Below are 252365 nucleotides of genomic sequence, written 5' to 3' on the forward strand. Positions count from 1 at the left end.
TTGCAGACAGAATGATGATGGTATTAAGAGGAATTTGACATGTAAAAAAAAAAAAAATAGGGAATTTGATAAACGTTTGGAACAGGTTTATGGAAATTATGGCTCATGGAGAGAGACAGAGCAATTTTAGGTTAGTTCCTGAGGGTGCTAATAGATTTCCTGCAGCTTTGTAGAGATTTGTCATTCAGATCTGGTGCTGGTTGTAACTTCAGCTGCAGCAAATTACCTGAACCCGTTCCTGACCCCCAATAACACACAATATCCTGACCATCCCTCCTAAAATACATACAGGCACACTTAAGTATCGCCTCCCCCCACATACTTAGAGCTTGAACAGGTATGTGGAACATAAAGATTACACAATAATACGTAGCCACTTACAAACAACAGCATACAGCTGCATTTGAGCATCCTGCGGTGAAGCTTCCAGGCACAGTAAACAGAGAAGTCCATTCCAAATAAACACACACTTCCTGTGTGTGACTCTCACTCTGGATTAGAGATAACCCAGAGTAGTCACTCTTTCCTTGTGATGCTCTTCCCTGTGAAAAAATACATAAATCGAAAGTCAATAAATTAGTAAAAATCTGTAAACTGGTGTTTCATGATCTTCTAAATAAAATGAAACCATATTTAAGCATATAGCTCTTTTAAAAAAGGTGTTTATTTCACATTAAAATCACATGTTGCACAGTAAGTCACCCAAAAACATCCAGAATATTTTTGAAATGGATCTAGGAATCAGTCTAGAAGAGGAAATTTAATAAAAAATCAACATTTATAAACATTCTGAACAATGAGTTTGTTTCATCTATGAATTTGGTCATTTTGAAATAGTTTCACCAAACCAAAGTTTATAGGATGTTTTCTCTCTCTCATTCTCTCTCTCTAAACAGTATTGTGCTTTCCTTTGGACAAGAAGGCTCCAGAACTTTCTCAAAGTCACGTACATTTACTTCACATGGCAAAAATGTGATGTCATGTCAAATATTTATGGGTGTAGACATAAATATATTGTATGTACAGTAGAGTCGACAGTGCAGACTCATGACAAAGCTATTGTGTTTGTGTCAAGTACTGTTTGGATTTGACATCCTTGCATAGACCTTTCACGTCTTATTGATGAATACACAACTCAACACAATATAAACACAAAAGATCAAAAGGTATCAAAGAAGCATTACAATTTATTTGATTTTTCTTGAATAAGTAGAAAGCTTCATTAAAAACAAAAGGGGGAATATCTTTTCACACAAACATGTCTAACCATAAATATCACAATTATTCAAATAGAAAATAGTATTAAAAATAGTAGATTAAAAACAAAAAAAGTAGATTTAAGTAGTTAAAATCAATAAAAATTAGGAAAACATAAAATATTACATATTAACAAAATAAAATAATAAAAAAAGTAACTTTTGTGGTTATACGGTACATTTTTTTATTCGGGAAGAACCTGTTCTCGGGTGTAAGGATTCTGCTGACTTGATCTAAAACAGAACAGAACAACTGTTTGAAAGAGAAAAGTGTGAGAACAAGGGACTAAGGTTATTTGTTTCTCAGATCAAAAAAAACACTTAAGCATTTTAGTTTGAATGATTTATTGGACAGCCGCACTGAATAACGTACTTGTGAATGTACAAAATAATATTGACATTGGCTTACAATGAGAAACTGTGTGAGAGGGACAAAGTGAGCTTGTTCATGTATGCACAGTATACAAACATGTTGTTCTTTCTTTACTGTGTCTATAATAGACCTATTAGAGCAAAGTGTTTCAATCACTTAAGGCGATCCAGAGGAGCCTGGGTAAATGTAAAACACTAATAAGGAGGTCGTAAAGCTTCTATCTTTCACATGGCGACTGGAAATGTTTGAATGCATCCCATTTGGGGATAGTCTGGGGTACATTTCAAATGACAAAAAAATGCTACTTTTTTTTTTTAATCTTCAAAGAAACAAAACGCAGACCACCTCAACTTGCACCCAAACACACAATAAACACACACACCAGTCTCTTTCTACATCCTAAGCACCTGTCAATATGCATCCCCTTAATTAGTCCTTTGATAGTAGCCAGATTTGGAGGGTCCATTACAGGCAGCTGCGCAGAAGTCAGAAGGTCCTGGTTGACTCAATAAAGGAGCCAGCCTGGGGGAAACACCGGTGAACTTCTGCACAGAGACCTGAGCTCACAGCTGGGCTCAGACAGGCCAAAGAAATGGAGAATGCCAACTCACACCACTCATGCTAAAATCTGATCATCCATGCTTAAACGTCCAGCATTGCTGGTAACCAGCATAAGGTACTTTTTGCATGCTGGAACCAGCATGGGATGCTGGTTGTTGGTTTGCCGGTCCCCAGCATGGGAAGTGCAGTGTACACCATTACTTTCAATGAGAATGAGAATATGACCTTTGGCGTTATACACAGACGCGTTGGGCATGGGAATGTTATCGTCATGATGAAATTATATATTGGGTTGTAATGTTGACATTATGACATGTTCAAATGTGATTCTCGATTTAATCAGCCAACATTTTTTTTAATTTACGCTTGAACATGTAACACAACCCCAACTCCTAAACCTAGGCTATCAATTTGCATATTATATGATATAAAACACAGTATATAATATACACAGATTTGTGCATCACAGGAACAGGCACAATATATTTAAAAAGTACAAATATCAGTGTTCAGAGGCCAAACGATTGATTTGTGTGATTGAAAGACCCAAAAGTGATCACTGTCTCCATCCGCCATACATCATTAGCACACGTTAAAAAATTGCCACACAAAGAGACGTAACATCAGCTTTGATAATGAAATTGCATTGGCCCTCATATGTCTCGTGATTGATTGTGTCATTATGTCAGCTTTGATTGTGAAATGGCACAAGGCTTGTTTGACTTCAAACAGCCAGAGATATCAAATAACTTGTTTGAAAAAACTGTAAGCAGTACATAATGTATTAATTGCAAAGAATTATGCGTCTTGATCTGATGCATAAGGCAAACAACTGAAAGCAATGGGGTACCCTGCACATCAAAAAAAATATGCTAAAGGTGTACACTGTGCATTAAAAGGGGGGTCCTGACCCAGCGCCGAGGTGTCCTGACCAAGCGTCAATATGTTAGAGAGTTGGGTGTGCGTGTTGCAACAGCATGACTATGCTGGTCCACCAACTAGACCTGACCTATTAGAGGTCTAACCAGCATAAACCAGCCTGGACCAACATGGAATTCATGATGGTTTATTCTGGATTTTGCAGAAGGGCAAACAGAATGTGCAGATTTTTTTTTTTTTTTTTTTTTACTGCACCTATCTGTGGAATAGATTTAAAAATAATCAAATGTATTAACCTGAACCACCATGAGCACTATATTTGTATTAATAGGTGAAGGCAATCAGATGAATGAAACAATTACCATTACAAGATCTTTTTGTTTCATTTTATTATAATTAATTAAAATACCAGTACATTCAAAATCTTTAAGATTTTTTAAAATACTTTTCTCAGTATTTTTTATTTTATTTTATGTAAGTATGTCACTTTGTAGCAATTTTTTAATAAGGAGTTATATTCAAAACTGGCATGTACAATTTGACAGTAAAATTTCAGGCTTCCGTTATGCACCCTTCCGTCCTTCAGATGAGACGTTAAACCAAGAGTGACTCTCTGTGGTCATTAAAAATCCCAGGATGTCCTTTGGAAAAAGAGTAGGGGTTTAACCCCGGCATCCTGGCCAACTTTGCCCATTGGCCTCTGTCCATCATGGTCTCCTAATCATCCCTATATACTGATTGGCTCTATCACTCTGTCTCCTCTCCACCAATAAACTGGTATGTGGTGGGCGTTCTGGTGCAATATGGCTGCCGTCACATCTGCACATTGGTGGTGGTTGAGGAGATTCCCCCTTCCATTTGTAAAAGCACTTTGAGTACCTAGAAAAGTGTTATATAAATGTAACACATTTTATTATTATTTTTTCTAATCATGTTCATAAAGAAAGAAGATCCAGCTACTGTGGCATAGGGTCTGGAGAAGTGGATAAGCAATTTATAAAAAAATAAAATAAAACAAATAAATAAATAAAAAATTGGGTAACACTTTATTTTACAGTGTCATTACAAATATTACATGTAGTTACTATAATAACTATAAACTATGTATAATTACATGCAGCTAACCCTAAAGCAAACCCTAATCCTAATCACCCTAAGTACATGAAGTTAAAAAATATTACTTAGTACTTAATATATAATTACACTGTAACAAGGACACCTTAAAATAAAGTGTAACCAAACAGGAATAAATACATTTACAACTGTATGTGATAGATAAATATGATAGATAAATAGATAACAAAAACACTCACATCTCGATAGAGAGCCCAGAACTCTTAAGTTTATCTTTTAATAAAAAATAAATTAAAAAAGGAAATGGAGATGCTGAGAACTTGATTGTCAATGTCTGGCATTCCAAATCTGCGTAGGGTTTTGTGGAGTTCTCCTGGCTTCTCCATGGTTTAGCCTTTGACACCCACACACACACAGTCACACACACAGTGAGGCACATGCAGTGTACAGTCACAAATCTGTGGGCATAAATACGCACGCCACTCTTGGGCTTTTGGGAAGTGTATCTACTGTGGCCCCATGTTTGCGTGATTAGCTCTTGATGAGGCAGTACTAACGCCATCTGTAAATGTTTTAGCGTCCACACACACATGCACCCTCCTTTCAGCCCGATTTGGTCTGAAATAAGCACGATAGAGGTACTTAAAACAAACGTCAGGGTGGGTTGTGCGCTTATGGTCCTGCTAGCCTGCTATAATAATTACCGTTGATGCTAAATGACCAACAGATGAGCCATTAGCACATATGTGTGTTATTCTGTCTTACATGTTTTCTTATGTGTATGACTTTGAATTTGTGTGAGGGTGTGTGTATCTGGGTGGGAGATTTCAGTTAATGTTCTGTCATATAGTCATGGTCCTGGTACCAGGAAACCAGTGGAACTAGTAGTTGCTGACAGAACATCATCTATCAAGTAGTCATGTTGAAGGCAGTGCTGGAGGTCTGGTAGTGTTTATGAAGGGCATAATAAATTAGCAAGCTGTATTGTTTTGCTCTTTGTGGTTAAGGCTGTTTTAACATTGACAGAATTGAATATGGCTTTGTTTACATTGACATCCCACAAGTCATTTTTAGGCATATCTAACTGATACCAATTATAAAAAAAGAAAAAATCCTGTCTCAATTTTTGTCCGATCAACTGTCAGACCAGAATTCAGGTAGTTTTGGACTGTAATAGCTGATAAGAAAATTAAAGTTCCTTTATTATTTATTTACTTACCTTCAAGTCGTGAACACCAAATCAGCATATTATGACTGGAGTAATGATGCTGAAAATTCAGCTTTGCCAAATATATTAAAATAGAAAAGTTATTATAAAGGTCCTATGACATGTTGCTTTTATATAGGCCTTAGTGGTCCCTTGATACTGTATCTGAAGTCTCTTTCCCGAAATTCAGCCTTGGTGCAGAATTATAGCCACTACGAGCCAGTCCCACAATGAGCTTTCCTTAGGACGTGCCATTTCTGTGTCTGTAGCTTTAAATGCTAATGAGGAGGAGAGAGGCGGGGCAAGGTGGAGCGTGGGGGTGTGGCCTTGACCAGCTTGCGGACACCATGCACTAATGTTTACAGTGGATGTACAGTATTGCTTGCAATGGCTCGTAGACACGCAGTCGTTCAAGCTTTCCAGTTTGACCCAGAATCTAATCCGGATGGAGAAGCACCTGAAGAAGTTGTAACTCAGCGGCTACAGCAGGACGTCTCCGAATGGTTAGTTTAAAATATTGTGTCTGGATACGTTACTTTGGTTGGTTTGTTTATGTATGCTGTTACAGTTATTATCATGCAGCTAACGCTAGCCTGCATTGTTGGCTTTTCATGTTGCTCTGATGTACTGACATTCTAAAGCTGTATAAGAAGTTGGGAGGTTGTGTCGGCACATTTCCAGGGAAAATAAAAATTAACCGGATGAAGGAACTAAAAAAAATAATTTTGTGTTCATTTATACATCCAAACACTGAGCAACTGCCATGCCTCGCTCGTTTGCAAGCCATGATGTCCAGTAGCACCTCAATGCAGTACACGAGATCCAGGGGGCGGAGTTCGATCCAGATATAAGGGGTGGAGATTGGTAGGTTTAGGGATTAAGGGGTGGAGATGGGTAGGTTTAGGGGTGGGTTTAGGGATCAGGGGGTGGCGTACACCTATCGCCATTTCTAGCCACTGCGGGACCATTATAGGCAGGTTAGGGGGACTCATATTATTGTTAAAAAACCTCATAAAGTGAAATTTTCATGCCATGGGACCTTTTAAATCGTAATAATATTTCTAAATATTACTGTTATGCTTTTGAACAGTAGTGTATATACACATAAGACAACTACACAAAGCATATTTGCAGCCACATACACACAATGCTCTTAAAACCACTCAGAACACCTTAGCAACACCCTGGCAACGACCAAAAACATGCTAGAATCTTAGTGGTGTATTTTTTTCCCTTTTACGCTCTCTAAACTTTATCATTTCAAAGCAAATTGCTATCTTTTTTACATCATTCTGTCAATTATTCCCCAGGTTGGCATGGAGGCCCTCGTTTCCCTTTCCTGATTGCCAGAAATTCCCAAGGTGGAATGTCATTACTCTTGACAGCAACAAGAAGACTAATAAAGGAGAACTTTGGGATTTGTAATGTAGATGTAATGGCTACAAATCCATCCTATGGCTTATATGGGGCTTGGCAATTTAATGAGTCAAAGAGAAAAAAAAACGCAACAGTCAGTGAGGTAAAAGTATGATTAGACGATCATGTTTCAGGTTCCGCAGCCTCTGTTATCTGATCGATTTTACACATGGGCGCATGCCTTGCACGAATGCCAATTGAAGTTATGCTTATTGCACATCTACAGGTCTGAAAGAGGGGCTGCTGGTACTTCAAATGTGCATGTTTATTTGACCGGTTCTGTTTGCTGTCTTACTCATTCTACCATTATAAAAGCTCCAGAGGATTGTTACAGGCCCTTTACATATTAATGACTAATTACCATACAGCTCAGTAATGAGAATAACATGTTGCTCGTAATGATCTGAAAGGTCTGGCAGTCATGAACACTGGCTCTCACTTTAACACAGCACATAGAACACAATATATACTCATCAATATTTCATTACACCTAAATTAAAACTAATTCTCTTCTCTCTGTGCAAGAGGGCTGTTCAATTTGAGTGGTTTAACAGATCTTTACAATTAGCCACTGAGGCATGGAAATTACCTAAGGACAAAGAATGGGCCCTGTTGTATTCTTTAATAAAGCACCACATCAATATTTTAAAGCTGCACTATTAAGATACTAAAGACTTTCAGCTAGTTTCATGCACTCTTTCGCTTATTGCTTGCAGGTGAGTCTGGCAGTGGTCACGTGTTTTACTGCTGTCAAGGTTGGGTTGATATTGTGGATTTATGGTCAGACACTTGCATGTGCAATTATATTATTAACATTCTACCAAAATCAAGGTCAAATTGAGTTACGAAGTTTTAGACCAGTGAATGTCGGACAATGCGTGTTTTGTCTGTCATTAGAACGACTGCATCGTTTCGCTTTCAGCAACTTTCAGGTTATAACCTTTAGGGCGCTCAGTTTTTTTTTTTTTTCTTCTGTGCTACGCACAGGCTATTTAAGACAGTATTAGCTGTGACTCGACGACAAATGCTAGACTAAAGGGCTGTGCACACCAAGAACGATAACTATAAATATAAATATAAGGATAACTATATTAGCGTCCACACCATCTGTTTATTTTAAGCGCGTGCTTGTCTGCCGCTTTAAATGCTCGAGCTCGTTAAACCAGGATGGATTCTAAATGGCTGTCAATGTTTTTATCGTTCATCAGCTGGATAAAATTGTTCTGAAAGTGATTCCAACCAATCGATTATTATGTGGAGTGAACTCTGCTATTCTTTAATATTGAGAACGATTTTTAGAACTAGGCTATATCTTTATCATTATCTTTATAGTTATCGTCCTTGGTGTGAACAGGCCTTAAAGGAATAGTTCACTTTAAAATGAAAATTCTGTCATCATATACTCACCCTCATGTTGTTTCAAACGTGTATGAATTTCTTTCTTCTGCTGAACAGAAAGGAAGATATTTAGAAGAATATCAGTAACCAGACAGTTTCTGGGTCCCATTGACTTCCATAGTATATTTTTTTCCTACTATGGAAGTCAATGGGACCCAGAAACTGCCTGGATTGGTCTTCTCCACGCCTCAAATACATAAAACATTAGCCTTTATATATGAGTAAATATCATACTTATTCAAATAAACAGTTCTTTATTTACCCTTGCATAAATTGCAAACAAGCAGAGACGGGCCAAACTGCGTGCTTTCTTTCACGATATGCGGGGTGGAGTTGGAGTAATGAGGTTTACCGACAGTCCAATATAATTAGGAGGTATAGTCATTGATTTCATATTTCTTTGATTTCATTGATTAAATATTTCTAAAACCCACAGACAGACGTAAATGAAAAAAAAAATTGAAGATATGAGTTTTATGAACGATATTTTACATTTTGTTAATTTATATAGTGATAGTATATAGTTATAAGTGTTTCACCATTAGAGTGAATTAATAATAATAATAGTAATATTTACCCACTTAATTTAAACATTCCCTTCATTCATCCAGTCCCATGCAAAGCATTCTGGGGACTGGAAATCCTTTGCTCGGTTTCAGCTATTGCTCTGTTAACACCAACAAAAATTATTTCATGCAGGTTTAACATGGTAATGCATTAAGTAAACTTCTATTTAATAATGCATGCATTTTTTTTTTTTATAATTGTGTTGAATTGCCTACCTAGAGGTGAACAGACCATTCCTCATGTCCTTGGTCGAACTTGTTACTCTCTCCTAAGCACAATCTGTGCTCTATTAAGGGACAGGAACTAATCCGTGACCCTCACACTCCTTAAAGAAACAAACAGCACCCTTACAAATCTCAAACCAGCACTGACCAATTATGTTTCAGTGCACAGAGGTCAGGGTGCATTCAGAGAGTAAGTCTGAAACTGTGTGCACTTTAGTTGTATAAGTGGTAGTGGTAGCAACTAGATCTCCTGCATCAAACATTAATAAAAATCATAGGACAGCATGTTAAATGCAAAAAGAAATCTGGGCGCTTTAGCTGCACTGAGATTAAATTAAAAGAACAAAGATAATTTACTTGCAAACTAAACTGTGAACAAGTGTACACTACTAAGTGTAATATTGCAAAATTTAAAATAACTGTTTTCAGCGTCATTACTCCAGTCTTCAGTGTCACATGATCCTTCAGAAATTCTTCTAATATGCTGATCTTATCAATATCATTTTTGTGAAAAATATGATTTTTTTTGTTTGTTTGTTTTTTTTGGTCAGGATTATTTGATGATTGGAAAGATTTAGGAAAAAACTGTATCTGCAAAAAAGCTGTTTTAAAAGCAAAGGATGGTCACACCAAATATTGATTTTTAGAAAATTGATTTTTTTTTTCCACTATTTCTGAAATTTTACCCTCAATTTACATCATGTTTTCAACAAATAATAGTTAAAAAAATATAGTATAGGTAAAATTCTTTTAAAATATGTTGGAAAACCTACCACCAGGATGGTCTCTGTACACGAGTAGGCCACAAGCCCTATAATTGGGTGCTGAGACTATAGTTGGGAACCCCAGAGGCCTTTGTGGCCCCACACAAGACCTCAGTACACTGGCTCACATTAAAGGATCCAATGTTAATCTGATCCCTCTGATGCCTTGGCAATCTAAATCTAAGGGATTATTTGTCAGCCAGGCCAAGTTCGAATGCTTAGAAAAGTAAAAGCACACGTCTACTCGAAACCACCACACGAGTGATGATTCTATTACAAACAAAATCACGCCTGTCCTGCCATTGCTTAATGACTGAAACACTGTTTTTTTTTTCTTCAATACAAATATATATGTATGTTTTATATATCCCAACAGATAACCCAAACATTGCATAGATCTGTGGTCACCCCTCCATTTTTACAACCTTTCCAGTATCCTTGAAGTGTAATGAATACTATTATTATTTAGACTTTGATTATCTCTACTCAGGTTTTGCAGAGGCTAGAGTCGTGAGGTCATTTCTACCAGGGAGCAAAGCGATGGAGTGTCTCTCGTATCACACTATGTTTGTTATTGGTCCATGACTTGCTTGTTTTGAGATGGTAACTCCGCCTCGGGTCGACGACAAGTGATATCAGATTACTGTGACCCCACACCCCAGATAACCATCTAAAACCCATCCGCCGGGCCCTAAAAGCATCTTGCACATCCAGACACAGTAAACCGCTCTCCAAACACCACTGAAGAAATTAAACGATACTCTCTTAAAAGCTGGAGCGTGGCGCGCACACACAGACGCACATGCATCTGGACCTCCTCTGCTCAATGAGTTGGAAATAACAGTGCAGGCCTGTCGTCATAGATAGCCTGTTAAAAGCCATCAAGAAGACAGCAAAGAGCTCTAGAAGATTTGCTCTCCCAAAATCTGGACTAAGGTCCACGCTCCGTCACCCTCAATTAAACATTGTTTCATCTGCCAGCCGGGATGTCCTCTTAGTGGCCGGGTGAGGTGCATTTTCTGGCTCTGTCTGTTCATAAGATGGGCAGAGTCAACAGGAAATGGCTGTTTCATGCTTGTGCTAACTCTTAAGAGGTCACATTCCTGGGTGGGTGGGCATTCCTTAAGTGATTGACACAAAAATAGAATAAATAAATAGTAATCTATTACTGAATATAAATTACATGATGAAACTTGTAGTGATCTATGCAACAAATTTTAGGTAGGCTAATATAATCTAAATACGTTTTTATTACTTTTGAACTCATTTATCATACCATTGATTTGAATAGAATAATCTTGTAGCATATTGATGCAAATACAAAGAGAAAGAAAATGTAATCCACTCTTTGGTATCAGCAACATGAAGTGCATTAAACATGTCAGGCTTTCTCAAACTGGGGTTTGTGTAGGAACTGCAGAGGGTTCAGAAATTGATGAAAAGCTAATAAATTACATCTTAAAAATGTTAAATTAAAAGAAAATATTTCAAAATAAAACAATCAAAATAAAACACTTAACCGCCTAACTAGTGGCTGAACATAATTTTTTTTTAGAAAGGAAACTTTTAAATATAAAATTAGGAATAATTTTTAAGAATTCTGGAGAATCAGTGAATAATGAATAATAACCATTTTGTTTAAATTAAGTAATGTAATCAATAACAAAGTAACTAGTCTGATTATGAGTATTTTAAAATGTAATATAATCTAATTACAAGCATTTTGTTTTAGGAATCTGATTATGTAATCCAGATATACACATATAAACAGTTACTACCAGCACTGTTCACACAGTAAAAAAAAAAAACGTAACTTAGTCTGATTTATGGGGGCACACACATATTCAAATGTTTCAGAAACTTTCATTTTAATGTATTTGAAAGATGTCTCTGCATTTATTTGATCAAAAATACTGTAAGAACAGTATTGTGAAACATTTTTACAATTTAATTTTTTTTTTTTTATAGATTTTAAAATGTAATTTATTCGTGTGAAAGCAAAGCTGAATTTTCAGCAGCGATTACTCCAGTGTTACATGAAATCCAGTGTCAGAAATCAATGTGATATGCTGATTTGGTGCTCAAGAAACATTTTGTATTGTTATTATGAGGCGTAAACAGTGATTACTTTTTCTAAGTATAGAACTCTCAACGCATTCTCATCCTTGGGCGTCGTATACTGACGCTTTTGACATTTTGTCTACATCAAACGCACATGGCACCCTTTAGCGTCAATATGAGACGCACAGAGCTTTGTTCGGTTATGGGTAGGTTTAGGTCTGGTGTAGGGTTAGACCGCTAGGAGGCGCCTTCTGGCCCATTTCTATCTGCGTCTCATATTGGCTCATATAAAAGGTGCCATGTGCGTTCGATGTAGACAAAATGTCAAAAGCGTCAATATATGACGCCCTAGGAAGAGAACGGGCTGGAACTCTACACTGCGTCATGCGTTGATGCTATGGGAATGCCTCCAGTGTGAGCCGGTGTCTTAAGTATGTGTGCTACACGCTAATCCCGATTGGCCACTAAGAGATGACGTCACAGGCAGACTATAAAAGAGCGCCGAAGGAACACGTCGTCAACTTCCTTTTTTCCTAAAGAAAATTGTTTGTTTGTGTGCGTGTAGCGTCTCCAATCAGTTTTCTGTCTGTTTAAATGTATGGAAGGTGAAAAAAGGTTTCGGGGATGTGTTCCCCCATATCCTCGATTCATTACGGCAGAGGACACGCATGAGTTTTGTGTTTTATTTATTATTATTTTTGTTTTTGTTTACAGTGCACATTAACTCTTTCCCCGCCATTGACGACATTTTCGGCTTTCCATGTTTTCACTTTTATATGGTAGGGGGCAGTATTAAGCATCTTCTAAAAGAGTACAGAATCTCTGGGTCAAAACACAGGTGAAGAAGAAGCTGAACCAATCGATAAAAGCATTGCTTATGCATGCTGTAGTCTTTGATAAAACATTACAAATTTAGCTTTTTTATGAAACATTGATAGAAAAAGAATGCATGATGCATGGAGCAAAAAAATAGTTTTTTTTAATTAAAAGCAGAGGCTCTGTTCTTTCTTGTGATATATTGCATGTTCAGATATTCATACAAAAAAATATTCTGGGGGCCATTACATTTTTGTGAAAATTATTAAAAAGGCTGTTGGAGAAAGAGTTAATGAACATGACAGTTAATGTGTCAGAATAAAAAAATAAAAAAATCAGATACTAATTAAAAGATACAAGGACATGATTGATTCCATGCCTAATAAATCATATTAAATACATTATATTAATAGGATAAGTTCACAATGAAGAAGCTCCGCTCCCGCCTAGCTCTCTTTAGGGGGATGAAAGCCAGGCATCTGGGGATCGCAGATGGCATTGGCTGAGTAGCTTGAGAAGGGCTTGGCCCTATTCCAAGCTTCGCTCGCCAGCTCCGAGGCTCTCATGTCAGACCCGGAAACCTGGTCCCCGGCTTCTTCCACGTGGGCAGAGAGCATTTCCTTGCCCCCATTTGGCTCTGAGGAGCTGGATGCGATGAAAGTTGAGACAGAATATGTCAGCAAGCCCGCCTCCTCCCTCTGCCCCACATACAAGGAATTACTATAGGTTTTAACTCACACCTTGTCAGTGGAGAAAAAGGAAGTTTGGTAGGTTGGATGAGAGGTGCCTCACGTGTCATTAACCTCCTCCTGTGAGCCTTCCGTTTATTCCTGATCTTCACGATGAGATTGTGAGATAGTGGAATAAACCATTTTTGGACCGCTTGTTTACCTCCCTGTTATCAAAGTATGCCAGCATCAAAGGGATGAGTGAAATTGAGTATGCGAGGTTGCTCCAGGTTGAGAGGACCCTTGCGGGCTCTCTCTCCCTTGGCACGGCAACCTCACTAAAGGCTCTCGTCCTGCAGTCAAAGCCATGTCAAGAAAAATCACAGCTGATAGGCAAGGTGTACGCAGCAGTGGGCCAGGCTGGAGGAGCTGTGCACACCATTGAGATGTTGCAAGCTTACCAAGTTGAGTTATTAAAGTTCCTTGGTGTGGGGATCAAGGTGTGGGGATGCCACTGGAACCTATCTGATACCTCCGCCGCACCACAGATCTCACCCTCTGTGCCATCAAGCAGGCAGCTCATTCCATTGCCTTCCATTGCCAAGCTTTAGTGGCTATGGAGAACCCTGTGGCTGAACTTTTTTGCTATCAAGGAGCAGGGGAAAATCTACCTCCTTGATGCCCTGGTTTATCCTTCTGGGCTTTTCGGGACCGCTCTCAAGTCAGTGGATCGAAAGTTCAGAGAGGCGAAAGTTCAGACAGCGGTGTTTGAGGTCATGCCGAAGTCGTATTCCTCCAAATCCCCCCTTTGACCCTGTGGCTGGTCCAAGCTGGAGGCAGAGTCAGAAAGAGAGTGTGTCTGCTCGCGATGCGATCTTGGCAAAAGCCGAGGAGAAATCTCAGGGATATAATGTTCGAGAATTCTTATGTATGGGTTCAGATAGAGCGGCAACTAGATTTTTCAATTCTTTATCTGTTGCGTCCCACTGCCCTGGTCGGGCTGTGTCTTTGTTGGAGAGAGTGGGGGTAGTATTTAGGCTCTCTTCCTGCAACCACATGTGATGTGAAGTTTAAGAAGGGAAATTTGTGCCTCACGTTCTTTCTGTGGCTCCATCTAGCGGAAGAATATCTTCCCCATGTGTTTAAACTATTCCCTGTTCCTATGCCCTATTCCTCTTCTGTCACCCCTCCAGCATGATTGGAGGTGGTGTACTGTGTTGGGTAACCCCCAGGGGATGTTATAAGAATGCCCGTAGTGAGGGGTAAACTTGGATTATTAAGGGCCACTTGAGATATATGCACTTTGTTTTTAGTGCTGTCTCGCTGGGTTAAATGGGAGCAATGATGGTCATCCTCAGGTGGGGCAAGCATTGGAAACACAATGCTTGCCAATTTGGAAACACAATTTCTAATAAGGCCTATCCTGACTCCCACTGAGGGCAGAGTATCGGCTAGCACCCTTTTTTGGTTAGGTTACCCCTCAGAGCAGGTGCGAGACGTCAAGTGGTGGGACCACAGTAATGGGTTGACCCCCCCGTCGGGTACAACAAATACAGTCCACAGGTGGTTCTAATTTTGGGAGGGGTTACGATGCTAGGCTCCCAGTCATGAGGTGGATGGTGCAACCTGGCTTAATGGTTGTACTTACACAGCTCATTTGGGCAGGCATTGGTTTAGAATGGCGCAGTATGTATTTCTTTCCCATAGCGTCAACGCATGACGCAGTGTAGACTTTCACTTTGAAAGGGAATGTATCAGGTTACAAATGTAACTTTGTTTCCCTAAGAAGGGGAACAAGACACTGCGTGTTGATGACGTGTTCCTTGGGCGCCCATTTATAGTCTGCCGATGCGCCTGTGACGTCATCTCTTGTAGTTGCCAATCGGGTTTGCCATGTAGCACACATGCTTCAGACACCAGCTCAAGCCGGAGGCGTTCCCATAGCATGAACGCATAGAGTTCCCCTTCTCAGAGAACCAAGGTAACAACATCGTAACCTGAGATTTTTTTAAGGATTGTTTGATAAATAGAAACTTCAAAAGAACATTTTAAATATTTTTTGTAACAATGTGAGTATTACTGTCAATTTTGATCAATTTAATGCATCCTAGAATGTTAATTTCTTAAAAAATATTGTACAGATATTGAACAACAAATATGTATGCATTTCTAGCCATTTTCCTTGATTCTCTTCACGCATCTCTGTGAAATGCAGACCATTTGTTTAATAAAAAAAAACAAAAAAAAAACAATACTAAACCCAGGGTAGTAATGATAAACTTTTATTGTGAATATATTGTATTTGCACAAGAATTACACATTTGTTAACTTTACAAACATTTTTGTTTTATTTTGTTGAACAACATTATTGTACAAATGTATACAAAATTGTTTCAGGCGTGTCAGTTTCCACAAAAGAATATATATATATATAGTTGTAAGCACAACCAAGTGAGGTGGGCGGAGCTTTGGAGCCACATACCACGCCCTTCCCCACCATTGAACACACAAATAAAAGAGTGACTTCGATACACACTCAGGAAAAGAAGCGCAACCTCAGAGAAAACTTTCCGGCACACTGAGCACCAACACCAGTAAATACGTTCAGTAGCACAGACACAAGGTAGCCCTATGTGACAGCACAGCAGCTGAGAGCAGCATTCAGAAAACATTATAATAGGTACACACAACCGATTCCTCTTTACATGAGGGGGGCATGTCTATACACGTCTAACATTTCATGCGAGGGTCGAAATGTCAAAGAGCATTGCGGGAGCACCGTGCAAACCTGAACACACTTCAATTGTCTATCCCCTCTTATGTAAAGTGGAATGTTTTTTTATTAAAAAAGATTTTCAAAAATTTTTGGATTCATGATTTGGACTTTGGAGTGTCTGGTTTTCACTACTTTTTTTTTTTTTTTAATGGATCCTCAATACAGACTTAAAAATAAAGGTTATTGGCATCAATGGTTCCATTCATGGAGCCTTTTCCATTTCATTTAAGCTTCTTTTTAGTGGAAAAAGGTTCTTTAGATTTTTTAAAGGTTCTTCACACTAAGAAAAAAAAGAACTGTTCACTGAAAGGTTCTTTGGGGAACCAAAAATGGTTCTTCTACCTTTTGGAACCTTTGTTTTTAAGAGTGAACCAAATCGTCCTTTTTTTGTAATATTAAAAGTTAAAAAATTCAGCTTCTTGAACTCTACCATGATGGAGAACATATGAAAACACTTTTTTTTGCAGCAAGCCAATAAAATTCCCATATGAATGCTACTTTTAAGTAATTCGCTCTTCTTGACTAACCATGTAGGCACTGCCAGATTTTGAGTTTTTAGTTTTAACATAATCATGTCATTAACCTGTTTCATGTTTTGCGGACGTTCTTCATCGGACAAGGCATGGGATCAATTTGCGTTCAAACGGCCGATGCAGGGTTTGTGTATATTTCACTGGCGTTTTAAACACGGTGTAGTCTGTAAAGAGGGGAGTTAGTTTAGCTCTCTTGGATCAAATCACATCTCGCAACGTCGTTTGGTGAGGTATTTAAATGTTACATACTATGGCCTCCACCTCAAGCCCGAGATGAGAAATCCAGACCCCGAAAAGCCTCCGAGGGGTCCAAAACGTCTGTAATGATTCATAAATGCACTGCATATTTTGGTCTGTAACTCAATGCTACATCAGTGAAGACAGAAAGAAAAATTAATCTCATTCCGAAGGAAAAAGTCTGACGTGGACTCAGGTGCGAGCGATATTTCGTGGACATCCAGTAAACTAAACACACACTTTATTTCAGATCTATCTCGTGCGTTTTATAATATTTCATTCTCATTTGGCAGTCACCACAACATTAAATCTTCGCCTTTAAATTCAGTTGCACTTAATATTATCACTGTAGAATTACGTCACTTTAACAGCCTCCTCATCATAAAGGCTACAACAAAGAAATAAAAAAATCCATTTAAGCTCCATACAGTCTAATAAAGCCATCATAATTTTTTTTTTTTTTTGCATAAATAAAAAGCCAAAGAACTCATGCAAACACTGATTGTATGTTTATATTTTAAAATAGACGTCAAATGTTAGAACACCTCTGAAACGAAGAGAGAAGTATGTTATTTTATTCCTGGATACTTGGCCTTTGGATTAGAATGGATCCGTATTTCATTTTCATAGCTCTAGGCATTGCCGTTGATGTGTCGTCTTCTTCCAGAACATTCAAAAGGAACACATGGAAATGTTCCCCATTGGCAATAGTTTTGATTGATATCACCTAATCTCATACATGGACTTTCTGTCATAAAGCTAAATAAATAAATAAAATAAACATACATTCAACCATCTTAAACGCACATTTCTCTAGGGTTTAACATTTTTATAACCTGTCATGTGCTGTGTTTTCGCATAGTGGTTCAACATGTGGATGTAATATCTGACACGCTTGTGATATCATGTCTGTCATGCTGGAACAAAATCTGACAGATGAAGTATCTGGATGACATACAGTAAAACACGCAATCGTTTGATAGCAGGGGCCCAGAAGACAGGATGGGGAGGGTAACAAAGCACATTTAACATGCTCTGGACCCTTGGACGCGAGCGTGTGACTTCTGACACAACAAAAAAAGGATTCGGTACACTGTTCAGTCTTTTAGAGCAGTCTGCATTTCGCATCAGATGATGCACTGCTCAAGTGTGGTTTGATCGCACAAATCTTGAATCTTTCCGTAGCGAATCATGACATTCAACATGGCACTTTTTCTCCAATGATTATATCAGATGCTTACAGTTTTGTCAATCTTTAAAGATAAAATTATCTGGTGATCTTAGAGAAGTTTAAAATTAGAATAACTATAAGCCAAAAGACCTAGCAAAAAGAACAATAAAATTTGCAAAAAAAAAAAAAAAATCACACTGGGTTAATCTCACAAAAACGGCAAAGAAATTTCCAGGTCATATACCATCCCATAATAATAATAAAAAAATAAAAAAATTAACATAAGATTTTTTTGTGACTATCATAAATAGATTCTCGATTTCATACTAAACTCTTGCTACTTATTCTCATTACTGTAATGCAAAATACAAAACACCATAATATTTCAAATGATATAAATAATATTAAAATGATATATTAAACTAAAATGTGTGTGTATTTATATACTCATTTTATAGATTTATATTTGGGGGGAGGGAGGGGGGTGAAATGTGACCTAAAAATTTCTCCATGAGATTTCCCCTACTGCACATAGCAAAGAAATCAAAGAACATAAAACAAGAAAAACAGCCCTCTATGGGCCTAAAGGGCTTGAGTGTGACATCACTGACCTACTACTGGTGCAAAGCTCACTTCAGCTGAATTCATAATGAGCTCCAGAGCTGAACAGTCTTTCCTGTACCGTTAAACCCTGTTTCAGATCCAGGCTGGTGCCGGGAGCCGTCTCTGAGCACATTGTTTACACATTATTTAAGCCTGTTTGTGGCACTAAACATTTTTGCATGAATCATTTTTGTGATCATAATGTGGCTCTGTTGCGAGGTAAAAAAAAATAAAATAAAAAAATAAGAGCATATAACTGTCTCTTGTGTTTGACTGTGTTGTTGTTTCTGGTTGGTCTGAGAGGACAGAATTTGGCAGTGAGTTGATGAGCCGTGTCAGTTTAACAGTAGAGTTCTGTATCTGCATTAGTCAAATTGTTTTGCGTTGACTAACGGACAATCTAAGATTGTACAGTCGAAATGTGTGGTTATTTTGTGGTCATGTGGTCTGTATAGTAAGCAGTTCAGTCAGTTTTTTTTTTTTTTTTTCTAGTCTGTAGTTTTGCTCTGGTCAGGACGAATATGTTCTGGTTCCAGTAAGCAGCCAGAGTAGAAGGAGCTGAAGAGTCAACATCATCCAGAGAGACGGACTCAAACTGCAGCCTCCACCACAGTCAGTCGCGTCCTCCTGCGGTTAATACAGAGATGTTAGGGACTTCTACCTCACGCAAACATAAGAACACACTATAGTCGGGTAATTTCAGTTCAGATGGTTAAGGGTTTCTAACTGAGTTTTGAAACATGGCATCTGATTTGTTGCTGGTTCAAGGTGGTCTACCAACTAACCAGTGTTGTTATTGGTAACTAAAACTAAAATGATTAAAAACCATTTTAGTTCATTGAAATAACACTGAAATAAAATTTAATATGAATACTACATGAAAAACTTAAACTATATATATATATATATATATACAGTGAGGAAAATAAGTATTTGAACACCCTGCTATTTTGCAAGTTCTCCCACTTGGAAATCATGGAGGGGTCTGAAATTGTCATCGTAGGTGCATGTCCACTGTGAGAGACATAATCTAAAAAAAAAAAATCCAGAAATCACAATATATGATTTTTTTAACTATTTATTTGTATGATACAGCTGCAAATAAGTATTTGAACACCTGTCTATCAGCTAGAATTCTGACCCTCAAAGATCAGCTAGAATTCTGACCCTCAAAGACCTGTTAGTCTGCCTTTAAAATGTCCACCTCCACTCCATTTATTATCCTAAATTAGATGCACTTGTTTGAGGTCGTTAGCTGCATAAAGACACCTGTCCACCCCATACAATCAGTAAGAATCCAACTACTAACATGGCCAAGACCAAAGAGCTGTCCAAAGACACTAGAGACAAAATTGTACACCTCCACAAGGCTGGAAAGGGCTACAGGGAAATTGCCAAGCAGCTTGGTGAAAAAAGGTCCACTGTTGGAGCAATCATTAGAAAATGGAAGAAGCTAAACATGACTGTCAATCTCCCTTGGACTGGGGCTCCCTGCAAGATCTCACCTCGTGGGGTCTCAATGATCCTAAGAAAGGTGAGAAATCAGCCCAGAACTACACGGGAGGAGCTGGTCAATGACCTGAAAAGAGCTGGGACCACCGTTTCCAAGGTTACTGTTGGTAATACACTAAGACGTCATGGTTTGAAATCATGCATGGCACGGAAGGTTCCCCTGCTTAAACCAGCACATGTCAAGGCCCGTCTTAAGTTTGCCAATGACCATTTGGATGATCCAGAGGAGTCATGGGAGAAAGTCATGTGGTCAGATGAGACCAAAATAGAACTTGTTGGTCATAATTCCACTAAACGTGTTTGGAGGAAGAAGAATGATGAGTACCATCCCAAGAACACCATCCCTACTGTGAAGTATGGGGGTGGTAGCATCATGCTTTGGGGGTGTTTTTCTGCACATGGGACCGGGCGACTGCACTGTATTAAGGAGAGGATGACCGGGGCCATGTATTGCGAGATTTTGGGGAACAACCTCCTTCCCTCAGTTAGAGCATTGAAGATGGGTCGAGGCTGGGTCTTCCAACATGACAATGACCCGAAGCACACAGCCAGGATAACCAAGGAGTGGCTCTGTAAGAAGCATATCAAGGTTCTGGCGTGGCCTAGCCAGTCTCCAGACCTAAACCCAATAGAGAATCTTTGGAGGGAGCTCAAACTCTGTGTTTCTCAGCGACAGCCCAGAAACCTGACTGATCTAGAGAAGATCTGTGTGGAGGAGTGGGCCAAAATCCCTCCTGCAGTGTGTGCAAACCTGGTGAAAAACTACAGGAAACGTTTGACCTCTGTAATTGCAAACAAAGGCTACTGTACCAAATATTAACATTGATTTTCTCAGGTGTTCAAATACTTATTTGCAGCTGTATCATACAAATAAATAGTTAAAAAAAAATCATACATTGTGATTTCTGGATTTTTTTTTTTAGATTATGTCTCTCACAGTGGACATGCACCTACGATGACAATTTCAGACCCCTCCATGATTTCTAAGTGGGAGAACTTGCAAAATAGCAGGGTGTTCAAATACTTATTTTCCTCACTGTATATATATATATATATATATATATATATATATATATATATAATTTTTATTAGAAATGTTAGAGATGTTGCCTTGGCACCCAACTGAAATATGTTAAGTTTAATTTTTTTTTAACTAAAACTAAAATAAAAATAAAGGAAAGCTAAATAGAAATACTATTAATAATAAAAATAATAATAATACTAATAATAAATGAAAAAAAAAAATCTAAAAAATGTTAACAAAACCCATAGTAAAGTGAAAATATGAAACTAAAAGCTGAATAAAAATAATGATAAATACGGTAACAGTACATAAATAATATTAAAACAACACTATCTTTTACAAGAATATCATTAGTTGAGAGCCCAGGTAATCAACCACTAAGAACATTTTTAACCAGTTAATAACCAAAAATGACCAGCTCGGTCCAGTCTTATTTGAGTATCATAAGTTATGTTTCCATCCACTTATTTTATGCGCAGTTTGGGATATTGGGATATAAAAAAAACAAAGACGCTGGATGGAAAAGACAATATGCGTGTAAATTCTAAAATTGATCATAAAAAGCTTTATCTGATAAGGCGGCATGCACATAAATTATGATGGAAACACGTTTACTGAATAAATCCCTTGATGCGCAAACAAAAAACTTGCCTCAACAGTGGATGTGATTGGATAACTGGACGGACTAGCTAACCAATTTAATTGCACTGTATCTCAAATGTTGGTTTAATCAATCTGAGATGCCTGAGCAAAAGTCTGTCATCAAAATGATTTGGTAAAATGACCTCCCAGAGGTGTCTCACATGATTGCTTTCCCAAACACAAGGCATCTGAACGCAAGTCATTTATGATAAAAAGATCCACAGCTTCCCAGATTGCAGCAACTTTAATTTTTATTACAGATATTTTGCTCCAATTTCCCAGGAAGTGACAATTTTGTTATCTAGGACACATGGGATGGAAATGCTGCTTTTATTCACAAATGTTTTATGCAATATTCCAATTTTACGCATTAGTTCAATGTGCAACTTTGGATGGAAACACAGCCACTGAGATACTTTTATAGTTATATAATATATGTATATATATATATATATATATATATATATATATATATATATATATATATATATATATATATATATATATATATATATAGTTATTATTCATTTGTAGTTCAGTTTTAGTTATTTTAGTACATCAAGTTAAAAATGAGAAATGTTGCTTTAACAACTTTCTGAAATAAAAGAAGTTTACATTTTGATACCTTAATTAATTTCAGTTACCATTTATTTTATTCCAAGTAACAATTATTTTATGGTTTTAGTGGACTATAATAACCCTAGTTTGGAAGAGCTTGAAACCAAGTAAAACCTAGAACCGTAAAGCATTCAACTCAATCAAAACACACAGTCTGTGTGTAATGAAAAGTGAATATCAAAACATGTTTTGGAACTGAGGAAGGAATGAATCAAATCAATGGCACGCATGCAAAAAGTCCTGCTGTAGAAATAATGCACAACTCTGACTGATGGTCTTCTGAAACAAGGCTTGCATGCTATACTGTGCATGGAGGGCGTGCCAATGAAAGTCCTGGGATACCCCAGGTTTGAGAGACATAGGGGCGTATTATCAATGCTACTGTCAAAAGGACGGAAACACATCTGGAGCTTCCTATGTTTATTCCACAGAAAATCTCTCAGGGAACTAGCTGAAAATGCACTTCCTACTTTCACAGCAGGAGGAAAGCAGTGGTATCCTGCCTAAAAGTCCATACTGAGGCACTGAGTAAACAATATAGGGCATTCCAACCCGTATTTGATAAGCCAGGGTTTCTCAAACTCGGTCCTGGAGGGCCACGGTCCTGCACAGTTTAGCTCCAACCCTGATCAAACACACCTGAGCAAGCTAATCAATGTCTTCAGGATCACTAGAAACTCACAGCTAGGTGTGTTTGATCAGGGTTGGAGCTAAACTGTGCAGGACAGTGGCCCTCCAGGACCGAGTTTGAGAAACCCCGTGATAAGCAGATATTAGCGAAAGTCTAGAAATGCTACAATTAAATTGGGGTGGAGAACATAGACATTTTTGCCACACTGTTTTAATGAGGAAACAGCAAAACGAGATGAAACTGACCATCAAACACAAAGCAGAAGCAGCAGCAAAATGATGGATGGGTAATAGGTCAAAGAAGAGGAGCCACTGATTGGACACAAAGGCTCCTCCTAGCAGTGACAGGCATGATGAGCAGCCAATGATCATTCAACGTGCAAACAAAAAGGAAATTAACGTTAGCTTAAAAAAAGGAGAGAAACAAAAAACAAGTAGTGAATGATGAAGATGAATTTTTGGTTTAAACATACATCTACGTTGTTGTCGAAGCAGACGTCCGGTCCTTTCCTGTACCGAGGGTTCTGGGCCAGCACACATGGGTCAGGACCAGTAGCTGAAACAAATCTATAAGGACAATAGCTGGAACTTCAAAACAAATGTAATTATCTCAATCTTAAGGCTCTGATATAATCACGGCAAAGTTCTTTTTAAGTCTTCACTTAGAGATAAATAGAAGTTCTAAATAAATGAGCAGTGGTATACTGTGAAGGAAGACGTTGGGAAACAATGCATAAATGTAAGGATACAGGGCTGTTCGGCTTGTCTCAGTGGTTTGGGATCGCAGGAGAGACAGGAACTCTTTGCATCAGAGATTAAAAACACCAAATTCGTGTTAGGGAGCTTCTCAGCCCGGTACATTCTTAAAAAGAAAAAAGAAAAAAAGATAATAGAAAAGTGATTAAGACACAAACACAGTTCCCACAGGAACAGCTTATATTGTAAGAGAGGTATCATGGTTTATACATCTCTAAACTAAGCAGACATTTGCCTAAGCGAGACCACCCATGTATGACATTTAACGGAAGGAACAGTAAACATAAGCAAGCAGGTATAAAAGGCGGTATGCGCACTCAAAACATTACGCACAAGTCAGCATAAGCTCTTTGTCAGGAATCAATTATACGCGTCTTACATATCCAAAACCGTCCCCACATGTGTGGAAGTCTTTAGTAAGTGTAACAGGAGATGAGTGTATTATATTGGAAATCTGCGTCGGTTGGCAGCTTGTTACGTACTGTCATCACCGAACGAGTTTCAGCCATGACTTTTCTTTATAGCATTCTCTTGTTCTCTTTTACGGCTCCCCCCCTCCCCTTAAAACAGAGTGACACAGGTTTTTGCACCGGCCTGTGCACATGTAAACGTATATATAGGGATGTGTGCATTAAAGCTCTGTGTTACACATCACCTGCTCTCTCAGTAATCACAGGCTGTTTACTGCTACCCAGCATGCTCAGCGGTGCATAACGAGCCTCAGATCATAGCGGCCATCGGGGTCACACTCACACAAACACACATGCCTACACACACACGGAGAGCTTGATGATCACAGAGAAGCACGGAGTCCTAAAGTTCAGTGGCTCACATCTGTCTGCCCTCTGAGGAATGCTTTATTCATGAGAGCATGAGAGGTTATAAGAGCACAGAGGAGTGTTTCAGGTGGCTTTATGTGGTCTCCATGAAAAACATCCTGTGAGAAACTGTAGCGATGTTTCAAAACCTAGTGAGCTGCATACCTGGACAGGATTTTAAAGGGATAGTTCACCCAAAAATGAACATTCTGTCATAATCTTCTCACTTTCAGGTTGCATCAAATGCGTATGACTTTCTTCTGGCAAGACACAAAATATGACATTTTGAAGAATTGGTTTTTGAACTGTTTTTGTCCACATAATGAATGTCAATGAGGTACAATTCTGTTTTGGATCACATTGACTTTCATTATATGGACAAAAAGAGTTGAAATATATATTCTTGATAAATAGTTTTTTGTGCATCAAAGAAAGTCACACACACACACACACACACACTCTGAAAAGTTTTTTTGTGTTTTGCTTTGATGCATTAAAAATAAATGTATAATGTTACAAAAGATTTCTATTAGAAATAAATACAGTTCTTTTGAATTTTCTATCCATGAAAGAATACTGAAAATTGTAACAAGGTTAAAAAAATATTAAGCACCACAACTGTTTTCAACACTGATAATAATAAGACATATTTCCTGAGCATCAAATCAGCATATTAGAATGATTTCTGAAGGATCATGTGACACTGAAGACTCGAGTAATAATGCTGAAAATTCAGCTTTGCAATCATAGGGATAAATTACATTTTAATATATAGTAAAATATTTAAGCAGTTATTTTAAATAATAATAATATTTTAATAGAAATAGTAATAATATTTTCACAATATTACTGTTTTTACTCTATTTTTGGTATATATTTTTTTATTGTACTGATCCCACTTTTGAATGGTAGTTTTACAAAAGTAGAATATTGTATTTTAGTACAAACATTATTGTGCATCAGGCAAATAACATTGAAAACGTTATATGGATATATTTTCAGTTTACAATTTCAGTGTTTGAATTTTGGGTTTTGATGTAAAAACAGTATTCTGTAGGAAAAACTGAAATACACATACAGTATTATTCTAAATCTAATTGTCATTTTTGTGAATTAATGAACCCAACACTTATTTTATTTATTTAAAAGGGAATCATTAATTATTGACATTAAATGATCAGATCTACTGAACTTCTTGCAGTTCGCCAGTCGGTTGAAGCTGTATTTGTTGCCTAAGGTGTTAATTCAGGATCGATAAAACAGAACCAGAAAATGGTACTGTACTGAAAGCCAAAATTTCAATATTGATCCAACCCTAGAGTCTATGTAGGCAGTAGACAGTACGGCAGCACACTAGGTTTCAAAACAGAGGCATTATATAACCTCTGAGGAGAGTTGGTTGTCCAAAAAGATCTGTAGGGCTGAGAGAGGACAAGCAGACCTCAGATAACTAATGCAAAAATCTGAAGAAATATGACTTTAATAATGGAAAAAAGTATCATTTGCTGTAGTCTCCTTGATGTTCTGTTTAAGCCATCCTTATGCTGGCAATTCCAGCAATTCTCTCATCAGTACATGCGTTCCTTTAGACTGATCTGGTGTTGATGTCTCTCTGAGCGAGATTGAATTACATATGCCGAAGCTCAGGTCTTGAGCTCCTGAGCTCTCACAAATGGATTTCTCTTTATGGCTCTTGTTAAACTTTACATGTCTAAAGTAGTTAACATGGAAGAAAAACTATCGTACGCAGAGTCACACGTGGGGCTCGTAAAAAAGGCGTAGAGTTTCTGTCAGGCCGAGCGCCCCCACCCACCCCAACACGTTCTGCTTTAGCGGTGTTACATTAAACAGCACGGCCGGCGGGATTTACAGCCGGCTGGACGTCGGATGGATCTGGAGAACGAGGGGACGGAGAGGAAAAGAGAAGGAAAGCTGAGCTGCTCGATCCTTGGAGGGATGACTTACCGGGATGAGCAATTATCCAGGAAGAGACAGGAGGAGAGCGCTGACATCATCTGCACATGCTCACACGCACTCCCACACGCACACGGATGGAGGGAATGCGGATGGATTTATGCATGCACAAAAATAAAAACAGTCCTCACCTGGAGCAGTTTCCACAGTCCATAGCTCCAGAGAAAGATTTGTTCTCGTTCTCAAAGAAATACTGAGTCTGTTCGGTGATACAGCTCTCTTTGGAGAACGCATCCGCAAGGTCATCCTCCGAGTATGCTGAAAACACACAAACGCACCATGCGCATACTGTAAATATCAAAACGCATGAGGATCAACAGCCTACTTATCAAGAACACTCATAAAGTCAATTTTGGATGCTTGTTCGATTTAATTGCATCAATTCATTTTGACTCAATTGAATTGCATGTAATCAATTTACATTTGTACAATCGAAGTTCACTTAATCCATCCGTTTTAACTAGTGATGGAAATATTTTATGTAATGGCTTTAGAAGGGGTCAAAAGGGTATTTCAACATGGAATGTTAAGAAAAGTGCAGACTAAAGGCCCTTTCACACTGGACGCAATTTTTACGCACGAATAATTCGCGCGATGGTTTTATTGTTTGCTGTTTCAGCTGTTTGTGTAATGAGTGCTTTCACACCGAACGCGAATGTGCTGCGGCGAAAAAACGACTTTTTTTTTTCCGTTTCGATGTCGATTTTTTTTTCCTTTTGCGGCGACAGAAAAGACTTCAGCCAAATCATATACTACAAGGACAATGATTGTGTGGCGTAGCATTGCCAACCAACTCGGTTATCACGACTGTGAGTATGTTGTGTGATAGTTTTAGTTGTTGTATAGTCCTGTGCTGTGTAGGCTAGCAGGCTAAACTACATTTGGGATAGAAAGCTAATCGTCAAAGATAGAGATAGAGACCGTGTTTACGCGGCTCATGTGATGGGTTTTGACGCGAACTATTCGCACACGAACTATTCGCTTTTTCGTTACGCATCCGGTGTGAAAGGGCCTTAAGGGGCCATTCAGACAGAAAGCGTTTTTCCATCCCAAAGCGCTATTTTTCTGTTGTTTTTCTATGTAAACACGCTAGACGTGAACATTTTTTATATATGTATAAATACACTACATGGATGGATGATTTGTGTGTGTATATACTGTATATTGTCATTTTTTTAAACATTGAGTAGTGTTATATTGTGCTGAACCAAAGTTACTTTTTCAACGCATTCTACTAGACAAAACTAAATAAATGTAATTTTGTAAAACAAGACTAGAATAATTAAAAAAATGCTCTTAAAATAGAGAAATGTAGAAAGATGAGCCAGAATTCCATCACTTAAACACTTAACATACCTGTGCCCATGACATTCGGGAGAGTCAGACTGAGGAGAAGCTGCTGCAAAATTGACCTAAGAGGGAGACAGTGACAAACAAATGTGAATATCCACCTCTCACTTCTATCCTTCATCTGTCTATTTTTCAGCATGCAGTGTCTATTTCTTCTTACCAGACCGCAGTGGAGGCCCACCAGCCTACAGTTAGCATATCTGCTATCGTTGGCTGCCAAAAACAAACACACAAATATAGATGCGACAGTTAATACAGAGACAATCAAAACATTTGACTTTCAGAAGTCCCTACAGTACATGATGGTTTTCGAAAGAAATTGACAATATAAAGTTCTTTACCACGTATATAGAACGGGGTCCTGCAGCAGCTTTAGTTTCTCTCTCTGGGTCACAGACGGACTGGTAGTCGTAGGTTTTATTAAAGGAGAACAGCGACGAGTTGACCAGAGTGATCATCAAAACCGGGTCCACTTCACCAAAGAACTGACCGATCTGTAAATCAGAGTGAACATACGAAAAAGACTCCTTTAGGTGACTGTTAACATATAGTATTGCTGGAGCTGGCATTAAAATAGCAAAAAGACTCAATTAGCCTTGTAAATATATTCTACCTGCGTGATATAATCATCCTGATTGGACATGAGCAGAAAGCCGCCATCATCCAGAATCACACAGTCCACTTGCTGAGGAGTAAAAACAGCCATTCATCAGAAAGCGAGAGTGAAAGCAGCTTTAGATAAGTGACTACAGAGGTCAGAGCAGCATGAAGCAGTCAGCGCCCTACCTTATCATTCCTGAGGCACCCGCAGATCTCATCCTTGCACTGCGGAGAGGAAATTATGTGAGGAGAGAACTGAGAATTCATGAAACAAGCCTTTAACAAGACTACTGGAGCGAGTCAATTCATCTCCGCTCTCAGACGGCAATATCGGCCCATCTAGAGAGGCTGCGTTTGTGACTAAACAGCTTCCACATGTGCAGATAAAGAAAAGGGGTCATTTCTGCTTACATTTTTCTTGGTGGTAGCGTTTATGAAGCTGTTCATCCAGGCCGACACGTTGAGTTTGACTCCCACCACTGTAGGATAACATAAAACACATCTGTGATGAAATCTTATTCATGTCAGGACGAAAAAAAAAAAGAATAAGATAAAATGTATATGATGAGAAGGAGCTATGTCAGGGTCAGACCTTGATGAGCACAAAGCTCTGAAATGAATTAATTAGTCACAACATTTGCTAGTCATCAGTGACAAATCATAAAAATCATTTTTGCAAGAACTACCAAATTTTGTTTGAAACACAATACTGGGGACTTTACTGTTTTTATGACAAACCTTTGTGGGAATCCTTGATAATTCAGTATAAACAGATCTATTAAAACAAAATGTTGTAAGATTTTACACTTACACTTACTTTTTATTTAAAAGAAAACAATCACACTAGCGTTCAAAGGTTTAGGGCCTGAAATATTTCTTTTTTAAGTGCTTTATGCTTACCAAGGCTGCATTTATTTGGTCAAAAATACAGTAAAAACAATGATGAAAACTGTTGTGCTGCTTAATATTTTGGTGAAAACCAAAAAAAAAAAAAAAAAAAAATTCTTTGATGAATAGAAAGGTCAAAACAACAGCATTTATTTTTAAATAGAAATAATTTGTTACACTGTCACATTTGACCATTCTAACACATCCTTGTTGAATAAAAGTATTCATTCATCATTCATTCATTCATTCATTCATTCATTCATTCATTCATTCATTCATTCATCAATCAATCATACTGACTGCAAACTTCTGAACGGTAGTGTAATTGAATTTTAAGAGCTCACCAGCAGGTTTGAGTTTTGTTCCATTAATGTCCAAGTCCACTGCTTTACTGACAAGGATACCGGACTCATAACCAGACTCTCTGCTCTCTGTTTCAAGGGAAAAGATGACACAAATGCAGAACAATAAATTGCATTTACCAAAAAGGTTGGATTGACTCTCTGCTTCATGTAACTAATCCGAACAAGCATGGTTTTAGTATCTAAATGCTGTTGATGCAATTCATCTGGTAACACCTGCCAAGGTAGACATGCTACATCTGATACCCAAATGTTTGAGAGAGATCTGTAAGGGTTTCAGTCTGCTTTCACCATTAGCTTAAATGGTAAAAACTCCCATAAACACAAGGACCAGGCGTTCCCCTGGGGTTGTGTCTTGGCGCATGGGTGCTTCTCGACCGTGTGTGTATTAGTCCTGCAGACCACACGTGCGTGAATGTGAGGTAGTCTCATTGAATGGTAATCCCCAAGTAATATAGACTTACTCGACCTTGGCAAGCGATCTGTAGGTGCGCATTTCGATTAGATCAACAGCTGTCTTAGTAAAGCAGAGTGCCAAAGAGAGCATGCATCTATCCAAAAGTTATAGAGTGGACATGTATTGTAAGTGTGCGTGTTTCTTACTGTTGATGTATGGGGCAGTGAAGATGTATATGTCATTGTCCAGATTCCTTTTGTAAAAACTTGAGTCATAGGTCTCAGAGTTTTCACCCCATTCTTCCCCAGCACTGAGAAAGAGACAAATGCATGAGGAAGAACCAAATTAAGAAGCATTTCAAACAAAATGCAGAATCAATAATGAACAATAGCAATATGTAATGATTGAACTCAAGAATGCATAACCCAAAAATCCTACATGAATGCAGGATTTTTGCATAACTTGTAGTGGATTCAATGGTTTTTATTAAAAGGCATTCTGTCATTATCCTTATAGTCAATGTAATAAAATCATAAAAAATAAAAGATTACAAATATTTTAAAAAGTTGACTTGAATTTGTTTGTTTCAATTCCCATGTAAAATAAATAAATTCAATATAACTAATAATAACTGTAACTAATGTGCAAATTACATTGCTGAGGCTCACATAAACGATCTATATGAGGAACTCATGGAATATCAAGGAATTCATTTTCTTTAATTAAACAATTAAACTTTTTTTTTTAATAAAAAATAATAGGTAAATTCTAAATAGAATAAATCACACCATATCAAGTCAATGAAACTAGGGATTCTAGGGTAAAGCAATAAAGGAAGCAATGTGTGGACATTAATCTCTACTATAAGAATTAAATACAGCATATCAAGGAATTACGCAATTACTTATTTTTAAAATAAATTAAAATAAAGCGACAGTTAATTGAAAACTGAAAAATCTCAGACATGTCAGCCAAAACATCATTTATTTTCCCCCCATGAAACACAAAATAATATGATTAGCAGTATGTACATGCCGCTGTTTGCCATAAAACACAAGTGGACAGTAATTGGTGCTGTGAAGCTAAAAAAAAAAAAGACTTTTGTCTTTTGTGCTTTAAGTTGAGTAAATATGAACTGTGAATAAGTGCACTGCTGTAGCTTCTTTAACACTGCCCTGCTGTTTTACACCTCCAGACTAAGTTTATGAACTCAAGCACTCAATGTTATAGATTTAAGCTAATAAAGACAGGAGAGAGATTGGCAGCTGCACATGGCTCCCATAAGAAATCTCAAAAGAGTCCCTCTGTACCAGAAACATCCTCTGAAACATGCCTTTTCACTTTTTCTTTCGGTCTCAACCGCAGAACCCCTGTGGGGATTGCCGACAGAGGAAAGATCGTAAAGAATTTAGCATCTCTCACACACACACATGCACACATGGGGATGGAGAGATGCACATATTTAACACAATGGTGAATGGAATACCTTTTAGGATACACACGTGTAATGCCTCCATCTGTAGTCACAAACCGGGCCAAAACTCCATCTCTAATAGACAAAAAAAAAAAAGACATCAGCTTTGTTTTAGTTTAGAATTTTCTGAAAGACCACAAACAGACTAGCTTTACACCTGTGAGTGTTTTATTCAGGCATTCATTGCGTTAAATTCAATTACTTCAAGGACATTCCAATCAAACAACATATTCAGCCTCCTATTCGAACAAAAAGAAAACAATGTTATATTTAGGTCATTCTTTAGTGTAAAAAATTTAATTGAAACACCATTTGTTTAATTGAAAACACTATTTTGACATATGCAATGTCTATTGTGTTTTTGGACTCCCAGATGGTCGGGTTCTTTAATCCTGGTTATAATTGCTAGACTCTCGAGTTTGCTTTTGACATTAAGACAGCATTCTTATTCATGACAGGACTTTAAATAGAGCTTTGTGTTCAGCAGTTATATGAAGGCGTCTCTCTGTCTTCTCTGGAGATCTTTGTACTTGAAACCTCGAGACATTTCACACAGACATGGATTATGTTTTATGTTGTTGCATGTGTGTGTTTTGTCCTAAACTTACACACTCTGCTCCTTCCAGACTTTGACGAGGTCCGCAGTGAGACCGGCATCCAGCAGCAACCGGTTTACAAGACTGACGTTACCTGACAAATACAGACAGAGAGAAAGGAAAGTCTTTATAGTTGATATAATTTTGGATTATGTCATGGAAAACATGATTTCTCCTTGTTCAAACTTCATTGTCCCAGAATATGGTCTACTAGTTGACTGGTTTGAGCTTGTCAGTGGCTGGTACAGATTTAAACAAATTGTTGAAATTAAATTATACTCTACCCAATATTTATTCAAAATTCACTAAAACAGTTTGTGAATATTAGAACAACTGCTCACCGATCTACAAGGGGTGGGGAAAGAGGGGACTGTATTATCCCTCTCAAAAGAAGTAACTTTAGCCAGTCTGTATTTTCGGTCAAAGCTGCAAGGGAATGGAACTCCGTCCCATCAACAATTAGACGATTACATGTTTTTGGCTCTTTTCAGTCTCATCTTAAAAAATGGTTACTGACAATTCAGCACTGTCAACATTAGTATTGTATTCTTGACAATAGACTTCTTTGTACTAATTGTTCTTGGCTATGTTGCTCTCTTCTGTTGCCATCTTTCTCTTTCTCTCTCTCTTTCCTTTCTCTCATGTTTACTTTGTTTTAGATATTTCACGTTTATTTTGTATTTTAATAGTGATTTCTCTGGTTGTGTGTGATTTTTATTTTATTTTTTGTAATTACTATTATTATTATTATTATTATTATTTATTTATTTCCATATGATGTGTATATGTGTGATGCTCTGTCTCTGTTTTTTTTTTTTTAGGGTGACCTTTTAACATTCTGTCAAGGGTCTACAGATGAAAAATAGCGTTTTGGGCTAATTCTGGCACGGTTACATTTATGTTTATTAATGTGCATTGCCCCTGTAAATAAATAAACTAAACTAGAAAACTGCCAAAAACTGCCGCCCGCGCCCGCCGACACACACACACACACACACACACACACACACACACACACACACACACACACACACACACACACCATATTCCATTGCAATCTTGACATCGCAGCCTGTTCATTACAGCCATAATAAAATATAATAATAAAATAGCATAGTCAACCTAACATATAAAAATTCCACTGCTCTGTTTATATAGTCAGTAGTAGGCTACAATTCGTACCATTTTGCGCATGTGAAGGTGATAATTTTTTCCGTCGATTTTGGAACACGAGTGAAGTACAAAGCCTATAATAAAGAATAGTTTACCATCCAAATACATCGCAAATGTTGAAACATTTTTATTCTAATTAGAGAGTTACGTGAGCCGTTATGTGAGCCCAACGCCGCTTTACTTTCACTTTCGCTTGAAAGTAGCAGATTTCATTTTGGCTTGTTTATTGTTTATTTATTTGTTATTGTTTTGTTCTAAATATCATTACATTTAAATGATTTGTTGTGGAATATGTTTTGTGTATTTTTTTACCACATTTTATTGTTGTGTATATTGGTAGGCCTATGTATAATAATACCGCGAAATTCAGTGCGGTCAATATGACCGTCTATGGCCGAAATAGGTAAATATGTTCATTTGTTTTTTTGCATTACGTGTAATTTATATGAAAAGCATTTTAAATGAAAATACAGACATTTTTAGGAAAAGTCAGGTACCAGCAGGATTTTATTTATTTTTTCAACAAAGTTATTGCAGATATAAAATTCAAAACGGTCAAAATGACCGACATGGCAGTTCTAGTGTTAATGTCTGCCTATTTAAAGGGTAACTCTTACCAAAATGCAACCTAGAGTCTTTTTGTTAATCTACCCGAGGCAAACTTTCGTTTAAAAGCATAATTAGAATGGAAACGCCACTTTTAAGTTTGACCGTATTTTCGTTTTCGGTCAAATTGCCTTTTGAATGGGAGTGCCTGGGGCACTTCTATGATAGCATCAAAAATCGCTATTTTTAAAACACTAAGAAGGCTCAACACAACATGAAACTTTGCTCGAAGTATCACCAGGGACTCTACACATGAACTCGAGCATTGAGAACATTGTTTGTGTACAGAGAGTTTACTAAAAAGAAAGATTTTGAACAACTCACTGTAGCTGTATCCGCCAGCATTTTGACAGTCAAAGATAGTCGATCTCCGAATGTGAATGAACTGACTCTGAATTTTAGTATTGCTTCTTATATGAGCATCCTTTTTAAAATGCAAGGTCAATATTGATTTTCACTAATGACAAAACAACAAATTATCTGTGAATGTATATGGAACTAAGCTTTAGGAGCTTTCCATCTTAACTCTCCTCCCTGTTACGTTGCATTCGGCGATCAACTATTTTTGACTGTCAAAATGCCAGCGGATACAGCTACAGTGAGTTGTTCAAATTCTTTCTTTTTAGTAAACTCTGTGTACACAAACAATGTTCTCAATGCTCGAGTTCATGTGTAGAGCCCCTGGTGATACTTCGAGCAAAGTTTCATGTTGTGTCGAGCCTTCTTAGTGTTTTAAAAATAGCGATTTTTGATGCTATCAAAGAAGTGCCCCAAGCACTCCCAATCAAAGGGCAATTTGACCGAAAATGAAAATACGGTCAAACTTAAAAGTGGCATTTCCCTTCTAATTATGCTTTTAAACGAAAGTTTGCCTCGGGTTGATTAACAAAAAGACCCTAGGTTGCATTTTGGCAAGAGTTACCTTTTAAGTCCTGTGTCTTCACTCATTCTTTGCAAAGTCTTGTAAATGTCACATTTCTGAGCACTCTCCCTCTGGCTACCCACGTTTTGGTTTTGACTTTTTTTGCCTGTGTTTTTCTGCCCTGTTTTCTTTTTGGATTATCTGTCCCGTGTTTTGACCTATAGCTTGTTTTATGGGTTATGATTCTGGATTGCCCTAATAAAGCAGCATTTGGATCCACAACTGTGTCTGAGCAGTCCGTGACAATATCGGTCTATATCACAACCATGAACATTAATATATAGCTACCTATTTATTTTTCTTAAAAAATAAAAAAATAAATAAAAAAAACCTTAGAGGGAGGGTGGAAACAGTGGTATGTAAAATTAAACAGCAGTAAAATATATTGTATTTATCACACCTATATTTACAAATGAGAGAGAGGGAAAATATGGAAATAGTCATGTAATTAAACAGCAGTAAAATATATTGTATTTATCACACCTATATTTGCAAATGAGAGAGAGAGGGAAAAGATGGAAATAGTCATAAAGCTACATTTATTTTATGAGGGAAAAAAGCATTACGTGGACTTTTATATAAAAAAATATATATGATATGGACTTTTAAATGTAAAAGCAACAGTTTGGTGACATGAACATTGCTGAATACTTTTCAGGACAAAAGTAATGCCTATCTGAGGAATTAAAAAGCTAGCAAACATCTTTGGGTGCGTTTGCGTGTGAGCGCTGCAGTGATAGCATCTCTTTACAGAAAACACAGTGAGTCATCACGAGCATGAACATTAGGATGACAGCGGTGGAGTCATTACCGAGCAGACTAATCAATTACAGGCTGATTAAACAAAGTGCTGACGGGGTCACCTTCACAGACAGCGGGACCGCCCGCCACACACGCTGACATCACTTGAGCGGGAATCAACCTGACTCAGCGCCTACAAGAGAGTAATCTGAGTCCTCTCACCTCTGATATCATTACATTAATAATGACAGCAGTGGTTTATACATGCAAAAGGTAGTGTGATACAGCGGTCCCAAAAAGTATTTGAAATTTAGATGTCTTTGCATTAGATAAAATATCCAGTTGGTTCGATTACAGTTGGTTTAAAGTCACTGCAAAAATGACTCCGAAAACACTTACACACTTAACTTTGAACCAATGAGAGTTCACTGAGGGTGTTTTCTTTGTTCATTTGAATTGAACATTTATATCATACTGCACTACACAATGTATACTAATTACTATGTATACTAATTTTGCGATAGATAGATAGATAGACAGACAGACAGACAGACAGACAGACAGGTAGGTAGATAGATAGACTCACACATAGGATCATTTGGTGTTTTTCTGTCAATGTACTCATTGAAGTCCATCAGAAACTGGGTGTTGTTGGATGTGACTTTGAGGTCCTTGCAGTATTCCCTGAAAAAAAGTATGATAATTATTCACAGAAAAAACACACGTTTGATGACCACAATGAGGCCTGTGCATTTAAGTAGTGTGAAGTTGAGACCAAACATTTTTGCTGCCGCCGTGTCTGTGGGATCCATTGTTAAGGGGAGTAATGTGTGGGTCTGAAGGTGTGAATTTACAGGCCTTCAAAGACCAATGGAGTCTAGATACAGCCCTTATAAACCTGTCACAACTAAACCCTGTGGGAGGTCTGCTGTTTTTGCTTGGTGTGTGTATATATATATGTGTGTGTTACCTGGGTGCAATAAAGGTGTACCCATATTCCTCAAATTTCTCCTGCTGCATGGTCTCAGAGACTACACAGAGAAACAGAGAAAGACATGTTTAGACAGATCATATTAAAAATATTCAAAACTATAAAATGACAGTAGTGATAGACCAATATATCAGCCAATATGTGGCCATTCTGAGATTAGACTGGCATGGACTAGAAAAGTGAAATTCAAGTTAATATGGCATAACAAAATGTTAATTTCATTGTAACACACACATACAGCCAGCCTTAACTGGTTCAGATGGTCTTGCAGCATGGGCAAGCTGGTCTGCAGCTGGCATCCACAGCTGAAAAAAGAACAAAAAACCAGCCAACAGACCAGCCTGAGAGACCACCAAAGACCATCAAAACATTTTTAGGCTGGTTTAATTTTTTTTGGAGGGAAATCAAATATATATTTCAGAATTATATCCACCATGCCAATCTCTAGTTATCTGTATTAGCACTGGCCATTGCAAAAACCCAAATCGGTTGACTGGACAGAACAAATTTTAAAGGAGAAACTGGGAAAGAATTATAAACAATTAACAACATGCAAAATCAATGTAATGTTTATAGATTAAAGAAAAAAACGGATTTGAAATGCACTCATGAGAAGTAACAGATTATTTTAATTGCACGCATACAGATGTGACATGACTGCTCTGGAAAAAAGCAGGAAAAGATGCATGCAAATGACATTGAAAATAAAATGGTACAATAACTGACGAATGTAATAAAATGTGAAGATCTTAGAAGAGGAGGGTGCAGTACTTGCCCTTGTTCCCTGTGGTGAAAATCCAACCAATCAGAAGACAAAGAGAAAGACAAAGTTACCACAGTCCATCATAGTCCCAAAAGATGTCCAACATTGTAAACCGGATACTCTGAAAACAGCATTTCATATAAAACATGCACTTGGAGACGTTGGCGGTTTCAGATTAAGCCAAAGCCTGGACACACAACAAAGACGCGAGTTTGAGATTATAGGCGTGAAGAAATGGATGCAGACAGTCCTTTCCATTCAACACAGAGAGTTACGAGAGGAGTGAGCGGAAATTTGGCAGGCATGGTAAAATAATTCTGACGCTTGATGAAAACATCAAATGACATGATGGTTGAACAAATTGGCATGCAGTATTCACGATCAGAAAAAAAGGTCAGCCAGTGTTTGGTGAAGTCACATCAAACTCTCTTTGTTCATCAAAGGTGCACAAGCAATCAGTCATTGATGTGAGCCAGTAGATCATCTCACAAACCAAAACAGAACCAGACCATCTAGATGATGTCTAGAAACTTCCGGACTGCACATTTACCAAGCCAAACAAAGGATTAACCATCATTTTTGTTAGAACAAGTAAAATTGACTGTGCATGTAATGAAATCCTATAAACAAAAAAAGCTAGGCAAAACAACTCAAGACAGTAGCTCAAAATATTCAGATGCATCTAATTATGTCTTAATATATTATTGAGAATTGATGGCCTTTTGGGTGTACACAACATTGTGTTCTTGGCTAATGTTTGAGGCAATTACTTCAGAAAGTTGTAAAATCGAATGTGATTATGAATCACTAGAGCCAAAAGAACAAGTATAATTTACAGTAGTGCTAGTTCCAATTTACATACTTTCACTAAAGCAATGAGATGCCATGCATTACTGAATTTACTACATATTTTCTGGCTAATTTAAAACAGATTCAAATGTGGTTCATTGAATAGGATTTTAGAGCAAGGACTATTTTTTTTATTTTTTTTTTTTCAGGGTTCATCAAATCTGGCCCTGGAGGTCCACCATCCTACAGTTTAAATCCAACCCAAATTAAAAACACCCAAACAAGCAAATCAAGGTATTCAGGATAGTTAGAAAGTGATCATAGGCAGGTGAGTTTGATTTGGGTTGGAGCTAAACTCTGTGGGACAGTGGATCTCCAGGGCCAGATTTGAAGAACCTTGTTTTGTTTTATTTTATTTTCCTAGATACCAGAATATCACAGACCCTTGACGGTAGGCTCTTTTGACTGATAAAAAAGGCATCCACACACAAGATAACCAGGCCAATTTTGGACCCAATTCTCCTCTTCCAACAATCATAATGTCCAACTAATTTGATGGCTCTACAGATTATCTTATCAGATTTTCCTATGGAGTGATGTGTGTTAAGTGTGATTGAATCTGCTCGGAAGAACATCGGGGCAGCACTGATCTCAGATCGTAAATATCCAACATGTTGCACACACAAACGCACACACACTCTGTATATTGTCATGTGGAACGAAAGAAAATTCAGGAAGACGGAAGCACAACACAAGTTCATCCAAACCTTTTTCTTTTTTTTTCCTGTGAATGTTCTTTAAAAAGCATACCAAACACTATTATCGCCATTTCTTCTTGCTCATCGTCTGCCATGTTTGTTTACTCTAACGTTGCGTTTGGCCAGGGGGTGTTTTTGCAAGATTTCCTGTGTTCACAGTCAGGACTCTGGTTGTTTGTGAATGTAATTTGTTAGTGGGCGGTGTGCTGTCTTGGTCGCACTCCACACACTATAGGAACAAAATTAAACTGTTAAATATATGTTTTTTTTTTTTTGTCATGTTTGTGGTCTCTCACATTTTGATAATCAGGTAAGATTTAAAAAATCTTTTAGTTGGGCCAGCCTTAAGCAACCACCTGGACTCTAGAAACCACCCATTAATGCCCTAACAATCACCTAGAACACCCTTGCAACTGCATAGATACACTTTTTAAACCACTTAGAACCTAGTAATGCCCTGGCAATCACCTTCTGAGGGGTCTTTCAAAAAATGTTTTTTCTATATAGGGAGCAGTGTTCAATTAAATCTAGAAACCCTAAACTTGGAGGGAGGCCTTGTCGTCTGCATCTATACATAGGCCATCATTAGCTCTACTCTCGTTATTGCTATTAGGAGAGCTTTTGATCATAAAAAAACAATGACAGGTTTCATCTGCTGATGACAGTAAGGCCCACATAATACGGTCTGTGTGTCTGTGTCAAAACAGGGTGGTGTTAGACCCTTGTTTGTGTTCCAATGGGTGTTTGAAGCTTCTGTCAATGTGTCAATAAGTTAAAGACTTCACATCTGCACTGAATTTGCCGTCAATATAATTCGCACCATTTCAGATTCTTCTCTTCTCAAACTAACGCATCTCTGATCTCCAACAAACACTTTCTGGGTACTTGGTGACAAACACATATGAGGCTAATCAAGCCTAAACAACCAGAACTTGTAAGATCCAGTCTAGTCCAGGGTCTGCGGTCCAAGCAGCCAAGTGCATCATCACAGTTTTTGGTTACAACCAGCCGTAAGGACACGTCCCTCGAGAGAACTCAGTGTTCACCTGTTCTTCTCATTATTTGCTCTACACGGCTCCCAAAAGCCACACTTCTCTCGTTCTGCCTGTCTGAAGTTTACATTCGGCTTTCGGCTTTGGTCAAACAAGCCCCGTGGAGCTCCCAAAGCGTGGAATTGGGCTTCTAAGGTATCCAGGAGCACTCTGAAGACCACCGCAAAGACCTAACCTCTGCACCGCTGCCTCTTTCCCCTTTCTCAATAACCATATGGACCTGGCTCTTTACGAGCCTATAAACCTGTGCCAGGATCCTTTACAACAAGAAATAGAGAGAAAGGGAATATGTGGAAGAAGAGAGAGAAAGAGATACCCATATCTGCACTGTAAAAAAAAACTGTAAATTTACAGGAAACGGTCTGTATTTTTTAACAGAATTTTGTCGTTTTGTCATTATACAGTGAATACCTGTTATTTTACAGATATTTGTTGTAATTTAAAGGTCCACTATTAAATTTACAGGTAATTGCTTTTATTTTGGTTTTACATTAATTTTACGTTTTTAAAAGGAAATTCTCTGTAATTTTATAGGGTTATGTGTAATTTTACATAAAAAATTAAGTAATATTTTACAGATTATTTCTGTGGAATTAGAAAACAAAGAAAATAAGGTATAACTGCAGAAATCAGCAGTCACTAAACATGTTTTCCTTAAAGATTATTAAGCATGTGGGGGTTAAAGTGAGTTTTAAGATTTGTACACACATTAGGCAAGCCTATTTAATTATTTATAGTCTTTTAATTTTGTCTTGCAAATAGATGTTCATTTTGATCATCATTTGTAGGCTATTTGCCCGAAAATTTCATTTAGGCCTATATTTTATGTCTTTTATGAATCGTTTTTCCAAATCTGCGTGGCTTTGTGTGCGTTTGTATGTATGTGTGTGTGTGTGTGTGTGTGTGCCCGCGCGCAGATTCAAATTATCCGCCATTACGTTTCGTTGCTGCTAGTCCCGCCCACAACAGTTAGCTACAGATCTGTCTCTGTCGTCGATCTGTGTCAAGGGCAAGCGGGAGATTTGAAGTTTCAGTCTACGCTCGTGAAGTAGTCGTGGATTGTGATCACAGTGGTTCAAAGCTATAATCGTATTCGACAGAAGCAACCAGCCGTGAGCAGGAGCGCTGAACACATATTAGTTGTTTGTAGTCTGTCAGTCAGTCCAGAAATAATGCGCCCTTTTTCAGTGAGCCTGGTTCGTCGTCACAGCGGACCTCATCCCGACCGATCAACGGCTGAGGTAAGAGTCTCATACTACATGTGTGTACGATATTTTATATTACATTTGTGTTAAGTGGTTAGACAGTTTCCATGCTAACGTTAGCATTCTTAAATGATGTTCAGTTATAACTGGGTCAGGGCAAAACACTGAAAATGCAGCATGCGTTTTTAATTATCGATCTGTGTTAAGAAAGATCAGTTGAACCCAACCCACATCTCTACTTATTAACTTAAAGACCTAAAACAATCTTTAGTAGACTTGTTATTCATATTAAAGTCCATAATTGTGTATAAAATCTTCGTTATGATAGTCAGTAACATTAAATCAATAAATGGCGGGATATTTTGAAACACTGTCTGGAAGCTGAAAACTTTTCTCTTAAAAAAATACTTTATTTTATTATAATAAAATTGTAGTAAACACGTTTTTAGCTGATTTTTTACCATTGTAATAGCCACAGTTTTACTAAAAATAGGCCTACCGTGTTTCTTTTGTTTATTTCGTAATAGTTAACATGACTAACTTTATTAAGACCGTTAAGAAATCAAAATACTGTAACTTAAGGTACTTGTTGATGATACAGGAAAGCCTAGAACAGGAATACTAGAATATGAATACAACATGATGAACCCCTAGGACCTAGGTGTGCAGCTAGGTCACAGTAAATCATATTCATTTAACTTTACTTTCTATAAATGTAACTTAGCTAAAATCACATGGCAGCTCAAAATATTACTGTTAGCCTTTCCAGCTCAGCTTCAAGATCATAGTCATTTGAGTTTTTGCATTGTCCCAATGGAACATATTCTGACATGTGTAAATCTAATACTGAGTTTTAAAATAACTTGTGTGTGTGTGTGTGTGTGTGTGTGTGTGTGTGTGTGTGTGTGTGTGTGTGTGTGTGTGTGTGTGTGTGTGATTTCAGGTCACGTGGAAAGCAGATGATCATGGCAAACAAGGTATGGGAAGAATTCATTAAAACATAAAAATCATAACGGTTCTGATTCCATATGTTCATAACAGTCTTCTGATTCCATATGATTGCACTAAAAGTATGCACAAGGTTTGGATTTGCTACAGCAAGATTACGATTGTGTTAGATTCCACCCATCTTTCTTTATTTTTTTATTATTTTTTTAACTACCCACTAAGCAAAATTATGTCCGAAAGACTTCTTTTCAATGTCTTTGTTACAAAAATCAGACGTTGAAATGCCGTCCACTGAGGAGCCAGAATGAAAGTTATGACGTCTTTTTTTGACGTGTTCTGCACGTCCGATATAGACGTTCATCGAACCTTCGTACAAGGTTAAAACTAGTTCAGATGTGGCCATTGTGGACATATTTCAACATCATTTATGGTCTCATTTAGACATAATTACTTTGACTATTGCTGTCAGATGATCTTAGTGAGAATTAACAGAGGTTTAGATGTTGATATTAGTTTAATTTGAAGTGTCACCATTGTGGCGATCCGTGTTTGCTTTAGTTGGGCTCTTGGTCCCCGTTCCTTTTATTTGAGCTTTTCTTTGGCTGCTGTAACAGTGTGTTTGTGTAACACAATTGTTGTGGCAGGGAAAGCCTAGAAAAAGTATGAGGTGTTATCAGTTCAATGTTGATGATGACATAATTATCACAAAATGAGCCTTTAATATTGTGTTTAAAGTTTTGTGTTTATATTTGCCGTTAATAACCACCAACCTTTTGGAACTGCATTATTGGTGAAGGTGTATTTATTTGAAGGTGTGTAAAAAGCATGTGCACATTATGTTTTGAGCAAGAGTATCATACAGTCACACACAGACATCAAGATTTTGGATATGAATCACAACAACGGTGACAACCAAAAAAAGCTTGGGAATTAAGGATGAGTTTTGTACTATGAAAGCTACCCATCATGCATTGCAGCATGAAGCTTTTTTTTTAATTGTCACCATTGTTGGAAATCATATGCACAATCTTGATGTCTGTGTGTGACTGTATGATACTCTTGCTCAAAACATCATGTGCACATGCTTTTTACACACCTTCAAATAAATACACCTTCACCAATAATGCAGTTCCACAAGGTTGTTGGTTATTAATGGCAAATATAAACACAAAACTTTAAACACAATATTAAAGGCCCATTTTTGTGATAATTATGTCATCAACATTGAACTGATAACACCTCAAACTTTTTCTAGGCTTTCTCTGCCACAACAATTGTGTTACACAAACACACTGTTACAGCAGCCAAAGAAAAGTTAAAGTAAAAGGAACGGGGACCAAGAGCCCAACTAAAGCAAACACGGATCGCCACAATGGTGACACTTCAAATTAAACGAATATCAACATCTAAACCTCTGTTCATTCTCACTAAGATCATCTGACAGCAATAGTCAAAGTAATTATGTCTAAATGAGACCATAAATGATGTTGAAATATGTCCACAATGGCCACATTTTAACTAGTTTTAACCTTGTACGAAGGTTCGATGAACGTCTATATCGGACGTGCAGAACACGTCAAAAAAAGACTTCATAACTTTCATTCTGGCTCCTCAGTGGACGGCATTTCAACCTTTGATTTTTGTAACAAAGACATTGAAAAGACGTCTTTCGGACATCATTTTGCTTAGTGGGGCTCTGTCATTTAGAAACATGACTTTTCCTATCACTACTATCTTAATGACACATATCTTTTAATCCAGCTAGATGATCTGACGGTTGCTCCTCGCATCTCAGCCTACCTGATGGAAAATTCTTGCTGGATGAATGACCTTCACCTTTAAATCAGCCTTGCCAAGACAGAACTGCTTATGGTTCAGCTTTCAGCCAAAACATACTTGCTGTGATCCTGCTGATTTGCCTTATCATTAGGAGGATCAGGCCCTTCCTATCGGAGCTACACAACTCTCTTGTTCTATCCAGACTGGGCTATTGTAATGCCCTCCTGGCAGCTCTTCCAGTGTCAGTCAAACCTCTGCAACTGATCCAGATGCTGCAGCAAGAGTTGTCTTTAAAGGTAGCCCTATGCCTAAACTCACTACTTCAGATCTGTGTGTCTCCAGAAGCATGTGCTCTGCAAGTGAACGGCGCCTTGTGGTGCCATCATCCCAAAGAGACACAAAACCACTTTCACTGACATTTACCTGGACTGTTTCCTGGTGGTGGAATGACCGGCGCAACGCAACACATTTTCAAGAAACTGCTAAAGATCCATCTTTTTCATAAACACTTCACCCAATAATACTTAATCTTTGTTACAAAAAAAAAAAAAAAAAACACCTTTCTATGTGTACTGTACTAGACTAACTGGGACTTGTCACTGCACTTGTTGCTTTTTATTATCTTTAATTATTATCTTAATTGGTTAGTCACTTTGGATAAAATGTAATTGTAAATGTTAAAATAAGTTATACTGTAAAGGTATACGGTAATTGCTTTTTATTGTGGATATTTTTACATGTTCTAAATTATATACTAAGCTTCTATTTCCTATCAATCACTTATCTTGATGTTTAGTGTTTGTTCAATTACTAATACTTTAAATATGCAGGTAATTTGTACTCATACATTTAGTTAATTTAAAAGAAATTGACTGTACATTTGCTATTATTAAGAACGTAATTAGAGATGTTGTGAAATTGGATCTGTACAAATAAAAAATAAAACTGTAAATTTACAAACATTTGTATTTGAATTTATGTACTTGTGTGCATTTTTTATACATAATTTCATTGTTATTTTACACATAAAAACTATATTAAAAGAAAATTACTGTAGATAGACAGCATTATTATATAAAATAATTTTATAAAACCTTAAATTTACAGTATTTAATTGTTTTAAAGGTGTATATGACTTTTTAAAACATTAAAAATCCCAGTAATTACATAAGATTTAATGTAATATTAAAGATATAATCTGTTATTTAATTATGGAAAATTACTGTATTTTAACGTGATTGTTTTTTGCCGTTATTTTACGGTAATTTTCTGGCGCCCCAGCTGCCGGAATAATACCGTTTTTTTACAGGTTTTTTTTTTACAGTGTGCGGTAGCACACTCCAGAATACAGAAATATCAGTTTTAGCACATTAACACACACCCAAACACGCTCGCACGTAATAAATTAGATGAATAATTATAACTTGCGAACAAAACATCAAATTCCTGTGACCGCTGGTGCCTCAAGTAGCTGAACGCTACTGCTTACAAGCCACAATATGACCTTCTGTGGCCTCTTCCAGTCCTCCAAACCTGCTTTACTCATTGTTTCACAAGCTTACATTTCCTTTGCTGGCTTTCTTACTTGTAATGACTAAAGTTAAAGCTATGTGATCTTACAAAGCACCGTTATGCTAAAGCAATGACGCTGATGAACAGTGAGAAGGAGAAAAATGCTTCTGGCTCAGAGCTCTGCATTCTAGTATGATCCTTCTACACGGCCCCTGTGCAGTGTTGCAAGAATAAAACTCATAATTCATCTCGCAATCCTTCGCACCACAGACTGGAATTATACATCAAATCTTACGGCTTGTTGAGGAGAGGTGTGCTATTACTTTTCAAAGAAATAGGGCTTGTGATTATCTCATAGATATAAATTAAAGGAGGGACCTGGACCATATCCAGGGACCAGAATATCATAGAGACGTACTGGTGGGGTCTTTTTACTTGGGTCAGTAACCACCCAAGTTCACCTTAGCAACAATTTAGCGATGACCTAGTAACTACTCTGCACACCCTTGTAACGTATATAAATATCCTGGAAACCACCCAGCAACCGCATATCAACAAGCTAAGAACCACTCAGAACTAGCGTTGTTATTGGCCACATTCACAAGTACAGAATACAGACACCAGAATACGGTTGTCAGTCCTGTAGTTTAGTCCTTAATATGATTACGTTCACACACAGTTCGGTTATTCACAGGAGTGACAACCGATGCACAAACGCATGTCTACTGTGTATTGCGGGATGAAAGGCTTGGACTCTTGTCATTTTAAAAGTGATAAGACTTATGGACGTCACAATCTTTGATATTAATTTGGTCACTGTCGCTTTGGTTACTGGTTAGAGAATACAGGCTTGACAGTATTCAAGACACTACTGCAAGTTGCTGTGTGAACGGGACATTTCAGGACTCATACCTGTAAGTAAATGCGGTTGTCAATCCCAAAAACTGACAGTGTGAAATTTCACAAAAATGTCATGGCTCCCAGAATATTTTGTTGTATGAACATACAATATATCAAAAGAAAGAACAGAGCCTCTACTTTATTAAGAAAAATAAATAAATTGAAGAGCAATGATTAAAACATAGATGGAGTAGATCGAGTCCATCAACACCCCCAAAGCTTGAACAGTCCTATATCTCTTCCTGTGTCGACATTTCATTCGGTAACATTAAGCAGTTTTGATTTATATGCTGTTTAATGTTTGATGAATGCATTATTTTACATTGCATAAGCAATGCTTCTATTGCATGTTTCTGCTTCTTCTTCGCCTGTGTTTTGATCCGGATATTTTGTACTCTTTCAGATGATGCATAATAGCGCACCCTACCATATAAAAGTGAAAATATGCATTGGTTTATATTTGCATGGATAATAAAAATGTATTTGGACATTTTTTTTAACATATCTAACTGTGCATGCATGTTTAGACAAGCACCAAACACTGTCAGCAATTAATCGACTGATTTAGCACAGACCATGCATACAAAATTAGGCTACTCAAAAAAAATGAGTTAAGCATAGAACTCAAACTTAAAATCATGCGTAAACAAATGTAAATAATTTCAATAACACCAGGTAAAATCCGGAGAACATACAGTGAAAGAACTTTAAAAGACAGACAGACAGATAGTACTTGCCCCAATGTGCTGTCATTTAAAGATTGAAAGACAGAAAGGAGAGATCACAGAAAAACTTAGTTTTACACGTCCATTTACGATGAATAAATGTGTGTGTGCAGGATTGTTTATCTTTATTGTTTTGAATAAATAGTTCACCAAAAGATGGGGCAAAAAAAATCATTATTTAATCAACATTCTGACATTTTTCATCTGAATCGAAACAAATCTTTCTTTTGATCCGTTTTTTTCATGAACCAGTTTAAGAATCAGACTGATCTTAAATTCACATTACTGATTAGCATGACTATAATGACTCTGGTCTGTTCATAAGGCTTCAAAAGACAGGCGGGAACCATATAGACTGCATATACTAGTATAATTATTTTTTTCTTTTTAAACTATGAACTTTTATTATATAAAAAGAAGCAACATAAATCTTACCCTTTTATGTTTTCCAAAAAAATTACAGTATACAGGTTTGGAACCACACAGGAGTCAGTAAATAATGGCAATTTTCATTTTTGGGAGAACTATTCCTATAAGGATATGTTCTGGCTTAAGTACAAGTTAAGCTTTATCGACAGCATCTGTCAATTACCACTGAAAATAAGTTTGACGTGTACCTGGGTTTATAAAAGCAAACAAAAGAACTATACAGAAATAAAAGTCTATGGCGCAACGAGGTACAAGCTGAAGTAATTTTCTCTGCGAAATTGACAGCAAGCCACATGCTATCAATAGAGCTCAACCTGGAATATTCCTCTAAATGAGCTGAGCGTCTGTGTATGTGTGCAGATCTGGACCTCAACAGCACATGTCCAGAGGGGAGGGAGCGTTAGCAGTCTCTCTTCCCAGCCGGGGCCCCTGTGTTCTGGGGAGAGTCAGATCAAACGCCTGGCTACACTGCTCAGGATGGGTGGAGACCAGCTGGACCTCAGTTTAATACAGAGAGCAGCCCTGACAATCGAGGTCACACTCACACACACACACACACACACACACACAAACAGGCAGACCTCTCTTGCGAGCCGATGAAAAATATTTGCAAGCAGTCTCAGCTATTTCATAAAACAATAGCTTTGCATACCGAAGGCTCTATCTGATCTTTTTAGTAAATGATAGTGTGTTTGCTCAACGTGGGGAGCAGGTTTGTATGTTCTGGGCGAACAGGCGGTACTCACACATGGCTTGTTTTATAGTGTTCCCCAGGTTTGCCTCGATGTAATGCAGACTGTATTCAGGCAAGACCAAGGCCAGGCTGCAGAACACCCACACAGAGAAGAAAAAGACAACGTGTTTTATACATACAAATACTTATGGGAGTTATGAAACACTTTGCATAGGTAATGCCAAAACTCAGACTTCAAACCTGTAGTCAGTCCCGTTAACTGGTGCCCAGGTGTATGTCCTGATTCCTCGATCAATGTATCTCTGTTATTGGAATGAATGGTATAACTGAACCAAATATGGACAAAATATGGTACAGAAGAATAATTATAGAAGATCTACACACCTCATCTTGAGATTTCACAAGCGTTTCGATCGTTTTCTCCCCAGGGTCTCTGTCAATCATCAAAGTCCGTATCTGAGAGAAATCAGAAGATCAGTGTTAATATGTCAACACAATATTCATATACTCCGGGATTTACATGGTACATTTAAAGATATGTTGAAAATACCATGGTATATGAGTCACAGAGGTGTCTACCATTGCCAATTTACTACCATAACAGTATCCAAAAACTATGATAACATCAAAAATGTGGGAGCGTTTTAGTAAAGAAATCACAGTAACATATTTCCTTGAGCTCATTGAATACTAATGTACATTTTCATCTGCAATTACATTTCATTTGTATGCAGACAAGAACATAAAAAAATTGTTGTGTGACTTGTGTGGTCAGGGTTTATGTCAACTACTCACATAAATCCCTACTATCTATGCTAAATATGCATCCCATGAGCAAAAGGGTTTTTTCAGCACATGTTTTGTAACTGAAATGGTTTAAACAGTTCTTCAAGAAACTCAGACATTCTATTCTATTCTATTCTATTCTATTCTATTCTATTCTATTCTATTCTATTCTATTCTATTCTATTCTATTCTATTCTATTCTATTCTATTCTATTCTATTCTATCAAATCACACCTTACAAATCAGCACATTTATAAAACTGAAACACCATAATGCAAGCGTTTGCACATTGAATCAAAACCTCTCAGGTGTTTCATCAATATAGCAATAAAATAATAATGTTGAGATCATGCTATTGTGTGTTTGAATGTGTGTGTTGTGCCATACCTGGACTTTAATGTCATTTTCCAGCTCCGCATCCAGAAAATCCAGTGTAACAGGTTCCTGGAATTTGGGGTTCTAAAGAGGAGAACCGAATGCTGTTAACATTTCTCTCTCTCTCTCTCTCTCTCTCTCTCTGTAGTTTACTTTCAGCTTTGGATTGAGTGTTAATGTATTCCAGGTCTACAATACATCACAGTGAAAGTTTCTGTTGAGCTATAGAAATATACAGTGTTTAAAAAGTTAATTTACGGAGGCATAAATCTGATTAATATGTTATTCTACACAGAGAAGGAAGAAAATTAATTAAACGCAATACTTTCATGGGAAAGACAAATCTGTATTTTATTTACATTTAATCTCCTTTGTGTCCCCCTTTCATAAACATTCACATTTTTGAACGATATAGAAATGTAGAGAATGTGAGTAAGATTGTTTATCCACACTAACAAGTGAATATTTCTTTACCTCTGAAAAAACATGAAATAACAGAAAATATTTTTCTCTCTTCTTTTTAGACTTAACCAGATTACATCTACATGCATTGTATTATAAAATATAAAAAGTGCTGACAATTTGTAAACATGTTTGTTCTCATGAATACCTATTTCATTACATTGTGGTTGTTAAATTATGATTCATGTTTTTGAGCAAGAACCATGTAGATATTAAAATATGGGTTGCTTAACAAAACTGAGGCTCGTTCCAGTTTACGAGGTAATTTATTCTGTTTCTGTAAAGTCCAAGAAACAGTGTTTGCTTTTGGAAACGAATGATTTCATTCATCTGTATTGCTCGTCACATTGATCTTGCACACATTAACAACACTGGCACATGCATCAAATCTATGATGTAAGAAGCATTATAACATGAAATGAGGCAGTCAGAATCTTACATGTAAAATGCAGAGAGCAGAGCAAGCATGAACACAAACAGAGATGAGGATGAGAAGAACAAATATGTGAGAATCAAAAACAGAGACAAGACAAAACAATCAGATTAAAGAAAGAAAGAAAGAAAGAAAGAAAGAAAGAAAGAAAGAAAGAAAGAAAGAAAGAAAGAAAGAAAGAAAGAAAGAAAGAAAGAAAGAAAGAAAGAAAGAAAGAAAGAAAGAAACAGTATAAATGAGAAATAAATGAAAAGGAAATCAAAGGAAAAGGACTGAATATGAAAGTAGGAGCATAATGAGAGACAGACAAATCTGAGGAAGGATTTCAAAGTGTCAGGGTCGCCCTCTGCTGCACTACCGCCCCCCGGGGGAACTCACATATCGTCCAGATATGACTGACATGTGTCGGCATCATGCCTCAATCTAGCAGAGCGTGAGAGAGACATATGAAAACATATGATGTCTGGCACTTCTTATGTAGACTGAGAAAAAAATGTAAACAATTTTTCTACCATGTGCTAAGATATCCTGCGCTTGAATTGCACCGTAAACGTCAGCCATAAATATGTCATGTCACTACTGATGTGGGTGTTTCTGTTTATGTTGAACGTGATGATAATAGCATACCACTGAGAGTCACGTGACTAACCCTATTATCACACTAATTACAGTGTTTAAGAGAGAGATACAGAACTCATGGCAGAAAAAGGCCTCATGCACATAACTATTGATCTGATGCACTGAGCATACAGTAAGTGGCACCAATTAAAAAAGCATCCATTCTGTTAATCGTGCACTTTTCTTATTGAGATATATTACTAAAAAACTGTATCATTACATTAAACCTAAAAAAAAACCCATCCGAAATGTTTTGTTTGTGTATTTTTGCTTAAAATAAATAACACTTGGTTTAATATACTACTATAATCTAATGCATTTAATATGATTTTAAAAAGCTGCCAAAGAATCTTATGAGTTACCATATTTAGCTAGTGCAAACATCTTTAATGCCGAATATGTTGACCAGGCAGCAGTATTTTTATAAACAGGAAAGAAAGATTTATTCAAGTTCCAGTGTGTCCCACCCAAATCCCCCCTTATCCAGAAATACACAGGCAATGCCAGTTCCCTTTCAATCGCTCACGTTCGACGTAGTCAACGTGTCGACTGTTTGGGATCACGCTTAGGGAGCCTGTCATCTTCGAGCATTGTTAAAACGAGCCAATGCACACATTGGCATGTGAGCTTTGCATCCATGCTCCGCCCCGCAGTGCGGGTATAAATACGTAAGTGGATGCACACACCACTTGTCTTTCGCTTCGGAGCCGATCGGTCTTCATGTCGATGTCTCTGAAGAGTGTTGTTTTATTACAACGAGTGAGTGTGTCGGTGCTTCTTCAGGAAGTCTCTTCCGGTGCAGGTGGTTCTACAGCGTGAGTGCAGCGGTGGTCGCAAGCTTTCTGAGCTCTCAACTGCTGTTTTAACAGCATCACATTTGTGTTTGTTTGTCTGACGGCCGGTTGAGGGCAAAGAGAGTGAGTGCTTCACTGGTGCAGGCTGCACCATCCCTGTCAGTGTTGCCACGATCATTCCCCTGTGTGCTCTGGCACTGTTGAGAGTTTTTTTTTTTTCATTTCCTGAAAGAGCAACACGGGTGCGTTTGCAACTTTTTCAAGATGTCATTCAAACTCCTCATGGAGTTTCTGGATGTGGTCGTTCTCTGTCCCCCTCTCACGGTCACAATTGTTGCATCACATGTTTGGGTTTACAGCATGCTGAAGCAGCTTCTGTGGATGGTTCATGTTCCCATTGCGGGAATATGACTGTCTTGGTGTTGAGGTCAAGACTCGCCTTCGTCCGCGAAGGTGGAGTCCCCATTACCACGCCCCACCCTAGGGTGCCGTGTGGGATGGGTGATCAGAGGATGGTGATGGAATTTCCGCCCAGTAACCATTCCTTGTGGGCTCCTCACTCCTCCATCACACCGCAGCCGGTGGAGTCCCTCGTTGAGCGCGCTGGTCCCTATGTAATGGATCGACCAGACGTTTCATTCAGGGTCTCTCCAGAGGACAGGATGACGATTGCAGCCTCTTTGCATGCCTTGGTGTTGCTCCAGGTCTATCAGGCCAAAGCCTAGACTGTGCGCTCATAAGTGAGCGCCGCACCGCAACCGACTTGGCTCTCCAGAGCACGAGCGTTGCGGCCTGCGCGATCGGTCTAGTGATGTCCATCCTGGTGGTCCAGGAGCACCATTGTTGGCTCAGCCTGGTTGATATGGTGGCTGCACCCAACAGTACTTTGCCACCCAAGCGCAGACGGAGGCCATCCGGCACATCCTGCCCTGGCAGCCCGCTACTGCCATCACCCCGCCGCCGGTGCCAGTTCCGCCGCCGCTTCCACTCCGGAAATTCCTCCGTTCCTGGGTTCCAAGAGGGTCAGACTGGCGGTGTGCAACCCTTTAAAGCCTTGCCCCCCTCAGTCCCCTCTTGTGTCGCCAGCCGGCAGCCGGGTGAGGTTTGGGGACCCGACTATGCCTTCTCCCGTACCCCCTGCCGACCCGTGGAGACAGGTAAGTATTGCATCGCACACTCAGACCTCGACCCTGGGCCTTCCGAGCCAGGTCCCTGTTCTCCACCTCGCTGCCCCACCCCGGGTACGTCTGTGGTGCCTTTGGTCCCCCGACTCGGTTTGTGGAAGCCTGGAGAGTGCTTCCCAACTGGTCCAGCTGGCGCCTCCGTACCATCAGACACGGCTACGAGGCATGCTTACGCTCTGAAGTGGAACCTGTTCTTTGAGTGGTGTTCTCACCGAGAAGACCCCCGAAGGTGTTTGATCGGCGCCATGCTTTCTTTCCTGCAAGATGGGTTGGAGCGAGGGCTGTCTCCCTCCACTCTCAAAGTGTATGTTGCCTCTATTGCCACACATCATGATGCAGTGGATGGGAGATCCATGGGAAAGCACGACCTGATCGTCAGGTTCCTGAGGGGAGCGAGGAGACTGAATCCGCCTCGCGCCCCCTCTATACCCTCTTGGGACTTGTCTCTGGTGTTGACTGCACTGCAAAGACCTCCCTTTGAGCCACTGCAGGCAGATGAAGTCCTGTCTTTAAAAACAGTTCTCCTGCTTGCTTTGGCCTCCATCAAGAGGGTAGGGAACCTTCACGCATTTTCGGTCGACAAATAGTGCCTGGAATTCGGGCCGGCTAACTCTCACATTAATTCTGAGACCCCGGCCTGGATATGTGCCCAAGATTCCTACCACTCCCTTTCGGGACCAGGTGGTCAACCTGCAAGTGCTGCCCCCGGAGGAGGCAGACCCAGCCCTGGCTTTTCTCTGTCCCGTCCGCTCATTGCGGTTTTATGTGGAAAGAACGCAAAGCCTCAGGACCTCAGATCAGCTCTTTATCTGTTACGGAGGCCAGCAGAAGGGAAAGGCTGTCTCCAAGCAGAGGTTGGCCCACTGGATAGTGGATGCCATGATCTTGGCATATGAGTCCCAAGATGCACCTTGCGAGCTCACTTTACTCGCTTCCTGGGCATTGACGCAGGGTGCCTCGTTAACAGATGTTTGTAGAGCTGCGGGCTGGGCGACACCTAACACGCTCGCTAGATTCTACAGCTCTTCATCTGTTACGGAGGCCAGCAGAAGGGAAAGGCTGTCTCCAAGCAGAGGTTGGCCCACTGGATAGTGGGCGACGCCTAACACGTTTGCTAGATTCTATAGCCTACGTGTCGAGCCGGTTGCATCCCGTGTGCTCTCTTCGCATGGAAGCCAGTTAGCTCGATGTGTCGGCTGGCTGCACCATTCCCCTCCTATGGACTGGATATGTACGCCATTCTTGCACCAGTTGAGTTCCCCTTTAGTAGAACCCTGTTGAGCTCCTCCACACCCTTCGGCATTGGACGTGGCGGAGCGTCCGATGCTAGGCCTACCACTTGAATGCACTGGTGGAACTTGTGCTAGGCTGGGTCCATATGTTGTGATCCCTACGGCGATCCCATATGTGTATTCTCCACTCTATGGCTCCCTGAGGTGAGCCTGTGTCTTTCTCTTGGCAGAGTTTCCTCTGCCGTCGCTGATGGTTGAGTCTCCCCCCTGTTATAGGCTGGAGCCACCTCAGTGACATTCCATATGTTGTACTGCCCGATAATTCGCCCAGTCCATATGTGTATCCTCCACATGTTACCTCCCTGCAGGCTGGATATGGCTTCCGTAGCGTCCCTCCTTCCATCGAAAGGGGACGCTTGTTATCCAAGTCTAACTGAGTGGGTCTTGCGGAACAGCAGTAACTTTCCTGGCCTAAGCCCTGTCCTATCTCCGCCTCAATAATGCGGGTGGTCAGGAGGCTTTTGTCTAGGCACTGGAAGGTGGCAGCACTAGTGGCATTTTAATAGGGATCCCAATCAGTCGACACTTCGACTACGCCCCTCCCTGAAGGAGGGAACGGAGCCGTAGTCCCGTCGCCACTATTGCTGGACCACCGCTGACTCCGGGCTCCGCTTGGCTCCTCAGCGAAAAACAAGTGGTGCGTGCATCCACTTCCGTATTTGTACCCGCGCTGTGGGGTGGAGCGTGGATGCAAAGCTTGCACGCCAATGTGTGTATTGGTGGAGCGTGGATGCAAAGCTTGCACGCCAATGTGTGTATTGGCTCGTTTTAACAATACTCGAAGATGACAGGCTCCCTAAGCGTGATCCCAATCAGTCGACACGTCGACTATGTCTCCGTTCCCTCCTTCAGTGAACGAGGGTTACATACGTAACCGAGACGTTTTACAAAACATATGACACAAAACATATGTATGATAGATTTTTTTTTTAAATCAGAGATCCTAACAAATTATCATTTAAATAAATCTATGTGATACAAAAAATTTGAAATAAAAAAAAATATATATTGGAAAGGAAAAGTTGAAAGAAGAAAAAGGCAACTTTTGGCCAATTAGAAGCCAAAAAAGCAGCAGAATTTGACGAAACATGTCAGGCATGTCCATTTCCCCATAACGCCACTGTGGGACAGGCAATGTTACCGTTTCAGCAAATGTTTTCCTTTCCCTTTTTTTCCTTCTCATTTTTCACTCGTGTGCTTTCACTTGGACAGTAAATCATCTTTTTGTTGTTCGCATTACAAATGGAGGTCAAGTGAGAACACAGACCTGCCATATGAAGAAATCATTACTGAATCCTTTAAGATTACAAGCACATGACATGAATACCAACTGCTTGAGATATGCATTGGATGCAAGTGCTGAACGTGCTACATTAGGCTGCACTCTCCAGTACAGGGCTCCAGACTAACTTTTTTTATTAGGAGCGCTGTAGCCCCTGACTTAAAATTTTAGGAGCGCAAGCAGAAAATTTAGGGGCACACCTTCACATTTTCCCCCTAAATAACTATTACAGACAAATGCTTTGATAATAAATAGATTAAGCGTACAGAAATTATGGTGCAGTTTTATTTTAAGTTCACAGGGCTCCAGACTAACATCTGAGGGCCGCGGCTCTAAGTTCTACAGAAAGTATTTGGTAGCACTGTGGGGTGACAAAGCACTGAGCTAAATTTGTGGTGTATAGATAAAGTTAAATTTAATTATTATCCTTCATAATGTCTTAATATTATTTCAAAAGCAAAATGAGTGACAAAATAGATATTAGGGAGTGAAAATAGCCAATAAGCACCCTCAGCAGCTGTTTACAATGGTAATTTAGTCTTCTTTTAAAAAAAAATAAGTGTGAGTTTTCCTACTTCTTGAAACTTTCAGTTTTATAAATAGAGACAATCTTTAAAGGATGAACAAAATGTTTTGGTCGACACATTAAAAACAACAACATTTTAATAGGATATAGTTTTGAAGTGCTGTAAAAAGATGTGTAGGCTACTTTCATAACCACAGTATACCATAGTTATAGTTATGCCTGGTTCAGAATACGCAATTTTTTTGTCTGTTACTATAGTCAATGTATCAGATTACACTCGACTCCTAAAAATCTTGTCATGTCCTGGACAAGAAACATTGTCAGACTACACATTGCTTTACGACCAGTCATCTCGAGCCGTCTCACACACATATTCACTCGCACATGTACACACGCACTCACTCACATACACGCACATAGACTAACGCACGCACACACTCACTCGCGCACACACTCTCTCACTCTCTCTCGCTCGCTCGCTCGCTCGCTCGCTCACTCACTCACTCACGGTGCGTGTCCACTACAGCGGCAAAAGTCCGCTCAGTGCCGCTGGTAACGCTGTAACGTCTCCGCTTTGGGGTGTGTCTGTTGCGAGTGTGTTTAATCTATGTTTTTTACAACACACGTACAATATAATCATCAGAGATGCACGCCATTACATTTAGAAATAGGCAAGCTTTGTTTCCAAATGCACCAAGCAAAGATATCCTTTCAATTTTATAAACTTTTATTAACCCAGCCAATATAATCACAATGAACACATCCAAAATAAAATCTTTAACATATATAACAACTGCAAAGCGTCTAATTTGTAAACAAAATGATTTACGCACTAAATCCAGCATTAACTCCGGCACAATTTGCATATTTTTAAACTCTCAGAACAGACGTCACATCCCGAACCTCACAGCAATTGGCTGCCGACCGCGTTTTTCGCTTGATATTTGCATAAAGTCAAAAACTGCCCAACCTTTTTGACGCTCTCGGTCGCTCTCAACGCTTTCTCCGGTCCGCTGGCAATCCCAAAATGCACTGCGCGAGCGTGAAGCTCAACTTCCATAGGAATGAATTGAAAACGCTCGCTCCGCTCCGCTCGCAACGCGCCAGTGGACACGCACCGTCACTTGCGCGCGGGCGCACACACACACACACACACACACACTCATTCACTCACTCACTCGCGCGCACACACACACTCATTCACTCGGAACCCTTCATGGAGGACCGTTAAAAAATTAAACATGCTAGTCTTCTTGTCGTGATGTCGTAAACAAAGCATCGCAGACGCGACGTCGGTTGTCGCCCACTTTGAACGAGATGAAATTTACTGGTCGCACATGTGCGACTGGATGTAAAATTTAGTCGCACACTCTCAAATTTTGGTCGCAAAATGCGACCATTTGGTCGCAGTCTGGAGCCCTGCAGTATATCTGGTAACGGTTGGAACAAATAAAAACCATTATCTTTCTGATCCGCCAGAAAGGAAATATCTCAGTGAACTCTCACTCTGTAGACACAAACAAACATCAGATGGCATGCTAGCACTCCTGATAACCATTACACACACTTACTGAAGTCATATCCCGGCTCAATACACCAGCATGACTGATCATAAGCATATGCTGTGTTTTGAATGCTGGTTCCCACTATGTGTGTGTGTGTGTGTGTGTGTGTGTGTATAAATACATAAATATGTACAGATTTATATATATATATATATATATAGTATTATGCAACTACAGTAAAAAGGTTTGGGTTCTGTATTGTTTTTTTATTATTAATACTTTAATTCAGAAAGGATGCATTTAATCATCAAAAAGGACAGTACAGACATTTAAATTGCTATAAAAATTGCATTTCAAATAAATTACATCTTTTTTTTGGAAAATGCATCACAGTTCCTATAAAAAATATTAAGCAGCACAACTATTTTCAACTGAAAATAATACTAAATGAGCATCAAATCAGCATTTTAAAATGAGTTCTGAAGAATTATGTGTCACTGACGACTGGAGTAATTGCTGCTGAAAATCTAAAATAGAAATATATATATAAAAATATATAAATATATTATTTTAATATTGTAATAATATTTCACAATATTTTTTACTTAATTGATCAAATAATGCAGCCGTAGCACAGAAACATGAAAAATCATATGAAAAATCATACCCCAAACTTTTCAACTGATCAAATTAAATTTATGCAATCATTATAAAAAATGATTGCATTTAATCATATGTGTCGTGAACAATGTAGCTATATGTAGCGTTATGTAACTCTCTGAGAGATTTTGGGTTCTGGAACTACAAATGAGCTCAGCAATGATTTTGAGTAATACATACACTACAAAACCTCTAAGATTATGGTTAGGTAGGCATACTAGATATCATACTACAGATATAAAGAGTTAAACAAGCTATTTAGCACTATTTCTCTCTATTTCTATGACAAGACTAACTGGATCTACCACAGTTTGCATGGTCTCACCTCAGGGAACGTAAGAGCCAGCTTTTTACTTAGCCTGCGGTGACGGCTCTGAATCCTGTTCTAGTGAGATATATAGAGAGGATTTCAGTGCATGGAAACAGAAAGAGAGTTATTTATGTGTGCCAAAAACTAACTTTGAAAGAGAAGCATTGAAAGAGACCACACTTGTTAACAATGCTGTTATTGTAAAACACGACAATCCATCATAGATGAGAAGGTTTGAAAGAAATAAAAGTGCACACTATAAAACCATTATAATCGAATATAAATCGATTCCCATCGTGTAGGCCTTCCTACTGTTTGAACACAATTATTTGGCTCTCTGGCGAGCAGACAACATATGGCTGACATACTATGAGGGTTTGTTCAATTTCTACACTGTCAAAATCAAATTAGCTCTTCCTGCAGTGTTCAAAGTCTCCCAGCCGACAAATTCAGTCATGTGTCTTGCACCGTTGGATACTGGTGGAGCACTTTGAACTGTTTCCAGTAGATCTGGCACCCCATGGTTTAGGGGCTTGTGTTTGCATATCAGCGCTGCTCAGGGTTAAGTACGGCATCCACGGTTCAGAGATTCAATCCATGCCTATGTGTCTCTCTCAATCAGCCTGCTTGATCTGTGGCCGTACCTGATAGCATCTCAACATCTGTCCTTGAGAGATCAAGCCTTCAGATGTGATCAGAGTCGGCTCGCCAAACTAAAGTAAAACCAACCGTTCCGCACATGGAGTCCGCTGGGAGCAATAACACTGCCGTTTATGTTTGTAATGGCACTTGCATTTTTTATTGCCATTACCAATATAGATGAGCTCATTAAAAAGAGCATTGTTTGCAAAGTATGTTACGAGTTTGTTTCGGTAAAGGGTTTTCAAAGGCTTTCCCCATACGAAGCGACAGAGAGGGGAAGGAACCTCAGAGTCTATGTTGTTTCTTTTAAACCAAAAGCTGGAGGACGGATCTTTGAGGCAAGATGGAAATATGTCATAACACTCGTTCTTACTGACGCCAAGGATGGAAATGTGTTCTGTATGCTTGATTTGACAGGCTTGTGGACTGAAGTTAATACTCTCCATATATAAGACCTGGAGCTTTGTTATTTTTGTGTATATTTAACAGCAAACATTGTATGTCTCTGACCTAAAATTTCAGCAATAACACTGACATGTTTCAGCACTTCCCCCGATTCACAAAACAGGCGTTCTCAAGCATATACAGCTGAAAGAGCGAAGAAATCTCTCAAATAAAATTTCTCAAAAATATTATATAATTTTGTACTATTGAATATTTTATATGCATCAGAAAATATATATACACTACTGTTTTAAGGTTTGGGGTTTAAAGATTGTGTATAATATTTTGAAATATTATTATAATGTTACAATTATAATTATTTAAAATTCTAATCATATTTATAAAATCTAATTTATCCCTGTGATGGCAAACCTGAATTTTCAGCATCATTACTGCACCGCCTGGTAGAGCGATGGATCATATTAATATATCGTCCTCCTAAGTCTCTGTTAGATTTTTGTCTCTGAACTCAATGAACTACTTACTCTGGCCTATGCTGCATCCTCTTATGTCATCCTGCTTGGTGATTTCAATATCCCTTTTGACTCTGTCTGTTCTAATGCCAATGACCTTACATTAACTTTGGATAATTTTAGTCTTGTACAACATGCCGAATTTCCTACTCACTGCCGTGGTCACACACTTGATCTTGTTTGCACTTCAGGAATTAATAATGTCTTTGTATCTGGCTCACAAACTGGTATTTCTGATAATAAGCTGACAACAGTTAGATTTGATTTCCCTCTTCCTGAACCTCTTCACAAAACTACTATTAATTATCACAATGTTAAATCTCACCAGCTAAAATACAAGTCTGCTCTTAATGTCACATGCACAGCATACTACTCCTCCATAATTACCACTGCTAAAAGTAGACCTAAGACATTTTTTTTAACTGTTAACAAACTTGTTAACCCTGTAACGCACCTTATTATCGGCTAAATTGACCTCTGCAACTCCTTCCTCCACTTTTTATGAAACATTTTCATCAAACTCAGAAGTTTCCTCTAACTGATCCTCACCTCAGCCCATAAAGCACATCCCCTTTAGCTTTTCTCTTACCAGCCCATCTTCTGTTAGTGACCTAATTATTCAAACTAGCTTATCTACTTGTCAGTTACTGTAGATCCAGCACCTATAACTTCTTAAAGGTCCCGTTTTCCGTGTGTTTTTGAAGCTTTGATTGTGTTTACATTGTGCAATATAACATGCTTTCATGTTTTACGTGTAAAAAAACAGTATTTTTCATACAATTTACTTATCTGTATACCGCTGTTTTCACTGTCCTAAGAACGGGCTGATGACTTCCTTGTTCTATGAAGTCCCTCCTTCAGAAATACGTAACGAGTTCTGATTGTGCCAGCAGTTCCTGTGTTGTGATTCGACAGCAGCTTAGCGCACGTTGCCCGGAAAGGTCACGCCTCTTACCATAACGTGGAGATGCATGCGCAATTTTTGCGCATAAATTGTAACCATTGATCTCTAAGTACAGCGTCCCTGGGAAGGCCAAACAAAGGTGATTGGACTCCGGGATGAAAATAACAGCGCCTTGACGACATGGTGACAAACACACTCTATAAACGCAACTCTTCCTCTTCTCTGTGGGAGCGCAACAAGACCACGCCCCCCTTTTTTGTGTATTCCTGTGGGCGGAGGTTAGTCAAAAAACTGTTCTAGTGACGTCATTAAAGAAGGAAGTAGAGGGATGTAGTCCAAACCGGCCGTTCACTGTAGGCGACTTCTGTTAAATAAAATATCTCGCTTGGCATTGAACTTTGAGCTTTATAATTTTACAGATATTATTTATACTCTAACAACATTACACACTAACTAAAGTTTGAAACATGGGATCACGAAGAACGGGACCTTTAAAAGCTGACTATCTGAAATCTCATCTCCTATTGCTCATTTGATCAACTGTTCCATTTCTTCTAGGTCTGTCCCGCTATCATTAAAAAAAAAAGGCTGTGGTCACTCCTATTTTAAAGAAACCAGGGCTAAATTCTTCTGTTATGAAAAATTTCAGACCTATCTCTAAACTTCCTTTCGTTTTTAAGCTGCTTGAAAAAGTAGTTGCCTCGCAGCTACAAGCTCATCTCTCTGCTAACATTCTTCTTGATCCCTATCAATCTGGCTTTCGGTCGGGCCACAGCACTGAAACAGCATTGGTAAAATTACTAATGACCTCATAATATCTGCTGATTTTGGTTGTCTTATTGTTCTCATCATGCTTAACTTAACAGCAGCCTTTGACACTGTACCTCATCACTTACCTCTCGGCTATCAGCTACAGTGCTATGCATAAGTTTAGACACCCATGCTAAAGTTGACTAAAAAGAGGAATAACAAATCATCTTTTGGAAACTGAACTTAATGCCTTAATAAAAAAAAAATAGGAAAAATCCAACCTTTAAGGACACCAATTTTCTTTGTAAATGAATAATGTATCGTAAATAAATAAATGTTCTTCCTTAAAATACAGGGTGCATAAGTCTGGACACCCCTATGTTAAATTCCCATAGAGGCAGGCAGATTTTTATTTTTAAAGGCCAGTTACTTCATGGATCCAGGATACTATGCATCCTGATAAAGTTCCCTTGGCCTTTGGAATTAAAATAGTCCCACATCATCACATAGCCTTCACCATACCTAGAGACTGAGCCCAAACTTTTGAATGTTAGTGTATACAATTTGAGTTGATTTAATCTTCTTAAAAAGAGACAAATAATTGTTATGTACTTAATAAAATTGATAAAATAATAGAGCTAATTCAAAAGGTTTTTGATTAACAATAATAATAAAAACAAAACACTTTTGTTTAAGAAAGGAATGGTATACAGTACGGTGCAAAACATTACTGATTTGTTTGACACTTCCATTACTAACACAGTCAAATTCGCAACAAATTCCAACAAAGTACTACATTAGCAGGCTAGATAACGTTACCTTGGATACATCCTTCAATTAGCATAATTACATAACATAAATACATCAAACTAAACCAAATGTTTACGATGAACGTAAGATCTTACACAGGCCCCCGAGTCATCCTTATTGTTGAGCCCTGCACATGTATAATTCTTTGCGATTGCATATTGAGCTTAAATCAGAAAATGTCTAAACGATTTGCAATCTATGTCCGACCAGACGTAATATATTTAATGCATTTTCCTCCTTAACTTGCGAGGGTGTCATGGTGGGCTGGGGTTGTCTAAGACTAGGTGATGGACGGTGCTTTTACCATCCAGACTGAGGATAAACTATGACCCTGATCGCACACACATGATCTCTTTTCTTCTTCACATTCTTTATTTAAAAGATGAAATGCAGACCGGCCCATGTGTGTGGTGGGATACCAGAATCAAAGGGACCTGCAAATAGACTGATATGTAAAAATTGTAGTCGAGTTGCATTGAGAAACATATATGCAGGTTCGCTGCCAGAAGCACGTGCATTACTTTGGGCGATTTGCAAAGGTTATGTGCAAAGCTCACCCAGAAGAGGGGCTGCATGCTCCGATCCAAAGGAAAAGCTATATGAGCGCCTGTTTACACACCGCAAATGCATGTTCATACATTCTAAATCTACAGCTTTACATATGAGGTCATACACACTTGTCAATAATGATATAAGCTGAATCACTCGCAGCTGCTTAATCTTCCTGTTTGTTTCATAAGATAGACAAATGTAATATGGTTTTAACTATAAAAACGTATGAATGGAAGAAAAACAGAAGGGATATTATTAGGGCTGGGTATTGCAATGTGCAACGCATAATTTAATGCATGCATCAGGATAATCACGATGCATCACCTATATGGAAACCTACTGTATATCCGTTAAATAACACAAATAAATATGACAAATATTACAACATATCGGTAAAATTGGCAAAAGTGTCAAATTTAATCACAACTTTTTGTCATAATTATTATTTTTAATATTATAATTAAGACATTTGATCTATTAATATGGTTTTGTATGACATAATTATTACCTTAATATATCATAATTCTGATTTACCAAATTATTTTTTTCTTATGTGGTGAAACTGTGGGAGATAAATAATATAAAAATACTGATACAATGACTTCAAGCATCAATACAATATTGAGAAAAAATGCTTTATATTAATATATGATAAGATTTGCATAGCTCTAGATTACACTATAGTTCAAAAGTTTAGAGTCGGTAAGACATTTAAGTCTCTTATACTCATCAAGGCTGCATTTATTTGATCAAAAATGCAGTAAAACAGTTCTGTCATGATAACTCTCGAAGGGTTTGGCATGGTATGTTAATATGTCTAGTCTTGGAGAAATAGATATGCTATACTACACTGCTGCTGCTGTTATTGCTGCTGCTGCAGAGCAAGTACAGGACATGCTGCTGTGAGCAAGTAAGACATGCTGCTGCTGTACAATATAGCGTACATGAATTACCTGTAGCAGATCTATACAGGTGGAGCTGGGGAAGGTGGAGGGTTTCTGAACGCGCACTGCAAACTGCTACGCAGACGCTGATCAAGTATTTGAAAGTTGGGCAGCAAGCTCATTGGCTGCTGATACAGCAGGATCCAATCAGCTGTGCCCTATACAGAAAGATGTGATTGCAAGCAGATTGAGTTAAGGACCTATCAGCCTGCGCCAAACCATTTAGAGTTTTTTGACAGAACTTTTAATTGATTATTTAGTGAAATCATTACAATTTACAATAACTGTTTTAAAATGTATTTTATTCCTGTAACGGCAAAGCTGAATTTTCAGCATCATTAATCAATGAAAAAATTGAAAACATTTGTGCTGCTCATTACTTTTGTGGAAACAGTGATTTTTTTCTTTCTTTACAGGAATCTTTGAGAAATAGAAAGTTCAAAGAAACAGCATTTATTTGAAGAATTTTTTTGAAACTAAGTAAAAGTATATGGTTACTCAATCAATTTAATTCATTGTTGCTGAATAAAAATATTCATTTCTTTAAAAAAAAAAAAAAAAAAAAAACTCACTGACCCCAAACCTTTGAAAGATAGACTTTAAAATAGACTTTAGGTCGCCAGTAGACACTATATTTAATTTAACATCCATGTCATATCTAATATAGCATCTATATTGGGAAGGAGAATATTCAGAATAGTAATACTCAGTTTGGGATTTCAATTTGGTGTTACAGTATCATCAAAATTTAGTTACATTCTTGATATAAATGTGCACATGAACACATGGTTTAAGAGGTGAGAATGAACATAAATATGCAGCACATATACACAAACAAGGAAGGGGAGATAGAGATAAAGATATATATACTGTATAGAGAGAGAGAGAGAGAGAGAGAGAGAGAGAGAGAGAGAGAGAGAGAGAGAGAGAGAGAGAGAGAGAGAGAGATACAAGAACTACAGAAGTTGTCAAATAGATGTCAAAGAAGCAAGAAACGTTTTAACATGAGACAAGCATGTCATGGTTCTCCACCACAAGCAGCCTTAAAACCTTTTCCTCTGTCTTAAATGTGCTGTGATGTCATATTTGAGGTATTTGGGTGGAGAAAATGCTTCAGTACCTTTGGTTGCAGGTTTGGATGGAGCAGCACGTAACCGTTAGGGTCAATTGCGAAATAATATCCATTAGGACCAATCTGAAATAAACAAAACGGAAAAAGGAGAATAGTGAGGACACATCGAATAAGAAGACCACCATCAAACCCAAATCCCTGCTTAGACCAAATGGACCCGGTTCCTCAGAGATGCGGTGGTTAATCCCTCACTAGCGGGGTACTGTCTAATATCCCCTGAGAACGCCGACCCGAGCTGTCAATCACCCCTGAGCACTTAGCGTTAATCAAATGTGTCGGTTCATCTGGAAACATTCCTCTCAGCTTAACAGAAAATCACAACCATTTACAAATCAAATGTAAAGTACAAACAGATGTACAAGGGCTTACGTCCTCTTAAGAGCAATCTTACTGTAAGAAGGCGAAACCGCAAGATGGCAGACCGCAGAACAATAGCGCATATATCGTATGCATGTGTGTTATTCTTATTACAGCGACTCAAAGAGTCTGCAAAGAAAACATCTAACACATGAGTTTCACTTTGTTCCCTTATAAATCGAATTATTTAGCGTTCAAGGAACAGTTCACCCTAAATTAAAACTCGTCGCCGTTCGTTGCCCTCACGCCGCCCCAAAACCAGATTTTCTTTTTTCTAAAGTTTTTTTGCTCATGCAATGAAAGTGAAAAGGGCTGTCAAGCACCAAATCTGAGAAGAAATATTTTATTTGAATATATTTTAAAATGTAATTTATTCCTGTGATGGCAAAGCTGAAATTTCAGCATTATTACTCCAGTCTTCGGTGTCACATAATCCTACAGAAATCATTTTAATATGCTGATGTGCTGCTGAAGTAACATTTCTTGTTATTAACAATATCGGAAACAGTTACACACCTTTGAACAATTTAATGTGTCCTTCCTGAAAAAAAAATTGCTATAAAATTTTGAACAGTAGTGGACATGAAAGTAGGTAGTTGTTTGGTCCTGTTGTTGTCTTGTGTAGTATTTTATTATATTTTAATTTAATTTAATTTAATTTAATTTAATTATTAATTAATAAATTTTTATGTATTGTAAATGGTCTTTTTTGTATGCTGGTCTTGCTAAAAAAACAATTGCTCTTTGGGGACATAAACAAATAAAGAAAGTATCAAAATGTATCACTTTTTTGATACTTTTGTGGTGCTTTTTAGTCATTTTTTGGAGCTTGTCATCAGCCAAATCCTCATTTGCATTTGTTTTATGTAAAAAGAGCAGTGTGAACATTCATTGAAACATCTTATTCTGTGTTCCACAGTAAAAAGGCGGATTTGGGTTTGGAATGACTAGAGGGTTAGTAAATCAGGGCTGCCCCCTAATAGTAGACTAAACGTTAGTCGACTAGAAGAGGCTTAGCCGACCAAAATTGTATTAATCGTGTAGTTGCAGAAAAAAAAAAAAACTTATGGCAAATTCACACAATCCGTGAGGGACAGGTTGTTAACGGCGGGTCCTTGTGGCAATTACAGTGTGTCGGACAGGAAATCCAAATGGTCGCATAATCATCCATCGACTTCAAACCTTTACTTGGCCACTCACTTTTACGTTAACCTAGATAAATATGCACACTTATTAGGCGCATATTTAGTGTGGAAGCTAAAGTATTAGCACACTTCATGGCATGGAGGCGCCGGCACGATCACTTGCATTTTTTTCCTGACAACAGCGGAAATAAGCATGTGCCGGTATTCGGTAATGCGATAAATCGCGGTAATGAATATGCACGATATTGTTATCGTGGGCACTTCAAAATACCGTGAAAAATAATAGATCAGAATTTATATTTATAGAACGCGTATTAGCTTATTTTCCATCAACCGCTTAAACAAACACTGTGTATGCTGCGCGAAACACGTGCGCACTCTGATGTAAACAATCCTCACATGTATTAGCACTGTGTGCATGCGGCGCAGTGCGCACCCTCAGGTCTAATGTAAACAATCCTCACATGGAGAAGAAGCATGGCGGAAGGAGGCACGCTGCCGACGATTTATCCCCCTTCTAAAAGCAGAGCTGTCAATACGCATTCAGCATGAGACTCACGCAATTTACACTTTTCAAACGCTCTCGCGCCACATGCAGTTTCTCACGCAGAGAAAAATCGCGGAGCAAAGAGGACACGGAGACCGACAGACTAGACAGAGCAGGTTATTATGGTATGAAAACAATTCTCAGCTCTCATGTTCTTTCCATTTTATTACGAAATTCAGACAATAAATATTGTTTTGGTGCTTGTAAATGTGACTTGACAGATCACTGTAGCGCCTCAGTTCAAGTAAACCGATCATCTGTTACTTTTTATTTAAAGATACAGTAGGCTACAACTTACCGAAAGGTATATATGCCTCATACATAATATCGACCATTCAGTGTTTTTCAACCACGGAAAGAGGTCAATAAAACTGCAGGTGAACAATTATGTCACAGAACGTTACATTTACCTCAGGAAAGCCATTTAATGACCAACACGTTAGTTGACTAGAAAAAAATAGCTATAGAGAGGAGTATTTTGCTAAATATGTGCACTATATTACATTTGTATTATATTTTTACTTGTGTCATAATTGTTATTATAATGAAAACCAAATTATATTTAATTTAATTAGTTAATTTTTAACCTTTAATAATACCAGCTGACAGGGCTCTCTGTAGCCTATGTTTACAGCATTATGTGAGATATATTTTTTCTTGAGAAAAATTAACGTCTATCTATTGTAGCCTACCTAATATTTATCCAAAAAGTCAATACTGAATCAAGATTGAAATCAAATCCCAAGAATTGAAAGCGTGAAAATTGTGTAAAATTCTATTTAGTTACCAAATGTTTTGACAATCACTATTGTAATGCAAGTAGTTTTTTTTCTACATCCCCCCCACCAATCCATCCATTTCTCTTGAGCAATTAAAATATTGTGATAATACCGTATACCGTGGTAAAAGCTCAATCAATTAATCGCAGCATGAAAAGTTGATACCGACACATGCCTAAGCGGAAACAACTTAAAATACCCAGTCATTTTTGGTCATACAGATAAGAGTAATACATCATTCGAAACAGTACTTTTATTTGGGTAAACTCACATTAACATCAAATTGTGCTTTTGTAAAATAAAGAAAACAAACAGGATGCGCTTTGCTTTCTGCCGTCTCGGTGGAGCGCGTCACAAAAATGAACTGAAACTCCGCACATAGGCATCTTGCCAACCATGTATGAGAAATACATCTATAGAAAGCTTGAAATGTCTACTTTTAAACACTCTCTGCTTATGTAATCCATATGATAGTTGATTTCTCTCTATAGGCGTGTCCACTATACAGCCGGGATGGCGAGTCAGCATCATCTTCATTTTTGCAGCCGATACCGACTCATAAAAAACTAGTTTACTAATAAACAATTTAAATGTCTCCTTGCTATTTTTTTTGCTGGCACTTTGCGGCAAGCTTTATGCGTGCGCTTGAGCGCAGAATAGGCTATATTACGCCTATATATTAAACACTCATTATGGTTTAGTATTCTCCTCAGTATATATTTAAGTGAATTAATATAAATGTGCTATTAGTCTACTAATGGCTTAAATGAACGACTACTAGACGACTAGAAAATTCTTCAGTCGCCGCAATCCTAGAGTAAATAATCACAGAATTTTCAGCTTTTAGGTCAAAAGAATGAATCCCTTAAATAGGTCCCTTTTTAGTCTTTTTTCGAGACTGGAACAACAAACAGATGAAATGCTGACAGTATTTGAGTTGAAATTGTTTGTGTTTCGGGTACTCACTGTGAAGCGGGGCGTCAATCTTTTGATATCATCGAGAGACACATCCACCCCCATCACTCCTAAAATCAGCTGGTTCTGATGCTAAAAGAGAAATCAAAAACACTAAGTTTCCACTCTGACATACAATGTAGAGACATTTACAAACAAATATGGGTAACACTTTATTTCGATAGTCCTCTTTAGACATTCTACTAACTATAAGTAACTTTGCAACTACATGTCAACTAACTCTCCTCAGAGTATTAGTAGACCATCTGCTTAAAGGAGAACTCCGGTCAATTTTAACATTGAGCTCATTTTTTAGTAAATTTGGAGTGCTGTCAATACAGAGAACAACGACAAAAATCGGTGTTGCCTACACCGTGTTATCCTCTTTTTAAAATAATCGATTGTCAAGGTCATGCGCGTGATCATAGGTAACCAAATTTACAAAAAAATTAGCTCAATGTTAAAATTGACCGGAGTTCTCCTTTAATATCTGCCAACACTTTATTTTGTTGGACCTCCAACAGACATTCTACTGACTATAAGTAACACTGCAAGTACCAATCAACTTATTTTACTAACCCTAACCTACAGTCTACTAATACTCTTCTTAATTTGCAACTACATGTCAACTAACTCTTATTAGAATTAGAAGAACAACAACAACAACATGCAAACCTTTTCAACTTGGCAAAAATAACCACTATGAAACATTGCAAAGTTACAAAGTGTCACGTCTAAATGGCTTCTCGTCATCCATACTGGAAACTGATATTAAACTTATCAAAGAACCCAGTGACGCAGTCAGCGAGTGGAAAGTAATAGCAACTTTCAGAGGGTCAATCGGTTTAGTAGACAACGTACTGATCCTTTGACCTCCAACTGGGAAAGTGTAGGATAAGATACTCTATTTTCCATATCTGTTACTATCGTAGTGTTCCTAAGAAGGTCACTGTCCGCATGGTTAATACATTCAAGAGATAATGAAGTTTACACGTTTGCGTCAGTAGTAGCTTTATCCCCATTAAACATGACAAAAATAGAAGTTTGTTCCAAGCATCGAGCTATTAATAGAGAATTGGGTTTGTTAATGACACATCTGGTGTTCTGTTCTGTGTTCATTCGAATGTTATATTCCTGCTTCTGACTTGTAGGGCACAATTTGAAATGTTGTACTTTTTTTATATAACAATATCAAAATACAACATATCAAAAATAATATTTTAATTTTATATATGGGCCACTGTTAGTGTAAGACGATATGCAAACCTTTAACATATATAGAATTACTTTTAAAAATACATTTTGAGGTACATTCATGTGTACCAGGGGATCTGTTTCTATATTTCCTCCCCAGAGGTCTGGACAATACTTTTTTGGAACATTTATTAATTTCAATCGAGGCAAATGTAGTACTTTGGAAAAGAAAAAAAAAAATCCTAAACACTCAAAATAGTCATCAAATATGAGAATACTGGACCCCAAGAGCTAAAGTATAATATATATATTTTTTAATCATACCTAGGCTATATATATATATCCTACGTGTATGAAACATAGTAGGCCTTGGGACTGAGAAAACATGGGATTGCAGGTTTTACCTCTTAAGAAAAGTATGGACAATTTTTATAAACTACTAAGCAATAAGTAATAAACTACTAAAAACAAAAACCGTAAATAATCTAATAATCAAAACACTCATCATGAACACAGAACAAAGTTAACAAGTCAGTTTAAAGTTTTTTGTCTTCCCTTGCCAATCTCTAAATAATATTCCAAATTATAACATTGTTTATTATATGCTGATTAATAATGCTAAATGTATGGTAGAAAACAAAACGTCTAAAGGCCTGAACGGTCGGAGTCATCTGTATGACAGATACAAATAATAGTATTTGCTGCATTCTCGTTTTCTGCAGCATTTTAGCAAAAGTACCCTATCTATTTTGCTGCTCACCGTGTTCCTGCTACTGTTGTTAAAATAACCACGTCATCTGCAGCTCTCAATGTGGCGCTTTACGTCTTTAGCGAGAGAGAAAAGAAACGCGCACAGAGCAGAAAGGGCTTGAATGAAGCGCGTTTTGTCGCACTGCTCGCATTAATCTGTAAAACGGTGAAATGGCTCAATTATGTCCCGTGGCCCAGAAGGAACCATTTGAATACTGCTGATATATGCAAACTGACCAAGCACTATATACACTACCATTCAAGTTTAGGGTCAGTAGGAAATTTTTTTTTTTTTTTAAAGAAATTAATACTAAAATAACACTTATTCAGAAAAAAAAAAAAAAACTGGTTAAATTAAAGGTTGTTCTTTAGAATGTTCTATTCAAAGACTCCTGATAAAAAAGTAACATGACTTCCACAAAAATATTAAAGGGATAGTTCACTTTGAAATTAATTTTTGATATGTTTTAGCTTACCTCAAGCCAAGGGCATCCAAGATGTAGGTGTCTTTGTTTCCGCAGTAGTTTCAATTTTGATATTTTTAGGTCAAACCGTTCTTGTCTGTCAGTCATATAATGCAGGTCGATGGTCACTGTCTCAAAACACAAGCACAGAGTCCAAATTAAAACAATTCCCCATCGTCCAAATGAAACAATTCCCCATCATAAGTACATATTGATGGCCTAAGACACGAAACGAGCGGTTTGTGTGAGAAAACGAACAGTATTTATATCGTTGTTATCTCTTGAAAACAGCACACGTCAAAATGATCTGACGGCGCGGGCGGGTATAGATATATACATAGATGTCGCCTTGGCTACTGCAGTTCATTGGAACGAAACCGTAGCCAAGCGACATCTAGTGTATATATCTATGCGGGTATAGATGTATACACTAGATGTCGCCTTCGCTACTGCAGTTCATTGGAACGAAACCGTAGCCAAGGCAACATCTATGTATATATCTATACCCGCCCGCGCCTTCAGATCATTTTGACGTGTGCTGTTTTCAAGAGATAACAACGATATAAATACTGTTCGTTTTCTCACACAAACCGCTCGTTTCGTGTCTTAGGCCATCAATGTGTACTTATGATGGGGAATTGTTTCATTTGGACGATGGGGAATTGTTTTAATTTGGACTCTGTGCTTGTGTTTTGAGACAGTGACCATCGACCTGCATTATATGACTGACAGACAAGAACGGTTTGACCTAAAAATATCAAAATTGAAACTACTGCGGAAACAAAGACACCTACATCTTGGATGCCCTTGAGGTAAGCTAAAACATATCAAAAATTAATTTCAAAGTGAACTATCCCTTTAAGCAGCAGGACCATTTTCTGCATTGGTAATACTCAGAAATGTCCCCAAATTAACATATATGAATGGTTTCTAAAGGATAATGTTACAGAAGACTGCATTTTAAAATATGTTAAAATAGAAACCCATTATTTTTAAATTGTAATCATATTTCACAATATTGCTGTTTTACTGTATTTTTATCAAATAAATTTAGTCTTGGAAAGAATACGTGACTTGGAAAAAAAAGAGAATTAAAAAAAAATCTCACCGACCTTAATCTCTTAAATGGTAGTGTACTGTATACATAGGCCTATCTATAATTTATATATCAAACTGATGTATTACAGATTTTATACAGTTATATCCTGTTTGGTTGCCCTAAATTATAAAAGGCAGTAATAATAAATATATAAAATATATAAATAAATAAAGTAAATATATAAAGAATATGTGAGTGTTTCCAAACTATTTTACAAGGAAAACCAGCTGGAAAATCCAGATAAATGATAGACTGACCTGGTTCTGAGATTCTCCCACCCTGGATTTGGTTTTGTTGAACACAGGTAGTGTGCCTGTGATGACTAAGCCCAACTCCTGAGGTCATGAAGAGAACACAGAAAACAATGAAGCATATAACACTTTTTAAACGGTTTCTATGACGTTTGTTGAATAAGGTTGTACCAGAGCGTCCAGGTAAACATTGGTCCACTGCACTTGTTTAGCATCTGCAAGGACCATCGGCCTACTCAAAACATCTAGATATTCCTAAGCAACAGTAAACAACACAAAGCAATCAAATGTAGGTCATCCTTGGACATTCACATACTCCTAAACAAGAGCAACTATCAAAATAAACAAATCACATTAGAAACGCTTTGGCGTCATACATACCTGTGTGTTTATGCGGATGGCTCCAATGGAAGGGATTTCGTAGAAATATCCTAGAAAACATAGCGTCGGGGTGTCATGTATTGTTTTTTATTTTGCAATCCAATGCTGAGCCTGCTAAAGAGGCTGTGAGATGTGAGAATTATATTTGTACTTCAGCCACTAGGGGGCAAACACAGACTGAGCAAAGCAACACTTACCTTTGTTAGCACAGGCCATCCACTTTATTGGCCCTGTGTCATAGTTGTGTTGACCAACAGAGAACGTGAACACTCGCACCTGCAATCAAACAGCATAGTATACAAATTCACTGTAACTGTATCATGCCAAAAAGATCATGTATGGGTCATATTTAAATAAATAAATAATAGATAGATGAGGCCTGTTTAAGGACATTTAATGAATCCATATATAATAAGTTTATATAAAATATGTTTTAGAATTATAACATTTAAATGTAAAAATAATTTGCACACCATAGCAGTTTTTGTTGTACTACTTATGATTTCAATCAAATCAGTGCATTACAGCTAATTATACACTTGGAAAGATGTATAGACATTATGAGGGGAATGTGTAATGAGAACCAAACCTGCAAATCAATCAATCAATCAATGTAATAATAGGAAAATAAATAAAGGAATAAATGACTTGATAAAACAAATAACTAAATGTTTAATGCTTTAATTAATTTTTTTTTTTTTTTTTTTTTTTTGTGCTCAGCCAATGGAGCTACGCAAGAACTGCCTTCCTCATTTACATGTCAAACATGGAAAAGTAAAAAAAATAAATGCATAAATAAATCTAAAAAAAATAATAATAATAAAAAAAATTATATATATATATATATATATATATATATATATATTAGTGGTGGGCCGTTATCGGCATTAACGCGCTGCGTTAACGCGAGACTCTTATCGCGCGATAAAAAAAATATCATCGTTAATCTATTCTCCAAGTTGGGTTGGGAGCTGGCTCAAGCTACACAAGCTATGATGACGCAATCTACCCGCGGCCGCGAGGTACTTCTGGCTGCAACGCATCATATTCGTCGTCATCTTAAGTAAACACGGCTGAAAGTTAAAGCTGGTGTAAAAGATCGGTGCAACATCCATTATTTGGACTTGGTTCGGATTTAAGCCGTCCGACGTAGACTGTGTGGTGTAACAGTTCGGTAAGTTAACACACGACTAATCCGTTCTACCACCTCAAATTCAAAACGAAACATATCACTGCTACCAGCGCGCGCGTATTATTCCCAATATATCTGAGTGGTGTAGAACATAATCTCTGTCTGCGCCCGATTTAAAGAATCGTTGTTGTGTTTCTTTTTAGATGTCGCCTTGGCTACGGTTTCGTTCCAATGAACTGCAGTAGCGAAGGCGACATCTAGTGTATACATCTATACCCGCATAGATATATACACTAGATGTCGCTTTGCTACGGTTTCGTTCCAATGAACTGCAGTAGCCAAGGCGACATCTATGTATACATCTATCCTCGCCCGCGCCGTCAGACCATTTGGACGTGTGCTGTTTTCAAGAGCTAAAAACTATATAAATACTGTTCGTTTTCTCACACAAACCGCTCGTTTCGTGTCTTAGGCCATCAATGTGTACTTATGATGGGGAATTGTTTCATTTGGACGATGGGGAATTGTTTTAATTTGGACTCTGTGCTTGTGTTTTGAGACAGTGACCATAGACCTGCATTATATGACTGACAGACAAGAACGGTTTGACCTAAAAATATCAAAATTGAAACTACTGCGGAAACAAAGACACCTACATCTTGGATGCCCTTGAGATAAGCTAAAACATATCAAAAATTAATTTCAAAGTGAACTATCCCTTTAAGTCTCTGCAGCTAGTGTACTTAAATTTTATTTATCTGCAAAATTATGTTGTATATACTTACAGTTTTGCACAATATATGTTCTCAAAACTACATGCACCCTTTAAAAAAAAAAAAAAAAAAAAAAAAAAAAAAAAACCTTTAGCAGTTGTTTAGCAGGGTCTGTGTAACCTGTTCTGAAATGGTTTTATTATAATATCGTTATCGCAAGAGGCTGCAATGTATATCACAATATGGATTTTAGGCCATATCGCCCATCCCTAATAGATAGTCTATAGTAGTTGATAATAACATAGGCCTACCTAATGTTGCCTACGGACGGTAACAGTACAGTAGTAACCTTTACAGTGAGTAGAACAGCTTTCTCAAGCAGTTTGTGATGCATTTTGGAAACAGGAGATGAGCCCCTGGTCTAATGCGCCACCTGGCTTGAGAAACCCGTTCTCAAAGACTTACTTTTATAGTCATTATTTGGGTAGCACACATATTCTGAATGCCTTTGGCAGAATTCAAATGAGCCATTTTAATCTAGATTAATCTAGATTAATTTCAAAATCTAGATTTAAAAAATTAATCTATGCCCACCTCTAATATATATATATATATATATATATATATATATATATATATATATATATATATATATATATATATATATATATGAATGCATAAATATAAAAATAACTTACAAATAAATAAATATTAAAATATAATTACATGAAAGAAAAAATACAAATAAATGTAAAAATAAATACAGAAAACAGGAAAAAAATAAGAAAAATAAGGAAAAGGAAAAGCGCCCCGTTTTTGAAAATAATTTTCACAAGTTTCATGGCCACCAGAATATTTTATTATATGAATATCGATTCCATCAACACCCCCTAGGGTTGCACAGTCCTATACCTCGTCCTGGGTCGATTTTGATTTATATGCCGTATAATTTTGATCATTACGTTATTTTACACATGCAGCAACATGCTAAGCGATAATATCGCTTGTTTCTGTTTCTGCTTCGCCTGTGTTTTGATCCAGAGATTCTGTACTCTTTCAGAAGCGTGATAGCGCCCCCTACCATATAACAGTGAAAACACGGAAATCCGGGGAAAGAGTTGAAGAGAATGAATTTATTTATTTGTTTATTTATTTATTTTGCAGGTTTGATCGTCCATTTATGCGTTCTTAATTTTCCTAAAATAAAAATGTCACCCCAAAGATAGATAGATAGATAGATAGATAGATAGATAGATAGATAGATAGATAGATAGATAGATAGATGGAGTTAGATTGATGGTGACATTCACACACACCTTTTTGTCAATATTGTATCTGCTGAAGACGTCCTCTGCTCTCTCCTCACCTCCATCAGTAAACAGCATTATAATCTTGTTGCAGTTTGCTCTGCTGATGTTTGGCTGAAATGAGCACAATCATATGCAGTTACATAGAATAAACAGCAGAGGTCAGCAGAACACAACAATACTATACTAAAACTTAACATAGCACCCTCTTACAAACAAATATTACTACACAGAGGTGATTCTAGGGGTGAGATCAACCCCCTACTTGTGGCATAGTAGAATGTTTCTTGCCTTAAGTCCATTTATGACCAAATCCACCACTGACTGGAGGGAAGGATAATATGTAATGTATCAAACTGTATATTATTTGAACACCATAAAGGAAGGGTGCAGAGTGATATCTTATTATAGACTCTTTTCAGCCGATGTGAAGAGAGATCACACAAAGTGCAGATTTTAAGCCTGCTGACCACTGACTGATTTTTTCAATTCATAGATAGCTTTCTTAAATGTAAAAATAAACTCACATTTGAGAGCTGATTGAAGGCAAATTCAAAGCCTTTGGTATAGTTGGTAATGCCTTTGGCTGTAATGTTCTGTACTGCATCTTTCAAGATCTTCTTATTGCGAACATTAGCTTGAACCAGGTGGTCGAAACATGCTGTGTTATTCACTTTTGTGTTAAACTGAAAAAGAAGAGAGAGAGAGAGAGAGAGTGAGAGATAGAGAGGCACACAGTAAGTGAAAAATCATTGTTAGTTCACAGCAAGACTTTTCAGAATCACAAAAAAAGTTTGTGTGACTTAAGAGATCTATATACTGAGGGCAGAAATTGCAGGTGTTTGCGAGTATGCGCATGTGTTTGGTACAGTCAGTGCTGAAAATAATTTGAGCTGACAAGCTGGATACCCTTACAAGTTTCTAATTTTCTTTTTAGGTAAGGCTCTCTGTGTTCTGTCACTTATAGCGGCTGACCTCTGTGAACCTGTTACTTCAAAGCTGGAGCGTGTGTGAGGACAGATTGTGAACAAGAAAAGAGACTTGGGTAGAGGAAGGAAAGAGGGGAAAAGGAGGAGAATGAACAGGGGAAAAAGAAGGATAAACAGTATATGGAATACTGCAGACTCTAATTATCCACAAATAGAGTACAAAATCTTTTTTTTTTTAAGTTACTTCTTATGGTTTCAACCTCAGGGTGTTAAACTAAATATTATATGAGCAGTTGTACTTTTTATTCACTTCAAATGAGGTTTGCAATCCATGTAAAAAACGTGGGGCATGAAAATGCAAAATACAAAAAAAAAAAAAATATATATATATATATATATATATATATATATAATAATAATAATAATAATAATAATTATATATATATATATATATATATATATATATATATATATATATATATATATATATATATATATATATATATATATAAAATAATTAAATTAAATTAAATTAAATTAAATTAAATTAAATTGCCAAAATGGGTAACAGGCTTGCAATGATATACAGTATATATGCACAAAACATGTTGGTGAGAGCGAAATAATAAAAACAATATAATAATAATAAAAAAAAAATCATTTGCCAATTCTAACTTTTAGTAAAAAATAAAATAAAAAATAAAATAATAATATATATATATGATATATAAAATAATATATATATATATATATATATATATATATATATATATATATATATATATATATATATATATATATATATATATATATATAAATAATTAAATTAAATTGCCAAAATGGGTAACGGGCTTGCAATGATATACAGTATATATGCACAAAACATGTTGGTGAGAGCGAAATAATAAAAACAATATAATAATAATAAATAAAAATGTCATTTGCCAATTATAACTTTTAGTTTTTAAATATTTGTTTAAATGTATTTTTTTACTACAATTGAATAGAATATCAGGAAAGCAGACATTGCTATTTATATTAAAATTAACTGAGCATGAAAAGTAGCTCATTTTAAACACAGTTTATATAACATATCAATTCGCAACAAATGTAAAGTTCCCTGATGTTTAATTGGATTTAATTGGACACCAATTTCTACCTTTTCCAGACACAGCGCCTCTAACCTTAACAATAGGAAAAGTCAGAATGATTAACAGGTGTGAGTCATTACAGCTAATGAGGAGGTGTGTGCAAGCTCACGCAAAAATTAAAATGATTACTACTGTATAACTCCAGCTCTCCCTGAGGACATGAAAAAGCACATGGTGCACTTCCTGTGGCATATGCAAGCAGAACACACCTTCAAAGCTCCCGTGCTTACTGTTGTGCTGCATGTTTTTCTTCTATTTTTAATGATCCAGTTCTTAGTTTTTCACTCATGTCAACCTGAAAGGCTTTCCCACTCTGAATTTCTCGCCGGACAAAGAGCGGTGTCATTAGGAGACATGCGCCAGTCATTGATGTAATTGTGGGATCAGGTGTCTGTGCTCTGTTGAATGAGCTGGATGTCACAGTGTCTGTTGAATGAACCGATGAGTCACGGTTCGATTAGTTGTTCCAGCATTGACTGAATATTTAATTAACGCTTGAAATTATCTCCACGGAGGCCCCCGTGACTCACTGCTCTCAGCATACGCCGGGTTATAAATAGAGGAATAGGACAAACTGATGATACACAGACCCCTACACACACCAGACGGCGCACACTCACAGCGTAGATGGCTTCGATGATTATAACGTGAGTGTTCTAGTTCTGTCGTGTCATGCCGCTTCCCAGAAGAAGCTTTTATTATCGGGGGCTGCTCGTTCATAGCTCAGGGGACTTAAAGAAGTTTTCAGTTATGTTTAAGATAAGCATTAAAATTCCCTCAGGTGCTTCTTCTAAAATTCCTATTGAGAAATAAGAATAGAAAAACAAAAAAAGACATCAGCTTCTATACAGTAATAATCAGAACCCAAATGTGAAGCAGAGGGGTTGAATATCATCCAAAAAATAGTCTATTTAGCAAGAATGATGAACTGTCAATCAAAAATCAAAAATTAAAAACTGTTTCTCGCTGAAAGATGAATTTTACATTAAATGTAGGCATACTGTATGTTAAATGTTTATCAAACTATAGAACGGTGATTAAACTGACTTGGAACTACCTGCGCATTAAACGGGTTTATTGCGCACCTTCCAGCCAATCAGAATTGAGTATTCAGACAGAACATGTTATGTTATATAACATATATAGGTATAATGCATATATATATATATATTAGGGCTGTCAATCGATTAAAAAATTTAATCGCGATTAATCGCATGATTGTCATGAGTTAACTCGCGATTAATCGCAATTTTTTTATTTGTTCTAAATGTCCCTTAAATTAATACTTTTCAAGTTTGTTATACTCTAATCAACATGGGCATGGATAAATATGGATGCTTTATGCAAATGTATGTTTATTATTGAAACCATAGTCAACATAGAGCATGAAGACGAGACATGTTTCAAAGGTCATAGATGTTTTTCAAAGAACTTGTTCATGTCTATTAGACACATGTAGAAAGAACAAAGAAATACCAGGTTCCCATTACTTCTCTTTCTTTGCACTGAGCAATTCACTAACACAAACATGTTTAGATTTTTGCATGACAGGGCAGCTCTTCTGAAAATGCTAAATGTACATTTACTATTTATTATTACATTAGTGTGTCTCTCTATGCCCATTTTGATGAAGCTAAATTCTCAATAAAACTGTTTTCTTTGGTATATTTTACGGTTTCTGTTGTCAAACAACGGAATGAATATGAAATAGTGACTGAAACGCGACCCATTAAGACATAACCAGCTCTCAGCGCGCGCGCGCGAGAGAGAGAGAGAGAGAGAGAGAGAGAGAGAGAGAGAGAGAGAGAGAGAGAGAGAGAGAGAGAGAGAGAGAGAGAGAGAGAGAGAGAGAGAGAGAGAGAGAGAGAGAGAGAGAGAGAGAGAGAGAGAGAGAGAGAGAGAGAGAGAGAGAGAGAGAGAGAGAGAGCTGGGAGAGCAGTACCGACCGGCGGTACCGGTAGATTCTCAGAAACTAAATATGGTTTGGGCGCTTTTTTGAAGGGAAAAAAAATCGCTAAAGGGGTCTGCAGTGTCGCTAAGTTGGCAACACTGTGTATCTCCATTTCTCCAACTAGGGGTTGGGCCACGGGTCAAACAGAAAATACGCGCTGCTTTAATCGCGCGTTAAAAAAATTAGTGCCGTTAATATGATTTTGCGTTAACGCGTTATTAACGCGCTAACTTTGACAGCCCTATATATATATATATATATATATATATATATATATATATATATATATATATATATATATATATATATATATATATATTACAAATATTACGCAGCATAATTGCTCTGATAACAACTTGATTAAATTCTAATTATTTGATTAATACTACAGTGCATCATTAAATGTGAAATTTAGTCAGTTTATTATACTTATGAAATGGTTATAAAACCAATAGCCTAGTTCATTTTCATTTATTATTTTATTTTAAATTATTGTAATATCTGTATATATAATTGTATGTATGTGTATGTATGTATGCAGCTTAATTAAGGGTATAAATATTTGCTGATAACAATTTGATTAATTGCAAGAATAATTGCTGTGATTGTCAGATTCACACAGCTGTGTAAATAAAGATCTATTAACGTGCCCCTATTATGCCATTTTAAAGGTTCCCAATTTTGTTTTGGAGGTCTCCTACAGGTTTACATGCATCAAAGGTAAAAAAAAAAAAAAAAAAAAAAAAAAAAAAAAATTATATATGTATTCTCAAAATATACATTGCACATCACCACATTTTTCAATGATTCTCAAAAGATTCAGTCTCTCTAAACCCCTCCTTTCTGCGAGCCTACTCTGCTCTGATTGGCCAGATGGCCCAGTATGTTGTGATTGGTCTACCGCTAAAAGCGCATGTCGGAAACGAAACGCCCATTACCATAACTCAACTTCAGCTCCGGAGGCTATTGTACAATCACTGAGCTTTAGGAAGCCTCCAGATCATTCTGATTGTGAAGAGCTCGTAAACATTTAACAGAGAGGAAAAAAAAACCTGATTCATAAACTGAGACTCTTATTCCATTGTTCATCTCCAACCACACGAAGGTTGGAAACAGTTTCCTGCATGACACCCACCTCTTAAAACCAGAGTAACCTCAAGGGACCAATTTAAAGCCTTAATCTTACGTTCACCATTCAAATTGTATGTCATGCTGCAAGACAATTACACTAGTCAATCATTTCCTATGAAAATCCGCCCCACAGATAAGTCAATCGAAATGATGAATCTGGTAATATCCTTGAACAATTCAATGGCGGTTGCCACAGCACTGCCCTAATGAGCATCAATAATCTTGATCCAACTTGGTTATTAATGACTGAAATTAGAGACACTTCAGCTGACCAGTAAAGAGGAAGATTGTTTTATCATAATATGTCATATTTACTTTGCCTTGCCTTCACTATAAATGTCACATTTGCATGGATATGCACCATCTATAATAATTATAGCTCCTGTGTTAAGACAAAAGGCTTGGCTATGTAATCTATGAAAAAAAAAAAAAAAAACAATTTGCATCACTTGTCTTCATTTAGCCTTGAATATTTTAATATAAATATAAACTTGCAATTATGCAGCATAATTTATGGTGAAAATATGTGCTTTGCTAATAATTTAAATAAATTCAGATTATTTGTTTGATTAACTGATTAACTGTACAATGCATCATTTAAATCAATTTAACTGCATTTCTGAATTTGCCTGCTTGATATACTGAATTTTAATGTATTTCATGTATAGACCCTTTTACAGTTGGTAAACACGGTGACGTATTTGTGTGGGCGGAGCTTAGCTGGAGGCAGAAAGAACCCTCTGGCCGCTTCACTAACGTTAGTTTGCAAGTTTTGTTAGCTTGTTTTTTAACAATGACTGGAGAAAATCCGATTTTGTCTTAATGTGCAAGGTCACTCACTGTCCAGGACGGCGATTGTTATTTGCAAAAGTTAATTTTAACGGACGGAACCAGATGACCGTACACGCTCAGTCAATGGATGAACTGACAGGATTAACGTTAACGCTAACTGTTACCTCCGGTTGAGTGGCCTGACTTCTACACCGACCCGATAGAGAAACCGAGGGTAAAGAGAAACTGAGGACATATAAATATATTTAGATGCCTATAATATAACTATGTGCTGAATGGTCATGTAAAGACTTGTGTGGTTCAATCCGCAGTTCTGTCTAGCCAGCGCCAAGACAACAATGTAAAGAGTGACACTACGGTGCTAATTTTAATATGAATATTTTCTAGAAATAAAAATTCCAGATACAGCATACTCATTTTTCATCGATTCGTGCAACCAAGAACACAACAAGATGACATTTAATAATAAAAATAATAATTTAAGCTCCTTAATATGTAGCCGAATCTGTGCTGGTTTGTATTGGCCGCCTCCAGTTTTCCGTTTGTTTTGCCTCCAGCTAGCGCCGTGACGTCGGCGCAAAAGGGGTCTATACGTGGCCATGCATTAATGCATTTTACTCCATTTTACACGTTTCAAGCAATTTTAATGATCTTATGTGTAACCGCCTGCATCACTGGCCCACACTGTATGTTTAAATGACCAAATCTCAATTTCAGTTGGCTTTTCAAAAATGTATGAAGATTTATGAAATCCTTGGCTGTATATGTGGCATCGTATTACAAAGTCTTGTTAAAATGAGCAACATTTGTTTGTAAGAGACAGTCGAGAGCCCCCTTGCTGCATACATAACACATCCAGTACAATATATGAATAACAGATTATTGTGTAACAGCATATTGCGTACACATATGTACTGTGCTGTAAGAAGCAATAAGAAGCACACCAGTATTAAATTCCAAACACAGCCTGCATTACAATACATTTTCCATCCAAGTCTTGTTGTTCTTCCTGACTTGGCAGGAATGTATAACATCTCTTGTGAAAGAAGTTGTTTATCAAGCAAAATGTATAAAAATGCATTTGTCCTGGCTAAAATCATTACAGCTGTATATACCGATCATAATCCTCCTCACTTTTCCTATTCACAAACGTAACAACAGCTACCATATGGCACATATTGTGTACACTGGTGATAAACAGTCTAAAAACAAATCACTAGATTTATAGATTCAGCCAACACAATGACTATTCTACCCATAATGCCCACATAGGCCTTTTATTTAAAACTACAGATGCTCTCAAACTACTGATCTACAAACACATACCAAATTTGATCTTTGGGTATCAAACTAATGCATTTATGTGACTGGGGGCACAGCCTCTTTCTGTTCTCGCTCAAATGCACACAAGCACACTCACACACATACAGTACGCATAACACAACACTACACTCTCATTGGCATACGTTCCCTGAAGCGAATCCTGTTGACAGATCTCTCAGAGCTAATCCTTTATCGGAACAGTGATTCCCCAATGCAAGAAAACCTCAAAATCCTCTGAGAAGTGAAAACAATAAATTAATCAAACTTTATTTACTGAAGAATAAAGAATTTATGATACCAAGCATGATTTTTTGGGGCAATATCACCCTGAGTGCAAAAACTGAATGTGATTTATAATTTCAAACCTGCATGGCTTTCTTTTTGCAACTCTTTTCCATGCGATTACAATGAATGGAGACTGAAGCTTTCAAGCTTAAAGGAAAAGTTCACTTCAAAATGAAAATTATCTCCAAACAGTTGATGTACCCCATTGACTTCCATAGTATTTTTTTTCCTACAATGGAAGTCAATGGGGTACATCAACTGTATGGTTAAGACATTCTTCAAAATATCCTCTTTTGTGTTCAGCAGAAGAGAGAAATTCATACAGGTTTGAAACAACTTCCAGTAAATTATTCCAGAATGTTCATTTTGAAGTGAACTATTCCTTTAACAAAAGCACCATAAACGCTTCGTAAAAGTGGTCCTTTCAACTTGTGAACTTTATGAAGTCTAACGAATTCATACAACAAGTTTGTGTGAGCAGAAGTCATTATTCACGATTTTCTCCTCAATGAGTCAATGAGATGAACTCGAGAATCAGGTCACTGTGATTTGTAAATCGATCATTAAATTATTTGACTCAAAAGAATCATTCAGTCATGAATCAGAGACATCACCATTTCTCTAGTGAAGAATTCAAGGAAAGCTAGAGCTGATGTCAAGATTTTCAGTGAATTTTTCAGTGAGTTTCTCACACAAAATATGTACCACTTTTATATCAGTTTATGGTGGTTTGGCATAATCTTTCAAGCTTGAAAGTGTACGTCCTTGTTCATTGTAATTGAAAGAAAAAGAGCATGGGGAAAAAAGCTATTCAAGTTTGAAACGTAACGCGAGAGTAAGTAAATAATGACAAAATCTAAATTTTTTGGTGAACTATCCCTTTAAGAAATAACAACCTCCACAACAAGCATGCAGGTTTGGACATGAGAATCCTGTGAGCTCCTTTGGTCAGAGGAAAAATAAGTACAGAGTAAAAGATCAGTTAGCCAAGATGGATTGGAGGCTCCTTCCGAGAGGAATGATATATGGCAATTTCCTCCCTTTTTTCTCTGGCCTTCTCTTTCTCACTCAGCCTGATCTCTTCCCCTCACTTTGTCCAGCCATTTTCAATTCAGCACACAGAGCCCAGAAGCCTTTTCATTAAGCGCCTGTTTTCAAGTGGCAAGCTGCAGCCAGATCCATATTTCATTACAACTCCTCTGTCTCACTCTCTCTCTTATACACACACACACACACACACTTGATGTTGTTATTGTACACCACACAGCAACCTGCAACCCACAAACTATAGAAACTCCTCACTTTAAATTGAATCCAGAGTAGCAATGTCTTGTTCCATTTTTACTGTACAGCTGCAGCTAAATACGGTTGTCACACTTTTCTGAGATTTCAATCCCATTCTGTAGACAGTTTGTCATTTATAAACATTTTTCTTTTAGTAACAAGCGCTTTCTGCAACCATTATTAGTCATGAAAACTTCAAACAGTGAAAAAGCAACATTTATTATATCCACAGTTTGTGCAGAACCAAACTGAACATTTAGTCGCTAATTGCTAGTTGCTTAAAAATTTTTTGAATCTGACAGCTCAACTATACTGCATCTTTCTAGGAAGAAAGGTATTTACGTGGGTTTTTAACGACATGAAGGACGTCGAATAAAACAAATTGTTCATTTCTGAGTGAACTACTTTAACAACCGTAAAGAAAAAAAGATAGCTTCTTTGTCAATAGAATTTTGCTTGTTTAAAGTGATGAGACGCCAAAATGTTGCAACAAATATTGCTATTCATGTATAGGCTACTCATTTAAAGGGGTGGTTGAATATGATTTCACTTTTCTAACTTTAGTTAGTGTGTAATGTTGCTGTTTGAGCATAAACAACATCTGCAAAGTTACAACGATCAAAGTTCAAAGCAAAGAGAGATATTTTCTTTTAAAGAAATTGCTTTTTAAGGGCTACAACAAACGGCTGGTAAGGAACTACACGGCATTCCTCCAGGGTTAGTGACATCACAAACCCTAAAATTGACATAAACCCGCCCTCAGGAACACGATTTATAGATTATCAAGACAGAATATGCTAATTAAGGACTAGAAGATAACTACACATAAGCTACATAAATTCACCAACTAACCATTCAGAAATGTCCTGTTGCTTCTACATGTTGTCACTTCTTTTTGAGTCTCTTCATCTTTCTGACTTCAGTTTGAGCATAAAAGGCTAAAAGTTTTTGAAATTTCCAGTGCATGTCTGTGTGAGGTAAAAGGACACAAGCTCTTGAAGCTCCGCCCCCTGTGTCGGGAGCAGCAGCACATTTGCATTTAAAGGAACAGGCACAAAAACGGTGCGTTTTTGCTCACCCTCAAAAGTGACAACTTTAACATGCTATATAAAAATATCTGTGGGGTATTTTGAGCTAAAACTTCACATATTCACTCTGTGGACATCAAAGACTTATTTTACATCTTGTGAAAAGGGCATTATACCACCCCTTTAACAGATGTTAAATTGTCGCTATCTAAGCTTACAAATTAGCTAACAAGCTATCTTGCAAATTAGGGATATTACAGCAAAAGTGACACAGGGTTCTCAAGTCTCACGCATTGGCCGTGAGACACACGCAATTCAACCAGTTCACACGCTCACACGCCACACCGTGTATTTCTCACGCTGAAAAGGCAATGCCAACCAAGTTGTCCTACAAGCTTTATATATAACGTTGTATATGAGGCGCGGGCACACAAAGTGAAGTTTCCTGCCGCCAGCACGTATCTCGGCCAGATTGCGTTCGTTACTAGGCAACATAGATGCGCGAACACACGGAAGTTGACGGAAGATTCTCGGCCACCGTACGTTCCTTACTAGGTAACCAACAACATCGCGCGAACACACGTCGTGATGGAGAAGGTAAGTTGGACGAAAGCTCGTCTAACATTTTTAAGGCTGGAACATTTCATATATAGCCCATAGTATACATTATTATTGATGCAGTCAAAAACTCTACAACTACTTTGCAACCAGGCCAGAAGCTTTGGCTCAGTTTGGCTAGCTTACATTATCTGAAACTAAGGGAAATGTTAGTGGGTATGGGAAGGAATGAAGATGTATTTCTTCATTTTATTTTAAATAAATTTAAATGTATTTATTTTATTTTAAATTATATTATATATTATACTGTATTAATAGTATTTCTGGTTACATTAAGACATACATATTAAAGCAAGAGTGCTCTGGGTAATATTTTATATCCTGTCAAAACATAACGTTACTTTAATCATTGATTGCCATGCATTTGTATTTTTCAAACACTAGCAACACAAAACACATTTCATAAGCTGGAGTGTGTACTCTTGTGTGTACACACACACACACACACACACACACACACAAACACACTAACATACCTTAATAATATGTCATTTGTTCTCAATGTCCCACCACACAATAAATCATTATACCATTTCGACTAGACACATTCAAAATGCAAAAATATTTGTTTTTCCAAACTGTTTGGAGCAATTTGTTATATTTTTGTAATTTTTGTAACTTAGTTGTAATTTTGAAATATAACATTAAAGAGTATATTTGATGTGATTAATTGCTCTGTCATTTATCAGATTTACCAATTGTTATTTTTAATTTGTGCTGGTTAATTATGAACAAGGGGTAAAATTGGGGGGCGGGGACAGGTGGGGGCGGGGCTCCATTAGGCTCCTCCCCCAACCGCATGTGATCTCACTCCAAGATTTTGATAAAACTTGAGAACCCTGCTTTACCATAGCTTGTTTCCATGGTAGTTAGTATAAGATTAGAGCATCAAAGCAGCTAACTTAGGTAAGGGGAAATAGCTAACGTTACTATGTCCGAGGCGTCGTTCAGACAGCATGTTTTTCTCCACGTTTGCAGAGTCAGGGACAACCTGAGTTTTCTGCTTCGTCTTTTTCTGCTGCTTCTCATTCAAGTTAGTGACGAAACGCGCTCTGTAGCGCTGTTTGTTCGCTGTCGGTTACGGTAGAAACATGACGTCACAATATGTCGACCTTCATAGAAGGGGGTGGCCGCGGTTATGTAGATATAAATGACTATATCTAAGGTAATAAAAACTTAAAGGTTCATTAAGTAAGGTCTTTATACACCACTGAAAGCATAGTTATGGATCTTATATTGCATTTCTGTCAATAGATCCTCAGAAATATCACACATTGCACCTTTAATAATACTCTAATATGTCATTTGTTCTCAATGTCCCACCACACAATAAATCATTCAAAATGCAAAAATATTTGTTTTTCCAAACTGTTTGGAGCAATTTGTTATATTTTTGTAATTTTTGTAACTTAATTGTAATTTTGAAATATAACATTAAAGAGTATATTTGATGTGATTAATTGCTCTGTCATTTATCAGATTTACCAATTGTTATAGGCTAATTTCAATTTGTGCTGGTTAATTATGAACAATGGGTAAAATTGGGGGGTGGGGACAGGTGGGGGCGGGGCTCCATTAGGGCTCCTCCCCCAACCGCATGTGATCTCACTCCAAGATTTTGATAAAACTTGAGAACCCTGAGTGACATCCTAAAAATAGTACCGCTGCAACACAAAGTTCCAGAATAGCTCTGAAAAGTATGGAAATGTAAGCGAGGGACTGTGAAAAGCAGAATGAGAAAGTGCAATGTTACTATGTATGTATATAAACTATTGCAGGTACATGGTATGAGTGAGTCCTACAGTTGTCACAGCCAAAACTTCACAGTGTGCCCTAGCATATGATCATACTTACATGGACAACATTGACATAATCATCATCGGAAAGTGTCTCCAGCATTTCACTGACAGAAGTTCGGATCAGTTTAAGGGTCAGTCCAGACACACTTCCACTCCTGCAACACACCAATATAAATACCAGTTAATGCCAGTTAAAGAGATAGTTCATCCAAAAATTAACTCTTATCATTTAACAATATTACAGCAAGTAAATGACGACAGAATTTTTGGGTAAAAAAATGCTGTAATTTTAATATGCTGAGACAACCATAAGCAAGCCATTCATATAGGTTTGATTTCCTGAAGATACGGTGTCATGAGAAATCGCATTATTTTGCAATTTGATGTTATCGTATTATTTAAATTTATTTTTGTAATCATAAACACACTGGCTTGTTGCGCAAATAGTTTGTTGTTTAGTTCCTGCCTCTATGAAGCTCCTCCTTCCAAAATGCGCAATGTGCTCTGATTGGTCAGCTGGACCTGCGTGTTGTGATTGGTCAAACACTGAGCGCGTTTCAGAATTGTCACGTCCCTTAACATAATTGTGAGTTTCAACTCACTACTAACACAACTCAACACATATCATGGCATCTCTACATTTATGCCACAGCATGTAAGGCTAAAGACATTTAACCTATATCCTCTCCTCGGGTCATTTTGACCCGAAACCAATTTGACCCCCTTAGAAATGAATGGAATGCAAGGAATGCTTCAGTGGACAACTTAAAAACTGCTCAAAATTAAAAATAAAACTGCTAAAACTTTACCAAAAATAATTTTACAGTGTCTACATGTGTATCTGATAAACTCATGAACTGACTTTAGGACCCAGCGAAACAGCTCATTTGCTCCATATAGAGCTATAAAGCCATCTAGTGGCAAGAGTCTTGAAATATCATGTTATATATATATATATATTTTTTTTTTTTCCACAAGAGGTCAACAGAGACACTCAAACGGACCGAATGTGAGATAGTTTGAGCTGATTACTGCATGTACTGGGGTCATTTTGAATTTAAGTTGAAAGAATGTGAACAATGAGCTTAAATTATATTATTTATTGATCAAATCTAGAAATTTAAAGGTACATGAAATAAAAAAAATAATAAAAAATTTCCAAAAAATTGCATTAAAAAATATTATAAAAATTAAATGATATATGCTTTCTGGACCCAAAAAATATTTTTAGGGCTTCCGGTCATTTTCACGCGCAAGGGAAGGATTTGTTACAGGTATGCGAGGGAAGGATAGAACAATAATTCATATTCAATTCAATTCACAATTTAAAAAGCACATAATACTCACGCATCGACAAGAATCAGCATGTCCTTGGGCGAGGCCGCACCTTGAACATACCTGGATACAAAGAAAGAAATATTCTGGATCTCTTTCAAGGATAATTTTAAACTGAGAGAACAAAGACTAGAAGGTTCAATAAAAAAGGGGAATAAATGAAAAAGAATTCAGAGCACACACACAGAAGCGCATATTAGTACCAAGGTCGCCGGCGCACATCGTACAGGTCGATTTTACTGGGTGTTTTCCTGGCATCCATCCAAGGGGAAGCTGAATGGACAGAGACAGGATATGGAAATATGAATGACCCCTGATCTCAAACTCCATTTGATTTGTCACATCTATGTCGTGATCACATCAGCGAGCCTTACTAGAAACCTGTTTCTGTATCCGGTGGGGGGTGGTTTGTGGTTTATATTGACTGCAGTAAGCCGACGTGTGGAAAAAAGGGCCTTGGTTGCCCCAGTAGAATTTCAGCTTCGATTTTTCTCTTTAACTGAGAAAATAACCTGGCGCAAAAGAGGGTGCTCATCTGTGACTATCACAGCTGAACATCTAACAAGACATGTTTCTTCATAAATGGCATCCCACGTTTTGACATTTAGTGAGTGGATCACAGCTGTAAGTGCCAGCAGATAGTCTGAGACACTGTGATTTGGCCGTAACAAAGTAATCGACCATTGTTCTGCCAGCTATAATGAATTGAGGTTACAAGAACATCAATATTTTATAGGCGTGCATGTATCTATAAGGAGACAATCACTGGTTTGGGGCCCACATTTTGTTCAATTACAGTCTTAAAGGAATAGTTCACCCAAAAAATGAGAACTCACTCATGTTGTTCAAAATCCTGTATTACTTTTTTCTTCAGAGGAATACTAAAGTTGAATTTCTGAAGACTATCCCAGCCTCTCCGCTCAATATAATAAAACTGAATGAGGACTAAAGTCGGGTGCAACACTGTATGATTTATAATAGTCATTAGTCATTTCTGCTTGTAAGACTGTACGAACAGGATCCTTGCTGCAAGCCATGTCACACTGTAAGATCTCAGTTGTCATTAATGGATTAACGGAACCACACAAGAAAACACGCGGGATTGAAATGGCGGCTACAAAAAAAAAAATCTATAACGTTAATTTTGATCACGGCTTGTCTTGAAAAACTAAGAAAATTTGACGGTCGTCGTAGGAGAAGTCACACTGCAGGACTGTGAGTCAAATCTTCTGACACTACCGGAATTTCATTGGTTATTAATCAGCTGTCGGTGAACATGTCAAACTAACGGTCAAAAACGTAGGATCTAGGATCAGATGAATCTTTTAGGACTTGCTAAATTTGTCTCAGACGGCCAAATTGTACAGTGTGAAGCCCGGCTTAAGACTGTTAAGCCCCAAAATGAAAAGGAAAAAAAAAAATCATAATAAAATAAAACAACTTGTGCACTATATCCCAAGTCTGGAATAGAAGAGCACACTAAAATGTAGCCTATGTTTTTAACAGAAAATACTGACATTTGCTCTTCATGTCGCATTCATAAGAGTTCATGCGAGAAGTAGCGATGCCCTATTTGTGAATCATTCTTCTGAGTCAATGAATCTGGTTCACAAACCCAGTCTGACTGATTCATTCAATGATCAGGTTTTCTCCAGTTCAACGATTCAATGATTCGACTGCAACTGTTAACAGCCCAGTGGAGTGGAAGATTGGCAGTGAATTATTTTGATCTGTTCCTCTCACAAAGGTGTTTGAATGGCTTCAGCAGTCATACGGACCTCTTTTATGCTTTTTTTGCGTCCTTTTTTGAAGATTGACAGCCCTAGGCCCCTCACTTTTATTATATTAAAAAAAAGAATAGTGAGAAAATTCTTCCAAAATTCATCTTTAGTGTTATACAAAAGAAAAAGAAAAAAAGTCACACAGATTTAATCAAACATGAGAGTGTCAGAATTTTGGTTGAATTATTCCTCTACACACAACAAACTCTTATAAAGCCATTAAGGGATAGAGGTTCAACAGTGGCTAATGCACGTTTATATGTACCAGGTTTTTTTTTTCTGAAAGTAATGAAAATGAATTGAGCACCTCATTACATTTCTCCTCTGTCATCATTAAATTCCAGAAGAATACAATGAGCCCTCTGCTGAGATATTTGATGTTACAATTTGTTATGAAAATTTGGTGTAATTTGAGCCGGGACTACATGCTATGTTTACCAATTAGAGACAGCAGAGTCTTGCAAAGGAAGGGAGGAGGCTGTGCGTGCGTGTGTGAGTTCTGATTGTATTGTGCATGTGTGAATAGTTCTGAATTAAACCGACACAAGCACTTACCTGGGTAAAAGCGAGCTAATCCAGTAGCACTGCCAAACACTTGCCATAGTAGCGTTGGATCCTCTTCTCGGTTTTTCTTAAAGACATCTTCCAACGCTTCAGTCCAGTTCAGTTCATTCAACACAATGGTGGCTGGAATACACAGGCAATAACACACAATGTATTGATTAATATTGTATTGAGTCAGTTAAATGATTACATTACCTTTAACTAACAAATATTATCCCAACACATGATTCTCGGTCATACTTTGAATACTTTAATCTATTTACAGAGGTCATGGTGCTTACAGTGACTTATAGAGTCCAGAGAGAGGAGGAGGAGAGACACAGAGAGAGGTGTAATTTACCCTCACCTCAACCGCTGTTAACAGAATGATTTTGCACTGTACACTGAGGGCTCTTCATCTATTCAGCCGCAAACAAGCTTATTGACTTTATTACATCATGACTGAGGGAACCATGGAAACCTATAATCATCCTATCAAACATTTTGCTTCTGAAAAGGCTGCGTGCTGATAGGCAGTCAGAAGTGCTAGTGGAGATATGCTAATCAGGTGAGAAGACAGCCTGTGTGTCAACAGTTATTGTAATGAAGCATGAAAAATTCTGTGTTATACCAACCATAACTAGTTTTATTGGCTGGCATGCAACAGAGACGAGAGAGCAGGGCTGAGAAAAGGCACATTTTCTCTATCTCTTTATCTATCTATCATCTATCTATCTATCTATCTATCTATCTATCTATCTATCTATCTATCTATCTATCTATCTATCTATCTATCTATCTATCTATCTATCTATCTATCTATCTATCTATCTGTACAATGTTTTTTTTTCATGAAAATAAGTAAAAACTTGCTTCAGTTGAATCCGAATAGAACATTACAGGACATTTGCAGTACATTACAGTACATTTTGCCTTTTGACAGATTAGCTATATATAGTGGTCAATCTTACATTTCCTACAAAAAAAAAAAAAAAAAAATCTTTGAATCTAACCATTTTGGTTTTTAAATAAATATTGTGAAATAAAATATATCTAAAGTAATATAATTTGAAGTATTGATTATATCCTCAACCTCCACTTATTACATCCATCCTTTTGGATGTGAAGGAGAGGAAATTTGCCCACTGTGAATTGTCTCTCTTAATCATTGTTAAGTTTTTCTTGGTGTTGGCTGACTCGGGCAGAGGGGGGTCTCCCACCCTCTCCTAGCAACCCCTAAACGATGTACTACTTTATCCACGAAAATCCAATTTTCTCCCCGGCGGGAGTGGCAGATCCGTGTTATTTCTGTATGTGTGTGCGTGTGCCGGTGGTTCCAGGCTATTTGTGGTCTTTGAGTGTTTGATAGAGGTTGATGCGTGCAAACTTTGCTTTTAGGGTCGCTGTAGAAAAGCCACTAGGTTCTCACTGCCTTACATAGAGTGAACAACCTTTGGAATTAATGGACATATAGACACTCCAGTAATATTGGACATTACTCACACACAACTGTGTTTCAGCACAGAGTATGAGTCTGGCCACAAGCTCCATTCTACACACGTATCATGTTTCCTTCTGGCACAAGGTCAGGTCAGACCCAAGACCACCGCAATTACAGCTCTACCCTTTTTACCTCCCATCTATGTCACTTTCTGTCGCTTGGTTATTTTCCATCTCTCCCACTATTAAATATAAAAGTTTAAAGTTCACCCAAAAATCAGAATTCAGCCATCATTTACTCAACCTATTTATTATAAGTTATTTTGCAGATTTTCCTGCTCATCTTATCCATACAATTAACATGAATGGCAAAGAAATTGTACGTGGGTCATACTTCTCAGGTTGGAAAATGTGGAAATCAATTATAAACAGAAGAATCACATTCCTGGAAATAATAATATTAGTTACTGAGTCTGGGGGATTCCTAAGTCTTTAAAGGCCCAAAACACGTGCTTCAATCACACAATTAACATATAATTAATAACCAACAAGCTCAAAACTACAGATAACCAGATGAAACAACCCTACCCAAAAAGCCTTTGTAAATGACTCGCACATAAAATTAGAAATAGCAATATAGGATTAGGAAATGACTCACAGATAATTGCATAAAATGGTATACAATTACAAGACAAGTGACAAGGAAACTCCCCTCTTAAATTACAGGGGCAGCCACCTCTGTCAGTGTGTGTTGGAAAGACTTTAACTCACTGCTTAGAGACTGAAGCATCACTTGGTCTGATTTGGTATTCTTTATTTAAAAAGCAAGCAAATTCATCCCCCATATAACATTATTCTCACCACAGCACAATACTGTCCGACCTGATGTAATTTCAAAAAGCCTGCTACTCTGTTTACCAAAGGGCACAATGGCAAAAGTAATTACCTGAATTTATTTGTCTTCCATTTGTGTGCATGGGTGTGTGTATGACAAGGTCAATAGGGAAGGGCCGTCTAACACCAAAGAGCCAGACGCTATCCCAGCAGGCCAACTGAGACACTATGGCTTGGCCAGCCTTCTATCCCTGCTTAAAAACCATTGAGAAAGCACATATAGAGTTTAAATAGATGCGCACGCATACCGTGGGTTTATCCAAACAAGCGCACCTGCACTTATTCTGACAAAAGTTTCCCCTGAGAGTATTTGCTGCTGTCAAATAGATTATATAATTCTCCTCAAAAAACTCTCACAAAGACACACTTATACTTGGTTTTCTAACTGACATCCAAAGCAATCTGCAGCAGAGCATCTCATCAGATTCCCAGCAGCAGATAATATGTTACGGCGGAGCCGGCAGAGCGCTATGGAAGCGTCTGTGGGGGGTGGGGGAGTTACTTACAGCCGTCATATATGTCCGTAGGGATATGCACACCCGTATGGTTGTAGGAGGTGAAGCGATTTTTGAATGACGGGTCTTCTTTAAATTCAGGTCTGATCCGGTTTTTCCTTCCTTCTGTTTCATTGGCATCAAGCTGAAAGAAAAAACAACAACAGAAACAACTCTGGTACAATAGGTACACCAGATTGATATTATTTTTAATGCAATAGCCCTGTATATTTTTATTTTACAATATACATATATATATATATATATATATATATATATATATATATATATATATATATATATATATATATATATATATATATATATACACACACACACACACACACACACACACACACACAGTTGTGCTCAAAAGTTTACAAACTGCTTGCAGAATCTGTGACGATGTTAATAATTTGAACAAAATGAGAACGGATCATAAAAAACGCATGCTATTTTTATTGAATAAGTCCCTTGTTTGTCATGAGCAGTTAAACTGCCCACTCTTCTTCAGAAATATCCTCCAGGTCCTGCACATTCTTTGGTTTTCCAGTATCTTCTGCATATTTGAACCCTTTCCAGCTGTTACTGTAAGACTTTGAGATCCATATTTTCACACTGAGGACAATTGAGGGACTGAGGGTCATACACAACTATTACAAAAGGTGAAAACATTCAGTGATGCACAAGAAGGCGACAGAGGGTGTAATTGTGTTTTTTTATTGGATGATTAGGGTAAATTGTACTCTTTTTGTCTTCTGTGAAACAAGTATGTAGCTCCTGGAGGGCAGTACTAAATGAATAAATATAATATTTTACCAAAATAAGATCTTGCACATCATCATCCTGTTCAAAAGTTTTCACCCCCAGCTCTTAATGCATCGTGTTGCCTTCTTGAACATCAGTGAATGTTTGCAAATTCACAAATTGGAGTCACCTTTTGTGATCCACAAAAGAAAAGGTTGTAGCCTATGGGTTTTGAACGACGTGGATGAGTAGATGATAACAATACCTGATAGATCAGTTTGTCACTAATCAAAACCCAACAAAATATATTCAAACAAATGAATAACGTTTGATACAGTTTACATCAAATATCAATATCAAAATAATTTTTTTGCCAATTCATCTAATATAATCATCTTATAACGCTTTGTATGGCAGATACTCTATCTATTCCAAACTAGTGCTTTGCAGACTGATGAATAAAACCTAATTTTCTCTACATGTTCCTTCTTCCTGTTCTTTCCGCCTTTTACACAATCTATTGCACAAGCTCCCTCCATGTGTTTTACACACACTAATTGGCAGTTGAGATGTATGTCGCACTAAAAGTGTGTATCCAGTCGAGCGTGCGTCAACCGAGAAGATACATTCTGATCATCTCTTGACTGTCTTAAATAACTCATTCATAAGCTCACTAACACATGGTCATAACTGGACCGAAGAGCTCGCGGCATTCATGTTTGATATAGTATCTGTGCTTGAAAAAAACGCTGAGTGTGTCTGTGAGCTGAAGTCTGTCTGTGAAGAGTTGAATTATATACTCACATTATCCTTGGCATTAAAGTAAACTATATCATCGTCCTGCAGAGAAAGAGAAAAATAAGAAAATTGAAAGAAAGAAAAAAATTCAAACAGTTCAGATAATAAACATAAACAGTATTATGGGGTTCAAATCTGAGATTTTTTGGTCTAGTTTTCGCAACATTGTCATAGAATAACTATTTTGTGAACCATTTTAATAATCTAAAGAACCTTTTTCCACTATAAAGAACCTTATGTACAATGGAAAGGTTCCATGTATTTTAAAGGTTCTTCATGGAAACTGATGTCAATAAACAACCTTTATTTTTAAGAGTGTATACCAGCCTAAATCTTTACACCCATACATTATTACTCTGAAGTGTCCTCAGAAAGCCTACCCATCATGCAAATCATACAATGACAGTATCACTGTAGCCAAGCATGCATTCAACATGTGTTCCACAGATCTGAACTGTCAGACATTTGCTTCGTAGCAAGTGTGAACTGCATTATGGAGAGCTAAAGAAAGCTTGGTCATGGGAGGTTTTACAGCAAGTGGTCAGGATAACCTGCTGATGTTAAACCGCTCTGCGGTTAAGGCTAAAGGCCCTCACGGCATATGGTGGGTATGCGCGAGGATGTGTGTGTCTACAGTAAAAATAAATCCTCAAGAGAAACCAAAATGTGTATTCAGTGAAATCAAACCTTTAGACATCTGCACGGAGTGTGGGTAGTGAAATTAGATCCATTAAGCTGAACACATTCTATCACTTAAATAAAAAACTCAAATACACACAGAGGAAAAACAATATGGCCATTGTACAATCAGATTGTTTATTTATTTATTTATTAATATATCTATTCACTTGTTTGCATTTAATGTAATGAATCTTGATTTCATTTAATTTAACGAAGAGGTCTAGCACACCAAAGCATTTAAGCAGTGAAATCGAGTGGAGGTATTATCAATTTCAAAAACATCTCCTACTGGCGGCCTTCATTTGGAATGATCTAATTAAAAATCTGCATAACATGTCAGATTTTATTCTTGTGAACAAGTCAGTCATCTAAGATGTCTTCCGCAGCCTAAGATAAACTTCAATGAGCAGGATGCAAACTGATACTGAAATTTTTTTTTTTTTTTTGACTGAACCATGTAGGATATGATGTTATGCATGTTACTCAGTCCACTATGGTTGCGTAGTGACAAGTCACTTGTAAGTAGAGATGGGTCATAATGGTTGACTAGTCATCCAACAGCCAGCAAGTTGAGTAGGCTGGCTAGTTTATTTTGATATTTTTAACAGCAGTGTTTTAATTAGTATGCTGACAGTTGGCTGTTTTACAGTAAAACCCTCTCAGAAAGTATTTAAATTGAGGCTCTTTAAAGCACCAGGCTATACCTAGACACATTCAGGCAGACGTCTTTGGCCTTTTGCAATGCATCTCTCACTGTTTTTGAGCATGTAAATTTAAAAATAGCCAAAGTCTCGAGATCACTGCATTCTATTTTATCTAGCTGTTTTATTGCAAGAATGTCTTAAGCAAAGTGCAAACTATACCCTAGAAATGTGGGATGCATGGCAGATTCAATTATGTATTCAGTTCAGTTTTAATTTATTTGTATAGTAGCAGTAACATAGTACAGCAAATACTACTGAGGTTAAATCGGTTGCTCCAGGTAATGGCTTATTCTTTGCTTAAACCAGCAACCCTCCGATAACCAGCCCTGAGTTTATTTGGATTCCGATTAGCATGATTCCTCACTTCACCTTACAGAGATAGTTCACACAAAAAAATTAATTCTATCATCATTTGCTTACCCTCAAATTGTTCCAAATCTTACTTTCTTCTGTGGAACACAGAATTGGATATTTAGCAAAATGCCTACTGTTTTTTCCACACAATGTTCGAATGTTCTACAAAATATCTTATTTTGTGTTCCACAGAAGGATGAAAATTGGGTTGATTGGGACACTTTTTGCCATTCAAACGACTGGGAAAAGGTGTCCCATTAAACCTGAATTCAACAACATGACGGTGAGTAAATCATGACAGAATTTAAATTTTTAGGACTATCCCTTTAACATCTTTTCTTTACAGTCATCCCACTAGCTCAGTGATTGCCAACCAGGGGTATACATTCCAGGAGTACGCAAAAAGATTTAGATTTTGCTTGTGATTTACCGCACGGGCAGAATAGGCAGGCCAGAAATTCGCCCCAGCTTGGCACATTAATAGCTGCAAATGCGTCCATTTACAATGTGATTGCAGAGTTGAGTATTGTAGTCTATCACAGGCATGTCTGTTGAATGTAATAGCCAATCAGAGGTGTTTAAGTTACCATCCAATATCCCTTAAAACACTAAAAGAGTTTCTTTTTAGTGCCAGTCCTACATGCTCACAACAAATCTGTGAACTGACTGACAGCTTCAGTGATTATAGAGCACTCGGTGCTTGCTTTCTGTGTAATTCAATCACAATTTGATGAAAAGTAATTGTTTTTCATGAGAATTTGTGACTTTTCCTACTTCATACATTAGTACAAAATTTATTTTTTTAAACATAGTGGTTTTATAATGTCTAAATATAAATTCAAAAGCAAAACCTGTGGAAAAAAATATATATATATTAGGGAGTGGAAATGGCTAATATGAGCCAATAAGTGCTCCTCTGTCACCTTCTACTGGTAATAGTGCATAAAAGTGTTTGTTTTCCATCAAATGTTGGATGTAAAATATTAAAATTGAATATACTTGTATTTTGTCCAGTCTTTTTTACCCACAACATTGATTCTTTGGGTGTTGATGAAGGGGTACTTGAGCCTTATTGATGGGGTTGTGAGGTAATTTAAGGCTAAAAAGATTGGGAACGTTATAAACGTGCCTTCAAAAAAAAAGCTATACTGGTACGCATCTTGAGACAAAACAGTGACACTGACAACTTAAAACAGCTCAAACATGCATTTTAGTTTGGGACTAAACCTAAGCCTTGTCTGTGAAACTGGGGAGAAATCAAATAGAATGTAATTGTATGTGTTGTAGCACCTTGTAAGTGTTCAGAACACGTGTTGTAGAATAACTTACTTCAAATTCATCTTTCCATTGATGCTCCATTTGGAATCTCTCTGCTGCAGTTGCCAAAGTCTATAAATAGAACAACAAAAAATAAATCATTTGAATTAGTTAAGCACTGAATCAAAGTATATGTGATCATGATCAAAGCAACTCTGATAATGAGATTGTAAATTAAACATAAAACATTAATTACTGTAAAGCAGCATTATCTGGCTTACTGGGTATGCACTGTATAGTTAATTTTTTATTTCATTACACTTAAAAAGAAGTTTAATGAATAACATTCTACAGGACTCAATATGTAACTTCACACACAGTCATACACACACCTTGATCATCAAAAAAAAAAAAAAAAGACTGAACAACTATACTGCAAATGGAGACAGTTAGTGGTCATATAATGTAGAAACTACTATAGAACAGGTGCATTATACAGTACCACCACTCAATACATTAACTCTAAACTAAAGAATTTTGTTCTGGCAGCCTTGGTTCTTGCCCAAAAGGTGACACCAAACAAACATTTGGGCAAAAGGTCTAACAGGATGGTTCTGTTTTAGAAAAGGGCAGAAAAGAATAGAACAGAACAGAATAGAACAGAAAATTGTTTTGTTCTGTCACCCGGAGCTCTTGGCAGTGCAACCCCCGCACAGACAGAGTCTGAGACTCTTCCCTGAAGGAAACGGTACTGTAACATGGTATGACATTTCGAGAACAAAGACAGGGATTCATGAGTTCTCACTCTTTGACACATACAATATTTAGAATCTATGTTGGGATTTTTCAACTCGGACAGAACAGAATGAATTCTGGCACTACTTTCAGTTACATACGACCATGGTTAACCTAAATCTCCAATGTGTAGGCCTAACTTAAGAGAAAAAAAAAAACATCCCAATGCTGTGCAGAATAAATTGATTTTTTTAAGCAGCATTTAACTAAATGTATTAACTTGGTTACATTCTTCAGTAACATGGCAGTAGCAACAAAAACAGTTTGCGATAGTGTGACAAAATTGCTTAAAAGCATTTAATATCACAGTGCAGCCCAGAAGAACATTTTAATAATTTAAAAAAACATTTCCATTTTAACATTTTTTTAATTTTTAAAAGTGTATGGTAATAATCATAACACCCTCCTGGAACATAGTATGTAGTGTTGAATAGATTGAATAATAAAAAATAAAATAAAAAGTTTATGTAAATCAATCACTCAACAGATAATCACTGATTCATTCATTATTCATTCAGTTAGTTAAAGGGGTCGTATAATGGTACATGCACTTTTACAAGTTTATTGTACTGAAATGTGTGTTGGCAGTGCCTGTACACAACCATCATAAAAGGATAAAAATCCATCCAGTGTTTTTTTTTTTTAATCTTCTTATATGTTTTCCCCTATCTCAAATCAAGCCGTTCGATTTTGTGACGTCACAAAATCGACACCCCTCCCACGATTGTTGATTGACAGCAGCGTTTCAACACAGACCTGCCCTCGCTCGTGAACGAGCTGTCAATCATAGTCCGCACATCTGTCTATGAGCAGAATGGCGTCTAAGCGATTGTGGTGTTCTGTTCTTGGGTGTAATAACGAACACAGCAGTCATTTTGATGCTCCTAAATCCGAACCGCTGAAGACGCAGTGGCTGAGTTTTGTTTTCGAAGGGAATATTTCCCACGATCAACGTCAATGCTTTCATGTTTGCACGAATAATTTCTCTCACCAGATTGCTTTATAAACCAGGGTCAGTATAAAGCTGGTTTTGCTAAGAAGCTGCTCCTGAAAAAAGGATCGGTACCAACTATTCGTGTTCCTGCTGCACCTCCAGAAGAAGTGAGTGTAACATTTTATTAACCTTTATATTAATCTTTATATTAATCTTTGCAAATCGCTAGCACGCTTCACGATGAATGCGGCTAAGGTTTACAATCGGTACGTTACGGCATGTTTTCTATGTACGACGTTTTCAGTATAATTCATAATCCCACGTTTATAATGAACAACGCGTTATGGTTATTGTTTTATGGTTATAACAAACGGTGTACGCACAGAACAGAGGGGCGGGGTGAGCAAAGCTCATTATCATTTAAAGACACATGCACTTGAACGGCGTGATGAAAACAGAGCTGTTTTTGACCAGGTAAAATGAGTGTTTTCTTACCATACTAATGAGAATTTTTAATTAAAGTATATTACAAACTTTTAATTTAGACCCTAAAGAATCATATTAGCTTGTACAAAAATGGCATTATATGACCCCTTTAAATTCATTAGATTAGCACATTGTCTCACTTTATTAGTTGTATTTAATGTAAACATACACAAGTTCATTACTTTTAGTAGATAGTTTTACTGTAGGCCTATTTTAAATAACGAGTAGCTTTTACGATCATAGAACATAGATTTTGACACAGATGCGGAGTTAAAGTCGGCATGAAACAAAAGTTGCGATCATACTTTCTTCACTATTGCGATGTATATTAAAGTGAAACGGCTTCTTGAATGAGGAAAAAAAAATGTACGGTGGGACTTTTTCATTTTGTCCATCTGACAAAAATAATTGGATCAATGGATCGGATCAATGGATCATTGTTGTTTGCTATTGCTGTGATCTCATGTGATTGACAGGTTGCTGGAGGAGTGAGGTTATTGTCACGCCCTCACATCAGAGAACATCAAAGTCATCAAAGAAGGAATACCATAGCAAGAAAGAGGGAAAGGTATTTTGATTAAAGATTAAGGGCACTTGAATTTTTAAAAAATGATGTGCACAGTTAAATCATTTATAATAACCACTCCAATATTCCATAAAAAAATTATTTTCCATTTTGATTTCATGGTGAATTAAAAGCAAAAACGTAAACTGCCCATGCCCATATTTACCCCTTTTTTCACCCTTAGAAGTAAACAGACCATGTCAGAGCAATGTTGCAGAGTGATGTGAATTGCTCATGTCATAAAAGAGGTTGTTGTGCTCATGGTTCATGTTCCGAACCCATTACCCTTATCGCTTTGTCCAAGTTCCAGTCAAATATTGACTCTCCAACAAAACACATAAGTAAATACATTAATGAATGAATTAAATTAAATAAATAAACAAATAAAATATTGTATTCTATATGTAAATGCACCATTATTACTGGTTAGTATCTGGCAATGAGCTCACCCTGAGAAGGCTATGTTTCTGAATACTGATTAAGTGTCAACATGTAAACACATTTCAGTCTATAAATCAGATGTTTCTGCAACTTAGTTTCAATAAATGGTCTGGTTAGACAAAGTAGGAATCCTTGGATTGTGAATTTTAAAGAGCCTGACTACATAATACATCAAACTCTTATTTCAAAAGAGCAAAAAAATGATATGACAAGAGGATGGAATTATATGAGCTTTATTCGCTTTAAAGGTCTCTTGGTTTGGAGAGTAGCAAAGACTGATATGTTTAGTAATGTGATCTAGTGATCTAGCCAGCACAGCATTTGCCTTAAATAAACCAGTCTATCAGATCTCATTAGAAACCTCAAAACCTGCCAACCAACACAGATACCCGCGATCAACAGATACTCTCTCTCAATAAAGCCATTACTGCAGTGAAATCCAACACTTAAACTTTGTATAATTGTGCATTGCCCCACTTTTGAACCCCAAAAAGTTCTGTAATTGTATAAGACGGGCAAATGTGGGCCCGTAAGGTAGGCCGTGGAGCTAACAAATGCATTACAGATGCAACTCACTCCAATCTGCAACACCTCGCACAGTTTTGTCAAAAACTTTACAACAATGCCACCCATCTTCGAGGAAAAAAAAAAAAATGCACGTCAAGCTTTCTATCCAGACACTATGGATGCTGTAGACGGGCACTCACACACATTATTAGAGCTGGAAGTCTGGGCTGAGATCCAGCAGTCTCTGCACCTCCTCTGCACAGTCTGGGAGAAACTAAAAATACACTGTTTCACACTCTGGCACGTACACATTTACACATGCGCCCAGCGCTTGTTATGCAGGATATGTATGACTGCGTTCAGTTCAGACTAACCTTACTCCGATGACAGTAAAACCAGAGAAATGCAAAACAGCAAGTCACTCATACTCGTACAAACTAACTACAATTATAATACACCATTAGCACGGCAACAAGTCAATATATGTCCACGCGGCATCGACGGTTTGCTGCTGCCATAACAACCGTTTGCAGGAGAGACTCATTAGTGGCCTGTGGTCATTATAGAGGTCCTTAAGAAGTAAAGGTTCATGGGGTTCATAATGGAAACTAAGGCTTAAGCATTTCTACTGCTCATTATAGAGAATAATCAATTACTCACAATAAAGATAATGAAAGACAGAAGGTGAGAGTTCCATTCATTTGGATGTTACCTGGCAAATAGTAAAGGTTGAGAGTTGAACTGATATGAACTCTAATTTCTGCAGCCACACAGCAAGAATTCATCATCCTCGGATGACAACTAGGCAATGTAATGAGTAAAAAACGATGGGAGATACCCATTACAGCAGCGAACACACAAAAATAGCTTACAATTGACATCAATAAACGAAAAGAAAAGAAGTCTCTTAGGTTCAACAAGGCTGGTTTTTATTTGATGGAGGGGGGAAAAACAGGTAAAACAATAATACTGTGAAATATTACTACAATTAAAGATACGTTTTCTATTCTAATATATTTTAAAATGTAATTTATTCCTGTGATTCTCAGCAGCCATTATTCCATTCTTCAGTGTCACATGTGTCTTCATCTTCATTTGGACCTGAAGCTTGTCAGTTAGTTAATACAAATTTTCATGTTAGTTCATAGTTCATGTTAACAGATACAACTTTTGATCTTAAATATGTAGTAGTAAATTTTGAGAATAACAGTTACTAAAATTAATAAACGCGGTAAAACTTTATTTTACAGTGTCCTTGTTACACATGTAGTTACTGTAGTAATAACTATACATTTTGCGTAATTACATGCAACTAACCCTAAACCAAATCCTAATCCTCCTAACCTTATAGTATGTAGTTAATTATTATTACACAATACTTAATTGCATAATTACACTGTAACAAGGACACCTCGATTCTGTAGAAGTAATGTTCATTCTTAGTTCATGTTAAAAGTAGTTAACTAATATTAAATGAATCCTCATTGTAAAGTCTATAAATGTCTTTTCCTCACTTATGATCAATTTAAAGCATCCTTGCTGAATAAAATGATTAATTTAGTTTAAAACAAAAGTTTTTCTCATCCTAAACTTTCTTCACAAATGTCTCCTGATTCTCAAAATAATAGATATATACTATCAGCTGTAGCATTTAATTAAAGACATTAAAGGTTGAAACACTCCAGATGACAAACACCATTGACCTACATAAATTTAGTAGAATTTCTAATCAAGCACTAAATTGAGTACCCATAAAAAATTGTTCAGCTAAATGGAATCGCTTTAGGGTAATAGCCGGATTTGATTAAACAGGTGAACTGAATTGCTCATGACAACAGCTCCAGTGGCGCAGAGGCAAAGTGTTACAAGAACTAATGTGTTGAAAATCACAACCTTTGTGTGTTGAGGTGTGTTTAGGACTGACAGCCCCAGAAATAAACACGTTTGCTTGTACAGCCACGTTTGCTTGTTCATCCCCGCTAGTTCACTCTCTTCCAATTCATCAAGCTGATTACAGTAACCACAGTGGAGTAAGTCAATAACCTCACAGGAAGTCAATCAATACCTTTACTCCACTTTAATCTCACCAGACCAAGGAGAAAGAGGAAAAGTGGAGAGAAAGAAAAAAACATTTAATTATAGACAGGTGAGTGTCAAAACCCTCCCTGGATCTCATATCAAACACTGCATACATATAATGTCTTAAAGGGGTAAAAATCTGTTCATCTTATGTGGGAGAAGGTGTGCACACTTAGGGATTTGAATAAAACCTGAACTATTTGTGTTGCAGATATAAATGATATATTTTAAGTAGAGGTGTGTTAGTATAGGCTGGCTATGGTTTCCAAATGGAAGATGATAAAAGAGGTGAAAAATCCCTCTGACTTACACTGAAGGAGGGATCTGAGCCATATCCAGAGACCAGGATTTCAAAGACTTGAGGATAAGCTCTTTTAACTTGAGCCAGTGAGTAACCACTTAACAACCACCCCAAACACCCTAGCAACACCCTAACAATCACCCAGAGCACCTTAGCAACCACAACTCAATACACCAGGGCATGGCAGCACATTTTGTTCACAGACTTTTTCTGAAAAAATAATTAGAAATGCCTCTTTTTTGGGATATGTTGTGTCCTGTGTCTTTTATGCAGCATTTAAAGTCACATATGAAAACAAGACATGCATTTCAAGAAGAAGACACCAGTGCTTGCAGGGCATAAAATGTAACGTTTTATGTAAAAGGACAGTTAAACATAAGTGGGAAAAGAATAAAAAAAATAATTATGAGGTATTAGTGTTGCTGTGAAAACACAAAAACAACAGGGAATAAACAAGTCAAAAATGCCTTGTTTCCCCCTTGCGATTAAGGTTGATCTTTTCCGATGCTAAACTAGAGACGACTAACTCAGGTCCTGTCTGTTCGGAATAAAGGGATTTTGACAGGACTGTAAACCACAGCATTGCATAAAGGTGAAAGAAATACATCTCTGAATGAGTGCTGAGAGAGAGAGGGATCTCACCGCTGCTATAATATCATGCCCATCAATCCTGAATTATTCTAGCCATGAAAACGCGTGACAAAAGAACAAATGACACTCAGAGGCCTGAGCTCACACAGGCGCATTCATCTTTTTTGCAATTCGCATTAAGCCTCTCATTTGCTTCCAGAAAGCAAAGCTACCTGCTGCACAAACACTCCACGCAACTGGCAGCCTAATTTATTCTGCACGAATCCCAAAAACCTGCAACAAACACCATGTTTTATCCTTAGCTTATTCCGATAAGATGCTCAGGAAACAATCTAAAATTCACCTACCCATCACCTGAATGCACTTCGTGACCTTAAAGCACAGTTGGTCCATTATTCGCGGACAAAGACCCGGACAGGCGGCGAAGTGACACAAGGCTATAAACTAAGCAAGGCCGGAGGTATATTGCTTTTTAATGGGAGACTTTGGCTGAGCGTCGTCATTGAGTTACGGGCAGTCCGTCATAAATCCTGTTTGGTGCTGCTCTCTTGGGCAGTGGTGAGCTTCATAAATGATTCAAGATCTGATGTGCACATCTATTCACAGATGAAGATGTCCTCTGCCCTGTGCTGATGGACTGTGGCATCAAACCCCCACACTAATATGGAGTGCTGCCATGTCTAGCCAGATGTTTAGATAATGAAAATCAAGTGTAATTATGTGCAATAATAAAAACAAGCTTTGGCTGAAGTCATTATGGTAATTGGAAAAAAACTAACTAATATATATAGTATTGATTTATTGACTGTTATTTTATTTAAAATTTCATGCTTAAAGGATTAGTTCGCTTCAGAATTAAAAACCCTGATAATTTACTCACCCCCATGTCATCCAAGATATTCATGTCTTTCTTTCTTCAGTCGAAAAGAAATTAATGTTTTTGAGGAAAACATTCCAGGATTTTTCTCCATATAGTGGACTTCAATGGGAACCAACGGGCTGAAGGTCCAAATTGCAGTTTCAGTGCAGCTTCAAAGGGCTCTACACAATCCCAGCCGAGGAATAAGGGTCTTATATACCAAAATGATCGGTCATTTTCAAAAAAAAAATAAAATAGACATTTATATACTTTTTAACCACAAATGCTCGTCTTGCACTAGCTGTGATGCGCCACACATTACGTAATCACGTTGAAAGGTCCAACGAGAAAACTTTTTGTGCGCCAAAATAACAAAATAACGACTTTATTCAACAATTTCTTCTCTTCCGTATCAGTCTCCGACACGCGTTCACGAGAGCACCATGACGCATGCATGTGCAGAGGAAGGTCATATACACCATGCTTCATGGTGCTCTCGTGAACGAACGTCGGAGACTGAGCTTTTTTAAAATTAAGGTTGAACCACTGTAGTCACATTGACTATTTTAACGATGTCTTTCCTACCTTTCTGGGCCTTGAAAGTGTTAATTAAATAGCAGTCAATGGAGCCCCCCCTGAGCCATCGGATTTCATCAAAAATATCTTAATTTGTGTTCCGAAGAGGAACGAAGGTCTTGCGGGTTTTGATTGACATGAGGATGAATAATTAATGCCAGAAATTTCATTTTTGGGTGAACTATCCCTTTAATTTATTTTCAAGTGAAGAAAGAAAGACATGAACATCTTGGATGACATGGGGGTGAGTAAATTATAAGGAAATTTTAATTCTGAAGTGAACTACTGCTTTAATTCAATGTGTTACTTGTTTGTAATTGTTTGAAAAACAACTATGAACAATGGAGCAATAGATCGACAGATCGAACTATAAATGATAGTACTATAATAGATAGATAGATAGATAGATAGATAGATAGATAGATAGATAGATAGATAGATAGATAGATAGATAGATGATAGATAGATAGATAGATAGATAGATAGATAGATAGATAGATAGATAGATAGATAGATAGATAGATAGATAGATAGATAGATAGATAGATAGATAGATAGATAGATTATTTTGACATTTTAATCTAATAAAACAGCTTTTTGAAGTCTCATGTTGAGTGGATTCTGTGTCCGTGCCGGATTAACACAGAATTGGGCAAAAGCAGAACGAGAAGAAGTGTTACAATAGGATTATCCACTATTGTCAACAAGAGATTCTTTGAAAATTGCAAATGGGATATTCAAATCACCTGGCAATCCAGAGACGGCAGGTGATTACGGTGATGGAAGTCAGTAGAAAGGTGTCTTTAATAATACAGATTCTCCCCAGGGATATTCAGGCTGACAACAATGTTGCATTCATGACTGGATCTAAACACTACTTTTCTTTTCCCCCAGAGGAGGTGAGAGGAACGATCCAATTACCTCCAAGACATTACATCTGGTTCCATTATTTAAGGGGCATAATCATTAAACACGGCAGCCAACATTAGGTAGATGGTTTAGTGCGGCGCCTGATTGGAGAAAACCCCTTAGCCAATGGTAACATGGACATGGCAGAAGTGCAATTTGGGTCAGAAAGCTCAGTGCAATTTGACCAAACCACCTTTATCATCTTCAAATGTGTTAATTCTGTGCATGGCTATAGGTACTATCATACTACAATGCAAATTTAGGGTAAACTTAGGGTAAAATTTAGGGTATTTGACCTATTATTTACCTTAACCCTCTATGGCATGACTTTTTGTTTTTTTGGGGAAAAAAATCTTTCACTCCATTTTTTGGGAGCTTGGGGGTCTCTGATAATACACTCACCTAAAGGATTATTAGGACCACCATACTAATACTGTGTTTGACCCCCTTTCGCCTTCAGAACTGCCTTAATTCTACGTGGCATTGATTCAACAAGGTGCTGAAAGCATTCTTTAGAAATGTTGGCCCATATTGATAGGATAGCATCTTGCAGTTGATGGAGATTTGTGGGATGCACATCCAGGGCACGAAGCTCCCGTTCCACCCCATCCCAAAGATGCTCTATTGGGTTGAGATCTGGTGACTGTGGGGGCCATTTTAGTACAGTGAACTCATTGTCATGTTCAAGAACCCAATTTGAAATGATTCGAGCTTTGTGACATGGTGCATTATCCTGCTGGAAGTAGCCATCAGAGGATGGGTACATGGTGGTCATAAAGGGATGGACATGGTCAGAAACAATGCTCAGGTAGGCTGTGGCATTTAAACGATGCCCAATTGGCACTAAGGGGCCTAAAGTGTGCCAAGAAAACATCCCCCACACCATTACACCACCACCACCAGCCTGCACAGTGGTAACAAGGTATGATGGATCCATGTTCTCATTCTGTTTACGCCAAATTCTGACTCTACCATCTGAATGTCTCAACAGAAATCGAGACTCATCAGACCAGGTAACATTTTTCCAATCTTCAACTGTCCAATTTTGGTGAGCTCGTGCAAATTGTAGCCTCTTTTTCCTATTTGTAGTGGAGATGAGTGGTACCCGGTGGGGTCTTCTGCTGTTGTAGCCCATCCGCCTCAAGGCTGTGCGTGTTGTGGCTTCACAAATGCTTTGCTGCATACCTCGGTTGTAACGAGTGGTTATTTGAATCAAGGTTGCTCTTCTATCAGCTTGAATCAGTCGGCCCATTCTCCTCTGACCTCTAGCATCAACAAGGCATTTTCGCCCACAGGACTGCCGCATACTGGATGTTTTTCCCTTTTCACACCATTCTTTGTAAACCCTAGAAATGGTTGTGCGTGAAAATCCCAGTAACTGAGCAGATTGTGAAATACTCAGACCGGCCCGTCTGGCACCAACAACCATGCCACGCTCAAAATTGCTTAAATCACATTTCTTTCCCATTCTGACATTCAGTTTGGAGTTCAGGAGATTGTCTTGACCAGGACCACACCCCTGAATGCATTGAAGCAACTGCCATGTGATTAGTTGATTAGATAATTGCATTAATGATAAATTGAACAGGTGTTCCTAATAATCCTTTAGGTGAGTGTATATACATAATAAAATGAGTGTGTCAGTGTGTCAGTCAACTTGTTTGCTTGTCTTCTAGATTGTAGTTAAAACTTTGTATTTGAAATGATCGTCTTCTTCGTCTACCTTACTGCACCCCACCGTGACAGATGATTGGTCCACCCAATATGGACGAATGGGCAAAGTTTATCGTCCTGGCTCAGGAGAGCCATCATTTATTTTCTTTTTTCAAAGATTTTGTTTGTTTGGCCGTCAACAGCTCCCTGGATGACGATACTCTAAAGAACCTGTTCTGGATCGGGGTCGAACTTCCACAACACCATCAACCTTCCAGACACCACCGGACTGAGTTGGAGGGAAGCTGTCAAGAGGTGTCTGGAGAGCGTTGCACCCTGATCCAGAGCACTGCCTCGTTTCATCACCACCACTACAGAGCGCAGCCAGTTCTCCAGTCCCATCGCTGCTGGATGCCTGCAGCCCTGCGCTGTCTCTGAAGAGTCCCTGCATTGATGTCAAGCAACCCAGGAGGATCCTTCGGCTCTGCTTCTGGCCTCGGATCTCTTTGCTCCATCTCAGCCCATCGACCTGTCGGCTCCGTCTTGGCTGCTCCCACGTTCGGCTCCACCAGAGACCCTCAGTCTAGTGGCTCCTCCAGATTCCCTCATCCCACCGCCCCCCCATGGTCAGTCGTCTCACCACTTCCGCCACAGACTTTCGGGCCATCCACTGCGCTCCGTCCCTCCACCCCTTCAGCTGCAGCAGGTTCCTTCTTCCCGTTGGCATCACCTCTGTCCTCGCTCACACCGTCGCCGCCCCAGCCCTCGGGTACTCTGGCTCCACCTACGACGCTCTTCGCCATGACATCGCCTGGGTCTCCTGCACCAGCGATGTCGCTCAGCTCCCTCAACCCTCGTCTGCGGATCCACCGGCTCTGTCTCCGTCGATCATCCCCCAGTTGCCATCAGCCTCGTCACCATCTGGACTCCTCCCTCTCTCGACTCTGGATATGTGCTTGCAGACCATCTCCACCGTCACCGCCAGGGGATCGTCGCCCTGCCATCACATGCCCTTCTCCAGCTCCTCGCCCGCCTCCAAAACCTCCTCCCTCATCTGTTTATGTTCTTCTTACGCAAGGTCGCGCCTACTCGGAGAGGCATTATGTCACAGTTTAATTTCATTAGTCACATGTTTTCCTTTGTTCAGTTTTCCCGCCACTCCTTTGTTACCATGGTCACCATCATTAATAGTTAATTTGGTTCAGCTGTGTTTAATTAATCATCCTCATTTGTGTTTGCTTTATAAGTTGGTCCCTCACATCCATTCTCTGTCCGATTACTGTTAAGTGTGTGTGTGGATCAACCTGTTTGCTTGTCTTCTTCGTCTGCCTTCCTTCACCCCACCGTGACAATATGTACATTAGAAAGTTTTATTTTGACAAACATCAATCACAAATGGTTTCAACCAATCACAAACATCAAACAATCAACAAAAAATGTGTTTAAATGTTAAATTGTACATTATAGGAAAAAATACCAGTGCTAATGTGGCTGCATGTCACGGTCGGTTAATATACTAAAAATAAGCAAAGACACTGATTTCAGGACACACAAGCCACACTTTTCATTTTAACAAAAGCTTGTCAGGAGCTGTACAGTCCACAGTTCATTTCCCACACTCTCAATGCCATGCAGCGTAATCTTATCTCTGTTCTGTGATATTTGGCGAAAAGAGTTTGATGCATATGGATTTAGAGCAGCTCAGACAGCAGCAACTCGGTAGCAAACAGAGTGTGCCGAGCATACATCGCTCTTGCCCTGCCCTCATCAGCGGGCCTCTGGCTACCTTCACACACGTGGCGTTATCGACAGCCCCTCGCTAATGAAGAAGCCGATAGGCTAGAGCAAAGAGACAGATACGTCCCTCGAGTCCAACTCGCCTGAAAATCAATGAGCCATTTACAACAGCCTGCATCCTCTGACACCACACACCAATTTACAAGCACAGATATTAAGCCATGTAAAACTTTCACACACAGACACACACACACACACACACACACACACACACACACACACACACACACACACACACACACACAAAAAATACTGTCAGATGTTGGTTTAATGTTTGGCAGTATTCAACTGTTATTGAAAGGAGAAGAAAATAGACCTTTTTTTTGGAAAAGGAATGGAAAATATATTAATTTGTTGGACAACATGATGAGAAATATTGTTCTTAATCATACTTTTGTCTAAACAACCTAAATCTCTAAAATGAATTAACAATAAATAAAGAAAGAAATACATTTCTTACAATAGGTATATTTATTTGAGAAGCAAAACTGTATAGCATGTGAATTAAATTTATTTTATCATACCCCTTTGGCAAATAGCTTTTTTTTTATTGTTGAAAGCATAAACCTAATTTAATTTACAACAAATCTTAATATTTTATGCTGTATTGGTTTATTAATTAATTAATTTATTTATTTTCATTCTTGAAATATGTTCAGTACTTTTTTTTTTTTTTTACCAGAAAACAAGACAAAAATACTCATTAAAAAAATCTGCCAAGCAGATAAATTGTACAGAAGTATTTCGGCAATATAAGAAAGAAAAACTGCAAAAAGATCTCTTTATTAACTCAAATATTTCTCCTAGATTACAATGAAATTTTCATTGTAAAATTATCTTTGTGTCAATGAGACACAAAGAGATTTTAATATAAGCAATTCTCATTATAGATTAAATTATGTCAGCTATGCTAGACACATTTTATAGAACCACACTCTTGATGTCTTTTGGCAATTGCCTCCTGGGTATCTATGAATGCATCTAACCATGCATCAAGACAAGAACAGAGAAGGAGCAGAGATGTCAAACGAAAAAGAATCACAGAAAGAACGACAAAAAGGGTGTCTGTGGTTCAGACTCCAGACAGCATGTGTCTCAAGTGAAGCAGGCAGAGAATGCAAAGCATCCAATTTGGTGCATTGGCCAATAGAGGCGAATCTGGGAGTATTAGAGTAGAGGATTTATGGGGCTGTCTATGGCCTAACTGAGCTCTAGGGATAGATTCTTTCTTTCCAGTGGCCTTTTCACAAAGGCCAGTGCACACTGGTGGGGACAATAAAGATGAGCCACCACAGAAGGTTATAACTCTGTGACGTGAGTGTGTATTCATTTATCTCATGATTGCAAAACACCACAATCATGACCACCCACACACACATACACTCACTCACTCACTACTACAATATAACAGCTGAAGCAAATCATGACAAAGTGACCCTAATACAGCATAACACAGCTCTTTTAATGATCACTACTGAGGGATCATTTAAATAATTGAATTCCAAGCATTAAAAGTGAAGTCTGTGGTTTTTCCAGTGAAATAAATTACAATATATTTTCTCCCATCCCAATATCATGTGCAGAGATGACTATACTGTGAATCAACCATAAGTTAACCTCCCTGAAGAGAGTTAACAATGCACGCTTACAGGAATTCTGTCATACAGACAATTAAAACCATTAAGGTTAACAATATAAATTTCTTTACTGCCACTTTTGATTAATTTAATGCATCCTTGCTGAATAAAAAGTTTTAATTTCATTAAAAAAAAAATCTTACTACTTTTCTTACTAAACTTTTGAACAGCAGTGTATACTATTTTGCCTATCTGCATTTCAAATTAAGTTCATACATTTTTAGTGAATTATTTACTCACTCTCACGTCATTCCAAACCTATATGACTTTTGTTTTTTCTTTGAACCCCAAATTAGAAATTTTGGGTTCAAAGCCACATTCTTCATAAATAAAACAACCACCAACAGCGGCCAATGTACCAATCCACAAACTGACCCACACATTTTAACAGCTAACACACACATTCTACACTCCTTCTCTCTACTTTCAGAAGCAGAAGTCTCCAAACTCCTCCTTTCCAATCACCCTACCACCTGTCCGCTTGATCCTATTCCCACTAACCTACTTCAAGCCATTTCATCCTCAGTTGTGCCCGCACTCATGCACATCATAAACACCTCTCTTCACACTGGTACCTTTCCCACAGCATTTAAGCAGGCTCGGGTAACCCCACTGCTTAAGAAACCCACTCTAAATCCAGCACATCTGGAAAATTACAGACCGGTATCTCTTCTTCCATTCGTCGCGAAAACACTTGAATGAGTTGTTTTCAACCAGATCTCTTCCTTTCTTACACAGAACAACCTCTTGGACAACAATCAGTCTGATTTCAAAAGCGGACACTAAACTGAGACTGCCCTGTTCTCAGTAACTGAAGCTCTGAGACTGGCAAGAGCAGCTTCCAAATCCTCAGGTCTCATCCTGTCTGCTGCCTTTGACACAGTTAACCACCAGATCCTCCTGTCAATCCTAAAGATGAAGGGAATCTCGGGAACCGCACTCCAATGGTTCAAGTCTTACCTCTCAGGTAGGTCCTTTAGGGTGTCGTGGAGGGGTATGGTGTCTAAGACCCAACATCTAGCTACTGGAGTGCCTCAGGGCTCAGTGCTTGGACCACTTCTCTTCTCCATCTACATGACATCACTAGGATCTGTGATTCAGAAACATGTTTTTTCCTATCACTGCTACGCTGATGACACACAACTCTACCTCTCATTCCAGTCTGACGATCCGACTGTAGCTGATCATATCTCAGCCTGCCTGACAGACGTTTCTGGCTGGATGAAGGACCACCACCTTCAACTAAACCTTGCGAAGACAGAGCTACTTGTGGTCCCGGCCAACCCAAAACTACACCACAACTTCACCATTCAGCTAGGCTTGTCATCCATAACTCCATCAAGGTCAGCCAGGAACCTTGGAGTTGTAATTGATGATCAATTGAACTTCACAGACCACATTACTAGAACTGCCCGGTCATGTAGATTTGCCTTGTACAACATTAGGAGGATCAGGCCCTTCCTATCAGAGCATCCTTCACAACTCCTTGTCCAAGCGTTTGTTCTATCCAGACTGGACTATTGTAATGCTCTCCTAGCAGGTCTTCCAGCTTGCACTCTCAAACCTCTTAAACTAATCCAGAATGCTGCAGCCAGAGTGGTCTTTAACGAGCCGAGGAGAGCACGTCACTCCTCTCCTCACAAAATTGTACTGGTTGCCAGTTGCCGCTCGCATCAAATTCAAGTCACTGACGTTTGTCCACAGAACAACCACTGGCTCTGCTCCCTTTTACTTAAACTCATTACTTCAGACTTATGTGCCATCCAGAAACTTGCGCTCTGCAAGTGAACAACGTCTTGTGGTACCATCTCAAAGAGGCACAAAATCTCTTTCTCGGACCTTGCGTACCATGACTGTTCCCTGCTGGTGGAATGACCAGAGCTGCTGAGTCCGTAGCCACTTTCAAGAAACGGCTGAAGATGCATCTTTTTCGACAGCACTTGATCCAGTAATACTAACACTTTCTCTTCTCTTCTCTTCTCTTCTCTTCTCTTCTCTTCTCTTCTCTTCTCTTCTCTTCTCTTCTCTTCTCTTCTCTTCTCTTCTCTTCTCTTCTCTTCTCTTCTCTTCTCTTCTCTTCTCTTCTCTTCCATTATTTAAAAAAAATAACATGTACTGCATTAGATTAAACTGAGAAGGGTCATAGCACTTGCATATTGTTGTCTTACTGTTAGTTCAACTGCTTCTATTGTTCTCATTTGTAAGTCGCTTTGGATAAAAGCATCTGCTAAATGAATAAATGTAAATAAATGTAAATGTAGAAATTAAGCAGAACTTCAATACAACGGAAATTAATGGATAACAAGAACTGTCAATCTCCATAAATAAACATACCATTAAGGTGTTTGCTATTGCTATTTATAGAGCTTGAAAGCCACTGTTGAGAAAGTGAAAAAGCATTATAGGACCCCTTTAAGTTGGGATAGGAACACACACACACACACACACACACACACACGCACGCACGCACACTCACGTTGGGTTTTCATGTTTTATGAAGACATTCCATGGACATAATGATTTTTATACTGTACAAACTGTATATATCCATTACCCCTAAATCTACCACTAAACCTACCAATCACAGAAAACTTCCAGCAATTCCAGCTGTTTTCCTCATGGGGACCAAAAAATTGTCCCTACAAGGTCAAAAAGTACTGGTATTACTGTATCTTTGTAGTGATATTTAGTCCTCATAATGTAGGGTTCATAATCAGGAACACACACACAGGGCCCTATCATACACTTGGCGCAATGCGGCATTGTTTAAATAGCAAATGCATTTGCGCCCATTTGTGCGCCCATGGGCGTGCTGGTCTGAAAACGAGGTGTTCAGGTGCATTGTAGGTGCGTTGCTATTTTGAGGCAACTGAAATAGACTGCGCCATTGACCAACTGAAACCTGGTCTAAAGTCAATGGCGCTTTTGTTATTTAAATGGTGCATTAGGAATATTTTCCTATCGGCGGGTCCACAACGCGCATGCAGTCTGCTCATTACACACAAAGGGACGCGCAGCAGCACACAAAATAGCCAAATATTACAAATAAAAGAATTACAGTGTAAAAGATGATTATTTTGTACATAAAGATATGGTGGAATCCGGCTTGTCCCATAGATGGTCTGCTCAAGCGCTGATCCGTTTCCTCTCTGGAGACGCGTTCAGTCTTTCTGCTTGCAAATTCTGCCATGTAAATAGCAATCCTCTATGGCGCGAGCACAACTGGCTTTTAAAGGGAATGGGAGATGAGACTCTGATTGGTTTATTGTACGTTACGCCCAAAACACAGCCATTACTCATTAAGAGAATAGGGACAACCCTTTTAGTCCATGCGCCAGCCATTTTTTCCCTTGTAAAACTAGCAAAAGTGGATTCTACGCCCTACGCTTTAGACAATATGCTTAGATTGTTAAAATAGGACCCACAATCTCTAAATCACTGTTTGCATGGGGGTAGCAGTTTAAAATCCTTTATATTAGCACAATTTCTTATACAAACACCATAAACAAGCATTCAAAGCCTAATAACCTGTCAATTAAACGAGAATCTGAGCTGTGAATTTACAACTCCATTAGAGAATGGAGAAAAATAACCAGTGAATGTAACGCAGATGTCACTGAGCCGTCTGGGCTTATTAAAAATCCTCTGTACACAGCGTGCTTTGATATGAAACTGCTGGTCTCTTGTGCAGACACCAGAACGTGATCGTTTCAAGACAACCCCATCTGCCTGTACGACACATTCCACAGAGATGTGCCACGTTATGTCGCTCTATTCTACGTTATATCACCCTGTGCAGTGCTAGACTGTGTTATCTGTCAGCCGGTGATTTGAAAAGCATTGTTGTGCAGCTCCGATGGTTGATTACGTGTTTGTAATGCGAGTGAAAGTTCCTCTGGGCCGATACTGTTTGATGTGAGGATATTCACAAGAGGACGAAAGGCAGCATCTGCTCCAGACACACAGATTCAGTAATCAAGCTCTCTCATTACAAGGCACACAAACACGTGGATGCAAGCTGATGTCCCGTACTCACACACACACACACACACACACACACACACACACACACACACACACACACAACGAGTTTGAAACACCAATAAACCAAGGCATGATACAACTTCTGTATATAACACCACTGAAAATAGAGTCAAATCACACCAGATAAGTGGCGGCTGATAGACGTTAGATTACAGTACATAAACGATATCACAGTCTGACAGAAATGTGTGAAAATGTCCAGATTTATGTTGGAGAGCACAAATATACCGTGTCTGTTGGATATTTTCTCATCCTAAGCTATCTTCTACTAGAAAAGCAATTAAATTAACTGGAAATCAAATCACATCATTATCTCTAGAGTTTTTAGAAGAAATGACTACAATCAAAATTCATATTGAATTATTTTTCAATATGAACTTTTTCATTAAATTCTCCATATATCCAGAAATTGTGCTACCAACATTCATTTTACGTACATTTAAAAAAGGTGTCGCTCTGTCCATTTTGATTTATAAAATTTGTTCAAGATTTGTTTAAAGTAAATTTTTGTTTAAAAACTTTGTTCAACAAAGAATCCTGTAAAAAAAGACTTTCATGCTTTCCACTCTTTTAGAAAGCAGCACAACCATTTAATAATAAGATGAAAGTCTTTATAAGCAGAAAATCAGCATATTAGAATAATTTCTGATGGATCACTGAAGACTGGAGCAATGATGCTGAAAATTCTTTGCCATCACAGCAATAAATTACATTTTTAATTAATTTCAGAAAACAGTATTTAAAAATAATAATATTACAATATTTTACTGCATTTTTTATCAAAATAATGCTGCCTTGGCAGATATTCTCAAGTTTCAATTGCAAAAGGTTAAAATCAAGTCATGTCCTTTCTTACTTTTGGTGTTTCATTGAATATCCTTTTTGACATGGGAGTATCCCAATACTAAAGCTTCATGGGTTCATGGGTTGACATTATCCAATAGGAGATGTCAGTCAAACAACATTGTTGTTTCAGAGCAGAACCAAATATGTATGTGATAAATGTCACTTTTTTTTTTTTGCATCCTGTTAAAATATGCACAGTAAGACCAGGAACATATATCAAGAAAGTAAAAAACAAAACAAAAAAAGCATATCAATTTTGATTTCATGCTGGCTTTAAGTCTTCTGAACAGAAAGAGCAACCTTTGAGCAATAAAAGTTTCCTCTGGGATGGACTTCATGCCATTTGTCTGTACAAAGGGACATATTTCGCCTGGAGGTGAAGGATCCCAATTTGAGACGCTGTCAGACGGATTAGGCTACACTTTAGATGTGCTTAATGATCTGACATAGCATGGAACAGGCAGTCTGGGATATATGCACTCGGGACAGAGAAATCATTTCAAGTGTCAAATGAAGACCTTAAAGAAAAAAAAGAAAGAATGTATAGAGACAACAGCTTTGCCCCAAGCCAACCCTACTGTAAATGACTAATTACTCTCTTCAATCCTTCGTGTACCACTCTCTCCCACATACACACACGAAGGTGATTTAATATAAATGATTCAGCTCTTGATTACTTTTCACATTGCTCCTATAAAACAGCCACACACACAAACACATTAATAATTCAGTTTTTGAGAACATGCACACCCCAGCGCACATTATCAAACAGAAATAACACAGCCAGGCTTAATAAACACCAACACAACAGCTTTGGAGGACAAAGGCCACATCACTTAGACACCACCGCTGGCACTGTAATAATCTTGACAAGATTAAATGGGTCAAGAACAGAGTTTAAGTTATAGGCTGGGTCATATTTCACCACACAATTACATTTTCACCACAAAATTGTCAACATAACCTTCTTGGCAAGGTCTCCTAGCAAACAGTAGGTTATGTCTTAAAGGTGCTGTATGTAACTTTTTCACTCTACTAAAGCATAAAAATACCAGTTCGCATATATTGAGGAAACATGCTAAGTTCACATACTCATTTCTCTGAAAAACACTTCTACAGCCAGTTATTTTACTTTGAAATGTACGTTTCCAGGCTGGAATGTTTGTTATTGTTTTGGTCTGTGATACTGCACGTTGCCAATTGTCATTGTCCATTGTGCTCGTTCCTGTTGCGTGTGCTCAAACTGGAAACCCGTGTGAGCGTCATCTTGTCTGAGGAGCAGGTGGTGGGAGAAACGACGATCTCCGATATTTTTAATTCAACTGCAGTACCTATTTCAACCACTAGTTGTCATTCTTACATACTGCACCTTTAAGTGAACATAAACAGTCAAGACAACGCATGTGTGTCAGTATCAGTATTTTGGATCCATGCATTATGTCTTAAAGTGACAGGAGCCTAATATTCCTGCTGTTTGTTTTTAGTGTTAATCAAACAACAAAAGACAAGGAAATCACTCACTGCTCTTGACTGAATAGCTTTTGTAACTTTAATAATGATTAATCTGTATTTAATTTATACAGTGAATATTATATGCAATGTTATTTCATATTTAATTTATGTTCCTGAAAACCTAACTGTGAGTAATCTGAACCATTACTTTTAAAGGGGGGGTGAAATGCTATTTCATGCATACTGAGTTTTTTTACACTGTTAAAAAGTTGGATTCCCATGCTAAACATGGACAAGGTTTCAAAAATAAAGTTGTACGTTTGATGGATTATTTCTGTGGCAAAAATACTCCTTCCGGTTTGTCACAAGTTTCGGAAAGTTTTTTTTCAAGTATGGGCCTGTGTGACGTCAGATGGGGCGGAATTTCCTTATACGGGTCCTAAGGGCACTTCTCCCGGAAGGGCGCACGCACACGTAGACCAGAGCGAGAGAGCGAGAGCAGTACGCTCATTAAAGCGCTGTGCTCGGCTTTAGGGAAGTCAATGTCACCAAAGAAGTGGGTTTTTGGTTGCCAGTGCAAGACAACCCTGCACAGATTCACAAAGAACCCAGCGTTAAGGGACCAGTGGATGGAGTTTGTTTTTCTAGAGCATCAACAGAGTTGTGCAAGTGTTTTTGTTTGTTCCCTGCATTTCGACGATGATCGTTTTATAAACAAGGCCCAGTTCGACGCCGGATTTGCAGATCGTATAATGCTTAAGGATGGAGCAGTCCCAACGATAAAGGTTCACGGTCGTGCGTTGGAACCGCAGGCGGTGAGTAAAACTGCTTCAAATGTCTGTGTGTTGTTAGCTATCGGCGTGTAAGCACAGCTTTAGCTCCGCCCACACGGCACGCCTCCAGCCGCTCGTTTTTTTCCGGAAAGACTCGGTACAGCCTATCTTTCTTTTATAAATATAATAAAACTAAAGACTTTTTGGAGATATGAAGGATGCAATACTACTCTATAGGTACTCAAGATTAACATGAGATTGACTGAAACTGAGTGTTTCACCCCCCCTTTAAGAAATACCAGGCTTGGAGACAACAATATAGTGAGATGGCAATACAGGTTTATTGCAGCGTTAGAATGAACACACATGTAAATAAACAGGAATATAGCACGTTGGGGAGAATGACCGGGTGATAATAGAAGTCTTTACTGTGTTGCAGGTGCCCAGCAAGCAATAGCCGTCATTTCACAGTCTAGGCTAACTATAGACCCGAAATAGTTTATATAGTCGAATAGTGGCTATGAGTAACCCCCTTCTAGTCAAAATAACCTTGAATTTGGTTACATGTCATTTTTGCCAAAATAACTTGCGAGATGTATGATATTCCATCATGTAAGCAAAGTCAACACTGATTATAAGCTGTTTGGTTTCATTTCAGCCATTCAGAACTTAATACTTGTAATACAAAAACTAACCAGATTAACTACCTCACAGCTTATATATATATATTTATTTATATCTAAATAAAAAATCCAGCGATCTCCTCCCTTCCTCGTTCATCCTCATCACCAAAAATGTATTTTCCATGGCAGTTTCAAATGATTATTATTAAACAGCAAGTACAAACTATGCACAAGAGGCTGTCCAAATTCACTCACTCGTTTTCATTCACTACTTCAAGTGGACGATATTAGTGGAGTAATGTAAGGAATAGTGAATGAGGGTGTAGGAGACAATTTCGAACACATCATCTCTTTTCTGTTAACCAAATGCTTTTTAAGCTTCAATGCAAATGAACAAGCACACCATTATTTATAGCGTAGTTTTTTGTGATTTGGCAGGTTGGCAGGTGTTAATTTCAAACCCTGGATTCATACACAGGCCTGAAACTAATTCTTACAACATAAAAACTCAGAGCCCCTCATAAAACACCCTGGGAGATAATACCCCATTTGCTGGTAACACAGTGGATTCAAACTTCAAATCACAATTTGCTAAACACTGATAGATTTTATGAGCTGGAATTCTCTGATGTAGCAATCCATCTCCCTCTCATAAAGCAACCTTAGTGCACAGGGATAACAACGATCTAGCTATTCTCAAACAAACTCCTCGCATCTATTATTAATATGAACATGAAGGAGGTGAATTATTCACCATGATTTTTTGTAGATAACAATTATGTGAAAAATTACAAGTTCCCTGTCTGACAAAATGCATATTTACTGGAGTGCCATGCCTAGAAGCAATAATTTCCGCAGTAATTCTGCTTGGTCTCAGTATGATATTCAGCATTGTCTCCTCTGTGATTCCTTAACAGGAAAATATGGACAGAACTGTGAAAATCTGAACACCCCCACCACAGATTAAGTCAATTAGGCAGTACACATTTCACTATTTACTTAGCTGGACTGAACATGCAAATATGCACAGTGTAGAAAAGCTAATTAAACAAAAAAACTTCATCGCACAGATGGAAGAAATGCCTTTTAATTAGGCGGTAAACATTTCACTAACTGGGAAATGTTGGACTGTGGGCGCGAGCGTCAAACAGTAACATGACGTGACGTCTGGTCTCTGCAATGTTTCCGAAATAATTTGAAGTCATGGGACTTGACTTATTGGATCTACAGAAGGTGGAGAGGACTCTTCCTGTGCCCAGTGGGTGACACAGACCATGCGGCTCAGTACGGCTACTTAAGAATGTTACCTGCTGAGCACCAACATGCGGCCGGTTATCTCAGATACGGTGCTGATCAAGGGAGGAGAGGGCTGTTTAATAATGCATGTTGAAACAGACAGGATCAAACGCAGGGCTGAGACCAGACTTGTCACAGACAACCAGGCCACTGGATCGATCAACTTAACCCATGCATACACATTCAAATATTCACAGCTGAAATTAATAGCCTTTTATTCGAATTCCAAATATTTGAAACCACTATTGAAAATGTTTAACCCTAAAACTAACTTTCCAATTTTCTAATTGAATACAATGTTTATTTTTTCATAGTATTATTTTATTCGCAAAAATATTATGAGCAAAATAATCAGTCAAAAATTGAAAAATAGCTGATCATGTATTTTTTTAATTATGATTTTTAATTAAATTATTATTATTATTATAAATATTTTACACAAATGAATAATTAAAAATGTTAACAACAACAATTATTACTGTTGTTGTTATAATATTTCATTTTAAATTATTCTAAATTCAAATTCAAGAATTTTTTTTTCAAGTTCATTAGTATTAGTAGTTATATTATCAGCAATAAAATGAGTCAATTAGATTTAATTATTTCAGAATTATTAAAAATAATTTAAAATTAAATGTAATAATAATAATAATAATAATAATAATTATTATTATAATTATTATTACATTTCATTTTAAATAATTCTAAATTCAATACAATACAATGTTTTTTCATTTTATAATTATATTGGCAATTATCAGCAATACAATGGGGCAAAATTTTATTTTGTATTTTTTAAATTATTATTAATAAATTTTAAATTTTAATACAATGGGGGTTTTTTCCTCCATAATCTTATTTTATTGGTAATTATAATGTCAGTAAAATAATAGGTCAAATTATTATTTCAATTTACATTCTTTGAAATCTTACAACTTTATTTCCATGCAGGTTTAAATTAGACATAGAAGGGTGCGTTTACACGACAACGATGTACTAAAAACTGAAAAGTTTTGCATACAGACGAAAACGGTGTCCTGTTCACACGGATCCACTAAACTGACTAAAAACGCTGTATTATGCATGCCAGGCCAGTAGTTGGTGATGTCTACACTACGCGTCTATAGACTGAACACGTAATACGCATGTTCCTGACATCACCGTTTTCACAAATTCGCTTTTTTGCCTAGTTTACACGGAGACGATAACGGTACCGTTTTCTATTATGTGCACTTTCCATTTTAGTAAGACGCCAAAACGGCGTAGTCGTGTAAATGAACGGCCAAAACGAATTAAAAAGTTTTCCGTTTTTAGTTGAAAACTGTTTCGTGTAAAAGACCCGAGTGTATGTATTATGCTTGTGTGTTTGCATGTGCCATCTCCACATCCACAGGTTCTCATTCTAATCAACACACACACACAAAATCATTTCAAAATGACAAGTCCCTTCAGCATACATACATTAATGAAAGCTGATATGACTTCCACCTATCCACGGACAATGCAGTCTAGGCTCCCTACTCCTACTGGTATACAGTCAAATATTTAACACACACACAACGCAAAACATGAGAGAGGTTGCTGCTTATTTACGTGCTCCACAGCTAACTCTAGTGGCTGTTGACCTGTGATTATTAGAAATATGCCATAAAAGACAGACCACATGTGAAACATACAGTAAACGTCCACTGCCGATCTTGAAACCAAGCCAAGCTGTGTTTCATCTGCATTATCAAAGCAGATCATAGAGGGTTGGAGCTGAGAAGGCTGCGGGTTTGTGCCTGTGTTTTCAGAATGGTGCAGAGGAGAAAAAGAGAGAGACTGATGCTAAACCAGTCCTTTATTCAGCAGACAGGAGCTCAAAGGGGAAGCTGTGACTACGATTAAAATGTTCATCAATCAGTAGAAACAAATGGAAAAGGAATGTTAAAAAAAAGATTTGCATTTCCTTGAAGAAGTAGCAGTGGCTGTGAGGCAGCAAAATAATGGTGTTGAAGTTTTAGCTAAGATTAGATTTTAAGCTTTAGTTCTGTTAATGAAAAGCCGAATCAGAGCTCAGAATCTTGTCAGCTGTGCATAAGAATCAACACAGCCTGACAGCATATTTGCAGAGTAAAGGCGAGTAGAAGGTTAAACAGATGCAAAAAAAGACCACATTATAATTCAGTATTCAAATGAATGCAAAAGACTAATCACAGTTCAGTATGCAAAATACAATGAAGTCATCACTGTCAGTTAGATTTTAGTTAACATTCTACAGTCAGTGGGAGATTTTCATAAATGAATTGCACTCTAAGTAACAATAAATAATATTTGTATTATTATTAAATGTATGACTTTTCATGTGTTAATTACTTTTTATTGCCAATATGCAAACAGCTTGTAATGAAACTTAAAAAAACGAGATGATCCCCAACTTCCTAGGATCTAGTTTGTCTATTAGCCTGTGGACTGAATATTATGTGAATGATGTTTTTGCCTGGAAAATCAAAAGGATGTGATGTTTGCGCGCTCTCCCAAGAGCCTCTCTTCCATTTAAAGACACATGAAATGAATGCTTGTACAAGGTTCAGGTTAATGCCAAAAGAGCCATTTTGATGTCAATGTGTCATGCAAAGAAAGGGGACAAATTAAAACTACAATCTCACATAGCCAGTTATATAGTCGATAGCTTAAAATATACTTTATAATAATCAAACTATCATAACAATGTAATTTTAATTACCTCATCTCTTGACATGATGCCAGTGAATTGCAGTGCTTGTGCAAACAAATCCACATTGCTATGATAAAATGCTTTCTTAACTGCATCTTTCTTACCGCTGTCATGTTTGTTGTGTGTTTATTTACCAGTCTCCCCTGGTAAATATGATAATCTGCAGTGTTCATCCTTTTGATCTTTCATTTAAAAAAATAAATAAAAATCACAAAAATCTAACTTTTCATTGAAGTGGGGAGAAGCTCACATTATGAAATAAATGTTTTCCTCCAAAACACGCTGGCCATAATTATTGGCACCCTTTTATTAAATACTTTTTGCAACCTCCTTTTGCCAAGTTAACAGCCCTGAGTTTTCTCGAGTATATTCTCTTGCAGGCACCATACGGATCCATATTTCCGACCAATTACATCTTTTCCATTAACCGTTTTCTTGCGTCAGGTAGAAGTTTGTCTCTGTATAGTACATTTCGTTCTTTTAATCGACTTTTCAACATTGTTTTCTTGTAGTAAGTGGTTGTTTTAAGTCTCGCCCGATGTGGCCTCACAAAATGGTGGCGCCGTCTTGTTTACGTCCCAGAATGCACTGCGCAGTGACGTCGGTTGCCAAGCCCTATACCTGACAGAGACCATTCCTTCATACAGAATCTCTCCAAATTCTTCAGAATCCCAGCTCCATGTTAGTGCTTCTTCTCTTCAGTTCACCCCACTCATTTTCTATAGGGTTCAGTTTAGGGAACTGGGACAGACATGGTAGAAGCTTCATTTTGTGCTCAGTGACACTTTTGTGTGGTGATGTTGACGTCTGTTTTGGATTGTTATCCTGATGGAAGATTCAACCTCGGCCCATGATAAGATTTCTAGCAGAAGCCGTTTTATTTGTTGGTATTTGCTAGAATCCATGATACCATGTATCTGAACAAGATGTCCAGGACCTCCAGCAAAAAAAAAAAAAAAATAGGCCCACAACATTAAAGATCCAGCAGTATATTTAACCGTGGGCATGGGTACTTTTTAACCCTGTTTGCACCAAACCCAACTGGATATGCTGGTGCTTGTTTTTGGATGAGCGAGGAGGATTTTTCTTGAAACCCTCTCAAACAACTTGTGGTAATATCGTTTTTTTCTTTTTTTTTTTTGGCTTTCTTACCCAAAGACTCAACAAATTTTTGCAATTCTCCATCTGTGATCCTTGGAGAGTCTTTGGCCACTCAAACTCTCCTCCTCGCCGTGCATTAAGACAATATAGACACACATCCTCTTCCTGGCAGATTTGAAACATATTTAGTTGATTGGAACTTCTTAATTATTGCCCTTATGGTGGAAATGGGAATTTTCAATTCTTTAGCTATTTTCGTACAGCCACTTTGTATTTTGTAATGCTCAACAATATTTTACTTCACATTAAAACTATATTCTTTAGTTATACTCATTGTGATGGATGATTAAGGGAATTTGGCCTTTGTGTTTCCTCATATTTATAATCCTGTGAAACAAGAAGTCATAGCTAGACAATATGTTCCTAGTCATCTTGGTGTGCTTAAAAATGGAAATATTAATGTAAATATACTTCAGAGATATTTTACTCATAAAAACAATGCAGGGGTGCCAATAATTGTGGCCAACGTGTTTTGGAGACAAACATTTATTTCATAATGTGATCCCACTTCGCTGCTTTTTTTTTTTTTTTTTTATAAACCATAATTTCACTTATGGTGAAAACAATAAGTCTGAATGTTAATGGATAGCCAGATTATCTCCTCAGCAAAGGTATGATTTGAGGTCTCATTCATGTCCGTAGCACAAACAGCACTGGATGAGTTGCCTGTCAAAGTTTAATACTTAGCCTGTGCCACAAAAAAATAAGAAAAAATATAAAGAAAAGCAATCAATACCGTTTACACAAACAGCCTTATCTCACACCTTAAGCACGGTAGCAAAACAGTTCCTCATTAGCTGCTTAGTAAATGATTCCTTGTGCCATTTCTAAGAAAAGGCATCATATCTGGTCTTGCAAAACCTCAAATGAAACCCAATTTAAACCCAAATGAAATCACTCCATCTGCCTGCTCTAATCTTCCTGTCTGTATACACAGGACAATTGTGTGACAAATTGTGATGCAAAAAATATTAAATCTATTCTAGTGAAACATTTAAGCCAATGTTAAGTGTTCTGGGGAGACCAAGAAAGAAGGGGAATAAAAAAAGAGCATGAGTGTGTTATTAAGACAGATGTGAGTGAAACAGCGAAGAAACTCCCAAAGGCCTGTCTGTCTGTCACTAAAAGACAAGGGAACACCTGAGTAATGGGCTGAGAAGGACCAGTCCAAACATCCCTCTCCCTCTCCTGCTTCTCTGCAAAGACAACAACATTATTCACACAAACTAATACAATAATTGCCTGACAGCCTTGACCACTACTGAGACTTCCCCTGCATGCTAATGGACCCACGGGTAGACAAACCCCACACACATCTCTCCAGGTCTGCAGACTGGCATCAGTGAACCGGGAAAGCCTGACACATCTGCAGCGGGCTCAGACACCCAGAATCTTTCAAAGGCTGATAACAATTAAACCGCTGGCATCAATCCATCCATCCATCTTTCCATGGCTGCGCTGTCCAAAGGCCATGCCAGCTGGCGTGTGCACGCACACACATTCAAGCGAAAGTACACACATACTCATTGATGCTTAGATCAGATGCAGGTCAGTAAAAGCACAAAGAGGGTAGATATATATACGTGTGTGTGTGTGTGTGTGTGTGTGTGTGTTTGTGTATGTGTGTTTGTGAGTACAGTATATACACACAGATACGCACACAGACTTATAATATATATATAATAATATATATTATACACACATTTTTAATGTTCACAACATTTTGTTAGATGCGATTAATCGATTTGAAAGCTCTAATATATATATATATATATATATATATATATTATATATATATGCATGCACATACTTATGTAATATGAGCCTAGTAACTTCTCAGTGACGTTGACGTTTTAATTTTATAAATATATTTACATTACAGCTTTCAAATCGGTCACATCTAACATACAATTTTGTTGACATAAAAAATTTGTGTATATATATATATATATATATATATATATATATACTTAAACATTTAATACTTATATTACGTAAATATGAGTGTGTGTGTGTGCGTGCGTGCGTGCGTGCGTCTCTAAAGTCACTATGAAATCTAAATTGACAATTCTTTGTGCATTTTATGGAATAATGCAGCATTTATTATAAATGATTTATCCATGCACATTATTATTACTTTTAATTAATGTTCATAATCTTTAATCAAAATAACTTTCCCTCCCTCTTGCAGCGACCTCTTCTCTTCTCTGATGACATGTTTATTGGCTGGACAACCTGTCACTTATATGAGATTACACCAATGGCAAACCGCCCTATATTTTTTCCTTGTTCGAGAAGCCATTTCACTGCCATATACGTCACAATAGGGAAGAAAAGACTATCACAATTTCCGTTTCATGCTGACTTTAAAACAGGATTGTCTTACCTCTAGAGCTGCGGCTCGCTTCTTCAAAAAACTTTCTATATTCCGAGCCGCTGATTCCACAAGCTGTGCTGCATTATTTGTTTCCACAGTGAATAAATTCTGATTATCCATAAAGATCTGCCATAACGGAGAGAAAAGGGCACTCATTAGAGACTCTCGTAGTGAAGTAATGAGATGAAGGTTTACCGGTAATGATTGTTTTGATAATTAAGCAGGCTTTTATTGAGGCTCAACTCTCACTCACAATTTGTTTGGGTAAATACACATCGAAGTACACATACATCAATATGTACAGGGGTGTGTGTGTGTGTGTGTGTGTGTGTGTGTGTGTGTGTGTGTGTGTGTGTGTGTGTGTGTGTGTGTGTGTGTGTGTGTGTATTGGACCTCTAACCTGTTTTAGATTATTCCCAGCGCTGGCTGTGTCTGCTAGAGAAACCAGCTCCTGCTGCAGTTGATCTACCCATTCTTTTATCCTGCAAACACAAACACTCATATTAAATATTTCAACTGCAATATACATACCTAGAGGGGTCAGAAAATGTGATGGTAAAGTATTTATGAAGTAACTAAATCCCAGTCATGAGGGCAGCTACATATGAGTCATATTAAATTGAAATGTAAATGTGATCTCATAACAAGGTGCTTTTAATATGCACATTTTAAGCAGTTATAAACGACCAAATAGTCAGTAAGCACACTGCAAGCAAGTATAGGCTATTCAAGATGAATAACCTTGTGAAAGCTCAAAAATCCTGTCCTTCAGAACAAACACATGACACTTAGGGCATAAACAGGTGTATAGTTTACCTCAGATATGGTTTTAGAGAAAAACTGTTTTTCATATGGTTTTGTGCTTTTATTTTGAAGTTTGTGTGGCCCTCCCTGATTTTTTTTCTCCCTCATTTCTTTGCTCAAGACACTGATAATCGATCACGCAAGACAATGCAGAAAAGTTCTCAACAAACTTGAACATACCAAACAATGGACAGTAATGGCACTTACCTGGAAACAATTAGTGAACAAGTACAAAATAAGAACATGTTGCAAGGACTTCAAAATAAAAGCACAATGTGTACAAAATGCAAGGCACCTGCAAAGTAAAACAAAGCCTGCAATCCCTCAAAATGTAACTCTTCTATATTTTGCAAGCGTTTATATTTTGAGAAATTTAGAAAGTGAGAAGGAACTGTTAATCTTGTAAACTGTTAATGGTTGAAGATCTGTTCTAAATAAGACAAAATTCTGAGAAGTCACTAACGCTCTCCATGGTTACATAACATCCAATTAATATGAATAATTAATGCTACTGTACAACCACACTTTGATGGAAACTCTCTTTCTTCATGATAATCTTTGATGTCCCTATACACTGCAGGATGAAAAGGAGAGTGAATTTATGGACATCAAGATGAAGTCACATATTTTTCTTGGCCTCTGCGATCACAGATCTAAAATTATCCAGACCATGATGAGAAATTCAGGAGGTGTATGTGTGAAGTGTGAAGTCAAGTTAACTGGAGGTTTCTTGAAGAACTGTGTATTTCTGATGCATTGACAATGTTAATTAGACCAGTGGTTCCCAACACACAGTTTAGATGTCTGCCTAATCAAACACACCAGATCTTACTCATCATCTCGTTAGTAAAGTGTGTTCATCGTGGGCTGCGTCCGAAAGCTTAAAATTCCATGCACTCCTGAGATACCGTCATCTGGTCGATTTTTGAAGGCAGCAGTATCCTTCGCTTTCTTTGATATTCCACAATCCTGTGCTTTCCATTCCATCACAGTTGAGCTAAAAAATAAAATGGTGTCTGAACGTTGTGGTTGGTGGTCAGTTTGTGTGTACGTTTTTGACCAACGTTTTACACTTCTGATGTCATTTCTAGTGAGAAATTACTATTGCAGTAACTAAATATTGACTTAGTTATCACAAAAGCTCGCTCTATTTTGCTGTAGATCAATAAACCATTACGCTGCCTCAGAAGTCTGTCCAAAATCCGTTTTCTGAGGTACCTTCTGAGGTCTCCAGCTCTGCCGGCTCTGCCCTGGTCTATTGCATCATCAGCTCTGCCTTGGTGGCCTTCTGTTCTGCCTTGGTGGTCTACGGGTCCAGGCCCGTCTATGCTCCATGATTCGGTCCACCATTGCTCCACGGCCGATACTCCACAGTCCTTGACTACCTCCACTCCTCCACCCTCCTGGAGTTTTTGTGTTGTTTTTGTTTTGGGGTGGGTGTTCCATTAGAGAGTCAGGAGCCGCCCGTAGAAGGGGGGACCTGTCATGCCTGTTTTTGGTTTTGTTTCATGTCCATGTTTTAATGTCTTTTATTTTGAAGTTTTCCCATTGTCATGTTTCTAGTTTTTCATGAGATTTCCCTTTCCTTTGTTCTAGTCCAAAATTGTCATGCCCTTCACTCGCTAACTTCCTTCCATCTCGTTCACTCGGATGTAAATCATTGCTTACGTTGCACATAATGGTGAGCATAATAAAATCTTCTTCTTTTTTTCCCCAAAAAAATCATACTGACCCCAAACTTTTTACGGTAGAGTATATATATAAAAAAAATTAAAATGTCTTTAATTATGCTCACTCACATATGCCGTACTGCACAGAAATATTCCTTAAAGCATTCTGCTCTCTGATGTATTTTGTGAGGGACCAAATGACTGCCGTCTACATCAAATAAGCTGAGTAGCAAATGTTCAGTGGCTGCATTCAGGACCTTCAGATTGGCTTTGTGTACCAGAGGAGGACAGGGTCTTATAGCCTGACTACGTCAGACTTCCTACTTCCGCTCAATTTCATTTCGCTTCTGTAGTCAGTCTGAGATAGCAGCCTATCTTTCAGTTTTCCAGCGGCCTTCGGACGGCCGGGCCAATCAACGAACAGAGGGCGGGCTGAGAGCCGTGACGTAGACGCTGATTGTACCGTGGATGCGTAGATTTACTTCACATAATCTGCAAAAGTCGTTCACAGCCATGTTTACTCCGGTATTTCGCTCGATGGTTTTGTTTTCGCATCATACATGTGTTTACAGTGGAAGTTAGATGCGGCTGAGCATGCGCATAACACACGCCATAACCAAACGTCATGTGATTGGCTTACGGGTAACCAATGATTTTAAACTTCAGACAAGCGACCCCCCGCGAGAGAGAAAACACTTCTCTATTATGCCATTCCAGACTCTGTCTACGAAGCAAAGCGAAGTAGCAGAGTTTGGTATTACCAGGCTAAGGGTCTTACTCTTTCCCAGAAGAACAAAAACACACAGATCCACAGCAGCCATCCAAGTTTAGGTCCTGAACCCAAACCGTCAATACTAGTATAACAGGACCCTCCGCGCTCTCTGTATTGGGGTCAGAACTGAATTTGAAAAGGAAAGTGAAAAAGATATATGGGCTGCAAACAATTCTGAATTTAATATAGGCTCCTCCATTCTTTTCCTCTAGTTCTCATTCTATTCTTCTGTCATAGCCTTTTTCCTCAGGGACTGGAAACACAGAAGCACAGATGTAGGTTGCAATGAGACAATCTGTTGGCTGAGGTGCTTTCTAACAAGCAGAGGTGGACAGATGTGGTTATACCACTAAGTCTCCAAACTCACAATATCCTGTTTGCAAGTAGATGCCTCCAGCAATGTAAAATCCGACACACTCTTTAAAACACACTGTAAATAAGGCCTCACGGGCTTTGGCTCGCTCACTAGTATACTTACAACCACACATGTTGCCAGGTTTTATGGTGCAAGAAAAGCTAATTTTCTCACAACCTCATCACCCTTTCAGGCACTAATGCACCCGAGTCTAATGTCTACAGATATTGGTAACACTTAACTTGAAGCCTGATGTACAGCATTAAAAATATTAATAATTTATACTGTAGTGCATTAGATATTTTAATAATTAATTGTTATCACAGATAGGCCTATCACAATCTGAATATTGTGCTACTAATAATAATGCTGTTTTGTTCATGTCACTTACAGTGTTAGCCTAATAATTACTTGTAATCTTTTTACTTTTAACTTGTAATCGAATATAACATAAAAATAAAAATATAAAAAATTAAACATTAATATGATTACACAAATAAAATAGGCCCATATGATTTACTATATTGCAGTGAAAATTAATGATATTTTTATAATTTATAAAATGTTAATAATTAATAATATAATATTTATATAAATTATAATATTTATATAAATTATAATATTTATATAAATTATAATATAATATAATATAATATAATATAATATAATATAATATAATATAATATAATATAATATAATATAATATAATATAATCATTTTTACCTTTATATATAGTAGCAATGTTTTATATTATTCTTTACTCCCAGCCTATGGATGGCATTTCTTTAAACGCTTAAATTTACCAATATCATCAACTGCACAGTTATTGTGGTTATCTCAAATTATTGTTATTAGAAAGAATAACCTTAATCTCAATATAGTAGAGGTCCTGGGTAAGATTTGTATGCACTTCATTTAGCGGAGAATATCTCAACTGTTATAGACTAATATGACCCCATTGAACAACGTGGGATGTGTGCCAAAATCTCTACCCGGGACGAAAGTCCTGAAAATGACCACAACCTGTGACACTATTATCACACTACAGGTGAATGGGACTTTTTCTTCCCTTTATAGATATCCTCATACATTTCTACCAGTTTAGTCTTCATATTAAGACAAATACTTTTTGTATTACACTTTATCTTAAAAATAAAATAAAATATGCAAATTAGGCAATATCTCATTAAATGTGTACATACAGTGGGGAGAACAAGTATTTGATACACTGCCGATTTAGCAGGTTGTCCTACTTACAACGCATGTAGAAGTCTGTAATTTTTATCATAGGTACACTTTAAATGTGAGAGACGGAATCTAATCCAGAAAATCACATTGTATGATTTTTAAATCATTAATTTGCATTTTATTGCATGGCATAAGTATTTGATCACCTACCAACCAGTAAGAATTCCGGCTCTCACAGACCTGTTAGTTTTTCTTTAAAGGGACATTGTGTAGGATTTTCTCCCATCTAGCGGTGAAATTGTCTTTTGCATTCAAACGAATAGTGCTCTCCAGCACCTCGCTTATTCAAATGCGTGTTGCAACTACGGTAGCCGTTATGTACCAAAAAGCTATGACAGGATGTCTTCTAATTAGCACTTCGAGTTTTCCTTCGGGTGAACTGGTTTTCAAACAAACTGCAACTTGACACAACGAACAAACGAATGTTACAGTTTTGAACAAACAAAACTTACAACCTTGTTTTAGGGCCTTCTCTACTTTACTCAATAGCTGCTATTCGTCAAAGAGCTTGTTTAACTTTTAACTATAAATGTTCTACTGTCTATATAATCAAGTACACAACCAAGCAATGAAAAAAAGCTTGTAATTAAGACCGTAACATTGACTTACCTGTCGAGAAGAAAGCAGGCAACTTCAGCGTCTCTTTTGAAAGCTTTCTCCTACATTAGCTATCCCGACATTAACCCTTGTTTTTTGTAATCTCCGGTCACGTTTCCTTTTACGGCCTATTTTGGACTTTTTCGAGGACTCCTTATCCTGTGACTCAGCATTTGTATGGTCCTCCATTATAAATAACCATGCAGTGCAGCCTTTTAAACTTGCCGGGGCAGTGACGAGCGCCTCTTCTCTGCTCCTCCGTTTCTGCTGGATTCAGTCACGTGATGCTGGCTCTGAATGAAAACGCGTTGTGGAAACGCGTTGGCCTAGTACTTTTTGTCCCTCTCTGCTATTATAGTTTTTCAAGATGGCGGAACTACATGGAAGCCTCCGTGGACCTACCCGTCCCATGTATATAAAGATAATATATTATTTGTTTACAAGGATAAGTCAGATCATTGGCAGAGGTATTTGTACACCATTGAGGACATATTTATGAGTAAAAATATTGATTTTAAATAATAAAATACCTAAAAAGCTACACATTGTCCCTTTAAAAAGCCCTCCTGTTCGCCACTCATTACCTGTATTAACTGCATCTGTTTGAACTCATTACCTGTATAAAAGACACCTGTCCACACACTCAATCAAACAGACTCCAACCTCTCCACAATGGCCAAGACCAGAGAGCTGTGTAAGGACATCAGGGATAAAATTGTAGACCTGCACAAGACTGGGATGGACTACAGGACAATAGGCAAGCAGCTTGGTGAGAAGGCAACAACTGTTAGCGCAATTATTAGAAAATGGAAGAAGTTCAAGATGACGGTCAATCTCCCTCGGTCTGGGGCACCATGCAAGATCTCACCTCGTGGGGCATCAATGATCATGAGGAAGGTGGGGGATCAGCCCAGAACTACACGGCAGGACCTGGTCAATGACCTGAAGAGAGCTGGGACCACAGTCTCAAAGAAAACCATTAGTAACACACTACGCCGTCATGGATTAAAATCCTGCAGTGCACGCAAGGTCCCCCTGCTCAAGCCAGCGCATGTCCATGCCCGTCTGAAGTTTGCCAATGACCATCTGGATGATCCAGAGGAGGAATGGGAGAAGATCATGTGGTCTGATGAGACAAAAATAGACCTTTTTGGTCTAAACTCCACTCGCCGTGTTTGGAGGAAGAAGAAGGATGAGTACAACCCCAAGAACACCATCCCAACCTATGAAGCATGGAGGTGGAAACATCATTCTTTGGGGATGCTCTTCTGCAAAGGGGACAGGACGACTGCACCGTATTGAGGGGAAGATGGATGGGGCCATATATCGCGAAATCTTGGCCAACAACCCCCTTCCCTCAGTAAGAGCATTGAAGATGGGTCGTGGCTGGGTCTATCTGGACTATCTATTTGTGGACACAACTTCAGCAGCTCAGTCCCAAATTGTGATTTGGCACACTTCCTCAAGTAACCGTCTTTGTCAACCAAGAAGAATGCAGAGTTGGTGATCTCAAGCTGGAGTAGCTCCTCAACTGTGAACTATAACTGCCAATTCCTGTATGTTGCTTAATAGGTTGAATGTTTTTTAGCCATTTTCTTTATATCAAATCAGAATGCTTACACTCTTCTATGACCTTATAATAATGGTCATTGTGAACATTGTGATCACCTCAGAAAATCTGTAGCTTCAAGGGTTTATGTACGCATATTTAATGAGATATTGCCTAATTTGCATATTTTATTTTATTTTTAAGATAAAATGTAATACAAAAAGTATTTGTCTTAATATGAAGACTAAACTGGCAGAAATGTGTGAGGATATCTATAAAGGGAAGAAAAAGTCCCATTCACCTGTAGTGTGATAATAGTGTCACAGGTTGTGGTCATTTTCAGGACTTTCGTCCCGGGTAGAGATTTTGGCACACATCCCACGTTGTTCAATGGGGTCATATTAGTCTATAACAGTTGAGATATTCTCCGCTAAATGAAGTGCATACAAATCTTACCCAGGACCTAGACTAATAATCACGACAGGTCTAATCACAGTTCAAATTATCTGTATATTAGAATACTTGCAAAATTAGGGTACGTTTACACGACAACGATATGCTTAAAACAGAGAACTTTTTCCTTAAGTTTTCCGCGTACAGGCGACACCATTGTCAAAACGATCCCCTTTCACACTAATCTGCGAAAAAGTCTAAAACCCTGTATTCAGCTGCCAGACCATTAGATGGCGATGAAACACAGACATGTATTACGCATGTGCATGACGTCATTGTCTTCACAGATTCACACATTTATTGTTTACACAGAGACTTTTTCAAAAACTTGCACTTTGAAACCCGTTTTCAAAAGTTTGCGTTTTCAGCCACCCAAAATGCTGTTGTCATGTAAATGAACGGCCAAAACACATTATTTCTTTTTACGTTTTTAGTTGAAAACAGTGTCGTGTAAACAGCCCGTTATTGTTATGCACAAAATTGGTTATCATGTGTTTCAATGTGTTGCACTCTTTAAAGGTATAGCCATGATTTTGCAATTATACATGAGAACATATGGTGTTGTAACCTGTATATGTTATGTTTTAGTTTTGCTTTCACTCAGTTTGCTCAGTTCCCGTTCTCCTTAGTTCCTAGTTTGTTTCCCTGTTTGTTGATTAGTTTCCATAGTTCCTAAATCCACGCACCTGTTCTATTTCTCTTTTGATTGATTATGTTCACCTGTGTTCCCTTGTTAATCTTTGTTTAAGCCTGTGAGTATATACTCCCTGTTCTGTGGTGCGTTTCCCAAAAGAATCGTTAGCCAACGATGGTCGCAAGTTCCGTCGTTATCAGCATAGTTCAATGAGTCGGTGTTTCCAGAAACCATCGTTCTAACGAACAATCGGAAACAGCATCGCAAAGTTGTGTGGTTGGAACGACAGCTCTCGACCTGTGGTTAGAAGCATAGTTTCTTGTTTGCATGACATGAGACAGTACAAAATATATCTTTTATTTAGAATACATACAAATGTCATTTACATCTTTTAGTTTGTCAAGAGATTTAAAGCGTCGTTTTTGAATAGTGCGCATGTGCTCTAAGAACGAGACTATGATTGAATCTAGAAAGAAAGCAAAATAACATAAAGAAAAATGAGAAATAATCCTCAGATGCCATGTCCATAATTTATACATGTAGCAAAACATCTAGCATGAATTTGATCTCAAACAGATTCATTAAAAGAAGTTCATACTCCAACGCCTGCGTGACATCATTAACCAATGTGGTTGGGCGACCAATTTGCGACACTATACGGTTTCGGGAAACAGTCGTGACCAGTTGATTTATTCAACGATGCATCTTACTATGGTAGTTAAGCATCGTTTCATAAGAAACACACCCCTGTTTAGTTCCTTGTATTATGAGGCATAATTAATGCAATAAGAATATTTTTGTAATGTATTATACATACAGGCAACAAGTAAAGTGCACTGTTCATGTATCTTTTAATGGTATACTTTCACACAGCATTATCCTAAATTATAAGATCTAATCTAATACAGTAGTTAAGATAAAATGTTTAGTCAAAGGAAATGGCCACAGCTCTTTAGATAAATTCTGCTAAAAAGGTAATTTGTCAGTGATCATAATGAGTTTATTCCAGCGAATGTGTGCTTTCATTCACTCTCATTTCCAAGGTCCATTCAGAGATTTCCCTGCGCTCCTCTATAATAAGCTATTTAATCCCTTTACAGGCTGAGGATTAACGCTCATCTGACAGGGGAACAGAACTGTGACTCTAAGCTTTTTTCTTAAAAGAACTTATGACTAAGCTCCATTACATTGTAGAGTTGCTCCTAAGAACAATGTAAGATTCTAGGAGGGGCACCAAACACCTATTTTTAAGGGGGCACCAGTAGATGTCAGACTTGTTTCAGTTAGGGCAGGTAAAACAAGACTCTAATGCCACTAAATTCGCAGTGGCAAAGTGAAGATTTCTTCCTTAAATACATTACATTAGTCTTAATGTAAGCTTAAACTGCAGAGCATGGCACTACAAACACCAAAGTCAGTGTTCTCAGGAAAAACGTGAACTAATAAACCATATACTTTAAATACGATGCAAATCTGTCAAACACATAGAATACACTAAATTTGGGATCAGTAAGATGTTAGGAAAGAAGTCTCTTATAAATAAAAATACAGTAATACAGTAATATTGTGAAATATTATTACAATTTAAAATAACCTCTTTTTATTTGAATATATTTTAAAATCTCTGTGATGTCACAGCTGAAGAAACATTTCTTTATTATTAAAAGTGTTGAAAACAGTTGTGCTGCTTAATATTTTTGCGGACACTTTTTTTTTTTCAGGATTCTTTGAAGAATAGAATGATCAAAAGAACAGCATTTATTTGAAATAGAAAAAATAAATAAAAGTTTGTCACTTTTGCCTCTTTTAAAAGTATTGATGTAGGCCTATACCCCAAACTTTTGAATGGTAATAATTAAAAGGATGATTTAGACCTGCACAGCTCTTTTAGACAACCTGCATTTTAATTAAGAATTTAAAGGTATAGCGGAGGATTTTTTCCTTCCGGGTGGATCACCTATACTATTGGTCCTCCTAATTGTCAATCATTCTGGTGAATCAATCAAACTTTTCAAAAAGTGGAGAGGGCGGGTCTTATCTAAAATTCGGAAAGATCCTCCGCTATACCTTTAAGTAATACATTTTAACCATTTGGCCTGCTTGTCTGCTAAGCTTCTATTTTAAATGCTATTATTTCAAGATAAAAACATCGCACAACTAGAATGAAATGATAGTATCGGGTGAACTATTCCTTTAAAAGGACATTTGTCTTTTACGACCTATACGTTTGTGTGCTCTCAAACACAGTCTTCTACAGCACAACCTATATCTTGTTCCCTCCACAGGTGAGTTGCGTCTCTGTGTCTTGAAGTGGACCAGTGTGGGACTGGGGGACAGGTGTCTCTGGCTGTCAGGAGGACACAATCACATCACTACCTGCGTCATCTCTCTGTGGGAATCCTCCCTCAGTTCCCTCTCGAAAGTGCCTGTTTCCTGCACTAATACTACCAACTGAAAGAAACCAGAAGAGCAGTGTGGCTTATGTCACTCCAATCCTTAAGTGGATTCGTTATTGAGTACTCTCACTTCCTTTATAAGTGCATCAGATGGCAAAAGATGGGAGGAAAAGTGAAAAGGGTTTAATTAATTTTGTTTTCTCTCTCTCCAACAGTAATGGTCTCAACAACTGCTGTACATTCTAGAATAAAGTGTTTATGGCTCAATGCATTTTTGCATTGCACAGTTGATTAAAAAATGATTTATACTCTGGTGGTCAAAAGTTTGGAATAATTATGTTTTTGTTTTTATGATTTTGAAATAAGTCTCTTATGCTCATCAAGGCTAAATTTATTAGGAAAAAAAGTAAAAAGATTAATATTGTGAACTATTATTAGAATTTAAAATAACCGTTTTCTATTTTACCGTTTTTTTTTAAATGTAATTTATTCCTGTGATGCAAAGCTGAATTTTCAGCATCATTACTCCAGTTTTCAGTGTCACATGATTCCTTCAGAAATCATTCTAATATGCTGATTTGGTGCTGAGTTATTATCAAGTATTATTAGTGCTCAATTATTAATAGCTATTCTTATTTAAATGTTGGGGAAAAAAACTTTTGACCGCCAGTGTATATATTTATATGCAATATAAATTTGCAATGCAACAGATTTTCTCCTTTTGTGTTTATGAATTAATCATTTACAATATCTCTCACAACTAATGAAGATGGTTAAGTAGTTAAAACTTAAGTCAACTTAAATTGTTCCCCTTACTTTTAATTCACTCTATGCTGCTGTAACCTTTTCACGGAAACAATTTCAGTAATTGAAAATAGCAAAGGCATAGTATTTTTCTCCCCTGTTGTTTTATATTGACGTAAATTCTCAGAAATCCAGTGGAAGAGCCCATTTAAGAAAAACACTTATCCGGAACAATTGCACCCTGTTTTTTACGGCCATTAAATGTATCAATTTACGTCAGTACAGGCCACCCAAGAGGTTTTATTTCTACTGAATACATTCTAGACCGGTGGACATGGACAAACAGAAAAAACAGGTGGTCAAATCAAAAGGTCCAACATAATCTTTGTAAATTGGTATCTTAGTCACATTGAGACCAGTCACAATGTAAAAATACACTAATTCGGTCTGTTATTGCTTTCAGAAATTACATTTTATGGATTTCTAAAAGCATGTAAAAATGTATGTGGCATGAGAGAAAACGCCCCATGCATTCTCTTGTCCTGCTGTCACAACCACCTGGTGAAACGGTCACTTTTTAAGAAGTTGCAGACAATATAGGCGATTCGTGTCAGATGCATCTGTCCTGCACGTGCAAAAAAAGTACTGGGGTCTTACGGTAATCTCTCTCCACATATGAGTTTCCTGTACAAATTCAAAATCATTTACACATCCACAATGGTAGTTACTTATCTAACTTGTCAGCTATAGACTAATTTAGATATCATCAGGTTAACAAAAGTCTTGCCAACTCAAAAGCGATTTTTTTAAAACATCTGTCAGATCACATATGTCTCTCACAAACACAATCAATCGTTTGCCATAGGTCACATTGCACTTCTGTTGTTATACAATACTGTACATTAACAGACACAATGAACTTCAGTTTAGGTAACATTGAGGCACATAACCTGGACATCTTTACAAATTATTATTATTATAAAAAGGTCAAATAAAGTATGACCCTATTTTCACTTAAATATCAAGAGCTGAATGATAGTGGAAAATCTTAAATCATGGGAACAAGAATGACCCATAAGAACAAAGGTCAGTGAATGATGACAGAATTGTCGTTTTCAAGTGAACTATTACTTGAAAGAAAGCTTTTTTCATTAAACAAATCAATAATGTGAAACTGCAATATGTCTGACCCCTCATCCTAATCATTCAGGATAATTCATAATATTGATTGCGAATGTCTCTGCTTTATTAACAACCTTTGCCTGTTAACATAGCCGAAAGAATGTATAGCCTATTCTGTATAAGTTTACATTGTTTCAGCTTTGAAGGTTATTGACCATTATAGAGGCAAGGCAAGTTAAAACTGCGTTAAACACAAGTAAATACATAGTTTGTGCCTCGTGCATCCAGCACGATCTGAATGAAAGGAACATTCATTTTAATCAACAGTTGAAACCATGATGCTCTTCCGCACAGACAACATCAAAGTACTTACATGAGAGGACTGGGGAACTGCGATGAGCACGAGATATGAACAGAAGCGAAGAAGAACATCATCATCACGGAGATTCGGACCGGATTCATGATCAGATCTGTTGATCCCGACCGCACCATCATCTGTCAATCCACACCAGTTACTTTTCTTCAGAGATATAACGTGTCGCTCTCCTGTCCTGTTGGATAATCTGATTAATTCCCGTCATCAGTTTAGAGACAGACGGGATCGGATTGGTGATGAGTGTCCTGTTGGATATCTCTCGCACCGTTTCGTGTTACATGGCAAAAGCGCGTGTGTGGCTCTTCTGTGTGATCCCGCGCGCGCTCTGATCAAACTACTGACCCCATGTAGAGGGGAAGGAGAGATCAATAGCCCCGAATCAACGTCATTCTGCCCCCACCTCTCTTGCCCTCTTATTGCAATAGCCTGTTATCTTTCAAGCAACCCTCTCCAGTCCCTCTCTCCTCCTCCTCCTCCTCCTCCTCCTCTCCCTCTTATGCTTCCTCAACACATACTAAGTAACACCCTTCTGAAATCAATTAAGAATGCGCACAAAAGTGCCTAGATACTCTCCTGAAAGCCAACACAAAGGATTTGCCATTTTAATTTACGTGGATATGTATTTGCATGCATTAAGAAATGAAATACTTGTTCAAAAATGTTGTGTTTATTTGTATTGTTATTTTAAATAATACTAATACTCGCTCAACGTCTAAATAGCTACTTATATTAATTGTACATTAACAAAACAAAGTCATCTATGCAAAAAATTAGCCTGATAAAATTAAATCTATTCAATTATATGACGGCTGTACGCTACTACAAATAATAATAATAATAATAATACTATGATAATTCGATTATTATTAGATTTGCCAATTATTTATTATATTTTTTCATTCTAATTTAAAAAATTATTATATTTATAAATATCATATATTTAAATAAATCATAGGCCTATACATTTCACGTATGATATATTTCATATATTATTATTATTATATTATTAGTAGCATTATAAAAACAACAAAACGACACATGCAAAAAAATGGCAACACCAAACTACATTAAAGACACTGAGCAATATAATTAGCCGGATATCTAGGCTAAGTGAAGGCGTATCATTGCTGTTTTAAAAATAAATAAAAAAATACATCCGTTCATTATTCATTCAGGGCATCGCTAAATGATGCATCTCATTCATAAACGCTTTGCATGCACAGCATCCTTTTTTTATAATGTAAGGAAAATGCTATAAATCGCAGTCGAGTTTTAGCTATGGTCGTTTAAATGAGATACTCTTTATTTTTCTTCCCAATGCAATAAAGTTAATAAGCGAGCGAGCAGGGATGGGAGGCAGGTCGGGGCAGTAAGCGGCAAGTTACCCAGGGATTTCGGCTTTCAACCGTTGCCTAGCAACCGCGCTCTCCGAGGCAACAACGAGTGTCAAAGCAAAGCGTGTGCAACAGGGCGCGAGACTGAGAGAGAGCGCGAGCTCTTTAATAGGAGAGGCCTTGTGCTTTTGTTCCCCGGTCTGCATGAAGGTCCATTAGCACCCATCCATCCCATCGAACTGAGGATCCAAAAGGGCCTAGAGGAGGTTTTTGTACTGATGCACCAACCGCAGCCCCTCTGATGGAGAAGAGATACAGTGACCCTTTAGTTCCAGGTACAGAGAGTAGCCAACTATAACAGGCCAGGATAAAAGCCCCGGGCCAGCACTCGGCTAAATGAAAAGATGCCGTCCCATCATCAAAAACACACTTTCTCATTAAAATTCCCAATAGGTCTTAAATAGACAGCGCTGTTGTGACCTCTTTTCTCTCATGCACGGCCCAGCCGATGATTAAAGGATGCTGGAAAGCGGAGTGCATGTGCACTTTGCTTGCAGTTTAATGTGTTCATCCAACTCTTTTCATACAGGTCTGTGTTTATGGGGTCAGGCCTGCACACAAGAGGCTCTGTCAGTGAAGTGTATTAGACATCGATGTGCATTAAAAGCATTTCCGAGGACCTTCCAGGTGCATTTGTGGGTGAAACTCGTTATGTGTCAGCGAAGTGTTAGTCTGTTTGCGAGCACGCCTGTGGCTTGACCCTGGGCCATTCAGTGAAAGCTAATGACCAAGCTCGTTTAATGATGGCAGGAGAGTCTCGATCTGTTTGTCTAGACCAGGGTTTTCAAACTGGGGGGCCGCGAGGAAGTGCTAGTGAGTCTGTGGAAAAGTTGTAAATATAGGGGATGGGGAAATATATGATTAAGCGTCATTAACCCATTAACTCCCAAACTAAAACTCATTTGCACATGTACTACACAATCACAGATTATGTGAGTTAATGTCAAATAGAGTTCCATTGTTACAACTTATACCAAGTTGTAACACAGGCTGGGGATAGATGTTAGCCTGACTACGTCAGACTTCCTACTTCCGCTCAATTTCATTTCGCTTCTGTAGTCAGTCTGAGATAGCAGCCTATCTTTCAGTTTTCCAGCGGCCTTCGGACGGCCGGGCCAATCAACGAACAGAGGGCGGGCTGAGAGCCGTGACGTAGACGCTGATTGTACCGTGGATGCGTAGATTTACTTCACATAATCTGCAAAAGTCGTTCACAGCCATGTTTACTCCGGTATTTCGCTCGATGGTTTTGTTTTCGCATCATACATGTGTTTACAGTGGAAGTTAGATGCGGCTGAGCATGCGCATAACACACGCCATAACCAAACGTCATGTGATTGGCTTACGGGTAACCAATGATTTTAAACTTCAGACAAGTGCCCCCCGCGAGAGAGAAAACACTTCTCTATTATGCCATGCCAGACTCTGTCTACAAAGCAAAGCGAAGTAGCAGAGTTTGGTATTACCAGGCTAGATAGATGTTACAATGAGAGGTGTTTTGCTGAAATAAGATCCACACTATCTAATTTATGTAAGAACTTTGTTGAACAAAGAATAATCACTTTTGAATAAAGTGAACAATTTAACCCTTAAAGTTTACAATTTAACCCCAAAAATGAAAATTATCCAATGATTTACTCACCCTCAAGCCATCCTATTAGGTGTATATGACTATCTTCTTTCAGACGAACACAATCAGATATATATTTAATTATATCCTGGCTCTTCCAAGCTTGTATGAATGTTTCGCCAATCATATTACATATTCTGGTCTTTAGCGACACTTATCTGTATCTAACATGGATGGATGGATCATGAAAGTACCTTTCGCGATAATATAAAACTCTCCTGACATTTGAGTAACAAAAACAGAAGAATAAAATCAAACATATTTTGTTACCTTCTGGAGCTTGGAAGGGTTTAGTTTGAGCAGATGTTTTATACCATCATCACTGTCATCATCAGAGCCCATTTCCCAGTACATTCAGCATCTGGCTCATATTCATATTCTCATATATCTGATTAGAAGACAATCACATAAACTACTAATTTACCACATAAATCCCTTGATGCGCAACAAAAAATGAATGGGGTCATAAGGGGTTAGTTGTAACATTTTTAATGAACTGTTACAACTACCCTCACCCCAGACAGCCATAGCATAGCTAACAGTTTTAACTTGTGGAATTGAAGTTAGCAGGAAAGCATCAACTTGAAACAGCTACTATATACTATATATGGCCTATATATGTAGAACTGACAGTGCTATAACTGACCCCTTGTTACAACATTCCCCGGTCTCCCCTATATATATTATTTAAATACACAGTGGTTTGTAATAAGAAAAGCAGTGTTAAAAGATTTACTAAATAATACAAATGATTAAATATATTTATTAAAATAAACATTAATTTAAATAATTGTAATTTTATTTAAAAGAATGAATTGATTAAAATAGATAAATACAATCTCATAAAATCTCAATAAAATCTCTATATTAACATTTGAGTTAATAAATACATTTTATTACAATAAATTGATAAACATGAAATTGGACTTATATAATACATTTGATCAAAATAAATAACACAATGAATTAAATAACTTAATTTGACCTAAGAAATATACTGATAAAAATAAATACTACTTAATTTAAATACATTAATAATACATCTACTGTACAGTACCACAGCGAGTAGAATAAAAACGCAATGATGTAACGTAACAGAAACTAAATATTTTACAAATAATTTACAAAAAGGGTCTTTATACATGGAAACAGTAGATGGTTGCCTTTTAAAGGTCCAGTAAGCGATTTCTGAGAAACGCTGTTGATATTTGAAATCACCAAGCAAATGTGCCCCTAAAAGTATCACACCCCTTAGCTCCACCCCCAAATTCACAAATATGCTATGTAGCACAGGCGCCTCCCCCCTCATGAGTGGACACGCCCCTAACTGCTGATTGGCTACAAGTGTGTTTTGGTGCTCAGTCTAATTCACTTTCAACAGTGTTTCTCAGAAATTGCTTACTGCACCTTTAAATCTTAGGATAAGGGTCCCTCGCACGTGAATGCTCATATTTGAGGGTCTGTGGCATCTAAAAGAGTAAAAACCCTCTGGGGCCAGTTGCATAAACCTCGCCATTAAGACAGTGTCTTAATATAACTACCAGTTAGTCAATGGGCAGTCAGTCATACTTTTTGTTATTAAATTAGGCCAACGTTTTTAGGTGACTGACTTAAAGAAGTTATGAACAGTCTTAAAGAAAAAAACAAATTGATGACTGACTTGTAAGACTGATCTTAGCAGTTTATGCACCCGGCCCCTGGGTCTAGACTACATTTATGAAACTTAAGCGTGTGCATTACAGGTTTGTTTCGGTAACTCTAGCTACGGCGTTGATTAGGCCTGATTCTGAAACAAACACACCATAGTCTCTCGGGAGAGTTTTGAGGAAGCTAATTAACTTCAGATATAAGAAGACTTTTGTCAAAGCAATGCTGCGACGGATATCGAGCTAAAAATCGTGAGCGGCTTTCGCTCGATTTTCAGGGAAAGAGTTCTCATTTGCACAGTATTATCGAGTAATGCTGGCTGATTAGACACATCGGAAACCATAATTTATCATGGTCTACTGAACTGAGGATGATGAGTATCACACACTCACTAGCTCATCCTGCTATCCAAGCTACATCACTCCCCTGGGCCCTCCTACCCCTGTACCCGCGTCTCCATGGCAACATGCCCTGCCTCACATTACCCAGAGAGAGAATGGATGCTCACAAACACTCCTCCCATAGTCGGTTTTGAGTATATGGCTGTTGTTACTCTTGCTTTGAAACAAACCTGAGGCTACAGTGGCGAGTGGTAGTTTTTTTGTGTGGTGGCAGGACTTGTTATCATTCTGGTAAGGCTGCCTTGTTTTCTTTAATTTAGCCCTGACAAAATGCTGAGAGGATAATGAGGCCGGGATGAGTCACACTCCCTCTTTCTCATTTATTTCCTCTTTTGTTTTCTTAGTATGTATGTGCATGTTTGTTGCAGTTAAAGCAATGATTGTTTAGTTGGTCAACTCAATTAAGATATTGCTTTCTTTTCATAAACTGAAACAGCTGAGCTAATTTAACTTCTTTTTGGATACTCATGTATCTGGCCAGGCTCTGAGTTACTTCCCATGTAATTATTAGACAGATGTCTCCCTCTGCTGACCAAACACTGTAAATACAAGACCGTGTTTCACACAAAACCTGTCCATCCATTCACTCACATATTTTACCCCAAATCAAAAATAAATAAATAAATAAATAAATAAATAAGAAACGATATTTGCTTAAAGGAAAAGACTTTAAAAGGACCATTACACACACACACACACACACACACACACACACACACATATATATATATATATACATATATATATATATAAAATTATTTGTATTATTATTATTAAATACTCTATTTTTTACTTTTATTAATGAAAATGTTGTTACAATAGTAATATTTCTTATTTTGTTTAATATTTTCATTTAGCAATAATAATAATCATAATATATAAGCACAAAATGTTGGGCCAAACTGTGCAGCCTTACAAACAAGCACAACAAATAAAATAAAATATTTTAAAAGCACAATTTTGAGCGGAAAAATCGCAATTAGATTCACAATATATATTTATATATATATATATATATATATATATATATATATATATATATATATATATATATATATATATGAGACAATAATTTCTTGTAATCATTTTTGTCAGGAGGTATGCAAAATCGTGTCTTTGGTATGAAATATGAGCCTCTTATGCATCCACTGTGGGGAAAAATATTATACTAGAGAAAAACATATGGATTATCATATAAATTTCTTTAGATATAAGCAGGGGTGTGAAGTAACGAATTACAAATACTCACGTTACTGTAATTAAGTAGTTTTTTTTCAGAAATTGTTTTTTGAGTAGTATAAAAATTGTGAAATTTTACTTTTACTTGAGTACATTTTAAGTGATGTATTTTTTCCAATTTTCCTTACAAATTATATTATCAGCATTACAATGTGAGTAAATGTAGCTGTGTAAAATGTAAGGGATGATGCCACCCTTCTAGAACAATGTGCATTTACTTTTAAATTGTAACATATTTAATAGCATGGAATTATTGTTAGCTCACTATCTTAGCCTTTTTCAGTGCATTAGGTGTGGTAAACTGATTATATTAGTGATTCTCATTTATCAAAACACTAAAATTGGTACCGGTTTTGGAGAGAAATGGGGTATTTTTTAATCTCTCTATTTAACCCATCTCATGGTGTGTGATGCTGAACTATCATATGAGTTTCTAAAGGTTTTTGAATTATTTGCACAGTTATGGACATTGATATTTTATGTGCAACAACAATAGCATGCTCAGGCTCAGTGGCCTTTCGCCTAATTTTAAATGCATTTTTTTTTTTCAAACAATATGAATAAATGGTGATGAGTGTACTGTTTTGATTCATTTTTAAACGATGGATGATAGATATTCTTCAATCTTTCTGACAAAGAACAAAATATAATGTGAATTACAGTATGTACAATGTTTTTTTATTTTTTTATTTATTGTAGTGCACAGTGTTTATTATAAGGGGGTAGAATGCGCAGCTCAGTAGTACTCACTACTCATGAGTACTTTTAAATAAGCTACTTTTTTACTCTTACTCAAGTAGTTTTTTTGGACAAGTACTTTTTACTCTACTCACACTACATTTTTTGGAATGTAATGGTACTTTTACTTGAGTATGTTTTTTCAGTACTCTTTCCACCACTGGATATAAGTATCACTTCTATTTATTACCCAAAATAGGATACAGTGAGCATTACTGAGTGCTAAACACTGTTTCATTCATACTGGAAGCCAGAGAGCGCCCTCGAGTAGAAACTCCAAATATTTGCCTCACAATCACATAAGTAATATAACTTGACAGGAAATCCCTAATGTGAAGCTATTACTGATTCTCTGTAGCTGAATAAAAAGAAGATAGAAACGCTTTGACTGATTAAACATGAAGAAACACACGACTGCCTCAATATATATGGTGTTTTTGAGTTCTTCAAGCCTTCTCAGGTATTTTCAAAAATTTAAAGTATAATGCAATGCTAATCGACATAGTAGGGCTGGGCGGTATATCGAGTTTGTACGATATATCGATATATTTTTTTGAAACGATATGGAATGAGGCAATACCGTTTATAGCCTATCGATACAGTAGTTTGATATGAGCACATCTCAAAAACGCGGAAGACGCAGTGTGAGCTGCCGCAGTGAAAGTACATAGTACAATTTGTCCTAAACATGACACAAGCTTATATTAAGGGCTTCAAAATAACTGGTAAGATATAGTTAACAAGTTTAAAGCAGCTTGCCCTGTCAGATGCTTACTGACAGATACTGTTGCTGACTGACAGATAAATACTTGCGCTGTATATGCGTTTGAGATGTGTTGCTTTCCTCAGTGCTTAACTTACATTTCACAGGTATATTCTCCATCTGTAAATGTTAGAAAGTCAAACAAATATGTCCATTTCACTGTCAGGAGAGGACGAGCTTCTGCAATTGAATCTCCGCTAATATTCAAGCTTCCGTGAATGAGCGACGCCGCGCGCATGCGCGCCAAACAGACGGAGCACAATAGAATAGTAGCGCAATAATTCTGACTAAAATATACATATTGCTAAAATATTTGTTGTTGGAAACAATAAATATGCCATATGGGGAATTTTAAACCTACAAGTATATTTTTATGAAAGTGATCATTATAACGGGGTAATCAAACGCAGGCTAATAGTTTAAGTTCTTTTGTTTTTATTTTCATTTTTAGTTTAGCCTTTAGTCAATTTAAAAACAAAAGCATTATTTTTGTTAGAATGTAATGTGATTTTAACCACCTTTTTGCACATAATATATTGCATAGCCTACATTACATTCACTATATTTGTTTCCATATCCTCCAATATCAACATTGTTTGTAGGATATCATTGGGCAGGATGAAAATGGCATGTTTTTTAAATAAATACAGATTTTCTTTATCCAAATGGAAAAATGTAGAAAGTACCGAGATATATATCGTATATCGCCATTTAACCCAAAAATATCAAATATCATATCAAAAGTCATCAAAAGATTTCACCAGATACTAACACATCAACAATCAAAACATACGAAACACATTTTCACATTTGAAATAGAATCTATTCTTTATTATTTGGACGCAGGGAGAAAGTTATTTATTTATTATTTTTCATATATTATCTTTTCTCTACTGCACAATTTGCATAATTTCATGACATCCTGTGGACAACCACAAAACCATAACATTAGAGTTTTTTTCTACTTTTTTTTTACACGAAGTGAAAAACAAGACTCATTTTACAAGCATTTTTACAGTCCGCATACAACTTCAGGTGATGTGTTCATTTTTTCTCTCTTTTTAAACTGAATCTGGAGGCAAAATATATCAACAAACATCTAACAAAACATGCAACATCTATGTAAAAACATAGAAACTCTTTGACAACATTCAATTTGACAGGAAATTTTGTGTTGTCTTTTTTCCTTATTTTTTTCTTCATGTTTTTTAAACCTTGCCGTTTTCATTCTGAGAGACGCTGTTGATTTCATCAAACAGGTTGGAATGGGTTGATCGAACACATGATTTTAAACCAATCCAGATATCACTTTCTTACACAGTTAGACAAATACAATATGTACAGACAGAGTTTGACCTTGATCACAATCACATGCTCAACGTCAGACCAAATAAATATTCAGACATCTTTTCGTAGAAAATATCCTATATATTTACAAAATCAAAAAAAAAAAAAAAAAATCACATTCACACTGTTTACGGCAACTGAATTCATCAAACGCATCATGATTTTAAAAGAAATGGGGTAATATAAGAATAGAAGATCATTTTTAGTAGTCAAAAAATTAAATGTGCTTGCTTAAAGGGAACAACTGAAGAAAAAAACTTTGAAAGGTGTGATGCTATAGGTGAAAAATTGATGACAATGACTTGTAACAGGTTTTGATTGGCCATCATAATTATACACAATATAAAATGCATTATGATTATGTTTACCAATTTTTCTGGTATGTAAGCGTATTTCTTTGTCATTATTTATGAGGACATTTGGAAACCTATGAAAACAAGAACGTAAAGTGCATACGATTAATATGTACTGTGCCTTTAAGAGGAAGTAAAAATAAATAAATAAAAATAAGCACTATACAATATTCATATAATTTATGTCTTGTTTTCTTTAACAGATATACATATATTCAGACACTCGCCGGATGCTGCATGTTAAGGTATATGCATTCAAAGAACATAATCCATGTTGCATAGATTTACCCAAACAGAACCAGTGGTTTGGTTAAAACATCAGGTTGGCACATGATAGTTTATCTTACTATGACAACAACCTTTTACTCAGGTACATCTGTGCACCACCCGTGCAAGATGTAGATTAAATAAAATGGAAATGTTGGAGTACGTTTTATTAGCCAGGTTACAAAACACTCTGTTTCCATGTGTGAGACATGTCCACTGATATATTGATCATGGAAACACTGACCGTTAAGTTAGAAAATTACTGACTGGTGTTTTCAGGACCTAGACAGACAAAAAACATGTGCCTTAATCCATCAATGGCACATACTAGTGTACCTATACACTGATATGGTGCAGAGGCAGTGATCATAATGAAAAAGAACCATCCTTCATTGCTAAACTGACATGACCAGATGAACTTTACAGCAAAAAAACAATATTAAAAAGTGCACCACCATGGAACAGTGACACGTGACGTAGGACAGACACCTTGCACCATTTAAATAAACAACAAACATTACATCTGAATTTTAGTCGAGCCAATTGAGCCAGAACCCTTATATAAATGCCAAAAAGGTATACGTTCATTATTATTATTTTTTTTCTCATTGCATATTTGGATTCCACATACAACTTGGTCACAAAACGGAGACTATTATGACAACATCAGACCACTAACATGACATTTACTTCAAGATGCTCTTCATAAAACAAACACATATCAGGGACACGTACAATCATATTTCTGGACAGAGAATAGATGCTCTTGAACTTCAGAGAACCTAATTTGAGGGCTTGAGATGCTGAAAAACAAAGTACGCCCTCATTTAGCATCCAACAAACATCAAGAAGGTTGTGTGGAAATCATCTCAACTTCAATGAGCAATCCGTGTCCAACTGCTGACGTCAGTCTGAAGTTTTAACATTCCCTAAACGTTGAAGACGACACTCAAGACGATATAAACAGAGGAATCTTAAATTGTGTGCGGTTGGATGCTGCGTTCAAAAAGGGAAAATCATTATATTTACGATTGTCTTTCTTCCTTACATTATAACCTCCATACAGTGCATAACATAGTCTGATATGGTCATTATATATCACATGATTGTGTCAAAAACTTTAAATTATGCTACATTTATATCCATGTAAATGATGTAGTTTTTTTTTTTTTTTGAGAAATATGAACATGTGATGGCAGGTAAAATGGCATTGAAATGTAGAAAATCTCAAGTAATAATTGGCCCATGCCTAAGATATTTTAGATGTAGAATGTAGTTGCAAAAAGACAACAGCAGTGCATGGGGAGTGGAAATGTGGAAATGGATTTACATATCCTGATTGGGAATGGTTGGGAATTTGGAGTACAATTTTCAGTTAGAAAACCAGCAGTCTCACCCTACAGGCTGTTCGACATAGTAGTCAGTTCATTTCTTCACCTTGATTTTCTCTTTCCATCACCTGTCAGCCATTCCAGATTCCCAAACCCACCGTTTCCTGTTTTTCTCTTTTTTTTTTTTTGGAGGGCACTGATGGGAGATGGATGGGCGTCTGATTATGGCTGCGTTTGATTGGTGGTGGCCACTAGCTTGTGCCAGCTGACCGCCCGCTTACGCATGTCCACTTTGTCCAGCCAGATGTAGGCCTCACCAATCAGGGTCTTCTTCATAAACTTCCCTCCATTTGACACCAGAAACATCTGTGAAGAGGAAGGGGATGCAAGACAGGGGAAAGGGTAAACAAAGGATGAGTGAAAGAGTTAAGTTTAATAAAATATTATACATACACCACTGTTGTTCAAATAGCTTTGTCATCACAGGAATAAATTACATCTTAAAATTTAATAAATAGATTTTCTTTTTTTGCAGCATTGGTGAGTATAAGAAACTTTCAAAAACATTAGAAAAATCTTACCAACCCCAAACTTTTGAATGCTATGGTAGTGTGCGGTTGTGAATATATATTCATAGTTTGTAATTTCTCTCACCTGAATAGAGTGGCCAACAGGATTCAGGTTAAAACGAAATGTCTCATTGAATGATGGCTCTCTGTCATGGCGACACACTCGGGTCTTCTTCTTTATGATCTTCTTTTGAGTTGCCACATTCACCACATAAAGCTTTACATACAAGTCTACAAAGATAGTTGAAATATAATCGATTCATCAGCATTTCAAGTTCAAGTAATCAAAATCTTTCTCAATATGCAATTCACTTATCTTGACTACATTACTTTATGTCAGTTGTATTTATGAGTATCTGTTGAGAAACATTTCATTACCGGGCAGGTGGTCTGGAGATTTGAACTTGTAGGTGATGTTTCTACACTGCAGGATCTCAAGAACCAGCTGCTCTCCTTCAGTCTTCATCTCCTTCTTCAATGCAACCTTGATCTCACCCATCATCTTACCTACAGTCAGATAGATAGATAGATAGATAGATAGATAGATAGATAGATAGATAGATAGATAGATAGATAGATAGATAGATAGATAGATAGATAGATAGATAGATAGATAGATAGATAGATAGATAGATAGATAGATAGATAGATAGATAGATAGATAGATAGATAGATAGATAGATAGATAGATAGATAGATAGATAGATAGATAGATACAGTACATACATAGATACATACAGTACGTAGATAGACACGTAGATAGATAGATAGATAGATAGATAGATAGATAGATAGATAGATAGATAGATAGATAGATAGATAGATAGATAGATAGATAGATAGATAGATAGATAGATAGATAGATAGATAGATAGATAGATAGATAGATAGATAGATAGATAGATAGATAGATAGATAGATAGATAGATAGATAGATAGATAGATAGATAGATAGATAGATAGATAGATAGATAGATAGATAGATAGATAGATAGATAGATAGATAGATAGATAGATAGATAGATAGATAGATAGATACATACATACATACATACATACATACATACATACATACATACATACATACATACATACATACATACATACATACATACATACATACATACATACATACATAGAAATTATAACAAAATACAACCTCTTCAATTTCATATATTTGTTGTATGTATCTTCACTTACTGCATATTGTCAGCTGATCTACATAAATTAATACAAGTTGTGGGCAATGGCGACCTCTAGTGGGCACGTGCCTAACTAAAACTTTGCACTAAGCAAAAAGGAAATGGTGTTAACCTAAGTAGTCAACACGTTCATAAGAAATGAACTACAGGGGTTGGACAATGAAACTGAAACACCTGGTTTTAGATCACAATAAGTTATTGGTCTAATAATTTATCATTTTGTCTTGGGAATGACAGATATGTGCCAGAAGCATTTCCTGACTTACTTCTCCAAAATACCCTAAAGTAGCTTGATTGTCTTCAGATCAGGTGACTGTGCAGGGCATGGGAGATGTTCAACTTCACTTCCATGTTCATCAAACCACTCTGTCACCAGTCTTGCTGTGTGTATTTGTGACCCTGGACCACAAAACCAGTCACATGGAGCAATTGTATGAAATTGAGATTTATACATCACATGAAAGCTGAATAAATAAGCTTGCAATTGATGTATGGTTTGTTAGGATTGGAAAATATTCGGCCGAGATGCAACAATTTGAAAATCTGGAATCTGAGGGTGCAAAAAAAAAAAAAAAATCTAAACATTGAGAAAATTGCCTTTAAAGTTGTCCATTTATGTTCGCAATTGTGCTGCATTCACTGCATTCACAAAAATAAATGTTTTATATATTTACAGTAGGAAATTTACAAAATATCTTCATGGAACATGATCTTTACTTAATAGCCTAATAATTTTTTGGCTTAAAAGAAAAATCGATAATTTTGACCTATACGATGTATTGTTGGCTATTGCCACAAATATACCTGTGCTACTTGTGACTGGTTTTGTGATCCAGGGTCACATTTGTGCATTATAATCCTGATACACAACACCACCTTCAGGGTACAATGTTTTAACCATTAGGTGCACATGGTCCCCAGAGCCATCTTAACCTAATGTTAGGCCCCGGGGCTGAGAGGTTTTGTAGGCCCCCCAACCCCTCGATTTATAGTGTCATTTTAAAAAGGTGCAATATCTAGGTAATCTATATTACCTAGATTCAACTTTATGCAAATGAGAAGCGATTTTCGCGAGCGACAACCAATAGGAAAGAAGCCTTTCAGTGGAGCTCAGCTCCCGTCACTGTCTCGAGTGCAGTGCAGGCAAGACAGAAGAGTTCGTGGGCGATTTCACTGTTTATATGATTTGACTGCAACTAACCACAAACATGGATCTAATAAAATTATGCATGGAAAAGAAACTGTCGACAGTCTCAGTGAGTTTAATTCATACATTTATAGTGTTGTAGTTTTATGATGCAAGTTTAGCACTGCTGCAGTTCATTTTACAGTTTCCTCTGCATTATATTGACTATTAGGGACAAGAAAATTGATTATTTGTCAAATTCGGATGACGTTTTAGTAATTTATGACAGTTTGAGTGAGTTCAATTTGTAGATTGATCGATTGTTAATCTAGTAAATTATTTAATCCACTGAACACTGCTGTGTGGTAATATAAAACACTCTCCCAACAGCATACTGTTTCTTTTGAGCCTAATTCCTAGTCAAATTAAAATAATATAGTGATGATGATATAGATAATATAGGGATTGGTTTCACCAACCACTCAAAACCATAATAAATAGTGTTCCAGCCAATCAGGTTTTGCAAAACCTCACAACACCCACCCCCTGTCGGTGATTGGTTGAAACACTATTTATTTTGGTTTTGAGTGGTTGGTGAAACCAATTGTTTTTGTGTGCAGATCTCAGAGCCTAGGCTGCCTACAGAGATGCGTTTTTTTGACGGCATGCTTATGGGACGGGCAGCTAGCGGATCGTTAGGAAAGATTAGATGAATGTGATCATTTATGTTTGGGCCTGAAATCGCTGAGACAACCTTTAAACCTCTTTAGGGCTTCTTCACACCGTAACTCCCACAGATGTGGGGGGACAGCCGTGGAACTCATCAGAGAACTACATTTTTTAAGTATTTTTCAACAAGATTTTTCTAATTATCCAAAACCCAAGATTTACGCTGCTGGCACCAATGAAACACACATTTGGCATTAGCATGAGTGACCAAAGGTTTGGCTTTGAATATTGACTATGAATATTGACCCTGTGGAGCTCACGACGAACAGTTTTGATGGAAACTGAGGAGAGTTGAGGTGCAAATTTAATTCTGCAGCTGTGCTTTTATGTTTTTTAGATACAATCCGGGTTAAATACCTGAACATCCCTTTCAGACAGCTTCCTCTTGCATTGACAGTTACTCCTCTGTTGGATGTGGTTCATCCTATGTGGTGTTATGCCGACATTAACCTGGATACTGTAGCTCACGATACACCACAAAGACTTTCTGTCCTGGTCACAGATGAGGCACCGAGACGCACACCGACAATTTGTCCTCTTTTGAACTCTGATATGTCTCCCATTACGTTGTGTGGATTGCAATATTTTATGTTTAGCTGAGCTTTTGCTCTTACTGATGGAATGTAAGATTGGCCACCAGGCAGCACATACAGTATATCGCCGTGAAACAACACTATATTGGTCAGTGTTTCAGTTTCATTGTCCAACCCTGTATGTATGTTAAAACAATAGTTATATACACTATAAAACATGAAGTTTAATGAAATACTAGACATCAAAACAAGATATTGGTGGCAACTAAATGCAAAACAACGTTTTGTTTTTGACACTGTGTCCGTGTTTTGTTGTGCCGACGTCTGTCTCTTTTGACAGCAACAAAAACACACCCTCTGCTGTGATGAATTATTCAGCAATGTGTGGCAGTGGCACGTCTAGAGCAGAACAGAAGGGGATGACTGCTGTTTTCCTCTGTTTAACAGGTTCTTTGTCTCCCAAACAGCTAATTCAACCTCAGGGGTGAACCTGACCTGTACAGACTGACTACCCTGTATAACATAGTACAAAGCTTTATTATGACTCACAGTTTACCAATTTTATTTGGTTCTCATAAGATTCACTGTTATGAGCATGGAAACAACTATAATTAGATTGTGTGTGAACTGAATCTGGAAGACGAAACAGATACAGTTACCTTCCGAATCTGGCAGGTTCAAAGATTCAACTCCTCTGCTTTTATCTGTCCCATTAGGAATGTTTTTCCTGATGAAATGAATAATAATAGAGCAAAGAAATTGAAGGTGTGAGTACTGCAACTTTTTTTTTGATTATATATTATATTAATATATAAATATTAGGGTCTAAAAAACAAAGATTTCAAATCTAATTTAAACCTGGAAGTTTTATGTTTTAATATTGAAATAAAGACAATTTACAAAAATGAATTTGAAATATTTCATATTCAGCAGATTTCAGAGTTCTTGGCAACAAATCAAATAATATTAAAATTCAATAAATAAAATTCATTCAGTTTTGCATTAAAAGTTTTCACTCAAATTGTTAATAACACACTAGTAAATTAAAAATGTATATATATATGTCATTTATATTTGTACGTTTATTTATATAGCAAAGACATTACATGGATCAAAACTGACAGTAAAAACATTTATAATGTCCCAAAATATATATTTCAAATTTTATTCATCAAAGAATCTTGAGAAAAGAAAAAGTTTTCACAAAAATGTCATCACAGGAATAAATTACATTTTAAAGTATATTAAAACAGAAAACTGTAATTTTAAATTGTAATAATATTTCATAATATTACTGTTTTTACTGTATTTTTTACTAAACTAATGCAGCCTTGGTGAGCATAAGAGACTAAACTTTAACAATAGCATTAACTCCAAACATTTGACATATATTACATATATAAGTGGCACTAGTTGCACTATTTACACTAGCATTTCTGTTCCACTAGCCAATGCAGATAATCTTAAATATCCAATACATCGGCCTATCACTTCACTGAATAAATACATGAAATCCATATGATGCAGATTAATTACAATTGCAGGATTGAATAGGCATACTTACAGATGAGGGACCTGAAATATGGCACTGTCCAAAGCGTTAGTGCCCATGCCATCTTCACTGTCCAGAGTGTATCCGTCCCCATCAATCATTCTGTGGTTTGTTTTATCTGTAAAAATACACATGCAAAAAAAAAAAAAAGAGAGAGAAGGCTGAAATAAGACATGTGCCATATAAATACGGGGCGTATTATTTACATTACTAACTTTTTAAACAATTTATGCAAAAACAATGGATATGCATTTTCCACATATGAACGGAAAAGCAAAGCAAAAGAACAAAAAAAAAAAAAGAGAGACCACGGTGAAATGAAAGGTAATGCACTCTTTTTAAAATAACTTAAACATCGGTTTAACCACAGAACAGAAATTTATGCAAATTTCATGGCTTTCTTGACTTTAGATATAAACATTTTTGTGTTTTGCTTCTATAATGGACGTGTAATGTGCTGATTAGTGTTGATTTTTATTCTTATATTTAGAGAGAGGGAGGAGTCACGTGTCTCTCACCTCCTCTAGCAGAGATCCCTCCATGATGGTCATCTGACTCGATACTTTGCTCTCATTGGCTGGAGGATGTCGTATGATCAGTATGGGGCCAGTTCTGCCTTTAGATGGGGCTGTCTCTCTACACGGACTCATCCACAGATTGCATAGTCGCCCTCACATGAAACCAGCTCATGATTTTTACACACCACAATCATGCGGACATAGATATGGGTTTGATCTGGGGTAAGGGCCTGGGATTTTACTTGCAAGGGGAAATGAGGTAACAGAGGGGTTCATCATGCTCTGGATGTCAGTGTGAAGTGTCTTCAATATACACTCAAATTTAGCATCGAGTATCTCTATGACGGCAGGGAAATTCGGGAAAGAATAGCACTTTAGTTGTGAAAATCAGCCTATGTGCTGTACCTCTAGGGATCTTTTTTTAATGCAACAAATGTCTCCTCTGCTAATACAGAATTGCAAAGAAAGATTGAGCCTGGCATTACGTCTGACATTTACTTTTATATGGGGAATACATTTTTTAATTGCTGACTCACCCAAGTTTAGCTAAAGGCAATATTTTGTGGTTTGTGATTTTTGATTTACTTACGGGAGTTTAACAGACATTGGTTGTTTAAATGATTGAATGTTTTTTAGTCTTTTTTTCTTTAAAATCAAGGTTTTTTTTAGATGAGTTCATTTCCGTTTTGCCACTCAAATATCTAAATTTAAATGCTGGGAGGTTTAAAAAGTACTTTAGGACAATCAAATGTATTATTCAATAAGATACTGTCTATTTATGAATTATTAAGATACTGTAAGTTCTCATTTTGTGATTTTAGGTGTAGGCTTTAATTTATTAACATAAAATGATGAAAACTAAACTAAACAAAAAATAAAACAAATGTGTCAGAAAGGTGAGGACGAGAGGGAATGGAAAAGAAATAGCGGAAGAGTGCGAGAATGAGAGGAAGGAAGAAAGAAAGACAGAGAACGGATAGGCTGTGAGCTCATGTGAAGTAGTAAGGGTTACTTGGCTGGAGTCGGGCCTGTTGCACCGCAGCCTCGGCTGCAGCGATGGCGTTCCCGGCTTCTTCCAGGTGTGCTTGGGTGACGCTGCCTTTGCTCTGGCTGCGCGAGGGGCCGTGTGAGCGCAAGTGACCCTCAGAGGAAGATTTGGAGCTTCCGGGACTACTGTGAGACTTTTCTATTGTAGGGACCTGTGTGTCTGTGAACATACAGTACGTGCCCTCGATTAATCCTGCACAGATCCCAAATATACCTTAAACCTTCCTTCTCCTGTTAAATATGCACAGCCGTGCAAAAGTTTGGGGTCAGCAAGGTTTCGTTATTTTTATTTTATTTTTTTAAATAAATTAATAACTAACCCAACAAGATTTGCGCTGCTGGCACTAATGAAACCCACATTTGGCATTGGCACGAGTGACCAAAGGTTTGGCTATAGCAGCCTGACCATGAATATTGATTATAGTTTTGAAGGAAACAGGAGAGTTGAGGTGCACATTTAATTCTGCAGTGAGTTGGGCAGCTGTGCTTTTATATTTTTGGATAAAATCTAAGTTAGTACCTGGACATCCCTTTCAAACAGCTTCCTCTTGCTAATTTTATACAGCAAAAAAAAATATATTTCTTGAGCAGCAAATCAGCATATTAGAGAATGATTTCTGAAGGATCATGTGACACTGAAGACTGGATAAATGACTGCAGAAAATTCAGCTCATTATAAAATCTATTAAAATAGAAAACATTTATTTTGAATTGTGATAATATTTCACTGTATGACTGTTTTTACTGTATTTTGATCAAACAAATACAGTCTTGTTGACTTTGAACTGTATTATATAACTAGAAGCACCACCTGTGCGATCCGTGTGTTTATTTCTGTTTAGTATGCATACCTTTAGCAGGATCAGGGAAAATGCCATGACTTCGGCTTTTGATGACAGAGGTTTTAGGGGACTGGTGGTTCCCCGGTTGCCCTCCTTGACCTCCAGACCCTCCTGGCCCTCCAGGGCCTCCCTGACCTCCAGGGCCACCCTGACCTCCGAGTCCACCAGAGCCGCCGGGCCCCTGTGGAGGGTGGGTCCTTCCATGTTGAATACTCTCGCTTTGCTCCTTTAGGGGGTGCCAGCGAGGTGTGTTATCCAGCTGAGTCGTGTTTGAAAGATCAATGAGCACCTACAAAAAAGCGTATTCATTATGTGTTAGATTATATTTACTCTTCTGACTTCAGAGAAATGTCTTTCCTTTAGTCAACTATAAACTATTATTTGGTCGATAATAATGCAAATAGATACTGACAGATGCTAAATGATTTAAGAATTACACATTTCATAACAATAACCCATGGAAGAGAAGACAAAATGCTAGCATACTTTGAATCACATCTAAGTGATTGATGCAATGCAAATTATGTTTATCGCTGCCATAAGTGTTTTTTGGTGCATGGAATGACACTCATCTAGCAACACTCACTTCTCCCAGGAAATCATTTGAGGAATATCTGTCATAATCCCACACAGTAACCTCCAGAGTTTTCTTCTTCAGCTAAGCCGAACACACACACAAACACAATTTTTCAGTCAGATGCAGGCTGAAGACATAATTCTGAAGGCACAAACATATTTTAACAGGAAATCTGTGACTCAGTAAACAGCATAGCAATGACAGCAAAACTGGGTCAACTTTCAGTGTTTTCAAGCATGGAATGTCAAGTTTGGATAGAAAAAAAATGGGACACATGGGAAATGTGTCTGTGATGTCAAACTTCCCTTGTGTCTTAGACTAGTAATTACATGTAATACATTCTGTGCATATTCCTTGGACTATATACATAGAGCTAGAGAAAGAGGGATGTACAAAAAGAGAGATGAAAGATGAATTCCGTATGTAAAATGACTTTAAAAAAACACAGAAGTGAGAAAGAATGTAATTTTTCATATAAATATAATGATTTACTGATATTATCTCATTAGAAGATAGCACTGGCAAATGCTTATAAACAATATGTCTGGAGAAAAAACTGTATAAATAATATTTATGGTCGTACTTACCTGCTCCAGAAGGATGTTTTTATAAATAACGGTCTGGTTCCACTCTGGGTTCTGAGTTTTCTGGATATATTTAGTCCTTCTCTTGTTCTCAGCACTGTGAGGTCATCATGTTGAGGGAAAATACAAGGAGCAATAGACTTAGATTCTGCATTTCAATGGATATATAGTATATTTATATAGCCACACTTGAGGATAGTTGAGTTTCATCAAGAGAGGACATCACAAGAGTCAACACCGAGGCATTTACGGTCCATGGCACCAGTAATGATGATGACATTATCAGATCACAGAGTAAAATGTGGAAAAATGTCTACTTCAACATGAGTATATGGGCAATCTATGCAAGCATACAGTAGCGGTAGACTCTTACAATGAGCTGATGTGAATTTAAAAAATGGTTGAGTTGCACACCTGTACATAATATTTACTGTCTTTGAGGGAATCATTTCAAGAATTTATTGACTTCACATCAAAAACGTCAGAGGTAGAGGTTGCTTTGAGGTAGATCTGACTGAGACACTTCACAGATGACGCAGTAGGTTTCACCACACGAATGACAGCTAGATAATGAAAGAAAGGAAATCCAAACACACACACAGACCCACGCACCAATGAAAAAGTAAAATGAAAAGAAAAAGAATCACCACGCTACCTTGCGTTCTGGACAACCATGACTTGTCTGAACCAATCCGGAGATTTGTATGGAATGCAAAGTAAAAGTAGACAGACAAACAGACAACAGTCAGAGAATCCAAGGAAAGGGTAGACAGAAACCCCTCCAAAAAAAGTTGTGGCTTGGGTGGAGTCATGGCTGCCGAGCTTTTAGCACCAGACAGAAGAATCATGTGTGCAGGTAATAGGAACTAATCTCATAAACACTGCAGATATGGCCATAGGAGATGGCAGATATAGCATTACACATCCCATACTGGTGGAAGCCATATCGATTGTGCTGTCTCCGCAGTCTGAGACACTGAGCACTGATTACTAGGTAGCATGTTAAGAGAGCAAGGCTAAGCTAATAAAAATTGACTTCTCCAAAGAAGATCTCTTCCACTTTAGCCTTCCAATAAGTCATTTCAGTACTAAAGAGGTAAGGACTTCTACCCAGGAAAGGGACCTTTTAGCCCACTGGATATGCAAGCCATTATAGGTAACTTTTTTATCTGCCATCCAGTGTTTCAATTGATTATGAAACACTTTATACACTTTTGTTCCATTCCAATTATTATGGAATAATTTGTATACATCATTATACTATAAAAACAAAGTGATTTTCAAAGAGAATTTTTGAAAGACCGGGAGAAAAACAACAACAGCTATCCCCAAAAAAGGGGAATTGAATCAAATTAAGTGACTAAAGATTCAAGTAACTTAAAAAAGAAAAATCAGACAATAAATTAATCAAAATTACAACACTTATATATGCAGACAAAGACAAACATAAAAGAAATACAGGTACTGTAGAGTCTATAAATCTTTCATTCTTCACTCTTACTTTTACTTTAACACTTGCACGCACACAAACATACGCGCGCACACACAAACACACGCATGCACGCACACACACACACACGCACACACACGCACACACACACACACACACACACACACACACACACACACACACACACACACACACACACACACACACACACACACACACACACAGCCATGTACAAAAGGACACTCACCCTCTCCCTGGCAAGAGATAGACCTTAACGAAAGGGTCTGTGTATCCATTGTTTTCTCTAGGAGCGAGGCTTCTTGCTTGCAGCACATGAACAATCAGGTTGCCCATATTCCTGTCATAGTTGATTTGAAGCTGAGGGAAAGATAATAACTGTATATTACACAATAATTAAGGCAGCCCATTCAAATTAATCAAATTAGCACTGGGATGCTGCAATTTAAATCCAATAAAGCAGTCAATACTGGAGAAAGTTGCGAGGGAGGGCTGATCACAATTTTCTACATAAAATGCATCTTAAATATACAGTTTTTTCGATTGCTAAACGACAGTGGGCACAACTGGAGCTACATGTGCAAAACTCTAACTACAGTCTGCACTACCAACAGTCACCTGAGCTAAACAGTTCACATCACCTGCAAAACTCATTCCAAGCAACACAACTCTTAACACATGGCTCAAAACAGGCTCAGTGCAGCCAAACACTATGCACAACCCTCACTGAGATAACACCCACTGTCACTCAGAACACACTGAGAGTAAAAACACTAGCATCAAACACCAATACAGAAAATACAAACTTTTCATCTTTACTGTTTGAACAATTTCAGTGACTTCATACAAAGTAATATTTTCTTCAAAAAGAAAAGAGTGACATTCTTTCACATGATTTATTTAAATTTTTAGAACATAACAATTCTTTAAGGTAAATTAAAATTAGTTTGCTTCAATAGTCTGTAGTAATTTACGGAATTACAGTAACGAGAAAAAAAAGGTAGAAACTAAAAGTATACTGTAATTCGAACAAATAATTGAGGGGCTAATCCTGCCTCTCTCTAGCATCAGGCCACAGGTTTTCATCAACATCAGTTCCCATCAAAACCCGTCTTCCTTGTTCCATTTCCAAAATTAGTCTTTCTGAGCTCTACCTATATCTATCTATCTATCTATCTAGTAGGGCTGCACGATTTGTGGAAAATGTCATATTGCGATAATAGAGGTCAATATTGCGATTGCGATATGCGATATAATAAACAAATGGTTTCATGAGTCAACTTGCTTGGTTCTCAAGGAAAATAAATGCACACACAGATTAGTGATAATCTGCCTAAAGAAAAAAAGTTCTTTAGTCAAGAGCAGTGAGTGTTTTTCTCTGTTCCCTTTGTTCTTTGATTAACTTTAGCGACAGATATAATTAGTGACTACTGTGTACTGTCCCTTTAAGACCAGCCGCTGCACGAGTCACAACTCTTCACGTTCATCATAAGACTACTCTTATGTTATGAAGATACTCGACAAAAAGACATTTTGGCATAATTGTGTGTGTTGTTTGTTCAAGCTTGAAAGAGAACTGTATTCTGGCATGCTGTTTTGTGCGCACGCACGACGATATTAGCGCGAGTCTTTCTGTGTGTCACAGTCAGGACATTCACAGGCAGCGCGTTCATTTTGGCATACATGTATGTTGTTCGTTCTACCGCGAAAGAGAACTTGATACTGGTGCGTCTATCTGTGGGTCGTGTGTGTGTGTGTCAGGAGGACATTCACTGACAGAGCGTTCTTTTTTGTCTAATCGCGCATGAATGGTTTAAAAGCATTTGCATGAATAAGAGCGGGATCATGTAACACTAGCCAAAGGATGCCAAAAATTAACAGATGCTGCGTTAATTGCGTTAACAGCGCTAATTTGTTTATTTAATATAAAATCGCAGCATTTTGCGTCATATAATCGCGTAGGCTTGACATCGTGATTGCGATACGATTAATCGTGCAGCACTACTATCTATATCTATATATATATATATATATATATATATAAATGTGTGTGTGTGTTCACTAACAAGTCTAAAACAAGACACCTGCTTAGCCTTTCAGCTGAAATTGCAATCAGCAGTGTTTGAAAGGCACAAGGCTGAAATATATTCTGTTTTGAATGTGTGGTTCACAGTTTTGACAGCAGTGTATTAGCATTTGAACAAAGTGCTGTAAATCCACAGTGTTGTGCAGGTTGTGGTTAAAGTCATGGGATAAGTGTGTAGAGTTTTGAAAACTGTGTTCAAGCAATGAAAAACGAACTAGAGTTTGGTCCACATGAACTGCTGCTGTGCAGACTGTAGTTAGAGTTTTGCACATGTGACTCCAGTTGTGCCCACTGTCGTTAAGCAATCGAAAAAAACTGTAATATTTCAAAGCAAAAAAAATTATTCATGTACTGAAAGGTAGGATTAGATCCCACCCTCCCTTCAAAGCGTCTCCAAAGCCCCGCCTCCTCCAAAACACATTAACACGCACACCAGAGCAGAGTCTGCAAAGCGTCACGAGAGACACCGTTAAATTACCTCATGTTTCAAAGCACATAACATTACAATAATGAACGTTAACAACTTCGAGCTCTGACTTGTACCATCTGACTGCTGCAGACTCATGTTGCCGCTGATAGTATTGTCATAGAAACGCATAATTCTGAGTCTGAGGATGCTAACAGCTTCGAGTAGAACGTCACAGGTTGCCATCTCGTAATTATGTTCACGGCATGTCATAGTTACCGTAAGCTCGTTGTGAGCATAAGATCGCTGTTTTGGTTTAGGAGGAACTGTAACAGGTGGCTGTTTGTCTAAAACTCTGCATAGCCTCATGAAATATGCTGATGACATGTGATGTCTGCGCGAGCAGGGTGCTCGGAGGTATCCAAATACATACGTTGACAGGTAGGTAGGACATCCTATCATTGCAAACGGACTGAGACTTCCACAGAAGATTTATGTACATTTATTTAATATTTAGACTTCTATTATTGATTGTTATTAGGATATGAAGAGAGATTCATCCAGTAAAACAAAAAGTGTTTATGAAAAATATTGCCTACCCTACCTTTAACAGTAACAGGCAAGAGCATGAATAGCACAATATTTGTGTTTACTCAAACATCTGAATTTCTACATCTCATATTACACAATTATCTTTGCTTTGATATTGAAACAATTAAAAATGATTAAAGATATTCCAAAACAGTTAACATGTTGCCAAATTGTGATTAATACAGTTGGCTGCCATATTCAAATATCTGGAAATGGGAATATTGACTGGCTTAGATGATGCAAACACAGTCAAAACATAACCATATCATTCAAATTAACTTTGGAATAGTCTTGTACAGTACATGCAAAATAGGTCATTGTGAAATTGCACACTCACTTGTATTTCACCAGTGATTGGATGCGGTTGTGGCTTCAGAACCTCTGCTGACTGAAAAACAAAATAATGGAAAATAAATCCCTAATAAAATTATTTTGCAGTTCCCTATGCAGACACACCATTTGATATATATTCTTCATATACAGTAAGAGGCACATGCAGATGCATCTTCCTGCACACATTTCCACATACAGTACCTTGCTACCATGGCGCTTCTTGTTGACGGAAGGTGACCCGGGTTGTCCAGGGCTAGGGACGCCACTGGAAGCAGCAGATCCGGTGCCAGAGTGCAAGTGTCCCGCTCTCTCCAGAGCAGATAGCACTGAGACAGGAGCCTGCTGCTGGGACACCTTCTGCAACTCTGCAGCCAGCTGCTTTGGGTCTACACCTGGAGAGCGCTGACGCTCACCTACAACACACACACAACAGCTATAACACAAAACTAACCCTTTTTAACCTACTGATTGATACAAACACCTTTTCCACGGTCAGGAGTGCAAGAAGACTCATAACCCAGGGTTAAAATAAGTGCTAAGGAAAGCTGTAGGAAAGGAAGTCATAACTTCCAGGCCTTGTCTTTTTTCATGCATGGCATGCATGCATATTAGCTAGAACTGGATCTCTTGTTCTCTCTTTTAACCTGCTTAAGAGGCTAAATTTCGAAATCACTGAAATATATTATTGAAACTTAAACTTAGCCACGGTTTTTGTTTTCGATTTAGTCTTTCCCCATTCAAGTATTTTGGAGCCTATGCATGGCAAAGATGATTGCAGAGTGGACTCATTTACCTAAAGGAAGCTTGGTTAGTATGAAAAGCTTATTAAAGGCATCAAGACAAGTAAGTATTAAGGGAAGAATGAAATGTTAGAGACACTCACCAGCTCTCTGTTGAGTATGGAGCTCCAATTGTTGTGGGTGCTCTGCGCTGGAGAGCATGTTTAGGTCCCTAAAAAGAAGTCAATTTAACAACTGTAATAGCATATTGGCTTAAAGACCACAGTCACTGTATTGTAGAACATATTTGATAGTTAAATCAGCATAACATCAATTGTTAATATGCCACAACCTGCAACTGAAAATTTCTTCCAAAAGTCTTACAGTACATGAATAATTGTGTGAAACAATATGCCCTTACAAAAAAAGCACTGCACTACCATGGTACAGTGAGGGTCTCAGGTGGTAACCATGGTACTTTGATATAACATATTCATCCACCATGATATATGAATAGCCTACATATTGGCCTATGTTAATGATTATTCGATTAAATACATGTAATCGAATTTTGCTTGGACTAAGGATTTGACATTTGAGTGGCATTTGTCTAATGGTTACTATGTATTGTGAGAGTAGAGTGTGAATTAAAGGTGCTGTTGAGTGTTCAATGCTACTTAGGTAGTTGCATGGTATTTTGTAATTGATAAATATTCAGATTGTGATTATTGATTGATTGTATTGTCTAATTTGTCTTGTGTTTTAGTTTTTTTCTGTTGCTGCTGTAACACCTTAACCTGTTAGCCAGCAACCCCACTTTTGAAAAATCCCCAGAAATGGCATACCCAAACTAAAACAGATACGGTTCATGAACCCTTTGCACTAAAAGCACAAGTATGATCTCATTTGAAAGCCGACACTTGGCAGTTTATTGTAAATTTAGAATTAAGTATTGTCATAATGAATTTTTTTTTTATAAATAGCTTCAAAGTTTTGTAAAGTTATTAGAAATGTATTTTTATGAAATATCTTCATGAAAATAAAATTGAAGTTGGTTTGTATCACAGTTCATCCAAAAACGAAAAATTTGTCACTTACCCTCAAGTGTTTGGTTACCAAAATTCTTAAAAATATATTATCTTGTGTTCAACAGAAGAAAGAAACTCATACAGGTTTGGAACAACTTGAGAGTAAGTAAATGACAAAATTTTCATTTTGGGGTGACCTATCCCTTTCATTTCTCCTTGGGGATCAATAAAGGAAGTCTAAAGGCCCGTTCACACCAAGCACGATAACTATAAAGATAACGATAAAGATAACTATATATGCGTCCACACCAACGACCGATAACGGTCTTTTTATTCTAAGCACGCGCGCGCCCGCGCTGCGGTTTCAAAGTAGCAAAAATGGATGACCTGCTAGAATGGATTCTGATTGGCTGTCAGTGTTTTATCGTTTGACAGCTGGAAAAAAATCGTTCTGAAAGTAATCCCAACGATATCGTTCCTCATATCTTTATCGTTATAGTTGTGGTGTGAACTCTGTTATTCTTTAATATGGAGAACGATTTTTAGAATTATATCTTTATCGTTATCTTTATAGTTATCGTCCTTGATGTGAACGGGCCTTAAGTCTAATTTATTTTAATTAATTAATATACACATGTCATTTACAAAGTACTTTTTTGTCAATGTGGTGGACTAGACTGAGCCTTGAACATTGAATACATCATTGTAACTTACAGGCGCACACATATTTCTGCCTCTCCATACTGCTGACCCATAATGCTTTGCACCTCTTCATATGTCTTTCCCAGCAGAGAGATTCCATTCCACTCCATAACCTGCATTCCTGAGGAACACAACACATGCCATTAGGAACAGTGAGTGAAATACATGTATTATGCTAGAATAGTAAAAACAGATACTCACAGTCTGTCTTGACCAAAAGTAAACATTATTTGCCAGAAGATTGTTATGGAAACTATTAAGAAGAGATGTTGTTTATAAAAGTCACCTACAGTAAGTTTATTTTTAAAAGCCTTAAATTGAGAGCCAAAGTTGGGTTTAGTGATTCACTAAAAAAGTGAAGGCGCTGTAAATTGGGGAAACATGTCAAAAACTATTATGATAGATTCACACACAGATAGACAGGAAATGTGTGCTTTTGTGATTCCTGAGGGGAAATTCAGGAAAAGCACTGAATTACCTACAAACATAAAAAAACATGCACACTTATTCAATAGCATGCTTCCCTAAGCACTCCACTCACTACAAGAAAACAGTCCTGCAGCATCAGGGACTGAAACAAGTGCCGAGGTGAGAGGAAATTTTAAAGAATCACTGCAAACTTAAGCCCACTTCAAGCCAAACCCCAGGCACTTACACAAATGAAAGCGAGTCTTCAGATAGGTCTTTTGCATACGGAGCGGTTCAGCGGCTGATAACAACAGGACATCATTAAAATGTCTGTTCATCTCTACACAATCAATCCCTTCAATTTCCACTCAAAAATCTCTCAAATGTTCAGCAAGTATGTCAGTCATATCTCCATATTACTCTGCATGATTACCCCTAGGCCAAAATCATCAATTCAGCTTTGAAGTATTGAAGCTTGATTTGGAATCAAATTCGGTTCATTTGCTGAAAATATTGTGAGCTTTATAAAAGTGAGCATTCAAAATCATATTTAAAAAGGCATTAAATGTTAGAAAATATGCAATGTTCTGCATCATATCACAACATATATGAATATATGGTTGAAACTTAATCCTTAAAATTGTTAAAAGATTAATCCTTATTTAGCCAGTGCAGTGTGTTACTGATATAAGATCTCTGCTGTATGCACTACAATCACACATACTTTGTGGTTCTATGTTGAAGTGCATGGATATGAGTATGCATTGTGCAATTGTGCGTGCATTCAATTCTTGGCCCAAACAATAATATCGCTATACAGCTATCAGCTATCAGCTATTAAATCTGCTCTCTAGCACTTTTTCCACTGTGGCAGCAGATATTATTATATTGTATCAAGGGAAATGCATACTTAAGATAGAGAACAGATGCTTGTGTAATCTACCAGCATATTGGTGCTTGCATATTTCAGCCATGAAACAAATAAAATATAAAAGTTTTGACACTATAAAGGAAAAATGCATTTTCTAAAATCACAAGTTATGAAAGAGTACAAATCAAACAAGAAAAAACATGTTCAGGAAGTTGAGCTACTCTCAGAGGAGCTCATCCAAATTGACAAAGCATGCTGAGCCAGCAGTGTCAACAAGGAGAGCAATCATACTGCAACAGCGTCCCCGTTAAAATGAGAAATGGCTTCCCAAATTAGGCACTTATTGCTTGGAAAGACTACTGAATGCTTAAAATAAATGAATGAATGTGCTGACGCTTGCTTATTTTAAACACCTTTTAATATATGAATAAAAGAAGCATGTACAAGAAGCAACTTTTTTTATATAAATAGAATTTGCTTATCTGTTTATTGCACGTCTTTCGCTTCATTAACCCCTGAATGTCTGTAAGAGAATTTAACTTGCTAATGTTTTTGGACAGAATAATATAGAAGTTCTTACCTTCAACAACTTTTCCCGTTTGCTCGGCACATCCTCCTGCTGAAACCTTGGCGATGTAGGCTCCGATCTCTCCATTGGTCCCTGGAATCTCTTTTCCGCCCACAACTCTAATTCCCAGCCCTCTCCCTGAAATCACAAGGGTTCAGTTTAACTGATAAATGGCTTAGTAATTGGATCCTAATCAGAGCATCTCAGTATCATTTTAAATGTGATCGCTTCACCAATACATCATCCACGAGGTAGATTGCAATTGTTGTTTTGTTCTTCCTTCCAGTAATTTAGTTTGCAGGCCTAATTAACTACTTTTAGCTGTGTATCTTTTTGAGTAATTGCTGCGAAAACATACCTGAGATGCTGTGGTCCTTGGGGTCCCGTTGCAGTTTGATATGAGTGTGTGGAAAGGGGTAATAGCTGCCTTTTATCTGCTACAACGAAAACACAATACAGGAGCAAATGATTAAACAATTCCTGGAGCTCTAACAGAGCTTTTGCAATAACTATGTGCCTGCAGATGTGGTTTGGTGTTCTTTTAAAGATGAGTACAGTGTGCCCATGTGTTTACATGGTAAGTGTGGTTGAAGTAGGACATGTTCCTGGAATAACATTCCTAATAACCAATCAGATTGTAGGGTCAGCTTTACGGTGAGTGTTGCAGCTTAACCTTCTGGTGTTCTTAGGTAATTTTTGACCGAAAAACTTTACGTTTTGAATTTTAAGAATTTGTTTACTTCATCGGATTGGTACGAAACTTGGAAAGGTTTTGGCACTTGCTATGTGAACACACACACACACACACACACACACAAAAATCATGGACATGATTCAAAAAGGTTAAATGGTCCTAAATTTGGTACTGCGGCCAAACAAAATCTTACTGAAAGCTTATTTTTTGAGATATCAAACTTGTTTAGATGTCTTTCATTTTCTTGCAGTTTATGAGTTTTTTAAATATGTTTTTGTGCATTTTTGATTACAATAAACGTAAAATTCTGTAACTTTTTAAAACTTTTTCTTACTTCAGCAATAATCTTTGAAAAGAGATCAAACTTAAGTCTGCGCTCTAAAGCATTCAAGATTTATGACAGTTTAAGTTGGAAATTTAATTTTCAGGTCTATGTTTAAAAAGTGAATAAATTAATTATAAATACAGTGTAAATATAATTTAGTATACCATGAAATCCCCTAAAAATACTAAATATTAAATAAAAAACATTATCAAACTAAAATATAATTATAACAATTCTGTCATTTTTGACCGACATGAGGAGAGCACACAGCATTGTTATCGACTTGTAATTGTAAAGATTTTAAGTCAATAAAAAATAGTTATGATTAAAACCATGTTGTTTTTTGATAGATATGTTGTTCCACGACCAACAAAAAGCCCCAGGAACACATCCCAAACACTCTGTGGGTGCCACTTTACCTGTCTTCTGTCTGGCCCGGCTTCCGGTCCACCACGTCCCTGGCAGGGTTTGTCAAACCAGTCAGTCTCTTCATGCTGAAGGTGATATGCTAGAAGACAGGAAGAAAGCAGCCACTGTACCATCAAAAGTGACAAAACTGGGGCATGTGTCCCACTCCACCACTTTTCTCCCAGACAACCATCCCTTCACAACGCCCAGTTGGGGACACTTCTTTGCTAGAGTGTTTGAACTGACAGCTTGATGGATTTAGGTTAGGGCTTCTAAGAACAACATCTATGTTTTAAAAGGGTTGGACATTATCTTCCATTCCATCTCAAATCAAGAGAGTTTATTTAGATAAATGCTAAATGTTGTTAATTAGCCTGTCCCCAGGGAAAGCAGTGACAGAGGATGGTGAGGGCAAGAAAAGCAATGATCTGGGACATATTTCGGGCATGCACACATGAACATGCATGCTGTGTCCCTTCAGGACCGGTCTACATGTCATGCGTCGAGAATTTGATAGAAAACTGCTGTGGGTCTGAACCACAGCAGATATACGCACATACACACACCATCATACAACAGTGTAATGATGAGATGCCTTACCATATGTCTGATGATAAATACAGTTTATGTTAGCACTATCTCTAGCACACTACTAAGACTACAAGTAAACCACTACTCAAACCAAACAAAACCACAGCTTATGTTCTATAAAACCAGACTTTCATGATGCTAAAATGCTATTTACTTAATTCAAACTTTAATCAGCACCTTCAAAAAAACATTTTCTAATTCAGTGTTTTCATCTTGTTTTTCAGTCAAATTTTTAAAACAATCTTAAAGACAAATATAGTTGAGACGCAAAATTGTGTAAGATAAGACTGAGATAAGATAAGCACAAATTGTATTAAATTTTGTTAGATTCATGCTTAAAATAATGGGTAAGAAAATGAATTCAATGTTGTTCTAAGATCTGCTTTTTTGGCTCTCAACTAAATTTATCTTTTGTTTTAAGAATATTTAGAATGTTTAATGTAAGAATATATAATATCATAGAAAAAAAAAAAGAAAAAAATACTGAATAAGACATGGATTTTGCAGTGCCCTTGGTCTCACCTACAGAGTTGCACTGGTAATTAGTCTAGCATCCTTTAAGACTGTATATACGTAGGTCTACTGCTGTTTTTTTTTTTCAGCTTCCATTTCAGGTAGTCTAGCACTTTCTTCAAAGACACTGGGAATTCCTAGAATAATTCATAACTCAAGCTAGGGCAGACATGTCAGCACATACCTAAAATAGATCAGACGAGCAATATCTTCTGTTTTGTTTACTGGGTATTTTGCACAACCTGCAGGTGCTTTTATTACAAAACTGTGTAAGCGGATAATTTTTTTATTCATGAGGCAGCACTATAGTACGTCACAAATCATAATTTATCTCCTTATAGAGTGAGAAGAAAAAGGACAACCAGATCTGTCTGCAAGAGTTTTGCAATGAATAGCTTGATGTGCTGTCCTTCTGGCAAGGAAATGTCACCTTAAATCAACAGTGCATTCACTTTATAACCCAAATTGGAACCATTGACCATGGCACAAACCAATAGCTTATAGAAAACTATCATTCTGGCCAACACACTATCAAAAGGACACATCAATCTAATGACTTTTTCCTGCACCATCAAAACAGCAATTCCATTACATTAGTGATATTTTGGTGGAGCAAGATAAAGGTTGATAGAGTGACATTTCCTAATTAACCTACCCTGTTCTAGGATACTTCCACTATGGTATGCACACATATTTACTTGTGTATGTAGACATGTATGTGCCCTGGTTGATATGATCAGGCTATGTAAGAGAGACCTTGAGGAAGTGCAGTGAGAATGAACACCAGGATGGGTCTGAAGTGCACCACTGATAAATGCCCATCATTCAAGACTAAAGTATGGCACGCATGAAAGTAGGTTTATGCTTAATGATATTTTGAAGGTTGCTGAACAGCAGTTCTCACCTTTCACATTCCAGCTAGGACCTCCAGCTGTAGTGCAAACATTGCATTTCAGAGAATTCATAGTAAAATTAGCCTTAAAACAGAGCTATGTTGTGCCAATAAAAATACACTGTTATATTTGCAGTGGATAACTTGTACTGTTTTAAATATCTAATACATGCAATGATCTAATTTTCTACAATATCTAAATAAGACACCATTGTAATCTATATTTAACTCTAGAGAGCCTTTTAAAAGCTATTTTAGTTAACATTAACAATACCTATACAGCATTTATTAATCTTAGTTAATGTTAATTTCAACATTTACTAATAATTTAAATTAAAAGTTGTATTTGTTAACATTAGTTAATGCACTATAAACAAACATGAACAAACAATGGAATTTTAATAACTAACATTAAAAAAGATTACGAAATACTGTAACAAATGTATTGCTCATTGTTAGTTCATACATTAACTAATGTTAACAAATGGCCTTATTGTAAAGTGTTAACAAATTATTTGTTAAGTAACACCAGCAGTACTAGTCTTAATGGGATGATCCAGGTTCAAAACTAACTAAGCTCCATTGACAGCATCAACGGTATATTTGCAATTACCACACAAAATACATTTTAAAGCAAAATGGGTGACTTAAAAACAGCAGTTATTTTTGATTTCTGCTTGTTTATACAAACTGAGACAACTGAAAGTTTTTGAACCTGGAACGTTCCTTTGACTGTGAACATAAGCAAGCTAAATAGGCTGTTTCAGAAACACAAACCATTTCTGATACTCTCACAACAGAGCATGGGGTCACATCTGTGCAAACCCAGCAGAGCATTTAGTGTTGTAAACCAACATATATTCACAATTTGCACTCAGTTTATACCAGCTTTACACCTGGCTTATGTTAAACCTTCCAAACAGCTTGACGTTCAACACAATATCACAGTCTAGAGGGGATTTTAAAATGTTTCTCAATATGTTGTCTTATTGGCATTGAGACCCCCGTGACAGCTTAAAGATTAAAAATATGTTTTACAGGGGGGAAAAAATTAATGAAACATTATATTCATTAACCAAACCATTTGTGTAAATCGCCAATAAGAAAGACCTTCAAAACAATTCAATACCTGGGTGATTTTAAATTTCAATCCTTGCTTAATGTTCACTTAAGTATAAAGAACAAAATGTATACAAAAAACACAGAAAGAGAATGAATAGTACATTTACTGAAAATATATTAATCTTCATGTAACATGCAAGATGTTTTTAAATTCCCATTTATAAGCCATGCAAAAAACTGTAATAGCAAGAATTTATTGAGAATGAAAATGGGAAACACACCCATGACAGACATTACATGACATAAATAAGAAAACTGTAAAACAGGCGAGTTAAAAGTAGTATATATGGAGGTGATGAAAAACTAAGCTCCAATTAATGTATGTTATAAACAGATAAACTTTCTTTTACCCTCATTTAATTTACAACTTTATCTCATCACATGTCAACAGCACAAATTTGTCTATATTAGTTTCCACAAGGGTAGCAAAGGGAAGGATATACATTCACTACATTAATTTTCCCACTTGCATTTCTGCAACCTGACATATTCTGGATTAATGAAAACGAGACAAACTAAACCAGGTACTCCCATGAATATAACATTTGAGACTTCTTTTGTCTTAAAAAGAAAGAAGATGAAAGTTTAATTATGATTAAAATAAATGGTTCACTATCCCAAAGCTGCCGGAAAGATATAGAGGGAGAATTTATATTTATAGTTATATTTAGAAGTGTTTCCCCCCAATATGAAAAATTATCATAAAAATTATATTTATATAATTAAAAACAGACAAAAATAGTGCCCTCTTAAGATAACCAGTCACTTAATAATTCTGACAGAAATATAGGATGCTGTAACTCCATAGATAGAAAGCAGAGCAGTTTCCTCATCAACTTGAGCACTGCGATAAATAAGAGGCACTGAATGCACAGTATAATTAATTAAAATAGCTGAATTAATAGTTTTCAAGATCTCCAAAATTGTTTCTCCTCTTATATGTATATGACAAAGCAAAAGTGGTAAAGGAAACAAGTTCCTTTTTGCATGCAAATAGGCATGCTTTTATACATAAAAATATATACTATGTGAAGGTGAAGATTCTAATTTAAGAGTATGACATGCAAATGCAACACCCAGCAAATTGTAATTGTAAAAAAGTAAATCTAAAAAAAGATGAAAAACGTAACAATTGAATTTACACACAGATATAAATAATGCATTCAGAGCCATACAAAAGATGATATCAACAGAAGCTGGGATTAAAGATAACATATCTCATAACAAATTTACCTTCACTATCTGACATGGCCCCCTGAAGGTCATCCTTTATAAAGGCAATGTCTCGTTCATAGCCACTTGTCCTGGACTCCTCTCTCATGTGCTGTTGGACTTCTGGAAGAGAGTGACTGGAGCCAAACTGGTCCCTTGAGTCTGCTGAGATGGGTGGGAGTGGGCCTGCAGATGCTCTGGCCATACCCATGGGCTGACCAACAGGACTCAATGGACTCTCTTCTTCTGAGTTTTGTGCAACAATGGGAATCCGACCCCTGCTCTGACTAATTGGCAGACTTGTTGGTTTAGCCCTAGATACAAACTGTGAATCCAAGCCCTCGCCCTCTGTTTTCAGGCGTAGTGAGGAGTTTGATAAGTCTCTTTTGATAGATAGGTCCAGTCCATATACAGAGGAAGGCCTAGAGGAAGGTCTTGACCGAGTGCCGCTGGGATAGGTGCCATCATCGTGGAGGGAAGACCTTATGGTAGGTCCTAGGTTGATAGATTGGCCAAAGTTGAGTGACTGAGCCAGGTTAGGATTAAGAGCTGAACCCAAATATTTCTGTTGCTCCACTAGGTTCTTCCTAAGACCAAATGTGATCTCATCCTGCAGGAGCCTTGCCCTGGCAGACAGTCCACCAACTGATGAGCTGGCTGAGGCCAAAAAGCTGCTGTAGTCTAGTTCAAGGTCCCTGCTCTCTTGAATAGGTGAAAACTTTATTTTAGGGTCAATTAGAGCTTTTTTATTCTTTAACTGTTTTTGGTAAAGAACTGAGGCAGGCAGTTGCTTGGCAGCCTGCTTTTCTAAAGTTAGTCTCCCAATGCTGTATTTTTCAGTTTTAGGGAAATGTCTAAAACTAGTGTCAGAGTGCAGGTAGTGAGGCAGACCGGTAAGCTGTTCAAGGCTATCTGTACCTCGTCTGAATTCCTGCTTAATTTGCTGTTTCAACATCTTCAATTCATATGGCTCCTCCATGGACTCCTCGTCAGCTTTACCATACGAATGCAGTCGGGAAGCAGCCTGAAGAGGAGCAAGAAAGTCTGCCACATCTGCTGTTCGACGAACATCAGCAGTCCGGAGAAGTCTGTCCGCTTTGCTGATATCCTTATCTGCGATACTGAAGCTTGAACTTAGGCCCGCTGAGCTCTTTGTGAGTTCACCAATGTCATCAATCAGGACATAGTTCCTGGCATTGTGATGATCGAGGTCTGCATAGAAGGACTCAGCTGATATGCTGGACATGGGGCTGCTGGCCATGCTGGCTCTCTCTTCCAGGCCCATCCTCAGATCAAGGCTACTGTATTTACCACCGAGGTGGGACACTCCATAGACACTCTCTGTGGATGTAGGGACAATTAGGAGGGGCTGGTTGCGTACAACCTCATAGTTTGTCGTAATCTTTGGCTCTAAGTCAGACAAAGTAGTCTGACGGGGTTTCTGTTGCATCAGAAGGAGTGAGGAATGGTCATAGCCAGTCTGCTGGGACTGCTGATTGAGTGAGGGCACTGATGAGTAGATGGATTGGTAGGGGGACACCTGCTGATGGAAAAGAGACTGCTGCTGGTATAACGTCTGCTGAGGATACTGACTTGTTTGGGATGCATATTGATAATGGGAGTATGGGCTTGTAAGTTGTGCATACTGGGACTCAGCCTCAGTCTGTGGTGGGATGAACTGGTTAAACTCTGACTGTGGGGCAGTCCGTGGCCGTTCTAGTCCATGACCATTACCTCGTGCCTCTCTGATGTTGCTGACCTCACTATCTGACATGTAGTCTCGCTCTTCTGCCACTCCTTGTAAGTAGGCTCTCTCCCTCTTCTCTCTCTCTTTCAGTAAAGCCTCTTTCCTTCGATTTATACCCATCTCCAGATATCTCAATTTAGCATCTATCTCTTTCTCCTCCTCATCAAGTTCTGCCTGTATCTTACGTAGTTTTGAGGACTCACGTTCAACTAAATCCAGCTCCTTGTCTATGTCTTGGAGGATTTTGGCCCGTGCCATAGTGGTGTTCCTGCACATTCGCCTTCTGGCAGAAGCAGTGGTGTACTCAGACAGGCCAATGATGGTATCTTCTTCCGGTGGTGGATGAGGTAGTGTGCGTTTTACTTTCTTCTGAGTGCCAACTGGTGTGCCACTCTGAGAACCTTTGCTCTGTAGATAAAAAAAAAAAAAACAGAAAGAGAAAGAAAAACAAGCAAATGATAGGCAATATATCCCAGATAGCAAGGTGACACTGATATAATGTTGAGTTTTGATCTAAACCATAATTTTATCTGAGATTGACATTTCAATGCTTAAAGTGTGTTGGATCAGCATTGACATTTTGATGAAAGCGAAAGCACACATGGGTGGAGACAGTGACATTGAACTAACAGTGATTTGTAATTGATGACCACAAGATCATGCAGGTATGTATCTGTAGGTGTTCCCCAATCATTGGGGCATTTTCAAACCATGATGGACATTTTCAACCGGTTTACCCGATTTGCTCTAATCCACTGGGGGTTTGATGATTTTAGCAAGTCTGTTGAAAAATGGTTGAAAAACATCCATTGTAGTTTGAAAATGAAAAACCGAAAATTTTGGTTCCCTTTCAGTTCGATCACGTTCGACGTAGTTGGATGTACCGTACTGATTGGGAACACACTTAGGGAGCCTGTCATCTTCGAGTATTGAAAAAAACGAGCCAATGCACATTGGCGTGCGAGATTTGCATCTTGCGCTCCTCCCCGCAGCGTGGGTATAAACACGGAAGTGGATGCAACGCACCACTTGTCTTTTGTTTTGGAACCGATCGATTGATGTCTCTGAAGAGTTTTGGAGTGTTTTCTAACAACGAGCGAGTGTGTCGGTGCTTCTTCTGGAAGTCTCTCCCGGTGCCCTCTGAGCTCTCAACTGCTGTTTTAACAGCATTCTTTCTGTGTGTTTGTTCTGACAGTGGTTAGAGGCCGAAGAGAGTGAGTGCTTCACTGGAACAGGCTGCACCATCTCCTGTCAGTGTTGCCGCGGTCATTCCCTATGTGCTCCGGCACTGGTTGAGAGCGCTATTTCCTGAAAGTCAATAATTGCATCATGTGTTTGGGCTTACAGCACGCTGAAGCAGCTTTTGTGGATAGTTCATGTTCCCATTGTGGGAACATGACTATCTCTGTGTTAAGATCTAGACCCGCTTTCATTCGTGAAAGTGGAGTCCCCATTTCCATGCCCCGCCCTAGCGTCCCCTCTGGCCAATCCCAGGGGAGACCTACTGCGCCGTGAGGGATGGGTGATCTGAAGATCACAGTGAGGGTGTCCCCACCCGGTAACCAGTCCCCGTGGGCCCCTCACTCCTCTGTGGCACCGCAGCGGGTGGAGCTCCCTGTGGAACGTGCTGGCCCCTCTATAGCGGACCGACCAGCCATTTCGTTCGGGGCTCCTCCTGAGGACAGGATGTTGATCGCTGCATCGGAAGGGGAGCTGGACTCTGGAGATGATGATTCGGCTATGCTGCCTCCTTCTGGGAGAGTAGCATTGCCCGAATTGGATCCAGAAATGTCAGCTATGCTGAAACGGGCCACCGAGTCGGTCGGGCTCGCGTGAAACCTCCACCGTGTCCCGAACCGTCACAGTTGGATGATTGGTTTCTGGTCCTCAGCCCGCCACCCCAGTGCCATTCTTTCCCGAGGTGCATGAGAAGGTTACTAGGTTGTGGACGGCACCTTTTTCTGCCAGAAACCGCCTTATTACCTCCTCCCCCTCACTTCCCTTGACGGAGGAGCGGCGAAGGGCTATGAGGCTATCCCTCCAGTGGAGCGGTCTGTCGCGATGCAGCTGTGTGTGTTGATGTTGAGACAATTTCCTGTTGTCGAATGCGCATGCGTCGCGTCTGAACGCGTTGTTGTCTTTGGAGCTCTATCGATTTGATTTATAATTCTTGATTTTACTCTTTAAACTTACTTACAACAAACATTTTCTACTTTTCCTCACTGAGAAGCACTATTGCTCAAACCTCATAGTTACAACGCGGACTGTTGAGCAGACGTGTCTCAAGCCTGTTAGTGATTCTACGCTGGATACTCTTATAGGTTACTCCCGGGGATCACGGCTGAACGCGTCTTCTCAACACTCACTTACAAACATTTTTCACCTATCGTGCGTCTACTCTACACCCGTACCACTTAAAAGACGGATTATATCTAAGACGCTTGTCAGAAATTAGTATTAATTGATAGCATCACTGGTAGTGTCGTTGCTAACTTACTGTCCATCTGTTAAAATGGCGAATATATCAGATGCAAGTAGTCTACCTTTTGGTGCAGGTGAGGACACATTTGAGCTGCACGCGGTACAGTCTGAGCTGGAAGCTGTTGAGAAACAGATCCACGACCTTTTAGTGAGACAGGCCGAGCTGAGAGACCGGCGTTTGGCTCTTGAAACATCACGCGCTGATGCTCACAAATCAGAGATTAATGTTACTAACCGGCTGACTCCGACCTCGTCTACTCCGTGCGTTACTCGGCATCGGTTCCGAGCGCCAAGGTCGCGATCAGCCATGGTCTCGTTCACTCCGGCTCCAACACGCCACCACGAAGCCTGGATATTTCCGCAGCGGAAGACGCGAGTCAGGTCTAGACCAAGACCCTCTCCGACCCTCCCGGTTTTCGAGTTATCCACACAAAACCGCTTCTCCGCTCTCCGCGTAACAGAACGCGATGCTGTGATCATCGGTGATTCCATTGTTCGGCACGTCCATGCTACATCAGGTAAAAATAAGGTGCACAGTCACTGCTTTCCTGGTGCTCGTGTTTCTGAAATCGCTGCTCGCGTTCCCGAGATTCTGAACGATAACGAGCGCGTCGGAACTTTGGTATTGCACGCGGGAGTGAACGACATCAGGCTGCGCCAGACGGAAGTTCTGAAGAAAGACTTCAGGAATCTGATCGATACGGTACGCAGCACATCGCCTGATATAACGATCATTGTGTCAGGACCGCTTCCCACGTACCGTCTAGGACATGACAAGTTTAGTAGATTATTCGCGCTAAATGAATGGTTAACGTCATGGTGCAATGAGCAGAAACTGCTCTTTGTAAATAATTGGAATCTGTTTTGGGAGCGTCCTAGGCTATACCGTGCTGATGGCTTACACCCAAACAGATTCGGATCGGATCTTCTGTCAGATAACATCTCCAAAATGTTAAATACCTTTTGACTAGTAACCAAAAGTCCAAATCATAGTCTCTGCTGCACCAAATTAACTGATATAAATAGTAGTGTAGAACATTGCATAGAAACTGTGTCTATTCCTCGTTTAGTGCGATCAAATAATAAATCTACTGCAGGATCTAGGAAAAATCTAATTGTTATTAAAACAGAAAATGTTGCTATTAGTAAACAAAAACAATTTCTAAAGCTAGGTCTTTTAAACATTAGATCACTCACACCTAAGGCAGTTATTGTAAATGAAATAGTCACAGATAATAGCATAGATGTACTTTGCCTTACTGAAACCTGGCTTAAACCAAATGATTATTTCGGTCTAAATGAGTCTACTCCATCAGGATACTCCTATAAGCACGAGCCCCGTCTGATTGGTCGTGGCGGCGGTATTGCAACTATCTATAGAGATATTCTCAATGTTACTCAGAAAACGGGTTATAAGTTTATTTCATTTGAAGTACTTGTACTAAATGTTACGCTCTTAGATGATAGAAAAACATCCCTATTATCTTTAGCCTTGGCTACCGTATATAGACCACCAGGGCCTTACGCTGATTTCCTAAAAGAATTTGCAAATTTTCTCTCAGATCTATTGGTCAATGTCGATAAAATATTAATTGTTGGAGATTTTAACATACACGTAGATAATCAAAATGATACGTTAGGGGCTGCGTTTATAGACTTATTAAACTCCTTTGGGGTTAAGCAAAACGTTACCGGACCAACTCATCGTTTTAATCATACACTCGATTTAATTATATCACATGGAACCGATCCAACCGATATAGATATCATTCCGCAAAGTGATGATGTAACTGACCATTACATGGTAACTTGCATATTACGTACCCCGGTAATATATCATGCTGCGCCGCGTTATCGATTAGGCAGAACAATCCTTCCATCCACCATAGATAATTTTTCAAATTGCTTATCGGATCTGTCTCAGCTGCTGCCTGAACCTAAACAAACAGATGAACTAGACGAACTAACCAGCACTATGAGCACCGTTCTCTCTGGAAAATGGGATATTGTTGCACCTATGAGACTAAAAAAGGTCAGAGAGAAAATTAAAGCACCATGGTACAACAATACTACTCGTGTTCTAAAGAGAGAAACCCGTAATTTAGAGCGTAAATGGAAACAAACTAATTTAGAGGTTTTTAGAATCGCTTGGAAAGACAGTACGTCACGCTATAAAAAGGCCCTAAAAGCGGCCAGGGCTGAGCATCTCCGCAAACTAATAGAAAATAACCAAAACAATCCTAGGTTCTTATTTAACACCGTGGCTAGACTAACAAATAAACAAGCGTCACCTGAACAAAATATTCCGTTACAGTTTAGTAGTAATGATTTCATGAATTTTTTCACTGAGAAAATAGAAAACATCAGATCCACAATTGTAAACGTTCAATCTTCAATCGCGCCTTATAATTCAGCCTCGATTATCACCCCGCAAGAACAATTACAGTGCTTTACAACTATAGAACAAAAAGAGTTAAATAAATTTATCATTTCCTCTAAAACAACAACATGTTTATTAGATCCCATACCAACTAAACTATTGAAAGAAGTGTTACCTATAGTGGAAGAGCCTCTCCTCAATATTATTAACTCGTCTTTATCTTTAGGTCATGTTCCAAGAACATTTAAATTGGCAGTTATAAAACCACTCATTAAGAAACCACAATTAGACCCAAATAACCTAGCAAATTATAGACCCATTTCAAATCTTCCTTTTATGTCCAAAATATTAGAAAAAGTTGTGTCTGCCCAACTGGGCTCTTTCTTGCAAGAAAATGACACCTATGAAAAGTTTCAGTCTGGGTTCAGGCCGCATCATAGCACTGAAACTGCGCTCGTTAAAATCACAAATGATTTACTCTTAGCTTCTGACCAAGGCTGTATCTCAATACTAGTTTTACTTGATCTTAGTGCTGCGTTCGATACTATAGATCACACAATACTCTTAGATCGGCTACAAAACTATACCGGTGTTCAAGGACAAGCATTAAGCTGGTTCAGATCATACCTATCTGACCGCTACCATTTTGTCTATTTAAACGGAGAAAAATCGATCATAACTCCAGTAAACTATGGAGTGCCGCAAGGATCTGTGTTAGGCCCTCTATTATTCTCAATATATATGCTGCCACTTGGAAATATTATAAGGAAACATGGAATTAGTTTCCATTGTTATGCTGATGACACTCAACTATATATTTCATCACGGCCGGATGAAAACGCTAAATTATCCAAATTGACAGAGTGTGTTAAAGATATAAAAGATTGGATGACGCACAATTTTCTTTTATTAAATCCAGATAAGACAGAGGTAATACTTATCGGTTCAAAAAACCGCCCACAAAACCTCTCACAATACAACTTTAACATAGTAGGGTGTCCTGTTACTTTATCCTCTACAGTAAAAGACCTGGGTGTTATATTAGATTGTAACTTGTCTTTTGAAAATCATATTTCATATGTTACAAAAACAGCATTTTTTCACCTTAGAAATATTGCTAAATTACGTAACATGCTATCTGTCTCTGATGCAGAAAAGCTAGTTCATGCATTCATGACCTCGAGACTAGATTACTGTAATGCTTTATTAGCTGGTTGTCCTGCATCCTCAATAAACAAGCTACAGTTAGTCCAAAATGCCGCCGCTAGAGTTCTTACTAGATCAAGAAAGTTTGACCATATAACACCAATTTTATCATCACTACATTGGTTACCTATAAAGTTCCGTATTAATTACAAGGTATTGCTACTGACTTATAAAGCCCTAAACGGCTTAGCTCCAGTTTATTTAACGGATCTTCTATCGCCCTATAATCCATCGCGCTCTTTAAGATCACTAAATTCGAGGCTTCTGGTCATACCTAGGATATCCAGATCCACCAAAGGAGGGAGAGCATTTTCACATTTAGCACCAAAACTCTGGAATAGCCTTCCTGATACTGTTCGTTGCTCAGATTCGCTCTCCCAGTTTAAAACTAGATTAAAGACGCATCTCTTCAGCCAGGCATTCATATAATATTTTAATCTTACAGTTAAATCCGGTCTCTACTTCATAACGCCAGAGGAGAACTGGCCCCCGACTGAGCCTGGGTTCTCCCAAGGTTTTTTTTTCTCCATTAGGTCACCTAATGGAGTTTTTCGGTTCCTTGCCACTGTTGCCTTTGGCTTGCTCAGTTGGGGATACTTAATTTGATTAATCGATTCAACAGTGCTATTGATCTGCATTACCAAACGTGGATGTTTTACACCAGAAACAAACACTGATGTACTATTTTATTTAATACTGTGAAGCTGCTTTGATACAATCTGTATTGTGAAAAGCGCTATATAAATAAAGTTGACTTGACTTGACTTGACTGTGTCTGGCGACCGCTACCTCCTGGAAGGATGATCCTCGTCTCCCCTCTCGGGCCAGTAAGTTCTCGTCCGTTCTCACAGGCAAGGCTTACAAAGCCTGTGGGCAAGCCGTTTCCTCCCTGCATGCCATGGCGTTGCTGCAGTTCCATCAGGCCAAAGCACTCATGAACATACACAAGGGTAGTCCAGACCGTGAGCTCATGGATGAGCTACGCACCGCAACCAACCTTGCCCTCTGGGATATACGAAGGTTGCGGCTCGCGCAGTCGGTCTGGCAATGTCCACCTTAGTGGTCCATGAGCGCCATCTCTGGCTTAACATGGCCGATATGAGGGAGGCCGACAAGTCTCAGTTCCTGGACTCCCCCATTTCCCAGGTTGGGCTCTTCGGCAACGCGGTGGAGAACTTCGCCCAACAGTTCTCCGCCGCCCAGAAGCAGACGGAGGCCATCCGGCACATCCTGCCCCGGCGGCCTGCTGCTGCCTCCACCCTTCCACCGGTGGCAGATCCTCCACCTGCTCGTCGCCGAAGGCGTCCCCCTGCCGCCACTCCCGCTAGAACACAGCAGCAGCCTTCACCCAGGCCTCAGCGTGGAGCCGGCCGCAGACAGGGCGCCCAGCCCGAGACTAACCCCCTCCCCCCCATACCCACTTGGGATTTATCTCTGGTGCTGATGGCACCACAGAGACCTCCCTGTAAAGTCCTGTCTGTAAAAACAGTTCTTCTGCTTGCTTTGGCCTCTATCAAGAGTGTCTTTCCCTTGACAGAGCCTGCTCTGCCGTCTCTGACCGGTGTTGTCTCCCCCTTGCTATAGGCCGGAGACACCTCAGTGACATTCCATATGTTGTACTGCCCGTAAACGCCCAGTCCATATGTGTAACCTCCACATGATACCTCCCTACGGGCAAGATGAAACTTCCGCAGCGTCTCCCTTTCCACCGAAAGGGACTGACATTACTATTGATCCTTTTTGTTAAATTTCAATATTGATTCAACATCGGTGATGTAGAATCAATCATAGTGTAACGTTGATTCATTTACATTACCATTGATTATTTTTGTTAAATTTCAATATTGATTCAACATCGGTGATGTAGAATCAATCACAGTGTAACATTTATTCAACAATATTACTATTGATTATTTGGGTTAATTTTAATATTGATTCAACATCTGTGATGTAGAATCAATCATAGTGTAATGTTGATTCAATGGCATTACCATTGATGTTTTTGTTGAAATGTCAAAAAAAATTTAACATTAATTGCAGGTGCAAAAGTGATATTGAACCAACATCACTTTTTAACGTTGATTCAATGCAATTAGCGTTGACGCATCAACATTGGCTCAAGCTTGTTTCAATGATTGCTTGCTATCTGGGTATACCGTATACAGCATGGTAACTTGGTATGTAATGCAATGATTAGGAGAGGAAAATAAAACAAATACTGTATATGAAGAGTAAATCAGTTTTAAAGTGCAGTACTTACTGAATAGGTGTCTGAGTACTGGTACATCATTCTGTCCTCAGTTGGCGGAATGAGTGACTTGGGGTCTGACAGAGATCGTTGTGAGGCCCTTAATGATCTTGGACTACTGAGAAGCCTTGATGAATCAACAGTAAGCATCTTCTGTGAGCTTTTCCCAGGGGACACTGGTGAAACTGGGGAGCATAATACCTTTGGAGATTTGGTAACCAACAAGCTTCCAACATCATCAGCTGTCAGGTGTGTGTTAACACTTATTACAGCAGGGGTTTGACATATTTTATCTCTGTCTGATGTAATATCTGAATCGCTTTCTGTTTGACCGTCTCTGTGTAAATCTACCTTTGTGTCCACCTGAGCACGAACAGGGGATCTCCTAATTGTCCCTGAATGCTCTGTCTGTACCGAAATCTCTGCTACAGTCTGAATTGCAATACTTGAAACCTTGGAGCTTTTACCCTTCTCTCCATCAACATATCTACTGGAACGAGACCTGCGTCTGCTCCGAATGGGGACGTCCCACTCATCCTGATCTTCATCATCAGTTTGCACACAGCTATCTACGCTTCTCCTACTTCTTCTCCTTCTACCAGAAGGAATCTTTTCAACACCATCTTCATCATCTGTTTGAACACCACTCTCAACTAATTTCTTACCACTTAACTCTACACTTTGCTCTTGCTTGGCTGTATCTGGCAGGTTTGTGGATAACTGCAACTTGTCCTTTGTCTGTGCACTCACTGATACAGGAGTGTTTGAATTATACTGTGTAAAAGCCCCAGAAGTTGTTAGCCAGTTTTGACCTGATCTAGAGTCATGGGTGGACACTGCAGATGACATTGAGTTGTCATCCTTCACTGGCCAGTACTGCCCATTATCTCCCCCAGAATATTTTGAGTCAAGAATAATGTCTGAGCTCATGGGTGGTGAAATACCCTCACTTGGCCTAAACCCATATGGGTGTATCTTTTGCTCTTCTAGTTGTTGCTGGAGTTGCTGCTGTAATCGATGGATTTGCTCTAACTGAAGTTGCTGCTGTGCAAAGGTTTCTTGTTGAAGAATCAGATGGGCTTTGCGTTCCTCTTCTTTCTGCATTAGAAGTTGCTGCTTCATGTTCTGAAGCTCCTCCAGCTCCCTCTGAACAATGATTTGCTCTTGTTCACGGTAACGCTGTATCTCGTGCCTCTCCCATTCAAGCTCTTCAGCTAGACACAGCTGCTTCAACTTCTCTAATTGTAGAAACTCATGTTCAGCCTTGTACTGTTGGCTCTTGCTGTCATCTAAATCAAGGAAATTTGGTGATACCAGTGTATCCAGGGAGGCTGCTATTGCCTCAAGTGTAGCATCTGAGTAGAGCTCAGGGAAGGCAGTCAATGAGGGAAGGAGACTGGCTAATGCAGAAGGTAGGATATCATTTGCTATATCAGATTGTGGGAATATTGATTGGTCTGTGCCTGTGGTGTTTACAAATCCATATGGAGCAGGCTGATTTTGAAGAGCTGAAAATGGCTCCGTAGTATCAGTCAGACTGTTGTACATTGTGCTAAATATTGAACCTGGTTGGGTAGTAATTGCATACGTGGAGGGAACGGGTGCAGCAACAGATGAGTAAACAATGCCATTTGTCGATCTTAGCAAACTGTTAGCGCCAAACAATGTTCCTTGAGAATATGGAGTAGTGGTGATCCCGGTAAATTCCAAAGTGCCTTTCTTTGAGAAGTCTAAGGCCTCTTCTGTTATGTTGAGAAAAAAATAAAAAATAGCAGCAGCATCAGCATCTAAATGGATAATTTATCTGTATCATGCAGCATTAATTAACTATAAAATGGAAGCCAAAGAGCATGCACATTTCTTGTCAGAGTCATCAGATTAGCAGGATGCAAACCCAAAACACTGAGGGACAACACGAAGGCAAATGCATGCATCTGTTTAAAAAAAAGGAACAGAAGAATACAAGAATGAAAATCAAGACATTCAGAGAGTAAACAACAGAAAAATAAGGGACATAACCAATAAAAAGTACATTTCACAACACTAACATACAAAAAAAGATACAAGTGCACTGCAATACTGACCTGTTGACATTTTAGCTGATGTCAAATCTATAGCCCCCTCAGATGCCCCATTCTGATAGGTGAAACCATTCTTTCTTTCATACCCAAAGAGCCCAGTTTCTTTGAAATTACTGTTTGATATCGAAGCCTTCATGGTACTGAGATCTTCAATGACAGGTGTTGTGGCAATATTAATTTGATAGCCAATTTGATTGTCTGGTTGTGTGATCACAGGTGGCTGTGTTCTGCAGCTTCCTGTGAAAGGAAGCCTGTAAATTACATCACAGCAAACAGTTTGTCTTCCAGATGTAAGATCAACTGGTGTACCATCATCTTCCACAACAGTTGTAATTACTCCAGAAGATGAGGACAAAGCAACCATGGTTTTCATTGTCTTAGAAGTGGTGAGGTCTACAGGTCCAACTGCTGATGGCTCTGTATGCATTGGCATACCGGCAGTGGCATTTACAGGAACAGGCATTAGAGGAGAAGATGTGCTTGCAACAGCTCTGTATGACAGATTAATAGGAATCTCTGCACTGGTTGTTGGCTTAGGTTGAGAATGCACAGGTCTGTACACTATCTGTGCAAGTGGCTCAAATGGATTGTATGCGGTAAGTGGAAGTGGCACTGAAGCAGCATTTCCCAGGTCCAGAGGCTTATCAACTGTGTTATTGTTGTAGGCAATTGTAGCTGTGCAAGTGACAATTGTTATGCTATCAGTAACAACAGAGAGTGTTGTAGTAGGGATTATTTCAGCACTTAGATTCACAATTTCTGGCTGTACAGCAGTTGCCTGTCGTCCACTTGATTCACTTGACAAGGAAGACCTACTTGAATCTGGGGCTGTCAGATCCATCCCTTGATCAGTCATTGTAACATTGACTTTAAAAGTAGTAAGATCTATAACATCACCAGGGTAGTGTATTTTTCCATTCTGTTTGGGCTTAGAATGGACTTCTGGCTGGACTGTGACTGTAGCAATCACAGGTTCAGGTATTGGTTCGACAGGAATCCTCTCCTGGACAACTGACACAGTTGTTCTTTGCACTTCAGTTGTGACAACTTGGGTAACAATATTAGGCAATGTGTCAGGATGCTGCTCAGTTGTTGAGATTGCAGAGTAGACTTGGCTCATGCTTGATATAACTTTATCTTGTCCATGTATTTCTTGACTCTCAATAGATTTCGTAAATTGGGTAAATGTGACTGGTAATGGTGGCACAGCTATTGCAGAAGTCACTAATTGAGTTTCTTGTTTTTGCTCATAAACTCTTTGCTGCTCTTGAAGCTGTTTTATTGGAACTGGTGAGGAATCCGGCTGTTTTATAGGAGCTGGTGAGGGATCCACGTCAGTCAATGCCTCTTCTGAAGCTGAGACTATTAGTACTTCTTCCATATCCAAACCAGGAATGTCTTCATTCTGAGCTGGGATTGGAATCTGGGTTATTGTTATTGGTACAGAATATGTTGTTAGTATTTGTTGCATCTCAAGTTCTTGTCGTAAATCACTCACTGTATGCTGAGCAACAGACTCAGCAGAAACTCCTGACACTGGGGTTAAGGCTACTGGTACCTCTGCTGATGGTTTTGATGTATTCACCACTGAGGCTGAAGGCATGGGAAGATTAGAACCCATGGAAGGTGTGGTATACAGCATTGCTGGATAGGAAATTGGTTCCATGGCAATGGGAGGTGGTGGAGCTGCTGCTACTGCAACAGGTGCTGCCGAAATCATAGCAGCAGATGCCATTACAACTGGTGCTGCATCATGTGATGTTATATTCACAGATGGGAAGTGCACTGTATTCTCCATTGAGACATGAGAAACAATATTCGTAGTCTGTGCTACTTCTGATGATGCCACTACAAGAGGTACTGAAACCGATGTTTGTACAGAAGCAAGTGGCATCTCTGGAACTGTTACACAAGGCGCTGTAATACTTTGTGTTGAATGTACAGCTGGAGTGATATAATGAGTCTCCATTGTGACTGAAGCAAAGTCAGGTGCCATCACCACACAGGGCGCTGCTGCATTTAAAGCTGAGATAGCCTTTGGTCGGGCTGCTACAATTTGTGCTGAAATTAATGACACGGGTACATCCACTACGGCTGGAGCAAACACTCTTGGAGCATCATATGGAACCTGCTGCCTGGGACTTGGCAGTGATGATCTTCCCATATATGCTTGAGTTGTAATGCCCTCCACAGGTGATCCTGGTTCTGAGGGTAATGTTATCACCACATACGTTTCAAGAGTTCTAGCAAATCTGGGTGACAAGGGCGATTTTGGTGATGAAGCACTGTGCTTGGTCTCTACAGGGGCAGCCAAACTTAGTGACAATGCATTTGGAGGTTCTCTTGTTCTTGGTAAAGTTGCAGCACGAACTGCTTGAACAACTACTGGTTCGGGGCTAACCGGTGGCTTTACGCTCTCTCTTGATCTGTGACTAAATACCAGTCCTGGGGGAATACAGACAGGTCTGGGAGGAACCGGGGGTGGTGATTTGTGTGTTAGGGTCACAGGTGTCATTACAGTCATGTTGGCTATATTTGCTGGGGGTTCAGGTAAAGTTACTGTAACTGATGAGGGCGTTGGAACAGTTTTTTGCTGGTTAAAATCAGCCTTAGGCAATGTCCTATATGGCAGTTCTGGTGGTGAAGCTGTGGGAGGTGGTGGAAATGAAATCACTGGTCTATCTGTTCTTTCTTGAGACACATGAGGTTTTGCAGATGTCATACAAGGTGGAACTGTTGAATCAGTGATGGAACTTGATACTGTGGCTGGATAAGTAAAAGGAGAAACACTAACAATAACAGGATGGCCTCTCCCATCTTCAGTAGTTGTTTTACCCACCACATTTTCAAGATTTGGCAGTCTGACAGCAACTTGATCTTCCTGTGTCTGTACATCAGGATAAATGATTTGTGAAACTGACTGTTGTGAAGAAATCGCATCATCTGATAATTTTTTCTGCAGTATTTCTGCCATCCTTGGCTTAATATCAGCCAGTATAGGCTGAACTGGTTGGTAGGTTGTAGCTCCAAAAGCAACAGTTGTAGTAATAGTAGGAGAAACAACAGAGACTGTCTTTTCAGCAATTTGCTCTCTGTGATCTGTTGGAGGTGAAATAGAGGATGCTTGGCCTAATGTGGGTGCCATGTCTGATCTGGTTTTCACTGGTCTCTGAATAGGAATTTGAATAGAAACACTGGCCGGTGGCTGAGTACCTCTTGCTAAAGCAGGTATAGTGGTACACGCAGATGGTGGTGTGGCCACTTGTTCAACAACTGAGCTGGTTTGCTCTGTAGAGAGAACATTTGCTGGTATTGAGGCTGATACCAAAGTTGGAACAGAAATAGGTGCTTGATCCACTGATGAAACTGTTGCTAGAAGTGGGGCATAGGTTTGAGAAGATACTGGACAAGTCACAGAGATTGACTGTGATTGAGATGTGACCAGGTCAGGCATTTGGGCAACAATGGGGGTAGTTGTAGGAATCTGATTCTTGAGTGCAGTGAATGGCAATGTAGGCTCTGAAACTGAAGTTTGTTCTAGAACTGGATGCTCTAATGCAGGAGGCACACGATCTGGCATTTGAACAACAACATAAGTTTCTATTAAAGGTGCTTCTTGAGATTGAACAATATGTGTAGCAACAGTAGTTGTAGGGGTTTTCACATGCTCTACATTTGGATGAGTCATTGGTGCAACAGTTTGTTTGTCTGTAGTGGCTGATTTGACAACTGAAGTTGGTTCATGTATTACATCAGCCAAAGGTTTTTTAGCTGAATCCAGTGTATGGGAAAAAACCCTATCTGGAGTAGGGACTGTTTCCTGTGTAGACTTTGGTATAACTGTTGATTTTGGAACCAGGTTTGGTTTTGGACCTAGTGTTGGCTTTGCAACAAGAACTTTAGAAGTTTCAGTCGAAGTGCCAGCATTTTCTGAGACATGTGGTGAGGCTGGAATGTCTGATGAAGGGGATCCAATAATCTGTGTGGACGATGCAATAGGAGCAGTTGCAAGTGAAACGTACGTTGTGGCTTGCTCTGACACAAAGTCCGGCATGTGAATTACAACTGGGGCAGAAACATCAGCAACACTGGGGCTAGCTGGAGTAGATGTCTGGTCAGAAACTGGAGAGGATGATGACGGTACTGCTGAAAGTTCTATATTTGAATCTGGGGATGAGACTGCTGGGGATGTCGGTGGAGACAGTGGTGATATTGCTGATGTTTCCACAACATTTTTTGATGAAGGAACTTCACAGATTACAGAAATTGGAACAGACTCAAATGATTCTTCTGGGGCTTGAGGTTGCTCTTCACTTTGAGAAATATCACTTGGCTCAGATGACATTTTTTCTTGTGTGACACTGTCCTCCTCTTCAACTTCCTCTTCACCAGAGGAGCACTGGGTGATCTTTAAGTCAGGAATTGGATATAAAGCTTTATACACAGATACATCCTGAGTAGATGTTGACTCTGTAATGTAAGGCTCCAAAATGCATTCAATAGGTTCAGTAAGGTTGTCTTCTTCCCCACTTGAAGGGATGAGTATCACCTCGGGAGAATCATATGATGACTCAGACACAGTCAGAGGTGAGACAGGAGACACAGGAGTTGATTGTGTTGGACTTGTTCCTGGTGTTAAAACATCTTTTTGTGTTTTCAGTAGCTCTTCATATGCATCCTCTGTTTGCAACAGTGGCTTTGCATTTTTATCTGAAGTAAGCGCATCATTTCCAGAAATAGTCACATAACAAGTGTCACTGGCATAAAGTGGCAAGGATGTGTCGACCTTTGATGCATGCGTTTGCTGAGCCTCCTCTTCTTTTTGCGAGATCTTGTTCCTTTTATGCATCATTTCCTCATAAGCCTCATCTGGTGTCATAAGTATCCTGACCGACTCATGCTCAGACATCTTTCTGAATTCTTGCTCATGGGTGACTTTACCAAAAGCTGTTGCAGCCTGGTCTTTTTCCTCAACTAAAGTTTCATAAGCATAGTCCTCTATTAACATGCCTCCATATAATGGTTCAATATCAGGTGGTGTGCATTTCTCTGATGTTTTGTATTCCTGTGCTTTCTGCATCATTTCCTCATATACCTCTTCAGCACTCTTTAATGGATTCTCTGCAGCATCATGTGTTTCAGATGATAATGTTCTGTATTCTGCATTCTCTGGTTCAGATTCAACACTAGGTGAAAATTCAGAGGAGGAGGACCTGTGTTCCTCCATCCCTGCAACCAGCTGTAGTTTATCAGGTTTAGTCAAATGATCACGTCTCCTTTGCATGCCCAGATCATCTCTTTCTGTCTTTAATTTTTTTGTGACCTTTCTTAACTGCTGCTGATCACCACGTTCATCTTCCTGCGCCATCTGTTGATCACCCTCCTCACGTAACCCATCTTCCTCAGAAGAGTCCTCTACAGTGGGAAGAGCCTGGCCGTGTGGTCTGTGTTTTGCCTTTCTTTGCTGTTTACTCTCTGCTCTTGCCTTTTTATTACTTGGGCTGCTGTCACTGTCTTCATCAAAAGAAGACACAGAAGTAGGAGAAGCTGTTCCTGGCGTAATACTGGATACCTGAACACTGGAAGACCCATCACCCTTGGACAAGTCTTCGATCAGACTCTCATACTCCTCTGTGGTCTGTCTAATAGAAGTTTTTTGTGTAATGGCAACAGCTGTGTCAGTAGTTGTGATATTCTCATTGTAATTTGACTCATCTATTTTCATTATGGATTCTTCCAATACTTCTGAAACAGGGATGACTTGGGCAACTTGATCATCTTGGTAATGAGAAGACAGGCTGATATCAGAAATCTCCTCAGGTTCTACAGTAAGTTTATTTAGGGCATGTTTATGCTTTACGGAATCATAAGATTTTTCGGCCTCTCTGGTTTCCTGCTGTGTTTGTTGCTCTTCTCTGACTTGGTTTTCATCATCAGATGGTAAGTTCTCATCTTCACCCATATGCATAAGTTGTCTTCTTATGAACTCTTCATCATCTCCAGAATTTGAACTGTCTAGTTTGTAGTCCTCACTGCTGGAGGAAGCAGGCATCACTCTTCTTCTCTGTATCTGAGGGGAGTGTTCGCTCTCACTGCTGTCCTCATGGTATTGTTTTACACTATCATGTGCTCTAACAGGTAAGAGTTTTGTAGCAGTTTCTTCTATGGCCATTTCACTGACTCTCTGTATCTCCTTAAGCTCTTCCTCAGCTGAGCTGTATGATTCTATCGAAACCGGCATGATGTCCTTTCTTTGTTGCTCTTTAACATCTGCTTTTAAGGTGTCTACTTTAGAAATCTCTGAAAGATTGCTATCCATTTGTATTACAACATCTTCTTGTTGTCCATTCTTTGCAGAATGAGTGTATGTATCCTCTTTAACCTGCGTATAATGAAGAAAAAACTATTAAATTAAATCTGTAATGCCAAAAACATGAAATTACTACTGTCGTTGTTTCCTTTAAACAAACATTTTTCATAAAAAACAATACTATTTAATATAATATAATATGAACAAATATTAAAATAAGGTAAAAAAAAAACAATAGCTTTGTGTATTGCTCAATAATGTGTATGTAATACTTTACCATTGGCACTGCTGGAAGTGTAGACATTGATCCTCTATCAACTTGTGTCTCGTCTGGGACTTTGTCTTTGCCAGTTTCTTTCAAAGTGACCTCAGCAGCAGTAATAACAGCTTTCTGAGACTCTGCAGCTGGTATTGGTGCCACCACAGCTGTCATCTCAGTCTGCAGCATATCTGTGGTTGGAACAACAGAGAGAGGTGCAGGAACTGCTGGAGTGGTCACAGCTGACTTTCCAACAGTAGTAGGGGTGGTTCTCTCCTCGGCCTGCTTTCCAGGAGATGGCTTTGTATTGGATTTTAGAGTAGGTGCTTGTGAAGGTGCAGGAGTCTCGGAGAGCTGTGTTTTGGGTGTGACTGTAGGCTTGTCTTTTGTGGATACAGGGTCAGATATTGATATTTTCCCCATGTCTCCCAGCTGCCCAGCTATAGCTCTCTGTGTTTGACAATTCAAACACAACCACTCAGCCTGCAAAAAACAAAAAAAAACAATGAGATTCTCTCTCTTTGCATTATTCTTGCAAATAAGAGCCACAGTAAAACACCTGTCTCTGTTCCTACAGGAAACCATGTTTACACATGTTTACGTCTGTGTGTGTGTGTGTGTGTGTGTGTGTGTGTGTGTGTGTGTGTGTGTGTGTGTGTGTGTGTGTGAGAGAGAGAGAGAAGGAATGAGAGAAAAAAGTTCATACTTAGAACATGCTACAGTAGGATTTAAACACACATATTTCTGTCCTAAAAGGAGATTAGGGATTATTTCCACATCTAGTGACGCAAACAAACCATAATTCTTTGGCACATGGTCTGACTTGAGTACTGTTCTGTTATGATGTAACACCCCCTGTCTCTTTTGTCATACTCAAAGGCTTATTCACAAAGCTGTGATTATAAAAACATAATTTTCTAAGAAATTGCATTGTAAATCAAATAATTTAAAAGAAGGGGGTATGCAAATGCATTTCAAAGGAAAGAAATTGAAAAATAAATCCCAAGACCAACTCCAGACCAGACTGAAGCCAAAACTCTATTCTGTTAGGAAAATCCTACTAAATGTCTTTGTTTGTAGATCATTTGTATTTCAGTCTCTCTCTCTCTCTCTCTCTCTCTCTCTCTCTCTCTCTCTCTCTCTCTCTCTCTCTCTCTCTCTCTCTCTCTCTCTCTCTCTTAAATAAAGAAAGTGATCAATTTAAGCATAATTGAATCATCATTATAACAGACTAGTTTATTCAGTATTGTTGTGAATGTATTTTTATGCTTTTATGAATTGTAATCTTAGCAACATGCTAATGTCAAACTCCACTGAAATCCTCTGAAGGGTTAAAGAGTGTTCCAAATCAGTCACGTATGAAGATTAGGCCAGCTAGGCAGCTCACTATGTTTTGGAACAGAGCTTTGAATTATACATTTTATGCCCTTGCAATTTTAAAGGGATGGTATAATGCCCCTTTACAATATGTGAAATAAGTCTCTGTTGTCCCCAGAGTCTGTATGTGAATTTTAGCTCAAAATACCCACAGATGATTTTTTACAGCATATTAAAATTGTTAGTTTTAAAGGGTCAGTAAAAACGCATTGTTTCATGTGTCCCTTTAAATGCAAATGAGCTGCTGCTCCCGGCACAGAGGACGGAGCTTCAACAGCTCTTGTGTGTTAGCAGCTCCGATTACCTCACGCAGGCAAGCACTAAAATGTCAGAAACTGTTCTGCCTTTTATGTTTAAACTGGAGTTGGACAATGATGGAGTGACTCAAGAAGAAGTGACAACATGTAGAATGCAACAGGACGTTTCTGAATGGTTAGTTGATGAATTTATGTGGCTGATGTGGAGTTAACTAAAGTTAATTAAAGTCTTTGATTAGCATATTCCGTCATGATAATCTATAAAAATCGCTCGTGTGGGAACTGTTGTGAGATGCCTACAGAGTGGCATGCTATTGCATTTTTGTTACGTACTGTCACCAGCCGTTTGTTGTAGTCCTTAAACAATGAAATATCTTCCTTTGCTTTGAACTTTGAGTGTTGTAACTTTGCAGATGTTGTTTGTGCTCAAACAGCAACATTACACACTAACTAAAGTTTGAAAAGTGAAATCATAATCAATTACCCCTTTAAAAAAAGTGTTAAAGTAAAACTAAAGACAAAGTAAATTATTTTATCTACAATCTACAAAGATACTCTGTTTCTTAATAAACAGCAAGTGTTTGGAAAAGCTTTGTAGTTCTTGTGAATTTGGGCAAATGTGTGAATAATGTGTAGTAATGGCACATTGGTGAGGCTACCTCCTAGAGCAGCCTATTTAGTGAGAAAATCCCTCAAGGGCACTGCTGAGCAAGAGAGGCTTCATGAGGAATAAAGTGCTTCTAATAAAGTTCAACATCTAGTAAATAATACAACAAATATGAACAGGATATACCAGATAACTACTTGCCTACTATAAACTAGATATGCAAATGTATCAACTATAGCAAGATAAATTAACTCACAAACACAGCCATTACATGAACAGAAATGCCCATGGTTGCAAAAAGAAATGAGAACAAACTCATTTTAATACTGGCTGTGGCTTCAGTAAAAGGTGCAATCATCACCACTAACTGATAACTTGACTGGCTTATGCATATGCAAATCAGGAGAAGCAGGGAGACCAATCAGAAGATTAATTAACTATAAAAGGAACCAATCCTCTTTTTCAGTATGTACAAATTTGTGAATGTCCTCATCACTGCTGCTTGTCATTCCTGCATGAAGGCAATGTAGAGTGCTGATCATGGCACATTAATAAAACAGCGAAAACAAAAAAGGTGGGATTGTTTTTCCTCACCTTTACTCTGATTGTCTATACTTTATTCCAGTACAGAACTGAGACAGTGGCACAGCAGATTTATTATTTTTCAGCTCAGTTTAACTACATACCATGATGATCAGTCTACAAAGAGCAGTTAAGAAGAGACATCATTCTCTGAGATCAATTACATCTGCTCAAGCATTGGGGAAGACATGTCAGAATCCCTGAATAACAAAGACTATATTAATAATGTGTGGGTGATTTATACTTCTATAGGAGAAAACGCCTCGGTTACAAGTGTAACCTCAGTTCCCTGAAAAGGGAACGAGAAGTTGCGTCGAGATGACGCTTTGGGAACACTCTGTGTGATTGCGTTGTGAAGCACTTGTGAAATCAGTCCAATGGCGTATAGGTGGCTGATGTCATCGCAGGAAGCTATAAAGTGCACCCAGACCAAACATTGTCAACTTCTGATAGGTTGAAGCAAGTCGATCACAGGCATGTCGGAAGTATGGCAGGGTGACACAACGTCTCGTTCCCTCTTCAGGGGAACTTCCCCTTTAAAGGGAACTCGCGTTGTGTCGAGATGACACTGTGGAAAAGTCTATACCAACACCACTATAGTGACTAGTGCATGTCTTGTGTGAAATCAGGCGAGCACAACAAAGACAGAATCAGGAGTTAAGGAGTTAAGCCCAAATCTAGGTTGTAAACCTGATGAGTTTGTGCGGAAAAGAACAGCCCGCCGCATCACACACCTCTTGTAGGGATACCCCTAATACAAGGCTACAAAGCCGCCATACTCCTGCTCCAACGCACCAAACCGAGGAAACCGGTTTGATTCCTGTGCAGGGAGCTCTAGAGTGATCATGCCATCAAAAACGTCCAAGGGCACCGAGCGACCGTCCATGATCGCTCTCCAGCCCATGAGGGAAGCATCTGTCGTAAGCGTTAAGCAACAACAAGGAGCTCCCAGCACAGGACCCTGGGACAAGAACCAAGGCTTCTTTCACATAACTAGGGCAAGTAAGCTTCGCCGCGTGACCCATATCATGCGAAAGGGGTTGGCCCTCGGGGGAAAACCCTTTGGTCCTGAGCCACCACTGTAAGGGTCTCATGTACAACAGGCCAAAAGGTATCACGTTGGACACTGCTGACATCAGACCCCACAGTCTCTGAAACTGTTTCACAGTGAGTGACTGGCCTAGCTTTATTCTTTTCACAGCCGACAGGATTGGTTGAGCATTGTTTCTGACCATGTCCATCCCTTTATGACCACCATGTACCCATCCTCTGATGGCTACTTCCAGCAGGATAATGCACCATGTCACAAAGCTTGAATCATTTCAAATTGGTTTCTTGAACATGACAATGAGTTCACTGTACTAAAATGGCCCCCACAGTCACCAGATCTCAACCCAATAGAGCATCTTTGGGATGTGGTGGAATGGGAGCTTTGTGCCCTGGATGTGCATCCCACAAATCTCCATCAACTGCAAGATGCTATCCTATCAATATGGGCCAACATTTCTAAAGAATGCTTTCAGCACCTTGTTGAATCAATGCCATGTAGAATTAAGGCAGTTCTGAAGGCAAAAGGGGCTCAAACACAGTATTAGTATGGTGTTCCTAATAATCCTTAGGTGAGTGTATATATATATATATATATATATATATATATATATATATATATATATATATATATATATATATATATATATATTGCGGACCCATTATCTACACGTTGCCTCGGCAAATGCAAGATTGCCAATAGATTCTTATTGCAGATGCAGACAAATAATCTATGCGCTGCCTCGGCAAACGCGCAATCTGAGCCACTAGATTTCTTATTGCAGATGCAGACCATAATATATACACTGCCTCGGCAAACACGTGATCTGAGCCATTAGATTCTTATTGCAGAGATGCAGACCCATAATCTATGCGTTGCCTCGGCAAAAGCGAGATCTGAGATTGAGTCAGAGAATCTTTATTGCAGACCGGTAATCTACGCGCTCCCTCGGCAAACGCAAGATCAGGGCCAAATAATCTTTATTGACTTTCTTCCCACGAGAAGAAAGCCATCAGGACGCAATCACGCAGAGCATTCCCACAGCGTCATTTCGACGCAACGCGAGTTCCCTTGAAAGGGAATTGAGCTTTTATATTTGTTAGTTTCACATTTGACAGTATGGATATATGGGGATAAGGACATACAGAAACCATGCATCTCTAATAGATGAGAAAATAATGTTTCACAGAACAAAAAAGTACAAACAAATCCATTTTGGGGACATTCTGACCAAAGTTACAGTTAGCAAGTAAACTCCAGTAAACATAAAAATGAAAACAACAAATTCTGCACAAATTCTAAGTTTTTTCCATGAAACACAGCAGTGAACAATCATGCAACACTACCCAACATCATAGATTCCCACCTCAAAGTGTTAGAATGGCTGGTTGCACTTGTTTGGCCATTCCTGCCATATACAGTGAAAAATGAAAACCAAAACGTCTAGTACATTGGTACAAACTTATAAAAAAGTCCTAAATTATCACATACTTACTTAATTAAGTTATTCAACTTTGTCTGACTGACAAACAATTTCTTTTGAATGTGAGAGTGTCTTAAAGTAGCTTTTCAGACACACATATAGGAGAAAATCAGATAACTGCCAGGCCTTGTAGTGTAAATGCAACCTGCTGATTTAATTAGCTAAAATTTGCATTCAACAGAATTTATCACAGGGTTCTCACACTTTCTCAATTAATTTCCAGGATTTTTGCATGAATTTTCCTATACAGTTAGGGCTGGGTATCATTAAAAAAATGCTACATCGATACTGATAACTTGACTTTGATACCGGTTCCTGAACAATACTTTTTTCAATACCAATTTTATGAAATGACAAGCTGCGCATAAAAAAATTATCTCTAAAGATTTTAAACTCGCGATAAGCCAAAACGGTTTCAGCACGATTACATGGAAATTGCGATTAATCGTGCAGCCCTAAAACCCAGCCCTACATACAGTTGATATATACATAGTTGAAATAATGATTATATAAAAACTGTATTGACTACAAAAAAATACCATTCTATTAAATTGACTTTTCTAGGCTTGGAAATCACGCTTTTGAAATGTATATTTTGGGGTTTGCAAGGACTAAGGGGACACTGTAAAGAAACAAATGCTTTTGTTTGTTTTCAGACCGCAAGGGCACTGCTGAGCAAGAGAGGTTTCATGAGCAATGAAGTATTTCTAATAAGGTTTAACATCCAGTACTTAAAAAATACATTAAATAATACAACAAATGCAAACATAACATAAAAAAATATAGAGGGGGAAAATAGAAAAATGAACATATGAACATATCCAACCTCAGTGGTTCTCTAAGTATGAGACTAATCATATACATTAGTTTTTACTGCTCTATTATGCCCAATGTTCCTGTCTGTCCTTACCCTAATTTTATGTTGCATTGCTAGCATCCTAGCACAATGACCATGAGTAGTATCATTAGCTGATCCTTTTGCGCAAATCTCTGTGCCTGACGCAGCTGGTTCTGAACCAGCCAGGCCTGGCTGCACTCCATGCAAAGTCCTCTTTAATTATAGACAACTAGCGAGGGCCAGCAAGCCTGGAGATGGGCCTCACATAGGCCATTGTTCTTAGTGATTAACCCAAGAGAAAAACACACCAGCTCTTATCAGACACATCAAGCCTTACAGCACCGCAACAAGGCACACTCCACCGAAGGAGATATCTGACTTTTTACCATGTTGTAATCTGTTAAATTACCTCAAATTCAACTAGCCAGGAGTAATAGAGAATGGCTTAGCCAATAGAGTTGCATAGTTTCAATAGCTGAAACAATGCTCAAGCTATATCCCCTGCAACCTGTTTCTCTCCAATGCAGCCATCTATAGAATTGCATTATTTTTTCGTTAAGAGCTCTTTAAGATATAGCTCTAGCATTCATCTGCTAAGGGCAGTGCAATCTGCATTGCCAAAAGCCATTAGGATAATAACACTTTGTATTCAACATTCATTGCTGCAAAAGCTTGCTCCCTAAAGCTCTGTAAGTGAATGCAGACTAACAGTGTTCCAAGCTGCAGCTTTTTTTAAAAAACTCAAAATATACTACAATTGCATTAAGTAGTCACATGCCACAAGTTTGCATTATATTAAAACAAACATATTAAAACATCTCGTGGCACATTCCAGGTAATATAAAATGACTAGCCTAGTAAGTATCAGCTAGGGTTTGTTTTATTGTCAACCTGCCTGTACTACAGAGCAGAAACATATTTGCACTTGAGAAGTAAGATTAATTTATAGCCAAAGTTATTTATTGGAGGTGCTATTCCCTTCATGGGACCACAGCATTGCAGTGCTGTGTCTGACACCGTATTGATTCCTGGCAACTGCCTTTGGCGAAGGTTGTAGTTGGCTAATATAGTGAGCTTTCAACCACCCCCGCAGCGGTACAATCCCAATAAATCAGGCCCAATGATAATAGAGAATCTTGACCTACTAATCTGTAATAAGCAGAGTGCTTGCCACAGAAGGCACAGAGCCAGCCCGTGCCGCCCACCGGTGTGACAGAAAGCGGATAAACAAAGAGAGAGGGGAAGAGAAAAAAACAATATCCTCCTTTTATTCTTGCGTGCCTCAGCAAAATTTATAATTGAAGACATGCAATTTATCTCAGATGATTGAAAGATCTATTTCCAATTTTCTATACAAATGACCAAACTATGCTGAGTGTCTCAAAATAATATCTGTTTCCACCTTAGTGATGTTCTTTTGACTGCTCTCATTTAAAAAGCCAAACATGCACAGACACACGGCTAGGGGCATCTAGAGTTAGAGGTTTAAAAGCAGCTTGCGAGAAGGGAAAAAAGGGTAGGTACATCTCTTTAGTCTCGCCTCAGGCTATTTATACACCCACCGTCTCCTCCAGGGGAGCTCTCCTTTTTGACTTGTCAACAGTTGCTGTCTACATTTAAGAAATATCTATTCCTGCAGCTGTCTGATTCCTGCGGCATTTGTGATGGTGGCAATTTCATGTGTTGGGGTGCGTGCAGCCTATAAATGTCATTAAGACTGTGTAGGTCACAGATTAAGAGAATTAAATTGGTTTGTTGCGGTGCAATTCCTGAAAATTTTGCTTGCTGCAGAATCTTTCTAAAACAGCCCAATATCTTTTGTAGAATGAAATGACATACTGTACTTTTCTCTTATCAATTTCTGTGCCTATGCATAGAAATAAAAAAATAGCTGTAAGCAACCATTATGAAGCAAAGCACACTAATGGAATAGAATTTTGTAATGCAGAGTAGATTTGTGGAATATACCTTGTAAGGCTGTGCAGATTTGTGTAGTCATGACAACTGCCAACTGCTAGTGTTTTGAAAACAACTGTTCAAAGGCTAGTAGATTCATTATTGCGTTATTGCTTTTGACCTAAAGCATAGTGTTAACGTCAGAGTTCTATTTTAATATAAAATCATTTGTTTCATTTGTACAATGTAAATTGTTTGGTTTTATACTACGGGGCTGTTGAATGCTTGAATCTGATTGGTTGACGAACGTTCTCAGGGGTGCAATTATTTTCAGGGAAACACATGGCTAAAGTAGTACCAGGCAGGTACTGACCGAATTACAGCTCCATATCTCTTCGCTAAACGATTTCAGTTATTTCAAAGGTCTTTACAACCTACAACAGCAAAAGATCCAAAACCCACAAGGACACTGACCAAGCAAATAAATTTAGTAAACAATAGGATAAAAACGACCAATTATTTCCTTTTTTTTACCACAAAATAACGTTTTATGTACGGACACATACAGTACAGACACAGACTTGAGAAGAAACGTGTTTTCAGCGCTGCTCTAATGATTTTAGCTGTAAAATAGTTTAACAACATAAAAGCTACAAGACATTTCTCACTAGCAATGTAATAACGGTGCTGTTCTTGGAGCAGATAAACTAACACTTACTGAACTATGTTGAGAGACGCACACAATTAGGTAATTAATACACGCTTGATAACTCTCTCTCTCTCTCTAACTGCATTAATAACTGCATTAGTCTGCTATCAATGGCTCAAGCATCCGTTACTAGCTCTAAAGTGACATTTTGGAATTAGCAATGGAGGTGTGGGATTAGATGCATAAGAAATTAGTCCTACACACAAGAGCGTTTTAAGGACAAAAACCTGACAAATGTCTTGAAATACATCATCTGAACAATGTTTTGAGGTGTGGTAACCGTAGGATAAATGGAATAATTGAATTAAGCCGGCCATTGATTTATTGAAAAATAATGCACACCTGAGGTGTAACACCACTTCGCACTGTGGCCACATTACCACCTCAAGTGTGCATTATTTTTCTAATAATTAAATGGCCCATTGTCAATAATTCCTTGCATATGACATACATTGTTTGAACATGTAGGGATAATTCAATGAAAACTATTAGATGAGGTTAAAAAAGTATGCTTTCAACAAAATTCAAAATGATATATCTGGCATAAATTAAAATAATCAGTTCTTTAAACTTACTGGAATCCAGGGAATCAGAGTGGAAAATGATACTATGAAATTTGGTTAAAAGGTTATAAGCTAAGCTTTTTAATGTTTTTGAAATAATTATCTTATGCTCACCACGGATGAATTTTTTTTGTCAAAATACAGTAAGACTAGCCTGACGTCGTCATACTCAGATTCTAGTCAATATGAGTCTGATACTGCTCCATTGGGCTGTGATTATGGAGCGTGTTTCAACCGAACCGGGAAAGAAAATGCCTCTGCACTCAATTGGATAGACCAACAACCAATCAGAGCAACAGAGTAAGTGACGTATGTTGAGCGACGCATAGTTGTCAACAGAACTCAACTGTACGCATGTTGGAAGAAGTAGACGATGAATGTAAACGATCTTTGCCGGTGTTGTATAAAGAATTTAAGGATACACAGAGTAATTTACAACACGATCATCATTTTTTAGAGAAATAGTAAAGGTGAACGCATATACGACCAAGTTCTCCGTTTAGGATTAGAACTCGACAATACAGCAAACAAATCTTATCGCAACCCAAGCGCTCTTTGGTGACGTGGATGATTACGTTACTGTTGATCATCTGTTAATCATCGTATAAAGCCCGCCCTGACAATTTGATTGGTCCAAACAGATCTGGTTCGAGCATAGTTGCTCCACAACGGATCAAGTCCAGATCGAACTTCCCGACCTCAAATGTTGTGGGCGGGGCTAAGTTCAGCTGGCATCCAGGCTACAGTAAAACAGTACTATTGTGGAATAATATTACATTTAATGTTTTATTTTAGTAAATTTAAAAATGCAATTAATTAAATTAAATTAAACTGTTATGGCAAAGCTGAATTTTCATTAGCCATTACTCCAGTCTAGAGTGTCAAGATGTAAAGAAATAAATAAAAAAATCATACCAACCCAAAACTTTTTAATGGCAGTGTATCTAAAACTTTCACCTGTTGGTATGTTTCCATCAAGAATAGCAAGACCCTCCTCAATCAGTGTGCCAAATTTCACAACGATTTACCATACGTGTTTAGGGCCTATCTGTAACACGTATGTTCTGTGTTCCCCCCTTCATTATGTTTCATTTTGGTTTAGTCCTGTAACCTAGTTTTCCCCAGTCTGTTTGATTAGTCATTTCATTCACCTGTTCCTTGTCATTCACTCATCAGCTCCCGTTGTTTACCCATGCATTTATACCCTGTGTTCTCCCTTAGGCTACGTTTACACGTGGCTGGTTATTTTCATAAATGGACATTTCACCCTCTCCATTTTCAGAAAAGTGTTCGTTTACACAAATCCGTGTATATGCTGTCAAGAGCATGCCAAACCTGTAGGTGGCAGTGTAACGAGAAGCTCAAGCCCATGTTAGCCAATCAGAATCCCGAAAATATAGGTCGCACCTAGGGCTGCACGATTTGGGGAAAATGTCATATTGAGGTCAATATTGCGATTACGATTGCGATATGCGATATAATAAACAAATGGTTTCATGAGTCAACTTGCTTGGTTCTCAAGGAAAATAAATGCACACACAGATTAGTGATAATCTGCCTAAAGAAAAAAGTTCTTTAGTCAAGAGCAGTGAGTGTTTTTCTCTGTTCCCATTGTTCTTTGATTAACTTTAGCGACAGATTATTTTTTTGATTGCATTTTAACAAGAACAAAACATAATTTACATACAAGAGTACATATAACCATACATGTCAGGGGTAAAGAAAAATAATAATAAAAAAAAACAAAGAAAAAAAAAATAGAATAACTTTAGCGACAGATGTAATTAGTGGCTACTGTGTACTATCCCTTTAAGACCAGCCGCTGTCAGAGACGCGGATCTCACACGCGCCTCATTCTTTCACGAGTCATCATAACTCTTCATGTTCATCATAAGACTACTCTTATGTTATGAAGACACTCGACAAAAAGACATTTTGGCATAATTGTGTGTGTTACTGTTCGTTCAAGCTCGAAAGAGAACTGTTGCTGTTTTGTGCGCACGCACGATATTAGCGCGAGTCTTTCTGTGTGTCACAGTCAGACATTCACAGGCAGCGCGTTCATTTTGCCATACATGTGTGTTGTTCGTTCTACCGCGAAAGAGAACTTGATACTGGCGCGTGTCTATCTGTGTGTGTGTGTGTGTGTGTGTGTGTGTGTGTGTGGAGGACATTCACAGGCAGCTCGTTCTTTTATGTATTATCGCGCATGAATGGTTTAAAAGCATTTGCATTAATAAGTGCGTTAACAGCGCTAATTTGTTTATTTAATATAAAATCGCAACATTTTGCGCCATATAATCGCGTAGGCTTGACATCGCGATTGCGATACGATTAATCGTGCAGCACTAGTCGCACCTTTGACGCTGTGCAAGTTCTGTCACATACTGTGACGTCAACTGCCTAAAACTCAGTTTTTCTCAGTTTACATGCAAACGTGCAAACAGAGTTTTCCAAAATCTCCACTCTGGCCGGAGTTTTTAGAAAGAATCGTTTTCAGAGGCGAATTCTCCGTTTGCGTGTAAACGAGGGGCACAACCGAAGGGAAATGTCTCAGTTTTTCAAAATAACCATGTACGTGTAAACGGGGCCGAGTGTCTCCTGAGTTTTTATATTTTTTAAATACTGTTATTCCTCTTCTCTGTCTTAATTGTGCTTTTCACTACACCACGTACAGTAACACTTATGCAGACTAACAGGCAAAAAAAGCAGCAAAGGAAGAGTAAGATGACTAATGGATATATTACAACATATGCCTATGTGCCTTTGGTACTTGGCCCCATAAAAGGAATGACTGTGGCCTCTTGCAGGTGAGGTTGCACAATATGAGTTAGTTAATGGCATTGAATTAGTCTAGCGGGTTTTACGTGCCTCTCAGAGTCTCAGAATAATAAACACCATTTATTAGCAAGCAGAACACACCTTGAACTCTTTTCCACGCACTGCGCCATTGGGATGATCATATTACTGTGCATAAAGCATCTAGGGCACAAACACACAGACACACCAAAACACTCACACATGTGTGCACACACAGGAGCTCAAAAGGAGAAAGGAGAAATAGGTGAGAAACTGTGTGTGCGTTGTGACAATGGCCATGTAGTGTAAACCATAAGAGCATTGTTTCATGTTAATGAGATGTCATAGAAAACTCAGTCCCACAGAGAACACACAGAACTCTCTCGGGCACAGCTGGGCACCAGTGTATTACCACCAGAGGAACAATGAGGAAACACAGCAGACAGTAACCACCGCTGCTCAACCCATTACTGCATTCAAGACAACAGAACCCTCTTTGTTCTTTAAATGGGTCATATATGAAATTGAATTTCTCTTTTGCAATAAGAGTTTCATATACAGTAGCTATGTTAACAACTGGATGGATCTGAAAGCTTAATCTCAAGTACAAATAGACCATCTTTTGTAATAAAAGCTGCACTAAATAAACTGGAAATGGTTGTATTTCTGATATGAGAAAAAGTGGAGATCTATAAAACCCGGAGAAAGCTATCGATTAGCATTCCAATTCATCTTAATGGCAGTTGTTTGGCTAGTTGCAGGATATCATTGGGCTAAGGTGGAAAAGGTAATATAAAACTAAATATCAAATGTTGTTTGGTGCAAGAAACCTTAACTATCATTATAAGATCATTACAGATTATCACTCTAACATTAAAGTTACTTATAATTCACCAAAATATAACAACATGATTCTATTGTACATAAATAACAAATAAATCTGTAATAGCAAAAAGTAAGATATCAGCACAGGCTGTTAAATGGCATCCAAAATTACACAAGTCCCCTTGGGTCCAGCGACAGCTTTCTTGGAGCCGCTGTCACAACGCTATAGCTGAGGTAGATTAAAATCTAAAGCTATTTTTAGCCAACAGTGTGCCAGATGCGGACACAGCATATCACTAAATATCTTAATATCGTGCATCAGCATTTGAAGCAATGCCCTCAGCTTTACACATGACAGATATGTGAATATGCAATGTCATACAAAAGGTTATTTGGGCAAACACTGTATTTTTCGTTTAACATCAGAAGCACAGGGTCTGTTTTCTTGTGTGAAGGTGCAGGATTGTAGAGGCCAGAGTCAAAGGCTCATGTTAAGTGCATATTACAAGAGACTGACTGTGTCATTTCCAAAAGGGCAGGATGACAGTGCAATGCCAAATATGATTAAGCACATACAAATGCAAGGCTGTCTGTTTCTAAGGTGGCCATCTTTTACACATAGTCTTTTTAAATATAAAAAGAAAATGTTCTAGTTAGTGTGGCTCCATTTGAAGAAGGATTCGATAATAAAGGGTCAAAAATCAATATAAAACTCAATTTGTTCTAACTAAAAACACTTCAGGAACAATGTGTCCATTCTGAATACAAGAAATATTTATAAACTACTAACTTTTAACCCTTATCGAAACACTGCAAATATCCACTAACAGAAAAAATTTCCACATAATAGTCTAGGGCATACTTTTTCCCATCAGATGATATTGACCTTTAAATGAACTTACAGAAGACACTGGTGTGCCAATTATATTATAGTTAAATTTGCCTATGTACAGCTGTGTCTACACTGCACACCTCGTACATTAAGCTGCAAATATACTGATTACAAAGATGGGGCATAAATGTATTTGCACAGATCCTCAATTTCAGGAAACAGTGGATGCGACTGTTGATTAGCATGCACAGCAGATAGAAAATGAGATGCAAGTTAACTGTCAAAATAGCTTCTGTATTAGCAGGTAAACTGTTTTCCTGGCACTGTCAAGTGTTTACTGATTAGTTTAAATCTCTATCCCATCCCATTTATACTTTCCAAGTAACTGAAATCTAAAAAAAAAAAAAAAGACGAAATAGAAACATTTCAGCATTGAAAAGCAAAAAAAAAAAAAATCACTATGATCATATAGGATTTTCAGTGTGCCACTGACAGAGAACAGCTGCAAAAGTACACAGAACAGACATCAAACCGTTCTCTCATTAAATTACTTCCACAATCACAGCTCTGATGAAAGCAATGAATACAGATTGTTAGGGTCACAAGCACAGGAAGTCACATTAGCATAAATTATGGATGGTTGAGATGTTCATGTGGCCATGCTCACACTGCGGATGGTGTGGAAGCTTTAGTCCATCAGTCCACTTGCACAAAGTAAACATTTGATTACCCGCCTACACTAGGGCTGGGCGATATGTCCAAAAAATAATATCTCTGTATTTTTTTGGTTAAATGGTGATATACGATATATCTCTGTACTTTCTAAGTTTTTCTATTTGGATAAAGAAAATCTGTATTTATTTAAAAAAAATGTTATTTCACATCCTGCCCAATGATATCCTACAAACAAAGTTGATATTGAGGAAAACAAATATAGTGGATAGAATGTAGGCTGGATATGCAATATATGATGTGCTAAAATATGGTTAAAATCACATTATATTCTAACATTACAATCTAAAAACAAAAATAATGCTTTTGTTTTTAGCAAACTAATTATATTAGCCTGCATTTGATTACCCCTTTATAATGGTCACTTTCATAAAATACTTAATTGTAGGTTTAAAATTCCACATATGGCACATTTATTGTCTCCAACAACAAATATTTTAGCAATATGTATATTTTAGTCAGAATTATTGTGCTACTATTCTATTGTGGTCCGTCTGTTTGGCGCGCATTCACAGAAGCTTGAATATTAGCAGAGATTCACTTGCAGATGGCTCGCCCTAAAAAATATATCGATATATCGTACAAACTCAATATACCGCCCAGCCCCAGCCTACACCCAACCTCCACACTCAAAATCCGCTCAATTTATTGCGATATCATGAGGCACACCCCCTCCCCATTTTCTAGCTGCTGCCGATCCTATCATATTAAGGCTGTTGAGGGGTATCTATTGCACAACCCCTCAATCACTTGAACACAGTGTGCTGTGAGCTGTGGCTCTCTACAATCAGCCTGCTACGTAATCACACATTTTGTCCAAACACAGGGATTCTTCCCTCAGAGTCAGCGCTCGGCACGTTTCAGAATTAGCATGAAGCTATGCTCTCATAAATAACACTCGTGCAGATAATCGCCTCTGCTCTCCGAGCTTAGGCCTGGGCAACTCGCCAAATAAAAGTTTGTCCAAATTTGCAATGCAGAGTGAATGCATAATTTTAAAACTTATTTGAAACTGACTTGTTTTGCACACAAACAGCAGTATTAAATCATCACAGACTACTGCCCACTCCCATTTTCCAAGTTTTTAATCCTTAAATCGTTTAATTTATTAGGAGTTTTAAATCACCGAAGGGACAATATTGCCCACTTTCATTTTCCAGGCTTTGGATTCACAAGTCACTTAATTTCTTAGCAAGGTTTTGTTGACTCAATCTACACTGGCCGTTATTGGCTGAACCTGAAAGAATGCCAATCACTCATTGGTCCCTGCAGAGCGCTAATGCATTTATTGGCTCTTCTGCTGCATCCTTAGCCTTTGTGGAGTTTTAGTAAAATTACAATCATTTGGAAAGAGCCATGTAGAGAATGAGTGGGCATTACAGAGGTTATGAACTGCACATTGGAGAACCCACCAGCACAGATTTCCTGTCTGTCAGACTCATGCACCCAAGCACATCGGCTAATTAGTCATCAATACATAAGAGCTAAAACACAAGAAAGACATCAGAAGAGCTTATTCTCTAGACACCTTCAAATAGGCTGCATTTGGGACTCCCAAAGAGAGTCTGAAGTATTTCAGTGAGGATATAACATTTAATTAGAAATAAAATCAAACTAAAATGTTAGCCATGACCCCATCCATCAAATTTCTAACCTTGTCAATCTTATTGGGCTTATCCATCTACTAAAGACACATATTAAAAAATAATAATGAAATGGACAATAATTGACACGATTCCTGTAAAAACCAGCAAAAAAAAATTAAAAAAAGAGGTAAATAGTCAATTACTCACCTCCGCAAGGTGAGGCATGGGGTTAAATCCACAGAGATGACATACCACACTTTTACATTCAGTGCAGGTGTTGAAATTAGGAGGGTCCTTTGAGCCCATGTTAAGATCCACTTTACAGAGTGGGCAGGTGGATGGGTGATCTACACTTTCAGGATGTTTTACTAATTTATCCTGTATAGTTTCATGTTTATCATTTTCTGAAGTAGGTATCCCAGATACTTTGTCTTCATTGAGCTGCTCTGGATTCTTTTCAACAGGTGACTTGGTTTGTTTTGCAGGAGGTATCTTGTTGGGTTCTGTTGCAACAGATCCTTTGCGAGATGTCGGCGGTGTAATCTTGGCAGAAGCCACAGAGCTTTTACGGGAAGCTGGTGCTGTGGTAGCTTTACCAGACTCAGTAGAAACCGTGGAGCCTTTCCGTGAAGATGGTGGTGTTGTGGATGGCTCATCTTGAACAGCTGAAGAGATCAGATTAGATGCTGAGCTAAAAAATGAGGATCCAAAGCCCATAACTTTCCCAGAGACAGCAGAAACTGACTGTGGTGAGGGTGACCGAGATCTAGCTGTTTCTGTCAGACCACCAAAGCCACCGAAGAACTTCCCTGTGGTAGACTCAGATGATTTAGAAGCAGGCTGTGCTTTAGGACCACCTAATCCAAAACCAAAGAAATTTGATTCCTGTTTTGGGGGTTTGACCTCGGTGGGTGGAGCAGATTTTACAGGAGTGGTTGTATCTTCGAGTGGCTGTTGTTCTATTTTCACAGGCTCTGGTTGATTATTATTCTGCTTTTGAGGTTCTTTTCTAGGGACGATTATATCAGTTGTCTTGGCATCAGTGCCTGTCTTTTGTTGAGGGCCTGGAATTGAGATCTCTTTCTTTATTTCCTGAGCAGGAGGTGCTTTCTTTTCAGCTGTGGCTGTGGTGGGCTTCTCATCAGGTTTGGACTCAACTTGTGCTGTAGCTACCTTGTCAACTATGGAAGGAGTTTGGTTGTCCATCACTAAGGGAACTGGCTGAGGTATCACTATGGGACTTTCAGATGTATTTATTCCTGCCTGTGCCCGTTGTACCTGGCAATTTAGGCAGAGCCATTCCTCAACCTGCAATAATTATAGGACAGTCAATGTCAATAAGACACACATCCTCTACTCTGTTATGTTTCTATCTAGAAAACCTAATAACAAATAAAAACAGCTGCTTCATACATTTATACAATAAAATAAATGACCACTTAAATTCATGTCATTAAGGGTGCTTTCACACTGGCAGTTTAGTTCGGAACGGGGCACGGTTCGCATGAAAAATCGCTAATATGAACGCTGTCATGCGGACCCGGGTGCGCACTGGAATACCGAACCCGAGACTGCCTAGAAGAGGTGGTCTGAGTTCGGTTGCACTCGAACCGTGCAGCATGTAAAGCAACACGGACTCAGGTGCGCACTTGTTCAGGAAGTAAAATAACCTGCGCATGCGTTTTAGCTGATTATGGTGTATTTAGTTAAATAAAACACATGTAAGGGATGATAGAGTAGATGATTTACCTTGAGAGTGAGCCTGCAGTGTATTCGCGCAAACTCTCCTCAAAAGAGTCTGTTTGCAAACAACAAAAAGCCACCTTACGCGACACAGACACAGTAAACCTGTGGTGTTCACTCAGCTGTGCATAATAGCACAAAATTAATAAAAAACACAATATATTGACCCGCGTTCTGTTTTCCATCATACGCCATGCACGTTTGCGATGACGCAAGATGCACGCAAACGCAAAAGGGTTCGATAAAATCAAGTTGAGTGTGAAACCAGACCAAAGCTGCGGGGGGCGCCGGGAACAAGGACGCACGGGCTCGGACCGCAGCAAATGAGCCCAGTGTGAAAGCCCCCTAAGATTGACTGTGTGACAGTTTTTTCTACCCTTACTTTTATCTTTTAAGTAAAATTCAAAGAAAAAAAGCCAGTGAGGGTCAAATACTGTTGTTAAACTTATTTGTATACTACATAATTACACAAACCAACTGCCTCAAGGCACACTGCTACAGAGCATGTCTTGGGAATTGCAATGGCTTGCCACATTGACAGCATGAATACAAATTACCTCTCTTAATAGTTGTTTTTAAAAACAAAAGACAAATAAGCAATTAGTGGAAAAAAAGTCAAAGATATTCTGTACTTAAAAGAATTTAAAGTAACCACAGAGAGCAAATAAATGCATGAATGAATGTCTTGGTTTAGATTTTAATGTATTTGGTATAGGGCTGCACCATGTATCATTTTAGCATCGACATTTTAGCAGGATGTGCAATATCAAGTATAAGGGTCGTAGTTGATCCATTATCCGTAAAAGCCAGCTGTCCCCCAGTTTGGAATGCATGTTTTTCACGGATTCATTTCAAAGTTTAACCATCATAGAGTGAAAGTTTTCATTTGCATGTGTTTTTAAGCAACAAGAGCAAGAGTTCTCGCACGCTGTTTTATGTGCGCACACACAGAGCCAAAATCAGTTCTCTTTCTTTTGAGCTTAAACGGACACGTGCACACAAAATGAAGTCAAAATGCCAGTCTCCGCGAGTATCCTTGTAAACACAGTCGGTTACGTGTTGTAAACAAAGAAAGAAAATTAATATGTGTAATTTATATTAGATCCGTGCATTCGTCTTAAAGGGACAGCAGCCTAATGTACGCAGCTGTTTGTGTCACCAATGGTGATCAAACAAAAAAAGAGAAAGAGAAAATGATTTGTAGCTTTAACAAAGATAAATTATATTAATTAATTTCATTTATATAGTGAAGACTGTTATTTTACATTTGAGTATTCAATTTCTGTACCTGAGTACTGTTAGATTTACCTGAAAAACATAAAACACTGCTTATTTCAATAGTATCTTTCTTCTATTGTATTTATCTATGCTTGTAATTTTATTTTATTATTTTCTATGCAGATTCACTCCCCTACAAAATCACCCCAATTATTCTAGAATGATTAATTCTTTTCAAATAGAGCTATTCAAATTATCTGGTGAAATTGTTTTTATATTGAAATATATATCGCAGAAAAACTAAATATTGCAATTTAATTTTTTTTCTAATTTGTTACTTCTAATAAAATGCAATAAGTAGTTATATTTTACATTTAATTTATTTATTTATTTTTTCAGAATGCCATTTAGAATGCCAGTTTTTCAGTTAGCCAGTTTTTTGTAATATGATGACAATGCAAATTATACAGGCTCACTGTAAATATTTATTGATTGTTGGAGTAAATAACAACAATGGAACATGGATCTTAAACATGTTAAAAAGTAGATGTCAAATGTCTTACCTCTGTTTGATTAGGCAGTGGATTAAATCCACATTGGCTGCATACTGTTGTCTTGCATTCAGTGCATGTGTTAAAATTCTTGGCATCCTTAGAACCAATGTTGAGTTCCACTTTGCATAATGGGCAATTGGTCTTGACTTCTTTAGGATCAGGTTTTTGGGGTGGTTTGGGTGCTGTGACTTGCTTAGTTTCTGGTTTCTTCTCCACTGTTTTTACTGCATCTTGTGCTGCATGTGGTTTAGTGTCTCCAACAGGTGGAATATTACTAGAGTCTGGTGCGACTGCAGATCCTTTGTGAGATGAGGGTGGAGTAGTCCTAGCAGACATCTGGGAAGCTATGGATCCTTTTCGAGAAGTTGCTGGTGTTGTGGATGGCTCATCCTGAACAGCTGAGCTAATCAAATTAGATGCTGAGCTGAATATAGAGGATCCAAAGCCCATAACTCTCCCAGACACAGCAGAAACAGACTGTGGAGAGGGTGAGCGAGATCTAGCTGTTTCTGTCAGACCACCAAAGCCAAAGAGTTTCCCAGTGGTTGACTCAGATGGCTTATTGGAAGCAGGCTGTACCTTAGGACCACCAAATCCAAAACCAAAGAAACTCTGTTCCTGTTTTGGTGGCTCTGTCTGCGGAGGTGGAGCAGATTTTTCTGGAGACTTGTCAGACTCTTTTAAGAGTGTGTCAGTCTCTTTATCTTTCTTTGGATCTGATGTTTCTTTCTTCTGAGAGGATGCAGGTTGTGCCTTTATGTGACTATCTGCTAGTTTTGGTGATTCTTTCTTTTGGACATTCACTGAAACAGAGCTCTTAGTTTTGTCAGGGATGGCCGCAGCTTGAATCTCTTTCTTTTGGGTTTCAGCAACATCAGAAACCATGTTGGTTGAAACTAATGATGGTGGCCCTGGTGTTGTACTTTCTGGTCTTGGATGCAGTGCTGTGGTATAGACATTGTCAAGTTGTTCATGGGTCTTTATTTTAGAAGGTCCCTGTGGTTCCATTCCTTTTAATGCTCGCTGTGTCTGGCAGTTCAGACACAGCCATTCATTGGCCTGTAATTAGAGATTAAAAATTATTTCTTGAATTCTTTCTTCCATGACATGGATGGAACATTTACATGATATTGATTTTTCTTGCAAACGACTAAACAAAATGGCACTGTATTATAGGTAAGTAAACACATTTGCTGCATTAAAATAGTGTTATCAACAATTAGTTTAATTGCTTCTATTGCTCTCCCCATTTGTAAGTCGCTTTTTTTTTTTTTCTCATGTAAACATTACACTTCAATCAGATGTACATCAGATACTATATTGGATATTTTCATATCAAAAACATACTCGCACAACGTACAAATGCATTCATATGCCCATACATACACAATACAGTCGTGTTTTCCGTACATCTACTCATCAGAAATGTATTTTTTTTTAACAACAACAAAGAGGAAAAGAACTATGTACATGTAGGGAGTAGTCTTTCTGGGCATTGTAAATATTAACTAGAAAATAAAATCAGGTCTTTGAGATGTTGCATATTTGGTCAATTTTTTCCAACACAGAGCAAATTGTTCCAGATTATGGTTTAAAAATGCTGTTATCTTCTCCAAATTGTAAATATCCATTGTAATTTCCATCCAGGCATTTAGGGTAGGGCCCTCGTGTGACAACCATTTTTTGGTAAAGCTCTTTTTTACAGCCACCAGCAATATATTCATTAAATATTTATCTCTTTTTAACCATTCTGTAAGTCGCTTTTGATAACATTTTCTGCCAAATGATTAAATGTAGTTACCAATAGTAGTATTCTCTTACCTCTGTTTGATGGGGAGTTGGGTTGAATCCACAGAGGTTACACACTATGTTCTTACACTCAGTGCAGGCATTGTAGTTAGGAGTGTCCTGTGAACCAACATTAAGATCCACTTTGCAAAGAGGACATGTTTTGGTCTCTGCTTTAGGAGCTACAGCTGCTACTACCAAAGCTTCAGGTTCTGCTGTAGGCTGTTGCACCTGCTTCTCATCTGTTTTTTCCTCCTTTGGTTTTTCTGTTATAGGTGCTTTTGTGTCAACAGTAGGTGGAACTTTTTGAGAAGATATAGATCCTTTCAAAGAAGCAGGTGGTATTGGTGCAATCTTTGCAGATGTTTCAGATGTTGAAGCCTTTTGAGTAGTTTGTGGCAGTTTTGAGGACTCATCTTGAACGGCTGAGGAGATTAGATTAGATGCAGAGTTCAAAAAGGAGGATCCAAAGCCCAGAACCTTCCCAGGGACAACAGTTCCAGAAGGCTGAGGGGATCCAGATCGAGCACCACCAAAACCAAAGCTAAAGATACCTGTTTCCTCTTTAGAAGGTTCTGGTTTCTGTGGTACAGCAGATTTTGTAGGAGAAGGATCAAGTTTTGGCATTTCAGTTGGTTGTGTTGCAGATTGTGTGGGTTTGTTCTCTTGATTTTCTGTAGCAACTGATGTAATTTTCTTCTCAGTGACATCTGGCTTATTTTGTGGAGAAACTGAAATTGGAGTAGGTATGATAGCCTCCTTTTTGTCCGGTATTGTTGGTTGAGATGCTTTGCTAACCTGGGGCTGTGGTTGGGTAGAGGGAAATCCTTTTGCTTTCTTCTCCTGGCAGTTCAAACACAACCATTCCTTAACCTGTAGGATAATAATTGGGAGAAATTAAGGAGAAATTAATGCAATAACTGATGCATGTGCAACTCACAAAAAAAGTACTCTTACCTCATTTTGATGTGGCATGGGATTAAATCCACAAAGATTGCACACCGTGTTCTTGCATTCAGTGCAGGTGTTGTAATTCAGAGAATCCCTCTTTAAGTCCACTTTACAGAGTGGACAGGCTTTTGGAAGCTCCAAGGCTGGTTTGTTAATTTTCACATTAGTGACTGGTTCTTTGGACATTTCATCTTGTGGTTTATTCTCCTCTGTCTTCTTTTTTTCATCCTGTTTCTGTACAGCAGTAAGTTTGGCCTCTTCTGCCAGTTTAATTTGTTGTGGGGCTTGTGAGGCTTGTGAAGCTTCTGAACCTTTTCGAGAAATTGGTGGTGTTGGTGTTGTCTTAATAGAACCTTGGGACACAGTGGATCCCTTACGAGAAGTTGGTGGAGTTTTGGTGGACGACTCATCCTGAACGCCTGAAGATATCAGATTAGATGCTGAACTGAGGAAGGAGGACCCAAAACTCAAAACTTTCTCAGAGACAGCAGACTGAGGAGAATGTGACCGAGATTGAGCTCCTCCAAAGCTTAAGAAACCAGACTCTTCCTTATTCTGTTCAACTTTATATGACAGAGCAGGTTTGGAAGGAGATTCATCACCTTTAGACTTTTGAGTGTTTGTTTCAGGAGTGATTGTAGGTTTTTTAGTTTCTGCTGTAGGTTTATTTTCCTGCTCGGCAGGAACACTCTGCTTCTTTTCAGGAGAAGGTTGATCTTGTGTCGCTTTCTTTTGTGGAGATGCTGGTTGTATTTTGTTAGATTGTGATTGTGGCTGAGAAGGGCCTCCTGAAGTTCTGTTTACCTGGCAGGTCAAGCATAGCCACTCCTTCACCTGTTGATTATTTTAAAAAGTGAATTAAACCATTAAACATAATTTAAGGCAAAATCTATACAAATAAATTCCTAGTTGCATTTTTAAAAGAGCTTTTAAACATAGAATTGTAAAATACATTGACATATGGTACCTCGGTTTGATGTGGATTGGGATTGAATCCACAGAGATTACAAACAAATTTCTTGCAAGAACTACAAGAGTTATAGTTCTGTGGGTCCTTCCTAAGAGTTTCTTTGCAAAGTGGACAGTTTTTTGAAAACTCATCTGGACCATGTGGAGGTTTGGCCGGTTGAGGATCTGGGGTTTTCTCTACTGGCTTTTGTTCTTGCATTGATATAGCAGCTGGCTTTGATTCTTTTTCAGGTAGTTTTTGTTTAGCATCCTGAGGAGCAACTGATCCCTTCCGAGAAGTGGGTGGTGTTGGTGTAGTCTTATTTGAAGTCTGTGAAATTGTAGATCCCTTGCGAGATGTTGGTGGAGTTTTGGAGGAGGATTCATCCTGGCCAGCCGAAGAGATCAGGTTAGATGCTGAGCTGAGGAAGGAGGATCCAAAACCAAAAACCTTATCAGAGACAGCAGTTTGAGGAGAGGGAGACCGGGAACGAGCACGGCCAAAACCAAAGCCAAAGAAACTTGACTCTTCTTTAATCTGTTCATCTTTAGGTGGTAAAGCAGAATTGGAAGGAGAAGTATCAAACTCTTTCTTGCCTGCCTCAACTATAACACTTGACTTCTCTGGAGAAGGTGAGACTAAAGTTTCTTCTTTTTGTGGAGATGCTTGTGGAAGTATTTTGTTAGATTGTGGTTGTGGCTGACCAGGGGGAGGTCCTGCAGTTCTCTGCATCTGGCAGGTCAAACACAGCCACTCTTCTACCTGTAGATCAAAAGAAAGATTACACTCAAAAAGAGTCACATATGTACTGTATTTGTACCACCTTTGATCTAACACATTTTTAACCATATGTTTACCCTTATCTCTGTCGTTTAAATTACGAAATATATACACAACAATTGTTTTGTACAAAACGAGTGCCTTTACATGTGATAACTATAAAACAGACTTACTTCAGTTCGATGTGGATTAGGATTGAATCCACAAAGATTGCAAACAATGTTCTTGCAAGAAGTGCAAGAGCTGTAGTTCTGTGGGTCCTTCTTGAGGGTCTCTTTACAGAGTGGGCAGGTTTTTGGAGGCTCCTCTTTTACTTGAGCGTGTAGAGGTTTGGATGGTTGAGCATCTGGTGGCTTTTCCTGTTCTTTGTTTGGTGTAGACGTTGGCTTTGATTCCACTGCAGGTGGATTTAGTTTAGTGTTCTGGGGAGCTACTGATCCTTTTCGAGAAGTGGGGGGTGTTGGTGTGGTCTTGTGTGAAGTCTGGGAAACTGTAGACCCTTTGCGAGATGTTGGTGGAGTTTTAGAAGGTTCATCCTGGACAGCTGAGGAGATCAGATTGGATGCTGAGCTAAGGAATGATGAGCCGAAGCCTAGAACTTTCCCAGAGACAGCAGACACAGTGGGCTGAGGAGATGGTGACCTTGAATGAGAACCACCAAAACCGAAGCTGAAGAAATCAGAATCCTGTTTAGGAGGTTCAGGTTTAGATGGTTGATCAGATTTGGAAGGAAATACATCACTTTTCTGCATTTGAGATTCTGATGTAGGTTGTTTTGAATCTGACAGATTCTGTTTGTCTTGTTTCCCAGAATCATTCAGTTTCTGATCCTCTGCTACAACACCAGAAATGCCTTGTTTTTGTGGTGATGCAGTTGGTAGTGATTTAGTAGTCTGTAGTCCAGGTTGCACAACTGAACGTTCGGGAGTTCTCTGCATCTGGCAGTTCAAACACAGCCACTCCTTCACCTGTAGGGTGATGATTAAAGGTAACCATATAATATTGTGAGAAACAAAGACCACTACATACATACAAACATACATACATACATACAAATCTGTAAAGTTAACTTTTTTCTCACCTCGGTTTGGTGTGGCATTGGGTTGAATCCACAGAGATTACACACAGTGTTCTTGCAATTAGTACAAGTGCTGTAACTTGGTGGATTCTTTATTATTTCTGTCTTACAAAGTGGACAAGTTTTTGGAGGCTCTGATTTGTCGTCATTCTTTTTTATTACAGCTTTTTCCTGAACTTTTGTTAGTTTCTCTTCTGGTTTCTGGTCTTTCTGCTTCTCTTCAACAGATTTATCTACATGTTTAGGTGTCAAATCAGCTGATCCTTTCTGAGAAGTGGCTGGTGTTAATGTAGTCTTCACGGGAATTTGAGAAGCTGCTGAAACCCCCTGTGTTGCAAAAGGTGTCGTGGAGGATTCATCTTGTACAGCAGTGGAGATAAGATTAGAAGCTGAACTCAAGAGGGAGGAACCAAACCCAAATACCTTTCCAGAAACACTAGGAGCAGCAGGTTGGGGAGATGGTGATCTAGAGCGTCCAAAACCAAAAAAGCCACTCTCTTCTTTTGTGGATGTAGTCTTTGTCAGTACAGTAGATTTTGTGAATACATTATCATCCTTCTGTGCTGGCTGCACTGGGCTTTTGATGTCCTGCTGCTGAGGTGACTTCTGTGTTGATGGAAATGAACTTTCCTTCGTAGACCCTGGTGTTGTACCTGCAGATAGATCAGTCTTTTCTTTTGCAGTGGCATCTGTGGAGTCATGAAGTGGCTTCTTCTGTGGAGGAACAGGAGCTGGTGTCACTTTCTTTAGTGGTGATAGCGGTGGAGGTACTTTGTGAGCCTCAGCTTGTGCTCTTTGCATCTGGCAGTTCAGACATAGCCACTCCTTTTTCTGAAACAACATTCCAATAATCAGTTTGAGATTGAGCAGGCTTAAAAATGAGCATCAGCATATGCACTAGCACTGTGGTCATTTTATCACAAAGAGAAGAACTAGAATGCTAAAAAAAAGCATTTCAAATTTGTATCTAATAATATACAAAACTATATTATGTTACTATATTTAAAAAAATAAATAAAGTAACAATACACATTTAACCATATATTGATATGTATTATAAATGAAATGTATATTAAGTTTTAGAAACCTTTAAAAAGTTTTGTGGTATGACAAAAATATTACAGTATATACTATATACATATATTTACCTATATCTTTAATGTAATATGAGGTTATAAATGCTGGTGCCCATAATGTTAAATACCCAAATACTACTACAGTACTAATAAAATAAGAATTCTAATAATGTGAATAAGGTGTTTTTTATGATCTTCAATGTAAAAAAGGATGCTTACCTCTGTATCGTGGGGCATAGGGTTAAAGCCACATAGAGTACACACAGTGTTTTTGCACACGGTACAGGTATCATAATTGGGAGGCTCCTTCTGCAAATCGACCATACAGAGAGGACAGGCTTTGGGAAGTGATTTAGTGGACTCTGTACTTGTTGTTTCAGGTACAGCTGTATCTTTTGTTACTGATTCAGTTGTTGACTGTGCCAGACTGACCATAGATTTCTTATCTGTTTTCTGCTCTTCCATATTTTCAGGATTTACTTTTTTGTCATCTGAATGATGCATTTTAGGAGAGGCATCAGATACTTTTTGGGAAGTGGGAAGTTTGTTGGTCTTGAGAGATGTCAGAGAAACTTCAGAGCCCTTTCGTGAGGAAGGTGAAGTGGTGATCTTGTCTGAAGTCTGGGAAACAGATGAGCCTTTACGAGAAGAAGGTGGTGTTGTAGTCTTAGCAGATAGCTGGGAAGCTGTGGAACCTTTGCGAGAAGTGGGTGGTGTTGTTGAAGGCTCGTCTAGAGCTGATGAGATCAGATTACTTGCTGAGCTAAAAAAGGAGGAACCAAATCCTAAGACCTTTCCAGAGACAGCAGATGCTGCAGGTGGAAGTAAAGGAGATTGGGATCTACCTCTAGACACTTCAGAGGACACAAGCACAGCTTCATCTTCCATCTTTCCTTGTTCTTGTTGCTGTGGTGTAACTCCTTTAGTGGTTTCTTCACCCTTCTCTGCAACCTTATTTTTTGTCCCATCTGTATTGTCAAGATTGTTTTTAGAGTTTACGGCAGCTTCAGACCCCTTTCGTGAGGTTGGAGGAGTCATTTTAAAAGATGTCTGTGAAACTGCAGAACCCTTGCGAGAGGAAGGTGGACTGTTATTAATTTTATCGAAGATTTGAGAAACTGCAGAACCTTTGCGAGAGGTTGGTGGTGTCTTATCAGAAATTTGAGAAGCTGTTGAAGCCTTGCGAGAACTAGACGGTGATGTGAAGGATTCATCTTGAACAGCCGTCGAGATTAAATTAGATGCTGAGCTTAAGAAGGAGGAACCAAATCCTAGAACCTTCCCTGAGACAGCAGAGACAGCAGGCTGAGGAGAAGGGGATCGAGATCTAGCTCCACCAAAACCAAACCCAAAGAATCCAGATTTGTCTTGTTGCGGATCTATTTTTTGAGATTCTGAATTTGTAACTTCTGCAGTATGCTGTTGCTTTCTTTTTGTTTCTTGACTGGGTTGTTCGGTTTCTTTTGACGTTTGCTTATTGTCTTGTTTCCCTGCTAATTCTGGTTTCTTATCCTTTTGAACGGTATCTGCTGGAGGATGTGGCTTTTTTTGTGAAGCATCTGGAGTGGGAATATCCATTCTAACTGGTTCAAAATCCTTGGCATGTGACTGAAGCTGCACAGGAGGAGGTTCTGGTGCTTTCCGCATTTGACACACCAAACAAAGCCACATCACCTGTAGTTTGTAAAGCGTAATGTATTAATAATTTTGCAACTTAAAATTACATTGTGTATATTAAGCAAGCTAAATTGCATCCAACAGTGCAGTGGACTAAACCACAATGCTTATTAACTTGCAATGTTCCAAGGTAGCTCAAATTTAGAATAAAGAAGAGATGAGCATAACAAGCTATCCTGTCAACATAAAACTGTTTATGCAAAAACTGCATTATAATGCCAATATTATAGAGATTTTCATTTAAGTCAGCATCAACTCAAAATTGACACTATTTATTCTCTTAATGTATGTAAATGCACCTCCGTATCATGCTGAATTTAGCAAACGAAAATATTGTTTTAAAGACATTTTCAACAACACAGTAGTATTTACTCACCTCATTTTGATGGGGAATGGGGTTGAACCCACACAAGTTACATACAATATTTTTGCATTCAGTGCAGCTGTTGCATTGATCTTTCTTGAGCTCCACCTTGCAAAGTGGGCAGACCTTGGGAAGAGGCTTGGATAAATCATTTGGTGTCTCTGATTTATCCTCGTTCACTTTATTTGATGACTCCTTAGCCTGTTGAAGTAATTCTGTCTGCTCCTCTTGTTTCTGTCCAATTGAATGTTTAGTATCTTTACTACGTAGAGCTTTCGGAGAACCTTGCATGGTCTCAGAACCTTTTTGTAAGCTAGATGAGGTGCTGCTGTTGGACAATGACTGAGACAATGCAGATCCTTTACGGGGGGAGGGGGGAGCTGTGGTTTCGGAAACTGATGAACCTTTGCGGGAGGTTGGTGGTGTTGTGGAAGGTTCATCTTGAACAGCTGATGATATCAGATTAGAGGCTGTGCTAAGGAAGGATGAACCAAAGCCTAATACTTTCCCAGGCACAGCAGAACCAGTAGGCTGAGGTGAAGGAGACCTGGATCTGGCCCCACCAAAGCCAAAACCAAAAAATCCAGACTCCTCTTGATGAGGTTGAACCTTTGGTGGTAGTTTGGTTTGTTTTTCTTGAGGCTTGTCCAATTTCATCTGCTGTGAGTTCTTAGGTTGATTCAGCTGTTGTGGTGAAACATCAGTGGTCTTCTTTCCCCCAACTACAGCTATTTTCTGACCAGTATTGGTGGCTTCCTCTGCGTTTTGTTTCTTCTGCATGGATTCTAGAACATCTTGCCGCTCCTTTGGCACTTGGACGACTTTCTTAGCTTGAGCTTGCTCTGCATTGGAAGGCATTGATGCCCGTTGCACTTGACAGGTCAAGCAAAGCCACTCCTTTGCCTGCCAAAAAATGAGAAAGGCTGAGAAACTCCAGACAAAATTATTTTCACAAAGGTTTCTCTTAAACAAATGTTAAGAAACACAGATTTGATAATACAAACATTTACATAAAAATATTGGTGAACTAGCTGTGGAATGATAATATTGTCAAAGGTATTTTCTATTAAAGGTTAAAACAGTAGAGCCCACAGCTCATTTTGCAAATTCTAAATAATCTTACCTCGGTTTGATTAGGCATGGGATTAAACCCACATAATGTGCATACAATGCTCTTGCATTCAGTGCAGGTGTTGAAATTAGGAGGATCTTTCTTGAGCTCCACTTTGCAAAGTGGGCATTCTTTAGGATGAGAGGACTTATCAGCTTGTTGAGACTTTGATGGAGGTGTAGATGGTGCTTTGAAAGGTTGAGGTTGCAGGGACTTCTTGTCTTCCAGTTGCTTTTGAGAAAGAGGTTTACTTTCCCCAGCCTGCATTTTTGTTGAGTCCTGAGATGCTGTAGATTCCTTGCGAGATGTAGACGCTGTTTCAACAGCAGATGTGGTTTTGAGAGACGTTTGTGAAACTGATGAACCCTTACGAGAGACGGGTGGCGTCGTAGACTTCACAGAGGTCTGGGAAATTGTTGAACCTTTACGAGGTGTTGGTGGTGTTGTGGAGGATTCATCCTGAACTACTGAAGATATAAGATTAGATGCTGAGCTGAGGAAGGAGGAACCAAAGCCCATAACCTTCTCAGCGACAACAGGTTGAGGCGAAGGGGATCGAGATCGAGCACCACTAAAACCAAAGCCGAAGAAACCTGTATCTTCTTTAGAGGAATCTTTTTTTGTTGTAGTTTCGGATTTGGCTAAAGCAGCACCATCTTTTGACTGTTGAGGTTTGAGAGTTTCTTTTTGTGCGGGTGTTTTTTCCTTTGGGCGATTTTGTGTTGTAGACGTAGAAGTTGGTTTTCCAAGTTCTGTTTTTGACTTGTCCTCAGTTCTACTGTCTACTGGAGGAGGCTGATTTGGAGCTGTTTTGTCTTGATGCGAGTAAGTATTAGCCTGTAGCTGGGGATTTAGAGTTGAAGGTTCATGTGTTCTCTTTATATGGCAATTCAAACAAAGCCATTCCTTCACCTGCATGGCCAAAATCAAAACCACAAATCAACATTACTGTTCTTCAATCAAAATAAATATGACCAAAGAGTAAAAGAAACATCTCATCTTACCTCCTTTTGAAGAGGCATGGGGTTAAATCCACAACGGTTACACACAATGTTTTTGCAATCAGTGCAGGTGCTGAAGTTAGGAGGATCACTGGTAATACCTGCCTTGCAAAGTGGACAGATTTTGGGAAGAGGCAGGGGAGTTTTATCAACTTCCACAGACAATGATTGGTCTGGTTTTGCTTTCACAGAAGATTTGCTGGCTAGATGAGGTTTCTCAGATATCTTTGTGTCTTGTTTTTGTGTGGTATGTTGTTTTATGTCCCCTGTGTTTGTGGTCTGTGGAACAGCAGGGCTCTTTCGAGACGTGGGTGGTGTTGAGGTCTGGGAAACTGTTGAAGCTTTGCGGGAGGTTGGTGGTGTTGTAGATGTCTCATCTTGCACAGCTGAAGATATTAAATTAGATGCTGAGCTGAGAAATGAAGAGCCAAAGCCAAGAACCTTCCCAGAAACAGCAGACACCGCAGGCTGAGGAGATGGAGACCTTGACCTAACACCTCCAAAGCCAAAAAATCCAGATTCTTCCTTTGCTGTTTTGGCAGGGACTTCAGATTTGGCTTTATTTTCTTGCTGCTGGGCTTTTTGGATTGGCAGAGTACCATTCGAAGCCTTGCTTTGTTGGTCCTGTAATAATTTCTGAGCAGGGTCAGTTTTCTTGTCAAACTTGTCCAATCCAGAAGCACCTTTCTTTTGGATTGAGGGTGAAGCCAGTGGTTGAGAAACAGGGGTTTTGTTGGGCTGGTCTGCGGTCTCCAACTTTGGAGGTCCTGGTGGCTCCATTCCTTTGAGAGCTCTTTGTGTCTGACAGTTTAGACAAAGCCACTCATTCAACTGAATAAATAAAACAAATTGGTTAACTCATGTACACATGCATCATTCAAAAACTTTTCAAAACTATAAAAAGCCAACATAATGTTACCTCTGTTTGATGGGGTGTTGGGTTGAATCCACAGAGATTACACACAGTGTTTTTGCACTCAGTACAGGTGCTGTAGTTAACAAGGTCCTTTTTTATTTCTACCTTGCAGAGCGGGCATGATTTGGGTGGGGGTTGAGGGCCTTTGACTGCTTTTGGCATCTGTGAAGAAGGTTCAGATTCTTTAGATATTGGTGCTTTGTTCTTTTGGTCAGCAGTTGGCTCTGTCTTTTTCTCTTCTTTCTGAGCAACTGATTCATTAGCCTTTCCTGTAGACACTGATATTGCAGCCCCTTGTGATGTTGTGGAGCCTTTGCCAGATGTTGGTGGAGTAGTGGTCTTGGTAGAAGTTTGAGAGACTGAAGATGCTTGAGGATTAGTTGGTGGTGTCGTAGAAGGTTCATCTTGAACTGCTGATGAAATAAGATTAGATGCTGAGCTCAGAAATGAGGACCCAAATCCTAGGACCTTACCAGACATGGCAGAAACAGCGGGCTGAGGGGATGGTGATCGTGACCGGGCTCCACCAAAGCCTAAGCCGAAAAATCCTGACTGTTCTTGCTCAGTCTCAGCCTTTGGTGCTGCTTTAGACACGGAAGAAGAGGGAGCATTATTTGCTGTCGGCTGCTGTAAAGGTTTAGGGGAGGGAGCTTGCTTTGCTCCTTCTGCACTAGTCTGTTGTTCATGCATCTCCTTTTTCTGAGCAACAGGTTGGTTGGCATGACTAGCCTTTGTTGGCAAAGCTTTGGGCTGTTTCTCTAAAGGACCAAGTGTAGAATCCATTTTTTGAGATTTGCTGGGCTTTATAGTGGGTTGTCCTGGAGGCTCTATTCCTTTCAGCGCTCTCTGTGTCTGGCAGTTTAAGCAAAGCCATTCTTTTGCCTGCAAAAACATCTATTATGAGTAATTTCTTCACATTGTTTATTTTTTTTTACATTAATAACAAATGAAAAAAAAGATTTTGCAGGATTGGTGTAAGTTGACTACAAGCAGATATCATAACATTACTACTTGTTGCTTTGAAAAAATAAGTAAAAAAATAAAAAAAACATTAGAGACTCAACCATTGGTGATATACTGTATTCTCTCTCTCTCACACTTTTTTTGGTCTTTTAAGTTGTTCTTATAATAAAAAGAGAAAATTAGTCTGCTCTCTGAAAACGTCTATTAATTTATTTCAATAGCTGTGTTTCCATTACCCTTCAAATTGTGCGAATATTGCGGATTGAAAATACACCCAATGGAATCACGTCAATTTCGCCAAAAACTCCCATATATTGCAAAAAGTTTTTACCCTCGCTTGAGGTGGTATTTCAGGCAATTTGAAAAAGGAATATTTCGCAAAACTGCAATGGAAACAGTTTCGCATTTACAGGTCACGGGCATACGTAAAAGTCGATCATTCTTTGAAGAAGGCACGGTATGTTTGGACAGAAGACAAGTTCTTTATTAAACTCACAACAGACAAAAGTGTTAAGGGAATACTGGATTCTAAACTACAAAGAAATGCCACAATTTTTCAATACCTTGAAGTAGATAGGAGGGAGAAACACCTCATACGTGGCCGCTCCCAAGTATAAGTGGATTTCCTTGCCATTAATGCTTGGATAACATGCCTACGTCTCCTACAATTAAAAATAATGTCTAGTGCAGTGGCTGGGATATATACGTAAACCTACCAACATCCGTTGCCATGATTTTTGTAATGACTTATCACAGGAGGAAAAAATTACATTTTAGTCACATAACATCGGTTAATTGAAACGGCGTCATTTCGCAATAGTTTTTTATCGACATTTAGAAAATATTTTTGTTTAACCCTTTCACACGTAAATTTAAAATATTCTGGCTGACCCTCCAGCGTGAGTTTTTCAAGGCGACTGTTATTTAGAACGTGTCACTTTATGATTTCCATTGTGACGCGTCATTGCTTGTCACGCGACACACCGCAGCAACAACAGCACTGAATGATGATCTGCTTTTATGTCATTTTTCCTTTTTTATTCAAAATATTCACAAATTTGTTCGCTATGACATGAAATATCTGATATTCCGATTGTCAAGTATATGCAAGTGGAAGAGTTTTGTTGTTTAAACACTTTTATAACGATCGCGTTAGTTGAGCTGTATGCGCGATGGACGCCGCCATGTTAGTTAGTTAAAGTTACTTACACAATGTGTATCTGATATGAATAAAACGTGTCTAATTATAATGGAAAGGATTATTATTGCCTCTTCCATAGACATCAGTTTGTATTTTACAAACTCTAAATGCATTGTTTTTTTAGTACTTATATGAATTTATATGTCTGAAACCTAAAATAAACATTATGTGGTTGAAAACACAGAAAAGTTGTGATATGTGACAGCTCTGAGAGCGCCTGTCTCTGGCTCAGTGCCAGCCAACGCGTGAAAGCACATTTGAATTTAGCAGTTGATCACGTGATGCACTGACCGTTTTAATCACACCGGTGTGATCGTATGCTCCAGAGACCAGCCTAGACTGATCACACCGGTGTGAAAGGGTTAAATAAATACGTTTTGCGCAAATCTGCAATGGAAACGCGCCTATTGTTGCTACTAATAAAATATCTTCTTTTAATAGACATTTCTGAATGCTGACCCATTTTGAATTTGATTATTAATATTAATATCTAAATATTTAGAACAGATAAAAATCATGACCTTCGTGCATATTTTGCTTTGGTGACTTTTAGAAAGAATGTTGCAAAGTCTTTGACTTCTTGAGAATTCTTCTTAGCAAGATGAAATTTGAATATGTTCATGTCAGACCAGCCCTTACAACTCTTACTTTAACAACTCTAAAGTTTCATGACCTTGGAATACTCCTGCACATTACAGACAACTGTAAAGTATACTGAAAATGCATATTCTGCTAGAGGCCTACATGACTACTTTTATAAAGGCATTCCCAATAAGCTAGAAGGTGAAACCACAGTATGTTCACCTCAAACCAGCCTTAAGACACTAGTAAATGTTTTATTATTCTGAAAATGCATGTTTTAGAAGTCTACAGTGCAGTTGCTCTGACTTAAAAGGATCTTTCCAGTAAACTAGAATGCTGAAACAAATATTTTCATTTTAGAGCAGTCCTCTGAAGATCTGAAGTCCCAAAAATCATTTGAAATATTTAGTGAATGGGCTCTTTTGTGTTACAAATAAAAAATAAACAACAAACATTGATTACTAAGACCCACAGTAATATTATTTACACAGGCTTATATATGTACATATACTGCACACACACACACACACACACACACACACACACACACACACACACACACACACACACACAAAATATTACAAGTAAAATATTACAGAAAATTTTTACATTTGCATTGCAGTAGGCAGTGATAGTGTTGTGTGATGTTGGGGAAATTGAACTGTAAATATCCCTCAACATTCTCAGAGTGTGAGCTGAGGGTTAAATTAATTTCCCTCTGTATCGCAATATTTGTGCTGCATGCACACTTCAAGCACACAGCTCACCCTGAAGCCTACATTTAATCTCTGGAGAAAGCCAGCAGCACTCTTTTTGAGAAGAATAAGGAAACCAAATAATTTAGATAATTTTAGCATTGACTAAAAATATACACAGATGTGTTGCATTTGTTAATTCTCTAGACTTAAGGCAATTCCCAGGTTTGAATATTTCATGATAAAACACCAAACACACAGTTGTGGCCATGAATGAAGGTGACCTTCATATTATAGAGATATGTTTTTCACTATTATCTCATTCCAACAACCTGTGATTGACACTGAGCACAATCGAGTAGCAGATGCCTTTGTAATCTACACCTCATCTCTGTGTTTTTGAACTCTCTTGGAAAAGTCTTAGATTTTATCTTTGAGGACTGCCCACTGATCCTCTGCCTGTTGTTTTTTCGTCACACAGCTGGTCCATGTGACCCAATAGCCTTGGAATCTCCTTACCAGGCTGCACGTAAAGTCTGAATGTTTAATTACAGAATCAATAGTCTTTTGTGCTCAACACATCTTAAAATATGAAATGGCCATTTAGGGGCCAGTCTGGTATGTCCAGGGCTTCCAGATGATGACAATAGAGGTGATAAGGGTTCTCTAGGGAACATATATTATTACAGCAGATTCACTGCTAAGACTAAGCACATGACACATCTCTGGCCTTGACTATTCTATTCCCTTAATATAAAACCTGATGGCCAAAGATGATACAAAAGTTCGTCTGTGTTTAGTCAAATATACACAAACATTATTTCTGCAACACACCGACATTTATGCTATTTTTAAAAATGAAATTTGTACATTAACAAACCCTAATAATATTCAGTATGACTTGCCAACATTCAGGATAAAATAGTAATCCCAACACTACTGGAAAGAAACCAACAAAACTTAATGTTAAACACGATGAAAGTGATTTCAGATGTTTTTGCTAACTTCAACCAGTGCTTCTGATTAGCTAGTTTTTTGATTAATATAAAAATAAAATAATAAATGTCTTGCGACAGTCACAAATATATTTTTTTCAGAACACCTATTTCAGTGATGAAACCAGTCTGGTAGTAGGGACGTTTAATGAATGGTTTTCCAAAACCAAAAAAAAAAAAAAAACTTGACAGGAAAATTGAAGGTAACACTTTATTTTGATGGTCCCTTTTGAACGTGCTGTTGACTATAAGTAACTTTGCAACTATATGTCAACTAACTTTCATTGGAGTATAAGTAGACTGTCTGCTTAATATCTGCAAACACTTTATTGTGATGGTCCTGGTCCTCAAACAGACACTCTACTGACTAAAAGTACATTTGCAAGTACATGTCAACTTAATCTAACCCTAACCCTACCAGTCTAGTAATACTTAACTAACACTCTAATGAGAGTTAGTAGACATGTAGGTGCAACGTTACTTATAGTCAACAGAATGTGTTAAAGGGACCATCAACATAAAGTGACACCACATTGGCAAAAAGTTTTCAAAATAAAAGACTTGAATTAACTAGAATTTCAAAATAAAAGACATAATAGACAGTGAAACAATAGATCTACTAACTTCTGATGCGAAAGGAGAATTATATATCCTCTTGGATCAAAACAAACGACAATATAAAGCCCATGAGATCATCATGAACCTATTTCCCCAAGCAGTCTTGACTATCTTGATAGCTTTGCTGGGTCTGGAAAGTGGCTGAAATCAACACACTGGGTGGAACGTTTGCATGTAAAATAGAAAAGCCACTAACTGCAATGTTTGACCCAGATAAACGTCATAACATGAGTCACAAAGAAAAGAATGTCTATTCATTCATAATATCTACTTATCACCCAAAGCCTTAATGGATATGCAAATCACTTTAAAGCATAACTAAAAAACAATGTGAATATGCACATTGATGTTTTCTTTTCTGCCTTGAGAGTGCAAGCACTTTATTTTTGTAAGTTTAGGCTGGGAGTAGTCTGAGGCAATTGAGAATCAAGGCACATTTTGTCTCTCTCACAGCCATTTTCGGTCTGCCTTCCACAAGACTGCCTCCACACAAACCAAAGAGACTAGAAAATACATCCATCTTTTACAACAGAATCACTGGAATCACCCAGAACATGTCCTCTGAAATTGCTCTTGACATTTCCTGCCCACAGTTCATTGCACAAACCATAATGTGAACCTACTGCAAGAAAATACATTCATCTGTTTCTTACCTCCGTTTGATGAGGCACAGGATTAAATCCACACTGATTGCACACAGTGGCCTTGCATTCAGTGCAGGTACTAAAGTTGGGAGGATCTCTTCTCAGGCCTGCCTTGCAGAGTGGACAGGCTTTGGGAAGAAGTTTCGGGCTTTGATCTATTTTAGTAGCCTGAGCAGATGAGGATTCCTTCGTTGTCGTTGGTTTTTGAGTGTCTTGGGGTTTATTTTGTTGCTGTTGCTTTTTTCCTTCCAGTGTCTCTGATTTAGGAAGATTGGGGGAGCCCTTAGAGCCCTCTGAATCTTTTCTGGTAGAAGGGGGTGTGGTGGTCTTGGCAGAAGTTTGGGAAACGGCAGAACCCTTTCGAGAGGTTGGTGGAGTTGTCGAGGGCTCATCCTGGGCAGCCGAAATCAAATTGGATGCCGAACTAAGGAACGAAGAACCGAAGCCTAGAACCTTCCCAGAAACAGAAGAGGCACCAGGCTGTGGAGAGGGAGAGCGGGATCGAGCGCCACCAAAACCGAAACCAAAGAAACTGGACTCTTCTTCTTTTTTAGGGGGCTCAGTCTTTGATGGTGGCTCACTTTTGGCAGGAGGAGCATCTTTTGTTGTCTGCTGTGGAAGAAGTTTTTGCTGTGACATTTGCGGCGATGGATGAGCTGCACTTGTGCTAGACTGGCTTGACGGTTTCTGACCGTCTGTTGGTTTGGTTGGCTGGCTGGCAGATGGAGGCGTCTGCTTACTGTGAGGTGTGTCTTTCTTTGCGGGGTTCTGTGATGGTACGGAGACCTTGGACTGTGGCTGGGCTTTTAGCGTAGGAGGTTCACTTCTTTCTGCCCCTCCCAGAGCTCTCTGCATCTGGCAATTCAGGCATAGCCACTCCTTAGCCTGCGTACATTGAGGATACAAATGTCTGTTATACAATCGCTAGTTTTTAACTTAACAAAAATTCAAATCAACAAAGAAAATGTAGCATTACTTTGTTATAGAGTTATTATAAAAAAAAGTGTCAGCATCCATCATAGTCCAATAAAGCATGCTTCAGAGATAGTGCACTCTGGAATTATGGTGACCATCGCCTGATAGTACAAACTGATGGCTAAATCTAGAGTGGTCTATTTGCATAAAATATCTTGATTCTATAAAATAACACTATTATATAAAATATCTTGATTCTATTTCTATTTTAATTCAAAAATGAGCGCCAAAAAAAAGTCATGCATATCAAAATACCTCTGCTTTTTGTTTTAATGCTTAGGAATTTGTACTCACAGTTGCATCTGGAGGACTGAACCCACACATGTTGCAGACCACTGATTTACATTGTGTGCAGGTGTTATGGTTGGGAGAATCCTTGGACTTAAAACTGAGTTCTGTAATTTTACAGACTGGACAGAGGGATTTCACCCCAGCTCCATCTTTCACCTGAGGTTCTGCTGAAGGAGGCTTTGACCCAGCTGTACCTGCTGGATGAGACCCAGGTCCTCTTGGGCCTTGTTGTTGAGGTCCAACCTTCCCAACACCCTGCTTAGGAGATCCACCCCCACCTGCTCCTTGTGGCAATCCCCCCCTCCCCACTCCCTGCTGTGGGAGACCTCTACCAGCTCCTTGCTGTATAGGACCTCCCCGTCCAGCTCCTTGTGGTTGAGATCCTCCCAGTCCAGCTCCTTGTGGTTGAGATCCACCACGTCCAGCTCCTTGTGGTTGAGGTCCACCACGTCCAGCTCCTTGTGGTTGAGGTCCACCACGTCCAGCTCCTTGTGGTTGAGGTCCACCACTTCCAACTCCTTGTGGTTGAGGTCCACCACGTCCAGCTCCTTGTGGTTGAGGTCCACCACGTCCAGCTCCTTGTGGTTGAGGTCCACCACGTCCAGCTCCTTGGGCTCCCCGTCCCACACCTTGCGGCTGCTGTCCACTTTGCCTCTGAGGTCCCTGTGAGGGTGGTTGGCCGTTCCCCTGCTGTTGAGGATCCTTCTGCTTTGAAGGACCTGGAGGCTGCTGTTGTTGCTTTTCCTCAGTTGCCTCATCCCCAAAAAGACTGAACTTGTTCACAGCAGAGGACATCGCACTTAGAGGATTCCCCCCACTCAGAAAGTTGGAGGAGAACATGTTGGCTGTGGGGAATGTTGGTGTAAGGGAGGGCTGGGATGGAGGGGCCCAGTGGAGGGCTTCTCTCACCAGTTGCAATTATCCCTCACATCTACCTCCAGTGTCCCTTAGAAAATAGAAAATGGACAATGAAAAGAGAGAAGTCACACATCATTGTGTCTTTAATGCATACATACCTTTAATGCACACACACACACACACACACACACACACACACACACACACACACACACACACACACACACACACACACACACACACACACATATATAATAACATATTCATTATCAAATCAAAATATTAGTAGTTCCAGACTCCAAAATCAAAATGATTTAATAACAATTATAAAAGCAAAATTGAGTAAAGTGAGAAGAGTACTCTGTCTAAAAGTGTTGTTATTTTCAGGCATGCTAAGTCTAGCAACTGTAAGTCATCTTCAAAGCAGGTAAAAATCTAATTAACGCAAAAGTAGGAAATAAGATTAAACAAACAAACAAAAACAGTCATGAACTTTATAATACGTAATCGGTAGCTAGTATGTAGTGGTGGTAGATGATGATCAATCTTATACAGTCACAATCTGCATTAATCACACCGACATCTATTAAAATTGTAAATAACAAAGCAAATAGTGATGGACAGAAGTTCCCTTACTGTCCTGATCATGATGAATTCACCCATTACTTCATATAAAACTATTTAAAAAAAAAGTTTTTTTCATAATTCATAAGATTTTCATAAGATAATTTTTCCATAATTATTGTATATAGATTCCATGATCTTTGGTCTTCCGAATGGCATTATGCCAGAATGCATTCAATATCTGCAACATATCTGTTTTGACCATAGCTTAAATATAATTATAGGTTGAATAAGTTGATTCAAAGTTTAATAACTACCCATACAAATTACGAGTGCAGTTCTGCAGTTACAGTGACAACTCTAAAGACAATTTGGCAATGGCAATTTTACTACATCTGTTGTTCATCCACATGTTTAATACAGCTTAAAAATGTAGTATGAATATGTAACAGCAATAAAACTCTGATTTTTCTTGTAAAGCGTGACTGCATTCCCCTGCAATTGACTGAGTGTTTGGACGTTTCCTTTCAGCACCTTGGACAGCGGTCTACGCTCAGCGCATGCATCACGTTGCTCTGCCGTTTAGCGTGAAACACAACACGGTACACCATTCACAGCAGTAACTCTATGCGGACACATTCATGATGAGAAACTTTAAAGAGTCAAAGAGTGGGTTTTCTGTGTGTATGTTTTTTGTTGTTGTTTTTTCGCAAAAGCATGATTATTTTTCAGTAGAGAGCGCGCCGTCAACATTTCAATCACATCGATAACCTGATATTAATGTTAAATGTCACATTGTGCTCTTCAGACAGCCTACAAATATATATTGACAATTTTTGTTCTCCTTCTGCTCCTTCAAAACCAACATCTATAGCCCGTCTACAAAAATCATCCGTCGGCATATCCGGGTTGGAAAACCTTCGCTGCATGTGTAAAACACAATGGGTGTTTTGCAATCTTATGTGAAAGAAAACTTAATATTTCATAATTTAAAGGATTGGATGTTTTAGTTAAAAATAATAATAATAATAATAATAATAATAATAATAAAATAAATAAGTCATCAATAGATCATTTTGCATCAATAGACAAAAAAATAGTATAGTAATAGAATAGAATAGGTTGGTTATTTGATATGAGATTGTAGATTGTAGATGATCAATCTCAGACGGTCACGATCTGCAGTTATCATACTGATCTCGCCTCATAACATGCTTTCAAACAGGAAATAAAATAGCAAACGGTGAGAAATGGAGGTTCCCTCACTGTCCTGATCATGATGCATTCGCCCTTGATCAAGCCCTGCAATTTGATCAAGGATGAGAGGATTTCCCAGTCTCATCACTAAAATCGCTTTCTTGCATGCTGTCTGAGAGCATCTAGAAGCCGAAAGCATTTCCAGACTAGAAGTAGCCTACTACTCTACTACCACACACCATAATCATCTTTCATCAAAACTGCCACTGTGTTCACACGGGAAAACACGATTATTTTCATCTGAACGGGCAGCTGAAGTCGTACAAACAGCATCCTACCTGCAGCGTGAGAGCATCCCTATTTATTCTCCCATTTCTGTCTCTCTAAGTGCTGTTTGGTAGTCGGACTTTGCTGCTCAGCTTCTAGGATGGAGGTTACGAGGAACTGAGGGCATACCCGCTTTCACAATCATCCCCTCTGCGCATGCGCCGCACATGACAGGTGATCAGCATACATCGCCTCGCGAAAATTGATTTTAAAGCGACATAATCATTCGTCTTTGACAGACTCTCCGCTAATAATCGGCTAACGTTTTATTCGGGCATCTGTAAGGGGGTTGATATCGTTTGCACAGATAAGAATGTTGACAGTGCATTAATATAAATAACAAACACCATAAGGTTACTTTTATGAACAGCAGTTTTATTAAAATTCTATAATATAGGCTAATAGAAATGTGAATTAGTTTGCCTATGTTTCAATATTATGATGATATTATTGATTAATATTATTGTCTCCTAGTTAACATTCTATCTGACTAGAAATTAAATCTGAAATGTAAAGTAGCTGATTACTGGAAAAAAGTGGATCCTCCTAATGAATAAAGAAAAAAGAAAAAACATATCCACAATATATAATGATGCTTCTAGGCAACAAACATATTTTGGCAATTATTCACAAGCATGGTGTCAGAAAGGATAGCCATTGTGCTTAAAAAAATGTATGAATAAATATTGCCAACAGTGCGCAAAAGAGGTTAAACAACAACAAATAATAAGGTAAAACTTTATTTTAAGGTATGTAGTTCCACGTTACTACATAGTAATAACTTAAATATTCCATAATTACAACCCTAACCGTAACTCTAGTGCATGTGGTTAATTAATATTACTCAGTACGTATTTGAGTAAGTACAATGTAACTACATCACCTTAAAATAAAGGTGTAAAATAAATTACACTTTTTTAAGGTGTCATTGTTACAGTGTAATATAATATATTTATATATATTATATTGAATATATAATATATTTAAGTACTGAGTAATAGTAAGCAACTACTTAATAACTACTTAATTATGCATAATTTACTGTTATTACTAGGGAAAGTACATGTAACATGTAACAAGGACACTGTAAAATAAAGTGTTACAAATAAAAAAATAACCAATAATGATAATAATAAGCTTCAAAGAACTTTGAACGGGATACATGCTGCTACAAAATGCAATCTGGTTTATGTTTATTAAAGGGGGGGTGAAACACTCAGTTTCAGTCAATCTCATGTTAATCTTGAGTACCTATAGAGTAGTATTGCGTCCTTCATATCTCCAAAAAGTCTTTAGTTTTATTATATTTATAAAAGAAAGATAGGCTGTACCGAGTCTTTCTGGAAAAAAACGAGCGCCTGGAGGCGTGCCGTGTGGGCGGAGCTAAAGCTGTGCTTACACGCCGATAGCTAACAACACACAGACATTTGAAGCAGTTTTACTCACCGCCTGCGGTTCCAACGCACGACCGTGAACCTTTATCGTTGGGACTGCTCCATCCTTAAGCATTAGACGATCTGCAAAAGTGGCGTCAAACTGGGCCTTGTTTATAAAACAATCATCGTCGAAATGCAGGGAACAAACAAGAACACTTGCACAACTCCGTTGATGCTCTGGAAAAACAAACTCCATCCACTGGTCCCTTAACGCTGGGTTCTTTGGGAATCTGTGCAGGGTTGTCTTGCCCTGGCAACCAAAAACCCACTTCTTTGGTGACATTGACTTCCCTAAAGCCGAGCACAGCGTTCTGATGGGCGTACTGCTTTTGCTCTCTCACTCTGGTCTACGGGTGCTCGCGCGCCCTTCCGGGAGAAGTGCCCTTAGGACCCGTATAAGGAAATTCCGCCCCATCTGACGTCACACAGGCCCATACTCGAAAAAAACTTTCCGAAACTTGTGACAAACCGGAAGGAGTATTTTTGGCACAGAAATACTCCTTCAAACGTACAATTAAATTTTTTAAACTTTGTCCATGTTAAGCATGGGAATCCAACTCTTTAACAGTGTAAAAAACTCAGTATGCATGAAATAGCATTTCACCCCCCCTTTAATATAGAAGGTAAACTGCAGTCAGAAACACTGAGCCTGTGGCAATGGCCTAAATCAGTTCACCTTCAAATTCACAGTAAACATTGATAGGGTATGACAATTCCTTCTCTCTCTCTCTCTCTCTCTCTCTCTCTCTCTCTCTCTCTCTCTCTCTCTCTCTCTCTCTCTGTGTGTGTGTGTGTCTGCTTGTCATTTATCTGTGTATACTCACTCACATCCATCATCTCTCCATTCTCAGGCAGCGTGAGAAGCCTGCTTTTCTGTCTGCATTATAGGTTTTTGCCTGGCAGAATCAGTCATGGTCCTGAGAGAATCTAATGTGCTCCACTCTAGTGCTAATGGTCAATCCATAAAAAACCATCAGAGCCGGCATGCCAGTACCATTACATGAGTCTTGCTGCCCCATCCCTCTTCAGAATAGAGCTCTCGGCAATCCAAATATTTCAGTAACATGGCCAACATAAGATCTTTACTTTCCTACTGTCTCTAAAGCAGTGGTTCACAACTGCTGGGAATGCAACCAAAAAAAAAAAATGGTTGTATTATAATTGTAGCATGTCACAACAATTAGGATTATCACCTATTAAAAGAGAGGAGAAAACACTTTACATATTTTCTTGTTGCTGTCAAAGGTTGTGTGTTCAATCAAAGTTTACAGCATTTTGACACAAATTCACCAATCAGTTGCGGCAAATATTAATGCTTTTACAAAATTGTCATGTTTCCTCTCATCTTGTCATTTTAATAATTATTTTAGGGCCAATGCAGTTCATTGACATGTTTTTAAAAAAGTTCATTTTTGTGCAGTAAACAAATGAGGTGCTGTCGGATCGCTAAATCTGAAGTGAAACCATTGCAGAATCACTTTGCTAAAGTATTTCAGAACTACCTGCCTTTTAACTTCCTGGCTTTATCTTAAACCACAAAAGAAGCAAAGATCCATAAACATCTAATGAAGTGTTAATCTGTTCTTTAATGAGCAATGGTGCTTTTTCATGATATGCGTCAGCATTTGAATTGAATTTTCAAAACGTTCAATTTAAAAAGGCCGGTATATAAAAACCAACAGCCTTCAATGTTTGCAGATCATGAGTAGCATTGAGTAGGCATTTCTTAGTAAGTGCTTATCTTTTACTTTTAATCAGGCTTCAAGCTAAGCCAAACTTCAAATCAAATCATTTTATTGACTCTCTCTTTTTTCCTTTCATCAAACATTTCTCTAAAATGTCTAGTTGCTCTAGTGGAAACCTGCTCATTCAGAAGCCAGTCTGAAAACCATGTTGGATTGAGGTCACATAAATCAGGAGTGCTTGGCTTACAGCCCAGGCGACTTTTCTACAAGAAGCAGTTCATTCAAGACAGTAGACCAAGCCTGTCACCCTGCAATGCGCTGAACAAGAGCAGTCTAAACAATCTGCCAAGAAGCTACATCACAGATTGCATCTCTCCAGCATCTCTCTGGGGATTAAGCCCAAAACTATAACTGCCATTTACTCCTTTCCAATGTAAATTAATTCTCATCAATTTAGAATAAGCCCTCAATCATTCTGAGCTATGGTCTAGCAATGGTTTATGGAATAATCATACATCACCTCACTGTATGATGCCGAGTCAGATGCAATTAGGTGGAATGTCTATTCCAGTAAATTCAGCATGTCTTGAAACCATATCATTAATTGATTCCACCTGGTTGCCCAAGTTTAAGGAAATAAAATTGGTAAGGATAAAAAGGAATAGTTCACCCAGAAACCAGAGTTCAGAACTGAACTGAGAGTGCATTTTAAATTACAATCTAATTAATGCATTTGATTTGAAATTACAGTAGAAAACAGGATGCAGAAATGCAATTCAAATTGAAATTTAGGGAAGAAGAATAACATTTCTTTGAATTTCAGTTATTTAATTTAACTGTATTTTTTAAAACTTTAACTTCAAACAAGGCTTTGAGAGTCAACATGCAAAGTTTGATGTTTTTTTTTAAGTTTGAAGGTACAATAGAAAGAATGATAAATAGAAGGATAGAACGGTAGATAGAATGTAGAATGATACATAGAATGATATATAGAATGAATCATTCTATATATCTTTCTATGTATCATTCTATCAGATCAGTGATCAATGATCAATGTTATAGAATGATTGATAGATGAATGATAGAACGATAGACAGAACGATTGATGGATAGACGGAACGATATATAGATAGATAGACAGAACGATATAGACAGAACGATACATAGAACGATAGATCAATAGATAGATCAAAAGATTGATAGATCGAAAGATAGAACAATAGACAGAACGATATGATGGATAGACAGAACGATACATAGAACGATAGACAAAACCATATATAGAACGATAGATAGAATTATAGAAAGATAGAACAATCAGTTTTCATATTTTTGCCTAAATTATTCCTTTAATACAATATGATTTCCTACATTAGCATGAGGTTAATGGTTTGTGTTGAGATCAAATATTTTCATAAAGGATATAAAACTGTTTTGAATTAGGTAGGTGGTGAGAGCCAGGAATCTTCTGGAAACATATGTGTTGCCGAAATTAATTAGGCTCTAATGCAGTAATGTTAACGTAAACAAGAAATTCACCCCATTTATCTATTCTGCCACTGGGCAGACAGAATTCTGCCATTGAAACACACAGATCAAGACAGCCAGAGAGAGAGTCACATTTCTTCAGAGCCTGTTCCTGCGAGTGAGCGTGTGTACGGTGAGTCGTGCATGTCTTCAGTCCCCCATGCATCACTCTCCCACTCGGCCTGCGCGTCATGTGTTGGGGGAGGGAGCATGGACGTGTGTGTGTGTGTGTGTTGTGCTGATTATGTGTTGCGTCATGCGTGGGGAAGCGTAAACACTAGGAAGCTGGAAACATTTTTCCTCTCCCACCATTTGTCGGTGTGTGGGTGGGTGGGTGTCTGTGTGGGTACACACGGCCAGATTGGGCTGAATATTCCTCTAGACGTTGTTACATCACCATTCTCACCCTTCTGATTGCTCAGATGTCGCTCTTTCAAAGCTCAGAAGACTGAAAGGGTTTTTCATTTGTTTCATAAAAAAATATCAAAATCATATACAAGAATCAATAGTATTTCAGTTAAAACAGATCAAACATGCATTTTAGTCTGGGACTTTTAGCGTACTGAATGTAGGCTCAAAGATGCACTAGTCCTCAACATGCTAGTGAAAACCAGAGAGGTGGTATTAAGATTAAGTGGCATGGCATCCTACGCACAGAAGCCATTGGCACATGCTGCTATGCTTAGCAGCACATTCGGTGGCACATCCGGTTCTTATTGGCATATGCCAGTGGAAAGTGGCATGTTGCACTAAAACTTGTCACATGAAACCACCAGGGGCATGTGCCACCACAAACTGACTCTACCAATCAGGTATTGTGATTATTGTGATAAAAGTGACACCTGCCATTCTGAAATGCATTATGAAAACGTTTCAGAAGTGCTGGACCTTGACAAGGCTACAGGGATTTCCTGTAGCTCAAACAGTAGAGTGTTGGCGCTTGCAACGCAAAGGTCATGTGTTTGATTCCCAGGGAGAGCAAGAACTGATAAGAATGTAAATGTGTACCAGGAAATACAATGTAAGTTGCTCTGGATAAAAGCGTCTGCCAAATGCATAAATGTAAATGAAACCTTGACACTGACTCTTCACAATGCAGAGTAATGTTGGTCTGTAGATATTATATTAAACTCGATGTCTATTATAATGTGGCTGCAGCAAGTCAAATACTTTATCAAAACATTAAGGTATCTTCAGAAACAATGCATGTTCACATTATTATTAATTATTACATAATACCATAACATTATTTGTGCAATATTAAAGCAATAGCTGAGAACCACTAACCACATATTTATTATGCAAAATTAAAAAGAATTCAAAAAGGTCTCTTCAATATAATGGATAAATAAAATAACGTTAAAGGGTTAGTTCACCCAAAAATGAAAATTCTGTCATTAATTACTCACCCTTATGTCATTCCAAACCCGTAAGACCTTCGTTCATCTTCGGAAAACAAATAGTTATTTTTTGATGAAATCTGAGTGCTTTCTGACCCCACAGACTGCATTGTTATTACCACTTCCAAGGCCCAGAAAGGTAGTAAAGACATCGTTAAAATAGTCCATGTAACTACAGTGGTTCAACCATTATGTTATGAAGAATACTTTTTGAGCACAAAAAAAACAAGCATACCTACTTTATACAACAACTTCTCGATGCATGCATGTGGTGCTGACGCAGGAGCCGGCCAATACTGAGCAGCCGAAGCGCTGCACTGTGTTTACAACGTGAACAACGTCAGAGACTGACACGGAAGAGAGGACATTTTTTAATAAAGTCGTTATTTTTGTTTTTGTTTTGTTATTCTCGTCACTTCATAACATTATATTTGAACCACTGTAGTTACATGGACTGTGAGTAATTAATGACAGAATTTTCATTTTGGGGTGAACTAACCCTTAAAGTTAAAAAAAATTAAAGCGATGTAGGAGGAGAAACGGTTAGACAGACTCGGCTTTAGAAACAGCACTGTCGAGTAGAAGTGATAACACTGGTGTTATAAATTACACACTTTTCAAAGTGCACATCCTCAGCATGATTACGTTCACTGTTTTGCTTTAGTAACAGTTTCATATTAAATCTAAAAGGGGAATCTATTAGACTGCGGCTGTCATAAGCTGTCAAACGCAGCGTTGCCGAGCTCAACGGCTCTGCAAAAATAAACTAAAAGCTATTGGCTATTTTAAAAAAGGGGAGGAGAATTTTTCTCACACACTATAATATAGCTGCCCTTGTGTATTTATGTTGTAAGAAGACCATTAGGATCGCCTTAAACCTTTTTAAAAACAGTGATCTAATTTTAATGGTTTATTGAAGCTTGCCTCTGGACAATGTATAGCTCTTCTGTTTGTTTGTTTACGTGTGTGTGTGTGTGTGTGTGTTTGTTTGATTGACGTCTGGGGATGTTGGAGCAAGTCTTCGCTCCTGCTTTCGGTAAGCTCTGCTGCTTCACTGGCCCTGACATGTTATTCCATCAACCATGCCTAAACCTTTTGACATTTTTCATGTCCTTAAACAAACTTTCTCTCTTTCAGCCTCTTTAGGTGTCTCAGCTTCTCATGCCAAAACAAACATAGTTATAGAAAAGGATGCAAGCATGCGTTATCACTGCAAAAAATATACATGTAGGCTACAAAAACATGAGGACACAAACAGATGGACAAGCTAAACAAGCTGATGTTGACAAATACACATTCACACGTGCACTCATCACATAAGGTCTTGCATATTCTTGCTTTGTCTCAGCAGAATATATTCATGAAATATGAGTATATTTGAAGCACACATGCTTGTATTATTAATTGGATGTTATAATCTACTATAATCTACACACATACACACAACCAAAGGAAAACATGCACACAAACCTCTCTGCATGTGGAGTACAGCAGAGGGTCAGGCTGTAATCAATACTGTAACTTGATCACACACTGTTCGCCAGTTTCATTAAATTTAAATATCTGCCTCGGATGGACTGGGTTGTCCAGCTAGAAAAACAAATAGCTTGACAGCTAGTTGACAGTGGTCAACCAACCCCCATCCTCCATCATAAGATCATTTCATATCTGCAAGCCAAGCGTGATGTAAAGCTTGCATATATGAAAGTGTGCGGTTACACTGTTGAATATATAATCTTGAAGCCAATAACATGTCTGAATACTCAGTCTAGCAAAAAAACTTTTCTATATTAATAATAAAACAAATACATAATTGCAACTACTTACCTAATTTTAGCCCCAACAAATTAAGGTTGAACGCATACAAATACCCCAAGTCCAGTGTGTTTAATGGCGTTATAAAAGCTGTTAAATCCACAGTACATCAGCGTCTCCCCTTGTCATCCATATTCACAGGAAGCTACTGCACTGCCGCCACTAACTCTGATTTTCCCCACCACTGACCATCATCAACTATCAGCCTAAAAATACTCTTAAAGCGACAGCAGCTCTCTCTCTCTATCTTTGGCCACCCTTCCAGCTGACTAGGGACTGCCCTAATCTCCTCCTGCTCATACAGACCAATCAGGAGCAGGCAGGAAGTCAGTAGTGATGTGTTGTGAGAGAGCAGGAGAGAGTGAGAGAGAGAGATAGGCAGCTGTGGATAATAGATATAGAGGGAGCATAGACAAGAATCAGCAGGAGATTATGTACTTAAAAGATCCTGCCTGGTATATGAAGGTTTTGAGGATGGCGTGGGTGGGTTTTTACCATTACTGGTTCAGCTTATGTTACAGAAAGGACTATAAACTGCAACTGCCACATATGAGTATATAATACAGTTGTATATATTGTATTGTATTGTATTGTATACTAGGGGGCAGTTGAATGCTTCAATCTGATTGGTTGGTCTTGACCGCATTACATGTTCATATCACTTCGCTAAATGATTTAATTTATTTCAAAGGTCCTTACAGCCTACAACAGCAAAAGAACCAAAACCCACAACGACACTGACCAATAAAGAAAATATAGAAAACAATAGGATAAAAACGATGAAATATTTTCATGTTTTTCCCCCCACAAATCTACGTTTTATTATGTATAGAAAGCACATACTCTCTTTCTCCCGCACTCTCTCCCACTCAAACGCACACACATACAGTGCGGAGACACATTCGCGCAGAAACGCGTTGTCAGCGCTGCTCTGACGATTTTATCAGTAAAATAGTTTAGCAACTTAAAAGCTAAAAGACATTTCTCACTAGTGAGGTAATAACTTCGCTGTTCTTGAAGCAGATAAACTTGTTCTATTAGTAGAGACATTGCTGTCGAATACTGTTGAGAAACGCACAGACTCAGGCAATTCACACATGCTAAATCTCTCTCTCTCTCTCTCTCTCTCTCTCTCCCTCTCTCTCTCTCTCTCTCTCTGATAACTGCATTAATAACTACATTAGTCTGCTATAAAAGGCTCAAGCCTTCATTACTAGCTCTAAAATGATGTTATGGAATTAGCAACGGAGGTGTGGGATGAGATGCGTAAGAAATTAGTCCTAAACAAAATAGCGTTTAAAGGACAAAAACCTGACAAATGTCTTGAAATTCAACATCTGAACAATGTCTTAATTGTGTGTAAGAGGAATAATTGACTGTACAATTATTAGAAAATACAGTAAATACACACTATAATGCAATAAGTGCATTATTTTCTAATAATTCAACAGTCCTTCGTCAATTATTCCATACATTATTATATTATAATATACAGACATCCTACAATCTATCTATCTATCTATCTATCTATCTATCTATCTATCTATCTATCTATCTATCGATCGATCGATCGATCGATCGATCGATCGGATCGATAGATCGATAGATCGATAGATCGATAGATCGATCTATAGATCTATCAATAGATAGATAGATAGATAGATAGATAGATAGATAGATAGATAGATAGATCTATAGATCTATCAATAGATAGATAGATAGATAGATAGATAGATAGATAGATAGATAGATAGATAGATAGATAGATAGATAGATAGATAGATAGATAGATAGATAGATAGATAGATAGATAGATAGATAGATAGATAGATAGATAGATAGATAGATAGATAGATAGATAGATAGATAGATCTATAGATCTATCAATAGATAGATAGATAGATAGATAGATAGATAGATAGATAGATAGATAGATAGATAGATAGATAGATAGATAGATAGATAGATAGATAGATAGATAGATAGATAGATAGATAGATAGATAGATAGATAGATAGATAGATAGATAGATAGATAGATGAGATAAATCACAGAGCGAGAGGATGTTTAAACCATGAAGGCTTGACTGACATGGTTTGTTGATGAGTTTTTAGGTGAGGTGCTTACCGAAGCTGCATTTTCCTGCCACATGCTGTCCTTGATAGAGTAATGCAATAGCAAGGTCTAGACACTGAGCACTGTATAATTGACGAAGTGTAAAACAAGATGGGGATAAAACCTATCTCAAAAGTCTTGCCCTCGACTCTCAATGTTGTTTTAATGAGTCACACTCTCTCCAGACCTCAGGCATATCATTTAGTAAATGTTTGCTTTTGGGAACAAGGTGGATACAGACCTCAGCATGTCTTCAAGCTGAAAGCAAACATTCAGAGACCATCTGCTGCACTGTGCGCTTGACATTTGAATGATCCAATATGGTTACAAATCAAAAGTTATTGGGATTTCATTATTGCTTTATATATATATATATATATTTTTTTTTTTTTTTTTTGATGTGCAATTACAATGATAGGGAAGTGAGTTATAGCTTTTATGCAACTAAATTAATACTAACTAACTATCATGGGCTGTTGCTGACCATTAGAATAGATTTTCCCCCTCTACGGTTCCTAAAGACTATTAGTACTACTAAAGACTAAAGACTTCTTAAGACTATGTGAATACTCTCTTTGCATGTGAAATAAATTGTAGTGCATACTCACTGTACAGGTTTGCTGTTGAGTCCAGTGCAGTTGGTGCAACGCCGTCTTAATAGCAGTCTTTTTGAAAAGTCTGACCAAATCAATCTGACCTGAAATGTGCCACAAAAACTTTTTAGGCCAGACTGAAATTATCAAGGACTTATAACCATCATTTAATGATAATAATAATAATAATAATCTTAATCAAAACTTCAGACATTTATGCAGCGCTGAAAAGGCTTTGTTGATGCTTAAATATGGTGTTGTTGCTTAAATATGGTTGATCAAGTGTTTATGTATTCACAATGATATTCGCTTTGCAGCTTAGTCTCTGTTTTCTCAGCATGCTATTATTTTGAATATTTTTAGGGACTTCAAACTGCACAAACAATGTTCAAATAAAAATGCAAAGCATTTTTTAGTGGTGCAGCACTGAGACGTTGCTTAGAGGTTCATAATTGTTCTCTCTCTATGATTTGGAATAACAAAGGCAGGTGCGTAATGACACTATTCCCAGCATATGGAGTGTCGTGTTAACATCTGCACTGCTGAACGCTTTTATGCTTAACAAATGAGTGAACAATCAAGCTGGATTCAGAGTTACCTATTAAACTTCAAAACCATCAGAAACACATATTTGCCTCTTCAAAGAGCAGCATTGCCAAAATGAATCAAAATTGTTGTTTTACACTTGGTTTTCCCCTTAAATTCACTATAAAATTGCATAGCAGTTAACATTAGTATCCAGACACATTTTAGCTGTGATGCAACTATGATTGAACTATTAATAAAAAATACCATAAAATACAAAACAAGCAGTGTTAGCACAAACATATATTTTAATTTTACTAAAACAACATACCATCAGACTCTTTGATGATACATTAACAACACAGGCTCTTTTGGAAATATGTGCCTTGATATGTGTAATATCTATCAAATATGTAACATCTCTTCAAAATGATATTACGTGTTTCTTGCAAGTTTTGCGACACTTTCAAAGTCCAGTGAGTAAAAATAATGTACCACCTACTCTAAATCTAACAGATAGAGTTAACAAAAGCAAACGCAATATAAAAAGGCATTTGCTAAAGCAACCAGCTTTTTGACTTGTGGGTCACGGGACTCGTATCTTAGTGCTTTCGTAAGTGCAATGCTGTATCAGGTGAGGTACTGAGCAAGTTTACTCTGTCAGGAAAGAAAAGCCATAAATGGAGCTCAAATAATGTGCTAATGGTAAAAGTATTTTGAGCTCAGGACATAGTATGGAACCATACAAAAATAAGTCTTTCTTAATTGATAATATACCCCTGTAATCATAATTGTGAAAGGAATGCAAATTGTTGGTATAGAGTTCATTTCAGTTGGAAACTGCAGTAAATGCAGAGAGAGGCACATTTTCCCAATGGTTGCTAATGAATGTCCTTGGCCTTCTCGTCGCATCTCAAAGCAACTGAACTCGATGACCTTGAGTTTCATGTCCCGGTTGTTGTGGAAGAGAACACAGAAGAAAAATAGCATCACTTTTCAGGTGTAACTTTCATGACCAGGAGAGAAGTTATACTTCAATATCACCTTCACTGGCTCTGCATGCCCACGGGGGTGTAAAGTTAGGGAGGTTACTGTAATCCAGTGCTACACTGAGAGATCGAGTCTCTTCTCAAATATTTATGGGCCGTCACTGCCACACAGCTGTTGCCACTGCTACTGTCCAAACACACGCTAGCTGGCCCCTGGTCAATGAGAGCCTGCCTGTCACTCACCACACTGATGCTATCACATAATACAGCAATAAAAATATACATTACATTTGTCACTTCAGCAGCTTTCCGAGGGACAAGGTCTGTATGAATGACACGTGTTGGGTTAGCTGAATTTATGAGGGCACCTGTTAGAAAGGAAATAAATGCAATGAGATTAGTGCTATTGACTTCTATGATTAAACTGTCAGATGTCGTGATGTGAGACTGCAATGAACCATATATTCTAACACAGAATACAACCTCTCATGTTAGATGACTGAAGCTGAAGTAATGAGACACTCTGTCCCTTGCACAAACTCGATTTGCTCAGGGAGCACACATCTTAGCCAAACACTTTTCATCACTTGTATCACTCGATATTCGACACTCACGGATTAAAGCTTTAGAGCTTGAGCTGACCAACTGGAGGGTTGTAAGAGATTATGTAAAAACACAGTAGGTCTTGTTCTCTAACCGTGAGCATATATTTATGCATAAAACCTGTGCAATTATTTCCATGCAGAAATCATGAGTCATCATTTAAATTGTTCTACACTAACGACACATTTTAAATATATAAAGTATAATGTAAAACAATGTATATATATATATATATATATATATATATATATATATATATATATATATATATATATATATATATACACTCACCTAAAGGATTATTAGGAACACCTGTTCAATTTCTCATTAATGCAATTATCTAATCAACCAATCACATGGCAGTTGCTTCAATGCATTTAGGGGTGTGGTCCTGGTCAACACAATCTCCTGAACTCCAAACTGAATGTCAGAATGGGAAAGAAAGATGATTTAAGCAATTTTGAGCGTGGCATGGTTGTTGGTGCCAGACGGGCCGGTCTGAGTATTTCACAATCTGCTCAGTTACTGGGATTTTCACGCACAACCATTTCTAGGGTTTACAAAGAATGCGGTAAATCCAGTATGCGGCAGTCCTGTGGGCGAAAATGCCTTGTTGATGCTAGAGGTCAGAGGAGAATGGGCTGACTGATTCAAGCTGATAGAAGAGCAACTTTGACTGAAATAACCACTCGTTACAACCGAGGTATGCAGCAAAGCATTTGTGAAGCCACAACACGCACAACCTTGAGGCGGATGGGCTACAACAGCAGAAGACCCCACCGGGTACCACTCATCTCCACTACAAATAGGAAAAAGAGGCTACAATTTGCACAAGCTCACCAAAATTGGACATTTGAAGACTGGAAAAATGTTGCCTGGTCTGATGAGTCTCGATTTCTGTTGAGACATTCAGATGGTAGAGTCAGATTTTGGCGTAAACAGAATGAGAACATGGATCCATCATGCCTTGTTACCACTGTGCAGGCTGGTGGTGGTGGTGTAATGGTGTGGGGGATGTTTTCTTGGCACACTTTAGGCCCCTTAGTGCCAATTGGGCATCGTTTAAATGCCACGGCCTACCTGAGCATTGTTTCTGACCATGTCCATCGCTTTATGACCACCATGTACCCATCCTCTGATGGCTACTTCCAGCAGGGTAATGCACCATGTCACAAAGCTCGAATCATTTCAAATTGGTTTCTTGAACATGACAATGAGTTCACTGTACTAAAATGGTCCCCTCAGTCACCAGATCTCAACCCAATAGAGCATCTTTGGGATGGGGTGGAACGGGAGCTTCGTGCCCTGGATGTGCATCCCACAAATCTCCATCAACTGCAAGATGCTATCCTATCAATATGGGCCAACATTTCTAAAGAATGCTTTCATATATATGCTTTATATAATAATAAATAATAATAAATGCTTTTCATATATATATATATATATATATGAAGAGTTCAGATGCAAAAGCCTCTAAGTGCCATCTGAAATTTTCTCCTAGAATGATCATTTTTATCAAGCTTGTATATTTAAGTTCAGTAATTTCACTTAAATTGTAATTTTCATTGCCATTTAAGTGAAATTACTGAACTTAATTATACGAGCTTGATAAAAATGATCATTCTAGAAGAAAATTTCAGATGGCACTTAGAGGTTTTTGCATCTGAACTCTTCATATATATATATATATATATATATATAGAGTATTTCATATCATATATATTTTTTTTTTAATCTTTATACATGCACACACACACACACACACACACACACACACACACACACACACACACGTACACACACACACACACACACACACGTACACACACAAACGGAAAAAAAAATCAGCACACCTAAGGATACTTATCAATATTATTAGAGAATGAAACCCAATGTCTTGGTGACATTGTCCAATTTCAACTGTAATTGTGATTTATGACATGGTGTGTTGAGGTGTACAAGCTATGCAGATCTAAAAGTCAATTATATTGATTTAAAAATAAATATTTCCTGCGGTGTGTCTCTTCTTGTATATTTTGAGCTGTCAGCATGTGTTTGCTGCCCGAGTAACAGATATTATGTTTTGACAGAGCAGCGGTCGTGATTATGTAATGTGCGTACATGAGTATGTGAGATTACAGAGCGGATATGAAGACGTGAATACCCAAATGGAGGGTTATAACTCTCAGATTAAACACATTCCATCCTGACAGTGGTTGGATAAGCTCTTCCTATTTTACAGAGTGAAACAGAACAGAGGTCAGTTGAGACACACCAATTTTGATATTCTAGGGGAATGCCGTTTAATCCTGCAAGGGCAAAGGTGCTTGTCCTTTGAACACCACTGGTTTTGTCCCATTATATTTTAATATCAACATTTCAGGACTGACTGATGTCAGAAATGGCCTACAAATGTTCTTTCTCCCTTTTTCATTAAAGCCCTGGAATTCTTTGAACTCATCAGTCAATGTCACAATGCTCTCACCAGGACAAAGATCATCAAATCAAATCAAAACTAGTCCAAAACTAAAACTCAAAATACTGCTTACAAAGCAAATACAAAGTTCTTAGATTAAAGTAGCAGTCTTAGAAAACATTAACAAAAACTGACCCTGATAAACCGTCATCATTGCCAAGTAACTTGTCATATCAAACGCTCAACCTTTGAGAAAAATCAGGCCATGGCATACTTTAAAAGTAGCCTATAATTCTGTTGGAAAAACTCAGACTTGGCAACACTGCACTGCATGACCCACTGAAAACATT

The 252365-nt window shown here is 38.1% G+C and overlaps 1 protein-coding gene across 1 annotated transcript; it reads right to left on the reverse strand.

The window, feature by feature from the left end:
• Positions 1-15538: 15538 nt before the first annotated feature.
• LOC308695004 (voltage-dependent calcium channel subunit alpha-2/delta-1) lies at positions 15539-141888 on the reverse strand. Its single transcript, XM_081372895.1, has 38 exons — positions 141618-141888; positions 129301-129382; positions 128910-129026; positions 99555-99614; positions 96493-96528; positions 94954-95086; positions 92126-92257; positions 89993-90062; positions 89802-89852; positions 88510-88609; positions 76691-76849; positions 76173-76277; positions 73209-73287; positions 73012-73061; positions 72802-72885; positions 72637-72714; positions 68885-68965; positions 65079-65153; positions 49386-49457; positions 48597-48668; positions 48453-48514; positions 48265-48341; positions 36638-36698; positions 36254-36351; positions 32238-32319; positions 31642-31704; positions 30362-30465; positions 29741-29827; positions 28920-28987; positions 28695-28733; positions 28522-28593; positions 28250-28402; positions 28069-28121; positions 27915-27970; positions 26690-26816; positions 23760-23872; positions 23484-23566; positions 15539-19211 (listed from the first exon to the last, which is right to left on the reverse strand). Exons 1-38 carry the CDS (start codon positions 141737-141739, stop codon positions 19095-19097), a joined length of 3273 nt encoding a protein of 1090 aa, XP_081229021.1. The 5' UTR covers positions 141740-141888; the 3' UTR covers positions 15539-19094.
• Positions 141889-252365: the final 110477 nt, after the last annotated feature.

This window comes from Scardinius erythrophthalmus, assembly GCF_964197995.2.
Source record: "Scardinius erythrophthalmus genome assembly, chromosome: 8".
Taxonomy (NCBI): Eukaryota; Metazoa; Chordata; class Actinopteri; order Cypriniformes; family Leuciscidae; genus Scardinius; species Scardinius erythrophthalmus.

Coding starts and splice junctions, on each gene's coding strand:
- LOC308695004 (XM_081372895.1), bottom strand. CDS start 141,739: ATGATGGTGCGGTCGGGATCAACAGATCTGATCATGAATCCGGTCCGA. Junction 48,515..48,596: donor TTGTGAAATCTCAAGATGAG/GTGTGTAGATCT, acceptor TTCCAATAACAG/AGATACATTGATCGAGGAAT. Junction 28,594..28,694: donor GGTGCCTCAGGAATGATAAG/GTAGGGCGCTGA, acceptor TTTACTCCTCAG/CAAGTGGACTGTGTGATTCT.